This window comes from Ovis canadensis, chromosome 9 (assembly GCF_042477335.2).
Source record: "Ovis canadensis isolate MfBH-ARS-UI-01 breed Bighorn chromosome 9, ARS-UI_OviCan_v2, whole genome shotgun sequence".
Lineage (NCBI taxonomy): Eukaryota > Metazoa > Chordata > Mammalia > Artiodactyla > Bovidae > Ovis > Ovis canadensis.
This window is the reverse complement of record NC_091253.1, coordinates 99,141,366-99,429,723: the sequence shown is the minus strand read 5'-3', so window position 1 is coordinate 99,429,723 and position 288,358 is coordinate 99,141,366. Positions and strand designations below refer to the sequence as shown.

Here is a 288,358-nt window from a genome sequence, read left to right as displayed (position 1 = left end):
TCATTCGTTTTACAGAAACAAATTAACAACGTGAGGGAGTGAAACACCCTGCAACGTGAGCCTGTCCCCTAACCAGCCACCATTCTGGTGACCTGGGTCACGTGCAGAAAGATGAGGTCAGGAAAGACAGGAGGAGGCCTGATCCCCTGGACAGAAGGAACAAAGGTCTTTAACATCTGAGCAAGGCCTGAGCCTTAATAGCTCTTAAATACGTTCACTCCACAATGCAAAGTGTCAAACTGAGCACCTCTAAAATCTCTTAAGCTTGGAGGACATTCCCTGCCCTGGAAGAAAATTATTTCCAAATTATCCTTTTACAGTAAATGAAAATAAAATTGTTTAGGTTTTTGATTTGGTTGCGGGTAAGTGGCTGTTTTCTGGCAGATTGCATCTGATTCACCAGAAAGTCCAGTAACAATACTGTACATATCTCAATAAACACGAGCAGGTTCACAACCCAAATGAAAGCATGCCTCCCCTTCTGTCCTGGAGAGAAGGACCTAGAAGTGAGCAGAGGAGACCAGAACATTCACCTTAAAATAGAATTACAGTATGTGAAATAATCACACACGGAGAGACAAATATAACATGATTGTACTTAAATGAGGTATCTAAAAAGAAGAGAAGTGAAAAGCAAAGGAGAAAAGGAAAGATATATCATCTTGAATGCAGAGTTCCAAAGAATAGCAAGGAGAGATAAGAAAGCCTTCCTCAGCGATCAGTGCAAAGAAATAGAGGAAAACAACGGATTGGGAAAGACTAGCGCTCTCTTCCAGGATGTCTGGCTCTAGATGAGTGATCACACCATCGTGATTATCTGGGTCGTGAAGATCTTTTCTGTACAATTCTTCTGTGTATTCTTGCCACCTCTTAATATCTTCTGCTTCTGTTAGGTCCATACCATTTCTGTCTTTTATCGAGCACATCTTTGCATGAAATGTTCCCTTGGTATCTCTAATTTTCTTGAAGAGATCTCTAGTCTTTCCCATTCTGTTGTTTTCCTCTATTTCTTTGCATTGATTGCTGAAGAAGGCTTTCTTATCTCTTCTTGCTATTCTTTGGAATTCTGCATTCAGATGCTTATATCTTTCCTTTTCTCCTTTGTTTTTCACCTCTCTTCTTTTCACAGCTATTTGTAAGACCTCCCCAGACAGCCATTTTTCTTTTTTGCATTTCTTTTCCATGGGGATGGTCTTGATCCCTGTCTCCTGTAAATGTCACGAACCTCATTCCATAGTTTATCAGGCACTCTATCTATCAGATCTAGGCCCTTAAATCTATTTCTCACTTCCACTGTATAATCATAAGGGATTTGATTTAAGTCATACCTGAATGGTCTAGCGGTTTTCCCTACTTTCTTCAATTTGAGTCTGAATTTGGTAATAAAGAGTTCATGATCTGAGCCACAGTCAGCTCCTGGTTTTGTTTTTGTTGACTGTATAGAGCTTCTCCATTTTTGGCTGCAAAGAATATAATCAATCTGATTTTGGCATTGACCATCTGGTGATGTCCATGTGTAGAGTCTTCTCTTGTGTTGTTGGAAGAGGGTGTTTGCTATGACCAGTGCATTTTCTTGGCAAAACTCTATTAGTTTTTGCCGACCAAGGTCCGTCTAGTCAAGGCTATGGTTTTTCCAGTAGTCATGTGTGGATGTGAGAGTTGGACTGTGAAGAAGGCTGAGCGCTGAAGAATTGATGCTTTTGAACTGTGGTGTTGGAGAAGACTCTTGAGAGTCCCTTGGACTGCAAGGAGATCCAACCAGTCCATTCTGAAGGAGATCAGTCCTGGGATTTCTTTGGAAGGAATGATGCTGAAGCTGAAACTCCAGTACTTTGGCCACCTCATGTGAAGAGTTGCCTCATTGGAAAAGACTTTGATGCTGGGAGGGATTGGGGGCAGGAGGAGAAGGGGACAACAGAGGATGAGATGGCTGGATGGCATCACTGACTCGATGGACGTGAATCTGAGTGAACTCTGGGAGGCCTGGCATGCTGTGATTCATGGGGTCGCAAAGAGTCGGACACGACTGAGAGACTGAACTGAACTGAGAGCTCTCTTCAGAGAAGGCAACAGCAACCGGCTCCAGTACTCTTGCCTGGAAAATCTCACGGACAGAGGAGCCTGGTAGGCTGCAGTCCATGGGGTTGCAAAGAGTCAGACATGACTGAGCGACTTCACTTTCTATTTTCACTTTCATGCATTGGAGAAGGAAATGGCAACCCACTCCAGTGTTCTTGCCTGGAGAATCCCAGGGATGGAGGAGCCTGGTGGGCTGCTGTCTATGGGGTCTCACAGAGTTGGACATGACTGAAGTGACTTAGCAGCAGCAGAGCTCTCTTCAAGAAAATTAGAGATACCAAGGGAACATTTCATGCAAAGATGGGCTCAGTAAAGCACAGAAATTGTATGGACCTAACAGAAACAGAAGATATTAAGAAGAGGTGGCAAGAATATACAGAAGAACTGTACAAAAAAGATCTTCATGACCCAGATAATCATGAAGGTATGATCACTCCCACTCACCTAGAGCCGGACATGTTGGAATGTGAAGTCAGGTGGGCCTTAGGAAGCATCTCTACAAACAAAGCTAGTGGAGGTGATGGAATTCCATTTGATTTATTTCAAATTCTCAAAGATGATGCTATGAAAGTGCTGCACTCAATATGTTAGCAAATTTGGAAAACTCGGCAGTGGCCACAGGACTGGAAAAGGTCAGTTTTCATTCCAATCCCAAAGAAAGGTAATGCCAAAGAATGCTCAAACTACTGCACAATTGCACTCATCTCACAAGTTAGTAAAGTAATGCTCAAAATTCTTCTAGCTAGGCTTCAGCAATACATGAACTGTGAACTTCCAGATGTTCAAACTGGATTTAGAAAAGGCAGAGGAACCAGAGATCAAATTGCCAACATCTGCTGGATCATGAGAAAAGCAAGAGAGTTCCAGAAAAACATCTATTTCTGCTTTATTGACTATACCAACGCCTTTGACTGTGTGGATCACAATAAACTGTGGAAAATTCTGAAACGGATGGGAATACCAGACCACCTGACCTGCCTCTTGAGAAACCTGTATGCAGCAACAGTGAAAACAGACTGGTTCCAAATAGGAAAAGGAGTACGTCAAGGCTATATATTGTCACCCTGCTTATTTAACTTATATGCATGAGAAACGCTGGGCTGGAAGAAGCACAAGCTGGAATCAAGATTGCCAGGAGAAATATCAATAACCTCAGATATGCAGATGACACCACCCTTATGGCAGAAAGTGAAGAACAACTAAAGAGCCTCTTGATGAAAGTGAAAAAAGAGAGTGGAAAAAGTTGGCCTATGGAGAAGGAAATGGCAACCCACTCCAGTGTTCTTGCCTGGAGAATCCCAGGGACGGGGGAGCCTGGTGGGCTGCCGTCTATGGGGTCGCACAGAGTCGGACACGACTGAAGCGACTCAGCAGCACAGCAGCAGCAGCATGGTATCATAACTAGTAAGATTTTTTTTTTTTTTAATGATAGTGTTCATGGTATTGAATCCTCACCAGATGCTACTACACTAAGAATAATTATGTTTAAAAGTTTTACCCTACTTTTAATATTCAGATTTTATATAAGAAATAACTAAAGAAATTAGTTAATAATAAGTGTTATTTATTATTCAAATAATAAATGCATATCATATTATAAAAAAAAAAAAAAAGTTGGCCTAAAGCTCAACATTCAGAAAACTAAGATCATGGCCTCCGATCCCATCACTTCATGGCAAATAGATGGGGAAACAGTGGAAACAGTGGCTGAATTTATTTTTCTGGGCTCCAAAATCACTGCCGATGGTGACTGCAGCCATGAAATTAAAAGACGCTTACTCCTTGGAAGGAAAGTTATGACCAACCTAGATAGGATAGTAAAAAGCAGAGACATAACCTTGCCAACAAAGGTCCATCTAGTCAAGGCTGTGGTTTTTCCAGTAGTCATGTATGGATGTTAGAGTTGGACTGTGAAGAAGGCTGAGCGCCGAAGTATTGATGCTTTTGAACTGCGGTGTTGGAGAAGACTCTTGAGAGTCCCTTGGACTGCAAGGAGATCCAACCAGTCCATCCTAAAGGAAATCAGTCCTGGGTGTTCATTGGAAGGACTGATGTTGAAGCTGAAACTCCAATACTTTGTCCACCTGATCTGGAGAGCTGACTCATTGGAAAAGACCCTGATGCTGGGAAAGATTGAGGGCAGGAGGAGAAGGGGAGGACAGCAGATGAGATGGCTCTATGGCATCACTGACACAATGGACATGGGTTTGGGTGAACTCCGGGAGTTGGTGATGGACAGGGAGGCCTGGTGTGCTGTGGTTCAAGGTGTTGCAAAGAGTTGGACACAACTGAGCAACTAAACGGAACTGAACTGAAAATAGTCAAATTCATAAAGTCAAAGAGTGGGGTGGTGGTTACCAGGGGCTGAGACCAGGTGGAAATGGGTAATTATTAATCAGAAATCATAAAGTTTCAGCTAAATAATATGAATAATCTCTAGAGATGTACACTGTTATAACTGTAGTCAACAATAATGCACACTGAAAATTTAAGAGGATAAATCTCACGTTATGTTCATATCACAAGAAGATATTATAAATGAGGGTGAAATGTAATTTAACTAATGGGGAGGAAACGGCAGAAAAGAGCAGACACAGGGGGCAGAGCCGGCCAGCATCCTGCCACTCAGTCTCCGCCCCACCTGCTTTCCGGAGGGACAGTGAGTGAACCCCTGTCCTGGATTTCACAGCAGGAAAGCAAGACTAGAAAAAGAAGCATGACCCCCCCCACACCCCCACAAAGAACAGTATGGTAGCTTTGCAGTTGTGTTAACTACACATTTGACTATGCTGAACAACATTTCCCAAATTTCTCAGTTAAAATGAACCATAAGGAAGAATTCTTTCTTTTTTTTTTTTCTTTCTTTCTAATTTTTGCTTGTTTGTTTCGTTGACTGTGCTGGGTCTTAGTTGCGGCATTTGAACTCTTCAGTGGCGACATGTGGGATCTAATTCCCTGACCAGGGATCCAACTCAGGGGCTCCTGCATTGGGAGTGTGAAGTCTTAGCCACTGGACCACCAAGGAAGTCCCCGTAAGGAATATTCTTGAGTAAGATTTAGAAAACAAAAGTGAAGCTGCAAATCATTTTGATGTTTCACACGGACAAGGAAGCCGTCCTTGACCAAACTAAAACAAGACTTCTTTGAGCCCTCATCCTTTGATTTGCTGAGCAGTTTAGCAAGAATACCCACACTGCTGTGATCTAATCCAGTTCCTCTTAGTTTTTCTCCATTCACTGACCCCCTCACTCTGCGTTGGCTATAAATCCCCACAAGTCTTTGCTGTGTTTGGAGTCGAGTTCCATTCTAGACTGAAGTCTCTTTCCCCTACTGCAGTAGCTTGAACAAAATCTGCCTTGCCCTTTGTAACCAGCATGCTAAGCAATTTTTCTTTTATAATATACATTGTGTTATAGATGATGGCCCACCCCTTTGCTGTAATTGTTTTATATCTGTTGGCTTATCTCATTAGCATGAGGCAGTAAGTAAACCTGTAGCTCTTCCAGCTTCACCAAAGTCCTCCTTCAGCTGTTCCAACTTCTGGGTCTGGTGCCTACTTTGTTCCACCAGGAAAGGCTTCAGCTTCAGTGAGATACTCACGCTGTCAAGGTGAGTGGTAATAAAACTGAGATTTCAGTTTATCCTCATGAGCTCCAGCTTGTTCTTGTTCTCCTTCCCTTTTACATCCACTATCCCTTCTGGATGAACTTCAACTTCCAGCTGCAGACTTGAGGACTAGAGACATCATAATCAGTCTTACTAGAGACAACATAATCAGCTCCCACAACTAAATAAAGTCAAATCACTTTAACAAGCAAATCCTCTTCATTTTCAAAGCTAGAAATAGAAGAGATTCAGATACGGATGCAGATAAAGAGCTATAGACGGCCCTATACATAGATGAAATAGATGCGGATGTAGATACGATCTCCTAGAGGTTCCATTGCTCCAACTGATACAAGGAGAAAAAGGATATGCCATTTCATGTATCCCTTGAGTTCAGTAGTATTCAAGTATGTCAGTCACTCGGTGGCAAAGAATCTGCTTGCCAATGCAGGAGACTCGGGTTCAGTCCTTATGTCAAGAAGATCCCCTGGAGAAGGAAATGGCAATCTACTCCAGTATTCTTACCTGGGAAATCTCACGGACAGTGGAGCCTGGTGGGCTGTAGTCCATGGGGTCGCAAGAGAGGCAGACATGACGTAGCAACTAAATAGCCACAGATGTCTGTGACGCTGAAAAATAAGAGTGTAAAACAAGAGACTTGGGCTGGAGTATCAACCCCCATTGCTGGCATTGTCAGGACCATCAGATATTCTCCAAATACAGCAGAAGCTTCCTTTGAAACAGGATCCCTACTCCATGGTGTGTAGTCTTGAAGATTCTGGGTGGGGCTACTCTATTAAAAGGTGAACCTTCCAGTATTAGGCTCACCGGCACAGCTCCTCTGGTGCCCTGAGAATTACCTTCCGCACAGCATGTAGGTAAGCCCAGCCATTGGACAAAAACTCTGGAAAGCGAAATGAGAAACGTCCGTGACCATGCCTTTTCAACATGTGACTCAAGAAACAGCAACGGGAGTCGCAAAAACAGAGAATCAGAGAAGAGGGAGGCAAAGAAGAGACATTCTGAAAGACTAAATTGCATAGTGAGATGCCATCCTGAAAGGTTTACAATGTTTTTCCTATTTATTCTTCTTTTTCTTTAATTGCATTCTAAGATAAGATCTGTCATGACAGATCTAATGGTGTCAGTCTTGCTAAACGTGTATCATTAGCTCAATTGTACAGATATGCAAAAAAGAGGCTCATAGAAGGGAAGCTGCTGCTGCTGCTAAGTTGCTTCAGTCGTGTCCAGTTCTGTGTGACCCCATAGACAGCAGCCCACCAGGCTCCCCCGTCCCTGGGATTCTCCAGGCAAGAACACTGGAGTGGGTTGCCATTTCCTTCTCCGATGCCTGAAAGTGAAAAGTGAAAGCGAAAGTGAAGTCGAGTCAACTCTTCAAGATCCCATGGACTGCATCCCATCAGGCTCCTCCATCCATGGGATTTTCCAGGCAAGAGTACTGGAGTGGGGTTCCATTGCCTTCTCCATGGAGAAGGCAAGGGACTTTTGCAATTCATATGCCTCTGTGTTACTCCAAAATTAATGTTCTTAATACCTAGATTTTATTGTTTGTAGAATTATTTGTAGAAAAAATTTTACAGTTTGTAGAATAAATTCCTGATTTATTAATGTTTAATTAATTTTTATTGAAGTGTAATTGCTTTACAATGTTGTGTTAGTTTCTGATGTACACAAACGTGAATCAGTTACACATATACATATGCACACTTGTTCAGAGTTCCTTCCCACTTAGGTCACCACAGATCGCTGAGTAGAATCCCCTGTGCTGCACAGCTTGTTCTCATTAGTGAGCTATCGTAGACATAGGAGTGCATACATGTCAACCCAATCTCCCAATTTACCCCTCCCCTTTCCCCCCTTGGTAACCATAAGTTTGTTCTCTACATCTGTGGCCCTATTTCCACTTTGCAAATAAGTTCATTTGAACCATTTTTCTAGATTTCACATATAGATGATCTTATATGACATTTATTTTTCTCTTGCTGACTTACCTCACTCTATATGACAATCTCTAGGTCCATCCACATCTCTGCAGATAGCACTAGATTTTTCCTTTTTATGTATTGGTCAGTTCAGTTGCTCAGTCGTGTCCAACTCTTTGCGACCCCATGGACTGCAGCATGCCAGGCTTCCCTGTTTTACCCCTGATTTAAATATAAGTATGCTAGTCAAATTATCAGAATGAAGTCCCCACATGTCTATTCTTCCATAAAAGCAACAAGATACTGAAAAATTTGTCAAAATCAACTTTTTCTGTTCTTCAGAATCTAAGTCAACAACTGTCACAATCTACGGAGAATTTATTTAAGAAAAACTTCTGAGCTTTAATTAATACAGTTGAGTTTGTGGGTTTTAAATTTGGCCTATTCCCATCCTCCTTCCCCTAGCTCCAAACCAGCCTTGAAAACCAACAGCTCTGAAATCTTGCAGCAGTAAAAGTAAGCAGTGTTGCAGCCATCGAAAAGTGGTAAGCTAGGAGCTTCTCAAAGAGCACCATCTCCAGAGCATTCTCCTCATTGGACCTATCTCTTGGCTCCTTGAAAATACTCCATATGCAGGTCTTGAAAAAATCCCTAACAGCAGGATATCCAACACAAACAATCAACTGGAATTTTGTTTAACACAGCAATAGCCTAAGGCAGCAATAGCCTAAGGCAGCCTAGCCAGTTTAGGGGGCAAGGTGGACAGGCGAAATCCAAGCCTAAAATTTAAAAGGAAGATCTGGAGGAAGAGACATCCAGAAGGGCCTCTGAAAAGTGCCGATGTATTTATAAATATCTCGAAGGCCACGTGCACATCCAGGACTCTGCAAATGCCCAGAGAAGGCCTGACGGGGCCCCAGGCTCTCACTTTTGTCTGACATTGAGGCCCTGTGAAAACTAGAAACGAAGCCTAAGTTAGATTAATAATTTGCCTGAGCATAGAAGGAATGCCTTAACTTACACAGAGCTCCTTAGCAAAGACTGGAAGACTTACTGGACACCCAAGTACTTATGGGAATCTCTGATCAGTCATTCAGTTCAGTTCAGTTCAGTTCAGTTCAGTTCAGTTCAGTTCAGGGCCTCAGACATTGAGGCCCTGTGAAAACTAGAAACGAAGCCTAAATTAGATTAATAATTTGCCTGAGCATAGAAGGAATGCCTTAACTTACACAGAGCTCCTTAGCAAAGACTGGAAGACTTACTGGACACCCAAGTACTTATGGGAATCTCTGATCAGTCATTCAGTTCAGTTCAGTAGCTCTGTTGTATCTGACTCTTTGCAACTCCATGGACTGCAGCATGCCAGGCCTCCCTGTCCATCACCAACTCCCAGAGTTTACCCAAATTCATGTCTATCGAGTCGGTGATGCCATCCAACAATCTCATCCTCTGTCGTCCCCTTCTCCTCCTGCCCTCAATCTTTCCCAGCATTAGGGTCTTTTCCAATGACTCAGTTCTTTGCATCAGATGGCCAAAGTATTGGGGTTTCAGCTTCAACATCAGTCCTTGCTATGAACATCCCGGACTGATCTCCTTTAGGATGGACTGGTTGGATCTCCTTGTAGTCCAAGGGACTCTCAAGAGTCTTCTCCAACACCACAGTTCAAAAGCATCAATTCTTCAGTGTTCAGCTTTCTTTATAGTCCAACTCTCACATCCATACATGATTACTGGAAAAATTATAGCTTTGACTAGATGGACCTTTATTGGCAAAGTAATGTCTCTGATTTTAATATGCTGTCTAGGTTGGTCATAACATTTTTTCCAAGAAGCAAGAATCTTTTAATTTCATGGCTGCAGTCACCATCTGCAGTGATTTTGGAGCCCCCCAAAATAAAGTCTCTCACTGTTTCCATTGTTTCCCCATCTATTTCCTATTAAGTGATGGGACCGGATGCCATGATCTTAGTTTTTTGAATGTTGAGTTTTAAGCCAACTTTCTCACTCTCCTCTTTCACTTTCATCAAGAGGCTATTTAGCTCCTCTTCACTTTCTGCCATAAGGGTGGTGTCATCTGCATATCTGAGGTGATTGATATTTCTCCTGGCAATCTTGATTCCACCTTGTGGTACTTCCAGCCTGGCATTTCCCATGATGTACTCTGCATGTAAGTTAAATAAGCAGGGTGACAATATATAGCCTTGACATGCTCCTTTTCCTATTTAGAACCAGTTTGTTTTTCCATGTCCAGTTTTAACTGTTGCTTCCTGACCTGCATATAGGTTTCTCAAGAAGCAGGTCAGGTGGTCTGGTATTCCCCTCTCTTTCAGAATTTTCCACAGTTTATTGTGATCCACACAGTCAAAGGCTTTGGCATACTCCATAAAGCAGAAGTAGATGTTTTTCTGGAACTCTCTTGCTTTTTCCATGATCCAGCAGATGTTGGCAATGTGATCTCTGGTTCCTCTGCCTTTTCTAAAACCAGCTTGAACATCTGGAAGTTCATGGTTCATGTGCTGTTGAAGCCTGGCTAGCATAATTTTGAGCATCACTTTGCCAGCATGTGAGATGAGTCATTAGCTGACTACTAAGCACAACTAGTGAAGAAGTCAGGGGCTGCACACTGGGGATACAAGTTTTTATTTGTTTCTCAGGGCTGCCACAATAAAGTAACAAAACTGAGACGTCTTAAAACAACAGAAATGTATTGTCTCATTGTTCTGGAGGCTAGAAGTTCAAAATCAAGATTTCAGCAGGGCCACATAATCTCTGACCACTCTAGGTGAGAGTCCTTCCCGGTCTCATCCAGTTCAGTTCAGTTCAGTCGCTCAGTCGTGTCCGACTCTTTGCAACCCCATGAATCACAGCACACCAGGCCTCCCTGTCCATCACCAACTCCCGGAGTTCACTCAGACTCACGTCCATTGAGTCAGTGATGCCATCCAGCCATCTCATCCTCGGTCGTCCCCTTCTCCTCCTGCCCCCAATCCCTCCCAGCATCAGAGTCTTTTCCAGTGAGTCAACTCTTCACATGAGGTGGCCAAAGTACTGGAGTTTCAGCTTCAGCATCATTCCTTCCAAAGAACACCCAGGGCTGATCTCCTTCAGAATGGACTTGTTGGATCTCCTTGCAGTCCAGGGGTCTCATCCCAGGGCAAGTGATTTCTGCCCATCCGTAGCACTCCCTGCTTTGTAGATGCAAGACATCGGTTCCATGCTCTTTTCTCCCCGTGTCTTCTTTTCCCTCCTTGTCTTTCTTGTTTCTTTATAAGTAACATAAATTTTTGTTGAAATTGGACATTTTAGATAAAATAAATGTCACGACTCTGAAAATCAGATCCCTCCTCCCCAAAGTTTGTTGTTATTGTTATTGTTTCTGGGGTGTGTGTGTGTGTGTGTGTGTGTGTGATTGCTTAATCACTTTCCTAGTTAATTCTAAAAAATTCATATTATGGGTTGAATTATATAACTCCAAAAGACGTGTTTAAGTCCCAATACCTGATACCTTAGAATGTGTCAATATTTGGAAATAGAGTCTTTACAGAAGTAATTAATTTAAAATGAAGTCGTTATGGTGGGCCCTAATCCAGTATGACTAATGTACTTTCAAACTGATGAAAAACAAATGGGTCCCAAATAGAATAAACTTAACTAAGTTTATACCCTAGCACACTGTAGTCAGACTTAGAAAGACATAGACAAAGGATTCCTGAAACCATCAAAAGAAACATACTCATCATCTATATGAAATTCTCAATAAAGTTAACACTAACTTCTCATTAGAAACTATGGAAGCCAGAGGCAGTGGAACAATACAAAGTGTTGGGAATGGGAGGGGAAGACCGTCAATCAGTAATTCTACATTCAGGAAAACTATTCCTCAAAACTGTGAGAGAAATCAAGATACTACAAGGCAAACAAATGCTGGGGGAACTCACAAGTACCAGTTCTATGGGAATCTTTCAGTCTAAAATGAAAGGACACTAGGAAGTAACTCAAATCCACATGAAGAAATAGATTATTAGTAAGGATAACTATACAGATAAATATAAAACACAATATAATACAAGTTTTGTAATTTTTTTCTTCTATCTGATTTAGAAGACAACTATATATTGCAATTAATATAAATTTTGTTGATGGTCTTATAATGTTTAAAGGTATAGTTTGTAAAACAATAATATCACATAGGAAAAAGGAAGGAATGGAGCAAAGTTTCTCCATTAGAGCAAAATTTCTATATACTATTGAAATTAAGTTAATTTTAGTCTAACTTAGATTGATTTAAGTTAAGATGAGAGTTATAATCGTCAGGGCAAACACTAAGAAAACAACTTTTTAAAAAGAATAAGCAAAAAAGAGAAATTAAATGGTACACTAGAAACTATTTCACACAAGAGAGGGAAGTCATGGAGGAAGAGATGGATAAAAAAGACAAATACAAAACAAATAGCAAGATTTCAAACATAACTACTACCTTAACAGCATTTACAGTAAATGTGAAATTTAAACTCTGTGATGCAAAATGTAGAGACAGGTAGGATGGAATTTTTTAATGATCCAATTAAATATGGTATATACAGTATAGTAAAATTCAAAGATGCAAATAAGTTAAAAGATAGAAAAAGATACATAATATAATAGTATCCAAAAAAGAGCTGCAGAGGTTACACTAATAAAAGACAAACTTTTAAGAAAAAATTGCTACTAGACTGGAGAAACATTTTATGATAATAAGAGAATTGAGTTACAAGAACAAATAATTATAAAACAAATTGCAAACAAATAATTACAAAAACCTAACAACTGAGTCCCAAATATATGAAACTAAAATCAAAAAAATTAGAGGTAAGAACAGAAAATTCAATGATAGTTGTTCTTGAGAATTCCCTGGGGGTCCAGTGGTTAGAAATCCTTGCTGTCACTGCGAAGGGTTGAGATTTGATCACTGCTGAGGGAACTAAGATCCCACAGACTACATCATGTGGCCAAAAAAAAAAAAAAAGAATTAAAAAAGTAAATAGCTGCTCTCAAAAAATTGATAGAAAAACTGGAACAAAAATCCACAAGAATATGTATAACTTAAAAAATATCATCAACCCACTTAATCTAACACCCATCATCAGCAATATTCATAAATATTTTCTACCGCAGATGGAACATTTTACAAGATAGATGATGTGTTAAGTAATGATATAAGGATTAATAAATTTAAATGGACTTAAGTCATACAAATGGAGTTAAGTTAGAAATCAAAAACAGAAGGAAGCTACAGCAATCAAGACTGTGTGGTACTGGCAAAAGACGAGACAAACAGATCAAAGGAACAGAAGTGAGATCCCAGAAATAGACCCAGGCAAATGTAGTCAACTGATCTCTGACAAAGGAGCACAGGCAATTCAAGGAGAAAGCAGAATCTTTTCAACACATGGTACTAAAACACTTAACACCAACTGCAAAAGAAGATAAATAAATCCAGACACAGAGTAGACATTTTTCATAAAAACTAACTCAAAACATTCATAAACCTAGATATAAAACACAAAACTACAAAGCTCTTAAGGACAACATAAGGAAAACTCTAGGTGACCTTGGGCTTAGTGATGGCTTCTTAGGCACAACAACAAAAGCACAATTTGTGGGGGAAAAAATGTGATAAATTGGACATTTCCTAATTTAAAAACTTTGGCTCTGCAAAGACACTGTTAAGACAATGAAAAGACTAACTGCAGACTGAAAGAAAATTTCTGCAAAATATGTATCTGATAAGGTACATGTATCCAAAATATAGAAAGAACTCTTAAAACTTAACGATAAGAAAGCAAACAACCCAACCAAAAAGTGATCAAAAGAATGGATAAGCTACCTTGTTAAATAAGGTATGGCAAATAAGCATATGAAGAGATGCTCCACATTGCATGTCATGAAAGAAAGAAAGTGAAGTCGCTCAGTCGTGTCCAACTCTTTGCGACCCCATGGACTGCAGCCCACCCAGCTCCTCTGTCCATGGGATTCTCCAGGCAAGAATACTGGAGTAGGTTGCCATTTCCTTCTCCAGAGGATCTTCCCGCCCCAGGGATCAAACCCAGGTCTCCCACACTGCAGGCAAATGCTTTAACCTCTGAGCCACCAGGGAAGTCCTGTATGTCATGAGGGGACTGCAAATTAAAGTAAAACTACGCACCATTTAAAATGGCTGAAATCATTGACTATACCAGCACTAACAATACCAAATGTTAGTAAGGATGTGGGCAATAAGAACTCTTATTTATTGCTATTGGAAATGCAGAAGCGGTATAGCAACACTGTAAACAATTTGGCAGTTTGTTAAAACACTGAACATTGGCTTACCATATGATCCAGCAACTGCGCTCCTTGCTATTTACCCAAATGAGTTGAAATTAATGACGTGCACACAAAGTTCTATTCACAACTTAACCAACACTTGGAAGCAGCCATGATGTCTTCAAGGGTGAAAGAATAAACATCTGTGGTAATATTAATAGAGTATTATTATGTTGTACACAATGGAATACTACTCAGCAGTTAAAATAAATGATAAAACATGGAGACATCTTAAAAATGTATATTGTGGAGTGAAAGAAACTGATTCAAAGACACTACAGGCTACTTGATTCCAACTGTTGAACATTTAGCTAAGCTACTCCATGGCAGCGTTGCCTTGACCTCCATTTTGGAAGCAAGAAACTTGCAGGGGCCTTAAACTGATATCAGCTCCACATGCAAGAATATTGCCCAGGTAACAGCCTGCAGAGGCACAAGAAAATCTAAGTTCCCAAAATGACTTCCCCCAAAGCCCTTGTGATAAACTCTCACCCCTCCGCCCAGGGCCTTCCCCTTGTGTGCTCCTTAGATAAGACAGCTGCAGAGCTTATCAAAGCCCCGTTCCTCTTGGTTTGAACTGACCAATCTAGCTTAGCTGGAAACCCTGAAGCCCTCCACCCATGGACCTTAAAAAAAGCCCATGCCCCACATCCTGTCCCTCTCTCTGCCTACACCCTGCCTTGACCTCCCCATGTGCTCCCCCAGTGTATGTGGTGTACTTCCTCCATGATCTACGGCCAATAAACTTCTCTATTTCAATTCCCTTGTGGCCTCTTGTTGAACCAGGGCTCACCATCTGTCATTGCAAGACTCAACAAAAGCTAGTTTAACAAAGGCACAACAGTTGGCATCTGGAAAAGGCAACATTACTGAGACAGTAAAAAGATAAGTGGCTTCCAAGGATTTGGAAGGAGGGAAGGATGGATGAACAGGTGTTGCAGAGGTTAACTTGGGGGCAGTGAACAATTTGTATGGCACCAGAATGGTGGATACATTTGTGAAATCTCATAGGATATACAATATAGAGTGAAGCTTAATGTAATATTGGCTCATCAAGTGTATCTCTGGCAATTGCTGGATCACGTGGTAAGCCAATTTTTAGTGTTATTTAACATATTTAACAAGATATTGATAATAGGGTAAACTGTATAGGGGTAGAGGAGAATGATGGGAGGAGGGGTAGGTGGGAAGTTTCTGTACTTTCTGCTAAATTTTTCTGTAAACCTAAAACTGCTCTAAAAACTTAAGTCCATCAATTCTTTTCAAAAGGTACAGCAAGTTTGCTGGATATAATATCAATCTGCAAAAATCAACTGTATTTTGATATATGAGCAAAATTAAGAATAAAATTTCACTCACAATAGCACCAAAATGAATGAAATACTTAAGAATATATTTAACAAGAAAAGTGCAAAGCATACACTGAAAATCACAGAACTTTGCTGAGGTAAATTTTTAAAAGTGTTAGTCACTCAGCCATGTCCCACTCTTTGCGACCCCATGGACAGCAGCTTGCCAGGCTCCTCTATCCAAGAGGCAAGAATACTGGGGTGGATAGTCATTCCCTTCTCCAGGGGATCTTCCCGACCCAGGAATGGAATCCCGGTCTCCTGCATTGCAGGCAGATTCTTTTGTTTGAGTTACCAGGGAAGCCCCAGACCTAAATAAATAGGCATTCTGTGATTATGGACTGGAAAACTCAATACTGTTAAGATGACAATTCTCTCCCAAATAGATTCAACACATTCCTATCAAAAAACTTCAGAAACTGACAAATTCTAAAATTTATATGAAAATGTAAAACACCTAACAGCCAAAATAATTTTGAAAAGAACAAAAAAGTTAAAGAACTCTTATTTTCTAATTTCAAAACTAACTGTAAAAGCTAAAGCAATCAGACAATCTGGTAATGGTATGTGTGTGTGTGTGTTAGTCTCTCAGTCATGTCTGACTCTGTGATTCCATGGACTGTGGCCTGCCCGGCTCCTCTGTCCATGGAAATCTCCAGGCAAGAATACCGGAATGGGTTGCCATTCTCTTCTGCAGGGGATCTTCCCAATATAGTGCTTGAACCAGAGTCTCCTGTGTTGTGGGCAGATTCTTTACCATCTGAACCAATAGAGAAGCATGGTATTGGCATATAGACATGCAAATATAATTGACCCTTGAACAACACAGATTTGAACTGTGAGGGTCCACATGTAGGCAGATTGTTTTTTTAAAACAGTAAGTACTATAATACAGGACTACATGGTCTGCAGTTGGTTGAATCCACAAATGCAGTTATGATGAAACCTCAGCTATGGAAGGCAGACTAAATTTATGTGGATTTTCACATGTGAAGAGAACCAGTGCCCCTGATCTCTGAGTTGTATAAGGTCAACTGTATGGAGAGTAATGAAACAGAATTGAGAGCCCAGAAAGAAAGCCTTATATTTCAGTCAGCTGATTTGTTTTACAAAATGCCAAAGCAATTCATTGGGAGGAAAGGGTAATCTGTTCAACAAACGGAACTGGGACTGGATCCATTAGCAAAAAAGATCGATTTTGACCTTCATCTTAGAACATACACAAAATTAACTCAAAATGGATTATATACTTGAATGTAGGAGTTAAAACAATAAAACTTTTAGAAGAATAGGTAAAAGAAAAGCTCCAAGACCTTATGTTAGGGAAAGACCAAAAGAATAATCTATTTTTAAAAAATTGGATCTCATCAAAATTTAAAACTTTTGGACTTCAAAAGCCACAATTAACAAAATGAAAAGATAAGCAAAAGACAAGAAGCAAACATTTTCAAAACACATGCCCAATAAAGGACTTATACCCAGAACCTGTGAAGAATGCTGACAACTCAATAATAAGATGATCCATCAAAAATGTTTAAACATGTTAACATACATTTCTGAAAGAAAATGCATGAATGGCTGATGTAAAACGTTACACGGAAAGATGCTCGAAAATACCATCCATTGTTGGTGTTGTCCAGTCACTCAGTCTTTGAGACTCCATGGACTGCAGCACTCGAGGCTTCCCTGTCCTTCACCATCTCCTGGAGTTTATTCAAACTCATATCCATTGAATCAGTGATGCGATCCAACCATCTCATCCTGTCATCCCCTTCCCCATCCACCTTCAATCTTTCCAATCATCAGGGTGTTTTCCAGTGAGTCAACTCTTCGCATCAGGTGGCTAAGTATTGGAGCTTCAGCTTCAGCATAAGTCCTTCCAATGAATATTCAGGACTGATTTCCTTTAGGACGGACTGGTTGGATCTCCTTGCAGTCCAAGGGACTCTCAAGAGTTTTCTCCAACACCACAGCTCAACCTCGTCCATTAAGGAAATGCAAATTAAAATCACAGTGAGATGTCATTTCACACCCACAGGTATGGCTCTAATAAATCAGACCGATATTAACAAGTGGCGGCAAGATGTGGACAAATAAGAACCCTCTGATGTTGGCAGTAACAGTGTAAGGTAGTTCAGGCATTTTGAAAAAGAGAGCTTTCATGTGGAGAAGCCAGAACGCTTCCACATATCACTTTGTCTCAAGCTCCAAAAGGACAGAAGTTTCTTTGTCTGGTACCCTATCTATGTATCTCTTCACCAGGTTGCTGACTCATATGTAATAAACTGGTCATCTCGTAAGTAAATAGACCTTCCTGAGTTCTGCGAGCTGTCTAACAAATTAACCGAATCCAAAGAGAGGGCTGTGGACATGAATTGGAGCAAACTGCAGGAGATAGTGAAGGACAGGGAAGCCTGGCGTGCTGCCGTTCATGAGGTCACAAAAATTTGGACACAGCTGAGCAACCGAACAAGAAAGGACAGGGTTGTATAAACCTCTTGTTTGTAGCCAGTTAGTCACAAATACAGGTAAAACCTGGGTTTGCAACTGGCATCTGAAATGGAGAGCAGTCTCCTGGGACTGAATCTTTACCTTGAAATTTGATTCTGTCTCCAAGTATGTAGGGTCAGAATTGAACTGAATTCACAGACACCAGAACTGCATGTGCGAAGTATGGTTCCTCCCTGATTGAAAACAGTGTCTCCACACCAACTTTGTGGGAAAGTAGGGATGGTAGTGTGACATACTAGGGGAGCAAGAGACACACACATCCACCAGACACCGGTGGAGTGCAAAAGGGGTCTGCGAGCTCATTTGGGCCCCATTTGTGGCATGAACAGTAACTGGGAGAAAGTGTGTTTCCCCTTTGCGGATGGTCCTGCAACTGGGACAAAGAGAGACACAACCAACAGGTCCTTTGTGGGCCATCCTCAAAACAGAAGGGCTAGAATGGGGTCAGGGACCACCAGTGCTATGATGCAGAGTAGATACCCAGATAAGGCCACATTCTGTCCAGGTTGCCATTTGAGGAAGCATCATACTTTGCCGTTGCCAAGAGTCTAATAGTAGAAATTACATAGAAGGCAAGGATCCAGTGCAAGACTTAATAAATCAAGACCTGCATGAGGTCAGGCCCCTCCCGCATTACCCACGGTGGCAGTTGCATAAGCCCCTAAAAAATTAAAAGGGGCTTAAATTTTAAAATTTCAACCCAGGAGAAAGGAAAAGACCGAACAGGGGGCAACACCATGAATGTAATCAAGCTTCAAACTAAAGGACCGAAAAAACCAGAATTTATTCTTACTTAGACGTGACTAAGTTTTCTGCTTTGGGCAAAATAAGAACTTTGAGGCAAAAATCAAAGTGAATTATACTGAAGAGAAAGGAAATGGCACCAGAAAAACTTCTAGAACAAGAACGCTACCCTCCACTGAGCTCCCCAGATTTGAACTTCTAGAGGAGGCGGCTGGAAGGGCCAACCCACGGTTGGCATGAGGATGCGCGCGCAGCCCTGGGACCTGGCATGGCCTCTGCACACGCCAAGGGCTGCAGCCACGGCGGGGGTGAGCTGCCATGGTGAGTGCATCAGTGCCTGCAAGGAGGCCTAACGAGGAGGCCTGGGAACTCATTATTTACTTGTTTTAATAATTTACAGACCAGGAACAAAGGTTTACTTCTACAAACAGTGATTTTTCAACTGAGAGAGCTTTCAGCAGTCTTGCCCCTGAACTTTGGATTCTGGTTAAATTACTGTCTGTTCAGATTTTTTTCAGACTCATATGAACAGACAAATCGTGTTTCAATACATTATTTTACCTCTCTTGAATTTGGTAAAAACTGGAAAAAATGTTCTGTTTTGTTTCTCTCGTTTGTATGCTAAGTTGCCCTTCTTGTCTAAGGAGATGGCTTAAGCTTGCTTTCCGTATGTCTTACTCAACATTAGGCTGTTTTTAATTTTTATCCTGTTCAGTTTAAAACACTTCAGTTCAGTTCAGTCACTCAGTCGTGTCCAACTCTTTGCAACCCCATGAATCCCAGCACGCCAGGCCTCCCAGTCCATCACCAACTCCCGATGAAGATCTTTTTTGTACAGTTCTTCTGTGTATTCTTGCCACCTCTTCTTAATATCTTGTTTCTGTTAGGTCCTCATACTATTTCTGTCCTTTATCGAGCCCATCTTTGCATGAAATGTTCCCTTGGTATCTCTGATTTTCTTGAAGAGATCTTTAGTCTTTCTCATTCTGTTGTTTTCCTGTATTTCTTTGCACTGATTGCTGAAGAAGGCTTTCTTATCTCTCCTTGCTATTCTTTGGAAATCTGCATTCAGATACTTATATCTTTCCTTTTCTCCTTTGCTTTTCGCCTCTCTTCTTTTCACAGCTATTTGTAAGGCCTCCAAAGACAGCCATTTTGCTTTTTTGCATTTCTTTTCCATGGGGATGGTCTTGATCCCTGTCTCCTGTACAATGTCACAAACCTCAGTCCATAGTTCATCAGGCACTCTACCTATCAGATCTAGTCCCTTAAATCTATATCTCACTTCCACTGTATAATCTTAAGGGATTTGACTGACAATATACCAAATTATATTGTTTAATCCTGTCTTAGACACTGACTGAGCTATATTTTGCAAGTTGGTATAATATTAAAACACACAGTGTTTTTATACATGTGAGTAGAAAAATATTGGTAAATAATCAAATATGATTATGGATTTGTGATCTCATATTTCAAAATGATCAAAAATCTCCAACTGTGACAAAATGGCATGTACTTCAGACAAGGATTGTATTTTTATAGAAAAAAAATGAGGGGAAATTATTTGAAACTGAAAATCTCAAAAACATTTCCATTGTTGATTATGTTGTATAACATGTTAACATGCTGGCAAATTCCCCACAAAATGCATAAGGACAAAATGTCTACCACAAAGGTACACAGATACTTAGGAAAATGTCTCTCTATATATATTTTTAGATTTATGTTTACTTGTTTTTGGCTGTGCTGGGTCTTTGTTGCCACAAGCAACATTCTCTAGTTGTGGTGAGCAGGGGCTTCTCTCCATTGCCCAGCACAGTCTTCTCATTGTAGCGGCTTTTCTAGTGGAGCAGGGCTCCAGGTGCCCGGGCTTCAGTAGTGCAGCACATGGCCTCAGTGATTGCCACTCTCCAGCTCTAGAGCGCAGGCTCAGCAGTTGTAGCATGGGAACTTAGCTGCTCTGTGGCATGTGGGATTTTCTTGGACTGGGGATGGAATTTGTGTCCCCTGCTTTGGCAGGCAGATTCTCAATGAAGGTGAAAGAGGAGAGTGAAAAGGCTGTCTTAAAACTCAACATTCAAAAAACAAAGATCATGGCATCTGGGCCCATCACTTTATGGCAAATAGATGGGGAAACATGGAAACAGTGACAGACTTTCTTTTCTTGGGCTCCAAAATCTCTGCAGATGGTGACTGTAGCCATGCAATTAAAAGACGCTTGCTCCTTGGAAGAAAAGCTATGACAAACCTAGACAGCATATTAAAAAGCAGAGACTTCACTTTGCTGACAAAGGTCTGTATAGTCAAAGCTGTGGTTTTTCCAGTAGTTACATGTGGATGTGAGTGTTGGACCATAAAGAAGACTGAGTGCCAAAGAACGGATGCATTCAAACTGTGGTGCTGGAGAAGACTCTTTAAGAGTCCCTTGGACTGCAGGGAGGCCAAACCATTCAATCCAAAAGGAGATCAATCCTGAATATTCATTGGAAGGACTGATGTTGAAGCTGACACTCCAAAACTCTGGCCACCTAATGTGAAGAGCCAACTCATTGGAAAAGACCCTGATGTTGAGAAAGATGAAGGGCAGGAGGAGAAGGGGGTGACAGAGGATGAGATGGTTGGATCGCATCACTGATTCATGAGTTTGAGCAAACTCCAGGAGACAGTGAAAGACAGGGACGCCTAGCATGATGCAGTCCATGGGGTCACAAAAAGTTGAACACAATTGACAGGACAACAACAACAACAACAAAGACTACTAGGAAAGTTCCGGAAAATGTTTGTATTCTTTATGAGAAATGTAAGAAAGATTTATTTCTTAAGAAGAGAAGGAAGATTAAATAGAGAAAAAACATTGCGAGAGGAAGGAAATAATTGGAAACAAAGAGAGAAAGAAAGAAAGAAAAGAGAAAGAAGAGAGATCTAATTTATTCTCTGCTATTAATTACACTGTATATTCAAATCTCAGGAGTTCTTCCAAAGTAAAAATGTTTATATTGATTTATGATAATGCTTTGAGAGGAATGGCCAATATATAAAAACCACTGTTTACAAGACAATATAACTTTCTCAGTTCATGTGAGGTGGTACTTACAATTAGACTTATGAAGAGAAAATGATAAATGTAAAGGAGAAATGCCAAAATAGTAAATGCACTTTTTAATTTTGAAATTGGTCTTGAAATCTTTCATTGTATTGAAAAAAATAGGACAGTGTTCAGTTTGACTTCAATATCATCATCAGTCCTCTAAGTTTTGGCATGACCATCTTTGGTGTAACCATATTTTACTGTATCAGTTAGGACTGCATGCAAATAAGTTACAGGAAATTGAAGTAGCTTTTAAAAATATAGTCATCTTTTTTACTTGCCTCAGAGGAAGGCTGAGGTGGAAACTGGTCCAGTGACTTACCCCCAAATAGTTACTAGATAGATGGCTGCTAGAACTCAGGCTTAGCACCAGCAACCAAGGCGAGAGGAAGACAAACTCACAATGCTGCCTCACAAGTTTCTTTTACTAGAAAATCAAGAAAATTCAGGGAAATTCTCCAGTTCAAGGGGCAGGAAGAACCGTTGGATCAGCCAACCAACAGTGTCAGCAGCAGTTTGCAAAAGCTGTTTTTATTTCTTTGAACTAAGATCCTGATTATAAAATCAAGGTCAAGTGCTCCATAATAAGTTGCAAGGAATTTATTTCAAAAAAGCGGAATATTCTAGGAACTAGGTTAATCTTTAGTTTCCTACTTTGCATTATACCCAAAAATGCCAGTATTGCCCCATGTTACATACCTCTTTCTGTGAGAACTCACTTTGCCCCAGCATCTGTGTCTGCCAGGGAAGGCAGCTGGCCCAAAGGCACGCAGCACACACAAGGTTCAGGGGCTTGTGGTGCTCTCTTAAGACCTGATCAGAAAGATGAGCTAGACCAGTATGAATCCTCAGTTAAGAAATGAAAACTGAAAAACAGAGGCAGGAGCAGTATGGTTGTGAACGTGCAAGTGTTCCATAAGCTTGAAATGGACCCATGGCAAGCAATATTCAGGTACAGGAAAAGTTTTGGCTGCAGAAGTTTATTAAACTGTATGAAGAATGCCCTGAAAGTGTAGTTTAAAGCTTTTTCCTGCATGATTCAAGAAACAGTCAGTTAAAAAATCGGCAAGCCTAATGTATACCTGCAACTGACGCTTGTTGATATATTGCAGAAACCAACACAATATTCTAAAGCAATTATCCTCTAATTAAAAATAAACAGATTTAAATAAAACATAAAAGCACCTGCATGTGAAAAAATACAGCAGGCCTAGTGAGCTGCTCACATTAAAAACAGAGTGCACATTTCAAGAAATATCTAGTCATTTTATAAATAAGGAAAATAAAATGTTATTTATTCCATTCTCTGAATAAATGTTGACTTATAACCATGAAGCAGAAAAGTAAATAGTGTTAAATCTCAGCTAACTCGCCCAGAAAATTAAACCCAGTTCCTTTTAAACATTTTTTATTTATTTTATTTGTGGTCTGCGCACAGGCTTTCCCTAGCTGCAGAGAGCCGGGCGCTACTGTCTAGCTGCGATACACGAGCTTCTCATTGGGCGCGGTTTCTTGTGGAGCACAGGCTCAAGGGCAGGGGGCTCCAGTAGCTGTAGCACACGGGCTCAGCTGCCCCATCACATGTGGAATCTTCCCAGATGAGGCAACTGAACTCATGTCTCCTGGATCGGCAGGCAAACTCTCAACCATGGAACCACCAGCAGAGTCCAGCCCTTAGGTGATTAACAACGGTATCAGACATAGCTTCGCGCTGCTTCTGGGGTGTCCCTGGGAGTCAGCACTATTGCTGAAGACAGCAAGACCCAAATCAAGAACTACCAGACTGACGCTTTGAAGGCACCTTACCCAACAGGAAGCAGGCCTGGAACTGTGAACAGAGCTCCCAGGACCTGCATTGCTGTGAGAAGGCAGTGACAGCTAGCGGGAGTGCGCCCGCCCGGCGAGAAGGGCTCCGTGAGCGCGAGCCCTCCTGCCCCACGGCTTGCCTCTCAGCCCCCCGAGACACTGCGTCCTGGGAAGACCCGCAGTGGCTCCCCCCCTCCTCTGCCCCCGACCCTTCTCCCAGGGCGGCAAAGGAGCACCTGGGCACATGGCGATCCCACCCCGGGATCCTGAATCGCTCCTTACCTAACAATAAATATTCATTGGAAAACTGGAAGGAGCATATTGAAAAGTAACATATATGCACTACTACATGTAATATAAAGGACAGCGACTTAGTGTATAACACAAAGAATTATACTCAATATTTTGTGCTAACCTGTATGGGAAAAATACCCCAGTCACTTTGCTGTACACCTAAAACTAACACAACCTTGTACATCAACTATACTTCAATAAAACTAAATTAAAAAAAAACAATATTAAGAGATTATGACCTAGCATTTCATGTGAATATCAGTTCTACCCGATGGCACTTTAGAAGTCTCTTTACAGAAAAGAACGCTGAAACTTCTATCTTTTTCTGGACCAAAGTAGCAGATTTTTTTAAAGTATAGAATAATGCCAAAATTCCACTCACTGAGTACTTTAAATGTTTATCTTCCAGGATTTTTTTTTTTTAATTTTTTCATGTTTCACAATAGTTCCACATGACTACCATCTAGAAAATATCTCAGCATAGCAATCATTTTTCTTATTCCCTGCTAACTTCACATATAGGTGTTAGAACAGTCCTCAAATGAAAAGTTCACAAAATGGATTTGGAAATGTTGGATGGAACCTATCTTCCAGGTCTAATGAAGTGAGCAAAGCCACCAGACTGTATTAGACAAGTAAATTTTAGATAAGTCAAGTAAAACAAGTTAATCAACACATCAGAGATTCTCCAGTTGTCTATAGAAGGATCCTTGGGCGTCTGTGGCTGTCTTGCTTCTGGTTGAATATGCTGATGAAGTCAGGACGTGGCCACTGAGGCCCATTCCCTGTCTTGGAGGTATCTGATGGAAAGAGTAGTTCCCCTGAACTCAGGGAAACCCAAAGGCCTCTCAGGGCTGTGTGTTAGCACCACATTTGAGATTATTTAGATCTCTGTTATTCATATTTGAAAAAGTCGGCAGTTTGCTTTTGCTTCTGGTGACAGGCAAAGGCAAAATAGCCTTGTGGCTCAGTGTCTGCAGCCAGGAAAGGTCACACGCACAAACTAGGAAACTATTTTTGATAACTCGGATTTGGAAAGACCAGCCTAGTGCTCTGTGAGCTATTTAAAACCTGCTCTGGATTCTCATGCAACACCAGATCCTCTGATTACATGTTTACAAGCCAGTCCTTAAGGATTCATAGAGCTCTCCACCCCATAGCCAGGACACCTAAAGTCATTCGCTTCAAAGTGAAATTCTCCAGATACCAGCAGAATAATCTCCATAAACACCTGTGCATGCAGATGACTGCAATTAGCCCCATTTTAGAAACCAGCCAATAAACTCTTTTTCATCAGGAAATTCCACAGTAAATTTGGATCTAAATCATACACTTTCCCAGCTTAGTTACAGCTCTTAGGATAAACCTGATGTGCTAGAAATAAGGGCTTCCCAGGTGGCTCAGTGGTAAAGAACTCCCCTACCAATGGAGGAGATGCAGGTTCGATCCCTAGGTCAGGAAGTTCCCCTGGAGAAAGAAATGATAGTTCACTCCAGTTTTCTTGCCTGGGAAATCCCATGGACTGAGGAGGCTGTTGAGCTACAGTCCTTGGGATAGCAAAGAGTTGGACTGAACTTAGTGATAACAATGACAAAACCAAAAATAAAGTATTTGGAGTATAAGGTACATTCTGATGAGCATGAGAAGACTGATTAAATTATTCACCCCAGAACCAGACTGGCTACATATGACATTTGGTTGTTAGCTAAGCTTCCTTACCTTAGATTCCTCATTTTTCAAATGGGGCTGATACTAATAAGCACCCCATAGATTTTCTGTGAGAACAGAATAAGCTTAATATTTGTAAAATGGTGAGAACAACTCCCTGGAACATTGTGAGTATATCAGGAGTATTAGCCAACAGTAGTGCAAAGCAAGAGAGCTTATTCACCATAAAGACTTATTTCTCATCACCAAGCAAGGAGACCCAACCAGTCCATCCTAAAGGAAATCAGTCCTGAATATTCATCAGAAGGACTGATGCTGAAGCTGAAACTCCAGTACTCCACCTGATGAGAAGAACTGACTCATTGGAAAAGACCCTGGTGCTGGGAAAGATTGAAGGCAGGAGGAGAAGGGGAGGACAGAGGATGAGATAGCTGGATGGCATCACAAACTCGATGGGCATGAGTTTGAGCAAACTCTGGGAGTTGATGATGGACAGGGAAGCCTGGCATGCTGCAGTCCATGGGGTCACAAAGAGTCAGACATGACTGAGCAACTGAACTGAACTCATCACCGAAAGTAATGCAGTTTTATCTCTGGACAAAGGAAATCGGCACTGTCCTTCTGTGACACTACTGATCTATTTCTTCTATCTTGCTCTGGGATCAAGAATCCCTACCATTTGTGAAACAGTGGGTGTGCAGATTTGAGCAACAAATATTGATTGTGCAAAAGTCTATAAATAACTTATTTCTCTGTAGTTGAAATTAATTTTATTCTCAAATGGTAATTTGTGGTAGAAAAGTCATTCAAGGTAAAACTTAGTGATTTTCAGTTTAAAATTTAGCCTCTCAAGACTGTCCCATCTTTCTCGTCACCTTTATGCCCTTTCCCCAGCAGTAAAGTTCCTGCAACGCTCTAAGTTCCTGAGAGGGTCATCTTGGGCTTGTGGGAGTGGAAAGGTGTGCTGACCTGTCTCAGGTAAGACTGCACTGAGTGAAGCTTGAGCTACCTGATCTTGGGTATCAGTCTCTGCCTCCACCACTTCTCACATGTGGCCTCAGAGACGTAACCTGGAGTCTGGTTGCCTTGACGTGGGCGGTCCACTCTGCAGACCCTAGTATAGGGTTCTGTCACCCTAGTCCTGGGCTCCCCTCTCAGACCTTAATTCTTAACCAAAAATATTTGTTGGGGGAAAGATAGATCACCTCATGCTCTCTTTGCACAAACCTGCTATACCACTGTTTCTCTGGAAGCTACTTTTCTTTTGGTGCTAGACTGTATTAGTCATCCTTTGCTTCATAAAATATTATCCCAACACTTAGTGGTTTAAAACAAAAAACATGTATTATCTCGGTTTCCATTGATCAGAAACTCAGGAGCAACCTGTGGGTGGTGGGTGGTTGTTACCTGGGGTCTCTCCCAAAGGTGTAGTCAAGATGTTGAAACCAAGCAGGACCCTGTGGGTCTCTCAGGTACAAATCCCTTCTGTTTCCTTCATTTCTTGTTTGTAAGAAACAGACTTCAACCTCCTTGGCCTTCCCTGAGTTCCAAAGAGCAGATTCAGTCTTTAACCAGGGATGGGAGGGAAGGAACACAGAAATAAGGTGAAGATACAATAAGCCAACCTTGGACATGGAAGCAACCTAAATGTCCATAGACAGATGAATGGATAAAGAAGATGAGATACATATACACAGTGGAATACTACTCGGCCATAAAAAAGAATGAGGTGTTGTCATTTGAAGCAACATGAATGAACCTAGAGATTATCATACTAAGTGAAGTCAGTCAGAAAGATAAAGATAAATACCATACAATATCACTCATGTGTGAAATTTAAAATGAACCTATCTATGAAACAGAAACAGAATCATGGATGTAGGGTACAGACTGGTGGTTGCCAAGGGGGATGGGGTAGGAGATGGATGGAGTGGGAGGTTGGGGTTAAAAGACGTAAGGTTTTATATATAAACTGGATAAACAAGATCCTATTGTATAGCACAGAAAACTATATTCAATATCCTATGATAAACCATAATGGGAAAGAATATTTTAAAAAAGGATGTATATATGTGTATAACTGAATCACTCTGTTCACAGTTGAAATTAACACAGCATTGTAAATCAGCTATACCCCAACTAGCCTTGGGTCAGGATCCTGATTCCTCCTCAATGAATTTACATAACAGTATCTTCTGCAGAAAGAAGGCCCTTACCCAGACAGAGGATGGCAACTTCAGGCTGAGCCCAAGATGCTGGGAGTACAGCCCTATCCATCTACCATCAACCAGTCAGAAGAAAGTCACATACCCTGCAACTCTCAGTCCAAATTTTGCCTATAAAACCTTTTCCCCCCAAACCATCAACCATCAGGGTGTTCAGGGGTTTTGAGCACAGGCCACCTGTTTTCCTTGCTTGGTGCTGCAATAAGCCTTTCCCTGGTCCAGACTCTAGTGTCTCAGTTTATCTGGCCTCACTGTGCAGCGGGCACACAAACCTTTGTGTGGTAACAATGTCAGCAGGGCTGCAGTCATTGGAAGGCTCAGCTGGGACTGGAGGAGGTCTGCTTCCAAAGTCACTCATGTTGCTGTGGGCAGGAGATCCCAGTTCCTCACCATCTGGGGTCTCGGGAGAGATTCTGAAGACATCCCAGGACATAGCAGCTAGCTTTTCCCAGGGCCAATGATTTTAGAAAGAGAACAAAAAAGAAGCCACGTTGTCTTTGGTGATCTAGCCTAGTGAATCGCATACCATTCTACTGGGCGCGGTGACACGGCGGAGCAGTTCTACGCAAGAATGCCAACACCAGGAGGAGGTCATGGTAGGCCATCCTGGAGGCCGACTCTACATGCATATTCTGTCAAGTTCCTCTTCTCCCAGAATTCTGCATGGGGTACAAGGTGCCAGTCATTCTTTCTGAGCCCCAAACTCACCAGAGACGGTGCAGGCTCGGGAGTTTACTGTCTGGCTTCTAATTCTCTTCCAACACTTTTTAAGTGTGTGACCTGGGAAATTTACTTAATATTAATATTTCTGCACCCAAGTCCTCGTGTATAAAACGGAGCTAATAATACCACCTACAGTGAGGTGTAGTGCTGTGCGTAGCCTCTCAGATGTGTCTGACTCTTTGCAAACCCGTGGACTGTGGCCCGCCAGGCTCCTCTGTCCATGGGGATTCTCCAGGCAAACGTACTGGCAACCACGTCCTCCTCGAGGGGATCTTCCCAACCCAGGGATCGAACCCAGGTCTCTTGCATTGCAGGCAGATTCTTTATTCTCTGAGACACCAGGGAAGTGAGGTGTAGGGAGAATTATAAAAGATAATCCAGGTCAAGCACTTAGAACACTCTGGCATATTGTTATTGTTCAATAAATATTAATATCATCACTGACATTCATAAAGATTTCATCCAGGGAAGGGGAGAATGGGCAGGCAGGGAATAAAGCTCCACACTGTATCTGAGCTCTCCAACTCTTCTTTCTAAATCCACCCTGTATATCTTTCTCATATCAAGGGTTTATTTTTGGATTTTGAGCTTCCATGCTTCCTTACCCTATAACTTAAAACTGCTCTTTTATCTGTATCCCACAGTCTCAGATTCCATAATGCTGTGGTATACTCTTTAAGCCTACAGCTTTGGTTCTTGATACTTATCAAGATTTTGAAATTCTTAGAGCATTTTTCTCTCCTAAGCACCTGGTCTTGGAAGCTTTGCTGCCCTGTTTTAAAAACTCAAAGCCACTAACAAAAACAATAGCAATTGCTCACCAAAGGCCAGGCCCTAATGGAGATGCTTCATACATTAACTCATTCAATCACTGCAACAACTGCTGAGTGTAGATATTATTATTACCCCATTTTACAGATGAAACAGGCACATAGAGGGTTAGTGGGCAAGTCCACAGAAGAGAAATAGCAGAGCTGATCTTTGTCCTTTGAACCAAGGCAACCCCAACGCTGCACACCCCCACTCCCCACGCACCCCCTTCCCCACACTGCGGTCTATGTTCCTGTCCATTGCCTTGCATAACCTTTCAAGAAAGTGCTCTTGCTATTCACTTGTTCTTTTGCATTCTCCTTTTCTTGTAGCACTTTATCTCAGCCTCAAGGACACTTCTTTTAGCTTTTTATTTCATATCATTTCAGACTTACAAAAAAGTTACAAAAATAACACAAAGAATTCCCTATAACCATCATCCAAATTCTGCAAATGTTAATATTTTACCATGTTTGCTTTACCATTCTCTCTCTCTCATCTCTCTGTGTGTGGAGATTATGTGTATATAACCATATAAATTTCCTGAGAGTAAGTTGCAGACATGAACCCTCTTTGCCCTTAACTATTTCAGGCTTTGTTTACTAAAAACAAAGATAATCTTTTACATAGTTTAGTACAATTATCAACAGCAGGAAATTAACAATGTTAATAATACTAGCTGTGGAATGCTGGTAAATATTTAACAGCAAGCCCTCCAGGTTTAAAAAAAAAATGATCCTGGTTTGTCTTACTTGCTGCTGCTGCTGCTAAGTCGCTTCAGTCGTGTCTGACTCTGTGCGACCCCAGAGATGGCAGCCCACCAGGCTCCCCCGTCCCTGGGATTCTCCAGGCAAGAACACTGGAGTGGGTTGCCATTTCCTTCTCCAATGCATGAAAGTGAAAAGTGAAAGTAAAGTCGATCAGTCATGTCCGACTCTTCTCGACCCCATGGAATGCAGCCTACCAGGCTCCTCTGTCCATGGGATTTGCCAGGCAAGAGTATTGGAGTGGGGTGCCATAGCCTTCTCCAGTCTTATTTGCTACTCCCCACCATATAAATACTCTCTGTTGCTGCTAAACTGCTTCAGTCATGTCTGACTCTGTGCTACCCAATAGACAACAGCCCACCAGGCTCCCCCGTCCCTGGGATTCTCCAGGCAAGAACACTGGAGTGGGTTGCCATTTCCTTCTTCAATGCAGGAAAGTGAAAAGTGAAAGTGAAGTCATTCAGTCATGTCCGACTCTCAGCGACCCCATGGACTACAGCCCACCAGGCTCCTCCATCCACGGGCTTGTCCAAGCAAGAGTACTGGAGTGGGGTGCCATTGCCTTCTCCAATTTAACTACTATATAGCTATAAACTTTACAGAGCATTAAAGAAAAAAATATATATATTTACAATAATCAAAATATTTTTCTGCTACTTTATTTACCTATGTTCCATTAGTGTCCTCCCCAGGTTCATCTAAGGATAGGTGTCATCAAGTGCCAGGGAGAGAAAATGAGGCTTAACAACTTTATGTAAAAGACTAACATGTCCTACTTACGAAGGGATGTTTCACATGACTTTATTGGTCCGTGTGGCTCCCAAAGCAATTAACAGAAACTTGATATCTAGAATTAAAGAGATGATAATCCTGTGCTATGATTATTCTCATTTGTAATTGAAATAGCTGCTAATAACGTGAATTTGAAGCTGTAAGACTGAACCTGCAAAAAGGAAAATATCAGCAGCAAACTTTACGTCACAAGAATCAAATTTTGCCGTATAACTATGGTATTCGAGCAGAAAATTGATGCAAATCTTATTTTGAATTGAATATACACACAATAATATTCTCTAAGGCATTTGAGACTTTTTTTGAATACACACAGGGAAACAAAAAAAAAACATAATGATCCCAGTATATCAGTGTCCTCTATCCCCCCCAGGAATAAACCATTAGGAAAAAACTATTGATTGGGCAAATGGCATTACTCTCAACTTCAAATTATTATCAAAGAAAATAGTCAGAGAAAACTGAAAAGAATCTTTTATTTATTTCAATTATTTGCTTTAATTGAGCATAACTTACAAATTCCATAGAGAAAGTACAGGGAAAAAGAATATGAGCAACTCTTTTATTTAATGAAGCAACCACGCAGATCAATTTTAAAGAGATATACATTATGTATTAATAAGACAATGTGAGCCTACAACAGACTAGGTTTGAATTTAGGCACATTTACCTAGTAGTTCACTTTGGAATTAAATGTGTTATAGCATTTTCACTATTTTTGACTGAGCAGACATTTAATTTTTATTTGGAATTCGAAGCATCCTCGCAAAGCTGTTTCTCATAGCTTCCTGCCCAGGCAGCTCTTCGTCAGCTGCATTAGGTGAAGAAGCCTTTGACAGCAACTACAAATCAGTGATCTTCATCAAAATAAAATGAAATACAAAGAATACTAAAAGTAAATAGAACCTATCCCACAGAGAAAATATTATAGGTAGATAACATGGAGATGCGATCATTGGGATCAAAACCAAAATAGATGAACAGTTTAACATGAAAACCCCATAGAGTGGTATCTGCATATTTCTCTAATGATAAAACAGAATCTAGGCTAAGGACCTATGAAGCAAGTTGAGCTGTCTTGGAAGGTGTAAAATAAAACTGAAAGGAAGGAGATGATTTCAGAGGGTGTCATTGGTCAGGATTTTGCTTCGATGGTAGGAGCACGCCTTAGTGATCATACCCCATGAGTGTATCAGGTTGCAGTCACTTGCTGCCTGGCCAGCATGGGTTTATGGGGATTTTCTTTAGGGCAACACAAGTAAACAAATGCCAAACTAGAAAAAGTTCATGTCATAAATCCACAAAACATCATCCAGCTGTGTTTTGGCCAGAGGGTAGTAGGTTATTCGGTGTGATTTAAGAAGCAGGAGGGAATGGGGGGAGTGAAGTGCAGCAAAAGTCACTCTGTTGGGTCCAACTCTTTGCGACCCTATGGGCTTTACAGTCCATGGAATTCTCCAGGCCAGAATCCTGGCGTGGGTAGCCCTTCCCTCCTCCAAGGGATCTTCCCAACCCAGGGCTCCAACCCAGGTCTCCCACACTGCAGGAAGATTCTTTACCAACTGAGCCACAAGGGAAGCCCACAATTCCCTCAGGCTTTTCTGAGCTTTATCCCTTCCCCTCACCCCAAATACCTCCACTGCTAGGGCTAACATTTCAGCCACTAATCCCAAACCACATAATGAAGGATGCACCTTTTTGCTATTGAGTCATTATGCATTCAGGATTTTCTCTTAAAAACTAGTGTGTCAATGTATGGCAAAACCAATACAGTATTGTAAAGTAAAATAAAGTAAAAATAAAAATTAAAAAATAAATAAATAAAAATAAATTTAAAAAAAAGTAAGTACCAAGCACCCCCCCACCAAAAAAAAAAACTAGTGTGAAGGGTAAGCCATTTGCCTAATGCCTTTTAGGATAGTCAAACACTGAGATTAATGGAGAAATAAGAATGTGCAGAAGATAAGTAACTAGGACACACAGACAAATGTTAGTCAATTCTCCCGCACACCTGAGGCTAACACTTTGCCACTTTTAAAATGCACATGTATGTCAGGGTATAATTACAATAATAAAAACTCATCTTAATGAGTGTTTACTATGAGCCAGACACTGTGCTCAGTACTTTGTTGTCATTATTTATTCATTTACTTTTTCAATTATTAAGGGTCAAACACTATTTTTGATACATGGGTTTTAGTGATAAAAAATCAGATAATATTCCTGTTTTCACAGAGTGTACATATTAGTGATAAACAAAATGTCAATAGGTCAAATGGCTATGTTGAAAAATAAAGCAGGGAAAGATGGTTAGAACTGATGCTTTTGAACTGTGGTGTTGGAGAAGACTTTTGAGAATCTCTTGGACGGCAAGGAGATCCAACCAGTCCATCCTAAAGGAAATTAGTCCTGAATATTCATTGAAAGGACTTATGCTGAAGCTGAAACTCCCAATACTTTGGCCACCTGATGCCAAGAGCTGACTCATTAGAAAAGACCCTGATGCTGGGAAAGATTAAACGTGGGAAGAGAAGTGGGTGACAGAGGATGAGACGGTTGGATGGCATCACCAACTCGATGGACTTGAGTTTGTGTAAGCTCTGAGAGTTGGTAGTGGACAGGGAGGCCTGGGGTTGCAAAGAGCTGGACACGACTGAGTGACTGAACTGAACTAGAACTTCTAAAGAAGGGCAAATCATGGTGTAGTGTCCACGGCCAGCAATAAAAACTTTCCCAGTGCTAGCTGTGGGGTGCCTAGCTCTCTTTGCTTGTCCCTACATGGTCCTCACCACGCTCTACTTACAGTTCTCTATTTTCTAACTCTTCCATTGGGCTGTGAACTCCTTGAAGGCAAGAACAATCATTCATTTTTATATTCAGCATATCTAGCACAATCCCAAGACCACAGCTAGTGGCCAATAAATACTTTCCGGATAAATAAATTAGCATCTAAGTTAGAATTTAAGAGAAACCTTTTGAAGAAGGTAATTGAAGCAGTCTTCATTCCAGGTATTCTTTTCTGCCTTCCAACATACTCTCAGTGCATGGTCAAGAGCTCAGACAGCAGAATCAGAAATTCTGAGATTAGACCCTCAGCCTCAAACTCATTGGATGTCTGTCTGTGGCTCTTCACTCCGCTGCTCTAGGTCTCAGTTTCTTTACCTGCAAAACATCGACAATAAAGATTTCTCATTTTTTGCTGATATATTAGATATATATATATATATTCTTGGCAAAAAACCTAATTCTTATCATTGCTTCATACATGTTAGCTGTCATTATTATTATAGATTCTTAACACAAGCCTATAATTATATATAGATTACCTCTCATGAACAGAGGAGCCTGACGGGGCTTTAGTCCATGGGGTTGCAAAGAGCTGAACATGACCAAGCACACAGCCAACCTGTCTTTTCCATGTTTAAGTCAAGAACTTTTTGAACACGGTGTGCTCAGTCATTCAGTAGTGTCTGAATCCAGTGGACTGTAGCCTGCCAGGCTCCTCTGTCCATGGTATATACTTTTTCATAATAAGAATGTTGTTACCTACTCATTCTTTCTATCAAAATTTTCCTTACCTTTTGAGGCCTTGAAGACCAAATAGTTTTTGAAACTCAAACAAAACCAGAAGGTTCCAACGGTAACCGAAAGGTGGTGGATTGACATGTTGGATGAGGAGTTCTCAAAGCTCCACTAAGAAGCTGTCTCTCCTACTTGTCACATGATTAAGAAGAAATGCAGAGTGCGAATTCATGAATGGCTTCCCTGGTGGCTCAGCTGCAAAAAACCTGCCTGCCAGTGCAGGAGACATGGGATTGATCCCTGGCTTGGGAATATCCTCAGGAGGAGGAAATGGCAACCCATTCCAGTATTCTTGCATGGAAAATCCCATGGACAGAGGAGCCTGGTAGGCTACAGTCCAAGGGGTCACAAAAGAGTTGGACATGACTTAGTGATTAAAAAATAGTTCCTGAATGATCCAGTAACAGTTTGTATGCATGACTAGCTACAGAACTGCTCTTCAGAAGCAGCGTTAGGCCCTGGGATACAGAGTGTCCCTGGGTGTATCCACTCTGTACGGTGTTCTAAGGACTTCAGTAGCTCCAGTTTGTCTTTGATGGCACCAACATATTGTCCACTCATAAAATGATAAGAATGATGAAGCTGAAGCATGATGAAATTACAATGACATCACATGGTTCAACAATTTAATAGTTTCACTGAGTTCACTTTTTAAAAGCTTATGAATTATTTTTGTTCTCTTTCTAATGCCAGTATACCAAAAGTCACTTAGATTTTCCTCTTAAGAACAGTTATATCAGATTTACTGTTCATGCCCAATAATGATAGTGATGATGGCTGCTCCTGGACACTCTTACTTCTATACATTGCCCTTCTATACTTTTCTACAAGACCCTTGCCTATAAAGAACCTGAAGCAAAACAAAGCTGCCCTGAAACTGTGTATTCACATTAAGTAACTGAAACAATGGAAACAAAAATTGAAACAAAAGCCAATCAAACCAGTCAAAAAACCACTAAACCAAACAGTGAGATAGCTGTCATCTAATATTGTTTTCTTGAAGAATTGATGCGTTTGAACTGTGGTGCTGGAGAAGACTCTTGAGAGGAGATACAATCAATCCATTTTGAAGGAGATCAGCCCTGGGATTTCTTTGGAAGGAATGATGCTGAAGCTGAAACTCCAGTACTTTGGCCACCTCATGTGAAGAGTTGACTCATTGGAAAAGACTGATGCTGGGAGGGATTGGGGGCAGGAGGAGAAGGGGATGACAGAGGATGAGATGGCTGGATGGCATCACTGACTCGATGGACATGAGTCTGAGTGAACTCTGGGAGTTGGTGATGGACAGGGAGGCCTGAGGTGCTGCAATTCATGGGGTCGCAAAGAGTCAGACACGACTGAGTGACTGAACTGAATATTGTTTTCTTAACAAAAGGAAAAACAAGAGGGAAAAAATCCACAAGATGCTGAAGCAAAATTGGATGATTCCATGTGATAAGCCTCCAACCCCCACCCTGTTCTGAACCACTTCTAATTCACCTTGTTGTTGAAGGAGGGATTCTTCACCCTAAGTAGTTAGATATCTGAACACATGACCCCCAAAACTGGACAGATGAGCATGACAGCAACTTATCAGTCACAGAACTCACACCTTCGGGTCAGAGGACACTGCCCGCCGTGCAGGGCCATGCAAGGATGGCACTCCAGAGCAGAGGGAACCAACGGAGACCGCGGGAGCCAGGCTATGCAGGAATAAGCGGATCACCCCTGGAGGACGTGGTCACTTGTTTGAATAATTTCCAGGCTAGCACGGAGGTAAAATCCAGTAGGTTAAGGACTAAGCACAGCAGGTCCAGCTTAAGAGGTACTAGGCAGGTGAGGAGCCTCTCCTTTAGGGTGGGAGGCATGCGTAGCAAGAGTGGGAGTGGAAGGACATCACGGCAGCGCCAGAAATTGAATATCCTTACCCCTCTCTGCTGCTGCTGCTGCTAAGTCGCGTCAGTCGAGTCCGACTCTGTGTGACCCCACGGACGGCAGCACATCAGGCTCCCTCGTCCCTGGGATTCTCCAGGCAAGAACACTGGAGTGGGTTGCCATTTCCTTCTCCCATGCATGAAAGTGAAAAGTGAAAGGGAAGTCGCTCAGTCGTGTCCGACTCTTTGCGACCCCATGGACCGCAGCCTACCAGGCTCCTCCACCCATGGGATTTTCCAGGCAAGAGGACTGGAGTGGGTTGCCCTTACCCCTTGGCCTCTCTGGTGGCTCAGAAGTTAAAGCGGCTGCCTGCAATGCGGGAGACCTGGGTTTGATCCCTGGGTTGGGAAGTTCCCCTGGAGAAGGAAATGGCAACCTACTCCAGTATTCTTGCCTGGAGAATCCCAAGGACACAGGAGCCTGGTTGAGCCCCAGTTCACAGGGTCGCAAAGAGTCGGACACGACTGAGTGACTTCACTTCACTTCACTTCACTGTTGAGTAAACAGATTCCTCGGAATTCTAACACTCCGATACTTAGCCTTTAAAATAAGAACTAAGTGAGTCATTTATTTTTGTCATAGACATGAGTGATGGGAAAAACTGGTTCCGTGGCAGAAACTAGCCTTGAGTTTGATTCACAGTGAGTCACACTGAATTGGAGAGCTTATCTGAGCCTTGATGGTACTTCACTGTTTACAATTATTTTTTGAGCACCAAAGCACGGTGTGAACCTGCAGCAGAAACATTGTTATGTGTTCATTAAATCCTTCTAATGTTTCTGCTGAGCACACATTTTCTCTGCATCTCCAAACGACTTTTCAATGATGTGTGGCCATGAAACTAAGTTTTGGACAATGGAATGAGGGCAAAAGCTAAAAATGATACTGTCAGACCCATGTGAGAGTATTTGTTTTCTCTTTCCTTTCCACTGATGACCCTGAGAGGCACGCGTTGAAGATGACAACCTCACAAGATGGAGGCTTTTAGCCCCTGAATGACTAGACGACAGTGGTCTTCCCCCACAATATCTCAACCGAACAAAGACTAAAATACATGAACTAAGACAAGATTTTATTGTGCTAAATCTCCAAGGTTTGAGAACCACTTGTTACAACAGATAGTTTAACCCTCATAGATAACCCCTGTACAGAATATTAAGAAAGCTTCAGATATGAGAGCAAAGCCTAGATATTGTTACAAATACTAGATATAACTTATTCTGAGTTATCCCTTTCTCCTATGATGGTTTGTGCTATCGAAAACATCTCTAAGTTGTATCACACAAAAGAAAGTCAACTCCTCCAGGCATGGTGTAAAGAAAACCAATATTAAATATATTAGAACAAAGATAAGTTCTGAACTACACTAACCAAGAGTTGGGCAAAAATAAATGGGTAGACAACCTACTATGTTAATGAAAAAGTTTTGAAAAAGTTTAAAAAAAGAGATGATAAGAAAGAATAGAAGGAGAAGAAATGAGAGATTATAAGAATCCAATTGAGGGGCAAAAGAACATCCTTACGGATAAATGGATTTAAAACATAATGGACAGAGATGAAAGTTGAATTATTAAATAGATGAAAATTTTGAGAAAATCACCAGTAAGCTCAATCACCAGACAAGAATATGGCAAAGGTGTGCCTATTGAAATGATCAATTTCAGACTGGAGCACAGATGGCTACAATTCAATAAAAGCATTCTGAGACCAAAGAATTAAACAAATGGAAGTACAAAAGCCTCCAAAGAATTACTGCCAATTAACAAGGAGAAGGCAATGGCGCCCCACTCCAGTTCTCCTGCCTGGAGAATCCCATGGACGGCGGAGCCTGGAAGGTGCAGTCCACAGGGTCGCTGAGGGTCGGACACGACTGAGCGACTTCCCTTTCACTTTTCACTTTCCTGCATTGGAGAAGGAAATGGCAACCCACTCCAGTGTTCTTGCCTGGAGAATCCCAGGGACGGGGGATGGGCTGCCGTCTCTGGGGTCGCACAGAGTCGGACACGACTGAAGCGACTTAGCAGCAGCAGCAGCAGCAACAACCCTCAAATAATGATTCCAGCAGACTGAAGACACATAATCAACACTCATCCAGCAGTAACTTGGTAAAATCATGATACTTTAAAAGTAAAGAAAAGAAACAGAAGGAAGAAAAAGAGAGGAGGAAGAGAAGGACAGGAAAGGAAAAGTTAGGAAAAGGAGAAATCTTCAGACATCAGGTAGGAAAAAACTCCACTGAAAAGGAGAAAGAATTGAGGCACAGCGTGATGCAAAACAAAACATAGTAGAGAGACACATCCAGAAAACTCTAAAAGAGAGGAAAAAAAAAAAAAAGTCATATGGCCCAAGGAAATTATACTCATCCAAGATGTAAGAAAATCAAACAGACCTTCCAAACTATTTCAAAGAACTTGCAAGAACATAGGACTCATGGGTTCTTATTAAGAGAAAAAAAAAGCAAAGCAAAGCAAAATAAAAACCCCCAAATCCCAAATTATTGAACTCAGAAATGGAAAATACAAGTAAAAGGACTGGAGATGGAATGAAATTCACGTAAATGTGAAATAAGTGCTAAGCTATTGTGTTCAAAAAACAGTGGTGTACAGGCGACCCTTGAACAACGCAGGTTTGAACTGTGAAGATCTGCTTAACTATGGATGTTTCTATCTATCTGTGGAGTTTTCCAGTAAACACATACAGCACTACACGCCTCACAGGTGGTTGGATCTGCAGATGGAGTGGAAATAAGTAATTTTTAAGTATGACTCCAACTTCTCGGTGCACTTTATTATCTCTTAAGCTCAGATAAATCTTTTAGAGCATAATAGCCTATTGAGAGGAATTTCATTCCTCTTAAACATGAAGAAATTTAAATATAATATTTTTCATTTAGAATATGATCTCATTAAAAAATCACTTTCACCAACTTACATACCTATGCTTCCATCTGTGCCTATGTATAGAAAAACATCTGGAGTAAAGTTGTTTCTAAGTAGGGGACTGGCAATGACTTTTTAACTTCTTTAAAAAACTTTTTTTAGGACTTCCCTGGTGGTCCAGGCTCCCAATCCAGGGGCCCCAAGTTCAATCCCTGGTCAGGGAACTAGATCCCACATGCTACAACTAAGACCTGGTGCAGTCAAATGAAGAAACAAATAAATATTTTAAAAAAAATTTACTTAACTTCTTTATATAGATCCTTTGCTACTAAAATAAAATTAATATTACAAGGGAAGAAGAAAAATTGTTTCTTGCACTGTGGATTGTGTATCTTTAGATGTTACATACTGACTTATATTTACTCTTGCAGTAGCAAAGGATTTTGTATAAACACCGTGCCCCTGGCAAAACTAGCTGGTTATAGTCCGTAGATCTTTTGGTTCAGCTCACTACCTAATAGAGCCTGCAGGAGGTTTTTTTTGTTTTGTTTTGTTTTTTACTGTATTTATCTTTTAAAAATAATTTTAAACATTCTATACTGTAAAAAGTACTACAAACTCTTGGAACATTTCAAACAAAAAATGTATTGTGGATAGCAAATTCTATCATTGACAATCCCCTCTTCCCATTTCCATTGCAACACCTTTTAAAAAAAATTTAACTAAATAGTTGATTTGCACTATTGTGTTAGTTTCAGGTGTACAGCTTCAGATTTTTTTTCCATGATAGGTTACTGCAAGGTATTGCATAATGCTCCCTGTGCCATACAGCAAATCTTTATTGTTTATCTATGTTATACATAGTGCTGTGTATCTTTTAATCCCATACTCTTAATTTACCCCTGCCCTTCCTCTTTCCCCTTTGGGAACCATAAGTTCATTTCCTTAGTCAGTGAGTCTGTTTCTGTTTTGGAAATAAGTTGATTTCTACTGTTTTTTGGACTGCACAGATAAGTGGTATCATATAATATTTGTGTTTTTCTGCCTGACTTACTTCACTTAGTGATGTCTAGGTCCATCCATGTTGTTGCAAATGGCAATATTTCACTGATTTTTATGGCTGAGTAATATTCCGTTGCATGCAGATGTGTATATATGTGTGTGTATATATATATATATATATCCACCATGTCTTCTTTATCCACAACTTATTACATTGTTTCAGACATCTTCTAAGCACCTACAAATGTGCACACATGCATAGAAAACATAGATCTAGTCATTATTTTTCACATACATAAGGTAAAACTACAAATATTGTTCACGGCCTTTAAGTCAGTTTCCTGGGAAATAGACTTGAAATGCAGATTTGCAGGCAGAAGGTTAACAGGCGAGTGATCTCAGGAATAACCCCTGTGGCGGACTAAAGGAAGTATTGAACTGCGATGCTGAGAGCGCTGGTACCCAGGTTGCTCTCGGCAACCACAATGATTCTATACAATTCCATCCTAACTTAACCTATCCTACCCCTGCTACCAGAATTTACTTAGGAATTAGATCAATATTCACTTTCTCCAAAGGAGTAATATGGGAACAAACAGGTCCGAGTTCAGAACCTGGGACTGGTATAAAAATCCACAAGAATACTGACTTTCTATCGTTTCAATCTTCTGTTTATTTCACAGCTTTGGGTGAGTTTTTCAGTGCTGACCAAGACAAGCACATTGTCCACATATCAGTCATTGCTGCAGTAATGATGCATAACAAACCAAATCAAATTCAATGACTTGTAAAAACAAGCATTTGTTCTTAGGTTTATTACATTTTATAGCACATATTTTAGTTACCATTAAGTTGTGAGCATTGTATCAAGTCATTAAATTTTCTTTTTAAACATGAACTGTAGTCATGTATGGATGTGAGAGTTGGACTAGAAAGAAAGTTGAGTGCTGAAGAATTGATGCTTTAGAACTGTGGTGTTGGAGAAGTCTCTGGAGAGTCCCTTGGACTGCAAGGAGATCCAAGCAGTCCATCCTAAAGGAAATCAGTCCTGAATATTCACTGGAAGGACTGATGCTGAAGCTGAAACTCCAATACTTTGGCCACCTCATGCGAAGAACTGACTCATTTGAAAAGACTCAGATGCTGGGAAAGATTGAAGTTGGAAGGAAAAGGGACAACAGAGGATGAGATGGTTGGATGGCCTCACCGACTCAATGCACATGAGTTTGAGTAAACTGCTGGAGTTGGTGATGGACAGGGAGGCCTGGTATGCTACAATCCATGGGGTCGCAGAGAGTCGGACACGACTGAGCAACTGAGCTGAACTGAATTTATTCAATAGTATACATTGCTAGACATCGAAGTGCATAAAATTTGGGGCAACTCTGATTTTTTTTCTGCTCATTTCCTTCTAGCTCTGCTCTTTGTTCCAGTCACACTTGCCTTCCAGTTGCTTATCAATATGTCAGACACATTCCTGCCTTAGAGACTTCGTACTGGCTATTTCCTTGGTATGGAGGAATGTTCTTTTCCCTTACCTTCTTGAAGCTTTTTAAAAATCCCAGTAAAACCTGCTGTGATCACCCTGCTTGAAATTGCAACCCTTTGTCCTTTTCCTTAGCCTCATCTTTTTTTTTTTTCAATAATACTTAACATCTAATACCCTAACAACAATACCTTATAATATTCATCATCTAGTTTTAGAAAAGGCAGAGGAACCAGAGATCAAATTGCCAACATCCGCTGGATCATGGAAAAAGTAAGAGAGTGCCAGAAAAACATCTATTTCTGCTTTATTGACTATGCCAAAGCCTCTGACTGTGTGGATCACAATAAACTGTGGAAAATTCTGAAAGAGATGGAAATACCAGACCACCTGACCTGCCTCTTGAGAAATCTATATGCAGGTCAGGAAGCAACAGTTAGAACTGGACATGGAACAAAAGACTGGTTCCAAATAGGAAAAGGAGTACGTCAAGGCTGTATATTGTCACCCTGCTTATTTAACTTCTATGCAGAGTGCATCATGAGAAACGCTGGACTGGAAGAAACGCAAGCTGGAATCAAGATTGCTGGGAGAAATATCAATCACCTCAGATATGCAGATGACACCACCCTTATGGCAGAAAGTGAAGAGGAACTAAAAATCTTCTTGATGAAAGTGAAAGTGGAGAGCAAAAATGTTGGCTTAAAGCTCAACATTCAGAAAACGAAGATCATGGCATCCGGTCCCATCACTTCATGGGAAATAGATGGGGAAACAGTGGAAACAGTGTCAGACTTTATTTTGGGGGGCTCCAAAATCACTGCAGATGGTGATTACAGCCATGAAATTAAAAGACGCTTACTCCTTGGAAGAAAAGTTATGACCAACCTAGATAGCATATTCAAAAGCAGAGATATTACTTTGCTGACTAAGGTCCGTCTAGTCAAGGCTATGGTTTTTCCAGTAGCCATGTATGGATGTGATAGTTGGACTGTGAAGAAGGCTGAGGGCCGAAGAATTGATGCTTCTGAACTGTGGTGTTGGAGAAGACTCTTGAGAGTCCCTTGGACTGCAAGGAGATCCAACCAGTCCATTCTGAAGGAGATCAGCCCTGGGATTTCTTTGGAAGGAATGATGCTAAAGCTGAAACTCCAGTACTTTGGCCACCTCATGCGAAGAGTTGACTCATTGGAAAAGACTCTGATGCTGGGAGGGATTGGGGACAGGAGGAGAAGGGGACGACAGAGGATGAGATGGTTGGATGGCATCACTGACTCGATGGACGTGAGTCTGAGTGAACTCCGGGAGTTGGTGATGGACAGGGAGGCCTGGAGTGCTGCGATTCATGGGGTCGCAAAGAGTCAGACACGTCTGAGTGACTGAACTGAACTGAACTGAATACCTAAATTATTATTTATTTGCTGTATTTACAATTTATAGCCTCTCTCCTTTGCTAAAATGAAGGTCTATGAAAATAAAGATTTTAGTCTAATTTTTTCACTTATAAATCCCCAGTGCCTAGAAAAGTGTCTAGAACTCACTAGATGCTCAGTAAAGATTATTAATCAATAAACCTCTAGAAGTAGAATTAGACTGTATTTCTGAACTTCTAAAGGTTAAATTATACCCAAATTGGCCTAAGAGTAGGCATTTTTAATCAGGTCGCATGTTATTCAGTACACTTTATAGTGTGTCCACATTCAAACAAAAATTTTTTAATTTTATTAAAATTATTACCTATTCATAGTACACTTATACTTCTTGAAAGTTAAAAATTGATCATTAATCATACACAAGGCTGTCAAATTCTGTTACTAGAAAAACTGATCCCATTTCTGTTTAGTTAGCTTGTCTCTAGTTCAGCTAGATCATTACAATCCAACTTCTTCTTCTCTTGGAATAATTGAAGAACAGAGACAAAACTGAAAACCATTATTAAAGTCTCACATAAGCTTTCTAAACTTCTTAAGCATTCACTAAAGAAGCAATAACCATGTACTCAAAAGGAATTTGCTTTCATTATTTATAGTAGATAAATGAGGCTTAGTGTTTTATTTAGGAAATTACTAATTTCCTACTTCTCTAGTCCTTGCTTTTTTCCACATTTCCACACCTTCCTTAGACACATTACTCCTGTTTAATACACATTCTTCCCTTTGAGATTTTTATGGTGCATGTTCTTATTCTTTTCCCATTTTCTGTACTTAACCAAAACTCTAAAATACTGCTGTTCTAATTTTCATTATCTTAAGGGCATATTTTCAAACTGACTTCACAACAAATATCTGTAAGAGTATTAGATATTGTTGGTTTGTTGGCATTTGTTTCTATTAATCTACAGTATGTACTCTTTCAAGAGAAAAAAAGTCACAAGGGTTGTTAAAAATATAAAGAAACTGAAACCCTAGTGCATTACTGGTGGGAATGCAAAATGGTGTAGCTACTGTGGAAAATGGTATGGTGAGTCCTCAAAAAATTAAAACGAATTTCCTTGTGATCCAGAAATTCCACTGGTGGTTATTAGAGTTAAATTAAAAGGATTAAAAACAGATACCCGAGCTAATATCTGTACACCCATGTCAACAGCAGCATAATTCACAATAGCCAAAAGGTGGAATTAATACAGGAGTCCAAAGTAAATGAATAAACAAAATACAGTATACATAAGCAATGAAATATTGTTCAGTCTTAAAAAGGAAGAAAGTTCTGACACAAGCTACTACATGGATGGGCCTGAAGACACCATGCTAAGTGAAATAAATCAGCCACAAAAGGACGAATACCATGATTCTGCTCATGTGAGTTACATAGAGTAGTCAAGTTCACAGAGACACAAAGCAGACAGATGATTGCCAGGGTATGCAGTGAGCATGGGGTGGGAAGTTAATGCTGACGGTTATGGGGCTTCAGCTGGGAAGATAAAATTGTTCAGGACATGGGTGAGGTGATGATTGCTCAACAGTGTGAATATACACCATGTCACAGAACTGTCCACTTAGAAATGGTTAGAATTATAAGCCTTACATTATAAAGCTTTGAACATTGTTTAGTGCCCAAGAACAGATAAATTAAACACTCTTCTCAATTAAGAACTGTGAACCACAAATTCTTCCAAAGATGTTATAGACGGTAGCCCTGTTCATGGGGTGCTTCAATATGCGTGTGCTCAGCTATTCAGGCATGTCCAACTCTTTGGGACCCCATGGACCTGCCAGGCTTTTCTGTCCATGGAATTTTCCAGGCTAGGATACTGAAGAGGATTGCCGTTTCTTCCTCAGGGGGCTCTTCCCGACCCAGGGACTGAATCTGCGCCTCCTACCACTGTCACCTAGGAAGACCCCAGATGGCGTTTAGGAAAAGTCTTATGAAAATGGACTACAACAAAGAAACCAGAGACTTTAGTCACATCTTTACTACACAGTTTCAGTCACAGTATTTGAAATGCATTCAATATCATCAAAGCTCATATTTTATTTAAGGAGAAAAGTTTCCCTACACGAAAAAATAGTTTTTGTTGTTTATGATAGATAATTACATATCTATATGTAGCTATAACTGTACAAATTATATAAATACAACTGTCCTCTACATATAGAACCACAATAATTCAGTAGCACTTAAGCACTTGATGAAGATAAGTTCATTTTTCTCTTAGTTATTTACTATTAAAGATAAACAGAGGACTTCTTAGAGTGTCTGGAAATATAAGCAGAGAAGATACCATAGTCAGGAAAGGAACTGTTGTTAACAACGTGCTTTAGAATCATCTGTGGTTCTTCTATTTCTCTAAATATCAAAGAAAAGAAAAGAAATACTGTTCATTAGTTACGATTTCTGAAAAAGATATGCTCTGCAATTCAAAGGAAATAGACACATATGTTCCAGACACCTATCACAGACTTTTCAAGGTGTTGAAAATTTCATGAAATTGAAACCCAGTTTCAAATATTATTACATCCTGTTCTCTCAGTATGGGCCCCGATTTTTGGTTTAAATTATGGTAAATATAGAAATGAGAACAGGAAACTCTGATCTCTCACTAGAATGTGAGCTAGGGCCATTGAAGCTAACTCTCTAAGCCTCAATTTCCTTAAAGCTAAATAAAGGTGACTGATAATATCCACCTTGCAGTTATAAGAATTAGATATAATGTCCCTGGAAAACAGTAGGAATTTAGTAAATCATTATTAACATAAGTATATTCAATAATAATAGTACAAGAACTTGGTAGCAAGAGGGGCATCTGTTTGGATTATCTGTATCCTCCTGTTACCTTTGTGTAGTACTCACACACAACTAAACTGGTAAGAAGAAATAACTGATGTTAATAAAGGTTAATGAAACACAATTATCATCTGTTCTTAGGACTCAAACCCAAGGCACAATAGAATAAGTGCTTTTTATAAATTTTAATCCAAACTGCTTTTGAGTTATTTTTGTACAGGAAACTGTATCTAGGCATCCCAGTTCCGGGACCCCACGTAGAGGAGACAAGGCCCCTTGGCTGCTGGGGAGGAAGCTGGGACAGATGGAAGATGAGAAGAAGCCTAGACTCCACTTGTGATGAGTGCACGGGTGCTCACTTGCCTGCAGGCAGGGCAGAGAGAGCTCGCACTAGCAGCTGTCCCCTCGCCTTACTCCCCAAGCCAAGCTGCGCAGACATACCAGCTCCACTCAGTCCATGCCACGGCACAGGATATAGGTTAACCTGGTCCCAGAAAGGTATGTGATATGGTCATACACGGATGACCAACAGGCCGGGTCAGTGACCCCTGGGAGGCAGCAGTGACCTCGGTCAACATCTACAGAGGCAGCACCACAGATGTAGCCTGAACTCTTGGCAGCAGTGCAAAAAGTTCAAGAAAAAACTCCTTGCAACCAAAACCCTGCAACCCCCAGTCCCAGCTGAGACACGCCTTGGCCCTGCCCACTCCATGCCACAACTTTGCGCTAGATCTGGAACGCCCACAGTAGGGGAAGGGATGTGATTTTCAGTCTGAAATGTCAACATCTTGGACCTCTGTGAGTGCAAGAGCCTTCCTTTCCTATGTACTTCACTCCTTTGGGGAAAACTCTCTAGGTTAGGAAGAAGAAAGGGCAGACACTTAAAAGTGAGCTCAGCCTGCCTAAGCCAATCTTCAGGGCTTCCACTCCAGCAGCTGGGGAGCAGACCCCACCCAGGGCAGGGGGACCGCAGTGATTGGGCAGGAAGTCCTGGCTCACGCCCTGCACGGGCTCTAGCTCTCCCAACACAAGCCACCCACCCAGCCAAGATAACAGCGGCCAGCACGCCCGCAGGAAAGATGGGGCTGGCATCCACACCGGACCCAGCCCTCCCTCCAAAGGCATGAGGCAAAGCAGTCTACCCAGGGAGTTCCACCAGAATAGATAACAGTTTCATCTAAACTCATAGATACAGAGAAAGTGAAGCGAAATGAAAGGCAGAGGAACTACTTCCAACTGAAAGCAAAAGAAAAACCCTGAGAAAATAAATAATGGAACATGACTAGTCTACCAGACACTCACTTCAAAAAGCTGGTAATAAAAATGCTAACTGAATTAAGAAAGAGTATCCGTGTAAATGCACATCGTTTTAATAAGGAACTAGAAACTATAAAGACCACCCAATCAAAAGAGGATAATTCAATTTCTGAGATAAAAAAAAAGCACTTCAGAAGCAATAAAAAACTGAATAAATGACACAGAGAATGCATGCATAATCTGGAAGGTAGGATAATGGAAATCATCCAATCAGAACAGATAGAAAAACAAATTTAAAAAGTAACATACGAGAACTACAGGATAGTCTATTTGTGCCAATATACACATAATAGAGGTTCCAGAAGGCAAAGAGACAAAAGGGAATCAAAAATGTTTTTGAAGAAATTATGGCTGAAAACTTTCTAAACCTAAAGAAGGAAATAGATATTCAGGTCCTGGAAACACAGAAGGTCCCCAACAAATTAACTCAAGACATATTATAATTAAAGTTGTAAAAGTTAAAAATAGAGAGAGAATTCTAAAGGCAGCAAGAGAAAAACAACGAGTCGTATATAAGGGATCCCCCGTAAGGCTATCAGTTGATTTCTCTGCAGAAATTTTGCAGGCCAGAAGGGAGTAGCATTATATAGCCAAAGTCCTAAAGTGAAAAATGTGCAAACTAGGATACTCTACTCAGCAAGTTACCATTTAGAAATAAAGAAGAGGTAAAGAATTTCTCAGACAGGCAAAACCTAAAAGAATTCAGCAATACCAAACCTACCTTAAATGAAATGTTAAAAGGTTTTCTCTAAGGGCAAAAGAAGCAAGAATCTATAGGAAAGGGACAGTCTCAAAAGGAAGGGCATGTATACTGTATGGATCGAAGATAACTTATATAAGTCAGTATGTAAATTTTTAAAAAACCCAAAATGAACAAGTAACTATACCTACAAAAAAAGGATAAGCATGAGATGTAAAATATGAGATCAAAAACACAAAATGTAGGGAAGGGTGGTAAAAAATGAGCTTTAAGAATACAAACCTAAATGATTACCAGTTTAAATCAAGTCGATATAATTGGGGATCAATATATATGAGTCCCATGGAAATCACAAATCAAAAATGTATAATAGATATACAAAAACCAAAAAGAAAGGAAGTCAAGCCCACTACAAAAAAATCATCAAATCACAATGGGAAAAAACAAAAAAGAAAAATGAACAAAGAAATTAAAAAAAAAAAAAACCTGGGAAACAAGGAATAAAAGGGCAATAAGGACATTGTTTTCTAGTTGCTAAGTCATATCTGACTCTTTTGGAACCCATGTATTGTAGCCTACCAGACTCCTCTGTTGATGGGACTTGCCAGACAAGAATACCAGAGTGGGTTACCATTTCCTTCTCCAGAGGATCTTCCAGACCCAGGGATCGAATCTGTGCCTCCTGCTTGGCAGACAGATTCTTCACTATTGTGCCATCAGGGAAGCCCATACCTATCAGTAATTACTTTAAAAGTCTAACTGCTCTGATCAAAAGACATAGGGTGGATGATTAGATTTAAAAAAAAAGAAAAACAAGAATCTTCAAAATGCTGCCTCCCAGATACTCACTTCAGGGTGGAAGACAGACGCAGATTGAAGGCAAGGTGCGGGGAGGGTATTTCAGGCAAATGAAAATGACAAGAATGTAGGAAAGCAATGTGCATATCAGGCAAAATGCACTTTAAGGCAAAGATCATTTTTTAAAAAAAGAGGGACATTATACAATGATAAAGAAATCACTACAAGAAGAGAATATTACACTCGTTAACATATATGCACCATTCAATACAGGATCACCTAAATACGTAAAGCGAATACCAAAGGAGAGGGAGAAATTACAGGAATACGGTAGCTGGAGAAGGAAATGGCAAGCCATTCTGGTACTTTTACCTGGAGAATGCCATGGACAGAGGCTATAGTCCATGGGATCGCCAAGAGTAGACACAACTGAACAACTAACAAAGACAACAATAATAACAGTAGGAGAATTTAACACCCTGCTGCCATCAATGGACAGACCCTTCAGGCTGAAAATCAATACAGCAACAGAGGTCCTAGATGACACAATAGAACAGTTGGACTTACTCCATACCTACAGGGCACTGCATCCAAAAAAGAATATACTTTTTTTCAAACGTGCATGGAACACTCCAAGGCAGGCCACACAGCACATCACAAAATAAGCCTCAACAAATTTAAGAGTATAAAAATGATATCAAGCATTTTTTACAACCACAAGACCAGCTACAAAAAAGAAAAGTAGGAAAAGAACAAACACGTGGAGACTAAACAACATGCTAACAAAAAGCCTAATAGGTCAGTGATAAAATCAAAGAGGAAATCAGAAACACCTCACGACAAATGAAAATGAAAATACAACCTTCCAAAATCTGCAGCAAAAGTAGTTCAAAAAGTAAAGCGCATAGTAATGCAGGTCTTCCCCAAGAAAACAAGAAATATCTCAAATAAAACACCTAACCAACCCACTGAAAGAATTAGAAAAAGAGCAGACAAAGTCCAAAGTCAGCAGAAGGAAGGAAATAACAAAGATCAGAGAGGAAATAAATAAAATAGAGATTAAAATAATTGAAAAGATCAATGAAACCAAGAGCTAGTTTTTGAAAAGATAAACAAAACTGATAAAACTTTATCCAGGTTTACTATGAAAAAAAAAAAAAGGACTCAAATAAACACAATAAAAAATAAAAGAGGAGAAATAACAACTAACACAACAGAGATACAAAAAAAAATTGTGATACTTCGAACAGTTATACTGCAACAAATTAAACAACTGAGAAAAAACTTTTAAAAATTCTAGAAATTCTAGAAACATACATCCTGATAAAACTGAGTCAAGAAGAAACAGACAATTTGACCAGTCTGAGCATCAGAAGTGAAGTAGATCTGTAATGAAAATATCCCTGCAAACAGAAGTCCAGGACTGGACAGTTTCACTGGGGAATTCTGTCAAACATATAAAGAAGCAGTTATACTTACCCTTCTCAACTTTATTCCAAAAATTGAAGAAGAGATAACACTTCCACATTCATTCTATGAGGCCACTTTACCTTGATACCACCATGAGACAACGGAACTGCAAAAAACGATAGTTACTGGCCAATATCCTTCATGAATATAGACACAAAAATCCCCAACAAAATATTGACAAACCAAATCCAACAATATATAAAAAGGATGATACACCATAATCAAGTTGGACTCAATCTAGGGTCATAAGAATGATTCAACATATGCGAATCAATCAATATGATACACCATATTAACAAAAGGAAAGACAATCACATGATCATATCAGTAGACACAGAAAAAGCACCTGACAAAATGCAACATCCATCATGATAAAAACTCTCACCAAGTAGGTATGGAGGAAACATATCTCAACACAATAAAATGATGAAAAACCCATAGTCAACATAGAACTCAACGATGAAAAGCTGAAAAGCTTTTCACTGTTGAAAATGTGGAAATAGACAAGGATGCACACTCTTATCACTTCTATTTATCACAGTATTGGAAGTCTTAACCACAGCAATCAGAGAAGAAAAAAAAAAAAGATTTAATAAAAATAACGTATCCAAAATAGAAAGGGAAGATGTAAAACTGTTATTATGTGCAGATGCCATGATTCTCTACACCAGCGGTACCTAAACTTTTGGAGCCAGGGACGAGCTTCGTGGAAGACAATTTTTCCACAGACTGGGAGGAAATGGTTTGGAGATGATTCAAGTGCTTTACATTTGTTGTGAACTTTATTTCTCTTATTTCTCTTATTATTATATCAGCTCCACCCCAGATCATCAGGCGTTAGATCCTGGAGGTCAAGGAACCCTGTTCTATATAAAGAGCCCTTAATTCTGTACCCCAAAACTATTAGAACTAATAAGTGAATTCAGTGAGTTTGCAGTATACAAGATTAATGTACAGAAATCTGCTGCACTTCTATACACTAATAACTAAATAACAGAGTTTAAAAATTGCATAAAATTAAAAACCTTAGAAATAAACTTAACCAAGAAGGTGAAATCTGCACTCTGAAAAATATAAAGCACTGATGACAAAATTGAAGATGATTTCAAACAATGAAAACATATCTCATTCTCTTAGATTGAAAAAATTAGCATTATTAAAATGTCCATACCACCCAATGCAATCTACAGATTTAATGAAATCCCTATCAAAACACCAAGGGTTTTTTTTCACAGAACTAGAATAAATAATCTAAAATTTATATGAAAGCACATAGGACTCCAGATTGCCAAAGAAATCTTGAGAAAAAGGAACAACCTGCCAGTCTTCAGACTATACTACAAAGTCACAGGAATCAAAACAGAATGGTATTGACATAAAAACAGATACATAAATCAATAGAACAGAATAACAAGCCCAGAAATAAGCCCACACACGTACATTCAGTTAATCTACAACACAGGAGGCAAAAATATACCATGAATAAGGAGAGTTTCTCCAATAAGTGGTACTGGGGAAATGCACAGTCACATGCAAAAAGTGAAAATGGGACATTCTCTCAACCATATACCACACACACACACACAACTCAAAATGAATTAAAAACTCTCAACCATATACCACACACACACGCAAGCACACACACACACACAACTCAAAATGAATTAAAAACTCTCAACCATATACCACACACACACACACACACACACAACTCAAAATGAATTAAAAACTCAAACATATACCACACACACACACACAACTCAAAATGAATTAAAAACTCTCAACCATATACCACACACACACACACAACTCAAAATGAATTAAAAACTCTCAACCATATACCACACACACACGCAAGCACACACACACACACAACTCAAAATGAATTAAAAACTCTCAACCATATACCACACACACACACACACAACTCAAAATGAATTAAAAACTCAAACATATACCACACACACACACACAACTCAAAATGAATTAAAAACTCTCAACCATATACCACACACACACACACAACTGAAAATGAATTAAAAACTCTCAACCATATACCACACACACACACGCAAGCACACACACACACACAACTCAAAATGAATTAAAAACTCTCAACCATATACCACACACACACACACACACACACACACACAACTCAAAATGAATTAAAAACTCAAACATATACCACACACACACACACAACTCAAAATGAATTAAAAACTCTCAACCATATACCACACACACACACACAACTCAAATGAATTAAAAACCTTAATATAAGACATCATGAAGTTGCTCAGTCGTGTCTGACTCTTTGTGACCCCATGGACTGTATGTAGCCCACCAGGTTCCTCCATCCATGGAATTTTCTAGGCAAGAGTACTGGAGTGGGTTGCCATTTCCTTCTCCAGAGGATGTTCCCAACCCAGGGATTGAACCCAGGTCTCCCGCATTGCGGGCAGAGACTTTACTGTCTGAGCCACCAGGGAATTGCTACAATATAAGACATACTACCACAAAATTCCTAGAAGAGAACATAAGCTAAACATTTTGACATAAATCATAGCATTATTTATGCTATGGATCAGTCCCCTAAGGCAAAAGGAATAAAAGCAAAAATAAATGAATGAGACATAATTGAACATAAGAGCTTTTGCATAGCAAAGAAAATCATCAACAAAATTAAAAGACAACCTATAGAATAGGAAAAAAATTGCAAATGATGTGTTCGATTCCTGGGTCAGGAAAATCCACAGGAGAAGGGATAGGTTCCCCACTCCAGTAATTCTTGGGCTTCCCTAGTGGCTCAGCTGGTAAAGAACCTGCCTGCAGTGTGGGAGACCTGGGTTTGATCCCCGGGTTGGGAAGATCCCCTGGAGAAGGGAAAGGCTACTCACTCCAGTATTCTGGCCTGGAGAATTCCATGGACTGTAGAGTTCATGGGGTCACAAAGAGTTGGACATGACTGAGCGACCTTCACTCACAAGAGGCTAATATCTAAAATATACAAACAGCTGACATAACTCAGTATTTTAAAAATCCAATGAGAGTGTGGCAGGGGCCACCACAGTGTTGTGAAGTGATTGTCCTCCACGTAAAATAAATAAATAAACAATTTAAAAATCCAGTGAAAAACTGGGCAGAAGATCTAAATAGACGTTTTTCCAAAGAAGGCATACAGATAGATAATAGGCACATGAAAAGATGCTCAGCATCGCTAAGTATTAAAGAAACACAGATCAAAGCCTCAGCCAGGTACCACCTCACATCAGACGTCAGAAAGTCTATAGATAACAAATATGAAGCGAATTTGGAGAAAAGGAAACCCCTGAATACCATTGGTGGGAATATAGATTGGTGCAACCATAGACAAAACAGTATGGAGGGTCAGGAAAAAAAAAAAATTTAGAACTACCGAATTATCTAGCAATTCCATTTCCGGCACATATCTGAAAAAAATGAAAATGCTAATTTGAAAAGACACACAAATGCCAATATTCAAACTATTATTTACAATAGTTAAGACACAAGCAAAAGCAGCTCAAGTGCTCAGAAACGGATGATTGGCTTGAGAACATGTAGTGTGTGCAGATAGATAATGGAATATGCGTCACAAAAAAGAATGAAATGCTGTCATTTGCAGCAACATCAGTGGACCTAGAAATCTTATGCTTAGTGAACTAAGTCAGAGTATCAAACACTATACAACAGCACTTATATGTGGAACCTAAAATGTAATACAAATGGATGTTTATTCAAGACAAAAACAGACTCACAGAGAAAGCAAACTTGTGGTTACCAGAGGGGAGAGGAGAGAGTGGGGAGGGACAGATTAGAGGCATGCAAGGTTCATGGACACAGACTACTATAAGTGGTAGTAGTGTTCCAACGACTACTGTATGTAAAGAGGATAAGCAACAAATACTCACTGTAGAGCACACAGAACTATACCCATTATCTTGTAATAAGCTATGATGGAATGCAAGAATCTGCTAAAATACTGAATCACTACGCCGTACACCTGAAACTAACACAATATTTTAAGACAACTCTACTTCCATTATGGAGAAGCAAATGGCAACCCACTCCAACTAATCTTGCCTGGAGAATTCCATGGACAGAGGAGCCTGGCAGGCTACAGTCCATGGGGTCACAAAGAGTCAGGCATGACTGAGTGACTGTCACTCTCTCATACTTCCATTAAAATAATAAGTAAATAAATAAAGTACTTATAGTTTTCCAAAAACATAATGATTTTATTTCCTTTGGATATAAACCCAGAAATGGAACTGCCATGTTACATGGCAGCAATGTTTAAGTTTTTGAGGAACCTCCATAGTGGCTTCACCAAATTATGTTCCCACCACCGAAGTACTGGCTAGAGCTTCCAACACCACGTTAAATAAAAAAGACAAGAACACGTATCCTTGTCTTGTTCCTGATCTTAGCGGAAAAGTTTTGAGCTCTTCGATGTTTAGCATGAGGTTAGCTGTGAGCTTGTCACACAGGGCCTTTAATATGTTTATGTATGTTCTCCTTATACCCAGTTTTCAAGAGTTTTTATCATGAAAGAATAATAAATCTTGTTAAAAGTTTCTTCTGCCTCTACACCCAGTGTGTTGAAAGTTTTTTTATACCTCCATTTCATTCCCTGGGTCTAGAGGTCCCTAGCCAGTCTACCTTTTTCTTTCCACTGTTCAGAGTTTCTTTTTTGCTTTATATATGATGTCCAGGAGTTTTCACTGTATTTACTGGGAAGAATAGGGAGATACATGTCAACTTAACCTTCTCTGGAGCAAAGTCCTCCTGTGCTATAGACTAAATATTTGTTTCTCCCCAAATTCGTTAGTTGAGACCTAATCCCCAAAGTGATGGTGTTTGGAAGTAGGGTCTTCAGGAGGTGGTCAGGCCTGGAGGGTGGAGCCCTCGTGAGTGGGACTGGAACCTCTGTGAAAGAGGACCCACAGCAATGTCTCTACCTTCCACCACGTGAGGTCACAGAGCAGCAAAAATACCAGCCATCTGTGAACCAGGAAGTGGGCTCTCGCCGGACACAGAAATTGCAGGCGCCTTGATCTTGAACTTCTCAGCCTCTGGAACTGTGGGAAATAAATTTCTGTTGTTCACAAACCACCTAGTTTGCAGTATTTTACTATGGCCAACCCAGACAGAAGAGGCCGGAACTGTGGGAAATAAATTTCTGTTGTTCACAAACCACCTAGTTTGCAGTATTTTACTATGGCCAACCCAGACAGAAGAGGCCAAGACTCCTGCTCAGCAGTTTTGCAAATACCGTAACATAGCAAATGGCGACATGTAGATGTTCTCATTCATCAGAGTCTGAAGACTTCTCATACAGTCGATACTGTTGTGAACTGTCATGTTATGAGCTGAAAGCGTCTCTCTAAACATTTTTATGTTGGATTCCTAACCCCCAGTACCTTGGTTGGTGGCTCAAAAGGTAAAGAGTCTGCCTGCAATGAAGGAGATCTGGGTTCAATCCCTGAGTTGGGAAGATCCCCTGGAGAAGGGAATGGCAAACCACTCCAGTACTCTTGCCTGGAAAATCCCATGGACGGAGGAGCCCGGTGGGTTACAGTCCATGGGGTCGCAAAGAGTCAGATCCAGCCAAGCGACTAACACTAACCCCCAGTGCCTCAGAATGTGACTCGGAGATAGCGTCTTTAAAGAGGAAACTAAATTGAGGTCTTTGGGGTGGCCCTAACGGAATACGACTGCTGTCTTTCTAACAACAGGAAATTTGGACACACCACAGGCACAGAAGGAGGATCATGTGAAGACACAGGAGAAGACAGCTGTCTACAAGTCATGGGGAGAGCCTTCAGGGTAAAACAGTCGTGCCAACACCTTCAGACTTCTAGCCTCCAGAGTACTGCAAAAATAAACTTCTGCTGTTTAAGCCACCCAGTCTGTGGTACTTTCTTACCGCCTCCTCGCCAATTGATTCAGTATCAGAGTATTAAAATTATTCAATTACAGAAAATGTTTTCTACATGATAGAAGTTAGTTATCTTTTCTTATGTCTTCCTTTTGATTTAGACTAAGACATCACAATTGTAATAGCCAGAATATGCAAAAAAAAAAGAATTTTTTTTTCCTTAAGAGAGATATCTGGAGTAAATAGTTAAAAGTTGAAAATCTGGAAAGTCTTCTGCTATTGACTGTTTCATAGCTTCCTGATCAAAGACTCCTAAAATCACGAGAGATATACCTGTCTGGAGCAAAGGCAGATGGTGCCAGAAAAGAAAACAGTCTTGAAACTTGAAGCCACGTATATGTGGAAAATAGCCACATGGAATCATATGATGAATCAAGAAAAAGAGAGACTGAAAGTTAGATGTACGTTCAGAAGAATAAATAAAAGGAAGAAAGATGAGAAGGAAAAAGAGAGTGACGGGAAAGTCAAAAAGAAAAGGCGCTCGAGAAGGAAGAAAACAGAGGAAAGGAACAGGCTGGAGAGACTGAGAGAGGAAAAGATTGTGAAATCATTTTTTTTTCCTTTAGTTAATGTTGCTAATACATGCTGATGGAGCTCTTCCAGAGTGGAAGTGTTCATTTGGCTCGATAACAATTGTTTTGGAGAAAATGGCTAACGTGCAAAAAAATAATATCACGAGTGTTTATGAAACAACTCCTTTGGTGTGTTCAGTTTTTGCAGTGGTCAGGCAAAGCGATTGGAGAGGCAAGGGAAGTTCTCTAACATGATGACTTTCCCAAAAATGGCAAGGCATAGAAAGCAGAGAGAGGCTTTTCCTCTCAGTAATTGGTTTCAGTAGTATTACACCTTCCAAGCACTTGTCAATACTGTTACCAATGACTGTTTTAATTCTTGTTACCAGCTAGTAATAATTCATGCCCCCATTCTCCAGAGAATTGCTCTCACCCAAGTGATAGCCCCCGTGCCTGGACAGAAACTAATAAAGGAAACCTTAACTATGATACGATGTCTGCTCTAGAGCTCCCCTCAGTTCAGTTCAGACCAGTCTCTCAGTCATGTCCGACTCTTTGCGACCCCATGAATCGCAGCACGCCAGGCCTCCCTGTCCATCACCAACTTCTGGAGTTCACTCAGACTCGCATCCATCGAGTCAGTGATGCCATCCAGCCATTTCATCCTCGGTCGTCCCCCTTTCCTCCTGCCCCCAATCCCTCCCGGCATCAGAGTCTTTTCCAATGAGTCAACTCTTCGCATGAGGTGGCCAAAGTACTGGAGTTTCAGCTTTAGCATCATTCCTTCCAAAGAAATCCCAGGGCTGATCTCCTTCAGAATGGACTGGTTGGATCTCCTTGCAGTCCAAGGGACTCTCCAGAGTCTTCTCCAACACCACAGTTCAAAAGCATCAGTTCTTCAGTGCTCAGCCTTCTTCACAGTCCAACTCTCACATCCATACATGACCACTGGGAAAACCATAGCCTTGACTAGACGGACCTAGTTGGCAAAGTAATGTCTCTGCTTTTGAATATGCTAGGGGAGAATAAAGCCTGCCTCTAGTTGAGATCACAATTTTGCTTAGCTTTTAATTCCCTGCTGGCTTCCCTGGTGGCTCAGAGGTTAAAGCGTCTGCCTGGGTTTGATCCCTGGGTCAGGAAGATCCCCTGGAGAAGGAAATGGCAACCCACTCCAGTATTCTTGCCTGGAGAATCCCATGGACAGAGTAGCCTGGCGGGTTACAGTCTATGGGGTCGCAAATAAATCGGATACGGACATGACTGAGCAACTTTACTTCACTTCACTTTAATTCCCTGCTGTACCCTGCTTCCTTCCTTCCCCTTTATCTTTAGCTGCTGCTAAGTCGCTTCAATCGTGTCCGACTCTGTGCGACCCCATAGATGGCAGCCCACGAGGCTCCCCCGTCCCTGGGATTCTCCAGGCAAGAACACTGGAGTGGGTTGCCATTTCCTTCTCCAACGCGTTAAAGTGAAAAGTGAAAGTGAAGTCACTCAGTCGTTTCTGACTCTTAGCGACCCCATGGACTGCAGCCCACCAGGCTCCTCTGTCCATGGGATTTTCCAGGCAAGAGTGCTGGAGTGGGGTGCCATTGCCTTCTCCGTATCTTTAGCATGTTCCTGCAGTAAATCCCTTACAATTAAGATCCCCAGTCTCAGGCTCTGTTTATGTTGTAGAATGTGGTGTTACAAAGCAGTCTCTAAGGATGAGATTCCTGAGCTGCAACACTTGCCTGGTGAATGGCGATGAGGACCCATCACAGGTAATACGTGTGGCAGTCCCTCTCACTGAATTGCTGTAGTTGTGTGCTTGTGACGACTTTCATTTCTGGCAAACTGCAAATATGTGGAAGGGCTTACAAAAGCTGGTGCTAAGGTTGGGGCATGTGAGAAGTATTCGAGGAAGCAGACATAAAGATTGGAATGAAATGCTAAATGTTACTGATTCATGGAAGAGAAAAAAGTAAGTCTCAGATTTGTTAACTAACAACTTACAGGAAAATATGATACTCGGAAGACTTTCTTGACTGCCTTTAAATAGAACCTCATGGTCTTATAGTTGAAACACTGAAGATCAGGTACAGGATTTGATTGTGAAGTGGCAGAACCACAGAGGAAGCTGGATTCTTCTTCTGGCAAATCTCAGATGGCAAAGTCAGTGTTCTGATAGGGAAAGGGGAGAACTGAGACATGGGATCAGAACTGAGAGAGAGCCTCTGGGGCCCTTCCTGGGACAGCCCCCGCCCTCAAATCCTCTGCTTAAGTCCTCTGTGAATTAAGAATTAGATAACAACATCTGATGCATATTTCCTGAGCTGTTTTTATAGATGCAAAAGTCCCCTCTCCCCTCACCAAATGGATGATGTTAACTACATAGTCCTCAGCCTGTTGGAGCCTGATAATGTGAACCCCTGTCACACTGCCCTGTTATTTCCCCATCAACCAATCAGATGATCACAGGCCCTGGGACTTCGCCCCCTCCTCACCTGGCCTTTAAAAATGCTTTCCCGAGACCCAGCGAGGAGCTTGGGCTTTTTGAGCACTAGCTGTTCTGGACTCCTTGCTTGCTTCCCTGTAATAATGCTGCACTTTCCCCCACCACGACCAGTGTCAGCAGGCTGGCTTTACGGCACATGGAGGCGTGTATCCCAGTTGGGTTCAGTACCAGCCTGAGGATCACCAAGCAGAGGAACTTCAGAAGCCCGAATGTCTGCATTCCTCTGAGCCCTCTGGGCTTGCAGAATTGATTAACTTTCTCTTACTGACAGACAGATCCAACCTTCACTTCCCTGCTTGAAGGGTCTGTGGAGACTTCATATGAGGCCAAAGCCTGGCAAGATCACATTGCCTTCCTCAGCATCTGCTTCCATCTGCCTGGCTGTGGACACACGATCAGGGTCAGATCCTGCACAAGACTGGAGAAGTGCTTGGGCTGCCAAGGGAGGAGAGAGAGTATATGCTAAAGTTGCTATAAGACCTTGCTGATGCATCCCGGCAAGAACCAAGAAAATGAGTGTTGGATCAAGCCAGATGGAATATGAAATTCTAGATGGGTGTTTTTCGTTACAGGAATATCCCTCCATAAGATGTCACATCTTGGGCAAGGCTGTGGGTGAGGGTTCCAATATGCTACTGGGATAGCCCTGGAACTTCAGAAAAAAGAATGGCCCTCATTAAGCAAAGATGTCAGATCCATCATATCAAGTTAGTGTAAGAAGGAGTCAAAGGCTTGGAGAACTGGATACGTAGGAATGGATCCACAGTGTGAGACTGGAAGACCCTCCATGTGACCATGTGCAGAAACCTCTGATCTTAAATTCAGAATTTGCCCTCCACTTCCCTTGGATCTACCCGTCCTCCTGGTGGTGGGAGGAAGGTGGCACTGGGAGAAGAGGGATGAGTTACATCCCTTACCTGCGTGAGGAGCAGAGGTCTCATCCCAGCGTCTGCCTCTGGTTCTCAAAGGCCTCCGTGGAGGCAGAGCTTCTCTAGCTTAGTCTTTAGGCTTTCAGACTATTGCCTCTACTTTATAGCTAAACACCATTTATCCACAGTTAACTGAAAAAATCTTTTAAATATTCCTCTGTTTTCTATCTATCTATGTGAGATCAAATTTTCTTTATGTAATTGAGCTGGACAGTATATTGCATATGACTGCATGCAAAGTAGATAAGAGAATTCATTGATCAAGCCAAACTAATGGTATTGGCAAAAATATAAATATATATATACAGTTTCTACTATATGTTTAGAAAAATATAACTTCTTTTCATGAGTTTGCTATGTTAACATGTGACAAGTTTATTGTTATTGTTATTTTAAAATAAAGGAATACATGAATGTTTTTAATTGTCTCACTTTTGGTTTATAATACAGTAAACATGTAGCTGCTTTGCAAGTCTGGTGTACAAATTAAATGAGATAATGCAAAGACAGTAGAGGCTTCACAGGTGGCGTTAGTGGTAAAGAACCCACCTGCCAATGGAGGAGACACGAGAGACATGGATTTGATCTCTGGGTCTGGACGATCCCCTGGAGGAGGGCATGCCAACCCACTCCAGTATTCTTGCCTGGAGAATCTCATGGACAGAGGAGCCTGGTGAGCTACAGTCCCTAGGGTTGCAAAGAGTTGGACACGACTGAAACAGCATACACATGGACAGTGCATGGTATGTATATATAGGGAAATAATAACAGACTATCTTCATTATTTTGTCCACATAATAAATCCTTTAAGTGCCACTCAAAAATGACAGACAGCACTATTATTTTTACAGAGACTTCCTGGCACATGGTGGGCATTCAAATGGTATCAATGTCTTTTCTCATCCTTTCTAACCTCTCTTTATACCAGGACTATTCATTCATGAACTCCTTATTGCCAAATTCAGACTTAAATTGAAGAAAGTAGGAAAACCACTAGACCATTCAGGTATGACCTAAATCAAACCCCTTATGATTATACAGTGGAAGTGAGAAATAGATTCAAGGGCCTAGATCTGATAGACAGAGTGCCTGATGAACTAAGGAATGAGGTTCGTGACATTGTACAGGAGACAGGGATCAAGACCATCCCCATGGAAACAAAATGCAAAAAAGCAAAATGGCTGTCTGAGGAGGCCTTATAAATAGCTGTGAAAAGAAGAGAGGTGAAAAGCAAAGGAGAAAGGGAAAGATATTCCCATTTGAATGCAGAGTTCCAAAGAATAGCAAGGAGAGATAAGAAAGCCTTCCTCAGCAATCAATGCAAAGAAACAGAGGAAAACAACAGAATGGGAAAGACTAGAGATCTCTTCAAGAAAATTAGAGATATCAAGGGAATATTTCATGCAAAGATAGGCTCAGTAAAGGACAGAAATGGTCTGGACCTAACAGAAGCAGAAGATATTAAGAAGAGGTGGCAAGAATACACAGAAGAACTGTACAAAAAGATCTTCATGACCAAGATAATCACGATGGTGTGATCACTCACGTAGAGCCAGACATCCTGGAATGTGGGCCTTAGAAAGCATCACTATGAACAAAGCTAGTGGAGGTGATGGAATTCCAGTTGACCTGTTTCAAATCCTGGAAGATGATGCTGTGAAAGTGTTGCACTCAATACGCCACCAAATTTGGAAAACTCAGCAGTGGCCACAGGACTGGAAAAGGTCAGTTTTCATTCCAATCCCAAAGAAAGGCAATGCCAAAGAATGCTCAAACTTCTGCACAATTGCACTCATCTCTGTTGCTGCTGCTGCTAAGTCACTTCAGTCGTGCCCGACTCTGTGTGACCCCATAGACAGAAGCCCATCAGGCTCCGCCATCCCTTGGATTCTCCACTCATCTCACATGCTAGTAAAGTAATGCTCAAAATTCTCCAAGCCAGGCTTCAAAACACGTGAACCATGAACTTCCTGATGTTCAAGCTGGTTTTAGAAAAGGCAGAAGAACCAAAGATCAAATTGCCAACATCTGCTGGATCATCGAAAAAGCAAGAGAGTTCCAGAAAAACATCCATTTCTGCCTATTGACTATGCCAAAGCCTTTGACTGTGTGGATTACAATAAACTGTGGAAAATTCTTCAAGAGATGGGAATACCAGACCACCTGACCTGCCTCTTGAGAAATCTGTATACAGATCAAGAAGCAACTGTTAGAACTGGACATGGGACAACAGACCGGTTTCAAATTGGGAAAGGAGTACATCAAGGCTGTATATTGTCACCCTGCTTATTTAACTTATATGCAGAGTGCATCATGAGAAACGCTGGGCTGGATGAAGCACAAGCTGGAATATCAGGTAGAAATATCACTATGATCAGATATGCAGATGACACCACCCTTATGGCAGAAAGTGAAGAAGAACTAAAGAGCATCTTGCTGAAAGTGAAAGAGGAGGAGAGTGGAAAAGCTGGCTTAAAACTCAACATTCAAAAAACTAATATCATGGCATCTGGTCCTATCACTTCATGGCAAATAGATGGGGAAACAATAGAAACAGTGACAGACTTTATTTTCTTAGGCTCCAAAATCACTGCAGTTGGTGATTGCAGCCATGAAATTAAAAGACTCCTTGTCTTTTAATTAAAATTAAAAGACTCCTTGTCTTTTAATTAAAATGAAAAGAAATTTGCTCCTTGTAAGAAAAGCTATGACAAAACCAGACAGCATATGAAAAAGCAGGGACATTACTTTGCTAAGAAAAGCCCACCTCGTCAAGGCTATGGTTTTTCCAGTGGTCATGTATGGATGTGAGAGTTGGACTGTGAAGAAAGCTGAGTGCTGAAGAATTGATGCTTCCAATCTGTGGTGTTGGATAAGACTCTTGAGAGTCCCTTGGACTGCAAGGAGAGCCAACAAGTCCATCCTAAAGGAGATCAGTCCTGGGTGTTCATTGGAAGGACTGATGATGAAGCTGAAACTCCAACAGTTTGGCCACCTCATGAGAAGAGCTGACTCATTTGAAAAGATCCTGATGCTGGGAAAGATTGAGGGCAGGAGGAGAAGGGGACAACAGCGGATGAGATGGTTGGATGGCATCACCAACTTGATGGACATGGGTTTTGGTAAACTCCGGGAGCTGGTGATGGACAGGGAGGCCTGGCATGCTGCAGTCAGTGGGGCTGCCAAGAGTTGGATGTGACTGAGTGACTGAACTGAACTGAGAGTAAGCATTCCAGCTGGCTGCATTGCAGCCTCAACTAAACTGTACATTCTTAAGAAGTAGCCATGTGAATAAAGGCACTTGATTTTCATTTTAACAAAAAAGTTCTTTTTAAGTATAAATTTTGCTCAGTTTTAAAAATATACCTGTTACCATATGCTAGACACTACATATCTAGGAATATGTAGACACATGATCTCATTCCTAAAAAAAAGGAAAAGTGCATAGAACTTTCACACTGATGGTTTTACAAGGATGAATCTCTTTTTTTATAAATATAAGAAACATTTATTAAACTCATAGCATGCTAAAACATTACTAAGAAATGATCTACAAATATACAAACGGCTCTCAAGGAAACAGGGAGCCCTGTGTTGTTAATGATTTCTCTTTTAAAATTTATTTATTTATTTTAATTGGAGGATAATTACAATATTGTGATGGCTTTTGCCATATATCAATATGAACCAGCCATAGGTATATATGTTTCTTCCATCATAAGGATGTATCTTTATGTAGAATTTGGAGAATCTGTTTCCAGACACTTCAGAGAAGAAAGTATTCCACAGTAATTTTAAATATTAAATGATTTTTCTTTCAAACTCAATGGAACAAAAATGAAAGCACACTCAAGTTAATTATAATAGAAATTTCTATAGAGAAAGACAGATTTTTAAAACTTATCTGTGAAGGCTTGATCATTGGGATCAAAGCCAAGCAGAATTTAAGGGTTTCTTTGGAATAGAAAAAGAACAGTTGTTTTTTAAAAATTCTTTCTATAAAAATTCAGATTTTTTTAAATGTATCTTCCCATAAAGATACAGGAAACAGTAGATGATTTAATGGGAAAGAATGAGCTAAAATTAAGTTGTTAGCTGAGACTCATTTTCAAAGAGCTGTTTTATTTTTTGAAAGATATTAGTCCAAAAATCAACATTTAAGAAGTAGACTAATTAAGCAGCATCCCTCTTTTGGAACAGTGGCTATAAGGCTAAGCATTCTGCAAAACAGAGTGGAATAAATTGTTTATGAGGGTCCCCATGGAGCCAGTATAAGTATCAATAGGTTTCATCAGACAGATCTCAAGGCAGAAAAATGTCAATGATAAAAATCACTGGTAATATTTTCAAATCTATTGCCATTCATTGTTGGAAAAGATTGACATCAAAAGATATAATTTCAGGCCTGTGAAGTAGTGGGAATGAAGAGGGAATTTGGAAACTTGGCCAAAATAATTCTCCTTAAAAGTCTGCCAGGAGAAACATAAATCTCTGCTCTTACACTCTACTTGAATTTAGCACTCTGAGAATCCTCCTGCACTAACCTGTGCATTTTGGAAGAAAGCAAGCAGACAGACACTTCTGACATATAATTTGAGAAGAGCAAGTGCTCTGCTCTAAAGTATCTCCACGGCTAGTGTGAGATGCTGCACCGCATAATTAGACGTGCATTCTTTCTGACTCTTGAAGGGCTTTTGGGTTTGGTTGTCTTATGCAATTGAAAAATATTCTTGGAAAGAGTAAATCTATCAGTTAACACTTATTAACACTCTAGAGAGAATTAGTTACTAAATAAGGGAGTGAGAGATCCGAAGCAACATGAAAGAAGAAAAGCATGAAGCAGGGTACACCTGAAACAGATTCCAGACACTTCTCAGTTATCCCCAAGGCTTTGTAAATGTATGTGCATAATACCATTAGTAACAATGCTCCTGCTAAGTCGCTTCAGTCGTGTCCGACTCTGTGCGGCCCCATTGACGGCAGCCCACCAGGCTCCCCCGTCCCTGGGATTCTCCAGGCAAGAACACTGGAGTGGGTTGCCATTTCCTTCTCCAATGCATGAAAGTGAAAAGTGAAAGTGAAGTTGCTCAGTCATGTCCAACTTAGCGACCCCATGGACCGCAGCCCACCAGGCTCCTCCGTCGACGGGATTTTCCAGGCAAGAGGACTGCAGTGGGGTGCCATCGCCTTCTCCAGTTAGTAACAATAAATAGTGCTAATTGAATACATTCTATGTAGCAGTGTGCCAGCCCCCTCCCATGGATAGCAGATTTGAAATAAACAGTCAAAAAACTCTCAGATGCTCCAAATATGGCTTCGTTCCCTTCTCTAGAATTCAATACAAATTAGTACGTAAGTACCCATGTCCACTAATCGAGGAAAAGTATAAATTTGCCTATCAAAGTAATTCAAGACACTTTTGATTTGAAAAGAAGTAAACTCAGAACTTAATCTCAGTGCAAAATTTCAGCCTCTTCCTTGATCTCCTCTTCTCCTTGGTAAAGATGGGACATAAAGACAGGCCCAAGCCAATGCCTTCCATGATGCTCAGAGGCCTCCACTGTGAGAAGACAGTTTCTCTAGTCTGGTCTTCAGCCTTTCAGGTTATTGTCTCTATTAGAGATGTTAACTTTCCATTTGGAAATTTGAAGATAAGCAGCTTTACTGACTTTAATTCTAGGCTGAAAACTCCAACTCATATTGGCTCTAATGATGAAAGCCCAGGACAAGAAAGTAAACCTCAGGAAATACCAAGAATGAAGAAATTCTCTGTTAATGCTGCACAAGGATGCTTTTATTACACATGCATTATTGTCCTGAAGCTTGTTTGAAGGGTTAGTGAGTGAAAAGTCTAGGATTTTTCTCAGATGCAACCAAGTGCAGAGCCTGACCAGCTGCTCACCCCTATTTACACTGTCATTCAGAGGAACAAGACCACCATCCACAATGAACCCCTCAAATTGTTACAGCATTAACTTCAATGATCTCACAAAGGTCTAGGACCAGAAAATCAAAGAAAGAAGGGGGAAAATATGCTATCATGTGTTACTCTACAGAGAGACTCTAGGGAGAAATACCAATAACCTCAGATATGCAGATGACACCACCCTTATGGCAGAAAGTGAAGAGGAACTAAAAAGCCTCTTGATGAAAGTGAAAGAGGAGAATGAAGAAGCTGGCTGAAGTTCAGCTGAATGCTGAACTCAGCATTCAGAATACTAAGATCATGGCATCTGGTCCCATCACTTCATGGCAAATATATGGGGAAAAAATGGAAACAATGACAGAGTTTATTTTCTTAGGCTCCAAAATCACTGTGGATGATGACTGCAGTCATGAATTAAAAGACATTTACTCCTTGAAAGAAAAGCTATGACCAACCTAGACAACATATTAAAAAGCAGAGACATCACTTTGCTGACAAACGTCTGTATAATCAAAGCTATGGTTTTTCCAGTAGTCATGTACAGATGTGAGAGTTGAACCATAATGAAGGCTGAGAACCGAAGAATTGATGCTTTTCAACTGTGATGTTGGAGAAGACCTTTGAGAGTCCCTTAGACAACAAGGAGATCAAACCAATCAGTCTTAAGGGAAATCAACCCTGAATATCCACTGGAAGGACTGATCCTGAAACTGAAGCTTCAACACTTTGGCCACCTGATGTGAAGAGCTGACTCACTGGAAAAGACCCTGATGCTGAGAAAGATTGAGGGCAGGAGGAGAAGGGGACGACAGAGGATGAGATGGTTGGGTGGCATCACTGACTCAATGGATATGAGTTTGAGCAAGCTCCAGGAGATAGTGAAGGATAGGGGGGCGTGGCATGCTGCAGTCCACGGGGTCTCAAAGAGTCAGACACAACTTAGCAACTGAACAACAAGAAAGGGAGATGCTAAGACATACCTTCCTTTGGAGGCGAGGTGCTCTTCAGGGATTGTATCCACTCGGGGAGACAAACCTCTGCCGCCGCTGCTGCTAAGTCGCTTCAGTAGTGTCCAACTCTGTGCGACCGCATAGACAGCAGCCCACTAGGCTCCTCTGTCCCTGGGATTCTCCAGGCAAGAACACTGGAGTGGGTTGCCATTTCCTTCTCCAATGCATGAAATGTGAAAAGTGAAAGGGAAGTCGCTCAGTCGTGCCCAACTCAGCGACCCCATGGACTGCAGCCTACCAAGCTCCTCTGTCCATGGGATTTTCCAGGCAAGAGTACTGGAGTGGGGTGCCATTGCCTTCTCCGGACAAATCTCTAGGTGTCTCCTATTTCCCTGCACTTCTGAGTGGAGCCACGGATGGCCTTTGTTCTGGATGGTGTTTTCAAGAATGTGTGTAGAGCAAACAGCCTTGGAGGATAGTGGTGTCTCCCATTAGAGAATACAGATTTATTTATTGTCAAAATAAAATCGTGTCTTCCTCCAGAGCAAAAACTGGGGAGGTTTGATTGTAGTGCATTAAAAAAAGATTCCAGTTTCTTAAGCTTGTGGTTTTAAACTTGTGGCATGTGCAGTATCTTCCCCAGGCCACTCCACTTCCCCTGTGACTTTGGGAAAAGAGGAACCTCATGCTGCTTTTGGTGCTGTGATTGATGCAGTCCTTTATGTCTGATCCGGGTATCCTCTGACAGCAGCCATGAAACTAGGAGACTAACCTGTGGGCTTGCAAGTAGGATAACACCTCAGGTGCTTGACAGCTTCTGAAACCCATAAAATCCTGTTCGTGCCTTAATGTAGCACTTTCGACAGTTGACCCCTGAACAACTTGGGGGATTAATCTGTGCATAACTTGTAGTCAGCCCTGTGTGTCAGCAATTCCCCTGCATCTGTAGATGCAACCAGACATGGCCCTTGCAGTACTGAGATTTACTAACGAAAAGTATCCACACGAGAGTGTGTCTGCACAGTTCAAACCCATGCAGTTCAAGTGTATAATGCTGTCCTGTTTTATCCTATTAATGTCTACCATAGGTTATGAACTGTTGGAGAACAGTGAATCAGACAGCTTAGGCTAAGTTGTGCTGTGGTAATGAGCAATCTCAACTATCAGTTTCTTTAAACACTGCTGCTGCTGCTGCTGCTGCTGCTGCTAAGTCACTTCAGTCGTGTCCGACTCTGTGCAACCCCATAGACGGCAGCCCACCAGGCTCCCCCGTCCCTGGGATTCTCCAGGCAAGAACACTGGAGTGAGTTGCCATGTCCTTCTCCAATGCATGAAAGTGAAAGCGAAAGTGAAGTTGTGTCCGGCTCTTAGCAACCCCATGGACCGCAGCCCACCAGGCTCCTCCGTCCATGGGATTCTCCAGGCAAGAGTACTGGAGTGGGGTGCCACTGCCTTCTCCTTTTAAACACTGGAGTACTGATAAACATATAGCAAGTTCTTCAGGAATAAAAGTCTTGATGTGTAGTATTTGCTAATTTTCAGAATGTAAATTGTCCCACCTTCACCAGTGTTAGGCTACTAATGTGGCATCACCTGATGCAGGTTTGAGAGATGAGCACAGTCATTTCCTACAAGCCAGCTCCAGCACACCACTGCTTTACAACAGCAACAGCTTAATTCTTGCTCATGGTACAAACTCTTTGCAGTTCAGCTTCAACTCTGCCTAAGGCCATCTTTGTTTCAGGACACAGGCTGAAGGACTGCCCTTATCTGGGACAGACCAATTTGTAGCAGGGGAAAAGAGCAAGAGTGGAGCCATAGGATGACTCTTGGTGGTTCTGTTCTGAATTGCTGCAAGTCGCTGCTACTCACATTTTCTTAGCTAAAGCAGATCACCTGTCAAGGCAGACCTAGTAAAGAGGGGCAGCAAGCATTTTGACATTAATACAGTCTACAGTAAAGTGAATCATGTCTTATTGCTCCTTGAATCCACATCACCCAAGACAATACTTTGCACAAAGTGCTAGGTTACACAAAATTTAGTTAAAGTCTTAACGGTAACCTTAGGACAGGCTAAAATATTTGTCATAAGACCAGCTAATATTGTGATTTGCACTTTGCTTTCCATTTCCCCAGTTGTCTCCCAGAGGTTTATACAGACATCTCTGTGGAATCCCATGCGTTGCTTAGTTAAGACTATTAATGTCTTAGAATTCCAAGCTCAGAAAAATTTATTGAACCCATACTTTGGGTCAGGCATTGTTTTAGAATTTGAATAGATGGCAATATGAAGAAAATAAAGTTCTTGTTCTTATGGAGCTAAAAATCTATCAGGAGACTTTTCATAAACAAACATGCCATTTTGTAACAAGTTCTATGAAGAAAAATAACAAATAATATTTATGAACCCGTTTTTATGAACACTTATGAACCCAGAGCAAGAGTACAAAGGGAGGTTTACCTATATGGCCTTTGTCTAAATTAGTAGTTAAATCTTTATTTAGCAAAGAATATGAAGTTGCACAGATTTCATGACTTATGAATATGTTGTGAATTAGATGAAAATAATCTTCCTGCTTGCTTTTATTATTTTAATCACTAAATCTTCATTAAATAAAGAATATGCAATGTGTTTTCATGAATTTTACATGGGTTGTTCTCGACTCTCATTGTTTCTGGTTTTTAAAAATTTAAGCACTCTGTTTTTTAGGAGATTTTTTGCTTCATTTTTATTTTCAGATTTTTTTATTTGGGGGGTCTTTGTCTTGTAATTTCAATCTGCTGTCCTACTTTCAACTTGTCCTCATTCTCAACGATCTAAAGAATAATGTATGTGTATATGTAATAAAATTGTATTCAATGAGCTCATAATTTGAATATGTATTTATCCAAAAATATAATAAAATAAATATAAAGATTAAAATCTTGATTCATGTTTTCAGAAGTGTTCTACTGTTTCTAAAATGCTTAGAGTTATCTATTAAAATTAAGCAGGAAAATTCAATTTGTGACTAAAGAACATAAAAAATTTTAATTATATAAATAAAGCAAACATTTGAATTTCATTTTCAAAGTTTTAATTAAATCTTATTACATTTTTGTCAAAGAAGGAAAGCTATTTTTAATTTTATATTTTGGGCCTGATTGCCTATTAGGCATAAAATGTAAAATGTAAAGAATTGATATTGTTTCATATGTTGTGTTGAGATCTACTTACATACAAATTTAGAAGTAAGTATAAATTGTTTAAAAATGTTCCTCAGGGCCCACCTACAATTATTGTTCCTCAGGTCCCAAACAATTTTTCTGAATCAAAACAGAAAAAATACGCAGGGCATACTGGGAAACATTACTTCACTACACAAGAATTTTTGGTATTCATGCTTTCTGAAAGAGTTTGGAAAGTTAATTAGCGGTTGCGGTTTTTTTTTTTTTTTTTCAAATTTTACTGTAATCATGTACTTTAATATCTACGTATCTGCTTAAATTTCTAAAATTTACTTATTTTTTAATTGAAGGATAATTGCTGTACAGAGTGTTATTGTTTTCTGTCTTTTTCCCTTAGGTTCTTCCACTCCTTTCTGACGTGCTCTCATTCCCAGCTGTTGGCAATAGTACCGTCCGCAAATACTCACAGCATTTCGAAGACGAAGGAAAAAGATGTAGAAAGACATTTCCCTGGGGCCTAAACAGTGTTAGTCACAAACGCGTAAGTGTAGGATGGGGCTGTGCCGCGCCAGTGCTGCGAAATGTCTCCTGAGTGATGAAGGTTACCTGCATGTCATCTAATACATCTGCTTTGGTGTGTTTTTCTAATATGTGGGCACCTCTAACGCATGTAACCATGTAGTGCCTTGGAGGCAGTGGTAAAGGGTTTAGGTATTATTTTGGGTATGAAATCTTTGGGGAGTTTTGAGCAAAGAAGTGGCCTGATTTTACATTAATTTAAAAATTATTTTTCTGAATGCAATGTGAAGAATAAATTGTAGGCGATCAAAAATAGAAACAGGGAGACTAGTTTGAAGACTGTTGCAATGGCCAAGTGGAAAATGAGGGCTCAGACAACAGGGATGAATGTAGTCAAGCTGGTCTAATTCTGGCAATATTTTGCAGGCGAAGCCCAAAGGATTTGTTGACTCATACCTCCACACTTCTAAGATTAATTTTCTTCACTTTGAAATGGAGTCTTATTAAAATTGGACTTATATGAAGATTAAATATTATATTCCTTGTGAAAGTATTCTTATGATGTTTGGTATATAATGAGCATATAATAAATATCAGCCCTTAAATTACTTTTAAGGCATTTACCTGATAAACTCACTTTCCCCAAATATCCTCTTCCACACCTCTAAATTTTGCACATTTATATTTCTATAATTGGAAACACATTTGATCCTATTCTGTTCCTGTCCAAATAAAACCTTTTCAGACTCAAAGGAATGAAAAGAAAGTACTGAAAACAGCAGAGAATGGAGTTGTGTTGAGGGGACAAGTGAGCTTCCGCTTCACAAGTCAGTGGCACACACTGACCACCTGCTAAATCTGAAACGGACTAGTGAGAACCAGAGTCTAGTTCCCTGGCACTTCATTAATATTTTTTTTTTAATTTCACCTGTGCACATGAATAGATCCCTAAAAATAAAAACTAATCTTCTTCTCAAGAAAATAGTAATAATCTTTGCCTAACTTCTCCAGGAACCATTTTACCTCCCTAATGAAAAAATATTTCACACTGAACTGCAGAGACCTCAGGGTCTTTGCAGGGGTTATATGAACAGGGGTTATATATGATATACAACAATACACTGAAAATTAGACCTAGATGGCATTATCATTATATGTTTTACAGTTAGTAAATTAGCTGAGCTGTAAATAATTCTCCACATTGAAATTCTGAATATAGACTTACAGTATCATAGAGCTAAAGTTGTCTTTTCAAATAGAGGAAGAATTACAAAGCCCATTGAATTTTAAAACTGGTTTCTCGGTTTTAACAGTCCTATCCCCCTCCTCTGTCCATGGAGTTCTCCAGGCAAGAATACTGGAGTGAGTTGTCATTCCCTTCTCCAGGGGATCTTCCCAGCCCAGGGATAGAACCCGGGTCTCCTCCATTGCAGGTAGATTCTTTACCATCTGAGCCACCAGGGAAGTCCCCCAAAGTTATCTTTTCAAATAGAGGACAAATTATAAAGCCCATTGAATTCTGAAGTTGGTTTCTCAGTTTTAACAGTGCCATCTTAATTACGCAGTGCAAAGTGGATTGGCAAAGTGGAGACGGTTTCTCAAAGCAGTTAAACCGATGCGATATTCAAAATGGCTGCCGCGATAGTCAGGACTGATTCAGCCAGGGCCAAAGAAGAGGGAACATTAAACTCTGTGAATAACGAAAGCAGCGGGCCCTTTTGGCTAGCAGTTCAATTCAGTTTTGTAAGGAAAAGACAGGAATCAGAAAGGCACTACATTCTCACGCAGAAACACCAAAAAGAATGACCCATGTTATTGAAGGAATGACTCTATCAGCCCATAAGACAGACACAACATTTGCAGAGAAGGAAAAAAAAATACATTTGAAAAGAATTACCCAGTGATGCATGCTTTCAACTACTCTTGAATGATAGCAGGAAATTCTCCTCCGATAACAAAAGAATACTCTGCTATGTTCCACTGCTCTTAGCTGCATTCCCTGCCCCTCCCTAAACATATATATTATCTTGGGTCTGACTCCATGAAAGCACTATTACAGTTTCATAAATGTTGTTTATTTTTATCTATTTCTTCCATTAAATCGTAAAGCACTTTTTAAAATAAGGGTCACCAAGAAAGGTCCTGATAGGGAGGGAGTGGTTCCATTCTGAACAGGTTAAGTTTGGGATGCCCATGAGGGGCAGCCTGTTTTACCAAAGGAATACATATCTGTCAATTAACCCCTAATGAAAATTTTATTACTGGATTTTAAAGCTAATTATGTCATTCTGCAACAGTAAATTTCACTCTAACTTGCTGCTTTCAAAGAAAGAGATCCTGTGTCAAGTCATCGTACAGAGTAGACCTTTGCTTAATGACTCCAAAATTGACTTCTGTGAACAGAATGCTATTTTTACTTGATTATACCCTCTAAAAGAAATATGTGTTTCCAGCGGGGCAGTGTTCATGCTGATAAGTGGAGCCCCACCACTTGTCAAGAAATGCTGGGCCAAGTTTGGATTCATTCAAACAGGTTTCTGAGAATGGAAAAGGAAATTGGGAGGCAGGGAAGGCTGACTCAGCGGGAGACTCTTTGTTAAAGCAAACACGTGCTGCGCACATACTGAGCCACGTGGCTGCTTTTCAAAAAGCAAAGTACAGGGAGAAATTTCAGCTGTTTCCTGAAAACATGCTCACTTACACTTCCCTGAAAGAGAGGTTTTTGTTACCTGCGAGAACTGAGGAGCTGTTTATTGGGAAGAAAGGGACAAAACGGGGGGCTGGGTCAGGGAGCCCTGGAGAGTCATCTCAGAAGCAGGCTGGGCAGGAGAAAACACCCGCGGCTGAGGGCTCCTTCCACGGGAACAAGTGGCTACACAGTCTTCCCACCAGAAGTGCACAGTCATATTTCCTCCTCTTACAAAATCTGCTGCATCAGTTGACAGCAGAATTCGGGTGTGGTTGGGCTGGGATGTCAGTGTCCATGGCTCACACCCACTCAAGTTCTCCAAGTATATTTAAAATGCAGACAGCTTAATCCAGGGCCCTTAGGATCACCAGGACTCAGACTGTTGTCCAGGCCCTTGGCTGTTGACCGCATCACCGAGTTCATGGACTTCTGTTTATTTATTCAATAGATATTTAACTAAAACCTACTAACCACTGAGCAGTGTTCAAGGCGCTAAAAAGACAGCAATAGAGGAAAATACAGATTAATGTTTCTATTCTAAAGGAATTTACCTTTTACTGGGGTGGGGGGGAGATAAAAGGTAAGCAGATAAGATTTCCAGATGGTAATAAAGACTACTGCTACTGCTGCTACTGCTAAGTCACTTCAGTCGTGTCCGAGCCTGTGTGATCCCATAGACGGCAGCCCACCTGGCTCCGCCATCCCTGGGATTCTCCAGGCAAGAACACTGGAGTGGGTTGCCTTTTCCTTCTCCAATGCATGAAAGTGAAACGTGAAAGTCAAGTCGCTCAGTTGTGTCTGACTCTTAGTGACCCCATGGGCTGCAGCCCACCAGGCTCTTCCATCCATGGAATTTTCCAGGCAAGAGTACTGGAATGGGGTGCCACTGCCTCCTCCGGATAAAGACTAAGAAGAAACTAAACTAGAGAAAGAGCGTGACCTTGACATTCAGTAGAAGAAAATCCTCTCCAAGGTGCTGGGTTGGCACCATTGGGGCATGACCCATCAGAGCCCCTGTGAGGATCACGGACTGTTCAAAATCCACGACTATGCAGAAGACAGCACAGCCATCCCTCTTGGACAACGGCTCTGAAGGCTCCTGCCTGGTCCTTACTTTGGCTACAAAAGGCTCTTTATGATCTAGAAGCAGGAATGTTGTCAATACTCTGATATGCTCTGAAATTACGGGCCTCTTTCAGCAAATGCTCTTGACTGACCTGCTCCCTCCAAGCATGCTCTGATTTATGACCTCTTTGATTATTTTTCTTGACTGCCTTAATATCAGTGGTATCAGTTTTCATTTAACTTTGAGCCTTGCCTGTTTTTTCCTACCACCTTACCTACACTCTCCTGCTTGCTTTCTGCAACAAGCAAGCTTGCCAATCCTCTCTAGGGCTTAACTCCAGTTGTGACTTGGATGAAACATGCTTCTGACCTGCCCCACAATGATGACATCCTGGCAGGAGCTGGTCTTTGCTTTCCCTGGGCCAATGTCAGGACTTCTGCCAACTGGCTTATACTTACAAATGCTCCAGCGATGCCTTTTAAATCTATACTATCTAGAACATTTTTGCCAACTGAGATCAAGATGTTACAATCTGAACACTCGGTACTAAAGGGTCCTGAATGAGGTATCAAATGTCTAAGATTGCTAGTTGGCAGAGAATAACTCTACCCATCAGTACGGAAAATGTCAACTGCTTGTGTATCCCTGGGCACAAGAATTCGAAGTAAGTAACAGGAGAGTTTGACTTTGTAAGCAGTAGCATTTACTGGAACTGTAATATCAGATCTGTGCCAAAATGGCTCCAGAGCAGGACAAAAGGCTCACGTTAAACTGAAGATCCTTAGGAACAGGAACTAAGAGCCGCATGAGAAAGCCCGACTGCCGTAAGGAGAATGAAATGGAGGTAAAGATGGAGAGATGCAGAGAACAGACATGGTGCTGACTGGGAAAAAAGAAGAAGAGAAAGGAGCTTGTCTGAAATTTTTCAGCGTGTATGAGTCATAGTGGTACTACCTGCAGTTGGATTATGGGGACTCCGACACAGTCTTCAGATAAACACCCTACTCAGCTGGCCCATCGGAAAATCTTTCTTAGCTCTTTAGGTGAATGACTTTGTAAGCAGAATCTAGAGAGCTATTTTAACTCTTTAATATAGCAACCTGATCCCCTGATCCCCTGTCTTATAAGTCTTATTGCTACCTTCCTTCCTCTACCTGAGGTATACTTCTCAGATTGTTGACATTTTTGGTCCTGATGGGGAGAGTTTTTTTCTCTGCCAACCAGCAGGCCTAGAGTTTAGATATCTTGTTCAGGACCCTTTACCACCAAGTGGTCAAAGTATAGCATCTTAACATCAGACTCTCAGAAAGAGACTCTTATTGGCCCTACCGACCTTTAGGTTGCTTTAATCTGAGCTATCTGTCTAGTCAGCTATGCTAAGCCTTTGGGGTTGAGGACCTGAAGATTCTGTGCTTTAAACATGGGTGTGACCAGGGGGAAGATTTCCTTAGACGGAGGGCTGGGTGAGGGAGGCAATGATTAGTAGACAGGACCAGCAAAGCTATAAAACCCAGTCACCACCCATAACTACCAATGAGGCCACACTTTTTTGGCCAACGCCCATGAAGAATCCGGTGCTCCCAACTTGTATGAATGCTTGAATTGTCCAGTGTTGGTATAGAATGTAGTACTAAATTTGTGCCCTTTCCAAAAGCAAACCAGATTGTAGACATGCTAAAGACAGAGATCTTGTAAATTGTGATCTAATAGAATTTCTCTAGCTAAACAAAAACGTGTGAGGTAATGGTGAATAAGACTGTGAATAAAATATAGTTTAGAAGGAGCTAGAAAATGGAGGCAGGCTTCCTCCACTTGCATATGCTGTTCGTCTCCCTAGAACGCCTTTCCTTCCACCATCTTCTTGGCAAAGTCTTATTCATTCTTCGGGACCTAGATTAACTGTCCCTGCTGGTCATCTTTTTCCTATGTGGTCCACTTTTCTCTTTCAGATCAAAGACAGTCTCTTCTTTGATCAACACTGCGACGTGAACCTGGCTTCATCCTTCATTGCAGCGGTTCTCACACTAACTTCCATGTGCTGCTTTACGACACCGTGTCTGAAATGAGACTTTCAAGTCCCTCCAGGGCTGAAATAGTGTCTTATTTGACTATATTCCTGGCGTCTACCTCAGTGTCTGATGCAGAGCTGGCGTTCAAGAAACATGACTGAATGAAAGAGAGCAAAAAAAGTATGTTATTCATTTGGCACAAGCGTAGTCTAAGGAAATTCTAGATAACTGAAGTTTATACCTTCAGTAATCAAAACTTTTAAAATGTTGTATGAAGGCAGAAATCTTTAGCAATTGTCTTACAGATTTTTCTGCCTCATTAAAGAAATGAAATTATAACGAATACTCTGTAAGCTATTCAAATTCCTTTTTTTGGAATCTATCATAATTTTCTCTAACATGGTCTCAAGAAAGCTTAGCTCAGGTTCCACATCCTCCAGGAACCCTATCCCATTAGACATCACTAGATCTTATATTCACAGAACCCCATCTGTATACTGCTTACACTCTGTTATAGAAATTATCTATTCACGTGATCCCACTACATCATATGGTCACTCATGTCCTATGTCTCTGTTAGATAGTGGGCAGCTCTGGACAGGAGACCATATCATTCATCTTTTCATTGCCAGGGCCAATCAGAGCATAATAGGCATAAACAAATGCTGAACTTAAGTGAATAGATGTTATTATTGTAAAGATATTATTATGCCCAATTTTTTTCTATTTTAATAATGTTAAATTTTTTATATTGTTTCTTTTTTCTTTCCCAATTATATCATGTGACTTGATCAGATTAACTGTCTCAAGAAAGCTGCCTCTGTCCCTTTTACCAATTCAATGACTTACAAACTTTTTTGATCACATATCTTGATTAGTAGAAAATATTTGAACCCACATCTCTATCAAACAAGGGAGAAAAAATTTGCATATAAATTTATGCACTTTTTAAAATAAATTGCATACATGTATTATAGTACTGAGATGGCAACCCACTCCAGTACTCTTGCCTGGAAAATCCCACGGACTGAGAAGCCTGGTAGGCTACAGTCCGTGGGGTCAGAAAGAATCGGACACAACTGAGTGACTTCACTTATTATTGTACTGATATTTTGTGCATGTACACTCATAACCAGAAGCAGAAAAAAAATAATTGAAGGGAAAGGTTAGATGGTAATGAAACCAATATTTTAAAACCAATGTGGTATTTTATTGTGTTTATTAACAATATAGAGAATTTTGCTGTTAGTGAAATCATCTTTTTTTCAATCTTGGTATAATATTTAGTGATATAATATTTTGATGGCTTGGGTTCTAAGTTCAGTTGATCAATGCTTAATATTAACAGCTATCACAGACTAAAAAGATACTTCAAAAACATGTTGACACAAATGGATTAAATATATATCATTATCTTTAGTTTTAAAATATGAAATTCATGTTCATGCCCAGACACCAATTATGCCAAAGTTTTGAAATTCAGATAGGCAATTCAGTTCATCTTGATGTCACCTTGATGTAGGTGGTAATGGTTTAGTTGTTAAGTCATGTCCGACTCTTGCGACCCCATGGACTGTAGCCTGCCGGCCTCCTCTGTTCATGGGGATTCTCTAGGCAAGAATACTGGAGTGGGTTGCCTGTTCCTTCTCCAGGGGATCTTCCCAACCTAGGAATCGAACCCAGGTCTCCTGAATTGCAGGCAGATTCTTTACCAACTGAGCTATGAGGGAAGCCCATAGGTATTAGGTTTTTTTTTTTTTTTAAAGGCTAACCAAAAGGATTCAAATTTTTCATTTAGAAGATGATACTGTGGGAGAGTCTATTTGTAAAGTTGTAAGTAAGCAATTTTACAGATGGCACGCCTGTATCACTTTCAGCTATAATACAATATATCAATATAAATATTTCCAAACATCTGTTTTCAAATAGTTTCCACAATACAAAGTTTCCCCCAAATTGTTTACTTTCTCATTCACTGTAAAAATGTGCCCTTTATTTTGATGATATGTAAAGGATAAGTGCACTCTGCAGACAGCCTTTTGTCATCAGTGAAAAGGTCAACACATTTTCAGCACTTATCTTTTTGTAAATGAAACACTTAATTTGTTTTTAAATTCAGCAACTCCTTAAGCACTTTTCAGTGGAATAATCAGTGAACTTCTCTGGCAGCAAATATTAACATTGTTATTCCCTATCTTATTACAAAGTCATATAAATATTTGATGTCATTTTGGAGTTATGTTCTTGTGAAATTAGAAACATCATTGTTGATGCACTCTTGACTTCAGAGTTACTGATGAAAAACCTAGCTAATCAATGATGCAGTTAAGATCTCACGTATGAAAACGTTCACAATTTTTTAATTCCATCAAAGCAGTATACTTCCCATAAAACAATTAAAAAAAAATCAACAAGGATTCTCTTACTGCTGAGAGTTTATCTTCAATATACTCTTCCTTTAGAGGCACAAAATTATGATCAATCATGAGCTTTCTTTTTGAAATGCAATCTAGCAAGTATATTTTCAGACATGGTAGAAATGCTGATAGACTCACTCAGTTCTAACACTGCCTAAATTCTAATGTTTGTTCTATTATCTGTTTCTCAAAGTCTTTAGAAAACTTTCTGTGTATCTTCTAACACTGCTGACAAAGGACTACATATTAGTTTGTCTTATGTGGAAGGAAAACAGTTTTCCAAGGGGTCTTTTATTGGCAAGGGAACTTTTGAACATTTGTCATTAAGGTCAGTGAAATTTCGTTAAATGCCAAATTGAGTAACTCTTGACTTAGAAAATTTCTGAAAAACTTGTAAAAGATTGTCCTTATTTTTTTAATGCCTTGTTAATCACAAACACATTTCAAGGCACAATACATGCAGATAACGATCTTCATTAACAAGAATACCAAAAAACCACATTTCAAATGGTTTCATCATAACTTTGACTCCAGGGGGAGGTGGCTTTTTGTTAGATCTGATTAGATCTTGTTTAACAATTTGCAGAAAAATCTTATTCACAAAGAGCAGTGTCATGGCTAAAATTTTCTTTTGTGTCCAATTGTGCTTACATTTTAAATTTTATTTGCTCTCACTCTGTGGACTTTTTTAAGAGACTTGTCCATTTCATGAAAATTTTAGTGAAAACTTAAGGCATCTCCCGTAACTTGCAATGCCTCACAGTGAAGGATTGGAAGGAGCTTCCCTTTGTTCTGGGGGATGTAATTGCCACTTTCATTTCCATGTGATGCCGTGTCAAATACTAATACTATACATCCATGGGCTACCCACTGATAGTCCATTGTCAATCCTTTTTATTAAATGTTAGTAAGGACTTGTTTCCTTTTTAAAACTATTTCTAAATAAGTAGAAGTTTTAATATTTTCTTCCCAATCTACTGCTATTACTACTGCTGGATTGTCTTGTCGTACTTTGGAGAAACTGTTCTAATGTTTGGTCGGAAGAGGAAATCCTTTAAGAGATTTCTATCCACTGAAGTCTTGAGACTTGCTTGATCTTCAGCACCAGAACATATCACTTATTGTTTGGTGTTATTTTCACGTCAAGTATATTTGTCTTACTGCCTCAGTTAAATTACAAGCAAATTGAAGGCATGGCGTACTTCTTACTCATCTCTTTTTTTCCCTCACATTACCTAGGACAAAACTTAGTCCAAAAACTATAAAAGGCATATCTTTTCTCATGCTGAATTGTTTGTAATTTCTCATATACTATTGTGTTTTTGTCCTGGATTGCAGTTTCTATAAGAGAACCTATTCTGTGGATTCCTCACATCTGCCACATAACTTACAAGAACTTCTAATAAATATTTGTTAATATAAAACCAGATGACCAAACAGATTTGGGCAGTAACCTCATTTTACACAGAAACAAAGTCAATAGACAATTGAGCAGGGCTCTAACGGAATGCTGAAGAGTACAAACCAACTTTAGATAGTACAAATTACCTGTACCATTTCCATGAAGAGTTCATTCAATTAACAGATGTATTATAACAGAAAAAATATGTACATTTTCCCACAAAGAGTACATATGCTTTCAAGCAATAGTATTAAAGTAATAATTTAATGATAAAAGACCAATTCTATGAGAAAATATTCATTTATTCTTTCATTCAGTCAAGTAAGGTTTGCAGTGTGTTTTCCATGTGCTAAATATTAGTTATAAATGTAGCATAATAAAACAGAAAGCAGAGGACACACAGCAAAAACCTGATAAAGTAAATCTGTTGTATAATCATCATGTAATAATCCATATTGAATAGAGACTTAAGGAAGCTGTTACACACTCACAGGAAGCGATTCGCTTCTGTTTGTAAACTCACTGTGCTTGCAAATTCTCTGTTCAGTGTTGGCCTGTTTACCTCTCTGGACTATATGCTCCACTGGGGCCCAGAGCAGGTCTGAACTAATACTACTCTGCTCCTAGTTTGTATCACAATGCTGGCATAGAATGAAGTATTTAATAAGAATATGTTGACTAATAAGATAAACGGATGTATGGGGTGAAAACAACAGCAAGAGTTGCATATATTTAAAAATCCAAAAATAGGGATTAGGTTGTACACCTTAATATTATACAGCGCTCTATGTAGGTAAGTTGCATCTCACAAACTGAAAGAATAAATGTAGAGGGAATGATAAAACTGAAGATGAAGCTGTCTTTATTGAAGATAACGAGAAAAATAAATTATTCAAGCAAATAAGTCTTTATGAATAAGTAATTTTAAATCATTTTAAATTTTAAAGATAACTTTCTGTTGTATTTTGGTAGTGGCTGATGCATTTGAGAATTCAGTGATTTGCTCAATATGGAGTTCCATACCAAGGTCACAGGTGCGAAGCCTTGTAACAAGGCCACAGATTCAGGGCCTGCACCAAGGTTGTCTTCAGAACTGAGCCCCATAACAACCATCACCATGAGTCTCTCTGATCTAAACTTGCCAGCTCTCTCACCCCATATGAGGGTGGGTAAAAATACCCACCCTAAAAAATCTCCTAATGCCACCCTTCCAGCAGGAGTTTTCTTTGTCTTGAGGCTATAAAAGTTGGCTTCTGACCCATGAAAAGCATCGCCTCTGTCAGTCCGCTGTACTCTCCATGTCCACATTATCTCTGTTCTTTGTTCTTAGCAAATTTACTCCTTCCTGCAATACTCTGTGTCTAGAAATTCTTTAGCAACCCACGCTCAGTAAAACACTCAACATCTATTACTGAATTCATACAAAGAGCCGGACCCTGTGCTGCGTGCTGAGATGCAGGAGAGAATAAGATAAACGTAGTCTCTGTCCACGTGGCATTTAAAGAAAACCTGAAGGTACTGAAAGGCTCAAAGATTATTTTCCTAACATGTAATAGAAAACAAAAGTCTTATAACTAAAAATAACTACAACTGACAACATAAGCAAATAGCTAACAGGTCTTTAATTATACTTTGGCAAGTGTAATTCCTGGTCCCATGCGATGTTCTGTGGCCTCCAGCATAATCCATGCTGTGGCACACTCCAGGTCATACCCTTGCGCGTGCATTTGCGTGCTCAGTCACTTCAGTCATGGCCGACTCTTTGAGACCCTATGGACCATAGCCCACCAGGCTCCTCTGTCCATGGGATTCTCCAGGCAAGAATACTGGAGTGGGTTGCCAGGCCCTCCTCCAGGGGATCTTCTTGACCCAAGGATCTAACCTGCATCTCTTGAGTCTCCTGCACTGGGAGGCGGGTTCTTTACCTCCAGCGCTCCCTGAGAAGCCCTCATACCCTTGTACCTTGCCGGAACTCACTTCCACTAAGGCTCATCTTTTACTTGTCTAAATCTACTCACCCTTTATGTTTCTCAACACAGCCCCCCATCCAACATCTGACACCGCTTAGACGATCACATGCTGTGTGTGAACGCCCTGTCACTGTGTTGGCCATACTGAAATGGTGATTTACTTGTCTGTCTCCTTTCCAAACTCTGAAGTTCCTCTAGGACAGAGGCTAATTTTCACTAATCCTGCGTTCTTTTTTTTAAATAATTTATTTCTACTTTGGGCTGCGCCGGGTCTTCATTGCTGCAGAGACTTTTCTCTAGTCGCAGCGCGTGTGCTTCTCATTGCAGTGGCTCCTCTTGTTGCAGAGCAGGGCTCTAGGCTTCAGTAGTTGCAGCCCGTGGGCTCAGTAGTTGCGACTCCCGGCACCTAGAGCACAGGCTCAATAGTTGTGGTGCATGGGCTTAGCGGCTCTGCAGCATGTGGGAGCGCCCTGGACCAGGTATTGAACCCATATCTGCTGCACTGGCAGGCAGATTCCTCACCACTGAGCCACTGAGGAAGCCTTGATTTCATATCCTTAATGCCTACTACTATACAACAGGCGATCAATAAATGTTTGTTAGCTTGGACTGAAACCTCTGTGTTTTCTATTTAGAAACCTACATTTGCCTAATGTAAGAGTGAAGACTTCATGCGACAGCCTGTATTTCCAAATATCTCTAAAGAGTATCTATCAATACAGTCTATGAGATGTCAGGAAAGGTCATAACTAAAGTATTCATAAACTTGGTTACACTCTCTTTTTTCTCATCCACACCTTAGGTCCATATGAGAATCTGAGCCAGAGAAGGCCATTATGTCCACCATCCTGATCACATAAAGCCCACACCTTCTTAACACTGCAGATACCAAAAGACAGGCTAAGTCAGACAAGCCTAGGGTCTAAAATGCTACTCAAGTGCTAGAGGGAAACACTCTCTGGTACCAGAACTCTTCCTGGGGTAGTAAATGAGCTTTCTCAGAGACAGAAGGGAACAAAGAGAGATATCAACATACGAAAGTATCTACCATCTGTGAATATGATCTCTGATTTGGCACCTCAAATACACAAGAAGTTCCCCTCATTGATTAATTGCTATTTGGGTATCTCTGTGTTATCCATTGCCATGATTGTGCTTCATAATAAACCACCCCAAATTCAGGGCCTTCAAGTAACAAGCATTTATTTTGTTCACTACAAGTTGACGGTTTTGAATGAGTTTAGCTGGGCGGTTCTTCTGATCTCAGGTGGATTTCCCCATAGATAGGGGGCCTGGCTGGTAGCTGGCTGGTCTAGGATGGCCCAAGCTGGGAGGTCTGGACTACCTGGCTCTCTTCCACACGTCGCTCATGTCCTTCCTGCAGACTAGCCTAGGCATGTTTGCAAAGCACAGCCAAGGGGAATGGGGAGCAGGCCCGATCATGCAAGAGGGAAATAAAAGAGCATTTGTGCTTTCCAAGTCTCTGCTTGTATCAGGGAGGCTAACATCCTATTGCCCAAAGCAAGTCACATGCCCAAGTCTAGAGTCAAAGTGGGAGGAAACATTCAAGTTATAGGACAGACACAATGGACTTATGGAGGCCATTAGGTGGGGTCATTAACACAACTAATTGATGGACACCTGGATTCCTGAAGCTACCACTTCGCTAAACTTCAAAAACCCATTCAAGAGAAACGGTTGAACATTTCCACATAATGAATTCTGGATACTTCAGAAAGTAGAGTTCTCTAAGAAACATACTGTAGTGTCTAAAAGTTTTGAAGTTTTGTTTGGAATTTGGCACAGTTTCACAAATCTGCAGATTTTTTTTAAAGATATATGTATTCTCTGTCTGAGGTACACTCCTCATATATAAGGGTAAAGAAAGCTATGCAAAAACAGCAATGGTAAACTGAAAGTAATTTTGTCAAATCCAGCAAAGTAAAACTGATAAGACAGGTAATACAGAGCATCCAACAGAGAAAGAATGTAACGGAGAAAAAAATTAACTTACGAACTATGCATGTACAAGTATATACATGCATACCCACAAATACATGAAAAAGTATAGGAGGCAAATATTTGGGATGCATACTAAAATGAACCACCCAAGAGCAAAACAAACATACAAATCTGGAAAATTGAATCTTGCCGTATTTGAAGAAAGTAATTGCATTGGCTGCGTTTTTTTCAGATAGCAAAAAGCCACATGTTGGTAACATCTGTTGATACAAGGGGACATATGCAAAAACAGTCTGTCAATAGTCCCACGGTCAGGTTTTCTGAGAAACTGGAATGGCACTTGGGATGCACAGGTGCTCAGTGTCTCTGCAACTGCAGTAATGCAACGGGGGTCCTGTTCATCTGCGACCGCTCGGGCCCAAGTACCTGCGGCTCTTCACTCCAGCTGTCTTCCACACTCATGGCTAAGCTTACCTTTGCTCCTACAGTGACTGTTTCATTCCTTCTGGAAGCTAGAAACTTTTATTTCACAGCCACTTTCATCTAACTGTTTTTACTGCTACTTCACGGGTTCTGATTACTGCTTCTTTCTGTGAAGTTTCTTTGTTTCCACGCCATTCTATCACTCACCTCTCTCTCTGTGTGTCTGGTACAATCATCTTCCAGGAGACTGTGGCAAAGCCTTAATCCAGACCATGTCTTAAACTACAGTCTAATTCAAATGTGAATGTCTTTGGGTTAAGAACCCGTTACTGCTCTGCTCAGTTGTTGTCAAGTCTTTGTATTATTGGGCAAAAAAAAAAATTAAGAATCCCCTGGTTGGGGGTATAAGTGTTACAAGCACACTGAGGCTTCTCAGAGGGGGGTAGCCTGGTTGTCAAGCTGCTCTTAATTGACACTTTAATATAAAAGCCACTACAAACAAGAAAAGGCTGATACAAGAATGCAAGGACAATTCACTATGAGAAAACCTATTTATACAATCCCAATGTGTGTTTTCTCAACTCAGGAGACACTGACAGGCATCTTGCAATGCATCTCAGTTCTGACATTATCTACCTGGAGATAGATCATCAGATCCCATAGGTTAAGGGCTTGGTCCTTCCAAACTGTCTCACTGACCACTTCAGAGGCCAGTCCCAAGTTTAGTTTGTAACCAGCGCTGTGGGCTATAGATAGAAGTTCCCATGACCTCCTTCGTGAGTTTAAGGAATTTGTTAGAGTGGCTCACAGAATTCAGAGGAATGCTTTCTTACTAGATTGCTGGTTTGTGATAAAAGGATGTAACTCAGGAACAGTAAGCAAGGATGTGTAGGGCAAGAGTTGGGGCAAAGTGCAGTTTCCATGCTCTCTCCAAGCACGCCACTCTCCCCTCAAGTCATATCATTAACATAAACTCAGGAGTAGTAGAAGGGGAGTTCTTATGAATATCAAGGAAATTTTCTCGTCTTATTACACAGGAAATTCCAAGGGTATTAGGAGCCGTGTGCCAGAAACAACTGAAGACCAAATACATATTTCTTACTATAAATCACAATAATATAATAATACATCCTACCCATGGGCAAAGGGGAAAAATTGAAAGATATATTGAAAAAAGAGCTGATTCATTTGAAAAGACCTTGATGCTGGGAAGGATTGAAGGCGGGAGGAGAAGGGGACGACAGAGGTTGAGATGGTTAGATGGCATCACTGACTCAATGGACATGAGTTTGCGTAAACTCCAGGAGTTGGTGATGGACTGGGAGGCCTGCCATGCTGCAGTCCATGGAGTTGCAAAGAGTTGGACACAACTGAGTGACTGAACTGAACTGAACTGATATTGAAGAAAGCAACTGATGTACTCATATAGAGTTGACATTATTTCACATAGCTTTCTAGTAAGGTTCTTAATCTGATGGGTCTAAATAAAGAAAACTGTAACATTTTGCTGGGGAAACACAGATGTAAACATCCTTTAATGAAAACACAGAAGTGACAGTGAGATTAAAGTGGAGTTACAGGTACCCAGGAAGACCTGAGTGGAGCCGTGGTCCCTGAGTACTGTATATACAGTGGGGCTTAGGATGGAGGAGGAAATGGCAACCCACTCCAGTATCCTTGCCTGGGAAATCCCATAGACAGAGGAGCCTGGTGGGCTACAGTCCACAGGGTCGCAAGAGTTGGGACACGACTGAGCTACGAAACAGCAACAAGGATGGAAGAAGACAATGTAATGAATAGACACATCACTATGTGCCCCCTAAAAAAAAAATGTATGAAGAGAGAGTGAAGAGAGAAGGAATCACTGTGCTGCTGGAGAGAGGTGAGACATTCTCGGCTGCATGTTGACCAAAGGTGTTTTGAAAGCAAGGAGTTTCCAAAGACTTTAGGCTGTTGGCACTGCTGCATGCAAATCCCCTCTGTCTCCCTCTGACTGTAAATGAAAAATGTTACACACGAAGAACCACTATTGTGGGTGAGATTTTTTTTTAAGGGTTGGGATGTTGAGAAGGAATCCGAGAAAAAGAGTCTTGAGATTCATGCCTAGAGTGGGGCAGAGAGGACACCAGCCGTGTGGGATGAGATGTGTGAAAGTAAAAGTTAATTTGAAGCTGACTGACACAGCCTGAAGACACCACTGGACACTGTCTCTTGGAGAATTCAGAGACTCTGTAGGAGGGAGGGAAGGAAATTGGACTTCTCACAGGATGCTGTCTGAGTCGTTAAGAGTTGGTTTTCTCTAAATATTCAAAGGTGAACCAGCCTCAACTGATAATTGAGTTAACTAGTACATGTAGTAATTCAGTTCATGATTTTACAAAAAGAAAAAGTGGCATTATGAATGCATGGGGATGGATACATATATAAGAGAGAAACAAAAAGAAGAAGCCACCGATCCATACTGATTCAGCTAGGGAAGGACGGAGTCTTATCTGTGTGCTAAGTCACTTTGGTCGTGTCTGACTCTTTGTGACCCCATAGACTGTAGCCTGCCAGGCTCCTCATCCATGAACTTCTCCAGGCCAGAGTGCTGGAGTGGGTTGCCATGCCCTCCTCCAGGGGATCTTCCCAACCCAGGGATCGAACCCGTGGTTCTCAGGTCTTGTGCATTGGCAGGGGGGTCTTTACCACTGGCACCACCTGGGAAGCCCATCTGAGTTTAACCAGGTATTTGGTCAAGGGCTCATCCATTAAAAATTATACACCTACTCCGTGGCGGCTCTGTCTCAGGCATTGGGAATAAGGCCATGAACAAAGTGGACAAAACGCCTCTTTCCAAAACCTTTCCATCCTGGAGGGTAGAAAGAGACATTTTGAAAGTGAGTGGTAAAGCTCTTGGTGGTTTCGTCGCTAAGTTGTGTCCAACTCTTTGTGACCTCGTGGACTGTAGCCCGCCAGGCCCCTCTGTCCATGGGATTCTCCAGGCAAAAATACTGGAGTGGATTGCCGTTTCCTTCTCCAGTAAAGCTGTTAACAATAGACTATTTTTGGTATACTGAAAACTATACTTTGAAAGTAGGGGATATGAATGAAGAGAATTTACATGGTGAGCAAAATGACATGGAAAAACTACCTCAGGGTAACAATGGAGATGGGCCTTGAAAATTATAGAGTAATTAATTCACAATTTAAAGCAAGGGTCAGCAAACTCATTCTGTAAAGGGACAGATAATAAATATTTTAGGCTGTCATTCAGGCTATACTGCAACTACTCAGCTCTGCTATAGTTCAAAAGAACCCACAGACAGTACAAAAATGAGTGTCCTTGGCTCTCCTGGGAATAAAACTTTATTTATAAAACAAATGGCAGTCTGCAAGCCATCGTTTACCTTATTCCTCCTCTACAGTCAGGGTGGTTGTACTCAAACTTGGCTTCATCTGTTCCTTAATACATGACCTTGTATAAATGACCCCAATCCTCTAACCTTCATATTTCAAAACAGGAAAAGAAAATAATGCACCTAAACTGTCATAGTTTCTGGTTTATAATAGACTCTCAAAAGATCTTAGCTGTTATTACTATGTGGCTATTTTTATTGTGATAATAAAATAGCTACTGATAATAAACTCTGTCTTTGATGAGTATGTGTGTGTGCATATGTGTATATACATGCTTGTATGTGTGTACTTGTATACATGGAAATGTATGCCTGTGTGAGACTGATCTAACATCCACTTTCTAGATTATGAAAAGATTAAAGAGTGTGCAAATGGTATTTCACCAAAAGTGAATATATTGGAGTTTTCATGGCAGAGGGGCTTTGAGTACCAAAATCACTTCACCTTCTGAGATCTGGAGGACCAAACACCAACATAGATAGAGCTTCTGGGGCCCCAGAGCATTATTTCAGACAGAGTAACTCAGGCTTTGGAATCTGGTTGCTGCAAGAGCTACAGTAGAGGAAAACTCAATGGATACTAAGGCAACATTAATCCCCAGTTGACGCGACAACTTTGTAGAGCAAAGAACTTTGAGAGAAGGAAGCAGCATGAAGGAGGAGACTCAGAACCCAGCATAGGGTCACCATGAGACTGCTGTTGAATACTCAGTGACACATGTATGTGGTGAAACGTTTCAAAACTAGACAAAAATGGACCAGGAGGCTGTAATGTGGATGATTCTCAAAGCTCACACAGAACTTGGAGATGTTTGAGTTCTGGCCAGCCAGATTCCAGGAGTCATTTGAATATGCAGAGGATAGTCTATTCTAAATCAGTCCACCAAAAAAAAAAAAGCTTAAAAGCAAGGCTTAACCCAGAATCTAGTCAAGGCAGGTGTTGAAACTGTCCAGAGAGCCCCCAATCCTACCAACAGTGTTTCTAAGGGTTTCTGTCACAAAACTCTTGAAAGCAGAAGGCCCTTGACTACAAATTTTGAAACAAATCAGAGTGCTTATAACTGGAGCAGCTGGTCAAATTGCATAGTCGCTTAGAAATGGATTATTGTTAGAAATAGATCTGCCTTTGGTAAAGACCAGCCTATGATTTTTCTGCTGTTGGATATTACTCTCATGATGGGTGTCTTGGATGGTGTCCTAATGGAACTGCAAGACTGTGCCCAACCCTCCTGAAAGAGGTCACTGCCGCAGATTAAAAAAAAAAAAAAAAGAGAGATTGCCTCAAAGACCTGGTCGTGGCCATGCTTGTAGGCTCCACATCAAAAAAGGGTGGCATGGAGAGGAAAGATGCGTTCAAAGCAAATAGGAAAATCTTCAAATGCCCGGGTGCAGCCTTGAGAAACATGCCAAGAAGTCAGTTATGGTTCTTGTGGTAGGAAGCCCAGCCAATACCAATGGCCTGATTGCTCCAAGCCCATCCCCAGGGAGAACTTGGATTGCTTGACGCTTTTGGATCTTAACTGAGCTGAAATGCTCTGTTAAACTCGGTGTAAAACTTGGTGTGACTTCTTTATTTTTGTGGCTCTGCCATAGGGCATTCGGGATCTTAGTTCTCTAACCAGGGAGCAAACGCATGCCCCCAGCAGTGGAAGTGCCAGGTCCTAACCTCAGACCACCAGGGAAGTCTCCAGTGTGACTTGCAATGGTGTGAAGAACGCCATCATCTGGGAAAACCATTCCTCACCTCAGTATCCAGATGTCAATCATGGCAAAGTGAAAGCATACAGAAAGGAAGATGATATTTACGAAACTCTGAAAGATGACAGTCAGTTCAAGGGAGGATTCCTCAAGGCCATGCAGTAGCATGGCACTGGGGTCATCAAGGCCTGAAACCTATCCAGTGCAGTGTTGTCTGCAAAACCCATCTGTGACCACTTCAGACACCACTTCAGACACACCCGGTTTGGAACCCTGAAGGAGAATTTGTGTCCTTTACGTGTTATCTCTTAAGGCAACTTTTACAGTATTTTGGGTGATCTGCTCTACTTATTACCTGTTATAATCAAGAACAAGACCCGCAAGGTGGTTGAAAGTCTCCCTATTAATGATTCCCCAGATGAGAGAAGATGGATCTTACTGCAAGGGAATGGGCAGAAAGAAAAGGAACTGCATTTGCACTGCTTTCCTCTGCGTGACTAGATAATCATTTTGATGTCACTAAGTGCCCCAAAGCGGAAGACTCTAAAGGTTGTCTTCGACTCTAGTATCAAATAATGATAAGGCTACCTTAAATTGTGAAAACAACACATTTTAAAGATAAGTGTGTTTCTTGGTATAAATGGGTGACAATTTATCATCATGTTGTTAGTGCTGTATCCTAAATAAAATACGTATTCAAAAACAGGGAATCTAGTCAATTATTAAGTAACTTAGCTAACAGAGCAAACTTTCACAGTTTAGCGCTCTTTTAAAGAAAAATACAAAAGGAAGCAAAACCTAGAACTCAGCAGGCTCACACTTAAAATGCCCAGCATGCAACTAACATTTGCTAGACATGCAGAGAAGTATGAACTTGTTTCTCATACCAGATTTATAATCTGACAATAGAAATAAACTGGGAAGTGATATAAATGATGGCATTAGCAAATAAGAATGATAAAAGAGCTATCTTAAACATATTCAAGTATTTACAGGAAAATATGAATATAAAGAAGAGGAAAGAGAAGATTTTTTAAAAACGCCAAATATAATTTTCTAGGATTGAAAGCTATAGCAACTGAAGTAGGAATTTTACTAAATGCTCTTAAAAATATATTAGATACTCTAAATGAAGAAAAAATCAGTGAAATTTGAGCTATATTAAAAAACAATTGAACTATCCAAACTGAAGTGCAGACAGGGAAAAGAAAAACAAACCTCTAGAAACAAACTGAAACATTAACAATGAAAACAGAGTCTCAGTAGCCTATGGGGGGAAAATTAAGTAGTAATTATTTAAAATAGGTTATTCCCAGGTGGCACTAGTGGTAAAGAACCCACCTACCAATGCAGGAGGCCTAAGAGATGTGGGTTCAGTCCCTGGGTCAGGAAGATCCCCTGGAGGAGGGCATGGCAACCCACTCCAATAGGAGCCTGGTTCCTTCAATTCTGTTTCTCTTTCTCAAGAATGTTTTTGCTATTCAGGGTCTTTTGTGTTTCCATAACAAATTTAAGATTTTTCGCTCTAGTTCTGCAAAAAATGCCACTGGTAATTTGATAGGGATTGCACTGAATCTGTAGACTGCCTTAGGTAGTAAAGTCACATTGACAATATTGATTCTTCCAATACACAAGCGTGGTATATCTATCTTTCCATCTGTTTGTGTCTTCTTCAGTTTATTTCATCAGCATCTTAAGTTTTTGGAGTACAGGTGTTTTGTCTCCTTAGGTAGGTTTATTCCTAAATATTTTATTCTTTTTGATGTGATGGTAAATTGAACTGTTTCTTGAATTTCTCTTTCTGATCTTTTGTTGTTAGTGTATAGAAATGCAACAAATTTCTATGCATTAATTTTGTAACTTGCAAATTCATTGATGAGTGTTACCAGACTGACCGCTGAGCTCTGGCAGTTTTCTTATAGCATCTTCCAGGTTTTCTATGCATAGTATCATGTCATCCGCAAACAGTGACAGTTTAACTTCTTTTCCATATTCGATTCCCTTTACTACTTTTTCTCCTCTATTGCCATAGCTAGGACTTCCAAAACTATGCTGAATAACAGTGGTGAGAGTGGACATCCTTGAAATGAAACTAGATTATTCTTTAACGAAATACACAAAAATAAGCTCAAAATGGATTAAAGATCTAACTGTGAGACCGAAAACTATAAAACTCCTAAAGGAAAACATGCACAGAACTCTCTGACATAAATCACAGCAGTACCTTTTTCAGTTTGTCTCCCCAAACAACGGAAATAAAAACAAAAATAAACTAATGGGACCTACTTAAACTCATGCACAGCAAAGGAAACAATAAACAAAATGAAAAGACAACACACAGACTGCGAGAAAATATTTGCAAATGATGTGACTGACAAGGGATTAGGCGCCAAAATTTACAAATAGCTCATGATGCTTAAAATGGGCAGAAGACCTAAACAGAGATTTCTCCAAAGCAGCTAATAAACACGTGAAAAGATGCACAACATCACTCATGATTAAAGAAATGCAAATCAGAACTACAAGGAGGTTATCACCTCACATCAGTCAGAATGGCCATCATCAAAAAATCGACAAACAATAAAGGCTGGAGAGGAAGTGGAGAAAAGGGAATCCTCTTAGACTGTCAGCGGGAATGCAATCTGATACAAGCATTATGGAGAACAGTATGGAGATTAAAAAGCTACCATTAAAAAGCTACCATATGACCCAGCAATCCCACTAGTGGTATGCAGCCCGAGGAAACCAGAGTTGAAACAGACACATGTACCCCAAGGTTCGCTGCAGCACTATTTACAACAGCGAGGACAGGGAAGAAACCCAGATGTCCATCAACAGATGAATGGACAAGGAAGTTGTGGTACTTATACACAATGGAATATTGCTCAGCTATAAAAAGCAATGTATTAGAGTCAGTTCTAATGAGGTAGATGAACCTAAAGCCTATTATACAGAGTGAAGTGAGTCAGAAAGAGAAAGACAAATATCATATACTGCTATGTTTTTAAATGGATAACCAACAAGGCCCTACTGTACAGCACATGGAATTCTGCTCAACGCTAAGGGCAAGATTGGAGGGGAGTTTGAAGGAGAATGGATATATGCATATACAAGGCTGAGTCCCCTCATTGTTCACCTGAAACCATCCCAACACTGTTAACGGGCTACACTCCAGTACGAAGTAAAAAGTTTAAAAAATATATCAGAAAAAGTAAATTTCAGAACAAGTAACACTAACAGATTACGAGAGAAACTGTAATGGTAAAGTATACATAACTATCCTAATGCGTAAACACCTAATAAAAGACCCACACAGTACATGAATCCAGAACTCACAGAATGAAAAGGGCATCCATTGAATAGATTTATAGTGATTTCTTTATTCATCTCAATAACTGATAGAACAAAGTAGACAAAACTTAGAAAAACTACAGACAGTCTGAACAATACTATTATCCACTTGAGTGAGCCATTTATAGAATTATCTTCACTCTCCCCAACAAGAGAACATACACTCTTCAGGTGCACATGAAATTTTCACCAAGAATGCTGGAAAAGATATATAACAAAAGATATATGGGAAATTCCCAAATATTTGGAAAATGTACAACCTATTGGAGATCCAATCAGTCCATCCTAAAGGAGACCAGTCCTGGGTGGTCACTGGAAGGACTGATGCTGAGGCTGAAACTCCAATACTTTGGCCACCTCATGCGAAGAGTTGACTCACTGGAAAAGACCCTGATGCTGGGAGGGATTGGGGGCAGGAGGAGAAGGGGACGACAGAGGATGAGATGGCTGGATGGCATCACTGACTCGATGGACGTGAGTCTGAGTGAACTCCAGGAGTTGGTGATGGACAGGGAGGCCTGGTGTGCTGTGATTCATGTGGTCACCAAGAGTCGGACACGACTGATCAACTGAATTGAAGTGAACTGAACTGATTTCCTAATAACTGATGGGTCAAAGAAGAGATCACAGGAATATCAGAAAATATTTATAATTAAATGAAAATTAGGATAAAATATATTTAAATTTGGGGGGGGGGGTATATTGAAATGAGGGCTCAGAAGAAACCTGTGTTCTAAATGCTTATTGTAGAAAATAAAAAAGTTCTCAAGTGAATGATGTAAACTTTCACATTAATGAGCAAGGAAAAGAAGAGAAAATAAGCCCTAAATAATAGAAATATGGTAATGATACAGGTAAAGAAAATAAAACAAAACAGAAATAAATAAAACAGAAGATGAACAAACAAAATTAATGAAACCAAAGCTTCTTTTTTTGAAGAGCTCAATCAAATGAAATACCTTTAACTAAGCTTACTGAGTGAAAAAAAGAGAAAACATAAAATACTAATATTAGGAATAAATGAGACATCAAATACTGAATAGATGTTAAAGAACAATAGGGGAATATAATAAATAACTTTAGGCCAATAAATATGATAAGAGAAATGGAAAAAGATCTTGATGGACACAAATTTCCAAAACGGGCAAAAAAAAGACATAGAAAATTAAATTTTTTATCTACAAACTTAAATTCACAATTTACATTTTCTCCAAAAGGAGACTCTTGTCCTAGACAGCTTCACTGATGTCCTAGATAGCTTAACAGATATCATGTAAATCAATTATACTTCAATAAAAAAAAATAAACTACAGTTTTTTGGAAAACCTTTCAAACATTTAAGAAATAAACAATAAAAATATCACATAACTTCCTCAGAAAATAGATAAGAAGCTACCATGCTCATTTTATTGGGCCAAGCTTACCCTGAAAATAAACAGAAAAAAAGACATTACAAGAAAATTACAGACCAATATTCCCAATGAACTTGGATTCTTCAATATTTTTAAAATTTAGCTAGTAGAATCCAGCAATATATAAAAAGTATAATACACCAAGAACAAGTTTGGTTTACCTCAGGAATGTAAGTTGGTTTAACATTAATCAATTTAATCCATCATCTCAACAATCTAAAAAGAAAAAAGAAAAAGATAAGATCATCTCAATAGAAGCCCCTTGAAAGCAACTGATAAAAGTCAACAATCATTCATGATAAAAACTGTCAGCAAACTAGGAAAGGAAAGAAACTTCCTCAACCTGGCAAAGGACATACACAAAAAATCTAGAGACAATATCATATTTAATAGTAAAACACTGAGTGATTTCCCTAAAATTAGGAACAAGACAAGGATGCTCTTTCTTATTACTTCTGTTTAGCATTGTACTTGGAGAAGGGGATGGCACCCCACTCCAGCACTCTTGTCTGGAAAATCCCATGGACGGAGGAGCCTGGTGGGCTGCAGTCCATGAAGTGGCGAAGAGTCGGACACGACTGAGCAACTTCACTTTCACTTTTCACTTTCATGCATTAGAGAAGGAAATGGCAACCCACTCCAGTGTTCTTGCCTGGAGAATCCCAGGGACGGGGGAGCCTGATGGGCTGCCGTCTATGGGGTCGCACAGAGTCGGACACAACTGAAGCGACTTAGCAGCAGCAGCAGCAGCAGCAGCATTGCACTGTGTGTTCTAGCCAGTACAATAAAATGAGAAAAGTAAATAAAAGCATGCAGAATGTAAAGAAAAGAGTAAAACTCTCTTTATTTGCAGATATATGATAGTATACAAAAAAAAACTCCCAAGAAATCCAAAAAACACTATTAGAACTAATAAACTTATTAGCAAGGGTTCAGCATACCAGGCCAATATTAAAACATCAAATTATTTAAATAGACTATCAATGAACCATTAGAAAAGGAAATTAAGAATCCATTTATAATAGCATTAAAGGTATAAAATGCTTAAGGATCAGTATCTGCTATACCAGTATTATCAAAAATACAAAATATTGCTGAGAAATTAGAGAAGATCTAAATAAACTGAGATCTATACTGTATTTGTGCATTAAAAGACTAAATACCTTTCTTTAAAGACATTTTTCTTGATTGATTTACATCCAATTTATTTACTGGATGCACGAATCTTCCTTGCTGCTCGTAGGCTTTCTCCAGTTGCAGCAAGGTGGCCTACTCTCCGGTTCTGGACTGAGGACTTCCCCTTGCGGTAGCTTCTCTTGCTGGCAAGCACAGGCCCCAGAGCACATGGGCTTTGGGAACTGCTGTGTCGGTAGTTACGGCTCGGGGGCTCGAGATCACAGGCTCACTAGTTGTGATATGTGGACTTCGTTGCTCCACAGCATGTGGGACCCTCCCAGACAAGTGATCAAACCCATGTGCCCTGTACTTGCAGGCAGATTCCCAGCCACTCAACGACCAGGGACGTCCCCTTGATACTTTTAATGTGTCAATTCTTCCTAAATTGATCTACATATTAATGATCCCAAACTCCTAGAGATATTTTTAAAATAAAAATTAAATAGCTAATTTTAAAATTTATATAGAAATGCAAAGAACCTGAGAGAGTCAAAACCATTTTGAAAAGAATAACAAATTTGGAAAATTTACACTTCCTGGTATCCATACTTTCCAAAATTATTACAGTCAACACAGTGTGATAAAGATAGGCTTACAGTTAAATGGAATGGATTAAAGAGTCCAAAATGATGCTGAGTTTTCCCAAAGTTAAAGGACTGTCTTTTCAACCCATGGGGTTGAAATAATAGCATATCCATTTAGAAAAAAAAATAATATTGATCCTTTCCTTGAGAATACCTTATGCAAAAATTGATTTGAAATATATTACAGTTCCAAATGAAAAGTTAAAACTATAAATTTCAAGAAGAAAACATATAAAAAATTCTTTTCTCTATTGCAGTAGGTAAACTTTATTTTCTCTATAGAAATAGGTAAACTTTTTTAAACATGTCATTCAAAAAGCATGAGTCACAAAACAAAGAGTTAATAAACTGAACTTTAGCAAAATAAAAACTCTGTTCTTTGAAAGACATTGTTAAGAAAATGAGGAGTCAGTTTCACTGCTTCTGTGTAAAAAATTTCTCCAAAGCTTAGTGACTGAAAACAACAATAAACAATTATCACCTCTTACAGTTTTTGTGCATTAGGAATACGTGAATTTCTTGGCTGTCCAGTTGTGGCTTGGAGTGTCACATGCAGTCATCTGAAGGCTGGACAGAGGCTGGAGCATTTGTTTCTAACGTGCCACATCTGACTGGCAAGTTGCTGCTGGCTGTTTATCAACAGGTCTTAGTTCTTCTCTTCCCAAAGACATTCTTTAGAACAAGCAATCCAAGAGGAAAGGGTAAAAGCGGCAAACGACTTTCACGACCTGGTACCAGGAGTCACGTACCACTGCCTTCACAATTCCTCTTGGAAAATCTGACATGGGTCTGCTCTAAAGATGAGGAGACTGTCCAGGAGCGTGGGTACCAGGTGGCCAAGATCACCAGGGTCCATCTTGGAGGCCTGCCTACCACAGCAAGCCACAGTCTCCCAACACATGGATCTGACAAAGGACTGGTGTATGGAACATACAGAGAATGGACAAAAACCATTTGAAAAGGACAAAAGACTGGAACACATGCTTAACAAAAGGAAATAAACAAATGGGCCATAATCACATGAGAAGATACTCAACATCATTGGTTATCAAGAAAATCAAAATTAAAACACAGTGGCTTGCTCTTACACGTCGTTACAATGGCTAAAATCAGAGAGGAATGGTATTTCCAGGTGCTGGAAAGGAAATAGAACAGCTGGAGCTGTTCCCATACATTGCTGGTGGGAATGAAAAATGGTACAACCACTTTGGAGAAGAGTTTGGCAATTTCTTATAATTAAATATATACTTACCATGTGACCTAGCAATTCCACTCTAAGGCATTATTTAGCCAGGGAAAATAAAAACCAATGTCATCACAAACAACTTTAACCCAATGTTCATAGAATCTTTAGTCATTATAGCCAAAAATAAAAAGTCAAGAACCAACAGTTAGAACCGGACATGAAACAACAGATGGGTTCAAAATTGGGAAAGGAGTACAACAAGGCTGTATATTGTCATCCTGCTTATTTAACTTATATGCAGAGTACATCATGTGCAATGCGAGGCTGGATGAACCACAAGTAGGAATCAAGACTGCAGGGAGAAATATCAACAACCTCAGATATGCTGATGATACTATTCTAATGGCAGAAAGTGAAGAGGAACTAAAGAGCCTCTTTGATGAGGGTGAAAGAGGAGAGTGAAAAAGCTGGCTTTAAAAAACTTTGTAAGTTTGAAAAACTTTGAAAAAACTAAGATCATGTCATCCGGTCCCATCACGTTAAGGGGAAAAAGTGGAAGCAGTGACAGATTTTATTTTCTTGGGCTCCAAAATCACTGCAGACAGTGACTGCAGCCATGAAATTAAAAGACGGTTGCTTCTTGGGAGGAAAGCTATGACAAACCTAGACAGCGTATTAAAAAGCAGAGCTATCACTTTGCCAACCAAGGTCCATATTTTCAAAGCTAAGGTTTCTTTCAGTAGTCATGTACACGCGTGAGAGTTGGACCATAAAGAATGCTGAGCGCCAAAGAAGTGATGCTTTTGAACTGTGGTGCTGGAGAAGACTTCTGAGATTCCCTTGGACTGCAAGGAGATCCAACCAGTCAATTCCAAAAGAAATCAACCCGGAATATTCCTTGGATGAACTGATGCTGAGGCTGAAGCTTCAGTACTTTGGCCACCTGATGTGAAAAGTCGATCTATTGGAAAAGACTCTGATGCTGGGAAAGATCAAAGGCGAAAGGAGAAGGGGGCAGCAGAAGATAACATGGTTGGATGGCATCGCCGACTCAATGGACATGAATTGGAGCAAACAGCGGGAGATAGGGAAGGACAGGGAAGCCTGGTGGACTGCAGTCCATGGGGTCGCAGAGTTGGACACGACTTGGTGACTGAACAACAAAGCCAGAAACTGGAAACAAATTAAACGTTTACCAATAAGACAAACATAGCGAGGCACTAGGGCCAGTTTCTAAAAGTTTGGCAAAGCAAGACAATAGAATAATAGTCAGCAATGAGGAAAGAAGTGACTACTGCTGCACAAAACAGGAACGAACCTTTAAAATATGCTGACCTGAAGAAGTCAGACACAAAAATACACACTGCATGATTCCATTTACACCAAATCCTTGCAAAAGAAAAAAATATTCTCTAGTAACAGCAGATGGGTGGTTGCCTAGGACCAGGGGTAAAGCAAGGTAAAGCAGTGCTTAGATGAGCAAAGGATGTTAAACAAGCCCATGTAAAAGAGAAAGAATAAGTGAAAACGAACAGGCTAGTGGAGGTTTTCTCATCTTAGCATACTGCCATTTGGGATCTGCTCATTCTTTGCTTCTGTGGGGTGTGTGTGTGTGTGTGTGTGTGTGTCTATGTGTTGGCCCGTGCACTGAAGGATGTTTAGCATTCTGTGGCCTCTACCCACAAGAGGCCAATGGAAACCGCCCCCAGTTCCCTAGCTGTTATTAATACAGTTAAAAATGGCTCACAACATTTACAAATGTCCCCTGAGATACAAGATAGTCCCCAATTGAGAATCACCAGGTTAGTCGGTTTGTTATATTGCTGTGGAAAAAATTATCCCCCCTAGTTAGTGGCTTAAAACAGTGAACAATTTATTACTTCACAGTGACTGTATGGGTCAGGTATTTGAGTTGAGGGTTTCTGGTTAAAGTCTCTAATTTGCATTCAAGGTGTCTACATCATCTGATGCCTGACTGGGGCTGGTGGACCCACTTACAAGAGGGTTCCATATACATGGACACTGGCAGGAGGTCTCACATCCTTGCTGGTTGCTGGCCAGATATTCATTTCCTTGCCACGTGTGCATCTGATAAAGCTATTGATATGTCTTCACAACATGTAAACTGCCTTCCTCAGAGCAAGTGATCTTAGAGAGAGTAGCGAGGCGCCACGACACCTTTTTAAGACCTGCTCTTGGAAAGTACATACTGTCACTTTTATCGTATTGTATCCATTAGAAATGTCACTAAATACAACCCACATTCATTTGAAAGGGACTTAGTCTCTACTTTTTGAAGGCAGGAGTACTGGATAAATTCATGGGCGTATTTTCAAATCTTCAGAGATGGAGAGAGATTCTTTACCAAAAGAGCTGAGGGAAACTATGAGCTGTTTAGAAAAAGAAAAGGTAGATGACAGTAAATTAAATCTGAAAGGATTGAATTATTTAATGGATAAAACAAAATGATCACGTAGAAAAACTCAAAGGCAGATAAATGACATGATCCTAGGGTGGTAATGGAGTTGTGAAGCAAAAAATAATAGAAGAAAACAAAAATGAGAAAGTAATGATTTTATCTCACATCAATATCTCAGTTCAGTTCAGTTCAAATGCTCAGTCGTGTTGGACTTTTTGAGACCCCATAGACTATAGCACATCAGGTCTCCCTGTCCATCACCTTCTTCCAGAGCTTTCTCAAACTCATGTCTAACGAGTTGGTGATGCCATCCAACCATCTTATCCTCTGTCATCCCCTTCTCCTCCCACCTTCAATCTTTCCCAGCATCAGGGTCTTTTCAAATAAGTCAGCTCTTTGCATCAGGTGTCCAAAGTATTGGAGTTTCAGCTTCAACATCAGTCCTTCCAATGAACACTCAGGACTGATCTCCTTTAGGATGGACCAGTTGGATCTCCTTGCAGTCCAAAGGACTCTCGAGAATCTTCTCCAACACAACAGCTCAAAAGCATCAATTTTTCAGCCCTCAGCTTTTTTATGGTCCAAATCTCACATCCATACATGACTACTGGGAAAATCATAGCTTTGACTAGATGGACCTTTGTTGGCAAAGTAATATCTCTGCTTTCTAATATGCTGTCTAGGTTGGTCATATCTTTTCTTCTAAGGAGCAAACGTCTTTTAATTTTATGGCTGCAGTCACCATCTTCAGTGATATTGGAGCCCCCCCCAAAATAAAGTTTGTCACTGTTTCCATTGTTTCCCCACCTGTTTGCCATGAAATTATGGGACCAGATGCTATGATCTTAGTTTTTTGAATGTTGAGTTTTAAGCCAGTATCCACACTATATAAATGTATCTACATTTATATTATCAATATCTACATTCTATAATTGTACATCACATCTACATTATATATTGTAATTGTACATTACAATATCTACATTATATGTACATCAATATCTACATTATATAAATTGATTTTTGTGAATACTCTAGCAAGAAAATGGACACTGGACCAATAGTAAGATACCATTTTTGCCCTGTGATGAGAATATACCCAGCCAAGACTTATACCAAGATGACTTTGGCACAGTGAAGAAGGATAATCACATACTCTCATATGGTGCTGTGGGAAAACTGAGAATGAAAATTAGAATATCAGTAACTTATTATATGACACATAGTTCTAGTTATTTTATTTGTAGCAACTAATTTTCTTTTTACTACAACATCATGTGGTGGTATTAAACCAACTTTCTGGTTGAGGCACAGACTGAAGATTTTGGCCAAACCTCATAGCTCATAGGAGGCAGGAGTGTCGACTTATTCAATTGACAAGATAGGTACAGTGCCTCAGGCTAACCATACTTTCAGAGGGCCACAGGGCTTCCCTCATAGCTCAGGTGGTAAGGAATCTGCCTGCAATGCAGGAGACCCCCGTTGGATTCCTGGGTGGGGAAAATCCACTGGAAAAGGGATAGGCTACCCACTCCAGTAATCTTGGGCTTCCCTGGTGGCTCACCTGGTAAAGAATGTGCCTGCAATGTGGGAGACCTGGGTTATCCTTGGGTTGGGAAGATTCCCTGGAGAAGGGAAAGGTCATCCACACTAGTATTCTGGCCTAGGGAACTCCATGGATTTTATAGCTCATGGGGTTGCAAAGAGTCAGACATGACTAAGCGACTTTCACTATAATGTTTTACTGTCTTTTAAAATCAGAAAGAAAAAATGAATGCTCAGGCCGAAGAAATGTTTTACTGCATATTACCAGTATGCTATCTTTGTTTCAATTCAGTTATAAATATAATTTTAAATATTATTTTATGGAGGAAGAGGCCCAAGTAAAAGCACCTAGAATCCATGAAAATTGGAATGTGATGCTGGGTGGCAGAGGTGTGTTTTTGATTCCAGGCAATGTGACACCTATGCTGACATCCTTCCTGAAAGGTAACTTGCCAATATGTTTCGAGAGGGCTAAAATTGTTCACATCTTCAATTACTTTTAAGCATATAAATTATGATTGTAAGTTAGGACATGGGCAGTGATTTGTGAAAAGGTACTTGTAATAGTGTTCATTTGAACACCAAAGAAACATTTAATAATGAAAGGCTGGTCCAATGTTGGCTATCAACTTAGGGGCCTTGGTGAGTACTAGGAACTTCTGAATGGAGCTCAACAGAGATGAAAACTGAGGACTCTGGAGAGCTGTAAGGAGAGCAAGAAGTGGAAGGAGGCCTCTGTGTTCAGCAGATGGAGCACAGGCCTTGGCCAGCAACGTGTGGGTTTATGTCTCAGAGTGCACTTGCCAGCATGTTCTTGAGTTTATTTTTAAAGGAGCTGGACAAGCAAAAAGGTGAGGGAAAGGTCAGAGGAAACAGTACTCTTCAAAGTAGAGATGAGTGAGTACAGTCAGGAACTTTGAAGACTTTGTCCTAACAGGAGGGAAAAGCCCATCAGCATGAAAGAAGCCTTGAAGAACCGTGTTAATTTTTGTCTCAAAAGCGCTGATGAGCCAATGAAAGATTTTAAGCAGTGGAGTCATGCGCTCTAAAGTATGTGTTAGAATAATCATTGTGGATACAGCTTGCATGAGATCCAAGTAGGAAGTCAGAGGGTAGGAACTGATGGAGTGGAGATGAAGACAATGTGCGTTTATTTAAAAGATTTTTTGCTGAATCCTACAAATATTCATGAAATGCAATGTTCTTGATACACAATTCTTTCAAAGGCTTAGTTATGATGGAAGAAAACAGAGAACCAGAAAGAAGTTTTAAAGTCAAGGGAAGCTTTCAGACACAAAAGTCTTACCTAATTATCCTGGAGAGTAGTACCAAAAGGGATCATGTTAAAGATATGATATGCCAAGGAGGGCTTCACAGGGGAGCACGCAGTGGAGAGGTTCACTTGGACGGGAGCAGAGACACCCAGCCTGAGACAGAGGGAAAACAGTAAGCTTGGGGGTGGACGTAGGTAATGTATGGAGCTTGGGTGAGGCAACTGGCACAAGTTGTAGAAATCCATGCTGGATGACCTTTATTATCTCTCTGACGTAAAGGATCAGTTCATCTGGGGAGTAACGTGGTCATCACTTTCTTATCTGCAGGGGAGCCTGGGTTCTAAAAGCAAGGCACAGAGCCAAGACTAGCTGACTCATTAACGAGGATAATAGACCCTTCTTATGGAACTGCTGTTTGGATTAATTGCACATACACAAGCTCTTGTTTAGTATTTATCACTGTACTCTTGTGGGGTTCATTTCAGTTCAGTCGCTCAGTCCCGTCCGAGTCTTTGCGACTCCATGGACTACAGGACGCCAGCCCTCCCTGTCCATCACCAATTTCCAGAGCTTGCTCAAACTCATGTGCATCCAGTCGGTGATGCCATCCAACCATCTCATCCTCTGTTGTCCCCTTCTCCTCCCGCTTCAATCTTTCCCAACATCAGGGTTTTTTCCAATGAGTCGGTTCTTCTCATCAGGTGGCCAAAGCGTTGGAGCTTGTGGGGTTAGGGGAGTGAATGTTTAGGTTCGTAGCAAAAGCGGACTAGAAGTCTTCTGGTATGACCATGTGCTAAACGCAATTATTTACTCTTGCAATGGTTCTGGGCCAAACACTCAGCGAGGTCACGGAGTATTAACAGCCTCCTTTTGCGTAAAGCGATCAAGGGAAAAACTCCATGGCCGCCTGAGCCTTGCTGGAAGCCCGGCACCCGTTCGGCCGCGAACCACAAAGTCCAGCCCGCAACACCCAGCTCCGGCTTCCAGAAGCCTCTTCTCAAATCTCGGCGGCGGCCCCGCCCCTTGCACAGGCTCAGGCCCCGCCCCCACCTCCCATTGGGTGGCCTTCCCCCTTCCTCGCCCGCCGCGAAGACCCGGAGGGGCGGAGTTCTCCACAGGCGGCCGCGGTGGGGGCGGGGTGGGGGGGGCGCTCCCTCGCTGCGCATGCTCGCGGGGAGCCGGATTCCGGGTCCGGACTTGAAGCGCGGGGCCCCGGCCGGCGCGGGGCGTAGGTGGGGGGGGGGCGCGCGCGCTCGGGGAGCGGCGCCGGCTGCGCGGGCACGCGGCGCGCTCCCGGGCGGGGAGGCGTGGGGCCGGTTGGGGGCGGTGCGAGGCCGGGGCGGGGTGGGGGCAGGGGCGGGTGTCGGCGAGCGCGGCGAGCGGGTTCCTAGTGGCTGCGGGCGGCCTGGGCTGCCGGGGCCGCCGCCTGGGTCGCTGCCGCCGCCGCCGCCGCCGCCGCCGCCGCGCCTGCTGAGAGATGGCGGTCTTGGGCGCCGAAGGCTGAGGGCGCCCGCCTGTGGAGGAGGCGCCGCCGCCGGGGCCGCCGGGAGCCGACGGCTTCGCGCCGGGTGAGGACGCCGCGGCGCGCGGGGGCGCGGGGGCGCGGGCCGGGACCCCCCCCAGGCGGGGACCCCCTCAGGCGGCGCCCGGGGCCAGCGCGGCCCGCCCCGGGGCGGGAACCCCCCGAGGGCCGTCGGGGCCCGGCCGCAGCGCGCGGCCGGCTGTGCTCTGAGGTGGGGTCGCGGGTCCGGGCCCGAGCTGACGAGACGGGCGCCCGGAGCTTCCGTGACTCGGCAGCCGCGGTCCTCGGGCTTCCTCCGCCCGCTCCCTGCCTTCTCGCCTCCCCTCAGAGCCCTCGTCCGGGGGCTCGCCACCCTGGCTTCCACCTCAGTTCCGCCGTCCCGAGACCAGGGTCCCCGCCTCACAACGCCTTTTTTTTTTTTTTTTCCCTGACATGTTATCGCCACCGGTTCTTCCCCGACTCTGCGGCTTCCCCCCGCCTCCCCCGCCAACACAACCCCCACCTCCACCTTTGTGACCTGCTGGGTCCCAGTGACCTTGCAGTTTTTACTCGTCCTTATCTTATTGTGACTCGGACCATTCTCCTTTTCGTCTCTTTAGACATTTAAAAATTTTTTGTCATCTGCCCATTGCTTTTTGCAGCCTTTAAACCATCCGTCTTGTGCACAACCAGCCTTTTCTTTGCTCCGTAGGTTTCGGAGTTGAGCTTCCTTTCCTTCACCGTGATTCTATGAAACCTTCATCACCAAAGAAGAAAAGTATATGTTACGTTTGCATTTTTGCTCTTCCAGGATAAAAATTTTTTCCAGGGGCTTTCATGTGGCTTTCTTTTCCAGTTTGATTAGTTTTTATCTCTGTGTGTAGCTAGTGTGCAAAAGATGTGAGTTTCTGCATTAAAATGTTACTGGTAATAGTAGTGTAAAGGATACATACAGTCCAAAGTTATCTTCCTTCTCTTTGGATTTTTGTTTTTTGCCTGAAATACCTGGTGTACAGTTGTATGTACATTTCTGCAAGGGTTCATGCTTATGTATAAATCCACTCTACCTGTCTCATTAAGTCTGTATGTATTATGCAAGCGAAATGGACCTTTTAAAGAAGAAGGGCATTCTTTTATTTATGTGACTTGTTTTTAGTCATAAAGTAGATAATTATCTGTGGCTGAATTTATCACTTTTCATAAATAGTTAATATTTTTTAAATTGAAAATTTAGAGTTGGGAGCTCTTCAAATTGAGAAGTGTAAAGTATGTGGGAAAACCATTCTTTCTCAGGTAGCTTATTAACATTTTCAAATGGGTCTTCCCTTATAATGCAAAACTATTTATATGACCTACAGCATAGGGACTTTGAAAGGCAGTAGCAAAAGGTTATGTTTTTGGAAACTAAAATGTTGCATGTAGGTCTCTGCCTTCAAGAGATAATAATCTGCTTATCCTGTGAAGGCTGAAGTTTCTTCTACTTCTTACACGATTATTAAGCATCTACAGCATGACTGCAGTGTATTTGGGGGAATATAAAGATGAGGGTGTTAACAGTTTCTGCCTTCAAGGACTAGTTAGGCAGGTAGGAAGTTCTGTACACAAATGCCTAATTTGTTTTTTAATACATAGTATTAAAAGAGTCTGAATCGTATTGAATTCAGATTCAGAGGGGTTAGAGCTCACATCTTATTTGGCAAGGTAGAACTAGAGGGGTTATTTCATAGAGCTTCGGGTTTTTTAAATCTTCAGTTTAAAGAATGACTATAGACTTTTGATAGGCTGGGAAAGGTAATCCAGGCAGAGAGAAGGGATTAAGAGAGCTCAGAGTTCATACATTTGGGGAAGAGGCAAGTATGTTTGGATGAAATAAAACGTACCAGTACCAATATAAGGGACCTCCCAAGTGGCACTAGTGGAAAAGAACCCACCTGTCAGTGCAGGAAATAAAAGAGATGTGGGTTCAATCCCTGGGTCAGGAGGATCTCCTGGAGGAGGGCATGGCAACCCACTCTAGTATTCTAGTCTGGAGAATCCCATGGAAGCAGGAGCCTTGCTGGCTATAATCTGTAGGGTTGCAGAAAGTCAGACACGACTGAAGCAACTTAATACACATAGATGCATAATGGGTGGTAAAGCTTCAAGTAAAAAATTTAACCAGCTTATGGGCTGCTTTTAAAGCTGGGCGTGTAACCTTGGATTTAGTAGGCGACGGGGTTTTACAGATGATTTTTGAGTTGGGAAGGAAATGATTAAAGCTTTGTTTTCAGAGGATTAATCTGGCAGCAGCTTGTGTGAATTGAAGTAGAACTTGGAGGTACAACAGACGTCATTGCTGTGGTCAAAGGTGTCAGGGTCTCAACTCTACTGGCAGTAATAGGGATGGAGGAAGGAAGTAGAATAGACAGAATTTGATAATGAGAGAGAAAAGAAAATAAAGTAACTGAGGTTCTGATCCAGGCTGGTTGAGAGAATAGTGGTACCTTTTGAGCAACATCCACAGAAGCTTTATCTTCAGCCTACTTTACAGGGGTAGTTCTCAGGTAGTTCTCAACCTTTCAGGGATTAGTAACCCTTGCTGAAACTAAAGAAATCTGCTGGCCTGGAAAATTTTCATATGTACCTGTGCTTTGTGGATAATTTTCGAGGAGTCTGGACCACCTAAATCTCTTTCATGGAACCTACGGGCCCGTGGGTTGGGAGCAGTGCTTAGAGTTACTGGGGACCTTTTAAAACAATAGACCTTCAGATGTTTCCTATTACCAGTAAGAACCTCTGCTGTAGAGACATACGCACATCTAGTGATAGTATCTCCTTAGACTTGTGGTTTTTCGCTTACCGAGAATTTTGACTAACTTACTATTCGATTACAGAACCAAGTAATCCAAGAAGTTACGTGATTTGTCCCAAGTGTTTCAGTTAGCAAATGGGTAAAGTAGAATCAGGAGTTGATGGACTGTGATGGTTTTCTTGTCTGGAAATGTGTACAACCAATTTATCATCAATTGAATGCAATCACTATCTTTAAGTGACCTCACCAATAGGGATCCTGGGAGGTTCCTTCCAGTTCTTAACATTTTGTGATTCTTGGGTTTTAGATTTTTATTAGACTGTCTGTACCTTTCCTGTTTTCTAGGTACAGGGGAGCTAGTGAGACTGATAGGTGAGTTGGGTATATGGAGATCAGATAGGAATACCAAAACAGTCTTGCTCTCGTTTATTTCCTTTGTATCTCAGTTTGGGTTGGAGAGGTGGGGCTGGAGGGGAAGTAAGTGGAATAGAAAACTTTTAAGAACTTTTATCTTCTGTATTCAGGTATTTCTACTTGAGAATAGTTTTTCATTCAGGAACATTTTATTAAGTAAAAATTAAAACTTTACAGAATACTGAAGTGCGGAGACCTAGTCAGTGTTTTTTTTTCTTTGGATTAAGTAGCTAACGCTGCCTGTTATGGTTAAAGCGTAATTTGATTAGTAAACGGTTGACTTTTCTGCCTCTATAGGATTGTCCTCCTGGTAGGGAACCAGAGTAAGTTATTACACAGTATAGCTCTGGAAACTGATTCCATAATTGTTAGAAAGGCTGGGATCTTTTTTACTCTTTCTATAAAAATATGATGTAATAATAACAAGCACTATAAACCAATAAATTAGCCTTAGTGGTGGTCATTGAAATAACTAGCTAGTAATCCATGGAGAAGGGCGTGGCAACCCACTCCAGTATTCTTGCCTGGGGAACCCCATGGACAGAGAAGTCTGGCGGGCTATAGTCTGTGGGGTTGCAAGGAGTGGGACACGACTGCGGCGACTTAGCATGCATGCACACACGTAGCTAGTAATACACAGTGGAGGAAGAATGTCTGATAAAAAGCACATACAGAGGTGGTTTTTTTACCCCTTGCTGGTGCTAAGAAGAATACCATATTTTATATATTACAGTCTTTTACACTTTTTCATCATGGGTTATATGTCATCATTTGATTCTCATGACAACTGAGCAGTAGGTGTGGCAGGAATAATTGCCTTTTAGATGAAGACAGTGAAGCTCAAAGAAGTAAAAAAAAACGTGAAGTTTCCAGGGTATATGGCTAGCAAGCTTGCAAGTGGCTAAAATTAGGACTAGAGCTAAAACCCATCTTTTTGTTCCTGAGTCAGTATTCTTTTCCCGTCAACTATTCATCTGAAATGGAAATTTAACTGAAGATTTTATGTGAGCAGTTTGAATTTACCTGTTTGGAACCTGTGGTAAACTTTTTTACTAAAAAACAACTTTTTTTACTGTGTAGATCTGAGCTTGTCTGTTTCCTCCTTTGTGTTAAAATGGTGCCTTCATTGTAGTTGCTATTGGTACGTAAATTTGAAAATTTTAAGTATTTATCACAAGTAGTTACCCTTCTATCAAGGAAAAAGCAAAAGGTGATTTCTTGTCTGAAAAAGTACATTGGTGAAATGTAGATATTAATTTCCTTTTGAAAATCTGTTGGTTTTAATTCACCTGTTTTTATAAAACTTTTTATAAAAGAAGTTTGTTCTTTTATAAACTTTTTTTAATGAAGCTTTGTCTATGAAGATTTGTATTTTGGGAGCATATAAATCAGGATCTAATTTTCAAAAGTATATCATGATACTTCACAGTTTTTGCCAGTATGTAAGAAGTTTTATCATTTAAAAAGCAATTTACCTTAAGAGCTCTTAGGATACATTTCACATTCATATGTTTAAATGACTTTTGGGGTGTATATTTTGTAAAGCCATTTGTCAGGTAGTTCCTAAGGTTTGTTAGGAATTTACTGTCTAGGTCTGACGAACCTAGACAGCATATTAAAAATGAGAGACATTAATTTGCCAACAAAGGTCTGTCTAGTCAAGGCTTTGGTTTTTGCAGTAGTCGTGTGGATGTGAGAGTTGAACTATCAAAAAAGCTGAGCGCCGAAGAATTGATGGTTTTGAACTGTGGTGTCGGAGAAGACTCTTGAGAGTCCCTTGGACTGCAAGGAGATCCAGCCAGTCCATTCTAAAGGAGATCAGTCCTGGGTGTTCATTGGAAGGACTGATGTCGAAGCTGAAACTCCAGTACTTTGGCCACCTGATGCGAAGAGCGGACTCATTTGAAAAGACCCTGATGCTGGGAAAGATTGAGGGCGGGAGGAGAAGGGGACAACAGGGTGAGATGGTTGGATGGCATCGCTGACTAGATGGACATGGGTTTGGGTAAGCTCTAGGAGTTGGTGATGGACAGGGAGGCCTGACGTGCTGCGGTTCATGGGGTCACAGAGTCGGACACAACTGAGCGACTGAACTGAACTAAGAAAGACCTGCGTCTGCCTTAATTCTCCTAGAGCCTGTCGTTTGCTCACAGCACTCTGCGGTGTCCCCGCTGCCTGGCTGGCCGGGGGCTCAGGGCTGGGCAGGCAGGGCTGCGAGGATGGCCTGGGAGCCTGTGCTCTGGGTTCAGGGGAGCTGAGGGGAGGTCCTGACCGCAGGAAGGGCATGGACTTCGTTTTCTGGGATTGTGTGAATAGTTCGGATTGTGATAATTTACCTTTGTCGTTTTTTCTGGGTTTTAAACAAATGAGGCAGAGGTTACTTCTTACTGTGTAACAAACGTGAAACTAAGTGACTAAACAACCAGGTTTTTGGGGGGAGGTTTTTGGGGTTTTTCTTTTTTGTTCTTTGTTTTTGGTTCGCCGGCTTGCTCTCCCGGGCTGGGCCACTTGAGCAGTTGCACTGGTTTCGCTGGTAGTGGCTTTAACGGCTAGCATTCAGTTAGGTGCTGGTCTTCTCTCTCTCTTCCTCTGTCTCATTTACCACACAGTCTTGTCTCAGGGCTGGTTTTCTCCATGTGGCCTTTCCAGGATTGCTGGCCTCACATAGTGGCTAAGGGCTTCCAGGAGTACAAAAGCAGAAGCCACCAGACCTTCTTAAGGCATAGGCTTGGAACCAGCCTACTCTCATTTCTGCCACATTCTGTTGGTTGAAGCAGGTCACAGGTCCAGCCCAGATTCAAGGGAAAGGGACTAGACAAGTATGTGAATCCCGGGAATCGGGCTTCTGGAAAACTGTTCTGGAGGCTGAGACTTGAGCTGCCTGGTACTTTTAGTTCTTGGAGTCTGGGCCACTCAGATGGAAAGCTGAGTCTCAAGTGCAAATGATAGTGTGTTTGGCTTGTTACACAGATGGGAATAGCTAGTCGTCCTGGGGTAGAAAAGAAGAGAAAGTTTGGGATCTCTGGGGTTTGACCCAGTGTGCCACCATAATGGGCAGGATCGACTGGCTGTATACTTCAGGGTAAGAAAGTTATAGATCCAGAGCTCAGGCCCCTCTGAAGCAGTGATTTACCCGGGTTAACTGTTTACATCAGACAAATCCCAGTCAGCATCCTGTGCATTAAATAGGCAGAGGTCCATTAGCCCTTGTGATTCGATGCCAGACCAGGGGTAGCAGAGCTCCTGTCCTTGACTAGCCTTGAGCAAACTGGTGTCTCACAAATAGTATTCTCTGTTTGCAGTGTTGGGGAAAGTTTAGGATAAGCCACCCTTTCTTGGAGAGAGTGTTATAATGGAGAGAGTGTTTTTTCCTTATAAAGACTGGAATGGAAGTCCTGTCTCCTTAGCAATATATAAAGAATAGTAAGGCAGTGCTTACCCTTCCCGGGAACAGGTAGATTCATTGATTGCTTTCAGTGAGAGTGTTCTCATCTTATCTGTATCTCACTGCCACTGTCTCAGTAGTATCTTTTTTTTTTTTTAATTCGAGTTATATGCTAAGTCATATTATGGCTAACTATGGAATGAAGAAAATAAATGTATGTTGTGTTGTTATTATAGCTTCTGCATAGAATAATGAATCAGTATATTTCATTTGAAGAATTCAGGTGTAGATTTAAAGCAGTTTTTAATTTTGAGTAGATTTCTGCCTCCTGGTACAAATCTCTTTGCAAATTTCTGAGTATAGTAGGATGTTGGCTCTTGTGGGCAGAACTTGGTAATTGAGAAACATTATTTATATAAATAGGAGCAGCTAGGGCACAGAGAAAGGAGTAGATTGAATTACCTTAAGGTGTTTCTTTATGGCCCTCCTCCCTGTCCTAAATTACATGAGTGGTTTAAAAATGTGCTAGCATTAACAGAATTGCTGGTGTGATAGCTTTTTATTTAACTTAGGAAAACAAGTTCTTTGATAGCTGTTTAGTATACCCGTAATTAGGACCACACGGGACGGGTAGAAGCAAACTGACTTGCGTCCTGACTTGAAGTCCAATACTCCTGTCGTACCTTAGCTCCAACTTGCCACGATGAACCACGCTTTGTGTTTAGTTAGTATGGGGAGGAGAATTAGTCAAATGAGCTTGCTCTGTATAAATTAGGGCATACTTACTTTACCTTAGAAGTAAATAAATTAGATCTTTCTGCTCTTAAAGTCAGTTTAAGAATTAAAGGCATGCATTCCTGCACGTGGGTCAGGAGCTGTAGCTTTAGATTCAGGCACACCTGAGCTCTGTCAGTGATGGTTAACAGGAGTGTTACCTCAGTTTCTTCTTCTGTAAAAGGAAAAAAAAATACCTTGTGAGTTTTTGTAAGGATTCATTGAAATGTTATTTATAAAGCAGAAAGAAAATGTGGTCCATTGGACATTAGCAGCCCTTGAACCATTTTTACTGCCCTCAATTCATTATTACTAACAAGTTGAAAATTTTCTGTGAGCCACTCATTTCTCAAGGACAGATGTAGTTTAGTTTGGAATAGGCAGAGCTGCATGTCAAATCTCACCTCTTAGCTTAAAAAATAAGTTGCAAAAAGGTTAAGAGTAAATCTGAGAAAGATACTGACTCAGCATGGCTGCAGTATATCAGCTGGTGATGGTTTGGCTGTACAGTCTGGGAACAAGAAACTTCACACCGTCATTGGACGAAATACAGGGTGGGTCATAAGTTGTTGAGGTGCAGTCCCTGTATCATGGTTGTCTGGTTTACCAACATATTGGTTAAATGTAGGTTCTGTACCTTCAACATCTTGTGGTATGGTCCTAGTGAGCTCAGAAATCTTCATTTTTAGTAAATACCTCAGGTGATTTTGTACAAGTTAGTTTGAGAGCTGTTAGTATAAACTGAATGGATAATTTGGGGTTCTGATTTTCTTTGAGACCATTTTTTAACCTATAGGGTTCAATAAATTGTTGTTGAGTTGCTCGGTCATGTCTGACTCTTCACAGCCCCATGGACTGCAGCACACCAGGCTTCCCTGTCCTTCACCATCTCCCGGAGTCTGCCCAAACTCATGTCCACCGAGTCAGTGATGCCATCCAACCATCTCATCCTCTGTCGTCCCCTTCTCCTCCTGCCTTCTGTCTTTGCCAGCAAATATTGTTTTTTTCCATTGAGTCGGCTCTTTGCATCAGGTGGTCATGGTATTGGAGCTTCATCTTCAGCATCAGCCCTTCCAGTGAATATTCAGGGTTGATTTCCTTTAGGATTGACTGGTTTGATTTCCTTGCAGTCCAAGGGACCCTCAAGAGTCTTCTCCAGCACCACAGTTTGAAAGCATCAGTTCTTAGGTGCTCAGCCTTTTTTATTGTCCAGCTCTCAGATCTGTACATGACTACTGGAAAAACCATAGCTTTGACTGTACGGACCTTTGTTAGCAAAGTAATGTCTCTGTTTTTTAATATGCTGTTTAGGTTTGTCATAGCTTTTCTTCCAAGGGGCAAACATCTTTTAATCTCATGGTTGCAGTCACTGTGCATGGTGATTTTGGAACCCAAGAAATACATATGTATAATGTAAATTCAAGGAGAACTTAGCATCTGAACCTTTCAGATAGTTGTCCGGCTTCCCAAGTAGCTCAGTGGGTGAAGAATCCGCCTGCAATGCAGAAGGTGAGGGTTTAATCCCTGGTCTGGAAAGATCCCCTGGAGGAGGAAATGGAAACCCACGCCAGTATTTCTGCCTGGAAAATCCCATGGAGAGAGGAGCCTGGTGGGCTATAGTCTGTAGGGTTGCAGACAGTCGGACACAACTGAAAGACTGAGAATGAGCAAGAAAATTGTCAAGGACTTGGTCCAAGCAACCTGTAGAAACCTAATAATAATAATTAGAGTGAGAAGCAGGCAAAGCCTAATACATAGTAAGTACAGTGAGAAGCAGGCAAGAGAAGTAACCCTGAAAAGAGGCACCCAGCACGATTCCTTGTTTAAAAAAATTCCCTATATTTCTACAAAATATGTTTTTATGAATGAAAGTATTTCCTTTTTAAAAAATGCCTTAGCTGAAACAGTTAAGTTAGATACTATGATTATTTGTCCAGTAATCTTAACTGCTTTTCCCTTAGTTAAGATAAACTAAGTTACTCAGAAATGGAGATTTTGAATGAAGTGTGTTTAATTTGCAATTTGGTCTTTTGGGTAGAAGGTAGTTTGAATGGGGGCCGTGATGTGTCTTTTGTAGAGAAAAGCCATTGCCTCGAATAAGGATATTGATTTGAGAAGAAAGTCATGAGAGAAAGTTTAAATTTTAAATTTATCAATCCAAAAGAAAAAAAACAAAGCCTTGAAGCTTCTTTTGTCTGACTTGTGCTTAGAGCAGTGGTCCTGACGACTTGCATCTGTGTGACTGACCCTCCTCAGCCCTGTGATCCTCTCCCTCCTTGGAACAGCAGGTCTTTACATTGGGGCTGTTCCCGGAAAAACTTAAGCTACGTATCAACCTTATTTTTATCGTCTTAGTACATTTTGTGGTTAAAAAACACGCTAAACCCATGATTCTTTCTAAATTTGAGTGGGACGGATCAGTGGACATTTGTTTAAGGAGCCTGTTGTTTTTGTCTGTTTCCACTGACTGACCAGTTCTTTGGGAAGCAAAGCGACAATAAACTCATCTCTTTTTGTCCTTTGAGCTGTGAAATGTGTTGATGTTTAGATGTGACTACCCAGAAAGGAAAGTGTACATCATACTCAGGAATTTCAATGTGCTACATTAGAAATTTTTGGTAATTATAATTTGTTTTAAAAACTTTCATTGTGACTTAATTTTCCTGTGAAGTATTAGCTAAACTGTTTAAGAGCTTAGGCCTTCAAGTTAAACACACCTAGACTTGAGTTCTGGCATTTATTTATTGGTTTGGCTTCCCAGATAGCTGAGCTGGTAAAGAGTCGGCCTGCAATGCAGGAGATCCGGATTCAGTACCTGGGTTGGGAATATCTCCTGGAGAAGGGATAGGCTACCCACTCCAGTATTCTTGCCTGGAAAATCCCCATGGACAGAGGAGCCTGGCGAGCTACATAGTCTGTGGTTACAGAGAGTCCGTCATGACTGAGACTGAGCACATGGCACAGTGACCTTGGTGAAGATGGCCTTAGGTTACGCCCTGGTTTCAGTGTGTGTGAACTGGGTATTCACATGTAGAATGGTAATAGTAATGATACCTATTTGTAGACTTATTGCATGACTTAAACCTGACACTTAGTACTGAGTAAATATTCACTAGGATGGATTTATACCTTGTTTTTGGTGCCAAATGTGTTATAGAAATAATTTTCTTTTAAATTTTAGAAATGTGTTATTACTCCATATTCTCTGTTATATAAAACCCCAGTAAAGTCTTAGGGCAGCACTCTATACTTTCCTTGGCGAATGTTTAGTTACGGATAAATGAGGAGAGTAGATAGTCACACATCTGATCAAATTTTGCTGCCAGATGAGTTCAGGTCAGTTTGGTTTTTGTCACCAAATGAGTTACAAAGTTAAGTTTGTAAGAATGGGGATATCTGAAAGTTCATACTTAGCAGCCTGGTTTAAAATTCCTTGTAAAAAGTAAATTAGCACTGTGTTCTGTTACTGGAGTAGCCGTAAAGCATCTTGAAATCATGTAATCGTAGAGAGTTTAGCGGTACTGTGTACCTCTCAAGTGATTCAGTGTGGTTTTGATCTGATCCTTACTACAGATGTGGGCAGTTTGCTTTGTATCACTTTGCAGCATGGTCATGTGATGGACGTGCTCCTCAACCTGCTCTCCTCTGTACTGTTGTGGAAGATTGGAAATGGCAGAAAAATAATGGAGTTTCTCAGAGTAATTGAGAGTATTACTGGAGTGGTGGTGGCGATGGGAAGATGTTTAGGAAGTTACCAGTTATTAGGCATCTTCTCTGTTTCATTTTGGAAACAATTCCAGTTTCTTAGAGTTAATGTTAACACTTTTCCCCTTCACAAAAAGCCATCTTCATTTTACAGGTAAGAAAACCAAGCCTCAGAGAGGGTGGTGAATACAACCGAGTAGGAGAATTGAAGTCTGGATTCTGCTGACATTACCCAGCATGCTCTTCTCACACTAGGAACTGGCTCTTTGGAACTGGAGAGTTAGCAGACCTCCACGGCTGCTTATCTGCTGGGAACTCGGGAGCCTTCATGTGTTTAGAGACAGGCAGGCCGTGTTGTGGGGTGAATGTCACTTTGGGTTGTGCTGTCTAGTGACCAGTGCAGGGCAGAGGAGTGCTGGCCTCAGCAGCCGGCCTGGGTGTGGCCTTGACATTAGGAACCTTTCTGTATGTCCCTCGGCGGGTCTCTGAATCACCTCTCAGCCTCAGCCCTGATTGGTGCCTTGGTGCTTTTTGCTGCTTCAGAGCAAATACTGTGTATTTGAAAAATACCAAGCCTTTAACATTTTTGAATTTGGAGGGAAGTTTTATAGGCACATATTATTAAAATGCTGCAGTTTGAAAGAAATGACAGATTATTGATGGAAATGTTTGTCATTTTGAAATCTGAGATGTTACATGATGTAATTACATGAAATTTGATCTTTGCAGAGTGAGAATGTTATGTTGCCCTGGATGTTTTTTCCCAGAATACATGGAAATAATTTATTAAACACAGTCCCAGCAATCTACCTTCTTCATTGTTAATGTGTTTATGCTTTTTACACATTCCTTGTTTTAAAATACTTTTTGAGCTTTCAGGGAAAGCATTTTTAGTGACCTAGCTTAAAAGCCCCACAAAACCACCCTATTATAAAGTTGCTTAAGTGATAAAATAGTAAAAGAACAGAACATCAGGTTGATATAGCAGACTGTTCATGTTGAATCTTGGGTTTAGCTCAGCATTTCTTTTTTTACTATCCGTTTTGTAACACAAATGTAGTGAAAGAGCATTGGCTTTGACCCCAGGAGATCTGGGTTCAAAATTCTGACTTTCACCAGTTTTGTAACCCTGTACAGTTTACTTAAATTCCTAAAACCACATTTTCCTTACCTGCTAGAAGAAATAGTAAAGACTGTGAAGGACATTAGAGATAGTTTTTGGGTTTTTTTTTTTTTTTTTTTTTGCAACGTAACAGACAAATAATAGGAACCTAATAAATGGTCATTGTGTTTCTTACTATTTTTGGAGTCAGAGACCCGACGATTCAGATTCCAGGTTTAAGATCGGCCGTGTTTCTGTGTCATTTCGGTGCCCCACTCAGGTGCTGCCCAGCTGCCAGTCTCATAGCTGGGCTCTGTCATCTTAGTCTTCTGCCCAGGGGGGTATATTTATGAAGCTTTTTTTTTAAAGTATTATCTTAAATTGATTCTGTAGGTTTAGAACCCAAGTTAAGATGCTGTTATTTGATTTTTCTTTTAATTGACTTTATGCACCACAGGAATGGGAAACCAGCCTTCTACTGATACTCACTAAGGTGTAGGGAAAATGACCAACTGCAAACATTTTTCTGCTTGAAAAGCTTTGGTTAAAAAAAAAAAAAAAGCTTTGGTAATTTGCCATTACAAGCATAATATTGTGTAAGAAATTGTGCAAATTAGAAACTATGTCATTTGCATTTTGGTGTCGTTTACCTTTGTTGATGGAAATACATTTTAGTATCAATTCTTTTAAAATAGTAGTAGGAATTATCTCTCTAAATTAAGAATAATTATGAAAAATACGGTTAGTCAATAAGTAAAAATGTTTTCTTTTTTCATTTTTTGTTTTTAGTATCCTGAAGGAGGGGATGGAGCAGGGAGCTAAGGAAAGATTCTTGTGATAGAAGGAAGGCACAATAATAGTACTGGAGTCCTGTGTTTTTGTTTTTAGGGACCGTAACTGTTGCCTTGAAAATCAAAATAGTTGCTGCTAAATTTGATGAGTATATTTTCTTCCTCATTAATGTTTTCTAGTGGGTAGAGTACAGACATTTTAATATTCTTTCCTTGAAGTGAAGGAAAACTATTAATGTAGTATTTTGGAAAGTTGGTATAAGATACTCGACTATATTTTTAAAAGGTGCGCTTCCCTGGTGGCTCAGAATGTGTAGTATCTACCTGCAATATAGGAGACCCTGGTTCGATCCCTGGCTTGGGAAGATCCCCTGGAGAAAGGAATGGCTACCTATTCCAGTATTCCTACCTGGAGAATTCCCATGGTCATAGGAACCTGGCGGGCTACAGTCCATGGGGTCACAAAGAGTTGGATGGGACTGAGTGACTAACACTTTCTTTTAGAGAGCAATATCACCATCTTGTGGCCTTCTAGAGAATTGTTGCCAATACTGTGAAAACTACAAGCATCAATTAAGTTGTTCTCTGATGTTGGCCAAGGACCCAGTCAAATTTGTGTTCAGTACCTCTTACTATATGTAAGTGGGAGATGGGAGTTAAAAAATAAAATGATTTGTACCGCTTTGAAAAAATCGATATTGGAGGAAAACAACAGTATAAAAATGGAAACGGTTGCAAGTTGAGTTAATGCAAAGATTGTGGATGATTGCTACTCTATTTTCATGAAATAGGCAGTGTTTATAGTCAAGCAGTTCTGAGCTAGAAAAATCTCAATGTGTTCTGTCCTCCATTGCTGAATTAATAAGATTACAAGGCCAGAGAAGTTTTGATGCCCTGTCTCATTCAGTCATTTAGTGAGACTTTATCTTGAGCAGTGTTGGCTAAGCTGGTGACTTTTAGGAGTATTTTCTACATGAATTTTTATATGTAAAAAATGAGTGTTTTCTACATGAATTTTTATCCTTTTTTCCTTCATTTTGGAAGTAGTTTTAAAAGGGAAAAAAAATCAATTTGAGAAGTACTGTACTTCACTTAAGAGAGCACCGAAAAACTAAATAAAGCTATTTGATTTTATGCCTGTAGTTTACTTAGTTGTTTTTTTAAGATTCATTTTGTTGACAGTAAGTATCCAAATATAATTATCTAAATAAGCACTCCTGTGTGCCAAGCTTTGAGGGAGGCATGGTGAATAGGCCAGGAGTTCTCTGCACTCTTGGAATTTACAGTCTAGAATGAAGTGAGAAAAATAAAGCTGTTTTGATTAACACAAAAGTTTGAAATCAAAGATCCTGGGGGAAAATAGCTATAACTTAGGGTAAAGACTAATATTTACCATGTGTCAGGCACTGCAAAGTGCTTTTGGTATTTTTTTCTCAATGTCACCTGTTTATTTTGGAATTTTGCTTTCGTTTTTGCATATGTATACAAATAAGCTTTTGTGGACGCTCTGAAATATCTCTGTGGACAGTAGCAGATTGGTACAAAAGTAATTGTGGTTTCAGACCATAAATTTTAAATTGTTTTACTAGGCTCAGACACATCTTTATGAATCAAAATAGGAACCGTTACAATTAACACATTTTTGCCGTTGAGAAGTAAGTTTGTTTATTGCTGTAGCATAAAAATTCATGCTTCAGGATTTAAGAAACTCTTGGAAAGCATTTTCTGCTTCCTGCTGGTTGTGGAAGCGTTTTACCTGCCAAAAGTTGTTGAGATGCTTGAAGAAGTGGTAGGTTGGTTGGTGAGAGGTCAGGTGAATATGACAGATGAGTCAAAACGTCGTAGCCCAGTCGTTCAACTTTTGAAGTGTTGGTTGTGCAACATTCAGTCAGACCTCCTTGTGGAGAGGAATTGGGCCCTTTCTGTTGACCGACGCCGGCTGCAGGCGTTGCAGTTTACAGAGCGTCTCATTGATTTGCTGAGCATACTTTTCAGAAGGAATGGTTTCGCCAGAATTCAGAAAGCTGTAGTGGATCAGACCGGTAGCAGACCAGTGACCACTGACCTTTCCTTGGTGCAAGTTTTGCTTTAAGGAGTGCTTTGGGGCTGCTTCTTGGTTTAACTACTGAGCTGATCATTGCCTGTTGTTGTATAAAATCACTTCTCATTGCATGTCACAATCTGATGGAGAAATGGTTTATTGTTGTGTAGAATAAGAGAAGATGACCCTTCAAAAATGATGATTTCTTTGATTTTCAGTCAGCTCATGAGGCACCCACTTACTGAGCTTTTTACCTTTCCAGTTTGCTTCAAATGTGGAATGGCCATAGAATGGTCAATGTTGAGTTCTTCGGCAGCTTCTCAGGTGGCTGTAAGAGGGTCAGCTTTCTTCGATGACTGCTCTCATTTGGTTATTGTCCACTTCCGATGACCAGCCACTATGATCTTCATCTTCAAGGTTCCCATGTCCTTTGGAAAACTTCTTGAGCCACCACTGCACTGTGTGTTTGTTAGCAGTTCCTGGGCCAAATGCATTCATGGTGCAAGTTGTCTCTGCTGTTTTCTGACCCATTTTGAACTCGAATAAAAAAATCACTTGAATTTGCTTTTTGTCTAATATCATTTCTGTAGTCTAGATATCAATTAAATGGCAGGTAACAGTTATTAGCAAAAAAATCATAAAGTGAGAAATGAGCATTAAAATGATGTATAACATAACCACATTTACTGAAGAATGTAATCCATTATCAAATGACAAAGTTCAACAATGCAAAACCACAATTACTTTTGCACCAATGTAATACTAGTGGTCTGGCTCGTACGGGTTTGCTAGGCTCTTGTAACTTGGTCTTGGCACCTCACCAGCACTTACAGCATTTCATTGGGAAAATCTGTACTGTGTTCTAAGTAGCTGTCTTTTCCCCAGACTTTTAGAGTCTGCTTTATGTATAATTTGGGGATTAGCTTATGACTTCTGAATTATTCTGAATAGTTAGGGACAGAAAGTATTGAGTTTCATGAGCTCTTCTCTTGTTAATATATTTTTGGATATTTGAGTATTTAATAAGTCGAATGAACATTTTGGGTAACAATTATCCTCTACTTTTGTATTGAACGTTTTTTTATTGCGACTTTATTGTAGGCTGTGGAGATGCCATCAAGTTGGTAAGGTTGTGCATGGACTTGGTGCTCAGAATTTCCGAGCCAAGATGCGAGGGGCCGCAGGTGGTTTATGGTCCCGCCTGTATAGGATTTTAACATTTTAATATAAAAGTGTCAGTTGTATGCTATATAAGTATACTGTTTAACATAGCCACTCTTACCATTTCTACAGGTTAACTATTTTACTCATTGTGAATCTCCATTTAGCACGTGTTTTTGAGTGTGTGGTAGGGGCTGAACAGTGGGCCAGGGGCTGGACTCGTAAAGGCGAGAGCTAATAAACAGATCCCCAGTGTAGGGGGCAGATAAAGGGGGCACAGTTACAGTGCTGTGCTTGCTTGAGCTGGATCTTGTGGGGTGGCTAGGGATTGCGTAGAGGAGCAGTAGGAATGACGTGGGGGAAGCCACTGGTGCCCAGATGTGTCTGTGAGAAGCACGTCGGGCCTGCTGGCAGAGTCCCCTGGCAATTCTGATGTGCAGCTCAGTTGAGGAAAGCTGGTAGTGGATTAGAAATGTGTCATTAGTGAGCTTTGATAAAGAGCTTTTCTTTTTTCTTTCTTTTTTTTTTTGGAGAAAACCAGTTATTTTCTCTAGCTGAATTTTAATGAACAGAGGTGGCAGAGACTGTGTGTATACTTAATGCAGCTGAATAACCGCAAATATTATAGTTTGTTAGTAGCTAGAATAGACCTGTTTCTCGTCTAGACCTAAGCTCCAAGCAGTTCTGCCGTGGCTTTACTTGTAAGCGTGAACTGTGAAGGTGGATTGGAAGGAAAGGAAATCACCCGGGGATGGGCGCTGCTGCCTGCCTTGAGTTCCTTACCTACCACGTCCCTCGTAAAACAGGGATTGTTGTCTGCATTTATTGCCCGTTGTATTCCCCAGTGCCTGAGTGCCTCCTTCACCGAGGGACTTGGCAGTTAATCCCCTCCTTAACTTTCCAGTTTCAGAGATACCTGCATTTTCACCCATTCTTTTCTCTCTCTAGTCTCAGTTGTAAGGACTGTGCTTCTGTCTCTGTGTTAAATCTCAGCCAGTGCTTCTCAGAGATCTTGCCTTAGCAATCATTGTCTTCTCCGTGACGTCAGCATCTTCCTGCCTGAAAGCACATTCAGGTCTCTTCTGTCTGAATGTACAAAGCTGTGCACCCCTCCCTTTAAGACTGCATCTCTTTTGCTTTATTATCAGGCATCTGAAGAGGTTTCTGGATGTTGATTTGCTTCTGAAGCTTGGCCTCTGGGCCTCCCGCTCCAGTAAAATTGCCCTTGCTGAGGGCCTGGTGGCACCCCTGTAGTCTAGTAAACTGTTTTCTCTTTTACGGATCTTACTGGAGTACTTGCTGGGCTGAGCAACTCTTTTTCTCCTTCAAATTCTTAAACTTTTGTTTTTTTTTTCAATTCTGTGCACAGTCCACATCTACTGTTCCGCCTTTCAATATTGCTGTTCCCTAGGTGCTATCTGTACTGCTAATTGAATGCCAGTGGCCTTTCCTGCGTGAAAGACCACCTGTCGCAGCAGGTGGCTTCAGTTGGTTCCTGAGCTCCTGCTTATGGGATGTCATGTAAGCATTTACCTCCAGCATCTATCTTCTGAGCTCTGTCTTAATTGGTCAGTAATAATTTTGGGGGGCTTTCGCTCAGTCAGGCTTTAGCCTGGGTTCTGGGAATGAATAAGAGAATTTCTGCCCTTGGAGGTAGATACAAGGTTGGAGATAGAAGTAAGAGGGTAAAATAACTGAACATAAATGAGAATTACTAGGAAAGATAAAATAGGGCGAGGGGGTAGAGTTGAAGGAGTGGGGCTCTTTCTGTGCCTGGGCTAACGAGATTCTTTTTGGATGGGTTATATTTGAGTGGAGACCTGAGGCTGAGAAGGTAGCTGAGGGACTGTCAGATGGAGCAGGGAAAACAAAAGTGCAAAGAGGAGGAGAGAGGTGCGAGTTGCAGGGGCAGCAGGCCACATGGAACCAGGTTTGAGTTTGGGTTTTTTGGAGTTAGAATGAGAGACCTTTGGAGACTGAAAGAGCTTTTGCGATGATCCTGCTTTGGAAAGCTCGCTCTGACCCTGGATCGGGGATGGATGTGAGGGCACGCAGGCATATGACGTGAGAGGAGGAGTCGAGAGGCGGGGCCAGGAGACCACGTGCTGCAGTCTAGGTGAGAAATCATGAAGCTTGGAGAAGAAGGTGATATTGGAGATGGTGAAAAGTAATCTCTTTTATCCCTGCATCTGATTAGTCCACCAGTTATTACAGATTCTGGACTTACTATCTCTGCTGCTTGCTCTGTTTTTAGTCCCTTTCCAGCCTAGCCCACTGTCAGGCTCCCCTCACAACACTGTTAGAGCAGTTCTTCCAGAGTGGGAGTCCTTCCCTGATGAAAATGCACTGGTGCTCAGTGGCTTTCTCAGTACTCTTTAGGGGCAGCTGCTTTCTCGCTCCCTTAAGGGCTCATCTCTTGAGACTCACTCTCCACAAACTTTCCTGAGCGGAATCAGTGATGTATTCACTGTCCATATTGGTGGTCTTCTCTGAATATGGAAGGGCTTGAGAGCACTCTTTGCTCTTGTATGGACAGCCTGACGAAGGAGTCCTGCACCGCTCATCTCCACTGTTGACCATCTCTCAAGCCTTTCCAGGCGCCTCGTCACTGTCGCACAGAGTCTGACTTAGATGCCCCTCTGCTGCTGCTGTTCAGTCACCAAGGCATGTCTGACTCTTTGTGACCGCGTGGACTGTAGCCCACCACGCTCCTCTGTCCGTGGGATTTCCCAGGTGAGCATACTGGAGTGGGTTGCCGTTGCCTTCTCCAGAGGATCTCCCCAACCCAGGGACTGAACCCACGTCTCCTACGTGGGCAGGCGGATTCTTAACCACTGAGTCGCTGCTCCTGGGGAAGCCCGCCCTTGCTCTGTATTTCTGCTATATTCTCTGCACTGCCCTGTCAGCTTGACGCTGCTAACTGCCTTGTCTGTTTTTACGGCTAAATTATAAACTCACGGAGGGCAAAGAGCATATCAGAGATGAGTTTTGTATTCCTAGTGTCTAACATACTACCTGAAAACATGTATTAGTAGATTTATGTGCTGAATGACTTAATTCAGAAGTGTTAAAAGATGCCTACTTTGATTATTGATTTGATTATTGATACCTACTTTGATTATCAGATACCTGCTACCTGCTTTGTTTACTGATCAGCTCTGTTTCGTCCCATGGCAAACTGGTTGTCTTTTACTGGAAAAGTTAGAGGCCTGAGTCAGGATTTCATTAGGGAGCGCGTGGAGGCCTGGTCCGTGTTTATTGAGTGGATCTCTGTCTGACGGTGCAGAGAGCTGCAGGAGAGAGTGGGTGTGAGGTGGCCATTTGGTCTCGGAAGGAGAGGGAGATGTTTCAGCAGAGGGTGAGGCGGCAGCCAAACTGCACGGGTGCAGAAGTGAGCAGAAGGTGAGAAGGTTGGCTGTGCCTTTAAGAGGTTATTTGATCAAAGCATTTGGTTTTTCTTCTTAGTGTCTTCCTGTTTTTTTAAATAAGCCTCAGGTCAATTTGAGGGCCGAAAAGAAGAGGGTATAAATGGGAGGAGAGAGTATATTTAGGAGGTGAACGATGTGTAGGTACTCAGTCACTTTGGAAAGGAAGGTAGTCTTCATTTTCAGAGACTCAATACTAGGACAGGGTATTGCATAATATATTTTTATAAGAGTCTCCCTCAGAAATTATTTAAAATAAGGTAGATGGAGTGATTGTCTCAGAATGCCAAAGAGTTGAGTTTAAAAGCAACCTCACTCACTTTTATTCAGAAAAATTTATTGATAGAATTGCAATAAGCAAGATTATATTTTTCTATAAATGCTTTTTCATTGTTTTATATTTAATGTTTTCCTGTGTTATGTGCTTAATAATTTAGTATTTATATATCACGTTATAATTCACAAAGTCCTGATATAATAATAGTAATTTCTCCTAAGACATCTGCTGCTGAGAGAGGTTAAGTTACTTGTTGAAGGTTATGTCAGTTTATATATATATTAAGCCTTTGTAAGCCAGACACTTTTCTTAGCCATTTGTCAATATTAACTCATTTAATCCTCTTAATAAATCTATGAGGTAGGTACCATTATTTTATAGATATAAAAACTGAGGCAGTGTAGGGTAAGGGAGCTTGCCAGTAGTGGAACCAGGATTTGAACCTAGACAATCTGGCTGCAGAATTTACTCTCTCAACTATTGTTATGCTGCCTCTTAGTAAATGTGGGTGCAGAAGTTCAGATTCAGACTTGCCTCTGGTAAGTGATAGTTTATTTTCAATTGTTACTCTCTTCCTCCTACTCCCACCCACATCAGCCAGACTAAAGGACTTCTGTTAGTGAAAGTTTACTTGTTGACAGGATCTGAGTTGGGTTTCTTCTAACTTTTAACGTTACTAGATGTTGAGAGTTTTATATTGTTTGCTATAAAATGTAGTTTTGTTTTGTTTTTTACTAACCTCTGACTTGGCATCTGGTCCCATCACTTCATGGGAAATAGATGTGGAAACGGTGTCAGACTTTATTTTTTTGGGCTCCAGAATCACTGCAGATGGTGATTGCAGCCATGAAATTAAAAGACGCTTACTCCTTGGAAGGAAAGTTATGGCCAAGCTAGATATTAAAAAAGCAGAGATATTACCTTGCCAACAAAGGTCCGTCTAGTCATGGCTGTGGTTTTTCCTGTGGTCATGTATGGATGTGAGAGTTGGACTGTGAAGAAGGCTGAGCACCAAAGAATTCATGCTTTTGAACTGTGGTGCTGGAGAAGACTCTTGAGAGTCCCTTGGACTGCAAGGAGATCCAACCAGTCCATTCTAAAGGAGATCAGCCCTGGGTGTTCACTGGAAGGACTGAGGCTGAGGCTGAAACTCCAGTACTTTGGCTACCTCACCAAAGAGCTGACTCATTGGAAAAGACCCTGATGCTGGGAGGGATTGGGGGCAGGAGGAGAAGGGGACGACAGAGGATGAGATGGCTGGATGGCATCACCGACTCGATGCACATAAGTTCGGGTGAACTCCGAGAGTTGATGATGGACACAGGGAGGCCTGGTGTGCTGCGATTCATGGGGTCGCAGAGTCGGACACAACTGAGCAACTGAACTGAATAGAACTGACTTGGGAAAGGGCAGAACTCAGTATTTCTGTCAGCTCCAAATGGAAATATCTTTGATATTTGATCTCTCAACTGGCCTTTACTTTTTGTGTGTTATAGTTACTGCTAGCTTAGCCTCTAGTGTAAAGTAAAAGCATTAGTAGCTCAGTCTTGTCTGACTCTTTGCAGCCCGGTGGATTGTAGCCCTCCATGGCTCCTCCATCCATGGGATTCTCCAGGCAAGAATCCTGGAGTGCGTAGCCTTTCTCTTCTCCAGGGTATCTTCCCCACCCCGGGATCAAACCTAAGTCTCCTGCATTGCAGGTGCATTCTTTACTTCCTGGTCTGAACCACCAGGAAGTACAAAGTCTGTTGTTGATTATTAATTGCTTTTTTGGGGAAGGAATTTGCATTCTGTACTGACAGGAAGATCTTGTAAATTTTGCTGACTTGAAGTTTAGTGAGTAAAGTTGTAGGAAATAAACTAGGAAATAAATTGCAGGGAATTAATGGGCAGTAGGTATAAGGGTGTGTGTCGTGATAATTTGAGGAGGCGTAAGGTTAAATTCAGCGAGGCTTTTGACTGTTACAGCAAGGGAAATGCAGTAACAATACAAGTATTTGAAGATTTGAGAAAGAAAAGAAATTTTTATTAATTAGGTAACTGACTGAGTAGGTTGGTTACACAGAGTGAGCTGAGAGCATGAACATAGTGTGAAAAGCTGAAACTGGGTGGAGATAAATAATAAGAGCTGGATATTAGTACAGACTTAAGAAATTTGACATTTTGAAGATAAATACATTTTCATCATTAAAAAAAAAACACCTCCTGTGTTCTTCCCATAAACTGGCATGTATTGGGCGCTAAAATAAACTTTGACATTTACTGCAAGTACAGAAGGGTGGAAGGCAGATGCGGAAAGGTGGAAGAGAGGAAGTTGTGATTATTAGATCCTATGATGAAATAGGCACTGTCAGATGAAAGACAAAGCACCCAGACTACAGTCGGAGGATAAAAAGTTCTGTGGATGCCGGTCTTCGTTAGTCCACTGTCTGGCAGATACTGCAAGTCTCTTCCAGGCACCGTAGTTGCACGGGTCAAAGGCGTTATTCCTTTTCCCTCAGTGGCACTTGCAGATGATCAGGAGGGTGAAATTCCTCTGCTTTGCTTTTAAAGGATTAATCAGTGAAGTTTATACAGAGAGGTTAGTGTGGACAAGTAAATTTTTAAGAAATCATCTAGGTTCTATCCCAAATAATTAAAAGTACACATTGAGACCTCAGCACCAAGTTTATTTGAAGGTAGAGGAAAAGGCACAGTGGTTGAGGGCTCCTGGGAAGAAAGCCCTGTAGAAAATAGAGAAGAAATGCGGACACAGACATAGAGAACAGACTTACGACAACGGAGGGTGACGGAGGAAGGGGGCGGGGGGACGTATGGAGAGAGTAACATGGACACACACATTGCCACATGTGAAATAGATAGCCAGTGGGAATTTGCTCTATGACTCCGGGAGCATGGGGCTCGGTCACATGAGAGCGGTGGGATGGCGAGGGAGGTTCCGGAGGGAGGGGACACACGTGTACCATGTTGATATTTGGCAGAAACCAAGGCTGTAAAGCAATTATCCTTCAATTAAAAATAAGTAAATTTTTAAAAATTAAAATTCAACTCAATAAAAAGAGAATAATGTTAATGTTGCAGTGTTAACATTTGAAATGGTTGTACTTAGCCTGTTTCCTTGAGATGGGAATGTGAATGTGTAACTGGGAAGTGCTGTGCAGCCGTAGGTAGGGGTGCTCTCGGCCGGCGGGGAGCTGGGGGTCCGAGGGGCTCGAGTTCCGTGGACAGGCGCTGAAGAGGCAGTGCAGTGCTGGACGCAGCTCCCGGAGCCCGGCACGGGGTTGCCCCTGCCGTCGGTGAGATGGAAGGGGGCCAGACCCAGGGTTGGCGCAGATGCCGAGGCTGGAGCGAGGGTGGCGACCTCAAGTGCGGAGGAGCCTAGGACTGTGTTCAGAGTCTGCCCAAGAAGGCGGAAGTAGTCTCGGAATCGTAGGAGACCTTTCGGAGAGTGCGATGAAAGGGAACGATTCTGAAGTTGAAAGTCACTGGGTACTGAGAAGGGTCTTCCTTCTTCCTCTCCCTTTCTGCCCACGTGCGTTCACCTGGGCTTTGAAACCGAGGCCTGGCGATATGTAGTCCAGATAAAATGGATCTTTCCTTTCTGAATATTTCGGTCCTACGGAAACTGTAAAACCTGACGGAAGTGTGCTTTATTATATCAGGATTCTACTAGTGAAATATTCTTGAGATACATCCAAAAGCTATCTCTGCAGTTAGAGCATTGCATTGTTTCTTAAGGTTACCCTTTAGGGTCCCCATGTACCCAGGACTGAGACGTGCCCAAGAAGCAGGACTCAGCCTGGATGGTCTGTCTATCTTTGCCACATTCATGGAGTTTTAAATTGTGTGTTTTAAATTTTAATTCATTGTTAAAATTCATTGAGTTTTAAATTTTGTTGCCTAAATGGCTTTTTAACCTTTCAAGTTCCACGTCCGTTGGACTAACTTTCTTTATCAACTGGTATATACCATCCTGTCTTGTTGCTGGGATGTTACCTGTGTATTATCATCCTCAAACTAGAGTACCAGTGTGGAAACAGGGACCACTTTTGTGTCCTTGCCATACCCACTTTAATAGACTAGGCAGTCACTAAGTATATTTATTAATTGATCCAGGCAGATGGATACATGATATTTCTCTGGCTTTTCTAATCCGTAATGCTGTACATAGTATGCAAAATGAATCAGATCTGTTGGATTTTTTTTTTTTTTAATTTTGCTTCTGACTCAAGAATGATGTCTTAAAGTAAGCAGGCAATTAAGATATATTTTCTGAGTGAGGTGTTGATAGGTCTGTAACCTTGGAGGACTGGAAATGTCGTTTATTATCTACATTCAGGACTCTCGCTGTTCTTTGCAGTTGAATAGTAATGAGCTCTTACACAACTCTGATATTTTTAAAGGATTGAACTGCACATAATCAGCTTACATATAATTGGCCATATATGTTATGACGTAAATTAATTTGGACGAGTAACCAATTCACTCAAAAGTTTGTTAAAACTCTGACTTTGTTTTTTTCTTTTGCCACGACTGGTCACACAGCTGTTTCAGTGGCAGAATTGGAAATGAAATTCAAATAGTCTGACTGCAGAATTGGCCCTTGAAAACTCTACGTCATGTTGTCTTCCACAGTTTGTTTCTCTTCTGTTCTCTATCCTGGTTATGGCTCCATTGTCCACCCAGATAGCAAAGTGGGACATTTTAGTTGTGTGGAATCCTCCTTCCTTCTAAGACTCAGCTATCTGTAATCATCTGTCAGAGATCTTACATGTATGCTGAGCTTTCTCCTTCTCATAGCCAGTGCTCTGGTTCAGATAAACTTGTTACTTTAAATCTGGACCCATTTCTACTGAAGTATTCTTCTAAAATGCAGTTCTTGTTATGGAAACCTATCAGTCTTACCTTCAGGATGAGCTTTAAACTTTAAACTACTGTGCTTTACTTTGGATACCATATGAACTATCCCATAGGGTTCTTTATAGTTTAGATTACTGTTTGCCTGTGGGCCTCCTCCCTTTGCGTCAGTCTTACCAACAGTCCTCTGAATGCTCCGTGTTTTCTGTGACTCATTACTGAAGAATTGCACTCTAACACACGGTTTATTCCAAGGTTTCTTTCTCTGTGAACCTCTTCCTGACTGAGTCGCCCAGTTTCTCTCGTGTGCCCCAGATGTAGTGGTTGCCGTTTTGCATCTGTTTTAGTAACTGTCACGCTGAAAGCTGTTTTTCTGTTTATAGGTTGTCTCCTCACTAGACTATGAGCTCCGTGGAAGAAGGAATCGTGTCTTACTCATCTTTATATCTCCAGTATCTAGAACAGTTCCTGGTACAAAGTAAGTGATTAACTAAGACTATATTTAGCAGTTAAGCTCCAGACCTGTTGAGAGTTAAGTATACCTATGTAGACTGAGAATGCATTGTCATAAAAACTATGGTTGTGGACTTTTAACACTTCTGAGCCATAGTACCTCCCTACTAACATAATGTTACGGTAATGCTCATATTAAAGAATGTAACTGAAACCATACTCACAGAAAACTAGTTAATCTAATCACACTAGGACGACAGCCTTGCCTAACTCAGTGAAACCAAGCCAAGCCTGCAGGGCAACCCAAGACGGGCGGGTCATGGTGGAGAGGTCTGACAGAATGTGGTCTACTGGAGAAGGGAATGGCAAGCCACTTCAGTATTCTTGCCTTGAGAACCCCATGAATAGTATGAAAAGGCAAAATGATAGGATACCAAAAGAGGAACTCCTCAGGTCATTCAGTTCAGTTCAGTTCAGTCACTCAGTCCTGTCCGACATTTTGCGACCCCATGAATCGCAGCATGCCAGGCCTCCCTGTCCATCACCATCTGCCGGAGTTCACCCAGACTCATGTCCATCGAATCCATGATGCCATCCAGCCATCCCATCCTTGGTCATCCCCTTCGCCTCCTGCCCCCAATCCCTCCCAGCATCAGAGTCTTTTCCAGTGAGTCAACTCTTAGCATGAGGTGGCCAACGTACTGGAGCTTCAGCTTTAGTGTCATTCCTTCCAAAGAAATCCCAGGGTTGATCTCCTTCAGAATGGACTGGCTGGATCTCCTTTCAGTCCAAGGGACTCTCAAGAGTCTTCTCCAACACCACAGTTCAAACGCATCAATTCTTCGGCGCTCAATATGCCACCAAATTTGGAAAACTCAGCAGTGGCCACAGGACTGGAAAAGGTCAGTTTTCATTCCAATCCCAAAGAAAGGCAATGCAAAAGAATGCTCAAACTATCGCACAATTGCACTCATCTCACATGCTAGTAAAGTAATGCTCAAAATTCTCCAAGCCAGGCTTCAGCAATACGTGAACTGTGAACTCCCTGATGTTCAAGCTGGTTTTAGAAAAGGCAGAGGAACCAGAGATCAAATGGCCAACATCTGCTGGATCATGCAAAAAGCAAGAGAGTTCCAGAAAAACATCTATTTCTGCTTTATTGACTATGCCAAAGCCTTTGACTGTGTGGATCACAAGAAACTGTGGAAAATTCTTCAAGAGATGGGAATACCAGACCACCTGACCTGCCTCTTGAGAAATCTGTATGCAGGTCAGGAAGCAACAGTTAGAACTGGACATGGAACAACAGACTGGTTTCAAATCGGAAAAGGAGTACGTCAAGGCTGTATATTGTCAGCCTGCTTATTTAACTTCTATGCAGAGTACATCATGAGAAACGCTGGACTGGAAGAAACACAAGCTGGAATCAAGATTACCGGGAGAAATATCAATAACCTCAGATATGCAGATGACACCACCCTTATGGCAGAAAGTGAAGAGGAACTAAAAAGCATCTTGATGAAAGTGAAAGAGGAGAGTGAAAAATTTGGCTTAAAGCTCAACATTCAGAAAACGAAGATCATGGCATCTGGTCCCATCACTTCATGGGAAATAGATGGGGAAACAGTGGAAACAGTGTCAGATTTTATTTTTTGGGCTCCAAAATCACCGCAGATGGTGACTGCAGCCATGAAATTAAAAGACGCTTACTCCTTGGAAGAAAAGTGATGACCAACCTAGATAGCATATTCAAAAGCAGAGACATTACTTTGCCAACTAAGGTCCGTCTAGTCAAGGCTATGGTTTTTCCAGTGGTCATGTATGGATGTGAGAGTTGGACTATGAAGAAAGCTGAGCACAGAAGAATTCATGCTTTTGAACTGTGGTGTTGGAGAAGATTCTTGAGAGTCCCTTGGACTGCAAGGAGATCCAACCAGTCGATTCTGAAGGAGATCAGGCCTGGGATTTCTTTGGAAGGAATGATGCTAAAGCTGAAACTCCAGTACTTTGGCCACCTCATGCGAAGAGTTGACTCATTGGAAAAGACTCTGATGCTGGGAGGGATTGGGGGCAGGAGGAGAAGGGGATGACAGAGGATGAGATGGCTGGATGGCATCATGGACTCGATGGACATGAGTCTGAGTGAACTCCGGGAGATGGTGATGGACAGGGAGGCCTGGAGTGCTGTGATTCATGGGGTCACAGAGTTGGACACGACTGAGCGACTGAACTGAAAGACTCTATATAGATACAGAAGCAACCTAAGTGTCCATCAGCAGGTAAGTAGATTAAGATGATATGATGGGTGTGTGTGCGTGTATGTGTACAATGGGGTATACATTTTAAGCGGCCATAAAAAGAAATGAAATTTTGCCATTTGTATCAGCAGGTGAACTTGGAGGGTATTATGCTCAGTGAAATAAGTCAGACAAAGACATACTGTATGATATCACTTATATGTGGAATCTAAAAAAATAACCAACTAGTGAATGTAACAGAAAAGAAAGACTCAGAGATACAGAGAATGAATTAGTGGTTACTGGTGTTGACAGGGAAGGAGGAGGGGCAATATAGAGATAGGAGATTTAGAGGTATCAACTATTATGTATAAAATAAGCTACACGGATATATCTGTACACATGGGAATACAGCCACTATTTTAAAATGATTATAAATAGAGCATAATCTTTAAAAATTATGAAACTATACTGTACATCTATAACTTACATAATATTGCACATCAGCTATACTTCAGTAAAAAATTCATTATCACATTAAAAAATTATGTATGTAGCAGTACTTTACGTGTATTTTAAGTGCGTGCCTGCTAAGTCACTTCAGTTGTGTTTGACTCTTTGCAACTTTATGGACTGTAGCCCGCGAAGCTCCTCTGTCCATGGGCTTCCCCAGCAAGAATACTGGAGGGTTGTCATTCCCTCTTCCAGGGGATCTTCCCGACCCAGGGATCAAAACTTGTGTCTTAGGTCTCCTGCATTCCCAGGCACATACCAGGCATTTACCACTAGCACCCCCTGGGACGCCCTTAAGTGCCATGCAACTTTGTTATTAAATGAAATATGAAAGCTAATTGTTGAAGTAGATGATTTTGTTTGCTGTGTATCTTGCCTGTTAAGGCAAAGTAGTACTATTTTTGAACCATTTTTATCACTTGAAGTTTAAATTTTCAGTTACTGGTGACTAGAGGCATGCACTCTAGAGTCCAAGGACTGGTCTGTATAGAACAAAGGGAGGAATAGCTCGGGGGCGGAAATCTGGGTACAGAAAAAGTTTTAAGCAGTTAGCGCGAACAGTCTTTTGCCTAGTTGGCAGTTTCACAGTCTGCACAGCGTTTTAAACTTTACAATTCTTTTAAAATAACTCTTCCTCAGTCTTTATCCTCAGCAGTGACCTTTTGGTCTAATTCACTAATAAAGTCCCTCAATTTTCTTTTAATCTACCTCCAGATTAATTCATATCTTCACTTATCCTTCGATCCCTCATTTACTGTTCAGGGGAAGAAGTACCTCCTTTTTCTTGGAAGACTAATTACACACCCTCTGTGGGAACGCTGTGGCTTTTCCTGGTTTGCCATATCAGGCTGCAGGCGTACTCCTTACCTCATCTGATGAATTAATGATCGACACTTTTCTGTGTCTATTTGCTTCTCATCATGTATTTTTTACACTTTTTAAAATTCTGTAATTTGAACATGCCAGTTCTGGATTGTGTTAATATACGGAAGTTAATAATAAAAGCAAACCTTTGGGAACCACAGTTACTCTGCTCAGAACTGGGTCAGTACCAACACAGTTAAAGAGCTGCCTGTGAGTACCTCTGTTACCTACATTCCTGCCCTTCCCCAACCCCTGAAGTAACTGCCATTTTCAATTTTTTTTAAATTATCTTTTAAAAAAAATAGTATTACCACAGATATGTTTCTTTATTTTGAATTTAATATTATGTTTAGAGTCTTTTTAAAGCTTGCACAAATGATTTTTTTAAGAAAAGTCTAGTTTATAAACAGATCTTTATATTTCAATGAAAATATCCAAGCATCATAAAAGAATGATAGAAAAGGCTCAGTGCATATTCAAATTTATAACAAAATAGCCATGGAGACTTATTTTTGTATGATGTGGATATTGCTGTACCATATATAAAAGAAAGCTCCTTACTCAGAGTGCAGAAGTATAGCCAGATGTATCTCCACACAGTGGTTTCTTGAATTTGTGAAGAATGTTTCAGTTAGATTGATAGCTTAGATTCATAGCATCCTCCTTGAAGAGTGGTGACTGTCGTTTGCTTGCCCTTTGCACCTCAGCAGTTCCTCAGTGGGCCTCAGTCAGTTGTTCATACTGATCACGTAAGCTCTTGAGACGCAGGATCCACAGTGTTCCCATGTTTCTGGATTTTTTTCCGTTGTGTAATTGTAGCATTTTCAGAATACATAGCAAAAGATGAGGCTATGGTAACTGCGAAAAGAATCCATTTCTTCTTTGTCATTAAGAATTGGAAGTCTTCCTTGATGCTCAGTGTAGAACATTAAGTCTTGGAGGTGGGACTCAGTGAAAGAAAGATGTTACTGCTTTGAACTCCTGTTTGTCTGTTTTCATTTACTATTACGTTTTCTAAGATCCATTCATGTTGTTGCCTACAGCTATAGTTCATTCATTCTCACTACTGTATAATGTTCCATTGTGTATTAGCCTAATTCTTTTAACCATTTTTCTGCCAGTGAACATTTGAGCATATTGGTGATGGCTTTTATTATGAAGAATGCTTAAATTTGGAACAAGTATCAGTGCAAAATTTTTGTAGTATGTACCTAGAATTGTTCATTCAATTCAGTTCAGTCGCTCAGTCGTATCCAACTCTTTGCGACCCCATGAATCACAGCACTCCAGGCCTCCCTGTCCATCACCATCTCCCGGAGTTCATTCAAACTCATGTCCATCGAGTCCGTGATGCCATCCAGCCATCTCACCCTCTGTCGTCCCCTCTTCCTCCTGCCCCCAATCCCTCCCAGCGTCAGGGTCTTTTCCAATGAGTCAACTCTTCGCATGAGGTGGCCAAAGTACTGGAGTTTCAGCTTTAGCATCATTCCTTCCAAAGAAATCCCAGGCCTGATCTCCTTCCGAATCGACTGGTTGGATCTTGCAGTCCAAGGGACTCTCAAGAGTCTTCTCCAACACCACAGTTCAAAAGCATGAATTCTTCTGTGCTCAGCTTTCTTCATAGTCCAACTCTCACATCCATACATGACCACAGGAAAAACCATAGCCTTGACTAGACGGACCTTTGTTGGCAAAGTAATGTCTCTGCTTTTGAATATGCTATCTAGGTTGGTCATCACTTTTCTTCCAAGGAGTAAGCATCTTTTAATTTCATGGCTGCAGTCACCATCTGCAGTGATTTTAGAGGCCCCCCAAATAAAGTCTGACACTGTTTCCACTGTTTCCCCATCTATTTCCCATGAAGTGATGGGACCAGATGCCATGATCTTCGTTTTCTGAATGTTGAGCTTTATGCCAACTTTTTCGCTCTCCTCTTTCACTTTCATCAAGAGGCTTTTTAGTTCCTCTTCACTTTCTGCCATAAGGGTGGTGTCATCTGCATATCTGAGGTTATTGATATTTCTCCTGGCAATCTTGATTCCAGCTTGTGTTTCTTCCAGCCCAGCGTTTCTCATGATGTACTCTGCATAGAAGTTAAATAAGCAGGCTGACCATATACAGCCTTGACGTACTCCTTTTCCTATTTGGAACCAGTCTTTTGTTCCATGTCCAGTTCTAACTGTTGCTTCCTGACCTGCATACAGATTTCTCAAGAGGCAGGTCAGGTGGTCTGGTATTCCCATCTCTCGAAGAAGTTTCCACAGTTTCTTGTGATCCACACAGTCAAAGGCTTTGGCATAGTCAATAAAGCGGAAATAGATATTTTTCTGGAACTCTCTTGCTTTTTCCATGATCCAGTGGATGTTGGCAATTTGATCTCTGGTTCCTCTGCCCTTTCTGAAACCAGCTTGAACATCTGGAAGTTCACGGTTCATGTATTGCTGAAGCCTGGCTTGGAGAATTGTGAGCATTACTTTGCTAGCATGTGAGATGAGTGCAATTGTGTGGTAGTTTGAGCATTCTTTGGCATTGCCTTTCTTTGCGATTGGAATGAAAACTGACCTTTTCCAGTCCTGTGGCCACTGCTGAGTTTTCCAAATTTGCTGGCATATTGAGTGCAGCACTTTCACAGCATCCTCTTTCAGGATTTGAAATAGCTCAACTGGAATTCCATCACCTCCACTAGCTTTGTTTGTAGTGATGCTTTCTAAGGCCCACTTGACTTCACATTCCTGGATGTCTGGCTCTAGGTCATACCATCATGATTATCTTTAAGGACATGCAAATGATTGGCTTTATAAAATAATGCCAAGTTGTTTTCCAACAAGTTTACCAAATTTAATACCTACCAGCAGTTTAAGGTTTGCCAGTTTAAACAACTAGTAGCAGTGTGTAAAGAGTCACCACTGCCCCACCTTTTTTTCTTTCCATTATTTAGGTCAAAATTCCTAGTCTTTACCATTCTTGTGAGTTTGAAAATAGCATCTCTTGTGGTCTTAACTAGTATTTCTCTGATGAATAATTGAGATTCTGTATTTCTTAGAAATACATCTTGGCCAGACAAGTTTCCATGTCTATAAAATTTCTATTCAGTTTGTTTTCTTTTCCCCACATTTGCTTACTGTTTTATTTTTTTTTAACTTTTTTGTCAAGGTTCTTACATAGTTTAATTACTAACGTTTATTCAGTTTTACATTTTGTAAATATCTCCCAGTTTGTGGCTTGTCTTTTAGCAGTTTGTTTTTAATGATGTTTTATGCTAAATAGAAGTTCTCAGTTTCTACACAGTGAAAATATTCATTCTTTTCTTCTTTGGTTAGTATGCTTTAGAAACCTTTCTTTTTGGGAGAACTCAAAACAATAGTGTAATTTCTTTTAAAACTTTGTCTTTCATATTAATATCACTAGTCTGTCTTCAGTTGATTTTGTATACAGTGTGAGGTAGGAATCCAGTCTAATTCTTCCAATATAGATAATATCTGGACCATTTAGTTCTCCCTCCTTTCTCACAGTTCTGCATTGCTACATCTGTTGTATTAGTATGTCCTTAGATATGTAGGTCTTTTGGGAAACTTTATTTTTTACTTTTTATTTTGTGTTGAAGGGTACCAAATTAACAATGTTGGGATAGTTTCAGGTGGAGGCAGTGGGACTCAGCCACACATATACATGTGTCCATTCTCTTGAGGGGCTCTTTATGTTGTTTCACTTTATTTGTTGTTGTTTTTATTCAGTCACTAAGTTGTGTCCGACTCTCTGCAACCCCATGGACTGCAGCACACCAAGCTTCCCTGTCCTGCACTAACTCCCGGGGTTTGCTCAGACTCATGTCCGTTGAATTAGTGCTGCTGTCCCGCTGTTTCATGCCGTGACATGCCCTTCCTCTTGCCCTCAGTCTTCCTCAGCATCAGAGGCTTTGCCAGTGAGTCAGTTCTTCGCATCAGGTGGCCAAAGTATTGGAGCTTCAGCTTGCATGAGTCCTTCCAGTGAATATACAGGACTGATTTCCTTTAGGATGGACTGGCTTGATCGCCTCACAGTGCAGGGGACTCTCAGGAGTCTTTTCCAGCACTGGAGTTGGAAAGCATCCACTCTTTAGCGTTCAGCCTTCTTTATGGTCCTGCTGTCACATCTGTGCATGGCTACTGGAAAACGACAGCGTTGACTCTGTGGACCTTTGTCAGCAAAGTGATGTCTTTGCTTTTAATATGCTATCTAGGTTTGTCATAGCTTTCCTTTTCTCCAGACAAGAATCTCAGAGTGGGTAGCCATTCCCTTCTCCAGGGGATCTTCTCAACCCAGGGATCCAACCCAGGTCTCCTGCATTGCAAGCGGATTCTTTACTTCCTGAGCCACAAGGGAAGACCCTCCAAGGAGCAAGCGTTTGTTAATTTCAAGGCTGCGGTCACCATCAACAATGATCTGGGAACCCAAGAAAATGAAATCTGTCACTGCTTCCACTTTTACCCTCTTCTATTTGCCATGAAGTGATGGGACAGGATGCTATGATCTTAGTTTTTTGAATGTTCAGTTTTAAGTCAGCGTTTTCACTCTCCTCTTTCACTTTCATCAAGGGGCCTTTAGTTCCTCTTCACTTTCTGCTGTTAGAGTGGTATCATCTTCATATCTGAGGTTGTTGATATTTCTGTCAGCAATCCTGATTCCAGTTTGTGCTTCATCCAGCCCAGCATTTCACATGATGTCCTCTGCATAGAAGTTAAATAAGCAGAGTGACAGTATATAGCCTTGACGTACCCCTTTCCCAATTTTGAACCAATCAGTTGTTTCATGTAAGGTCCTAAATGTTGCTTCCTGACCTGCATACAGGTTTCTCAGGAGACAGGATGGTCTAGTATTCCCATCTCTTGAAGAATTTTTCACAGTTTGTTGTGATTCATATAGTCAGTGAAACAGAAATAATATTTTTTGGAATTCCCTTACTTTCTCTATTATCCTACAAATTTTGTTAATTTGATCTCTGGTTCCTCTGCCCTTTCTAAACCCAACTTGTACTTCTAGAGTTCTCAGTTCACATATTACTGAAGCCTAGTTTGAAGGATTTTGAGCATAACCTTACTAGCATGTGGAAAGAGTGCAGTTGTATAGTTTGAACATTCTTTAGTATTGCCCCTCTTTGCAATTGGAATGAAACTGACCTTTTCCAGTCCTGTGGCTACTGCTGAGTTTTCCAGATTTGCTGGCATATTGAGTGCAGCAGTTTCACAGTATATTCTTTTAGAATTTGCAATAGCTCAGCTGGAATTCCATCACCTCCACTAGCTTTGTTCGTAGTGATGCTTCCTAAGGCCCACTTGACTTCGCACTTCAGGATGCTGGCTCTCGGTGAGTGACCACACCATCATGGCTATTCAGGACATTATGATCTTTTTTGTATAATTTTTGTGCGTACTCTTGCCACCTCTTCTTAATCTCTTCTGGTTTTATTAGGTCCTTACCGTTTCTTTTATTGAACCCATCTTTGCATGAAATGTTCCCTTGATATCGCCAATTTTCTTGAAGAGATCTCTAGACTTTCCCATTCTGTTGTTTTCCTCTACTTTGCATTGTTCATTGAAGAAGGTCTTATCTTCCCTTGTTATTCTCTGAAACTTTGCATTCAGTTGGGTACATCTTTGCGTTTCTCCTTTGCTTTTCACTTTTCTTTTCTCAGCTATTTGTAAAGCCTCTTCAGACAACCATTTTGCCTTCTTGCATTTCTTTTTCTTTGGGATGGTTGTGGTCACTGCCTCCTGTGCAGTGTCACAAACCTCCATCCATAGTTCTTCAGGCACTCCGGCTACCTGATCTAATCCCTTGAATCTATTCATCACCTCTACTGTATACTCATAAAGGATTTTATTTAGGGCATACCTGAATGGCCCTAGTGGCTTTCCCTACTTTCTTCAATTTAAGTCTGAATTTTGTAATAAGGAATTTATGATCTGAGCCACTGTTAGCCCAGGTTTTGTTTTTGCTGACTATATGAAATGTTTCCATCTTCAGCTGCAGAGTAGAAGATCAGGCTGATTTCAGTGTTGACCATTTGGTGGTGTCCATGTGTAGAGTTGTCTTTTGTGTTGTTGAAAGAGGGTGTTGGCTACGACCAGTGTGTTCTGTTGGCAAAACTCTAAACTTGCCCATTACTCGAGGTATGTCTTGACATCCCACTTTTGCATTCCAATCCCCTATGGTGAAAAGGACATCTTTTTTGGTGTTAGTTCTAGAAGGTCTTGTAGTTCTTCATAGAACCGGTCAACTTCAGCTTCTTGGGCATTAGAGGTTGGGGCAGAGACTTGGATGGCTGTGATGGTGAATGGTTTGCCCCCTGCTCTTCCCCTGTAGCACATTGGACACCTTCCAGCGTGTTGGGCTCATCTTCCACTTGTCACATCTTTATGCCTTTTCATAGTGTTCATGCGTTCCCGTGGCAGGAATGCTGGAGTGGGTTGCTGTTCCCTCCTCCGGTGGCCCTCGTTTTGTCAGAAATCTCCATTATGACCCGTCCGTCTCGAGTGGCCCCGCAGTGTGTGGTTCATAGCTTCATTGAATCACACAAGCTCCTTCACCACAGCCAGGCTGTGATCCATCAGGGCGCCACTGTATTCACCCTTCACCAAGTCTTGCCAGACATTTATTTGTTGTAGTATTTTCTAAGAACTGTGACTTTGTTGATATTCTCTGTTACTTTTTTTTTTACTTCATTAGTTTCTGCTTTTTTATTACCTTTTGCTTTCTTAGGGTTTACTGATTACTGTCTTTCTAATTTAACAGATTGTCCTGTTAACTCATTTACTTTCAGCCTTTCTTCTTTTCCTAGGACAAGTCATTAAGGCTATAGATTTGCCTCAAACTGTAACATTTACTGTATTCCAAAAATGTTTGTAGTTCAGTTACATTCATTTTTAAGTGTGTTTTTGGAAGCCTGATGTGCTGCAGTCCATGGGGTCACAAAGAGTCAGACACTACTTTGCAGCTAAACAACGAAACATTTTTCTTTTTTGAAATTGTATTTAGTTATTTATGTTTGGTTGAGCTGGGTCTTCATTGCTACTCGAGAGCTCTGTCTAATTGCAGTGAGCAGGGGTTTTGCTCTTGTTGAGATGTGGGTGCTTCTCACTGAACTGGCTTCACTTGTTACAGAGCATGTGCCCTGGGGCAGGAGGCTTCAGTACTTCTGGCTCCAGGTTTCTACAGCGCAGGCTCAGAACTTGTGCCCTGCAGGCTCAGTTGCTCCTGGCGTGTGGAGTCTTTCCAGACTGGGGACCTCACCTGTGTCCTCTGCATTGGCAGGTGGACTCACAAACCCCTCTTCCCGGGGAGTCCAGTTTTTAGTATTTTTTGAAAAATTTCCATTACCGTTTCTGACGACTTATGCAATATTTAGAAGTGTTATTATTTTCTATTTGTATTTTAAAAATGACTCCTTCATTATTGATTTTTAACTTAACCGCATTTTTATCAGCACCCAGGAAGAAAATCATACGTATTCTCTGAAATTTAATGACAGTTACCTCCCAACGTATGTACTGTTTTTCTATATGTCCCATGTATCCTTGAGAAGAATGTTTGTTTTCTAACAGTTAGGTTCTGTTCATTAAATTCTTGTTCATTATTTTGTTTTTAGGTATTTTTTGATTCACTTGATCTATAGAAAATTAGTGCGTGTTGAATCACCCAAATCAGTGGTCAGTTTCTTCCTGTAGTTCTACAGTCTTTACAGGCTTTTCTCCTCCTGGGAGATTGTGATTTTTTTTTTCTTTTTTGCCTGGTCTGGATGGAGATTTGATTTGCTTAGAAATGTTTCAGGCTAGAGAGAAGCTAGGAGAAAGCATGGGGTGTAGAATTCTCTTTTTAATTTGCACTGTCAACTGGGAGAGCAGTGCACTCACGGTACTGAACTTAGAAGCTGCGTTCTTCAGGTTCCTTTGGGTTCTCAGATGCAGGTTAGAGCTCTTGATCCTTTTTGTCCTGTCTCCTCTCGGACTTCTTCCATTCGTCCTCACTACTTCACCTCTTGGCTCATGCTGGTGCTCCCACTCTCGACCTTTCGGGGTGCTCACCACATCTGCCCTATTTTCATCTTTCCAGGCTGATCCTTGCTGAGATGGTTGAACTGGAGTGGCATCTCCCCATCACTTGTAGGGCACTGCTGCTCTGTGTTTGAACTGAGATCAACAGAGGATTAGCACTTCACTTTACCTAAGCATTCTCTCGATGGAGGGGCCAGCATTTCCTCTGATAGCTCATCAGGTCTGGGAGGCTTAGAAGTCGGAGAGTGACAGTCTTTTGCTTTTACTGAGTATTTCATCTTTTTTCCAGAGAGGTCTCACTCTCTCCTTCACACACCCTGATCTGACTTCTGGTGGATGCGGCAAGGTCCCAGTCCAAGGTGACTTACTTCCTGTTCGCAACCATCACTGTTCTTGAAATTATTTACTTTGCCAGTTTTGGTGTCCCTTCGAGGCTGTCACTCTAGTTGGAGATCAAACCAGTCCATCCTAAAGGAAATCCGTCCTGAGTGTTCATTGGAAGGACTGATGCTGAAGCTAAAACTCCAGTACTTTAGCCACCTGATGCGAAGAGCTGACTCATTGGAAAAGACCCCGATGCTGGGAAAGATTGAGGGCGGGAGGAGACGGGGACGGCAGAGGATGAGATGGCTGGATGGCATCACCGAATTGATGGACATGGGTTTGTGTAAGCTCCGGGAGAGGGTGAAGGACAGAGAAGCCTGGCGCGCTGCAGTCCATGGGGTCACAGAGAGTCGGACACAGCTGAGCGACTGGACAGCAAGCCGATGCTGCCCTTTCTCCCATTCCTTCTGCAGCTGCTCTTCTCCTTGTTCTCTCACAGCTGGGCATCCGGCTGAGCTTTGCTGCCTCAAAGATAGAAGCTGCCTGAAAGCTAGATAAGGAGGTGCCAGCAGAGGAGACATCTTCGTTAGGAGTACCCTGAGGCTTTAAATGCAGTTTGGGTCTCTGGAAGGGTCCTCTGTCGTCATACCTATAATATCTTGAGAGCAGTTGTCTTTGGTGCTCTGCGACTGAACGTCCTATCTATGGAGCTTCACAGTCATTGTCCCTCTAGTACCTGCTGCAGCTTGCCTTTTTCCACTGTTTATCCTGAAGTCATGGCCTCTGTTACAGCCTCTGCTGCCTTAGTCATGACGGCAGTCGTGGCCTCCATAGTGATCATGATGTTTGCCTTCAAAGCTCTCTTCACCTCTTCTAGGTGAATAGGCGAATCCAGGCTGTCTGTGCAGGACAGCTTCTCCGGTCCGTATCTGTTTTGTGAAAATTGTGATTTCTTTTTCAGTGAAAAGAACCACCATCCTTGTCCCTGTCCTGTCCTTGATTAGCAGGGCTCCCTGGAATTCTGCTGTCTAGAGATTCTTTACTGAGGCTCTAGGCTGAACAGGAACTCCAGGTTCTCAAACTGAGCATAATGAAAACCTTTCCACCTCCCTGCATTACTGGGTTCTCACGGTAAATGCTCGGTGCTGATAACTCTAAAGAACTCCTGAATGGAGATTTCTGCTTCTTACAAGTTGGGCTCCCTAGAAAGACAACATAGGGTGGCAGATGGGGAAGTGGCCCTGTTCCCAGCAGCCTGTGGAGCAGTGGGCAGGATGGAAGTCAAGTCTCAGGTGCTGTGACGTGCTATCATCGTAACGGTGTCAAATGGTTGAAACAGCCTCAGTCGTCTGTTTTGGGGTCGTAGATGGTGCTTCTGCCATGCTATACCATTCCTCAACCCAGAAGTCTGTCAGGGACTTGCCATTCTTTTTGACTGAGATCACTTTGTTGGGCTGGAAGAAGGAACCAAAGCTAGGCTTTTTTTTTTTTTTTTTTTTAAGCATGCAAATTTGGAGTTCTCTGTCTGCTTACTTAGATTGACTCTTGTATCATTTTCTTTGTCTTCCCTGATAACGCTCTTTTTCTGCTATTATGACTAAGCCCAGCTTCCCTTTTGTTCGTATTTACGTCCTTTCCCATAGTTTTGCTTCCATGCTTGTCAGCATCTTTATTTTGTAGGCGTCTCTCATCTTACTCTCATATTTGCTGTTACTGTGATTATTTCTATATTTGCACTCTCTTACTTTATGCTTTCTGATAATGCTGGTTGTTTATGCTTTTTTTTTCCCTTTCCTTTTCTAACCGTTTTTTTGGGAATTGAATTTTTTTTTTAATTGTATTCTCTTCTACTCTACTGGTTTGGAAATTACACTCCTTATTTCTGTTCTTCTTTGGTTACCCTTGAAATCCTGCTGGGAATGCTATGTAGTCCAAAGTTAAGCCAGAGCACAGGCCCTCTGCCGGACAATGCAGAGAGTTGACCTCGTCAGCCCCTGTCTTCTTGCTCCCTGCCCAGCCCCTCCACTTGGTGCCTCTGTCCTTGGTTCTGTATTTTAATGGTTTATTCTGGTTTTATTTACATACCATAATAAGATGTCACTGTTGTTATTTTATTGGCAGTGTTTATCTAGATTTACTTGTATGCTGACCAGTTTCTTTACTCATCTTTCCCTTCCTGCATCTCAGAGCATCCTCCTGTGTAATTTTATTCTGTTTTGGAAACGTGTCTTTCAGATTTTGTCGAAGTAAAGGCCTGCTGTTGGTAAACTCTGGCACAGGCTTGATACCTTCTGTGTTCCAAAGAGAGTTTTGGTGCTTGAATCCATTTTCTCAGTTTCCGCAGATAGACGCTTGCTCCGCCTTCTGTGTTTCTGTCGCTGCTTGCTGAGAATCCTGCTGTCACCTGACTCTCTTCTGAGTGTCGTCACTCTTCTCTCTGGCTGCTTTTAGCTTGCCCTGTGTTTTGGTGCTGTGCAGCATGACTGCTGTGTGTCCCTGGGTGTCCAAACGTGAATGTCTTCATGCCCTGTGTTTCGGTGCTATGCAGCGCGACTGCTGTGTGTCCCTGTGTGTTCAAACGTGAGTGTCTTCATGTTTACCCCAACTATTTCATGCAGTGTGTCTTAGAGTTGTGAACAAGTGTATTTCACGGTTCTAGAAAACTAAGTCATTTTCTCTGCTAGTACGATCTCCTCTTTCTTCATTTTCTGAAATTATGAGCAGAAATATATGTCAGGTCACATTTTATCTTTTCATGTCTTTTAGTTTCTATTTGATTTTTCAAGCTATTTATCTCAGCATTACTTCTAAATGAATTTTTAAAGTTTATATTCAAGTTTGGTGATTCTCTCTTAAGTGCTATCTAATCTGAATAAACTATAGGCTCTAATTAATACTAATATATTGATATGGGACAAATATAGCATCCTAATAAAAGAAATCAATAGTAGATGACACTGGGTATAGGATATATGAGAATGCTATTTTCTTTACAACTTTTCTGTAAATCTGAAACTATTCTAAAATGAAGAGTTTAAGCAAATTCGAAATGGTTCTTTTTCAGATATGCAATGCCATTTTCGTGGTCTGTTTGACCAATATGCCTTTTATTGCTAAAACTAACTTTTAAAAATTTATGTTTAATAATTTTTATTATTTTTTATGTTTGGTCAGTTCAGTTCAGTCACTCAGTCGTGTCCGACTCTTTGCGACCCCATGAGTTGCAGCACGCCAGGCCTCCCTGTCCATCACCAACTCCTGGAATTCACTCAGATTCATGCCCATTGAGTCAGTGATGCCATCCAGCCCTCTCATCCTCGGTCATCCCCTTTTCCTCCTGTCCCCAATCTCTCCCAGCATCAGAGTCTTTTCCAATGAGTCACCTCTTCGCATGAAGTGGCCAAAGTACTGGAGTTTCAGCTTTAGCATCATTTCTTCCAAAGAAATCCCAGGGCTGATCTCCTTCAGAATGGACTGATTGGATCTCCTTGCAGTCCAAGGGACTCTCAAGAGTCTTCTCCACCACCACACTTCAAAAGCATCAATTCTTCGGCGCTCAGCCTTCTTCACAGTCCAACTCTCACATCCATACATGACTACTGGAAAAACCATAGCCTTGACTAGATGGACCTTAGTCAGCAAAGTAATGTCTCTGCTTTTGAATATGCTATCTAGGTTGGTCATCACTTTTCTTCCAAGGAGTAAGCGTCTTTTAATTTCATGGCTGCAATCACCATTTGCAGTGATTTTAGAGCCCCCCAAAATAAAGTCTGACACTGTTTCCACTGTTTCCCTATCTATTTCCCATGAAGTGATGGGACCGGATGCCATGATCTTCGTTTTCTGAATGTTGAGCTTTAAGCCAACTTTTTCACTCTCCTCTTTCACTTTCATCAAGAGGCTTTTTAGTTCCTCTTCACTTTCTGCCATAAGGGTGGTGTCATCTGCATATCTGAGGTTATTGATATTTCTCCCAGCAGTCTTGATTCCAGCTTGTGTTTCTTCCAGTCCAGTGTTTCTCATGATGTACTTTGCATATAAGTTAAATTATGCTTAATAATCATAATAATAAAGTCCATGAGGGTAAGAAACACATTTATATTACTTTTTCAATCTTGCCCTTAATGTTCATCTTTATCTTAGTAGGTTAAAGGTGAATAGAAGTTTAGTCTTAAAATAGTTGCCATTCAGGTTAAAGCTGAAGTAGCTCAGCTTTGTGTTTTATTTAAAAAGTAAAAATAGGGTGGGGCAGTGAAATAGAACTTGAAAAAATTATCTATAAAAAGAAACATGCAAGATTTACTGGGGACAAGGGTTAATTGTATTGAAAATTATAATCTCTAGTCTAATATATGAATAAATTAACTTTTTTGTAGATTTAAGCTGAATTTTGGGACATGGCCACTGCTTCGCCAAGGTCTGATACTAGTAATAACCACAGTGGAAGGTTGCAGTTACAGGTAACTGGTAAGTTGTTTTCACAGTAATTTAAACTAATAGTTCTCTGATGATACTTTCTTTTTAATACCTAATATAGCAGACTTATTTCATAAGTATCTTTTCTTTTAGATTTATGCCATGGTGTATTTGTTGCAATAGGCCTCAAAGATAGAAACTCTGTAAAAATATTTATTCCGTGAGTATTTACTGAACCTGTACTGGATGCAGAGGAGCTCTATTCTTTTTGGTGGTGGAAGAATTTGGGTATTAGAATAAGCCCCATTGAAATGAACTGGTGTTTAAAAGATTATTAGAATGGAGAAAGATGCTAAAAGCTCTTTTCCATGCGTTTAAGCCATTCATTCAATCATGGGCAAATAGTTGTTAAGTGGAATTCCATATATGAAAACACAAGACCCTAGTACTCCAGGGACTTACTGTAAAATGTCAAGCAGGTCTGTTTTGCATGGACAGTCACCATGCAGAGTGACTGTTAACTTGTTCTGCATGGACAGTCACCATGCAGAGTGACTGTTAACTGGATGCAGTGAGAACTTAGAGGAAAGTGTCGCAGCTCTGCTTGGACCTGGAGAGGGCCTGTAGGTCTGTGAAGGCAGGGTGAGAGAAGGAGTCACAGAGGGTGACACTTCAGCTCTTGTAGGAAGGATTAGAGTTCACTGCAGATTGGCAGCCAAAAGTATGGGAGGGAGAAGGAACAGCATATGTAAAAGCATGGAAGAGCCTTGGTTCAGATCATTTATTCTAGCTAACTGGAGTAATGATTCAAAGAATAGTCCTTAAACCAGAAATTTTACTTGTATAAATTTATCTTTTAGGTATTTATATTGTTCATATGTGCATATAAATAATGTCCACATATAATGTATGTAGATAGTTTATATATAAATATCTGCAAGATAAATTAGTAGGAGTAACAGAAAAATAATCTTTAATACCAAAAGATTGGCAGAATTCTAGATAAACAATGAATTACATGTTTCATTGAATGAATGAGATGAATATGTGTACCAGTAAGAGCCAAGTTCTAAGATAATATTTTTAAGTGAAAGAGCAAAGTGTGAAATATGAAATAGTGCATATAGCCATATGGATATGAAAAAGGAGGGATGTTTGTATGTGGCTCTGTGCTTAGAACATTAGAAATAATATTTGCCTTAGGAGGGGCAGGTTGAGTTTCGGATAAGAAGGAGACATACCGTAATTCCCATGGTACTCATAACTATCAGGTCAGCTGTTAATAGGAGTTCTCAGTGAACAGAGCTAGAAGATGTTTATTGTCTTAGAAAGCAAAAAGCAAATCCCGAGTTCATGTTGATAAGGCTGATTCTAAAGAATAGCTGTAGTCTGTAAATAACTATTTTCCACTAAAAGAAGAAAAAAGTTATTTTTACTTCTTTTTACTTTATATTTCTGTTTTCTCTTAACTTCAGAATTTTAATTCTAAATAATATCAGCACAGGTATATCTGTTTTATCCTAACACACACACACAGAAGTCTTAGCAGTGTTAAAGTTACTGAAAATAACAGGCCCTCTCATTGCAGTTTTAAGATTTCTCTGTAAGCGTCCCTCCTTCGTATGTATAGTCAGAATTTTTTTTACATTTGGTTATGCCACCAACTGGGTTAGTCAGATTCATTGCTTTCAGTTATTTATTTTTTATTTAATTTTATTTTATCACCATATAAGGCATTTATACAGTTCTAGAGTCAAAATTGGAGAAGGCAATGGCACCCCACTCCAGTACTCTTTCCTGGAAAACCCCATGGACAGAGGAGCCTGGCATGCTGCAGTCCATGGGGTCGTTAAGAGTCTGACACGACTGAGTGACTTCACTTTCACTTTTCACTTTCATGCATTGGAGAAGGAAATGGCAACCCACTCCAGTGTTTTTGCCTGGAGAATCCCAGGGACAAGGGAGCCTGGTGGGCTGCCATCTATGGGGTTGCACAGAGTCAGACATGACTGAAGTGACTTAGCAGTAGCAGAGTCAAAATTGTTAATTCAGAATGATATTTGGAGAAGTCTGGGTACTCTGTCCATTCCTTCCCCTTCTTTCCCTTCCATCTTTGGAAACATTTTTATGAGTGTTGTTTTATCCATCTATTGCTTCTTTTTGAAAATATAAGCAGGTATACACATTATATGCATGCATATCTCTCCTCTCAATCTTCCTACTTCTTAGCATCTAGCTCCTGCACCTTGCTTTTCTTCATTTAACAGTTATATCGTAGGGTATTGTCCATAGCAGAGTATTCCATACACCTTTTTATCGCTGCCCAGTACTCTGTTGACTGGATGTACCAAAGTTAATTCAGCTAGTGCCCTATTGATGGACACTGAGTTCCATTTTTTGCTATTGCAAATAGTGCTACAGTAAAGGGCTTCATGTGTCATTAGGATAGAATTCTAGAATGAGATTGCTTGATCAAATTGTAAGCATGTGTGATATTATCAATCACAGTTGACCCCTGAACCACAGAGATTATGGTGCCGAGTCCTGTGCATTTGAAAAATCTATGCATAACTTTACAATCAGCCCTCAATATCCATGGTTCCATATCCATGGATACAGCCAGCTCCTGATGGTATAGTACTGTAGTATCTCTTTATCTTAAAAAAATCTGTGTAGAAGTGTATCCACACAATTCAAACCACTGTTGTTCAGAGGTCAACTGTTGTGAAGTTCCTTTCCATAGGATCTGTACTATTTCTGTGTTCCCACCAGGTGTCTGTGAGAGTGCCTGTTTTCCTATAGCCTCATCAAGATACACTATCAGGCATGATGACACTTAGGTAAGAAGTAATATCTGAAGTGTCATTTTATATATCATTTCTTTCATGAGTGAGGTTGAGGCATATTTCAGGGATATCTGTATTTAGTTTTCTGTGAACTGTGAACTTACATATTTTCAAGCACTTCCCTGATGATTCTGATGTGTATTCCATCTAAGTGTAATTCCTGATACGTATGCTTTTGCTCTGCTAAGCTTAGAGCTGTATCCTTGGTTTTCACTGTTAACTCGTGCAGCACCTGTGGCCACCATATCTGAGATGTAACTTTCTTCCTGGTCTTTATCTACTGTATGAGTACTTAACTGAAGTAACAAAGACCTGGTCTAGCTGATTTGGGCCAAAAGGGACCTTAGAGAAAAGCTATCAGGTAGCTAATAAATAGAATCACTCAAAAGCCTAGAGAACCAATTGGAAAATAGATATGGACCAAAGGAGTGTAAGTAGCCAAAATAGTGCCTCCACAGTATTTATCATTTTGAGTATCAGTTAATACAGCTAAAGCCTTTGACTGTGTGGATTATAACAAACTGTGGAAAATTCTGAAAGAGTTGGGAATACCAGACTGCCTCATCTACCTTCTGAGAAATCTGTATGCTGGTCAAGAAGCAACAGTTAGAACCAGACATGGAACAACAGACTGTTTGCAAATCAGGAAAGGAGTACGTCAAGGCTGTATATTGTCACCATGCTTATTTAACTTATTTGCAGAGTACATCATGTGAAATGCTGGGCTGGATGAAGTCCAAGCTGGAATCAAGATTGCCAGGAGAAATATCAGTAACCTCAGATGTTCAGATGACACCACCCTTATGGCAGAAAGCAAGAAGAACTAAAGAGCCTCTTGATGAAAGTGGAAGAGGAGAGTGAAAAAGCTGCCTTAAAGCTCAGGATTCAAAAAACTAAAATCATGGCATCTGGTTTCATCACTTCATCTCAAATAGACAGGGAGACCATAGAAACAGAGACTTTATTTTCTTGGGCTCCAAAATCACCGGAGATGGTGACTGCAGCCATGAAATTAAAAGACACTTGCACCTTGGAAGAGAAACTATGACAAACCTAGACAGCGTATTAAAAAGCAGAGACATAACTTTGCTGACAAAAGTCCATTTAGTCAAAGCTGTGGTTTTTCCAGTAGTCATGTATGGATGTGAGAATTGGACCATAAAGAGAGCTGAGCACCGAAGAACTGATGCTTTTGAACTGTGGTGTTGGAGAAGACTCTTGAGAGTCCCTTGGACTACAAGATGAAACCAGTCAATCCTAAAGGAAATCAGTCCTGAATATTCATTGGAAGGACTCATGCTGAAGCTCCAATCCTTTGACCACCTGATGTGAAGAACTGACTCATTAGAAAAGACCATAATGTTGGGAAAGATTGAAGGTGGGAGAGAAGGGGATGACAGAGGAGAGATGGTTGGATGACATCACCAACTCAGTGGACATGAGTTTGAGTAAGCTCTGGGAGTTGGTGATGGACAGGGAAGCCTGGCATGCTGCAGTCCCTGGGGTTGCAAAGAGTTGGACAAGACTGAGCTGCTGAACTGAACTGAACTAAGCAACTGAACACACACACACAAGTTGTTTATCCATGCATCTACTACATCTTGGTTACTTAGACATTTTGACAGTTGTATAAATAAAGCTGTGATAAATATCCACTTGAAGGCTTTGTGTGGACATAAGTTTTCAGCTCTTTTCAGTAAATACCAAAGAGTGCAATTACTGGATCACATGGTAAGCCTATGTTTAGATTGTAAGAAATCGTAAAACTGTCTTCCAAAGTGGTTGAACCATTTTGCATCTCCACCAGCCATGAATGAGAGTTTCTGTGGCTCCATATTCCCCCAGCATTTGTTGTGGTTAGTGTCCCAAATTTTGGCCAGTCTATTAGGTGTGTGAGCTTCACTGGTGGCTCAGTGGTAAAGAACCCACCTGTCAATGCAGGAGACGTGGGTTTGATCCCTGGGTTGGGAAGATCCCCTGGAACAGGAAATGGCAACCTGCTCCAATGTGTCTTGCCTGAGAAATGCTATGGACAGGAGGAGCCTGATGGGCTGCAGTTAGTGGGGTGACAAAAGAGTGGGACACGACTTAGCAGTTGAACAACAGTAGGTGTGTAGTGATATCTCACTGTTCTTTTAATTTATGCTTCCCTGATGACATGTGTTGTGGAGCTTTTCATATGCTTACTTGTTATCCATGTATCTTTGGTGAGGTGTCTGTTAAGGTCCTTGTTCCATTGGGTTGTTTGTTTTCTTATTGTTGACTCTGAAGAGTTTGTTGTGTATTTTAGACAATAGTTCTTCATCAGATATGTCTTTTGCAGGTATTTTCTCCCTGTCTGTGGCTTGCTGTGGAAAACTCAGCAGTGGCCACAGGACTGGAAAAGGTCAGTTTTTATTCCAATCCCAAAGAAAGGCAATGCCAAAGAATGCTCAAACTACCACACAATTGCACTCATCTCACATGCTAGTAAAGTAATGCTCAAGATTCTCCAAGCCAGGCTTCAGCAATACGTGAACCATGAACTTCGTGATGTTCAAGCTGGTTTTAGAAAGGGCAGAAGAACCAGAGATCAAATTGTCAACATCCGCTGGATCATGCAAAAAGCAAGAGAGTTCCAGAAAAACATCTATTTCTGCTTTACTGACTATGCCAAAGCCTTTGACTGTGTGGATCACAAGAAACTGTGGAAAATTTTGGAAGAGATGGGAATACCAGGCCACCTGACCTGCCTCTTGAGAAATCTGTATGCAGGTCAGGAAGCAACAGTTAGAACTAGACATGGAACAACAGACTGGTTCCAAATAGGAAAAGGAGTACGTCAAGGCTGTATATTGTCAGCCTGCTTATTTAACTTCTATGCAGAGTTAATGAGAAATGCTGGGCTGGAAGAAGCACAAGCTGGAATCAAGACTGCCAGGAGAAATATCAATAACCTCAGATATGCAGATGACACCACCCTTATGGCAGAAAGTGAAGAGGAACTAAAAAGCCTCTTGATGAAAGTGAAAGAAGGGAGTGAAAAAGTTGGCTTAAAGCTCAACATTCAGAAAACGAAGATCGTGGCATCTGGTCCCATCACTTCATGGGAAATAGATGGGGAAACAGTGGAAACAGTGTCAGACTTTATTTTTTGAGCTCCAAAATCACTGCAGATGTTGATTGTAGCCATGAAATTAAAAGATGCTTACTCCTTGGAAGAAAAGTGATGACCAACCTAGATAGCATATTCAAAAGCAGAGACATTACTTTGCCAACTAAGGTCCATCTAGTCAAGGCTATGGTTTTTCTAGTAGTCATGTATGGATGTGAGAGTTGGACTGTGAAGAAGGCTGAACGCCGAAGAATTGATGCTTTTGAAGTGTGGTGTTGGAGAAGACTCTTGAGAGTCCCTTGGACTGTAAGGAGTTCCAAGTAGTCCATTCTGAAGGAGATCAGCCCTGGGATTTCTTTGGAAGGAATGATGCTAAAGCTGAAGCTCCAGTACTTTGGCCACCTCATGCGAAGAGTTGACTCATTGGAAAAGACTCTGATGCTGGGAGGGATTGGGGGCAGGAGGAGAAGGGGATGACAGAGGATGAGATGGCTGGATGGCATCACGTGAGTCTGAGTGAACTCCAGGAGTTGGTGATGGACAGGGAGGCCTGGCGTGCTGCGATTCATGGGGTCGCAAAGAGTTGGACATGACTGAGTGACTGAACTGAACTATGACTTGCCTTTTCATTCTCTTGACTTTGTCATTCACAGTACAGTTTTGAATTTTAATTAAGTGCTAGTTGTACGTTATGTCTTTAAAGGACCATACCTTTGGTGTCATAACTAAAAAGACATCTGTTACCATACCTAAGGTCACCTAAAGTTTTTCCTGTGTTACCTTCTATGAGTTTTATAGTTTTATGTTTTGCCTTTAAGTCTGTGACACATTTTCAGTTAATTTCTATAAAGGATATAAGATCTCTGTTTACATTTATTTATTTGCATGTGGATGTCCAGTTGTTTGTGCACCATTTGTTGAAAAGATGTCTTATGCTGTTAACACCATCCAGTACTGCCTTTCCCTTCTTCCAGTACACAGATAAGTCCAGCGTATACTGAGGATTCATTTGGAGTGAATAACTTTGGTTGGGGGATGTTTAGGGGGAGATCTATTCCTTCTGTATCACGTTAGGGATACAGAGTTTAGAGCAGTTTGGAACAGAGAAGGATGAAAATGAGTTTTGCCATCACCCTAATAATAACACTTCAGACGTAACATTAAACACTTCCTGGTATGTAAGTATAGTGCTGCCTTTGAATCTCTGTCTGCTCTTCAGTTGTGAACTGAGGACTGCTGTATTTCAAATAGTCTACTTCTGCTGCGGCTTTTTTCGCATCTTGTTTCTGTGACTACTTGTTTACACTGCTGTTCCCTCACCGTAGAGTGTAAGCTTGCATCAGCATGTTTATGTTCACAGTTTAACATGTGATACACGTGTGACATGCAGATGGCTTTCCCTTCTTATCTCAGACTCACAGTGTTCATAGGTGATTGACTGCAGAAATGATCTTGATAAGTTCTTATTACTACTTGGTAGTCAGTACTTTGCTCTGAAATTATGTATTCCCCATTTGAATTAGTAGTTTTAAAAGTTATTTAAAAATCAGATGGTTAGCCTAAATTAAACAAGTCTTCCTCCAAGTCAGATAAATTCACTTTCAAATTCACTTTCTGTAAAGAGGTATGATTAACTTCTGTAGTGACATTTTGAGTTCAGAATTTTTCTTTGAAAAGGCAGATAACCTCCTTTTTTTGAAACCAACTTCCTAGGAAAAGCATTTTTTTAAAAATTGGCAGTGTTTGTGTAATTTCAGATGGGTAAGTTATGAATACTACCTCACAGAGAGGTTAATAGATACATTGAATCTGAAGACACTTACCTTTCTCTTAATGCTGGAGGCAGCTTAGAATCAGCAAAGATGTGGAGAAATCAGAACTCTTATACACTGCAGCTGGGTATTTAAAATGGTACAGCCACTGTGGAAAATAGTGTAGCCAGTATTCAACAGAATGACTGTGTGTGTGTGCGTGCTAAGTCGCTTCAGTCATGTCTGACTCTGTGCAGGCCTATGGATTGTAGCCCGCCAGGCTCCTCTGTCCATGGGATTCTCCAGCAAGAATACTGGAGTGGGTTGCCCTTCTCCAGGGGATCTTCCCTCAGGGATCAAACATGTGTCTTTTAGTCTGCTGCATTGCCAGGCAGGTTCTTCATCACTAAAGCCACCTGAGAAGCCCCAGCCATTCCACTCCTAGGTAAGAGAAATGAAAACAGGCGTCTACACAAAGCCTTCTAGGTGAATGTTTATAGCCAAAAAGTGAAAACAACCCAAATGTCTATCAGCTGCTGAATGGATAAATAAAAAGTGGTATGCCTATACAGTGAGACATTATGTGTAAATAAAATCAATGAAAATACTCGTGTATGCTACAACCTGAATGAAGTTAGAAAGAATGCTAAGTGAAAGAAGCCAGTCACAAAAGACCATGTTTTGTGAATCTAAATCCACTATTTGAAATGTTTAGAACAGGCAAATCTATAGAGACAGAGAGTAGATGAGTCGTTGCCTAGGGCTGGTGGGGAGGAGGAGGTGGGATGGAATAGAAGGGTGACTGCTTAATGGTATGAGGTTTCTTTTTGGGGTAATAAATATATTTTAAATTGCTTGTGATGATGGTTGCACAACTCCTGTGACTATGATGAAAACTATTGTGCAGTTTAAATGGATGAATTATATGCTATGTGAATATATTTCAGTAAAACTACTTAAAACCAAATGTTCTCGGGCGTTGACAGTAGCCCTTTTGTATTGTTTCTTTATCTTGCCAGCAAAAAGAGTCTGAGTTGCTCAAGAAGCACGATTCCATTCGTATTGATTTATACAATTTTGTGTGCTAAGTCGCTTCAATCCTGTCTGACTCCTTGTGACCCCATGGGCTGTAGCCTGCCAGGCTGCTCTGTCCGTGGAATTCTCCAGGCAGGAATACTGAAGTGGGTTGCCATGCCCTTCTCCAGGGGATCTTCCCAACCCAGGGATCGAACTCAAGTCTCCTGCATTGGCATGCAGATTCTTTACCACTAGCGCCACTTTGGAAGTCCCTAGAGTCGGACACAACTGAAGCGACTTAGCACACCCACACTTTGTGGCTAAATATATTCACTAGTGGTTATCGTGTTTCTTGTTAGTTTCTAGTGCCAAACTGAAAAGAAAAAAGAACTGGTTTGGAACAGCAATATATACAGAAGTAGCTGCAGATGGAGAAAGTAAGAAAACAGCAAAATCCAGTAGTTCTTCTAATCCAAAATGGGACGAACAGCTAACTGTGTAAGTATCTGGTGTAAAGAATGCAAAATTTTCAAAAGAGTGTCGTTTGGGGAATGTTTTTTTGGTGATTTGCTGTTGTTATTTTGGTAAGATAACTTCAGAGCAAGGAATTCTATATTTTAGTGTGACTAAATTTTAAATGTGAAAAAAGTTTTGGTTAATTTTATTTTCTTCTGAAATGAAGCATAATAATCCTTGCCTGTGCTTTACAGACTTTTTCCATATAATCATATTTTCTCTTATTGTCTTGTAAAAATAAATAGAGCAGAAAACCACTTGGCATTTCTAAAATACAGTGTTACAAATTTGTGTATAGTAAAAGTATTATAACTAATGCATTTAGCTATCTTAAATCTTTAGATATTTGTTCAAGTAGAAGTAATGTTATTGTGAAGTCTTAATAAGACTTTTGATGTATTGTTGGTGTTTTGGTTTGTCAATTAACAGAAATTGTTTAGTTATTGAATTCCTAATGTACTTGAAAATAAATGTTTTTATTTATAATTCAGCTAGTTTACTGTTTCATGTAGTATTTTTCCTTAAATAAGCTGAATTTGTGACTTTTTCAAAGTTATTGAAGTAAATGTATTCTCCTGTATTTTTGTTACAATTTTACCCTTACAGAAATGTGACCCCACAGACTACATTGGAATTTCGAGTTTGGAGTCATCATACTATAAAAGCAGATGCTTTATTAGGAAGAGCAACAGTAGATTTGAAACAAGCTCTGTTAATACACAATAGAAAATGTAAGTTTTTTGTTCTAATCTTTGTATTTTTTTAACTTTATTTTAGACATTCTTAAAATATCCTGAAGTCTAAAAGCCAAAAAAAAGTTTTATATTTATAAAAGGAGAGATTCATTTATTGCCTGTGACTTTTTAAAAATTTATAACATTATATGAAATATGAAATATGTACACTGGCATTTCTCTATCCAAGAAATTTATACAAAATAACCCAGTCATCAGTGAATATACCCTTTTATCAGTGATCATCAGTGATTTATTTTATATTCAAAGACTTGAAAACAATAATCATTATCTGAGCCTACTCTTTGTTTCTTAGCTAATAACAGTTTTGTTTGTACAAAATAGATTCTGAGTCTTTAATTTTCTTTTTTCATTATCTAGTTCATGTTTTGAAAATATGGAGTCTATAGAAAGTCACAGAGGAATATAAAAATTACCTGTAATTTTTACTATCCAGAGATAACTATAGACACATTTTGTTTCTTCTTTGTATCTATTTATTAGTTTATCCTCTTCTTTTTTCATTTAAGAATATAATATGAACATTATGTTTCTATTACATAAAATTTTTCTAGCATAAGAATTCTTAAAAGTAGTTTAAGTATTGTAAACTTTCTATCATGGTATACAAAAATTTGGGTGTATATACTTGTTACTTCTAATTCTGAGAAATTGCTTTTATGAAATTCTCAAAATATTGTGTGATCCAAAGAGTATTAAAAACTGGATGATTTAACTGATTTCTTATTATTTGATGTTTAGGCAGTTTCTGATAGTTCACTCAAATACAACTGTAAATCTTTATGTTCGTCATCTTATTTCCTTAGAAATTTTCTTATTCCTAACAAATGTGCTAAAATGCTTATTTTTAAAATGTCAATTTTTTAAAAAAATCTGTTTTTAACAAAAAATTCATATTAACTAAAAAATCTGTTTTTTATATAGTTTTTGGACATAAGGAGTTATGAGTCAAGAAAATGTAAAAGCCACACTAATTTTTATGTATGAGTGCTTGCTAAGTCACTTCAGTCATGTCTGACTCTTTGTGACCCCCATGGACTGTAGCCCACCAGGCTCCTCTGTCCATGGGATTCTCCAGGCAAGAATACTGGAGTGGGTTGCCATGCCTTCCTCCAAGGGATCTTCCTGACCCAGGGATTGAACCCCCGTCTCCTGCATTGGCAGGCGGATTCTTTACCACCAGCACCACCTGGGAAGTCCCAATGTTTATGTATAGTAATTTAAAAAAAAAGCATTGGAAGTTTAATTCTCTGTTATGTTATGGCTTTTGGTCATTCACTTCATCTTTGTGACAGAAATAAGTAGTAGGTCTTGTATGCAAACGTACGTTGCTTGGTCTGATGGTGGCTGGATTTGTACTTTTCCCCCAGCTCCGTGGCATTATTGGTATAAATATGTAACGCCTCTCAGTTTAACTATGTTATTTCAGAATTGACTATTTGGTTTCACTTATTTATATGCTGTTTCTACTCTGCATTAAGCTTTTACATGGGACCTCTTTTCTAGTACAGTGATTTTTTCTCATAATCTCACAGCCTAGAGATAATGAGTGCTAATATTTTGGTGAATTTTGTCTATATGTGTACATGTATAATAATTGGGATGATATTCAGCTTCATATTCTGCATAACTCTCAATGTTATAGCGTGTGTATTTCTCTGTGTAATTCAGTGGTATTCTTTGAAAGCTAATTTTAGTAGTTTCATAATATTTTACCACAAACCATGATTTTTAAACCATGTTCCTACTGTTGCCATTTAGATTGTTTCCAAATCTGTTACATTAGGCCGTGCTGAACCTTCCTATAAAGATCATAATTATGCTCTGTACAAAGATTACAATGTTTATCTGCCAAAGTGATATTGTGGGAAGGTTGTAATGTCTGTATACTTGGAAAGGAAACTCTTATAAACTGTATATACTTAAAATTATCTCTTATGACTTAATTAGGCAGAATGTTCTCAGAGGAAAATCAAAATTTTATAAACATTCTTATATGTCTTGAAGTCAGAGGTCTAAGAAATTATAGTAGGAACATCCTGTATATCCTAGGCAGTCAGTGTTTTTTTTTTTTTTTTTTTAATTTATTTTGAAAATTGAAAGGTATATTAGTTTTCCAGGACTGCCATACCAAAACACCACAGACTGGGTAGCCTAAACAAAAGAAATGTACTCTCTCACAGTTCTGGAGGATAGAAGCCTGAGATCAAGAGGTTGACAGGGTCGTTTATTTCAGAAGACTCTTTTCTTGGCTTGTGGCTAGCCATCGTTACCTTACATCTGTACGTGATTTTCCTTATGTATGTGCATCAGTTCGGTTCAGTTCAGTTGCTCAGTTGTGTCCAACTCTTTGTGACCCCATGGACTGCAGCACGCTAGGTATATCTGTGTCCAGTTTCCTTTTCTTGAAAGGACAGCAGTCGCATTGTATTAGGACTATCCAGATGATCTCATTTTAACTTAATTACCTTTTTAGAGATCTGCCATATAAAAAAGTCACCTTCTGAGGTACCAGAGGTCACGGCTTAAACGTATGAATGGGTGGGGGTTGGAGGAGGGGGACACAACTTAGCTTATAACAAAAAGGGAAGTAAACTAGTAAATTAACTTCAAAAATTAAAAATGTTATCGAATCATAGTGCCTTAAATGCAAGAGAAACCTGTAACCATTAATCCCAGTCAATCATTTTGTTGATTAAATAAATTAACCTAAGTTAATTGCTTGGGGCTTCCATGGTGGCTCAGACAGTAAAGAATCTGCCTGCAATGTGAGAGACATGGGTTCACTTCCTGGGTTGGGAAGATCCCCTGGAGAAGGGAAAGGCTACCCACTTCAGCTTTCCTGCCTGGAGAATTCCATGGACAGATGAACTTCACGGGCTATGTCTATGGGGTCACAAAGAGTCAGACATGACTGAGCAACTAAGCACAAGTGAATTGGTCAAGAACAGAAATAATCACAGATTTTCTTATTCTTAGCTGCTTAATTTTAAATAGAAGTAATAGAAATACTCATAGTTGATAAAATCCTTGGTTGCCTTTGGTTCAGCCTCTTGGTTTAGCACTTGAACATTGTCCCTCTTCAGATTTATGAGGCTAATTTCTTCCTATACTCAGGGCCTTGACATTTTCTTCTCATAAGTTCATGTTTTTATATATCTGCTCTCCTGATATATTTGGGATAGAGCCAAGGATTAATTCATTTGAATAGTTGTTTTTTTTAATCTGTTTTTGAAGATATTTACTTCTTCAACCTTCATGGTGTAATATGAACTGATAGTCAACCATGCTGCTGTTTAGTTGCCAAGTCGTGTCCAGCCCTCTGTGACCCCGTGGACTGTAGCCCCCCCAGGCTCCTCTGTGCATGGGATTTCCTTGGCAGGAATCCTGGAGTGGGTTGCCATTTCCTTTTGCAGGGGATCCTCCCGACCAAGGGATCAAACCCACATCTCCTGTGTTGGCAGGTAGATTCTCCAGGCCAGAATATTGGAGTGGGTAGCTGTTCTCTTCGCCAGTGGATCTTTCTAACCCAGGGGTTGAACCTAGGTCTCCCACATTACAGGTGGATTCTTTACCAGTGAGCCACCAGGGAAGCCCAAGAACACTGGAGTGGGTAGCCTATCCCTTTTCCAGTGGATCTTCCTGGCCCAGGAATTAAACCAGGGTCCCCTGCTTTGCAGGCAGATTCTTTACCAACTGAGCTATCAGGGAAGCCCCTGATATAAATCTTCAATTTATATAGAGGTAATTGGGCATTTCAAAGGGAGAATAGGGGAGTAGAAAGAGGGGTGAGTGGAAACTAAGTGCAGTCAGGGAAGTGAGAAATTACAAAGAATTGATCAGTGTAAATGTAATTAGGCCAGCTTTCTCAACTGCATAGAATTTTATTCTCCCACAAAGCCTGAGACCCCATCCTTCCTGATGATTACATTTTGGAGGAATAGCTTTCTGACCCTTGAGAAAGACTTCTGAATAGTGGACACACACACATCTTACAGGGACAATGGAAGGCTCCACCATTGTAAGCCCTTTCTAGTCAAACCTCTTGAAAAGGGTGTCCTGTCACAGGTGTTGCCTGAAACAGACAGTGGATTCTTTCAAGGCAGGCTAGAATCTAGAGTCTTCTTGAATTGTTAAAACTGTGTTACTGTTTGTTGAAGTGTTTTCATTTGGGGAAGAGTGGGGTGGATAAAATCTTTTGTGCTTGTATTTTTATAGCCAAGGTCGAGGCTTAGTCGAGAAGACAGCTCAGAGGAGCCTTACTTGAATTTGGGCAAGGAGAAAATCCTTGTCATGATATTCATGGGTGAACAGTGTAAGAGTAGTGTAGCTAATTCCAAGGTTGGACTGAATACAGAATTTCATTTTATATTTCAGTTTTGAAACTGTCAGAGCCACTTGAAACACTCCAGAGAGGAGTCAGATAGCTGCCTTTTAAACACTGGAATTACACTGTTTTTTGTTTTTCATTGTGTTATTAGCTTTTATCAACAAAAGTATTTTGAAATCCATTAAGATCACTTCAAATTGAATATGTCCAAAATGATTTACAGTGAACATTATCTCTTTACATTGAATGACAGAGAAACAAAGCAGAAGAATGTGTCATTTATTGTAGAAGACAGAGCATAATCAAATTTATTAAAATATTTTGTTTTTAGCCTAATTTACTTGGTTAATGCTAGTTATTTTAGTTAACTAGCATTTAGTTAACTAAATCTTAAGTTTTCCTTTTAAAATTCACTTAATATCAGAACAACCTAAGATATTTTAAGCCAGGATTTGAACAAACAATATTTTTATTGCTGGTGATACATGTGTTTCTAGTCTTAAGAAAGATTTTTTGGATTGAAATTACCTGGTGGAAGGGAAAATAGTATTAAGCCTCTTAGCTATGCATGGCTGTCTAGTTGCTTTCCTTAAAACTTAAAAGAATTTGTACATAAAATGTAGCATATGAGAGTGCCCATTTGGAAATATTTGCTATACTAATAGATAAAAAAGATGAATATCTTTCTTACCAGAACATTTCTTTAACTTTTAATTAAGTCAGATGTTTATTGATCAATCATATTTCATAATTTGTGATTGTCATTTTCTTACTTTTTTTTTTTTTTGCTGGTTTGTTCCTTTTATTCCTCACCAATTTGTGAAAGCTCTTTTTTTCTTCCAGCTAATCATTTACCTCCTTATTTTTTGTTCCCAGTTTTTATTTATAGAAGTTTAATATTACTTCAGTCATTAAAGTTTATTCATTTTCTATTATTACTAAGCTCAAGAAATCCCTTCCAGTACTTACATTTAATAATTATCCATTTTCTTCCACATTGTAGCTTTATTTTTACTTTAATTTTTTTTTCATAAATTCTGAAATTTATTTTGTTATGTAATAGGAGATGGGAACCTAGCACACTAGCTCATAGTATGATGTGATGGTTATTCTTGAGAGTGTTCCTTACAAGCTTTTGTAACCTAATGTACTTGTTCTTTGCTAAAATCCTGTTATCTTGTTTATGTGTATCCTGTTATCCTATTTATCCACCTCCCAGAGTGGCCCTTATATATCCCTGTCTTCTATTTCACGCATTTCTGTAGTCCCCTCCCACACTGAAACTTAGATGGTCTGTGTGAAAAATAGAATATGCAGAAGTAATGGTCTGTGACCTCCAAGACTTGATGAGTGAAGAGATTTCAGCTTTTGCCCTGGTCTCTTAGATGACTCACCCCAGGAAACAAGTCACCATTGTGAAGACTGTCGACAAGTCCGTGGAGGGGGCCAGGTGGAGAGGAAACTGAGGTGGCTTCATCAATGCCAGCTTGTCAGCTCTGTATATGAGTCACCTTTTAGGCAGAGTTTCCCACCCCTCCCAAACTCCTGGCCCACAGAAACTATGAACAAGATTAAGTGGCTGTTGTTATTTTAAGTGACTGAATTTTACGATAATTTGTTCCTTTGCAGCAGATAGTACTGTATGCAAGCACTTTTAAAAAACAGCTTTAGAATGTAACTGTGAGCTCCCATCTAATTCTATAAAATGCCGTAAAGACTGGGATTTTTGAAGATTTCTTGTTTTCTGTGGTAGAGAAAGAGTATATGTTTTTGACAAGCCCGTGGTGAAAGACTGTTCTTTTGCCCAATCAAAACTAAGGAAGAGGACTTACTGGCGCTTCAGCGTATGGGAATCCACCTGCCATCGCAGGAGACACGGGTTCCATCCGTGGTCTGGGAAGATCCCACGTGCTGTGGAGCAGCTGAGCCCCTGCACCAGCCCTCGTGCCACAGCTCCTGAAGCCTGTGCACCCTGGAGTCCACATGCCTCAACCACCGAGCCTGCGTGCTGCAGCTGCTAAAGCCTGAGGGCCTGGAGCCGGTGCTCCATCAAAGGGGAAGTCCACGCACCGCAAGGAAGGGTGGTCCCTGCTCGCCACGACCAGAAAGCCCGAGTGCAGCACTGAGGACCAGAGCAGCTAATCGGTGAATGAGACTAAGAGTGTCTAGGAGGCAGGAGGAAAACCAGCTACTGCCTTGCAGGTTTCCTGAGGACAGCCCTATCTCAGTAGTTGATTTTAAACTTTATTAAGCACCTGCCTTTTGTCAAATATTGAGGACACACCACTGAATTAGATCTCTGCTCTCTTGGAGACTTCACTTCAGTTGGGGAGGTGGACTCCCACTCCCAATTCTGGTGGTAAATCTATTGAAGGAAATAAGTGAAGTGATGGTAGGAAAGAGGCCTACTTTAGGCTAATCCAGGTTTATCCTGCTTTCTCAGAGTGCAGTATCTGACACACACCATGCATTCACATACTGAATGAACAAATATGTCAGAGTTGGTTTGTTTATACAATAATGGAATATTATCCTCATATTCCACCCCCCCCACACACATAGAATTATTTATGTGAGAGTTCTCAACTTAATGACTCGTAAATGTTATATCCCAGTCTTCCATGTTTAGAATTGTGAAAGGCTCGATGTTATAAAGAACCTCCCACTACAGAACAATTAGGTCCTGAATAGGGCAGCTTTCTATGGCCTTGATGAGTTTTGCAAAGAGGCAAGGGTGGTCTGCAAGGCCCTTCTTTGAAAAAAAAAAAAAAAGGCAAAGAAAACTTACGAGCTAGAGTTATATTAGTGTATGATGCTGAGCAGTTTTGACTCACAGCCTAATGGGGAGCTGAGCTTAGACTCCTGTAGTGGAGTATCTTCACACCACTGACACAGTAAGAAACAGACTCTGCCTGTACTAAAGCCCACAGGTAACCCTTACATTAAGATCAGAAAATGAACTCACCATCAAAGATTACAAATTACAAAAAGTCACCCATAAGCAGAGGTTGGCAAACATTTTCTCTAAAGGACCAGATGGTAAATATTTAGTCTTTGCAGGTTATATAATCTCTGTTGCACCTATTTAGCTCTTCGTTGTAGTCAGAAAGCAGCCATCGAAAATATGTATATGAATGAACATGGCTGTGTTAAGATAAAACCTCATTTACAAAAGCAGGTAATGGCCAGATTTGGCCTGTGGTGTATAGTTTCCTGAGCCCTGGATTCAGTTCAGTTCAGTTCAGTTCAGTCACTCAGTCATGTCCCACTCTTTGCGACCCCATGAATCGCAGCATGCCAGGCCTCCCTGTCCATCACCATCTCCCGGAGTTCACTCAGACTCACGTCCATCGAGTCCGTGATGCCATCCAGCCATCCCATCCTCAGTCGTCCCCTTCTCCTCCTGCCCCCAATCCCTCCCAGCATCAGAGTCTTTTCCAATGAGTCAACTCTTCGCATGAGGTGGCCAAAGTACTGGAGTTTCAGCTTTAGCATCATTCCTTCCAAAGAAATCCCAGGGCTGATCTCCTTCAGAATGGACTGGTTGAATCTCCTTGCAGTCCAGGGGACCCTCAAGAGACTTCTCCAACACCTCAGTTCAAAAGCATCAATTCTTCGGTGCTCAGCCTTCTTCACAGTCCAACTCTCACATCCATACATGACCACTGGAAAAACCATAGCCTTGACTAGATGGACCTTAGTCGGCAAAGTAATGTCTCTGCTTTTGAATATACTATCTAAGTTGGTCATCACTTTTCTTCCAAGGAGTAAGCATCTTTTAATTTCATGGCTGCAGTCACCATCTGCAGTGATTTTGGAGCCCCCAAAAATAAAGTCTGACACTGTTTCCACTGTTTCCCCATCTATTTCCCATGAAGTGATGGGACCAGATGCCATGATCTTCATTTTCTGAATGTTGAGCTTTAAGCCAACTTTTTCACTCTCCTCTTTTACTTTCATCAAGAGGCCTTTTAGTTCCTCTTCACCTTCTGCCATAAGGGTGGTGTCATCTGCATATCTGAGGTGATTGATATTTCTCCTGGCAATCTTAATTCCAGCTTATGTTTCTTCCAGTTGAGTGTTTCTCATGATATACTCTGCATAGAAGTTAAATAAGCAGGCTGACAATATACAGCCTTGATGTACTCCTTTTCCTATTTGGAACCAGTCTGTTCCATGTCCAATTCTAACTGTTGCTTCCTGACCTGCATACAGATTTCTCAAGAGGCAGGTCAGGTGGTCTGGTATTCCCATCTCTTTCAGAATTTTCCACAGTTTTTTGTGATCCACACAGTCAAAGACTTTGGCATAGTCAATAAAGCAGAAATAGATGTTTTTCTGGAACTCTCTTGCTTTTTGCATGATCCAGCGGATGTTGGCCATTTGATCTCTGGTTCCTCTGCCTTTTCTAAAACCAGCTTGAACATCAGGGAGTTCCTGGTTCATGTATTGCTGAAGCCTGGCTTGGAGAATTTTGAGCATTACTTTGCTAGCATGTGAGATGAGTGCAATTGTATGGTAGTTTGAGCATTCTTTTGCATTGCCTTTCTTTGGAGCCCTGGATTAGAGGGTGGAGTAGAGGAGATATTTTAAGAGATAATGGCTGTAGGGTTTTTGAACACTGATGAAAAATAAATCCATGATTCATGATATTAAGAGCAAGATGATAAAGAGGAAGTCATGCTTTCATCAAAGTGGAATACCTGACACCAATGGACAGGGAGGCCTGGCGTGCTGCGATTCATAGGGGTCCCAGAGTTGGACACGACTGAGCAACCGAACTGAACTGAAAGACCAAACCCATCTGTGGAGCAAAATAGGTCATTTGTGAAGATTTATAAATCAGACTTAACATAATTAAGAGTAATAGGATAAGGCAGTAGAAAAATATCTTAAAGGAGTTGAGAGATATTATCGATACTAAGTGGGCATACCCAGGAAATCTTTCAAGGATGAGAACCCAAACATTTACATTAAAAAAAGAAAAAGATGAGAGAAGGAGAACAAGATAGTGGAGGAGCAGGTGGACGTGGAGCACATCTGTCTCCACGGATACATCAGGAATATACCTTCCAACGCAAGTGCATGCAGAACACCGGCTGAGAGCCAACAGGAGGACCTGAGCAGTGGAAAAGAATATATAGACCCACGCAAAACTCGTTAGGATGAAGGAACTAGGGGGAAAAAACAGGAGTGTTAGTAGGACTGGACCGGCCCTCAGTGGGTTGGGGAACTGAAGCAGGGGTCTGATCCCCACATGGGGGCAATTGTCTGAGTCAGAGGAGAAACATTTAAGGCTCAGAGTGACACAGCTGATCTGTGGCAGCCTAAATGGAATGAGAATCAGACAGTCCTTGCCATAGCCATACATACCCTGGACAGGGACGAGGGTCCCCTAGATGGCACAGTGGCTGGGAGCTGGAGTTTAGGGATTGTGGAGCAATCCCAGAGTGAGGGCTGCTGTTGACTGTGGAGAGACAGATCGAGGGGATGTGAGGAAGGAGATCGTGGTGGGAAATGCCTGTGGAGGAAAGCTGGGCAGCCACGGAAGCAAGGCGATACTGCTGAGTCATGCATAGGGGGTGGAGCCATCACCATAGGCTCTCTTTCCCCACAGCCAGCATCAGCAGCTGAACAATAGAGAGGCTCTCCCATCAAACGCCTGAGGCGCTGAACTACAGAGTAGGACCCCACCCAGAGTGCTCCTTTAGTGCCTGACTTACTGAACAGAGAAGGACCCTAGGCAAGGGACCCTCTAAGTGCCAGAATGGGCAGAGCTATGGAGAAAGAGGACCCAGAAAGGCCTGATCGCCAGCTACAAGAGGTTCGAAAAAAGGCTCTGGTAGAGCCATAACTCGGAGAAGGCAATGGCACCACGCTCCAGTATTCTTGCCTGGAAAATCCCATGGTCGGAGGAGCCTGGTGTGCTGCAGTCCATGGGGTCACGAGGAGTCAGACATGACTGAGCGACTTCACTTTCACTTTTCAGTTTCATGTATTGGAGAAGGAACTGGCAACCCACTCCAGTGTTCTTGCCTGGAGAATCCCAGGGATGGGGGAGCCTGGTGGGCTGCCGTCTATGGGGTCGCACAGAGTCAGACACGACTGAAGCGACTTAGCAGCAGCATGGCCATAACTCCTGCGATGGAGACAGTCCGAGTCCCTGCACACTTGGCACCACCAGGGTCCCCGCAACCGCAGCAGCTGCGCCACCTTCACGCTCAGCCCTCACTGGGGCAGAGCTACCACAGGCAAAAAAGTCTTGGATCTGTGCACGCGGAGTCGCTGTGGTTGTTTTCAACTCTTTGTGATCCTGTGGACTGTAGCCTGCCAGGCTTCTCTGTCAGAGGGGGTTCTCCAGGCAAGAACACTGGAGTGTATTGGCCAATACTGGTTGCCATATCTTTCTAGAACGCTGAATTTCCTGCTGCCCTAGCTGCCAACTCCCCCGAGTACCTGATGCTGCGAGAACCCCTGTGACCCAAGCAGCTGCACCACCTCCACACCTGGCCCTCACTGGTGCAGACCCAAGTCCTCCAGGGCAGCCTCAGGAGCAAACCCCAGTGGACGACCCACATAAAAAAATAAAAGGTGGAAATAAAACTACAGTTGAAACCCAGGGGTAGTGTAGGTAAGGAAGATGGCCCCAAACCTTCCCACCAACCGTACAAGCTGCGGATTAAATCCACATGATCAACTAGGCACACTCTGTGTCTGTGGAATATATAAAAGGAAATTGAGAGCCCCCATGAAAGAAAACGCACTAGTTCTGATAGCTGTGGACATTGGAGGCAAGAACACACGGGAGTAGGACCAGATTAGAATCTGGGCTACCCCCACAGCAGGTCCAGAGACCAGCACAGCGTTGGAGGGCATCCCAGGCAGGTGAGGTGGACTGTGACTCCCAGCGAGAGAAAGGGGTGACAGCAGTGACTCAAGAAAAACATTTATTATTATTATGTTTTGACTTGTTCTGTACATTCTTTTTTTTTTTTTCTTTTCTTTTCCTTTTATCCCCCCTCTGTTTTCCTTTTATCCCCCCTCGACTTTACTGGCAATATGAAATCCAGTTAAGCTTTTGAACTTTTTTTTTTCCCTCAGTCACATTTTTTATTGGTGTTACAAACCTCTGCTTCTATGTTGGGCTTTTGCAGTTCTGTGGAGTTTTCCTTTTTTGAAAAAAATCTTCCTTTCTCTTTTTTTAATTTTAATTTTTTAAACCTGTTATAATTTTTTCTACATTTATTCCTTTGTTTGCTTTCCCTACTGTTCTTTTCCACTTGCAGTTAATCTTTAGCATATATATATCTTTATCTACCTGTATCTAACTTTGCATTTCTATTCTTTCTTTTCTTTCTCCCCTTTCCTCTCAACATGTTTGTTTTGTTTTCATTGCGTTATTCCCCAATAGGCACCTTGCTTTAGTTTTGTTTTCCAGCTTGTGCTTTAGTTAATTTTGTTCTGGTAGATATAATTTTTGGTTTCCTTTGTTCACTGGGTCAATCTATTGTACTTTAATTTTGTTGGACTGTTTTTTGCTTATGGGAGTATATATATGTGTGTGTGTATATTCAGCCACATTTTTTATTGCTATAAACCTCTGGCTCTATGTTGGGCTTTCTTGAATTTCTGTGGAGTTTTCCTTTTTTCTTCCATTTTTTTTATAATGTTAATTTAAAAAAAATTTTAAATCTGTTATATTTTTCTACACTTACTCCTTTGTTTGCCTTTCCTATTGTTCTTTTCCCCTTGCAGTTAATCTTTAATATATATAAATCTTTATCTAGCTCTTCAACTTTGCATACCTATTCTTTCTTTCTTTTCTTTCCTCTCAACATATTTGTTAGTTTTGTTTTCATTGCTTTATTCCCCACTTGACACCTTGCATTAGTTTTGTTTTCCAGTTTGTGCTTTAGTTAGTTTTGTTCTTACCTGATAAATATATTTGTGATTTCCTTTGTTTGCTAGGTCAGTCTGCTGTACTTTATTTTTGCTGGACTGTTTTGACTTTGCTCGTGGGTGTATATGTATATTCCATTATTTTAATTATTATTTGCCTGATTTTGTAATGGCTGTTTGTCTGGTGTTCACTTTTGGTTTCTCATTTTTTGATGTTTGTTTGAATCTCATTTAATGTCATAACAGACCACTTGTGGAATCTTCATTCCTGACCAGAGATCAGGCCTGAGCCTTTGGAGTAGGAGCACTGACTCCTAGACCCTAGACTACAAGAGAACTAACCCTCAGTTCAGTTCAGTTCAGTTCAGTTGCTCAGTCGTGTCTGACTCTTTGCGACCCCATGAATCGTAGCACGTCAGGCCTCCCTGTCCATCACCAACTCCCGGAGTTCACGAAAACTCATGTCCATCAAATTGGTGATGCCATCCAGCCATCTCATCCTCTGTTGTCCCCTTCTCCTCCTGCCCCCAATCCCTCCGAGCATCAGAGTCTTTTCCAGTGACTTGCTCTTCGCATCAGGTGGCCAAAGTATTGGAGTTTCAGCTTTAGCATCATTCCTTCCAAAGAAATCCCAGGGCTGATCTCCTTCAGAATCAACTGGTTGGATCTCCTTGCAGTCCAAGGGACTCTCAAGAATCTTCTCCAGCACCACAGTTCAAGAGCATCAGTTCTTCGGTGCTCAGCTTTCTTCACAGTCCAACTCTCACATTCATGCATGACCACTGGAAAAATCATAGCCTTGACTAGGTGGACCTTTGTTGGCAAAGTAACGTCTCTGCTATTGAATATGCTATCTAGGTTGGTCATAACTTTTCTTCCAAGGTGTAAGCATCTTTTAATTTCATGGCTTCAACCACCATCTGCAGTGATTTTGGAGCCCAGAAAAATAAAGTCTGACACTGTTTCCACTGTTTCCCCATCTATTTCCCATGAAGTGATGGGTCCAGATGCCATGATCTTAGTTTTCTGAATGTTGAGCTTTAGGCCAACTTTTTCACTCTCCTCTTTCACTTTCATCAAGAGGCTTTTTAGTTCTTCTTCACTTTCTGCCATAAGGATGGTGTCATCTGCATATCTGAGGTGATTGATATTTCTCCTGGCAATCTTGATTCCAGCTTGTGCTGCTTCCAGCCCAGCATGTCTCATGATGTACTCTGCATAGAAGTTAAATAAGTAGGCTGACAATATATAGCCTTGAGGTACTCCTTTTCCTATTTGGAACCAGTCTGTTGTTCCATGTCCAGTTCTAACTGTTGCTTCCTGACCTGCATATAGGTTTCTCAAGAGGCAGGTCAGGTGCTCTGATATTCCCATCTCTTTCAGAATTTTCCACAGTTTATTGTGATCCACACAGTCAAAGGCTTTGGCATAGTCAATAAAGCAGAAATAGATGTTTTTCTGGAACTCTCTTGCTTTTTCCATGATCCAGCAGATGTTGGCAATTTGATCTCTGGTTCCTCTGCCTTTCTGGTTCCTCTGCCTTTTCTAAAACCAGCTTGAACATCTGGAAGTTCATGGTTCACGTATTGCTTAAGCCTGGCTTGGAGAATCTTGAGCATTACTTTACTAGTGTGTGAGATGAGTGCAATTGTGTGGTAGTTTGAGCATTCTTTGGTGTTGCCTTTCTTTGGGACTGGAATGAAAACTGACCTTTTCCAGTCCTGTGGCCACTGCTGAGTTTTCCACATTTGCTGGCATATTGAGTGCAGCATTTTCACAACATCATCTTCCAGGATTTGAAATAGCTCAACTGGAATTCCATCACCTCCACTAGCTTTGTTCATAGTGATGCTTTCTAAGCCCCACTTGACTTCACATTCCAAGATGTCTGGCTCTAGGTGAGTGATGACACCATCCTGATTTCTTGATTATGAAGATCTTTTTTGTACAGTTCTTCTGTGTATTTTTGCCACCTCTTCTTAATATCCTCTGCTTCTGTTAGGTCCATACCTTTTCTGCCCTTTATCGAGCCCATCTTTGCATGAAATGTTCCCTTGGTATCTCTAATTTTCTTGAAGAGATTTCTATAGTCTTTCCTATTCTGTTGTTTTCCTCTATATCTACTACTGTCGGCAGGAATCCCTTAGAAGAAAAGGAGTAGCCATCATGGTCAACAGAAGAGTCCGAAATACAGTACTTGGATGCAATCTCAAAAACGACAGAATGATCTCTGTTCGTTTCCAAGGCAAACCATTCAATATCACAGTTATCCACGCCTATGCACCAACCAGTAATGCTGAAGAAGCTGAAGTTGAACGATTCTATGAAGACCTCCAAGACCGTTTAGAACTAACACCCAAAAAAGGTGTCCTTTTAATTATAGGGGACTGGAATGCAAAAGGAGGAAGCCAAGAACTAACCCTCAGTTCAGTTCAGTTCAGTCCCTCAGTTGTGTCCGACTCTTTGCAAGCCCATGAATCATAGCACGTCAGGTCTCCCTGTCCATCACCAACTCCCGAAGTTCACTCAGACTGACGTCCATCGAGTCAGTGATGCCATCCAGCCATCTCATCCTCTGTCGTCCCTTTCTCCTCCTGCCCCCATCCCTCCCAGCATCAGAGTCTTTTCCAATGAGTCAACTCTTCGCATGAGGTGGCCAAAGTACTGGAGCTTCAGCTTTAGCATCATTCCTTCCAAAGTAATCCCTAGGGAGTATCAAATAAGGGAGTATCAAATAGAACTCACACAAACAGAACCACTTGAATACAAAACCGAGTGTCTCCCAAGCCCCAGTAGCACCCTGTGCAGTACGCCTCATCTAGACAACAAACAAAACTAAAATTCAAACCCAATCATCAGCAGACAGGATTACCACCTCACCCAGCCTTGCCCATCAGAGGGAAAACAAACAAAAACTCAGCACAAATCTCACCCTATAGGAAGCTTACACAGATCACTGGACTAAACTTAGGAGGGCAGAAACCAAAAGGAAGAAAGAATTCAACCTTCTTCAAGGAAAGAATTCAGCTTTCCTTGAAGCCTGGGAAAAAGAACCCTCAAACACAGTAAGTTAAAAAAACAATAATGAAAAGGCAGAGAAATACTATGCAAATAAAGGGACAAACTAGAAACACAGAAGTCCAAATAAATGAAGAGGAAATAGACAAACTACCTGAAAAAGAATTCAGAATAACAATAATAAAGATCATCAAAAACCTTGAAAACAAAATGGAGAAAATGCAAGAATCAATTAACAAAGACCTAGAAGAATTAAAGAATAAACATACAGAGAGGAACAGCACAATTACTGAAATTAAAAATGCTCTGAGAGAGTAAAGTAGCTCAGTTGTGTCCGACTCTTTGTGACCCCGTGGACTGTAGCCCACCAGGCTCCTCTGTCCATGGAATTCTCCAGGCAAGAATACTGGAGTGGGTTGCCATTTGCTTCTCCAGGAGATCTTCCCAACCCAGGGATCAAACCCGGGTCTCCTGTGTTGCAGGCAGACGCTTTATCCTCTGAGCCACCAGGAATCAATAGCAGAATATCTGAAGCAGAAGAATGAATCAGTCAGCTGGAAGATAAAATGGTGGAAATAACTTTTGAAGAGCAGAATAAAGTGAAAAGAATGAAAAGAACTGAGGATAGTCTGGGACAGAGACCTCTGGGACAGTATGAAACACACCAATATTCGAATAATAGGGGTCCCAGAAGAAGAAGAGAAAAAGAAAGGATAAGAGAAAAATTTTTGAAGAGATTACAGTTGAAAAGTTTCCCAGCGTGGAAAAGGAAATATAGTCAATCAAGTTCAAGAGGTGCAGAGTGCCATACAGGATAAACCCAAGGGGAAACATGCCAAGACACATACTAATCAAACTGACAAAGACTGAACACAAAGAATATTAAAAGCAGCAAGGGAGAAGCAACAAGTAACATACAAGGGAAAACACATACACTTAACAGCTGATCTTTCAGCAGAAACTTTGCAGGCCAGAAGGGAATGTCAGGATATATTTAAAGTACTGAAAGGGAAAAGTCTACAACCAAGATTACTGTAGCCGGCAAGGATCTCATTCAAAATTCATGGAGAAATAAAAACAAAACAGAACGCATGTAAGAATAAAAGATTTTAAAATTTAAAAAAATAAATAAATAAAATTAAAAAAATAATTACTATTAAAAATAAAAAAAATAATAAAAGAGAAAAAAAACAAAAACTTTTCAGACAAGCAAAATTTAAGAGAATTCAATACCACCAACCGAGCTTTACAACAAATGTTAAGGGGCTTATATAGTCAAGAAATACAAGAGAAGAAAAAAGATCTACAAAATCAACCCCAAACAATTAAGAAAATGGCAATAGGAACATATATATCAATAATTACTTTAAATGTAAATGGATTAAATGCTCCAACCAAAAGACTGGCTGAATGGATACAAAATCAAGACCTGTATATATGCTGTCTACAATAAACCCTCGTCAGACCTAAAGACATGTATAGACTGAAAGTGAGAGGATGGAAAAATATATTCCATGCAAATTGGAAGCAAAAGAAAGGTGGAGTAGCAATCCTCATATCAGACAAAATAGACCTTGGAATGAAGATTATAAGAGATAAGGAAGGACTGCATAATGATCAAAGGATCAATCCAAGAGGAAGACATAACAGTTGTAAACATCTATGCACCCAACATGGGAGCACCTCAATACATAAGAAAAACACTAACAGACATAAAAGGAGAAATTGACACTAACACAATAATAGTAGGAGATTTTAACACCCCACTCACACCAATGGACAGATCATCAAAACAAAAAATTAATAAGGAAACACTGGTCTTAAATGATACATTAGATGAGATGGATCTCATTGATATCTTCAGGACATCCCATCCAAATGCAGAAGAATACACCTTATTCTCAAGTGCACATCAAACATTCTCCCAGATGGACCACATCTTGGGTCACAAATCAGACCTCAGTAAGTTTAAGAAATTTGAAATTGTTTCAAGCATCTTCTCCAACAACAGTGCTATGAGACTGCTGCTGCTGCTAAGTCACTTCAGTCGTGTCCGACTCTGTGTGACCCCATAGACGGCAGCCCACCAGGCTCCCCTGTCCCTGGGATTCTCCAGGCAAGAACACTGGAGTGGGTTGCCATTTCCTTCTCCAATGCAGGAAAGTGAAAAGTGAAAGGGAAGTCACTCAGTAGTGTCTGACTCTTCGCGACCCCATGGACCACAGCCTACCAGGCTCCTCTGTCCGTGGGATTTTCCAGGGAAGAGTATTGGAGTGGGGTGCCATCGCCTTCTCCGTTGAGACTAGATATCAGTTACAAGAAAAAACTGTAAGAAACACAAACACATGGAGATTAAACAACACGTTTCTAAATAACCAACAGATTACTGAAGAAATCAAAAGGGAAATAAATAAATTTCCAGAAACAAAACAATGAGAACATGACAACTCAAAACCTATGGGATGCAGCAAAAGCAGTTCTAAGAGGGAAGTTTATAGCAATACAATCCTACCTCAAGAAACAAGGAAAACATCGCATAGACAGCCTAACTTAACACCTAAAATAACTGGAAAAAGAACAAAAAACCCCAGAATTAGTAGGTGGAAATAAATCATAAAGATCCGAGCAGAAATAAATGGAAAAGTAATGAAAGAAGCAGTAGTAAAGATTAATAAAACTTAAAGCTGTTTCCTTGAGAAGATAAACAAAAGTCACAAACCTTTAGCCAGACTCATCAAGAAAAAAAGAGAAGAGAATCAAATCAACAAAATTAGAAATGAAAAAGGAGAGGTTACACTAGACAATGCAGAAATAAAAAGCATTTTAAGAGACTATTATGAACAGCTCTATGGCAATAAAAGAGATAACCTGGAAGAAATGGACAGAGTCTTAGGAAAGTTCAGTCTTCCAGGAAGAAATAGAAATTATCAACAACCCAATTGCAAGCACTGTAATTGAAGCTGTGATCAAAAATATCCCCAGAAAGCAAAAGCCCAGGACCAGATGGCTTCACAGGAGAATTCTATCAAAGATTTAAAGAAGAGCTAATTCCTATCCTTCTAAAAGTCTTTCAGAAAATTGCAGAGGAAGGAACACTTCCAAACTTATTTTATGAGGCCACCATCACCCTGATACCAAAACCAAAGACAAAGACAGCACAAAAAAAGGAAACTGTAGGCAGTATTAGTGACGAACATAGATGCAAAAGTCATCAACAAAATTGTAGCAAACAGAATTCAGCAATGCATGAAATAGCTCATTACACAATAATCAAGTTGGGTTTATTCCAGGGATGCAAGGATTCTTCAATATACACAAATCAATCAGTGTGATACACCATATTAACAAATTGAAAGATAAAAACCATATGATAATCTCAATAGATGCAGAAAAAGCCTGTGACAAAATTCAGCATCCATTTATGATGAAAACTTTTTTGAAAAATGGGCATAGAAGGAATCTACCTCAACACAGTAAAGGCCATGTATGATAAGCCTATAGCAAGCATTATTCTCAGTGGTGAAGAACTGAAAGCATTTCCCCCCTAAGATCAGGGACAAGACAAGGGTGTCCACTTCTGTCATCATTATTCAACATAGTTCTGGAAGTCCTACCTGCAGCTGTCCGAGAAGACACAGAAACAAAGGGAATCCAGATCAGAAAAGAAGAAATAAAGCTCTCACTGTTTGCAGGTGACATGATGCTCTACATAGAAAACCCTGAAGATAGTATTAGAAAATTACTAGAGCTAATCAGCGACTTTAGGAAAGTTGCAGAATAGAAAAACCAATGCACAGAAATCACTTGCATTTCTGAAAAATCAGAAAGAGAAATTAAGGAATCAGTCCCATTCACCATTGCAACAAAAAGAATTAAATATCTAGGAATAAACTTAACCTAAGGAGACAAAAGAACTGTACACAAAAAGTTATAAGACACTAATGAACAAAGTCAAAGATGACAAACAAATAGGGAGATTTTCCATGTTCCTGGGTAGGAAGAATCAATATGAAAATACTGTACTACCAAATGCAATCTACAGATTCGATATGATCTCTATCAAATTACCAATGGCATTTTCCCAAGAACTAGAACAAAAAATTTCACAATTCATACGGAAATACAGTAAGACCCTGAATAGCCAAAGCAGTCTTGAGAAAGAAGAATGGAGCTGGAGGAATCAACCTTCCTCACTTCAGATTCTACTACAAAGCTACAGTCATCAAGACAGTATGGTACTGGCACAAAACAGAAATATAGACCAATGGAACAAGATAGAAAGCCCAGAAATAAACCCATGCACCTATGGCTACCTTATTTTTGACAAAGGAGGAAAGAATATACAGTGGGGCAAAGATAGCCTTTTCAATAAATGGTGCTGGGGAAACTGGACAGCTACATGTAAAGAAATGAAATTAGAGTACTTCCTAACACCATGCACAAAGATAAACTGAGAATGGATTAAAGACCTAAATGTAAGACCAGAAACTATAAAATTCTTGGAGGAAAACATAGGCAGAATACTCAGTGATGTAAATCAAAGCAAGATCCTTTATGATCCACTTCCTAGAGTAACAGAAATAAAAACAAAAGTAAACAAGTGGGACCTGATTAAACGTAAAAGCTTTTGCACAGCAAAGAAAACTATAAGCAAGGTGAAAAGACAACCCTCAGAATGGGAGAAAATAATGGCCAATGAAACAACTGACAGGATTAATTTCCAAAATATACAAGCAGCTCATACAACTCAATACCAGAAAAAAATGAACCCAAACAAAAAGTGCGAAAAAGACCTAAACAGACATTTCTCCAAAGAAGACATGTAGATGGCTAACAAACATGAAAAGATGCTCAACATCGCTCATTACTAGAGAAATGCAAATCAAAACTACAGTGAGTTATCACCTCACACCGATCAGAATGACCATCATCAAAAAGTCTACAAACAATAAATTCTGGAGAGGGTGTGGAGAAAAGGGAACACTCTTGCACTGTTGGTGGGAATGTAAATTGATACAGCCACTATGAAGAACAGCATGGCGCTTTCTTGAAAACTAGGAATAAAATCACCAAATGACCCAGTGATCCCACTCCTAGGCATATACCCTGAGGAAACCAAAATTGAAAGAGACACATGTATCCCATTGTTCATTGCAGCGCAATTTACACTAGCTAGAACATGGAAGCAATCTAGATGTCCATCGACAGATGAATGAATAAAGAAGTTGTGGTACACATAAACAATGACGTATTACTCAGCCATAAACAGGAATGCATTTGAATCAGTTCTAATGAGGTGGATGAACCTAGAATCTATTATACAGAGTGAAGTAAGTCAGGAAAAGAAAGATAAATATCGTATTCTAATGCCTGTATACAGAATCTAGAAAAATGATACTGAAGAATTTATTTACAGGGCAACAGTGGAGAAACAGACATAGAGAATAGATTTATGGACATGGAAGAGGGGAGGAGAGGGTGAGATGTATGGAAAGAGTAACATGGAAACTTACATTACCATATGTAAAATAGATAGCCAACAGGAATTTGCTGTATGACTCAGGGAACTCAGGGGCTTTGGATCAACCAAGAGGGTGGGATGGGGAGGGACATGGGAGGGAGGTTCAAAAGGGAGGGGATATATGTATACCTATGGCTGATTCATGTTGAGGTTTGACAGAAAGCAAAATTCTATAAAGCAATTATCCTTCAATAAAAAATAAAGTTTTAAAAAAAAAGTATTTTCCATCAAGAGACTCACTTTAAAGGGATTTCAAAAGGCTTTTTAACAAAAATGTTACTGAAGTATAGTCGATTTATAGTGCTGTGTTAGTTTTAGGTGTACAGCAAAGTGAATACATATACACATATCTACTCTTTTCTAGATTCTTTTCACACATGGGCCATTATGGAGTGAAAGGCCATTAAGAATCTCCTTAGCTAAATATTTTAGGAGTGAGAGCTAAGCCCCCAAATTGCAGATGAATGAAATAGGATGGTGGTCAATAACTTTCTTCAGATAGAGTTTGCTAGAATCTAGATACAACTAAAATTCATGCTTTTGTAGGCTTGGGTTTTTTCTTTGGTACTTTAAAATTTCCTCTAGTTTTTCTATTTTATTAATGTTGATTTTGTGATTTGAAATGGAATTGTGGTTTATGGGGGTAAAAATGGTTGGGGTAGGTCTTCTACAAGGCTTTGTTTATTACATGGTCCTTAACTTTTTTGCAAAGAATTCCTGTGTAATGATTAGAGGTTCCAGATTTTTGTTTGTCTTATCTTGGGTAATTAAAGTATTTGTGCTAGATATTTGGTAAATGGGAAAAAAATCTTCTTAAATATAGGAGGAACCAAAGTCAAGGATATAATCTAGTAAAAAATATGTTTGGATTTTAAAAATGAAGGTCAGATTGAAGTAACTGGACTTGTTTTGCATAATAAAGGAGTCGCTAATACTTTTGATATATATTCTGTGAGATAGAAGTTAAAGCAAAATAACTTTGCATTTAGTAAGAATTAGATATCCCGATAATAAAGAATCAATATTTGGCCTTATATGAAAAAGAAATAGTAAACTATTGCCGTTTATTAAGCATGTACTGTGTGTCAGATGTGGAATTTTCTCCGTGACTTTGCATTTGAACCATATGACAGTTCCTAGTTTGATCATCACAAAATGATCTCCATTTTGTGATGAGGAAACTGAGGCTTTAAGTAATTTGACTACTTAAAGTACAGCTAGAAGTCCCTGAACTGAATTAAGGAATCCTCTTGTGTCTCCTGCAGAAATTTTGCCTTAGCCACAAGTCTTAGCTTGTACTGTGGGCCATAGAGCAAGTTTGGGACATTATTGTGCTTGTTATCTAGATAGGTTTGTATTTTCTCTGAACGTTATACTGTGTAAAGGGACAATTAGAGATGATTCCAAAAGTATGTGGTGAAAGGAAAGGAGTTACTCATCTAGGTGTGAAAGGAAGTGATCTTGGTGTGGTATAGAAGGGCCTACAGATAAAAACACAAATAATTCCTTTCACACGTAGCCATCAAGCACTAAATGAGTCATTTTTTATATATAGTTTTGATTTCTGAAACATGTTTTTGTACATAACAAAAGCTTTTAAATTAGTTTTTCTTTTCCCCCCTCCCTTAGTGGAAAAAGTGAAAGAACAATTAAAACTTTCCTTGGAAACCAAGAATGGTGTCGTGCAAACTGGTGAATTAACAGTTGTGCTTGATGGACTGGTGATTGAGCAAGAAAATATAACAAACGGCAGCTCATCTCCAGCCAGTAAGCTAACTTTGGATTTTTAAAATTTGAAGGGAAAAAAAATCAAGAAGTATGTAAAAAACCTAGTGTCTTTCTCTTTTGTCATTCAGTAGAAGTACAGCAAAATGGTGATGCCTTACATGAAGACAGAGAGCCTTCAGCAAGGACAACCACCAGGTAGCATGTTTTATTTTGGTGTTTGTGGCAAAGTAACACCACATTTCCCGTATATGAAGTTTCTAACCTTTGTTTAGAGTTTGCCATAGACTTTAAAAGCTTATATCTAAACGTATTATTTGGTTGAATTCTTACCAAAGTGATTTTTAAAAAAAAACAGCTGTAATGAGATATATTATTGGAACAAAGTGTATATCTTAGTAGTTTTTTAGGTTAGCAGATTTGGGTAACCGTCACCAGTGTCTCATTTCAGAACATTCTCTTCACCCTCAAAAAAACACTGTACCCCGGGGCATTCTCTCTCCGCGCCTTTTTTCCCAGCTCCTGCCAGCCACTCACCTTCTGTCTCAGTGGGTTTGCCTCTTCTGGCCATTTCTGTAAACAGTGTTGTACAATGTATGACCTTCTGTCACTGACTTTTACTTAGCATATGATTCATCCATGCTGTAGGAAGTGTCAGAACTTCATTCTTTTTCTTAAAATTGGAAATGGCTCTTAAAAATCTGTATTTAGGCATATTTTATCAGTAAATAGAGTCAAGTGATGTGGAAAAGTGGTTATCTCACTGCTGTCTGAGTTGGCAGCTTCCCGTAACTGCTAGAAGATAGATATTGCACCGATTGTGGTCTCTCCTTAGAGGTCATCCTGCCATCTCAGCAACTCCCATAGATTCACATTTGATGACAATTAATAGAGACTTTCTGTTTGAAATAATTTGAATTAGAATAAAAGCATGTAATAGATCAATTATAATGGAATGAACATGTTGAAAGTACATTGCTGTGAAATACATTTGAAAAATCATGTTGTTATATGACAAAGTGTGACTTTCATTAATCTACAGTTACTAATATTGCTACTAAATTGCTATTAAATGATCTTCACAGAGCCCTTGAACAGATCAGCATGTCTTCTGAATATATATTTGGCTTAAATAAATGTATTTATTTAGATCCACATGATTATTCACATTGAGAAAATTCAAAACTGAAAAGTGAAAAGTCATTCAGTCATGTGCAACTCTTTGTGGCCCCATGGAATTCTCTAGGCCACAGTACTGGAGTGGGTAGCCTTTTCCTTGCTCCAGGGGATCTTCCCAACCCAAGGATGGAACTCAGGTCTCCCACATTGCAGGTGGATTCTTTACCAGCTGAGCCACAAGGGAAGCCCAAGAATACTGGAGTGGGTAGCCTATGCCTTCTCAAGCGGGCCTTCCCGACCCGGGAATCAAACTGAAAGGATACAGCAATTAGGTAGATTTAAATGCTCTAGTGAGTATGTGTGTGCATATATATACATATATATATATGTATCAAAAATTATGACTTTTGCAATGAAATTTTAGATGGTTAAAGGAGCCTGAATCACTACCAACCTAAAGACTAATGTTATTTATTATGTAACAATACATTTTGAATCAAAGATTAGTTCTACAGCACCAGGAAAACTTAAGTTGCATTCTTTTACTCTGTCTCCCAGGTCACTGATCCTTGCTGAGTGGCTTAGGGAAGGGTGTACAGATCAGATTAACTTGAGAGAAATTTCAAAGCTTTGTGTGCCTGCTAAGTTGGTTGAGTCGTGTCTGACTCTGTGTGACCCTATGGACTGTAGCCTGCCAGCCTCCTTTGTCCATGGGGATTCTCTAGGCAAGAATACTGGAGTGGGTCACCATGCCCTCTTCCCGACCCAGGGGTCAAACCCACGTCTCTTAGGTCTCTTGCATGGGCAGGCGATTCTTTACCACCTGTGCCACCTGGGCAGCCCTTCCAAAGCTTTACCTGCCCAAAATTCCTGAACACATCTCATTCTAAATATGTAGGTGACAAGGGAAAGTGTTGTTAGTTCGTCCAGGTACTTGCTGAGTGCGTGTTTGGTGCCAGGCACTAGTCCAAGCACTAAGAATACTAGTCCTGTTCCTGTGGAATCTTCATTCTGGCAGGATAGAGGTAGATAGTAGACACGTGAGGAAAGAAATTAGCTAATTGGACATAGTGATAAGAACTATGAAGTCATCGAAACACAGGACAGGGTGACAGGAATGTAAAGGAACCCTTTATGAAGAGAAATCTCGCGGAATCATCTCTGTGGAAGTGCCATTCAAACTACAATTAAAAGGCCAAAAATGCGCCATCCATGCAGAGATTTGAGGGAAGAGCATTCCAGGCAGAGGAAATAGCAAGTAAAACAAGGACACTGATTCTTTCTAGTTGATTTTTGTTCTGCGTGCGTGCTTGTGTGTGCTCAGTCCTGTCTGACTCTTTGCGACCCTGTGAACTGTAGCTCACCATTCCCCTGCCCCTGGGATTTTTCAGACACGGGTACTGGAGTGGGTTGCCGTTTCTTCCTCCAGGGAATCTTGCCAACCCAGGGATCAAAACCATGTCTGTTACATCTCCTGCACTGCAGGCAGATTCTTTACCACTGAGCCATTGGAGAAGCCCTTTTGCTCTGTAGATTCTTCTAACTCTAGAATATGTTTAACCTTTCTTTGATAATCTTGTAAGTCATTATAATTTTACTCCCTGTATCTAAAGTTTGTAATAAACATTTGAAGACTCTTCGGCATGATTTTCATACAAAATTGATATACTAATTTAATATATCTGTTGCAAGGTAGGCAAGGAATAGCTTGGAGAGAAATAGATCAGAGAGATAGATGAGGTGGGGCAGGACTGAGATGTGCTCTGATTTATTTATATTTTTAAATTAAGAAAAAAAATTAAGGCTGCTCTGTGGAGAAGACGTGTAGGTTTACCAGTGTATTTGGGAAAGTTCTCCTGATTACTTACATGATACTGCCTAACTCCCTGCCTATAAGATTTAAAATGCTTGATTTTGTAATTGTAGACATATTTATTTATTTGCAGTAATGAATACACTGTAAATTCTTCTAACTCTGGAATATAATATTCAGCTTTCTGTGATCATCACATACTCATTATTTTAGTGCTGGTAATAGCTTGTGATCAGTATCGTAAGACGTTTTTGGTCTTTTCAGTGCTCAACAGTTTGGAATTGATTTTTATAAGTTTCATGACCTTTTTGAAAATATTTCCAGACATTTAAAAAATAAATCTAATATTCTTAGACTTAAATATTTAAAATACGCAATTTGATCATTGCTTTGAGGTACTTTTGACAGTATGATTATATATCTCAATATACGTTTACTGTGTGGTTACACTCAGAACTGAAAGTAATTTAAACTTTTAAGTATGTAATAAAATGTAAAATGTAAAAAAATGTTTTAAAAAAGTAATCAAGATATCTCTTGTTCATTACTCTTTATACCTATCATTTTGCTTCAGTGTTAAGAGCTTCGTAAATGTTCTTACAAAATTTCTGATGAAAAGTTATGTGATTGTTTTTAATTCATTGAAGTAAGATATCTTTTTTGTTTGTTTTTTTGAAGGTTGGCTGCTGAAGATACTAACGGGATAGATAATCATGTACCTACAAACACTGTAGTACAAAACTCGTGCTGTTCATCTGTAATTAACGGGGACAGCACACCATCTCCATCTCAGGTTGCTGCCAGACCCAAAAACACACCAGCTCCAAAACCACTCACATCTGAGCCTGCCAATGACACTGGTAAGCATGGGTACTTACGACATATTATTCAAATGAAAACTAAATTTTACCTATCTGTACATACACTTTTCTTATTGTACAATCTTTCTTAATCTTCAGTTTTGTAAAAGGAATTTGAAGATTATACCACCTGAATTTTTTTTTCATAATTTGAATTTTCCTAGATTATTTAGGAAGATATTCCAAAACTACATTATAATCGCACATTTCAGTAAGCAAGTACAAGTACTTGCGTGATAGTCAATCTTAGGGTTTATGCTATAAAAAAATTACTATTTATAATGTAGAATGTATTTCTAAAAGCACTTTAGGGAATTCATTGATTTGTTAATGATGAATGATTCCTTTAATCATTTTGGTTAAATGGTTCTCTTTTGCCAGACAGATACTTACTTCTTGGCATGTAACTTAGTAAAAAAATGTTTTGTGAGGTGATACAGCGCTCTGAAAGTTTTGTATTTTCTAAGGGGAAGTGTTCTACTATTATAGAAGGACTGTCTATGGAAGAATTTTTTCTGTAATCCTGTTTTTCAGTGGATTCAGCTGTAATAGTCATACATCATTTTTTGTTTGATCTTTATAAATTAACTTTTTCAGATGAATTCCTTGAAACGCAAACATCTTAAGACTTCTTAAGATTACTAGTGTATGTCCTGAGGCTAGAGTTGGCATCCTGTCTTTTGATCCCAGAACCTGTATTCTTTCCCTCATCTATTTTTCGGATTATTCAAAAGTATAAACATGTAAAGAAGTAATTATATGAAAATAGATGGGGATGGGTTTATAGAGAATACTGTTGTGTATTTATACTGAAGGTTGGGGAAATATTTACTGTGCATGTTGTGAGTTTTTGTAAATGTGGGAACTGACACTGTGGTTTTCTGAAAATGTAATTTATTAATGCTCCTCTGTTTTTTTTATAAAAAAGATAGGCTTAAACATCCTAAGTCCTCATAATAAGTTGACACTTTCATTGTTAATTTAAGGTGTCTGGAAAATGAGAGAAAATAAACACAGATGACCAGGCTGAAATGAGTGAACAGGATCATTTATTTGTTTTCTGATTCTGGTATGCTTTCTAGTAAGAACATTTGTCTCAGATTTATTAGCAAAGGGATAAAGGAACAAATTAGGAACAGACCAGTTAAAACGATTCCCATTGAGAATTCCCTTGTGGTCCAGTGGTTAGGATTTGGCACGTTCACTCCTGGGGCCAGGCTGAGGTTTAATTGTTTGGGGGACTAAGATCCCACAAGCCTCAAGGTGCAGCCAAAAAGCCCGTCCCAAAACAAAAAATATGAACACCAGCTTTTATGCCTGATGTTCCATCTTTTATGGATCGGTATGAAAAAGCATCATAATATCAGCATCCTTGCTAATTCCAAGAGAGTAAATACAGTAGTAAGTTTCATAGAACTCTGCTTATATTATGGATCCTCAGTTAAATTTATAGTTTTAAAAAATAGTCTGGGAAAATAAGTGTGGGAAGGACCACCCATGTATATGGTTTACCACCAAATAATCACCCATAGAAAAATGGTTTATATTAGTACTAGAGTTCTTAATAATAAAACACAAATCCAGTGCATTTGACCTGTAGATTTGTAGATTATCAGATATACCTATATTTACCCATACCAAAAATGACACACAAACTGGGTATCCACCCATAAAGAAATTTAGATTGTAAACATTGTAACTTCTTGAGAATGCGCTGAAGAGGTTGTAAAAATAAAAATACCCTTATGTGACCAGACTTGATTTGTTATATGGGATTATCACTAGATTCATTAGAGCAGTAGATCCAATTCTGTTATTTCTGTAAGTAATTAGACATCAGGACCAATTACTGAGTCTATTCCTTTTTCATGAGAACTATAAGAATTTTGAATGCTCATTTTAGAAAGGCTTTTACAGTCATTCTATTTCATTCTTGTTATCACCTTCCAGTTAGAAGTGTATGGAATTTGGAGATTTAGCTCTTCTTCCTAAAATATTTAGCTGTTAGAATAGATTGGCCAAAGTATCTATTGACCACTAGATAGCTGCATGTTTGGGCTTGTGGGCTTATTCAGATGTTGTTGCAAAAGAGAGAACTTGCTGAGTTCCCCCTCATTGTAGAATCTCCAGTTTATATTCTGCTTCTAATTTTGTACTTTATAGACTGCTTCTGTTGGGAACAGATTTGCCTTCACATTCTTCTCTTACCCTTGCCTGAAATTTCAAGACGAAAGTAAAACACACACAAGGGACTAGAATTGAAGGTGCCATTGTAAATAATTCCCATGACATTCTCTGTAATTGCAAGGAAGCCTAAGACGATCAGAATAACAGCTAATATCTGTTCTACACATGTTCCAAACGCCATATACCCACTGATCAATACAGCTCTCAGGATAACTCTCTGAAAACAGGCACTGGTGTTTTTCTCCTGAAGGAACTGAGGCCCAGAGATCCCAGCTGGTAGAGGAGCTGTCCCTGATACCCACCTCTGTGGTCCTCTCCTCCCTGCTCTCCTGTTCATTTAGATGTGTGTGATATCTATAGTGTCTTAATGTTGGGCTGTTCATCTTTGGTTATACCTTTGATAAACTTCAAATAATATTCCCCCAGTCAACTTAGTGATTGTGTTTGCATGTTCTCTGACACATGACAAAACAATCCAACTGCCCTCATTCCATTGGCTGGTTTAGAAAGGCTTCTGGAACCTACTCTGTTGGTAGAAACCACTTTAGCAGTGTCTTCTGTATAATCTGGCATCCCTCAGTAGGAAGATGAATTCAGGTATATTTTTCAAGGGGTAGTCTTCTTTAAGGTGTTGGTGTAAAAATAGGATTCTTTTTTCTGTAATCAAGAACTTTAAAAGTCAGTTTTCATTGTTAGAGTGGTGATGGAGTGGAGTGTGCATATTTTGTGTGTAACATATTACATGTTTTTAATCCATTACCTGTGATTCCAAAATCCTAAAATCCTTAAAACCAAAAGTTTTTTGGTAAACTCACTTGATGGCAGAATGACTAGGACTAACTTGAAGGTATTTATAATTTTTTCTGCTTAGTATGAATATCCTTCTGTTTCACTCCAGAAATGATACTGTGTTTAACTACAGTGTCTAGCCCCCAATCTGACTTGATATTAGTGTAACAGATAATATATGTGCCATACTACCTTTTACATTCCAAAGTTATGAATTCTGAAACACACTTGGCCCTAAGAGTTTCAGATGAGGGGTTATGGGCCTGGAACTGCAGATAAATGATTTCTTTCACCAAAGACGGTATTGTACATGAGGGCTTTGGAGGGGAGGGCATTTTCCCTCACCCCTACCTGTTCTTTTGAGTCTTATGAAGATCCATTTGCTAAGTTTAGTTGGTAAATACTGATACTTATTTTAAGCTAAAGTGGGAGGCAGTCATGATTGAAAAGATTAGATTTGGTTTCTAACAGGACTGCGTTCCAATCCTAGCTCTGTCGTTGAACACTTTAACCGTGGGTTTTCATTCAGTTGTTCAGTCATGTCGGACTCTTTGCAACCCCATGGACTGCAGCATGCCAGGCTTCCCTGTCCTTCACTATCTCCTGAAGCTTGCTCAAAATCACGTCCATTGAATCGGTGATGCCATCCAACCGTCTCATCCTCTGTCGTCCCCTTCTCCTCCTGCCTTCAGTCGTTCCTAGCATCAGGTCTTTTCCGAGTTGGCTCTTTACATCAGGTGGCCAGAGTATTGGAGCTTCAGAATCATCATCAGTCCTTCCAGTGAATATTCAGGACTGATTTCCTTTAAGATTGACTGGTTTGATCTCCTTGCTGTCTAAGAGATTCTCAGTTGGAAGCATCAAATTCTTTGGCACTCAGCCATCTTTATGGTCCAACTCTCAACATCCATACATAACTACTACTAAATGGACCTTTGTCAGCAAAGTAATGTCTTTGCTTTTTAGTACACTGTCTAGGGTTGTCATAGCTTTTTTCCCAAGGAGTAAGTATCTTTTAATTTCATGGCTGTAGTCATTGTCTGCAGTGTTTTTGGAGCCCAAGAAGAGAAAGTCCATCACTGTTTTTATTTTTTTCCCCACCTATTTGCAATAAAGTGATGGGACCCAATGCCACAATCTTAGTTTTTTGAATGTTGAGTTTTAAACCAGCTTTTCCACTCTCCTCTTTCACCTTCTTGAAGAGTCTCTTTAGTTCCTCTTCTCTTTCTGCCAGGAGGGTGGGATCATCTGCATGTCTGAAGTTGTTGATACTTCTTCCAACAATCTTGATTCCAGCTTATGACTCACCCAACCAGGCATTTCACATGATGTACTCAGCGTATAAGCATGTGACCTTGGACAAATTTAGCATTCTAAAAATTTAGGGTCTCCACTTATAAAATGAAACAAATACTTAGTAATACCTTACAGGATTGTTTCAAAGGTTAAATGAGATAAATTTAAAACATCTACCATGTTTCTAGGACAGTAGTAGTTAAGAAAAATAAGATTTTCTTCTCTACTTTCCCCCCTTGCCCTTAGCTTCTAGAAGAAATGACTTTTTCTAATGTATAATTATTGCTTTACTAATAAAATAGAGCTCAGTATGGTAAGGCAGAACTAACCTATTTCACAAATTTATTAGACTTTTGCTCTTAGTTGTTTATTTTGAAATACAGATTCACAAAAAGTTACCAGGAAATGTACAGGGAGGTCCCGTGTTCCCTTCATTGACCTCCCTGAATGTTAATGTCTTGTATAACTATAGTACTGTATGAAAATGAGGGAACTGCCATTGACACAGCCCCCATTTCACTCGTTATACCTGCGCAGAGAGAGAGAGAGGATGTGTGTGTGCGTGTGGGCGCATGCAGTTTGTCATTCGGCTTCATGTAACTAGCACTGCAGTCAAGACACAAAACTGCATCGTCACCAAAGGCTCCCTAGTGCTCCACCTCCTTTAAAGCCATAGCCACTTTCAGGTGTGAATTGTAAAGAAATTTAGTGTATATATAGTGTGTGTCTGTGTGTGTGTGTGTGTATATATATATATATATATATATATATATATATATATATAAAATCAGTTTTTGATGTCATACTTTTTAAAAGGGGCAGAAATGATACTGGGTACTTCAGTATTTCCTCCTTTTCCTGCTTTAATTAGAGGACAGATGCATGGTGCTATGAGATGTACATACCATAAAGTCCATGGGAGATTAATTTTCAGAAATAAAACCTGAAATGAGGGAGATCTGTCTCCTAAATCAAAAGTCATGGTTGCGTGGAGTCAGGCTTGCGACACACTCACTGAGAAGCCAAGTCAGGGGCTGTGACCGTACGCCTGTCGAGAAGGAAATGCTTTCATGAGCTTCTGCTGTCGCTGCTGTCACATGGGATTTTAATCATTTGCCCCCATACAATTTTTCTGTTCTTTTCTGAGGAAGGAAGCTATGATCCCTCCCTGCCTGCCTGCCTCCTTGTTTCTTATCGTCTTTATTGTTAAGTTTATCCGTTCAGTCATCCTTGTATCATTTGTTAAGAGGTATTTATTTTGCAGCTACAATAGACTGAACACTACCTGGTTGCTGGTTACATATGCATTAATCAGAGTTTCTCAGCTTTGGCACTCTTGACATTTTGGGCTAGGTAATTCTCAGTTGTGGGAGGCTGTCCCTGTGCATTTTAGGATCTTAGCAGCCTTCCTGGCCTGAACCCACTAGACGCCAGTAACACCCACACATTCCCCTAGTTGTAACCACCAGACATGTCTTCAGGCATTGCTAAGTGTCTTCAGTGGATGTCCTGTTGAGAACCATTGATATATATGAATAGCCATCCCTCTAATCAAATGCATGCTCCCAGTACCCCACTGAGAACTTGCCCTGCTATTAACATCTTGCATTACTGTGGCATATTTGTTATTAATATAATTAATGAAGCAGTATAAGTGCACTATGATTAATGAAAGCCCACAGTTTATGTTCAGGTTCACTCTTGGTATTGCCTGGGTTCAGTGAGATTTGAGAAATGCATATTGCCATGTGCTGACCATCACAGTATCATTCAGAATTATTTCACTCTGAACAGTCGCTGTGCTCCACTCTTTCATCTCCCTTTCCACACTCCTAGCAGCCACGGATCCTTTACTGTCTCTCTGGTTTGGCCTTTTTCACAGTGTCATATGTAGCTATTTCAGACTGGCTTCTTTTACTTAGAAATATGAATTTAAGCTGAGCGCCAAAGAATTGATGCTTTTGAACTGTGGTGTTGGAGAAGACTCTTGAGAGTCCCTTGGACTGCACGGAGATCCAACCAGTCCATCCTAAAGGAGATCAGTCCTGTGTGTTCATTGGAAGGACTGATGCTGAAGCTGAAATTCCAATACTTTGGCCACCTGATGCAAAGAGCTGACTCATTAGAAAAGACTCTGATGTTGGGAAAGATTGAAGGCAGGAGGAGAAGGGGACGACAGAGGATGGGATGGTTGGATGGCATCACTGACTCAATGGACATGAGTTTGAGTAAACTCCAGGAGTTGGTGATGGACAGGGAAGCCTGGCGTGCTGTGGTCCATGGGATTGCAAAGAGTCGGACATGACTGAGCGACTGAACTGACCTGATGAGTTTACGGCTTTTCTATGTATTTTCGTGACATGGCATCTCATTCATGTTTGTTGCTGAATAATATTCCATTGCATGGATGTACCATAGTTTGTCTATCTGTTCACATATGCTTTGTCCACAACCAAGCGTTGTGGTGGTTTATAGTTTTTCACAATTATGAATAAAGCGGATGTAAATATTCACGTGCAGGTTTTGATGTGGACCTAAGTTTTCAACTGAGCTTAGTTGGAGACTGTGGCTTCGGGATCTTACGATAAGAGTATTATTACTTTTGTAAGAAACAGCCAGTGGCAAACTGGCACCCAAAATGGTTGTGTCTTTTGCGTTTCCACTACCAGTGAATGAGAATTTTTACATTTTGAGGATAGTTTACTTTTTAAATTTTGAAGCAACACTGAATCTTCTCATTTAGAGAGAATTCTGTCTCCAGTCTATGCTTTAAAATACCTTTAAGAAACATTTTTTCTTTTTCTTCAGATAGGTCTTGAGTGTAATCTTGATGTTGAACTTGAATCTATCTGATCATGGTGCTGAAATGTTTTGGTCAAATTAATAATTGGTTCTAATTTTATTTTCAATTGATTCTCGTGATATAAATAAATACTCATCTCTCTCAATGAGTTTTACCATTTTATATTTGGTGTTTTTCACTTCTCTCTTGTCTTAATGCATTTTCATACATAACCCATGGTATTGAAATGGAGTGGTAATTGTGATCTTCCTTGTTTTGTTCTGATTTTAAAATTTGTTCCTGATCTTGATAGGAAGTTCTTCTAATGTTTTACCGTTAATATATCATGCTTACTCTTGGTTTCTGGAAGATAATTAGATTATTTTTGAATTTTCCTAGATTCCTCTTATCAACAGTTTTATCAATATTTTTTGAATCTTTTTTGATTTGTATTGAAAATAAACATGTAGCTTTTAACTCTTAACCTGTTAATTATGGTTTCCTAACAATTTCCCAATATTGACCCATTGTTTAATTTATTCAGTTTCAGTTTTAGGGTTATATTACTCTTGGAGAATAAATTAAGAAACTCCTTTTTCTTTTTTGCCACCAATGTACTGTAACATTTCAGAGAACACGGGGGTAATCTGTTCCTTGAAGGCTGAAAAACTGAGTGTATTGACTTTTGGAGGGACACTGTTCGATCTTTTATCCCCTTTTACATTTCTACTCTGATTGATCAATTTTTCTTTCTCTTGAGTTAGTTAATATATTTTAGACTTACTGATATAAACGTGTACATGGTATTCTAAATGCTACTCAGATTATATTTTTCATTATAAAATTTGCTAAGGCACTATTTCATGGTTTTTCCAACCTTACTTCTAAGAATTCATCTGAAGCATTTGCTAAAAATACAGATCCCAGAGATTCCCTAAGAGATTCAGTAATTCTAGAATGGAAAGTGAGAGCTATACTTTCTACAATATCCAACAGATTCTAATCAGGTTAGGAAATTCTGATCTATTATATTTTTCTTATAATTCGTTTCCTTCTCCCATTTTCCCCTGGGTCTGGAATTGAAAGCTAAGCTCACTTATTGCTATTCTTTCTTACACCCTTGGATACCTCTTTGCCATGTCAAATATTTCATACAAGTATTTCCATGCCATTAATTTCCTTACAGTTTGTGATTTCATAACTATTATTTTTCTTTAACTTAATAATTATTTAAGGTTTTATAAAAAAATCTTCTAAGCTAAACTGATTGCAGGTGTGGGAGAACTATCAGTTTTATGGACATGTAAGCATCAATTTTCTTACTAGTAAAATGGGTAGTATCTTCCTCATAGCATTGTTCTGTGGGAATTAAATAAGATAATCCTTAACAAATGTTTTACAGAATCTGCCACACTTTCAGTAAACATTTCAGTAAGTTATATATATATTTTTTGTTTCTAGTTTTCTTGAATTATAATCAGAGTTTCACCTCCTGATTGTAAAGTTGGAATTTTTCTTTAGTCCTTTACGTGTCATTTTTTTTCCTTAAAATTCCTAGATTGTTTGGATGGAATATGTATGTAATGAAAACTCAGAACTACTTCTCTAATGCTGTAATTTAGGACAGGTATATTGACTGTGTCATTCAATCCTTCATGTACTTAATTAATGTTTCTACTAAAGTTCTTTTTTTCTGCCTAGTTTTGAGAGAGATATGTTTACTGCTTCTTCTGTGATTTGTCCTTGAACTGAACATTTATTGTTTTCATATGCCAGGTGCATTGTAACTGTTGAGAATACAAAAGTGGAACAAGTCGGACAAAGTGTTGCATTTTGAACTAATGGAAAAAGAAATAAAAACAAACTGTTTCAGAACATGAGAAGCAAAACAGTCTAGTAGGCAGCGTGGGCTGAGGGTGGGGCAGGTGCAGAATTAAATAAGGTGCCTGAGCGCTGCCTTTCTGAAGGAGTGGTTGAGCCTGCACACTGCGTGATAAGAAGCAGGAGCTGTTCTGAGGCCAGCGCAGCGGCCAGCGCACGTCCTTGAGGGGAGGGAGTTCACTCTGCTCACGGGGCAGAAGGGAGACCACCGTGAGAAGTCAGGTGGAGCTGTGGGGCCGACTATGTGGAGTGTTTCTCATGAGCCATGGTAAAGAACTTGGAATTTACTCTGGGTGCAATAGGTGTGTTTAATTAGGGAGTGAAACGATCTTTTGTATGCTTCTAAGAGATTACTTTGGCTGCTGTTTGGAGAATGGGTTGGAGTTGGACCAGAGAGGAAGTGGGCAGACCAGTTAGGATGCTGTTGCAGCGAGCGAGGAACAGTGAGGGGGGCAGTGGTGCAGATGGAGAGGAGCTGAATTGTTGTCAGAGAGAAGGGTTTGCCTTGAACAGCTAAGAGCTGCTGTTTAATAATTAATTTTCCTCTTCTGTTTTTAACACTTTGTTAGCATGTGTTTTAGTATCATAAGGGTTTATGATTCTTTCTTATTGGGCCGGATTATCTTGTCTGAAATAGTCCGCTTTTTCCATTTAGCGTTATTTTGCTTTCCAAAGACTGTTGCTAATCTTTTCTTTTTTTGGAAATCAGTTTCTACATTGATCAGGATTGAAAGTTAAATGAAAAAGTTCACTTTTGGACATCATATATTCCATGAATTCTGAATATCATCTAAGAGACCAGAATTTACTCTCTGTGCACATTCTCCTTTCTTCAGGTTTCCTAAGTGTTGAGTTCAGGTAGCACTGTACATTTTTATTTCTTATATTTTGTTACTGATATTTTTCTTCCAAAGTTGCTCTCCCCTGTAGTTGGTACAGAACTTGATTGGTTCTGTTTTGCTCCTACAGTTTGATTCCTTTTAATAGTACTCATTTCTCTTCTTCCCACTGTTTACATCTCTTTCTTTAAAAATCTGCCTGACCATTTCATCACTCTTAATTATGTCTCCTTCCTCTGTTTCAATTAGAACTTTGCTGTGCAATTTTCTAATAGGTTTTCTTCAATAATCTATTCCCTTCCCACTTTTAATTTGACTTCCTCTTACAGTGACATGTAGTTGAAATGGATCGATTACATTTAAAATGAAAATTTTTAAAATTATGTCAGTGGATCTCAATGCTGGGTTATTTCTCCAGCAAGTATAAAATGAGTTCCTGGATCTTTTTGCAGTCCCCTGCAATACTGTCTTAAGAGTTAATGCCACTTTATATTTGACAAGAATTCTTTTGATATTAGCTGTATTTGCATAGGAAAAGGAAGATTGAATGGGGTCATTTTGAAGTTTTTATATAACCCATGTAGATATTCAGAATTTATTGTTTGGGGGAAAAACTTTTGTTCATGTTGATTTCTCTTTCCTTAAGTTTGGGTTATTGTTACATATATATTCTTAAGTTTTTATTATTTAACATTCATCTCAAAAATATGAGCCACAAAAAGTATTATCTGTCTTATTTCCATCAGTACCTAATACACTGCTTGGTGTGAATTAGGTTCTGAATAAATACAGTTGATGAGTTAATTGGGCGCTTGGTCGTTTCTTGACAGTTCATCTTACTGATTTTCCCTTCTCAGTTAATGGAGACTCACCCTCATCTGCACCGACTGAAAACGCTCCCAGCACGGGTACTGCAATAGGATCTGGAGAACCCGCCTTGTCTTCAAATTGCACTAGTACTCCTGTTGAAGACCCTCCAGTTCAAGAAACACTGACCTCCTCGGAAAACAATGAATGTATTGTCTCTAACAGTGCAGCCTTTGGATCTGAAGCTCGAAGTGCATTAGATCCTTCCACCTCCAATTCTGCAAGTAGCTCTGCTTTTGAAGCAGCCAAATTAAGACAGCCTGACGGATGTATGGAACCTGTCCGGCAGCAGTCTGGAGGTGCCAACACAGAAACGCTGCCATCAGGGTATGTCATTTATTTTTTTAAAAGGTGTGTGACTTAGATAGCAACTTTTTAATAATAACCTGAGTGTTGAATATATATATGAAATTTTTCCTTTCAGTTATTTGAAATCTAAGTTAGAATCTAATTCATACAGTGTATTTGCTACAAACCGAGTATTTTTTTAAAACTAAGAACAATTGCTAGTTATAGTTAAAGCATGTGCTACATGACAGGAAGAGGAAAAAACCTTATATTAATTTGCACAACTGTCGATTTGATTCTTGGCTTACTTTTAGAAAAGAGTGACCCTGACACACTCTGTAATAGTCTCAGTTCTCTAGCTTTTTTTACTGTTGCCTCCCTAGGCTAAGCTTGAAGCAAGTAGCCATCCTTTGTTTTTCTCAGTTTATACTCAGTACTATGAGGGATCCAGTAAGCCTGCTGAGAAGCACTGTAACAAACTCAGGTTTTCATTGAAAGTGAAAGTCACTCAGTTGTGTCCGATTCTCTGCCACCTCATGGACTATACAGTCCATGAAATTCTTCAGGCAAGAATATTGGAGTGGGTAGCCTTTCCCTTTTCCAGGGGATCTTCCCAACCCAGGGATCGAACGCAGGTCTCCGACATTGCAGGCAGATTCTTTACCAGCTGAGCCACCAGGGAAGCCCAAGAATACTGGAGTGGGTAGCCTATCCCTTCTCCAGCAGATTTTCCCGACCCAGGAATTGAACCGGGGTCTCCTGCATTGCAGTTAGACTCTTTACCAGCTGAGCTACCAGGGAATAATTCTTCATCTTTTAATTTTCCATGGTAATAATTCAGCTTCCTATGATTTTCTTTAAAGAATATTCTGTGTATTCCATTTGGTCATCTCTCCCATATTCACTTAATATGTTTCTAGCTCCTCCTTGAGTGCTGCTGCTGATCTGACAGGAGGCAGATTGCAGGGGGTAACGTGAGCTGTGGGGAGCAGCCGTGAATACAGATGAAGATCCGTTCTCTCCACCACCACTCGCTGCCACCCCCGTCTGCTGCACGCCCCAGTTCCTGACAGGCCAGGGACTGAGACCAGTCCATGGCCCTAGAGTTGGGGACCCCTGGTGGATGCAGTGTCCTGTATCCAGGACAGTGTATACAGTCCTACCTCCTACAGAGGTTAGAACTGTCTCCTCTCGCAGCTGTGAAAACGGCACCTCTCGCGGTCTCTGCCTCGGTGCCCTCATTCTCCCGCCACAGCTGCTGTGTCGGTACCCTTTCTGACTTTCTGAGCTGTGTTTTTCTTAGTGCCCTTTACTGGATTATAGGACTTTGCCTGTTGCCTCCTTGTGGTTTCAGGCTTTAGTCTGCTCCTGAATGGGTGTTTCTCTTGAGTCTTACACTCTCCCATCGTTTTAACTGTTAAATTTACAGGTCCAAGCCAGACCTTTCTCTGAGCTTATTTTTATCCACTTACTGGAAATCTCCACTGTTTCCTGCAAGCATTTTTGGCCATGAAGTATCTTTCCTTCCTCTCAAAAATCTCTCATTGTTCCTTTGTCTTCTCTTTGACTACTTATCATTAGTCATTTATCAAAGTCTCACGTGTCTGCCCTTATGACATTGATATGTAAGAAGCTTTCCATACTGTCAGGAACCTCTGATCTGATGGGAGATAAAGATAAGTAAATAGTCATTGACTGTACAATTTAATTAAAGCTAAGCTAGAGGTCCAAGTTTAGGGTGCTGTGGAGGGGAACATGTGTAGAGGGGGTTAATAGGATACCCTGTGATACTGAGATCAAAGAATACTTTCTGGAAGAGATGACCCTTCAGCGGTTTCTAAAAGAGGAGTAGGCGTTAGCAAAGCAGCAAAGAAGGCACGTGTGGTGAAAGGTTTCCTTTTCAGGGCAGCTAACTGCATGTTCAGATCTCTGACACCCACAAATTAAGAAGCTGACCTCAGGAAGTGGTATTTTGTTACAGCTTGAGTTGAGCATTCGAGGAAGCAAGCTGTGTAATACAGAAGAATAAACAGCCCTCTGAAGAGTTTTGTGTACCTGCTGAAGCTTTGGAGTCCCGCCCCTCCCCCACCCCGGCCCCCGGAAACCATGGATAAACATACAGGAATTTAAAGCAGGGGAGTGGCATAGTCATATTTGCGTTTTAAGATTATTCTAGAAGTGGTATAGGCAGATGAGGAGTTAAGGAGACAAAGCAGAACAAAACAGGCCAGGCTTTTATAAATGAGAAAAGTGGGCACATTCCTGTTTAAAATGATAAGTACATAAACTTAGTTCTGTGGGGCCAGGTAAATGCTTCCGTGTGCTTGTAGCCACTGTATGTGAACTTTGCCTGAAGAGAATTTTGTAGGAATCTACATGAGTGAGGAATCTAGATGAGTGATTTTCAAATCACAAGTTGCAGCCTGTTAATAGATTGTGACCAGCACTTGAAGGCAGAATAAAGTAAATCAGTATTGACCAGATTGGAAACCTGGAGTGTGTTAAGTAAGCATTGTTTCCTGACAGTTTGTTTTTCCAGTGTGTTTTTGTGTGTATAAAATCTGTAGGTGAATAGCAGCCTAGGACAAACAGATACATTTATGTAAGATGTATTCTTATTCTCTGAGCTGTTGCCTAAAAGATTAGAAGCAACTAACCCGAGTGAGAAATTAAAATAGACTGCCCCAAGGTGGATGCTAGTCTTCTGGGCTGATGTTACGATGGGTTGTGGGAATTAGCTATGGGAGGTGGAATGCAAGAGTGGGGTCAGGGTTGGTTCTTCTTGCTTCGGCAGTCTGTAACCATATTAGCAATTTTCAAATCTACGTCATCTCCCCTCTTTCCTCAGAAATATTTCTTAGTTCCTGTATTTTATCTCTTTGGTGACTTATTTCATTGGTGCCCAGAATTACAAGTGTTCTCAATGTAGCCTGTTCTAGCCTGGAGGGTTATGCCAAGTGTGGTCTGACATAAAGCCCTTTGCATTTGCTGTCACTTCTGAGTGGAATGTTATTCCTCAGATATGTGCATGTCTCTGCCCAAATGTTACCTTATTCCAGAGGCCTTTCCTGATTCCCTCTGGCTAAATCAGGCACCCCCTGTCCTTATCCCCAGCCCTTGCCTTATTTTTTTCCAACCTTCTGTTAAGAAAATTTAGAAACATGCAGGAAAATACAAAGAATTTTACAGTGAACACGTGTGTATCTGTCTATCACCAGGTTCTGTAGCTGACATGTTACGCTCTTCGCTTTATCGCATTTCTCTGCACCTCTCCATTTGCCTAATGTTTAAGTCTAATTCAGTAAGTTGTAGTTGTACATTTTGCCCCTCAAAACTTCAGCTTGCATGTCATTCACTAGAGCTCAGTATTTGTTTACAGATTTTTAGGTAAAGTTTACATAGAAATGTGTAAGTCTTAAGTATGTCATTGATGAGTTTTGACAGGTGGAAATAACCCAAACCTTTATCAAGATTAGAGCGTTATCATCACTTTAGAAAGTTCTGTCAAGCCCCTTTCAGTCAACCCCCGCTCCTGCTTTTAGGGAGGCAGCACTGTACCTCCCTGCAAGTGTTCTTCGACAATAGATTATAGATTAATCATGTTAAGTTGGTGGAACTTAACATAAATGGAATCAGTATAAACTCTTTTGAGTAGGGTCCTTATCAGCATAATGTCGCTTGTATTATTTTTCAACACTCGAATCACTATGTGGCACATGTTTATGTGCATCAGTGTTCTCTCCTCTACACCGAAAAGGGGGCTTTATGTGGCCCGTTTCTGTACCTCTTGTGCCGAAGACGACACTTGCCGTGTAGCAGGCACCAGTAAACGTACGTGAACTAGTGCTTGATGCAGTGATTTTGAGTGGGTGAGCAACTGGGCGAAGGCCCTGGCTTGCAGATGCTTAGGAGGAAGTTGTTAACAAGGTCAGAACCTACTGAAAATTCAAGTAAGATAAGAACTGAAGGGCACCTTTGAATTTAGCAACAAAGAGATTATTCATTGTTGACCTTTGACAGAATGATTTCTGGGAAGGAGAGCTGTGTTCCGACTGCTGTGTGATGGAGTGAGTGGAAGGGTGGAAATGTGATAGAAAACTCCTCAGAAGACTGAGAACTAGTGGAAGCAGTTCTCCCTGTGAACACACAGGGAGAGAGGGATGTCTGGTAGAAGCAAGCAAGGAAAGACCCAATACTGAGGAGGAGTTTTTTGGTGTAAAAAATGAGAGTGACCTGAAGGGTGGGCAGGAGAGAGGTTAGCAGGCCGAGCAGCAGCGGAGAGGGGCAGCTGTTGACCGTGGTTTGTGAGAGCCCAGTCATCATCCAGTCAGTAACTACATTCTGTCATTTTTACTGTAGTACATTTAACAAAATTCTCCCACATTTATTATTTCTTTCTTTTTTTAAAATAAGGTCTTTTTCAGCAGTAAGTTTTAGAAATGTATGTATATGAAATAGGGAAGCCATATCTGACTACTAGGGACAGGAGAGTGTTATGGTTGAAGGTGACATGTACCAGTTATAAATTAGCACTTATCCCTTTGAAATTGAAGAATTCTGTTGGGAAGTCCCATCACTCCGCTTGGTAACTTGGACCTGTTTGAAAGGTTCTCAGGAATTTCCACTGCAGGGATGCTCTAGTGTTTGACCAGTTCCGGTCCATCACTGCTGTAGGACATACGGGCTCAGCTCTAGCTGGCTGTCTCTGAGTCCCCAGCCAGGCCTGAGGCAAGCCCCTTACCCTTGTACCGCCTTCCTCCCCCCCCCCCAGCACCTTCTCTCCTCCCTGCTTCCTGACATTAGCTCTGGTCACCCCACACGCATGGGGGCTTGTTCTTGGCAATGGTCCTGCCCCAGAAGGTGAACTCTCACTCTGGGAGTGACATTGTAGCAAGTTACCTCCCATGGATCAGCTGCTGGGGGAGAAGGAGAAGCACCCTGAGACCCTGGTCACTGGGGCGGGTGGTGGAATTGACCAGGCTCCTCCCCTGCAGGCCAGGAGCTCTTTGTTGCAAGAATGTTGTCAGCAGAGCGCAGCTGGGAACATGGCACATCCACAGCCGGGGTGACCTACCTCAGGAAGACGCGGTGGGGCATGACAGGAGTTTTTGCTCTTACTGTGTTAGTACCTACATAATAGTCCTGACTTTGCCTTTTGGCCCACAAAGTCTAAAATATTTATATCGAGTAATTCACAGAAAAAGGCTACCTTCACTTGATCTAATGAATGGAATGTAGAAAATTACAAAGATGATATCCAGAAGGGGGTCTTCGTATGATGTGTGTAGCAAGCAATTTAGTTTGAGTAAGATAAATTCTCTTTGGAGGAAAGCCCTGAAATCTGGAAGCGATATGGAAAAATTAAGAACTAGTGGCTAGAATTAGAGTTGGAACCTAAGTGCTTACTGAATATTGAATATTAAATTAGAATATTTCCAGCTAACTTGGGATCACATTAGAAATGGCTTCATAGCCCATTTTATGGATGGTGCGCTTGATTATGTACATTACACTCCTCTTACATTACATTCCTTGCAATACAGGAGACCAGGGTTTGACCCTTGCGTCGGGAAGATCCCCTGGAGAAGGAAATGGCAACCAGTCCAGTACACTTTCCCAGGGATAGAGAAGCCTGGCAGGCAATAGTCCCTGGGGTCGGAAAAATTTGGCCATGACTGAGCAACTTTCAGTTTCACTTTTCTCTAATTAAAAAGAAGTCAGATTAAATTGCATTCTCATGTTTGAGAAAGGAAAATATTTCCCATTTGTTCTACTTTCAGCTGAGAACAAGAATGTTAAACTCAGAAATAGGAAGTTTCTGTTTTTAACGTTTGAAGGTTCTCTTCTGTGCCATTCCAAGGAGAGGGTGGAGAGGAGAGACTGAGGGTAGGGAGAGGAAGAGGAGGAGTGTGTCTGGGACGGAGCAGATGAAGACAAGCGAGGATGTCCTTAAACTCAGAGGTGCACCGAAGACAGAAGAGGGGTGGCTGTGCACAGGAGGGAGACCTGTATGCAGATGGAAGAAGGGGCATCCATGGAGCTGTCTCACTACACACTTTAATGCAGTTGCTGCTGAAATCTTTTAGATGTGTGTTTTCTTCAGTTGCCAAAAACGGATATTACTTCATTGGCATTTTGTCCTTTGGGCATGGTATTAGGGTGGCAGTTCCTCAGCTCTTGATAAAATTTCTGTTTTGTGATGATTTGGAATTCCGTGAATTAGTCACTTTAAAAAACTTTGGGTGTTATTCTGTCTTCCTCTGCTAAATGTACTTACTGAGTTTCCAGTGCGTGCTGTGTGGTAAGTCACTTCAGTCATGTCCAATTCTGTGCGAACTAATGGACTGTAAGCCGCCAGGCTCCCCTATCCATGGGATTCTCCAGGCAAGGATACTGGAGTGGGTTGCCGTGCCCTTCTCCAGGGGATCTTCCCCACCCAGGAATTGAACCCGCATCTCTTATGTCTCCTGCGTTGGCAGGTGGGTTCCTTAGCACTAGCGCCCACTGGGAAGCTGGGAAGTTTCCAGCACTGCTAATGAAAAGGGAATAATTGAGCATTTACAAAGCCCAAAAGAAACAACTTCATTTTGTGTGTATACATGACTCTTTAAAACATACCTATAATTTTTTGGCTTATAAAAAGGAATCATAAAAAAAAAGGAACCGTTCTTCAGATAGTCTTTAGCTTGTTCTTTTATTTCTGTATTTTTATTAAAGGTGGGAACAGAGAAGAGATCCCCACGGTAGAACCTACTATGTGGATCATAACACCCGGACGACCACGTGGGAGAGGCCGCAGCCTCTGCCTCCAGGGTAAGGTAGCGTCTTCTCCGGCTTCAGCTGTGTTTCATACGTGGAATTTTAAAAGCTCAGTTAATGCGATATAAAATGGTTCTTTGCTACTGCATGTTACTTTTCCTTGATTTGCTTTTGTGAATAGTAAACATTCAGTAGATGAGATTTGTTACCCTGTGTCTCATTTACAGTCAGTCTGAAGGGCTTCCTCAAAAGATTAGGAGATGTCGAACGCTGGCATGAGTTTACTGAGGGGAGTTGCAGACTTCTGACCCAGTGTCAGTTCTTGCTATTTTTTGAGAAATGAGAGTCATGTTTAGGGCAGTTTGTGTGTATGTTTCTTCATAGACAGGGATCTAAACTATGCTGTTGCGTGATATTTATGTAAGAGATCCTAGTGTAGTTCAAAATTATTACCTAAAAGATCATTACAAGTAAAATTATATTAATTATGGCTGAAGTTAATAGAGCATTTTAAATGAAGAGGCATTCCTATTACATACTAAATGAAGCTTGTGCTGTTAGGCTGTTATTTACTAACAGTCCTTCCAGATGCAACTCAGAGCTCGCCAATATAAACATATTCAAAGTCCAGAAAATTAAAGGCAACAAGTGTGTTATCTTGTGAAACTGGTTGCTGAAAGTATATTGAAAGCCTATGAATTAATAATACAGATTGACTGGAGGTGAATGAAACCCTGGTGGGTGTGGGTTCAGGAGGACAGGGCGTCTTCTGGCTGGTGGAGAAGGGTATTCCGTTCTGAGAGAGGATTGAAACACAGGCATGACGGGATGAGACGTCTGACACATTTGGGGCCCACCAGGAGTTGATTTGGCCCCTCGGATGGGTCCCTTGAAAGAAGGGGAAGTGAGGGTGAGGGTGGAGAAGGGCGGTGAGGCTGAGACGGTGACTGGGCTCATCATTTAGCCATGCCAGCAAACGGTGATAGGTGGAATGGCGTGGCTACATCTGCACTTTAGTTCAGCATCAGTGTAGCTGCAAAAGGTGGATTAAAAAGCTGTAAAAGTTGAGTTAAAACCCTTTACATGGGCAGGGGTGATAGAGGCAGATTGCTTGGTATACAGTTAGCACTCAGTAAATGTTTATCAAAGAAAGAGGGAGAGTAGTCACATTGATACTGTTCAATCTATGACCTCTTTTTTAGACAGTCCTTAGAAATCATGTATGGGAAGAATGGGAAGGTAATTGAGATAAATAGATAGCAAGTTACATGTCTGTAAGTTTTCTGAAGAATATCAATATTTACTTTCTTTTAAACTCATCATCTCTTGGACTTGATTTTTAAATTATTTAGGTAACATATTACTTAACTACTTTCCAGTTTCTTATCTAAAGAGATGATTGTTTATTTTCATTTTCACTGCTGCTCCGTTTATCTTTGGTAGTTGGGAAAGAAGAGTTGATGATCGAGGCAGAGTGTATTACGTGGACCATAACACCAGGACAACCACCTGGCAGCGGCCCACCATGGAGTCAGTCCGGAACTTTGAGCAGTGGCAGTCCCAGCGGAGCCAGCTGCAGGGAGCTATGCAGCAGTTCAACCAGCGATACCTCTACTCGGTAATTAGGAAGTTATAGGCCTTAATGCATCTTTTTCTTCCAGACGTCTTGCCTTTCCTCCCTTGGTGACTTTTCTTAAATGCTATAGATTGTAAGATCTTTTTTAGTTGATCTTTAATAAATAATTCACATTTCTGATATGCATAAGCACTTTTAAGTTTTTTTTTAATCCTAGTTTACATAGCTATACACTCATACTTTTGTCCTTGTTAAGAGGTAGTCTCAAAAATGCAATTTCTTAATCATATAATTTGTCTTGGCCAGTTCCCAGTCTTCTACTTTTGGTTATAATCATTTTGTTTGCTTTAAACAAAGCTGATTGCCTCCTGACTTTACTTAAGGCCAGTCTTGCCATATCCCAGCTATCCTGTTTCCATCCCAGCTTTGTAGAGATGCTTTCATCTGTTTTGGCCCACTAAATATGTATTCCTGGGATTAGAGATAGTTTTGTCCAAAAAAATTTAATGCTGTCTGAAAATTTGATCAATTGGTGATTTACTGCCATAAGCAAGCATCCATGGGAGTGTGGGGGATGGGAGGACTTCTGTTTAAATAGATTTGATCTCAAGAAGTAGAATGTATAAATCTCAAGTACTGGGCATCTCTAGGTAGTGTTTTGGGGCAGCTTGAAACCCCAAAATGTGGAAAGAAATTAGGAAAGATACACAAAGAAAACAGCTGTTCAGAATCCTGCCTTCGGCAGGCTCATTCGGCTCTGCGTTTTTGGGAGGTTAAGTAGCAAGGTTTGTTGCTCTCATTTGCAGGTTGGTCCACTCTCCGGGTTGTCTGACCATCAGAGAGTGGGCCGGCCAACCTGCTCAGCATCTCGTGTGGTCAGTTCTTGGTTCCTGAGTAGCGTGTGCAGAAGTCTGTGGGGATGTCCCACCGTTTAGCTGTATGTACTAAACAAATTACGTGTGTGCGTTTGTTTTGGCTGGACTTTGCTGTATCTATGGAAAACTTTGGGGAAACGGCAGAATTAGGGAATGGTGTGCATCAGAAGTGTGTTCTTCTGCACAAACAGAACATCCTGAGGTTAAGATTTAGTTGTCTAAATGATACTGAGTACAATTCATAGTATCTGTTATGAAGTTATAAAATATTTATCAAGATGTATATATTGTGTCATTAAGAAATGATTTTTCAGGTAATAAGTTTTTATTTGTCTTTTTTTAAAAACTGATGGTAAAAATGTTTATTTTCTTTTGAATATATTTCTGAGTTGTCATAATATGTGAGCATTAATATGTTTTTATGTATGTTTGAATATATAAAATATATTAATACAAAGGTAAAAGTTTATTTTTACAAAGATAATACTGGAGTTTAATATTATTATGTTAGTAGACATTTGTTTTAAAGAGAACTGTGGTAATTATTCTGTTTTTCAGCAAATAATGTTACCTCATTTAAACACTACAATTTTCTATATGTTATTCTCTCATGTCATTTCATTCTTATGGACTGTCACAGAAAGGCTAAGAGATTAAAGTGCTAATGTTGATACATCATTTCTAAATCATTGTAGAAAAACTAATAATTTATCACTTACTTAACTCCTCTCAACCCAAGACATTTTTAGAATTCTGTGCCTTGAAATTACTATATTCACATTTCTTTATCATATTTTTTAGAAAATGACTCTTAAATGTGATTCAGCCAAGTGCTTAGTTAATGCTTTTATATTAAAAACCTGTCCTTTTAACTTCTCCTCCTAATCCTTTTCTCCAATCAGGCTTCAATGTTAGCAGCAGAAAATGACCCATACGGGCCTTTGCCACCAGGCTGGGGTAAGCCAATGTGTTGTTGATAAAAATATTGAAGTGTATATATAGCAAATAGTTATTAAACACCATGCTCACTCTATTTTTTAGAAAAAAGAGTGGATTCAACGGACAGAGTTTACTTCGTGAATCATAACACAAAAACAACCCAGTGGGAGGACCCCAGAACTCAAGGGTATGTGTATCCTACAGCCTTACTTACGTGAGCTTACGTGTCGGGAGATGGAATCAAGTGAACCTCAGCTCAGACGTTTTTAGCACCTCGAAAATGTTCACCTTGTGTGACTGTGACTTTATCTTTTAGTTTGCAGAATGAAGAACCCCTGCCAGAAGGTTGGGAAATTAGGTATACCCGGGAAGGTGTGAGGTACTTTGTTGATCATAATACAAGAACAACAACATTCAAAGATCCTCGCAATGGAAAGTCATCTGTGTAAGTGAAGTTCTGAGATGCTGTTTAATGAGAACATAAAGTTTGACTTCTAATTTAGCCTCAAGCAGATTTTACATTATGTATCAAGAAAATCTACACAAGTAATAATCTAATATATTTGTTTTGCTCTACTGTATATAATTTAGAGTGGATTTGTGGCATATAATTCCTTAAGAAGAACAATAGTAAATATTTATCTAGTGATGACTGTGTGCCAGGGATTCTTCTAAGCACTTTATATAAATTAGCATTTATCTTCCAACAGCTCCTTGAGGTTGATACCCTTACTTTCCAAGTGTGGAAACTGAGGCCTAGGGAGCAAAACAGACTTATGCAGAGTCACGCAGCAAGTGATAAAACTGGTTTCAGACCAAGGCAGTCTGTCCACGGAGTGTGTGCTCTTAACAGTCACATCCTGCCTCTGCAGCATCAGGGACTGAGACGGTCAACACGGTTTTCCTGGTAAAAATAGCTTAATTAAGTATTTGAAAGGCTCTCCTTCATCCATTTTCTTAGATGTGATGTCTTTACATTACTAAGAAAACAGAAGCAGCCATGAAAGTCTTTCACGAATTCCTACCGTTACATCTCTCTACCAGTCAGCATCTGTCTTCCCTCTTCATCCTGAAGTTAAATTGCCATTGTTCCTGTCAAAGGCCAATCCCTCTGCTGGTGCTCCAGATCGTCCCCTCTCTTCCGATTAGCTACTCCAGCAGTGATGTTCATACCATCCGTCTTTCTGTGCTGTATCATTCCCATCGGGTGGTACTTCTCTAAAATTAGAAATGGGCAAGTGGAAAGCCATGACTCATCACCTTGTAAGTCCATTTGATGGAGAATTCATTTGTATTGCTTCCCTCTACAAGAAAACTACCTGAACGACTTGCCTGTGTAATTTGCTGTTTCTAGTTCCTCTCTCAAACCACCAACAAGAAAATTTCACTGACCCTAACTGACCTTGCTAAGGGGACCAGTGTCCTCTAATTGGTTAGTCCCTGTTTACAGCTCTGTCTAATTTGACACAGTCAGGAGTATTTGAAGGAAGTTTCCCTCTCCTGAGAAGTAGTGCAGGGACTCTGCTTCCTGATTGCCTTCTGCCTGTCTGGTCTTCTTCCTCTTCCTTTTTTTTGGGTGATGGGGGACCCTCCTTTCCTGTCAGCCTGTTAACACTGATGTACCCAAAGTGCCTCCTCAGATCTCTTTTCTCTGCTGTCTATACTCATTCTCTTGGTGAATCTTACCCAGCTCACAAATGTTTTTTCTGTAGTGTTTCACTAGTAATTTTTCTGCTACTTACTTGATAGCTATTCTTAACTTCTTCCGGATAACTACCATCAGTCAGACTTATTCTGCCTGGGATATTTCCCATCTCAATTGAAGGGACCTCCACTCTTAGGTGTGTTTGAGCCAGAAATCTTGGAATTGTCCTTGACTACTCTCTCACGTCACATACAGTCCATCAAGAGTTCCAGTTACCTCAGCTTCAGAATGTATTCAGGACCAGCTGTGTCTCACCATATCCACTGCCGTCACTTTGGTCCAAGCTACCGTGGTCTCTCACCCGGAGTGCTTCTCTGAGTATCACTCTGCTTTCTGCCTACGCTTCATGTAACACGGTCCTCCATACAAGTCTTTTTACTTTTTTATTTTTCTTTTAAGTAAGAAGTTACTCCACAAAACCCTTCCGTGGTTTCCATCTTAATCTGAATAAAAAAGCAGAGCACTTGACTGTGGCCTCTAAGCCCTTGGAGCATCTGACCCCTGTTACCTTGTCAGCCTCACGTCTGACATTTCTCCTCATTCGTTCTGCCTCAGCTTCCCTAGCGACTTAGCTGTATCTCAGACATTTGAGGCTTCCTCATCTGGGCTCTGATTTCCTCTGGTTGGCATGCGCCTTCCCCCAACAGTACCTGTATGACTTACGCCCTCCATGTTTTCTGCTCAGACACTGTTTTGTTTATGAATCCTACTCTGTTTATTCTGTTCACAGTTGAAAAACTCTTCTCCGCACTTCACTCCTTGTCCTTTTTTCATCCTTTTTCCCTTTTTTAGGGGCGGGAATGGTGAAACACTCATGCTCTTCTAACACTGAATGTATGGCTTACTTATTCATGGTTTCTCATCTGTTCTCTTCACTAGTACATAGACTACACAAAAAGAGGTATTGTTTTTCCAGTTTGTTTTATTAGCCAGTAATACTCTCACTATCTAGAATAGTGCCAGGGTACATACTGTGCATTTTGTAAGTATTTGTTGAATGAATTCGGTTGAACCTGACAACAGAAGAGAACATTTTCCATCCATTCCAAAATGTTCCCTAGGAATGTAAAAGTTCTTTATGCCCGTCTCATAGGCTGTCACTCAGTGGGCAGAAGACCCAGGTGCTCTCAGTGTGAATAGAACTTCCCCTAAATGCTGCCCACCTTGCTTTTTCCCTCACTGACCTGCTGGGCTGGGTGACCTGGACATCGCTTTCTAGGAGCTCAGTTTTGCTTTGCTTACTCTCTCCAGCAGTATTTGTTTTGATTTCAGATTAACTTTAACATGTGATAGAATATCCTTTCCTGTCTCTTCTACCTAGAGCCTCTTGTCCTCCCCCTCCTTGGATTTAAGGGTTAGCAAGAAGTTTTTTTTTTAATAGTCATAGATTTTCACATTTAACTAACTTTTCAATATAACATACCATTTAATATTTGCACTCTAATACATGGTTAAAATCTAAAATGGGATAGAAAGTATAACCCTGGAAAAAGCGTAGAAAAAGCAATATATACCATCCACAACAAGGCCTGGTGCCAATCCTGGTGTTATGACACAATTCAGCTTTATATTTTTTTTATATTATAGGTATTATGCCTATTGCCCCCTTCCCCGTCTACATTCCTACAAATTCTAGTGTCAGTTTATATTTTCTAATAAAAATGTAAATCTCATTATGTTAGTGAGAAGTAAGCCTTTGAAACATATATTTTTTTCACCTGTAACACTCTATTAGAAGTGCTGGGTTATTTGAAAATCTGTTTTTAAAAATTTATTATTTTTTTTATTTATTTTTTTAAATATCTTTTTAATTTTTAACAAATTTCATTTTATATTGGAGTCTATTTAATTTACAATATTGTGTTAGTTTCAGGTGTACAGCAGGGTGATTTAGTTATACATACCTACTCCAGCATTCTTGCCTGGGAAATACCGTGGACAGAGAAGCCTGGCGGGCTACAGTCCACGGGGTTGCAGAGTCGGACACGACCAAGCACACGTGATGCACCAGGTCAGCTCAGTTGCTCAGTCGTGTCCGACTCCCTGCAACCCCCTGAGTCGCAGCATGCCAGGCCTCCCTGTCCATCACCAACTCCCGGAGTTCACTCAAACTCAAGTCCATCGAGTCGGTGATGCCATCCCACCATCTCATCTTCTGTTGTCCTCTTCTCCTCTTCAATCTTTCCCAGCTTCAGGTCTTTTCCAGTGAGTCAGTTCTTCACATCAGGTGGCCAAAGGATTGGAGTTTCAGTTTCAATATCCGTCCTTCCAATGAATATTCAGGACTGATCTCCTTCAATATGGACTGGTTGGATCTCCTTGCAGTCCAAGGGACTCTCAAGAGTCTTCTCCAACACCACAGTTCAAAAGCATCAATTCTTTGGTGCTCAGCTTTCTTTACAGTCCAACTCTCACATCCATACATGACTACTAGAAAAACCATAGCCTTGACTAGACGGACCTTTATTGGCAAAGTAATGTGCTTTTCAATATGCTATCTAGATTGGTCATAACTTTTCTTCCAAGGAGTAAGCATCATTTAATTTCATGGCTGTAATCATCATCTGCAGTTATTTTCGAGCCCCCCCAGAAAAAGTCTGCCACTGTTTCCCCATCTATTTGCCATGAAGTGATGGGACCAGATGCCATGATCTTAGTTTTCTGAATGTTGAGCTTCAAGCCAACTTTTTCACTCTCCTCTTTCACTTTCATCAAGAGGCTCTTTAGTTCTTCTTCGCTTTCTGCCATAAGGGTGGTGTCGTCTGCATATCTGAGGTTATTGGCATTTCTCCTGCCAATCTTGATTCCAGCTTCTGCTTTGTCCAGCCCAGTGTTTCTCATGATATACTCTGCATATAAGTTAAATAAGCAGGGTGGCAGTAAACAGCCTTGATGTACCCCTTTCCCTGTTTGGAACGTCTGTTGTTCCGTGTCGAGTTCTAACTGTTGCTTCCTCACATGCATGCATACACATATCTATTCTTTTTCCCATTCCTTTCCCATATAGGCTATTACAGAGTATTGAGTAGAGTTCCCTGTGCTATATATATAGTAGGTCTTTGTTGCCTATTTTAGTTTATTATTTTTTAATTTTAATTTAAAATTTTTCTTTCATTTTTTGCCAGGCAAAAGTATCTTTGTGTGGATTTATATTCCACACCCCTCCCCCACAAAGAAAGATAGCTTTAATGTGCTAAAGGGATTCTTTTAATCTCTAGCCAAATTTTAGATGCTTGCATAAGTTCTCTAAAACTTTTCAAAGAGAGGTTAAACTATCGATAATTAGGCTTATTTGGTGTGTTGGATTACATGGGAAGCACTGTCAAATGTAATGATGAAACTTCTTAGATTCTACAGCCAAGTGTCAGTTAATGGAAGTGTTCCAGAAACTATATGACATTCCTCATATTGGGTATATCCTGAAATAGTGTTGCATCATAATTTTGGTTATTATCTTAAGATGTTATGTGTTGCATAAATAGCCAGATTTCTTTGTCAGTTGCATTGCAGTTGGGTCTTTAATCATGCTGTTTCAATTCTCTGACACATCTATTACTCTGATGCTTTTACAAATATGAAGATCTTCCAGAAGATTCATAGAGAGGACTTTTTTACAAATACAGGTTTCTGATAACTTTAGATCATATCAGTTAACTGAGTAAGAAATTACAGAATTCTAATGGAAAACCTGATGGCTTCATAAACTGCTAACAAGCGATCAAGACCAACAGGAATAATTACATGGGACTGAAAGAACAATACAATTTATGTTTTATGGTGTTTTTTTGTCTGAAATACTACTGGCTTTTAATATTTGTTTTCCAGATATGAGGAAATTTTCCCCATTATGCTAATTATAACTATGTGTAATATATGTATATATTTAAATTCTATCACATATTTTTACTGTTTTGTACATTTTTTATTTATTTGGAAAGTTACTCACATATTGAATATTGTTCCTGCTTCACTCTGTTTTGTGGGAACTTCCGCCTCTTAAAAATACTTTTTACTATTACCTTTTAGTTTGTTATGCTAATGACAAAATCTGTTTTTTGTTTTTCTATAAATGCTTTCATTTTTTTCCCAAAGATGTTTTTGCTTATATACAGTTATTTGTTTGTTAGTATATGTTTCTAGCACATTAACTAGCTTCTTTGTTTGTGTGTTGTATCCTTTAAGTACATTAACTAACTGCTTTACAAAAGACCCACCCATACACATCATCCCCGTCTTTGTGTGTGTATATTGTGTGTCCTCCTTGCTCAAGTCTCTGTTGGCCCCTAAATATTACCGTTACTTCTCTCCCAGCAGGTGTTACAGAGTAACTTTTCTGTCATTTGTAGGACAGTGGTACACTCCAGTTTCATACTCAGTGCTGAACTTTTTTATTATTTGTTTATCAATATATGGTTTGTCTTTGTTTTTCTTTAGAACTAAAGGTGGCCCACAGATTGCCTATGAACGCAGCTTCAGGTGGAAACTCGCTCACTTCCGTTATTTGTGCCAGGTACTGCGGTGGTAAATAAACCTTCTGTTCATAATCATTTAGTTTTCTTGTTTCAGGGCACATGTACTATAACTTACATGACATTACAATATTATTTTTGTTTTCAGTCTAATGCTCTACCCAGTCACGTAAAGATCAATGTGTCCCGGCAGACGTTGTTTGAAGATTCCTTCCAACAGGTAAGAAAGATGTACCAGAGTAAAATTGTACAGTCAGCCCTCTGTATCCACAGATATAATACCATCCATGGATCCAACCAACTGTGGATAGAAAATATTCTGCGGTGGGGTGGAGGGAGATTTCCAGCAAGTTTCAAAAGGTGAAATTTGAATTTGCTGCCACTAGCAGATTGTTTTATTGTGACTTGCTTTATTTCTGCTTTGCAGATACTGTGGTTTTTACAGATTAAAGGTTTATGACAGTCTTGTGTTGAGCGAGTCTCACAGCACCATTTTTCCAACAGCATGTGCTCACTTGGTAGTGTTTCTGTCATATTTTCATGATTCTTGAAATACTGCAAACTTCTCATTATTATTAACTTGTTAAGGCAGTCTGTGAACAGTTATGTTTTATATACTGTTCCAAAAAGATTCAACTTGCTCAGATCACGGTTAGCATTTTTTTTTAACAATAGAGTATTTTTTAAATTAAGGTCTGTACATTGTCTTTTTAGACATAATGCTATTGCCCCCTTAACAGACTATAGTACAATGTAAACATGACTTTTATATGTACTGGGAAACCAGAAAATTAGTGTAACTTGATTTATTGTGATATTCTCTTTATTGCGGTACTCTAGAACCATACCTGTAATATCTCCGAGGTATGCTTGTGTGTATGTGGTATTTATATTGTATTAAGTATTATAAGTAATTCAGAGATGATTTGAAATTATATGGGGTGATGCACATAAGTTGATCACCCCCATATTTCGGTATCTGTGGAGCTGTCCTTAGAACCAGCACACCTTGGATACTGAGGGAAATCGTACAACTTGAGTCATTATATTGGTTATATCTAAAGGGAATTAAGGTTTAGAAATTTTCAGCCATTTAGAACACAACTGTGACAATGACTACCACTTACTGAGTGTTCCTTATAATAATAAAATCCATCATGTATTGAGTGATTGTCATATGCTTAGCACTGGCACCTTCCATTTATCATTTCATTTAATTCATCACAAAATCCCTTTGAGGTAGCTCCTGTCATTATCTCCCATTTTGCAGGCACAGGTACCCAGGCTGAGAAAGAAAACCATTCTACCATGAATTAGATTACTAAAATAAAGCATAAAGAGCTCTGGAACAAGTTGACATATTTTGACACCTATTTACTTTTTTACTAAAGTGAAAGTGAAGTTGCTCAGTCGTGCCCGACTCTTTGCAACCCCATGGATAGTAGCCTGCACCAAGCTCCTCCGTCCATGGAATTTTCAAGGGCAAGAGTACTAGAGTGGATTGCCATTTCCTTCTCCAGGGAATCTTCCCAACCCAGGGGTTGAACCCAGGTCTCTCACATTCTAGACAGACCCTTTACCATCTGAGCCACCAGGGAAGTCCTTTTTTACTAAGACTTTACCTTTTTACTATGACTTTATTAACTCAAAACAAAAAAGTCGTGATATAAGACTAAATTAAGATTAGATTGGTATAGGCACTGTATTCCATTTAAATATTTCTCTCATACCGTAGCGTTAATTCTTACGTCCTCCTGGTTTCTGTTAAACGCCATGAACTCGGGCCTTGTCCAAGCACTCATTTAAGTGGCAGCTCTCTGCGCACCTCCCTCACAGTCCCATTGCAGCCAGTCAGGGTACTTCATTCCTGCTTGTAACACTTCTCACCACCTGCCGAGAAGGAACTGGCAGCCCACTACAGTAGTCTTGCCTGGAGAACCCCATGGAGCCTGGCGTACTGCAGTCCACGGAGTCACAGAGTTGGACACAACTGAGCAACTACATCACCACCATCTAACACAGTAAACCTCTCTTACCAGAACGAAACTCCAGGAGAGCCCAGCTATTTGTTTACTGCTGCTTTGCGCAGTACCTAGAAACAGTGCTTTGCACATAGCAGGTATTAATAAACATTTGGTGGCATGAACAAATGCATGTAGTACCTTTGCTGAATTATCTGTAGAATAAAGATTAAAAAACCAAAATATTGTCAGTTCTTTTTTTCTGACGAGGTTGAGAATTTTTCTTCTCAGTCCTCTCCTAAAGTATTACAGTGATGAATTAAAATTCTCTGTGTGTTCAGGTACACAGGGACTTTTATGTATAGAAGCCAAAATGGAATAACAATTCTTAAGTCAGTGATGTTCAAATCCTAGCTTCAGTTTAGTCACTTCTTGCAGTTTGGACAAGTTACTTAATATAGCTGTTATCAGCAAAACTTTTTCTGTTTGATTTAATAAATTGTTATCTTGTTCCAAGCTCTGTGTAAACTTTGATTTAAGACATACACATCTGAATTCATGGTAGATTTTACTTGGCTTTGTCCTCTGGCTTGGGGAGAATCGTGCCCTGTGAGCCTATGACTGGCTGTAAAGTAGAGGCCAGCTAGTGAGCTGTCGCCTCACCCAGGCCAGTCTTGGCTTTCGGATATAATTCCCTTTTATCTGGAAGTAAAGCTTACTTACTAGTAACCTTAATGTGAGCCTTTAAGGCTTATAAAATATCTAGTATAGATACAGTTTTAAGATAAACCTTTTTATGCTAAAATTCATCATCTTATAAATAATTCTTCACAATAGCTGAGTTCCTTTCCTACTGAGAAATGGAATGTGTGGTGTAAGCAATAAATTCTACTTCTCATTAAGTGTTGCTCATCAAAAAAATTTGCAAGTCACCTTTTATAAGATTTCAGTAAAATTTGGAGAGTGACAGAGAAGGTAATATTTTCTAACTTGAAAAACATTCTGTTTTAAGCTGTTCCTCTCTTGCTACTAACCCAAAGTAGAACTACCGTTTAATACCAGAAGAAGGGAAAGAGATTTATGAAAGTTAATCAGAGAAAGCTTAGTAGAGTAAGATGCATCTTTGCTAGTTTGTGGAATAAACCAGTTGATCTCTTTGAATTAAAAGCATTGTTGTATAAGATAACAAAATGTGTAACTTTGAAAACAGATGAAATTTAATCAAAACTGTTTTGGAGGAAACTTGTATTACATATGAATGTTTAAGCATCCATGTTTTTGTTTTTAATTAGATTATGGCATTAAAACCCTATGACTTGAGGAGGCGATTATATGTAATATTTAGAGGAGAAGAAGGACTTGATTATGGTGGCCTAGCAAGGTAAAAGAAAAGACATATTTGCTTTGAAATAAGTGTATCTCCACTGTAGATATATTCTTGAAAAGATAACATTTTTTTCAATAGCAATCTAGAATTATTTTTAAAAACAAAAATTGAAATATTCACATAAATCTAGGAGTAACCATTATTATTATTATGTTGCTTATCCTGTATATTTTCTCTGCATATTCAGTTGACCCTTGAAAACATGGGGGTTAGGGGTGCTGAATCCTGTGTTGTCAAAAATCTGTGTACTGCTACTTCTGTTTCAAAAACAAAAGAGTATGGGATTAATCAATACAAGCTACTATACATAAAATAGATAAGCTACAAAGATTTACTGTATAGCATGGAATTATATTCAGTATCATTTACAAACCTATAATGGAATATAATCTGAAAATTTTAACTGAAACGCTTTACTGCTAAGTCAGTTCAGTCGTGTCCGACTCTGTGTGACCCCAGAGATGGCAGCCCATCAGGCTCCCCCGTCCCTGGGATTCTCTAGGCAAGAACACTGGAGTGGGTTGCCATTTCTTTCTCCAGTGCATGAAAGTGAAAGTGAAGTCGCTCAGTCGTGTCCGACTGTTCGCGACTCCATGGACTGCAGCCTACCAGGCTCCCCCGTCCATGGGATTTTCCAGGCAAGAGTACTGGAGTGGGGTGCCATTGCCTTCTCCAGAAACTCTTTACTATATGCCTTAAAACTAACACAATATTGTAAACCAACTTTATTTCCATTAAAAACAACACAAAACAAAGGAATTGATGATTGACTTACCAAAGAACAGGAAGCTAAAGCAGTTTGGATGAAATCTGGATTCAAATCCCTAGTTCTTTCAGTTCCACACATTGTGATCTCTAATTGACTTTTGCTGCACTTAATTGATTTTAGGATATTTGTAAAATGAAAATACAGGCACTCTATTTATTGAAACAGATCCACGTATAAGGGGACTTGCAGAGTTCAAAAGCATGTTGTTCAGGGGTCAGTTGCATATAAATTTGAATATACGTATTTGCTGACTTTTTTAAAACAGAATTGATCGTACAATTTGCAAAATATAGCAGCTTGATTTTGTTATTTTGTCTATCATGGATATCTTTCCATATCAGATATAGACCTTATACTCATGGTTGCATACTCTTCCCTTGTTTGGACATAGTATAGTTGATGAATCAGCATGAATAAGGTTGTTTCTTGTTTTTTGCTATTATAACAATTTATGTTGGTTTGATGTTTGTGTTTTTAATCCGGTCTGAGTCCTTTTGACTAAATAGTTTTCCACATTTACTAAATATTTCTTTAACAGACACTTATGAAGCAGTAAGAACAGGAGATCCTTTTTATTTAATTTTTTTTCCTTCATTGCTTTGCCCAGAGCTAATTTGACTGCAGTTTATTTTTTAGTCAAAGCATTCTCATTAAATATTTACAAAGAATTAAATTTGCTTTTCTTAGAAACAACTCTCTTTTTGAACTGGTACTTCATGGGTGTTCAGAGTTACATAATCACAGTTTTAGTACAGCTGACTTAAACAGGTAGAAAACTAGAGCTGGTGGACTAGCAGAGCTGGTTGTGTGAGTGTATTTTCTCACCTAAAACAGTAAGTTTTTTTGGAAGAGAAAATTGCCTTTCACCATGGATATGAATATCACATCTATTGTGATTGTCTCAATTTCAAAAATGTTCAGACATTAAAAAGGCACATCTTAGAAATGAAATATGGTATTATTTTTACAGTGTCTGACTTTATAATATTCATATTCTTAACCATTTTGTACCTCAACTGTTTGGGTTTTGTTTTATATTTTTATGGTTTTAATGCATATAATGTACATAATTAGTTACTGCACACTGTGTTTTTCTTATTCCCAAATTATTTATTTTAATTCATGTATTGGTTTTGGTTTAATCAGTTCACAAGGGTGATATATCCCTCTAGTTTTACATGTTTGAGAATATGTTTTCTGCTGCTTTTGTTTTTAAACAAGAACTTTACTAGATACGAATTTCTCACACAACACTTGTTTCTCCAGTACTCGGTAGACATTGCTTCACTGTCTTCTAATTGAATGTAAACACTATCAAATAGGAGGCCAGCCCCTTGTAGGAAGCTTTTTTCCTCTGGGTACCCACACAGGTCTTTTCTTTGAAGTTCATTAATTTCATTGTTGATTGTTTTATATCTTTTTGGGGGCACTTATTAAGATCTTCCTTAATTTAAGGGAAATTTTCTTCTATTAGGTCTTTGAATATTTTTTCTGTTCCATTTGTTCCGTTTTTCTTCAGGAACCTCAGTCATGGGTATGTGGACTCCCCTCTCAGCCTTACCTGTCTGTCATCTCTCCTCAGGGCACTTCCATCTGTGCTTTTTCATTGTTCTGATTCTTCTCACGCCTGTGCTCACGTCTCTGTTGGCAGTACTGCCCCATGTGTTGCTGCTTCTAATGTGACTTTTCATCGTTGATGGTTTTACTGTTTTCCTCTCTAGACTCTGCTAACTCATTCGTTGTCTATTAATTTTTTCACCCTCTTGGAACTCTTTAGTTTATTTGAGAGATGTGGAAGAATATGTTAACAGGAACTCTTCTGCCTCTCGCTGCTTAGGGTTCTCCTTCTCCTCTCTTGCTGTTGGGGCATATGGGTTAGGTGCCACGCTGCAGGCACTCTTGTAACCTCTTGGAACTCTTCAGTTTATTTGAGAGATGTGGAAGAATATGTTATCAGGAACTCTTCTGCCTCCCGCTGCTCAGGGCTCTCCTTCTCCTCTCTCGCTGTTGGGGCATGGGTTAGGTGCCACGCTGCAGGCACTCTTGTAACCTCTTGGAACTCTTTAGTTTATTTGAGAGATATGGAAGAATATGTTCACAGGAACTCTTCTGCCTCTCGCTGCTCAGGGCTCTCCTTCTCCTCTCTTGCTGTTGGGGCATGGGTTAGGTGCCACGCTGCAGGCACTCTTGTAACCTCTTGGAACTCTTTAGTTTATTTGAGAGATGTGGAAGAATATGTTCACAGGAACTCCTCTGCCTCCCGCTGCTCAGGGCTCCCCTTCTCCTCTCTTGCTGTTGGAGCATGGGTTAGGTGCCACGCTGTAGGCACTCTTGTAACCTCTTGGAACTCTTTAGTTTATTTGAGAGATGTGGAAGAATATGTTCACAGGAACTCTTCTGCCTCCCGCTGCTTAGGGCTCTCCTTCTCCTCTCTCGCTGTTGGGGCATGGGTTAGGTGCCACGCTGTAGGCACTCTTGCTTCCAGTGGGCCCAGTTCTCCCGGCTGATTGCTGAGAGTCATCTGCAACATCCGGGAGTTTTATTTCTAGTGTTTGTGTCTAAACACATTCTCACTGCTCCTGCTGCTGCTAAGTCACTTCAGTCGTGTCCAACTCTGTGTGACCCCATAGGCGGCAGCCCACTAGATCTGTTCAGTTTCTCTTCCTGGGGACATGTGTTACTTCAGCCTTACCACAGTGGGAAGTCAACATGGTTCAGCTACTATTTTGGAACTGAATTTCCTTTTATAAATTGATTTTAACATTTCTCAGTTGATTTAGACTCCCTTCTCTACCCTTCATTAAGTTTCCAAGATTATATTTTAAAGTTTCAGAAAAGCATTTCTGAACGGGCTGCCAGGCCAGACCTAGCTTGTATAGTGATGGCCCCCATTGTGATTTTAAATTTTTTTATATTATTTGACAACATTAAAGAAATCACTAGATTACTCCTATGAATCAAGATTTCTGGCCTCTCTTTAAAAACAGTTGCCACATCTTCTCACATGGCATCAATTGCTGAATCAGAGTAGCTGCTTTCCCTGTCGGGCATCATACACTCTTTTTCACTTCCTGCCCACCATAGCCAAGTTGTCTAAGGACTGTGATTATATGCCTAGAAGTAATTCTTCCTAGACCAGTGGTAACTGTTATCCGGGATACAATGAGGAATGGGGGTTTGTGACTGAGTAGAAGACTGTGAGCCCATGCAGAGAAGGAAGCCCCTTGTACTCACTCACTAATATCTGTAGGTATTTGAGTTTGGAACCCTGTATTAGAAGAAATTGCTATGGAAGACAGGCTTTGCATAGTGTTTATTTTATAATATAAATTATTAATCTTTTACCTAGTCAGGTTTTCTGTATTGGACTTTTTAAAATGAGACAAACTACATGGTAATAAGTTAGATAATGCCTACCCCATTTAAAGATTGCATCTTTTAAAATTTTAGTTCCATTTTTAATCCATTGCCTGAAAAAAACAGTTAAAACTGTTCATAGCGGCCATGCTGTGTTACCTCAGTATCACCAGCAAATACTCACTGAAGCCTATTCAGGGCTTCCCTGGTGGCTCAGTGCTAGAGAATCCACCTGCCAGTGCAGGGGACATGGCTTCGATCCCTGGTCTGGGAAGATCCCGCATACTGCAAGACAGCTAGCCCATGTGCCACAGCTACTGAGCCTGTGCTCTAGAGCCCAGAGCGCAGCTCCTGATGCCCGCCTGCCCTAGAATCCTGCTCTGTGATGAGAGAAGCTCCTCCAGTGAGAAACCTGAGCACCACAACCAAGAGTAGCCCAGTCACCACAGCTGGAGACGGCCTGCACGTAGCAACGAAGACCTAGCGCAGCCATAAATAAATAAAATAAGTCTTCCTTATAAATCTAGTGTGTATAGGTTGTCAGGTGCCTATAAGAGTTAAAGGTACAAAACATAGAGACATGGCTTTTGTTTTTGAGTTCCTTACAGTCTGGTGGATATAGTGGTCTTGTGGGCCAGTCAAATGCAGAAAAATGAATAATATTGTGGGATTGTTCAGTGACGGAGACACTGAAATACACTGAAAAATGCCTCCAAAAATTGCTGAAGTAGATATCAGCTGAACTTGAAAGTGGGATCCCCATAGGCTGAGTTGAAGTTCAGGATTCGTACATAAAAATATGGCATAGGAAGAAGCACACGATATGTGAGAAATACCTAGTTTATAGTTTGGCAGTACAGGAACTGGCAGGTAATTTAGAATGGGCGGCTTTGGAATCGGGCAGTAGAGTTGTTAAAGACTGTTGAGTAGAGATGGGATGTTATGTATGAATTTATTTAAGGTCTGTTTTTAAATTTATATATGGTTGCTAAAATAATATTGACTTATCTTCTTTTAGAGAATGGTTTTTCTTGCTTTCACATGAAGTTTTGAACCCCATGTATTGCTTATTTGAGTATGCTGGCAAGAACAACTACTGTCTACAGATAAATCCAGCATCAACTATTAATCCAGACCATCTTTCATACTTTTGTTTCATTGGTCGCTTTATTGCTATGGTGAGTCTTGGCTTTCCATTACCTACTTAATCATTTATTTGAATTTTGCTTATTCCAGAAGTATTTTAGAGAAGATTTTTTTTTGTAACTGATACATAGCATCCTTGGTTATATGTATTCACAATTTGGTTACCAAGGATGTTTGCCTAGAGAGTATCAAAATAAGTTCCTGTGTGAAGATTGTGAATATAGGATTATTGATACAGCCAGTTGGTCTTTAGAAGTCCTTTCATTTAATCCTAATTGTAGTATGACCACTTTTCAATAAGAGGAAAATCTTGAGTTGTATATATAATCATTGAACTTGATTGATATTTTTGGAATTTTCGTAGCTTTGCAGAAGGTCTTGTAGGACCATAAACTTCTTGAGAAGTGTTTGTGTTTATATTTTTATTTGCACTTTATTATATATCCATTTATTCAGCAAATATTCATTGCCTGCTGTGGCATCATAGTATGAACAGGATGAAACCATGATAAGAACAGTCCTTGTTCTTAGGGATATAAATATTGTTAGAGGGAGACAAATAATGAATATATACTGAGGGAAAGGAAGTGTTGCTCTGTTATTTAATATGAGTAAAGGAGGCCTGTCTGATGGGTAACACTTGAACAGAAATAAGAAAGCAAGGGATTGAATCATGCAAATATTTTGGAGAACAACATTCGAGGCACAGGGAACAACCCGAAAAAAACGATCTTGGGTGGAAGTACGTTTTTGAATGAAAATGTCATAGCTGGCCCATAGAGGGAACGTGGTAGGAGATGAGACGTAGGCAGTTTGTGGGATCATTCGGAAATTCAGCTGAGGGCTTTGAGCAGGGAGTGGTATGATCTAAGGAACGTGATATGACCATGGATTTGATTAAGCTCAGTCTGCTGCCTTGTAGAAGAGACTGTAATTGAGGGCAAAGGAAAGCAAGAGGAGAAGCAGGAAGACCACTCGTAACAGCTCAGCTGAGAGATGGTACTTGAGTCCTCAGGCTCGGACTCAAGAGCTATAGCCGTGGAGGCGGTGAGGCGTGCTGTGGGTTCTGGATGTATCATACTTAGAGGCAATCAGGTCTTCTGCCTGTTTAGGGGCAAGATGTGTGATTCAGGTCTTCTGCCCGTTCAGGTGCAAGGTGTGCGAGTCAGGTGTTGCACCAGACTGTAAGATCTGTGTATCCGGTTGCAGCTGCCATTTCCCAGGATGACAGGGTTGTGACATAGAGGAAATTTGGGGGGGGAGGGACTCCAGAATTGGGATTTGGTTTAAGATTCTTGCCAACTTTCAAGTGGGGATCTAGAATAGATAGTTGGATACACAAGTCTGGCAATGAGAGGATATCTCAGTAAGACAATGTAACCATTTAAAGAATCAGTGTGGACAGAGAAGTTGTTTAAGGACGCTTATAAGTTGGGGAGATAAGAAGGAACTGGCAAAAGAGCCTAGGCTGAGGAGGAGATAGGAGAATAAATACAAATGGTTTCCAGAAGACTAAGGAGGAAGGAAGTGTGTGTCAAGAAATAAGTGATCAGCTGTGTCGAATGCTGCTGGCTGATCAAGATGAGGTTCAATAAGTAACTTTGATTTGGCCAGGTGAATGATATTCATGTGCAGTGGAGAGGAAAGGTGGATGGGAGGAGCCTCAAGGGAGACTGGAAGGAGAAATAAATACAACTAATCTCTTAAATAGGAAAAGGAGCACGTCAAGGCTGTATACTGTCACCCTGCTTATTTAACTTATATGCAGAGTACATCATGAGAAACGCTGGGCTGGAGAAAGCACAAGCTGGAATCAAGATTTCCAGGAGAAATATCAATAACCTCAGATATCCAGATGACACTACCCTCAGGGCAGAAAGTGAAGAAGAACTAAAGACCCTCTTGATGAAAGTGAAAGAGGAGAGTGAAAAAGTTGGCTTAAAGCTCAACATACAGAAAACCACGGTCATGGCATCTCGTCCCATCACTTCATGGGAAATAGATGGGGAAACAGTGGCTGACTGTTTTTCTGGGCTCCAGAATCACTGCAGATGGTGATTGCAGCCATGAAATTAAAAGACGCTTACTCCTTGGAAGGAAAGTTATGACCAACCTAGACAGCATATTGAAAAGCAGAGACATTACTTTGCCAACAGAGGTCCGTCTAGTCAAGGCTGTGGTTTTTCCAGTGGTCATGTATGGAAGTGAGAGTTGGACTATAAAGAAAGCTGAGTGCTGAAGAATTGATGCTTTTAAACTGTGGTGCTGGAGAAGACTCTTGAGAGTCCCTTGGACTGCAAGATCCAACCAGTCCATCCTAAAGGAGATCAGTCCTGGGTGTTCATTGGAAGAACTGATGTTGAAGCTGAAACTCCAATACTTTGGCCACCTGATGTAAAGAACTGACTCATTTGAAAAGACCCTGATGCTGGGAAAGATTGAGGGAAGGAGGAGAAGGAGATGACAGAGGATGAGATGGTTGGATGGCATCACCGACTCGATGGACATGAGTTTGGGTAAACTCCGAGAGTTGGTGATGGACAGGGAGGCCTGGTGTGCTGTGGTTCATGGGGTTGCAAAGAGTCAGATACTACTGAGCAACTGAACTGATGAATCTCTTAAAGGAGCCTCTCTGGTGGCTCAACTGGTAAAGAAGCCACCTTCAGGGTGGGAGCTCTGGGTTGGGAAGATCCCCTGAAGGAGGGCATGGCAACCTACTCCAGTATTCTTGCCTGGAGAATCCTATGGACAGAGGAGCCTGGAGGGCCACAGTCCTTGAGGTTGCAAAGAGTCGTACACTACTGAGCAACTAAGCACACACACACAAAATCTCTTAAAGAAACTTTCAATAAAGGATTAAAAAGATATCTGGGCAGTACCATGAAGTATATATGGAACCAAGAATGAGAGGAGAATAAAACATTTATACGCTGCCGATGATCAGTAAGAGAAGAAGGAATTTGATGAGGTCAGAGAGATGGGGATTTGGGAGCAGTGACCTTGAATAGGAGAGCAAGGGGGAGATGTGTCCAGTGCACAGAGAAGTCATAGCTTCTCCGCAGTAGGAGTACATAGATTCAGATGCTGTTAGGTTTGTGCAAATGTAATTACGGTTTCAGACAGTAAATTTTAATTCATTATAACTAGACTTAAACACGTCTTTATTAATCAGAATAGAAACCATTACAATCAACACATTTTTGCCAATGAGAAAAAAGTTTGTTTATTCCTGTAGCATAAAAATCCGTGCTTCAGAATTCCACGAACTCTTGGAAAGCATCTTCTGCCTCCTGCTGGTTGTGGAAGCGTTCTCCCTGCAAAAAGCTGTCAAGATGCTTGAAGAAATGGTGGTCGGTTGGTGAGAGGTCAGGTGAATATAGTGGATGAGGCAAAACTCCGCGGCCCAATTCGTTCAACTTTTGAAGCATTGGTTGTGCAATTTGCAGTCAGATGTCATCAGACGTTGTCATGCAGAAGAATTGGGCCCTTTTCTGTTGACCAATGTTGGCTGCAGGCATTGCAGTTTTCAGCGCATCTCATCGATTCGTTCAGCAAACGTCTCAGCTGTAATGGTTTTGCAGGGATTCAGAAAGCCATAGTACATCCGACTGGCAGCAGACCACCAAACAGTGACCAGTACCTCTTTTTGATGCAAGTTTGGCTGTAGGAAGCGCTTTGGAGCTTCTTCCTCGGTCCATCCACTGAGCTGGTCATCACCAGTTGTCATAAAATCCACTTTTCTTCACACATCACCATCTGGTTGAGAAATGGTTCACTGTTGTTGCACAGAATAAGAGAAGGAAGACACTTCAAACTGAAGATGTTTTAAATTTTCAGCCAGCTTATGAGACACCCACTTATCGAGCTTCTTCACCTTCCTCATTTGCTTCAAATGCCCAACGACTATAGAATGACGAGCTTGGGGTTCTTCGGCAGCTTCTTGTGTAGTAGGAGGATTGTCTTTGATGATCTTCTCAGCTGGTCATTGTCAACTTCTGATGGCCAGCCACTGCGTTTCTCAACTCCGAGGCTGTTGTCTCCTTTTTAAAACTTTTTGAACAACCACTGCGCTGTGCATTTGTTAGCAGTTCCAGGCCAAAGTGCGTTGGTGTTGTGAGGTGTCTGTGCTGCTTTACGACCCATTTTGAACTTGAATTAAAAAAAAAAAAATCACTCAATTTGCTTTTTGTCTAGCATCATTTCTATAGTCTAAAATAAGTATACAATAAACAGCAAGTAATAGTCATTAGCAAAAAAGAAAACTATAAAGTGAGAAATGTGCATTAAAAGGATGTATAATACAACTACATTTATTTAGAATGTATTCCAACATCAAGTGGCAAATTTCAACATTGCAAAAACTGCAGTTCGTTTTGCACCAGCCTAATACTAGTGAGCAGATGTGGGGGAAGCAAAGAAGTTCTCTCGTGGTGGCTGTTTCCTCGGCGAGATGGAGACCACGTTCATTAGTGTAGAGTGAGGAGACGAGGTTTGAAGGTACATGGGAGAGTTGGCCAAGTGGTTAAGGTGATTGTGCTCTGAAGGTCCAAGGGAGTAACTTTAGTGACAGACGATGGAATCTAAACCGAGTAAGGGGAGGACTTCCCTGGTGGCCGAGGAACTAAGACTCCTGAGCTTTCCACTGCAGAGGGTGTGGGCGCCATCCCTGGTTGGGGGAACTAAGATCCCACATACCACGTGGTGTGGCCAAAATTTTCAAGAAAAACTGAGTAAGGGGAGAAATAACTTCATAAGCGGGCTGAGTGACAGTAACAAGCTAACAAGTTCCCTGGATTTTTTCAGATCCCAGTGGGGTCAAAACTTGCTGGTGTTTACTGCTGAAGGTGGTGAGCTGGCATGTCAGGAGCTCTTTGGAATTCAGTTTATGAAGGAATTGCAGTCAGTGCTAATAACAGTGTCAAGGGTATGGTGTTGAGAACATTCAACTAAGTTAAAGACTAAGATCACAGAAAGGATTAAAACGTGTGAGGGTAGTAAAAGAACCATCAGTGCAGATCATGAAATCTTAAAAATGATGACGGTCTTTTTGAAAAAGCGTGGGACTGAATGAGTAAAGGGGGGAAACCAGAAGATCTAAGGATGACTGCAGTGAGGAAGTAGTGGGTGGTGAGCCATGAACGTAGAGGGCTGGCATGGTCTTGCACGCTGGGGCAGGTAAGGGAGGTGAAATTAGTGATGAGAAGCAACACACACCCACTCCCAGACTTGGTGACACGGGGATAGGAGAGAGACAGCCAGCTCCCTGAGAGGATTTGAAAGGAAACAGGATCCTCAGAAAAATGCCAGATTTTTGTTAGAACAAGATGCGAAAGGATCTTCAAAGGATGAGTTGAGAATGGGGGGGGATTTTGCTAATGATGGACCATGAGCTTGAAGAGGACGAAACATAGTAGGATGGTTTTGAAAGTTAGGTGAGATGTGAGACGCGGAATCCGGTTTCACAGTAGACAGGCGGATGGTGGTGAGAGTGAGAGAACTGCAGGTCTGGGGCTCTCCGCATTGGCCAATGTGGAGGCGAGACAGGGCCAGTCCTGAAGCTCTCTCAGCAACTGGGAGGAGAATGGGGCTGGGGAGGGGTCTTCCCAGGTGCACAGGGACCGCCAAAACGCCTTGTTTTCTGTGTCTAGTGGGGTTAATGTAGTTCATGAAACATATTTAAAAGTAGGAGTTTGATAAGGCTCCATTATCATCCTCTTTAAAGTTATTGACAGGGCATCATATAGCTAAGTGTTTGACCTCAGTTAAAGAGATACTGTTTTCACTCTAAATTTGTTTTTCATACTTAGCATCTTATAGAATATTTTATTTTTTAGTTTTCATGATTCCAATCTTTTAGTTTTCATGATTTATACTGATTAATTATTACGTACTTTTTTGCCTGCAAAGCTTTATGATACCTCTGTTATCATTGTGCCCTGAATAGGAAAATTGCTACTTTGTAAATTTTTTAAATTTTTTGTTTTCTCTTGGCAGGCACTCTTTCATGGGAAGTTTATTGATACTGGTTTCTCGTTACCCTTCTACAAGCGTATGCTAAGTAAAAAACTGACTATTAAGGATTTGGAATCGATTGATACTGAATTTTATAATTCCCTTATCTGGATAAGGTTTGAAGATTTATCTTTCAATATGGTATTTTCTTGAAACCAGTTTTACATATTTTGTTAATTAGTGGTTATATCTCTCTATCACCCAGAGACAACAACATTGAAGAATGTGGCTTAGAAATGTACTTTTCTGTTGACATGGAGATTTTGGGAAAGGTTACATCACATGACCTGAAGTTGGGAGGTTCCAATATCCTAGTGACAGAGGAGAACAAAGATGAATATATTGGGTAAGGTGATTGTCCCTACTTTCTACAGCTGCCAGAGCGTCTTAGAACTGTCTCTCTATACCCTTGTCTTTATGCCTTGTTTGCTCCTCGGGGAATGTTCCACATTCATTCCCTCTTTCAGTGATCCTTTTCAATTATTTTTTCTCTACTCAATATTCCTCTTAATTTATAAACATGTTGCAAAAGCACTCAAAAATTCAAATATAATTTTTTAAAAAACCCACTTCCCTTGCCTCTGACATACATTTATTTAAGTTCTTCCCAACAGTACTAACATTCATGAAAAAAAGTGTATATGATGACCTCCATTTTCCCGCTGCCACTTGCTGTATTGCATGGTACCTTGTCTGGATCAACAGTCAGAGAACATTGGTGCCGAAAAAGGGCTTTCCAAAGCCCATGCACTTCTTCATTTCTAGATGAGGAGATGGAGGCCCTCTGTAGACAGTAGCAAAACCAAGTCTGGAGCCGCACCTGACTAGCACTGTAATACTCATTCTTACTCCATTTTACTTTCCCTTTTTAACTTACTCTTTTAATAGTGCTCACCGCAACTTCCAGTTTGAAACTGTGCTCACTTGAATTCTACACTCCGTACAGCTTCCTGATTTTCTTCACTTTCTCTTTTAATGATGGTTAAGAAGTACTCTGTGTTTTAAACCCTTTTACCTTACATAGAAAGTACCATCTTTTTAAATACCATCTTTATTTTCAGTTTAATGACTGAGTGGCGTTTTTCTCGAGGAGTACAAGAACAGACCAAAGCTTTCCTTGATGGCTTTAATGAGGTTGTTCCCCTTCAGTGGCTGCAGTACTTTGATGAAAAAGAATTGGAGGTTAGGATCTTTTATTATGCTATTATAGGGAAAGTTAATGGGAGGAGGGTCTGTTGTTATGCTTCTATAATAGAATGTCCGCAAGCTTTAAAAACATATGGCACCATCTTCAATCTGCTCTGATTCATCGAAATGTTTAGGGGGTATAAAACTCCAGCACTGAGTAAGGGTCTTAAGTTCTCCCAAATATGATGCTGTCATAGCACAAAATCATCAATCGTGCCAACTCTTAGGGCTCCTGAAAAGTGCAAACTTATTAATAATTGGGGGAACTCAAGTAGGGGAAATCATACAATATTTGTCGTATTGTGACTGCCTTATTTCAGTTACCATAATGTATTCATGGTTCATCCATATTGTAGCATGTGTAAAAATTTTTTGTTTTTTAATACTGAATATATATAATATACAGGTATACATATATAACATATATGTATATATTTTCAGTATTTACTCTATGTACATAAGTAACATATATATCCTGGAGGAGGAAATGGCAGCCCACTCCGGTATACTCGCCTGGAGAATCCCGTGGACAGAGGAGCCTGGTGGGCTGCTGACCATGGGATGGCAGAGTCAGACACGACTGAGTGGCTGAACAGCAGCAACAGGCATGTGGTGAACAGTGAGAAAAGGCAAAAACACGCCACACTGGAAAGTGAGCTCCCCAGGTCGGGAGGTGCCCAATGTACTACTGGAGAAGAGTGGAGAAATAGCTCCAGAAGGAAGAAAGAGGCTGAGCCACAGCAGAAGCAACGTCTAGCTCTGGATGTGTCTGGTGGTGAAAGTAAAGTCTGATGCTATAAAGAACATCAGTGCATAGGAACCTGGAATGTTAGGTCCACGAATCAAGGTAAATCGGAAGTGGTCAAACAGGAGATGGCAAGAGTGAACATCGACATTTTAGGAATCAGTGAACTAAAATGGACCATATTGGGCAAATTTAATTCAGATGACCATTATATCTACTACTGTGGGCAAGAATCCCTTAGAAGAAATGGAGTAGCCATCATAGTCAACAAAGGAGTCCAAAATGTAGTACCTGGGTGCAATCTCAAAAACGACACACTGGATCTCAAAAACGACAGACTGGTCTCTGTTCATTTCCAAGGCAAACGATTCAGTATCACAGTAATTCAAGTCTATGCTCCAACCACTAATGCCAAAGAAAAGCTGAAGTTGACAGGTTCTGTGAAGACCTACAATACCTTCTAGGACTGACACCGAAAAAAGATGTCCTTTCCATCACAAGGGACTGGAATGCAAAAGTAGGAAGTCAAGATACACCTGAAATAACAGATAAGTTTGACTTTGGAGTACAAAATGAAGCAGGGCAAAACCTAAGAGAGTTCTGCCAAGAGAACACACTGGTCATAGCAAATACCCTCTTTCCAACAACACAAGAGATGACTCTACACATGGACATCACCAGATGGTCAATACCAAAATCCGATTGATTATATTCTTTACAGCTGAAGATGGGGAAGCTCTATACAGTCAGCAAAAACAAGACTGGGAGCTGACTGTGGCTCAGATCATGAACTCCTTATTGCCAAATTCAGACTTAAATTGAAGAAAGTAGGGAAAACCACTAGACCATTCAGGTATGACCTAAATCAAATCTCTTAGGATTATACAGTGGAAGTGACAAATAGATTCAAGGGATTAGATGTAATAGGCAGAGTGGCTGAAGAACTAGGGGCAGAAGTTCATAACGCTGTACAGGAGGCAGTGATCAAAACCATCCCCAAGAAAAAGAAATGCAAAAAGGCAAAATGGTTGTCTCAGGAGGCCTTACAAATAGCTGAGAAAAAAAGAGAAGTGAAAAGCGAAGGAGAAAATGAAAGATGTACCCATCTGAATGCAGACTTCCAAAGAATAGCAAGGAGAGATAAGAAAGCCTTCCTGAGTGACCAATGCAAAGAAACAGAGAAAAACAATAGAATGGGAAAGACTAGAGATCTCTTCAAAAAAATTAGAGATATCAAGAGAACATTTCATGCAAGGTTGGGCACGATAAAGGACAGAAACAGTATGGACCTAACAGAAGCAGAGATTATTAAGAAGAGGTGACAAGAATACACAGAAGAACTATACAAAAAAGATTTTAATGACCCAAATAAGCACAATGGTGTGATCACTCATCTAGAGCAAGACATCAGGAAGTGCGAAGTCAAGTGGGCCTTAGGAAGCATCACCACCAACAAAACTAGTGGAGGTGATGGGATTCCAGCCGAGCTATTTCAAATCTTAGAAGATGATGCTGTGAAAGTGCTACACTCACTATGCCAACAAATTTGGAAAACTCAGCTGTGGCCACAGGACTGGAAAATGGATTGAGTTTTCATTCCAATCTCAAAGAAGGTCAATGCCAAAGAATGTTCAAACTACTGCATACTCATTTCACATGCTAGTAAAGTAATGCTCAAAATTCTCCAAGCTAGGCTTCAAAAGTACATGAACCATAAACTTCCAGATGTTCAAGCTGGATTTAGAAAAGGCAGAGGAACCAGAGATCAAATTGCCAACACCCAGTTTGATCATTGGAAAATCAAGAGAGTTCCAGAAAAACATCTGCTTCACTGACTAGGGTAAAGACTTGAACTGTGTAGACCACAACTGTGGAAAATTCTTAAAGAGATGGGAATACCAGACCACCTTACTTGCCTCCTGAGAAACCTGTTGCTTCTATGCAGATCAAGAAGCAACAGTTAGAACCGGACATGAAACAATGGATTGGTTCTAGATTGGGAAAGGAGTATATCAAGGGTGTATATTGTCACTGTGTTTATTTAACTTTTATGCAGAGTACATTATTGAAGTGCCAGACTGGATGAAGTGCAAGCTGGGATCAACATTGCCAGGAGAAATATCAATAACCTCAGATATGCAGATGACAACACCCTTAGGGTAGAAAACAGAAAGGAACTAAAGATCCTCTTGATGAAGCTGAAAGAGGAGAGTGAAAAAGGTGGCTTAAAACTCACCGTTCAAAAAACTAAGATCATGGCATCCAGTCCCATCACTTCATGGCAAATAGATTGGGAAACAATGAAAACAGTAACAGACTATTTTCTTGGGCTCCAAAATCACTGCAGATGGTGACTGCAGCTATGAAATTAAAAGACGCTTACTCCTTGGAAGAAAAGTTATGACAACTTAGACAACGTTTTAAAAAGCAGAGTCATTACTTTGCCAACAAAGGTCCGTCTAGTCAAGGCTTATCGTTTCTCCAGTAGTCATGTATGGATGTGAGAGTTGGACTGTAAAGAAAGCTGAGCACCGAAGAATTGATGCTTTTGAACTGTGGTTTTGGAGAAGACTCTTGAAAGTCCCTTGGACTGCAAGGAGATCCAACCAGTCCATCCTAAAGGAGATCAGTCCTGGGTGTTCATTGGAAGGACTGATGCTGAGGCTGAAACTGCAGTACTTTGGCCACCTGATTCGCAGAGCTGACTCGTTGGAAAGATCCTGATGCTGGGAAAGATTGAAGACAGGAGAAGAAGGGGACAACAGAGGATGAGATGGTTGGATGGCATCACCAACTCAATGGACATGAGTTTGAGCAAGTTCCGGGAGATGGTGGAGGACAGGGAAGCCTGGCGTGCTGCAGTCCATTGGGTCACAAAGAGTTGACTGATATATCAAGAAGGTCCCAACTAATATACATAATACATATATGTGTGTATTTTCTTTACCCATTCATCAGTCACTGAATCTGTGTCTTCATTCCACCTTTTGGTGATTGTGAATAATGCTGCTATGTACGTGAGTGTACAGAATACTCTTTGAGACCCTGCTTTCAGTTCTTTTGAGTAAATACTCAGGAGTGGTATTGCTCTATCAGATAGTAATTCTCTATTTAACTTCTTGAAGAACCACTACCGTTTTCCATAGCAGCTGTACCATTTTCCATTCCCACCAAACGTATGTAAGCCTTCCAGCTTCTCCACATCTTTGCCTATACTTGTAATTTTCTGTTTTTGTTTTTTAAGTAACAATTCCAGTAATAATAGTATGAGGTGGTAGCTCGCGGTGGTTTTGATTTATGTTTCCCTGATGATTAGTTATTGTGAATTCTCCAAGTCTCCCCCATGCAGATTAGAAGGTAGGGAGGGCCATTTAGGAAAATGGTTGCATTTCCCCTCTGCCACCTTTTGGGGGCAGTATGTTAACTTCAGCCATCTTGCGTCCTCTGTTAAGAAACTTGGTTTGTCCACGTAATCAAAATGTGCATATGAAAAAATTAGCATTTTAAGTTTTATACAGTAATAGTCCTATGTGGGACTTAGTCTTCTAGAAACTCTGACACAGGAAATACGTGAAAATCAGGACTCAGAGCCTGAATTACAGGCAGACTGTAAACCTTAGTTAATGGCTCTTTCCTAACAGCTTGCTTACACAAATTAGCAGAAGTGCAGTAGAAGAATGGAAGATACTTTTTAGAGTAGTATTAATCATTTTTTAAATCACCAACTCTATTAAGAATCTGAAGAAAATGAAATAATTTTGCACCCTCAAAATGCATACATCTAAAATACTTGGTACCCTTGGTTAAGAACTGCTGTCTTAGGGGCCTCTCCAGTGAGAGAGGGGTGTTACGACAAGAGCCTGACATCAGAACCTAGAGGAAACTAAGACAGCAGATAAAGAAAGATGTTAACAGGTGCACACTTTTATATCACCCTTGGCAGTGCTTGCAGCCTTCTCACAGCACACCGTGTGAAATAGTCTGGCTGCATGATAACTGTCTAACACAGACAAGGAAACTAAAGGCCTAACTGCCTGCTGATTTGCTTTTAGCTCACAGTACAGAGCTATGAGGAAATAGAAATTTGTGTTGTTTTGTCTTGTCTTCTCTTGTTTCTTCTTCTACTCCCATTCATTGTCTCTCTTAACCATGAATAATACCACAATAAAGAATACTTATACCATTATCCAAAAGAATGGTTATCCATAATCATGCCCCTTTTTTACAGGGTAAAATCTGTTTGTAAGAAGATAAAACAGTCATTCTGTATAAAAACTTCATCACACTACGAATAGAAGGCAGCCTTCTCAGTTTGATAAAGGGCATCAACAAAAAAATAAATCCTAACCCCATTCTAGTAGTGATACCTCGGATATTTCTCACTGAGATTGGGAACTCAGTGATGTCCGCTGTCACCACTCGTGTTCTACATTGTGCCAGATTCCAAAGCCAGTGCAGTAAGGCAGGAGTAGAAGCAAAAAGCATAAAGTTTGGAAAGAAGTAAAACTGCCTTTATTCACAGATGATAACATGATTGTCAGCTTAGAAAATCCTAAGGGACCTACCAAAAAACAACTAGAAATGATAATGAATTTTAATAATTCATTGTAGGATGCAAACTCAGTTATTTAAAAAATCAATTGTGTATCTTCTGCATGCTAGCAGCAAACATTTAGAAATTGAAACTTCAAAGTTTAATTTACTAAAGCATTCAAAAAAATGAACAAATTTAGCCAAAGGCATGTAAGAACTCTATCCTAAAAACTGGAAACATTGCTGAGAAAAATTAAAATTTTAATAAGTGGAGACATATTTCATTCATCATGTGTATTGGAAGATTCAGTATTGTAAATATCAGTTTTCTCCAAACAACACAATCCAATCAACATCCTGGTAGAATTTTCTGTAGAAATTGATGGGCTAGTTCTAAAATTACAAGGAAATGCACAGGTTCTAGATTAGCCAAAACAATTTTGAAAAAGAACAAATCTTACACAGTGTTTACTACCTGATGTCAAGGATTTTTATAAGCCATAGTAATTAAGATAGTGTGATATTTGTGTGAGGATAAACAGGTCAGTGGAACACTTTAATTAGAGTCCAGAATAGATCCACATATATATTGTCAATTATTTTCATCAAAAGTACTAATATATTTTGATGAGGAAAGGGGAAAAGTCTTAAACAAATGATTCTGGATTAACTTGATATTCATATAGAAGAAAATTAATTTTGACCCCAAGTCAGCTCATAAAGATTAATTTGAAATAAATTATGAACAAATATAAAAACTAAAAATAGAACATAGTAGAAAAATATGCGTCTAGACGGAAGTGTCTTAGGAAGAACATAAAAGGATGTTGGACTTCATCAGAATTAAAAATGTCCCTTCAAAAGATGCTGTCAAGTAAATGAAAAGGCAACCTACCTGCTGAAAGAAACTCTTGAGACAAAGGTGTTATATCCAGACTATATTAAAAACCTGTCACTTCAATAAAAATACAATTTTTAAGTGGACAAAGACTCGCTTCATTAAAGAAGCTCTGTTGATGGCATATAAACACGGGGAGATGCTCGCTAATCATTGGGGATACAGATTCAAACTAAATGAATTCTCATGGTTAGACATGCCTCAGCCTTATGCCCTAGGGGTTCCACTAGTAGGTGTTTACTCATCTGGAAATGAAATATATATGTTAACAGAAGAACTTTTCCATAAATGTTCATCACAGTTTTATTCATCAAAATAAAAAATCTGAAGTAACCTAAATGTCCATCAACAAGAGTATGGGTAGATAAATTGTTGTATATTTACATAATGAAATACCACTCAGCAATGTGAAAGAACCACTGGTAGCCATCAGCCATCACAGTGTGGATGAATCTCATAAACATTCTACTGGTGACAAAAGAAAAGAGAAAAGAGCGGATGAGTGTAGTCTGTCTGCTGTGTTGAGAAATCTAACCTGTGGTGAGGTCACTGAAGTGGTTAACAGGTATATACTGCTGTCAAAATGCATGTAACTCTGTACTTAAAATATGCACGCTTTATTGTGTGTAAATTATAGGTCATAGTTGATACGAGAAACAAAGTACAGGTTATTATGCCCAAAATAGTTTTCATCCCATATATAATAAACTAGAGTTATTTGAAAATTTTACATATCTAGAAGATTTTATTCTCAAAGCCTGGATAGATGAATAACAGGAGGTTAGTATACTTTTAATTTTAAATAGGTAAGGTGGCATAGATTAAAAAAAAGAACCAGAAATGTATGTTTAAAACTTATTTGTAATATATATGATTTGGGATATATATGTAGTAAAAGTGATTGTTTTTGTATAGCTGATGTTTTTCTTGAAGACTAGTTACTTTTGAATGTTTTTAAGTTCAGTAAACGTGAATAAGATAAGAACCGAAGAATTCTGCATGTTAAATTGCCACACGGTTTAGTTAGACTTGCTTTACTGTGGTCGTTATTTGATGTACACATAGCCATTTGATAGAATGATGCATGTGCATAGCTGGGCATTAGCAGATTTCAGTCCTGTAGTTACTCTCTTCACTGAATCTTTGCTCTGACCTGATACCGTGCTCGTTCCCCAGGTTATGTTGTGTGGCATGCAGGAGGTCGACCTGGCAGATTGGCAGAGAAACACTGTGTATCGCCATTATACCAGAAACAGCAAGCAAATCATTTGGTTTTGGCAGGTATTTGCTTTTATCTTCTTGACGCTAAATACTGAAAGAAGATGTTTTCTGATGAAGTGGTAATTTGCAAACAGTTAATTTTTAAGGTTGAGACTGCTTTTGGACATGGTATTTAGTCTTTGAATTTTAAATTAGAAGTGGATAGTGTAATACTTGTTAAAGGATTTTCCATTTCTTATTTCATAAATGAAAGAACAAATGACCATCTTTAAATAATAGTTTAATGGTAATGGTTTTAGGTATAACATTTTTTTTCCTAGTAGTATGAAAGTATTCTATAAATTCTACTTAATTTTGGAAGTAAAAGAGGAATATGTTTTTAATGAGAAAGTCAATGAAAATACTTAATTCCTCTAAAGGTGATAATATACCAGCAAATTAGAACAATCTAGAGGATAATGTTCAAGAATGACTTTTTTCCCTTTCCTTTCTCTCTCCCCCTCTCCCTCCTTCCCTCTTTGTCCATCAGGGGAACTGAGCAAATAAATTGTAATATATCCGTTCTGTAATTCCACACCTTTTTGTCATTCTTTTTCTTAATGCAAGTTAACAAAAATATTGGAGAATAATGGTTTTCAATACAGTATTAAGGTTAAAAGGAAGTTGTATCTATTACTTGGCTTAAAGGAAAATATCTATTCTATCTAGACGAAGTGTCTGCTAGTGTATGAACACAGCCTCTGAGAAGGTGGCGGGCAGCTGGGCCGAGAGCCGCCCTGAGGCAGAGGTGTGCGCGTGGGCTCCCCGCTGCGCCCTCCTGCTGCCTGAGGTCCACACCACCTGCACACATTATCTATTGCAAAAAGTAAAGGAAAAGTAGGAGTAACTCTGTTTTCAAACCTAAGACATCAGAATTGCATCCATATAGAGTATGTGCAGACTTCCCTGGTGGCTCAGGCGGTAAAGCATCTGTCTACAATGCAGGAGACCTGGGTTCGATCCCTGGGTTGGGAAGATTCCCTGGAGAAGGAAATGGCAATCCACTCCAGTACTGTTGCCTGGAAAATCCCATGGACAGAGGAGCCTGGTGGGCTACAGTCCATGGGGTCACAGAGTCAGACCCGACTGAGGGCTCTTCCACAAGAGTATGTGCAGGTGTCTCTCATCTTCCCTTCTGGCTCTTTACCAGCTTCCGTGTTCCTTTTGTTCCCTGACACTCCCTTTGGGCATTTCTTTCAGTATACCTGAGGAGCTTAAGTGCTGGGTTATGTAAATCCAAATGAATAGTTGTGTTTTCTAAATGGGATTTCCCTGGAGAAGGAAATGGCAGTCCACTCCAGTATTCTTGCCTGGAAAATCCCATGGACAGAGGAGCTTGGCGGGCTATGGCCCATGGGTCGCAAATGTTATGCCCAAGTCGCGAAATCTCCCAATGACCACCAGGGAGCCAATATCCGATGCAAAAGCAAGAGAGTTTTTATTACCAAGCTCGAGCTGGGGCTCCCACCAATACCGACACAGCAGCTATAAGGAGGAACCCTGAGCTCTGGGTTACATTGCTTATATAGGGTATTATTGCGGGAAAAATTCAAAAAACGGGAGTCTCTGGGTCTGATTGGTCACCTTCTGGTGAAGGGTTAGGTGTTGAGTTCTGATTGGTTCTCCTTTCCCGGGCTTGATTCGAATTTCCTGGGCTGGCCAAGGGGTCTGATTGGTTCGCACGTGGTGGGTGAGGTCAGGGGATTTCCAAAGGCTGTTTTCCCAGAACGTTACAAAATGAAGTAGCTTTGATTCTTCACTCCCCCCTTCTCTAGGATCCAGGACAGACCCAATCATGGGTCTGGGGTCAGCTCTATATTGTCTCCTGCTAAGGGGACCGTTGGTAGGGCCACATATTGGGATCTGAGTACCAGGAGCTACACCGCGTTGATGCAGTTTTTAATGAAGGCCACTAGTTAGTTTAGTAAGCATGGCCTGAGGGTGAGTAGCAGTAACAAGATAATCAGGGGCCCCACCAAGGAGGATATGAGAGTTGTGAACCACGGGGATGAGTAGAACCAGGATTCAAACCAATTTTGAGACATTTTTCTCTCTTTGTTTTTGACTCAGCCCTTTTCTTATCTTGGCCAGGGACTCCTTGACTACCCCTGAGTAATTCACATAAAAACAACGTTCTTCCCCTAACGCAGCACATAGGCCCTCTGAGAGACTTCATACTCAAGATACTTTTTGGGAATTGGGGCGGAGGTCTCTTTCTTCTGTAACTTCTTCCTGCTGTGCATGGGCGTAGGCCTGCCTAGCAGAGCAGAAGTCTCTCTCTACCTGATCTAAGTTGGGGTTTTCCACATCTGAAACCAGCTTCTACCCTTGTAGTAACAGCAATTTAGTGGGCCCCTCTCAGAGATGAAATAGACAAGGGCCAAATGGAGACCTAACAGGATGGTCATCTCTGGTCCCCGGAAACAGAAGGCAACATTTGGGGTGAGGGTTGCAGGCTTTGTGACCCCTTCTGATGGGTTGGTGGTGAGGCAACAGAGCTGTGCTCCAGGAATCTTGGGTTCAGTCTGAAGTTACCATCTTCCACCTGAATGGGGGCTCACAGACATTGTTATGCATGTTTCTCTGAGCAGGAACCAGGACTCTGTCTGGAGGCTGCACCAGCCTGTGTTTCTGTTTTTGTATCCCCTCCCTTCCCTGATTAGCGATTGTTTGAAGCCATGTTTTGGAATTCAGCGAAGGCCAAGGAGGCTGAACAAAGTCTATATCCTACAGATAAGAAATGGAGAACACAGAACAGATCTGCACTCCAGAGCCCCACAGAGTCCCGCTCAGTTTTAATTTTAGGGAACTAGGCAACTATGACTGTGATAACTTCCTGTCAAAATGGGGCATAGGACTGCCCCAGCTTGGAGTATAGACCCTGAATTGGAAGTATTTTTGAGTTCCAAGTTTTAGATCTGAGTCTTGTATGATTAAAATCTTAATCTCATTTCTTTTTAGAAGAATAGGTCTGAAACCCAGTCTGGACCAGGCACTTCAGGGAAACTTGTAGCCATGTAGCCAGTTGCCAAGTTTTATAAAAAGTAAGGTTACTAGCTTCCAGCAGACATTGTTTTGAAAATGGTGGCATCCAAGCCTGACACAACTCAGAAAACTCAAGTGTTTAGCAATACAAGGTCTAATCTGAAAGTACACCCATAGTATCACCTAGTTATTTCCCAGGATACCTGAACCATAGCTACTCTATTTTGACTTTTAATTGTAAACTTTTTCTTAATAGCCAAAGCAGATTTTACTGTTAATGACGTCAGTGTTTCTCTAGGTATGAGAAGATGCAAGAATTGGGACTCATAAAATCTTTTCCTGAAAAGATCTAACCATCTGAAGGCCTGTTCTGCCAGTTTTTCCCAGAGCACAGAGTGCCTCATTCCTGATTTTCACCCTGAACTCCTTTTTCAGGGGCGTTGAAAGTCAGCAGTTGCAGCGGCCATGGTGTAATCTTTGTAGATGCAGATGGCGAGTGTCAGTCTTCAGTTGGCAGAGCCCCACTTTGCTCATAAACTTGACCATGATTATGAGGGGGGCAGTTCATGACCATTTTACCCCATGGTGCTGAGAGTGTCCATTCTCAGGTAAACAGGCCACTCAATGTGCTGTTACTGGACTAGGCCATAAAACAGTATCTAAAATTCTCTGGACCACCTGTCTTACTAGCTTTTTGGTCCAGGAGAATATTCCCTCTTGTTGCTTCTTGCCATATCTAGAGTTACACTGTTACCATCATTGATCTCATACGGGACTATATATTATTCTATTAGAGGCCTCACACACAGTGTAAGAAACAGCAATTTTGTAAAACAGGTACAAATAACATAGCCAGCAGTATTAGTAAAGTCACAAGTAAGACTTATGTCAAGAACTTCCATTAGATGTAGCCCAGTATATCTTCAGGTCATCTGACTTAGTCTGCCCTGTAGAATCTTTATCTTTCAGGGAAATTGTATATTGGCACCATCTATAAGGCACATAGCCCAGTTTTCTAGTGTCACTAGACTGATTATCTTTAGTATGATTTAATTTTTTAAGTAAATTTTCTCAGGGCCAACCAGTTAGAGTCTGGTAATAGAGAAATTTACCAAGGTAACCCAGAACTAGACACAGGTTATTGGCCACAAGCCCAACAATTGGATTGATTTTGAAACTAGCCTAGGATTAGGCCTATGATAGAAAAGCATTTGACTTATATGCAAAGGTCTAAGAAGTCAAGAAAACATAAATGATCATACGAGTCAGGTCCAGCATCTCGGGGAAGCTGTCTCCCTCTGATGTCGTCGTCTTTTCATCCTGGTGTAGTGTAGTTTCTCCTGATAAAAAAAGTCCTTCCATCCATGTTGGAGACAGTCCCTTAAATTATGTCTTTTTCCAGTCCTGGTTGCAGGTCATGAGGCATCTGATCTTCATCCAAAGATAGATTACTGAGATAAGCTTCAGAAACAAACTTAGGGTGTTCTTCAAGAATTCAATTAAATTTTACATTAACATCACATAACAGCAAAGAACTATCTAACAGATGAGTCTTACTAGATGCAGACCTCCATTAACAAACTGGTATTTATCATTTTGAAATCTTTTTTTTTTTAAGTTACCCTTATTTTTATTAAATATAACCAAATTAAGGCTAGTTTGTTTGCAAAATAGGTCTGTTCTCACTGATTTTGGTCTGATGATTTCTATAACCATAATTGATTATAGGCTTTTTATTTTGCTGAAACATTTATAGAGTCTCAGATTGAACTTTTAAAATAAAACAGGGCTGGGAAACTCACACCAAAGGCTTATCATGGATTTTGCATAACAAATCTAGGTGAATTTTTCCCTTTTTAAGGTCTCAAAAATTTCTTGAGATTTTTGTATCCATGAGAAAACCTTTCTAACTCATTTGATAAACTTACTGGAAACCTAAGAACTTCTAATTTTTGGAGGAGTCAGATAGAAAATATAATTGTTTTGTTTATAACGTTTAACTTTACCAAAGTATTGTCATAATTAGTTTGAGAGGAAGATTTCCGCTACTCCCTGAAAACATAAGATTCAACTCCATGATTTTTCAGATAGAAACCATGAAAGTTATAAGCATATTCACTGGTTCATTCAGTCCTTTTGCTAACTTTTGTGAAGTCATCAGGTTTTCCATTAAAATACCAGGACATATCAGAATGTTAAAAACTTCATATAATTTTTAGGATATCTGTATTAGTAACTTTATCCTACATTATAATATGAGCAGATTTATTACTCATTTGATAATCTTTTTTTTTTTTAATGTAATTTAACCAACCAAATAAACACAGTTTAATATCTCTCTTTGGGATGCTTCAGGGGCCCTCTGAAGCACCCCAAAGTTAGCTAGAAGCCAAAGGTGCTTCCTAGAATGATTTAGGAAGTTTTGTCAACAAATATCAGAAAGGTTTCGAGCACTCAGTCAGATGGGACTATGGTCACTGTGAAACAATAGCTATTCACTCAGCCAAAGTAACAATATGGGATTTCAGAGGCAAATACAGAACAGATCGTTTAAGAAGCAAATGAACTTATATCTATTGTCAAATGCAGTTTAACATCTGAAGAAAGTGTGTCCTTTTAACAGAGAGAAAAGCCAAATTCAAGTTTTTGCGCCAGCTTATTTTTAGTCATTAACAGTCCCAAAGTTCTTTAGCTTTTTTGTAAGAGGAAACTAATGTTCAGTAATAAGTGTTTCAAAATTTTACTCCATTTGGAAATGAGCTAGCTAGTCAGTGAACTTCCATCACTTAGTTTAGCACAACCCAATTCAAGTTACCCCAATTTGGACAGACTATTTCAGACAGACATTTCTAAAGCATAATTATTCTTAATAGAGTTTATCTAAATGCTCATATCTCATTTACATTTTTTAGAAGTTTTTTTACTTGAGGTAATTTTCTTATTGAGAAACTTGTAACAGATATAATATTTAACTCATATTAAACCTAGGTACAATGAAAATATTTTACTTAACGTTAAGTACTCTAAGACATGTCTATATTAAATAGGTCAACAAACAAACATTAATATCAGGTATTTAACACTGAATATTTCCCAGTTCACATAAACCTGGAATTTATTGTTAAATTTAGAATTACTTGATTTGTAAGCGCTTACCTTTTTTAAGCCAAATAAATAGAGATCATATACAAAAATATTACCAAGACACATTTAGACAGACACAGTGTTAGATCTAGCTTTAAGTTGTTTTTTTTTTTTTCCTCAGTGTCAGGAGTTAGAGATGGTCTAGATAAGTGTTCCTGAGAGCCCTGGTCTCAAGAAACAGGGAAAGAAAATAGAGTTTTAACAAAATGGTGGCAGGTCTATACCACATGGTTGCCAGACAAAGCAAAATTTCCTTTTCCAGGGGATCTTCTCGACCCAGGGATCGAACCCAGGTCTCCCATATTGCAGGCAGACGCTTTAACCTCAGTTCCACCAGAGAAGCCATTAAATACAAAAATACAGTCTCTCAGAAAACCTCCTATAGAGACACAGAACTTCAGATCCAAGTACTAACATCAAAGATTTCAAGGAAGGAAAGGAAGCCAGGTTGAAAAAGAAGGGAGAGGAGGCAGGAGAGGGGGGCAAAAGGGGTGGCCTTACAGACGTCTCCTGCCACCTACAGATACCCAGGCCTTATGGGACTTTTCCCTGGGCCTCCAGAGAAGGGAGGGCTGGAACTCGGCCCTACCAGAAATCAGAACCAGAATTCGAGTTCTCTGCCAAGAGGAGGTGATCAGTCTCCAATCCTCAGCTCAGGCTGAGGGCCCTTCGACCAGATTCCTGCGTCCAGGACCGGGGGACTAGAAAAACAGGGAAGGATAGGAAGGGTTAAGGAGAGGAAAGAGAGAGAGAGAAGGAGTGAGAGATCAATAAAGTCTCTAGTTCCTTACCGGTTGGGGCACTCTGGCCAGTTGTCCGCGTCAGGAGGAGACCAGGGACAAAAGGGTCCCAGTTGCAGCCACTGGGTCTGGTCCATTGGCAGGCAAGCTGGCCCCTGAGTACCCCGAGTGGTCAGGATGTCAGTCTCAGCGAAGAAGAGTCCCCGCCAGATTCGCCATTTGTTGCAGGAAGAGGGACCCCTTCCAGGGCCCGAAACTGGGCTCTTGTCTAACACTTGGAAATGAATTGTCCGAGGAGACACATGTGCTGACAAAGGGAACTTGGTCAGGGTGTCCGATCCACGGTCAGAAGATGATATCTCGGACTCTGTGTAAAGTTCCCAAGTCAGAGGTGCCTTCTGAGGGCCAGCCTACATGGAAGGTCGGCCATTCTGCGCTGCAAAAAATGACTAATGTATTCCTTTTAATTTCTACACGGAGGTCATGAGCGCGCATCTTGACCTCCTTAAAATTATCAGTAACCAAGGATAGAGGTGCGGGGCTAGAATGGTGTTGCCCCATCGGCCCTGAATCAGTCAGATGTTGGTAAATTAACACAGACAATACGAACAGCCACACAAACAGAAAGAGACAGGAGAAATACACCTCCGCGAGTCCGGAGGTAAAACCGAACAACGACGGCCTCCGGCCGTTCAGCGGGAGCAACCCGCTATCGTCTGCAGAGAACAGGGGCACTCCATCCCCCCATGCCGGGGTCGGGGATGTCTCCCAACGACCCCCACCGGTGACTCTCCGGCGCGTCCGCCTGAGTCATATACCGGTCTCAGATACCAGGCCCTACCAGGAGTGAAAAGAAAGAGAAAAAAGCTTACCGGCTGCAGATGACTCTCCGGATCGGTCTTCCCGTGGAGCCGGTGGGAGATCCCAGACGAGCCCCCAAATATATGCCCAAGTCGCGAAATCTCCCAATGACCACCAGGGAGCCGATATCCGATGCAAAAGCAAGAAAGTTTTTATTACCAAGCCCAAGCTGGGGCTCCCACCAATACCGACGCAGCAGCTATAGGGAGGAGCCCTGAGCTCTGGGTTACATTGCTTATATAGGGTATTATTGGGGGGGGGGGAATTCAAAAACCAGGAGTCTCTGGGTCTGATTGGTCACCTTCTGGTAAAGGGTTAGGTGTTGAGTTCTGATTGGTTCTCCTTTCCCGGGCTTGATTCGAATTTCCTGGGCTGGCCAAGGGTTCTGATTGGTTTGCAGGTGGTGGGTGAGGTCAGGGGATTTCCAAAGGCTGTTTTCCCAGAACCTTACAAAATGGAGTAGCTTTGATTCTTCAGCAAAGACTGAGACAAGACTAAGCAACTTCACTCACTCAAATGGGGTTTGTTCTGGGGAAGGTGGTGAGATTTATGCCAGCCCTGTTCACCTCCATTTCTGTCTTGATGAAACATGTTGCCTCAGCGCAATTCTGTGCAGAAACATTATTTTTCGTATTTAGCACAACATTTTGTCTTATTATAAGCTAAAGTTTAGTCTCTTGTTTTTAAGATACATTTCTACTGTCACACTGTCCCCTAAGTTCCTTGCCTTCTGTTGTAAGACACTCAGAGCAGTTCAGATCAGGATTTCACACTACCTGTCTGTGTCTACTTTGAAAAGAAATAGTCCATGAAGAGATATATGTTTAGAAGAATGCATACTTTGGGTTCAAGTATGAAGAACACAGTTGGGAAAGTGGTGTTTAGTGAAAGAAAATAGCAGAAACTGCTGAGAGTGGCAGTTGAGAAGGATTTGTTCACCGTCAGTAGCTTGCAGGGTAGTCAGCTCAGGTCAGGATAACAGAGCTTTAGAGCTCAGTCAGACCTCAGTTCAAATGTTAGTTCCGCCACTTGGTAGCAGGTTGAGAAGGACAAATTCTTTCACCTCTCCAGGCCTCCGTTTTCTTTTTTTCTGATTACTTGTTTATTTTTGACTGTGCTGGGTCTCTGTGGCTGCACACGGGCCCTTCTCCAGTTGCGGCGAGCAGGGGCTCCCCTCTGGCTGTGGTGCACAGGCTTCCAGTCGCGATGCCCTCTCTGTCGCGGGGCACAGGCTCCCAGTCGGTCGCGGGGCACAGGCTGCCAGTCGCGATGCCCTCTCTGTCGCGGAGCACAGGCTCTGGTGCGCAGGGGTTCTGCAGTCGTGGCCTGTGGGCCCAGAGGTGTGGCTCCTGGTCTCTAGAGCACAGGCTCAACAGCTGTGGCCCCCAGGCTTAGCTGCTCCGTGGTGTGTGGGATCTTCCGGATCAGGGATAGAACCCGTGTCTCCTGCGTCAGCAGATGGGCTCTTTGCCACTGAGCCACCAGGGAAGCCTGGCCACTGTCTTCTTACATGTATCATGGGGATGCTAATGATAGTAGCTGTCTCACAATATTGTCGTTAGGGCCAAATACACAAAAAGCATATGGTGCATCCTCTGTTTTCATTTTCCTCCTAAAAATAGGAAATTGGGCTTTGAAATCAGTACAAGAGTTGTAAGTTAATTTAAAATTAGAAATGGAATTTTAGTACAAATAATTTTCACCAGGTCGTAAAGTAAACTTGATTTTGTTACACAGTTTGTGAAGGAGACAGACAATGAAGTGAGAATGCGACTACTGCAGTTTGTCACTGGGACCTGCCGTTTGCCTCTGGGAGGATTCGCTGAGCTCATGGGTAAATGCAGTTTTCTCTGTAAATAATTTTGTGATGATGCGTTTAGACACACAGCAGACTTAAGCCTAAGGATTATTCTTCTGTGCTTTATGTAGGGCATCTACTGAAAGAAAGACAAATTAATGCTTAATATCAAGTACATTTGTAAGATAGGTATGAAAGTCTGCTCTCAGAGGCTTTGTGAAGGGAGTACAATTCTGTAGACACTGATCTTTCCACTTTGTGATTCCTGTTGCTGGATCTCTGCAGCATTAAGAAGCTTCTCTGGGCAGAAGCCACTTACATTGTAGTTAATTCTGTATCATTCATGTTGATTCTGTGACGTGTTCCTGTTTGACAAGTTGTCAAAACTAGTTTTGACAAGTTTTTAAGTCAAAACTTAAAAAGTTTAAAGGACCAAATGAATTTTGTCATATTTTCCTGATTTAGGAAGTAATGGGCCTCAAAAATTTTGCATTGAAAAAGTTGGCAAAGATACCTGGCTACCAAGAAGCCACACATGGTAAGTTCAAAAATCTGAAATAGTACAGTGACTGAGTGTAATTGTTGATTCATTAAAGTAGTCAGAATTTCAGTTTTTACTGATTAATATAGCACTCTATAACTAAACACTTTAGAGTGACTGGTTAATATAAATACTCGAGAAATGTATCAGTTGATTCAAAAAAAATTTGAAGTACCACTAGGTGTAAAATAAGATTGAAGTGCTTCCTGCCTTTTATGGAGTTTGTGCTCCACTGGGGATGGGCACAAAAGACAAACAGGTCATCACCTCTTTACAAATGCTAGGAGTCCTTTAAACCAGGAGACCAGCTGGAGAGGAATCCCCACCAGATCGGGTGGTCAGGGAAGTTTCTTGAAAACAGTGATGTTTAAGTTGAGTTTGATGAATAGCATGCTGTGGGAAGAAATGGGGAGTGTATGCTTTGTATAGTCATTTTTTACGGAAATAAAAAATGACTTGGTATGAATGGAACTTAATGATTCTGAGGAGGAAGATAAAAGAATTTGGAAATGTGGGCAGGGGCTACATTATGTAGAGGTTAATAGACTGTGATGAGCAATTAGATTCTAAATACAATTAGAAGCCATTGAGGAGTCTTACATAGGAAGAGATCTAAGACAAACGACTCTGGTAGCACGGGGAGGGCGGGAACTGGGTGAGTGAGAGGAGGGAGGTCAGAGCTGTTAGTCATCCAGCCAGAAGATGGAGATGGCCCAAAGGAATGTGTGGCTTTCCGGAGGTCAAAGCCAGTTTTCACACTGTCCCCTTTTGCCTTTTTATTGTTCTGACATTTGCACTGTGGTACCAAAGTAACGGTGGGTCAACAGCTGTTGCCTTAGCACAAGTCAAGGCAGTGACACCAAACTGCTGTCTCTGCATTTTTCAACACCACACATTTGAAGTTTAAAAAAGAAAAAAGAAAAGGCCAGGCTTATTGAAAGTTGTTGATTATGAAGTAGTAAAAACTATTAACTTTATTAAATCTTGACACTTGAACTGTGTGTGGTTTTTTTTTAATATTCTGTATGACAAAATAAATGGCAGGTCTGCATAAAACACTGGGTTTTGTCTTGCGAAGAAGCTCTTAGACAGTTGTCGAGTTGAAAGCTGAAGAGCTTGCTTTTTTTGTGAAATGCTCTGTTTACTTGAAAACATAACAGACTGTTTCATTCAGACTTTTTTCTTGAAAATTAAGTAAAAGCTCATCATTTTAAGGAAAACAACTAACAGCATTTGTTGGTGATGATAACATTGAGGTTTCGTACAAAAATCAGAATTTTGGAAAACTTGTATATTCAGCTTCGAAGCTTCCCAAGACTATTTGAAAATTCGTTATAACTGGATGAACCTATATTTCCAAATAACTGATACATGATGTTATAAACTCATGCATGAGAAAAACATCCAAAGTGCAAAATAAACTAATAGATTTCATATAACAGAATACAAAGGGTTCTGTGATGTGATTTCAAAACCCATATTATGCATAACCTTGTCAAACTTAGTATATTATCAAAGAATAATATCCACAATTATCTGGGAAAAAATTACCTCGAGTACATCTCTGTTTTCTAATTGCATATCTGTATGGGAACAGTTTTCATAGAATCTAAAACAATGCAGTTTCATAGTATAAACACATAGGTATTAGAATCCAGATGTCTTCTATTAAACCAGACATTAAAATGATTTGCAAAAATATGAAACAGGGTCACTTTTTTCACTACTTTTTTGAAAACAGTCACTTTTTTCATAAAAATAACTTGCTTTCATTCTCACAGTAAATTATTTATAAAATTTATGGTAAATATCAATAGCTATAATTCACATAAACAAAAAGCTCTTTGGATTCCTCAATATTTTTAGATGTGAGAAAGGATCCTATTCACCAAAAACTGTAAGGAACACCAGGTTAGATTAAATTGGTGAGTCCAATGCAGGAGAGATTGTTGAGGCAGGGGACAGAGAGTTCATAACAAAAGGAGATGGAAAGAATTGGGATTCTGAGTGTGAGTTAAGGAATTCACTTTTGATGAAAATGAGAACATTTCCTTTGTTGTAACAGAAGACGAAAAAAAGTTGAGTTAAACTACAGATAGATTTTAGATTTTGTGAAGGAAAAAAGAGTTGATCACCTGTTGATTTTTTTTTCCTCCAAGTATTTATAAGGTGAAGCCACTGGCTAACAGTGAAGAAGGGAAAGACTTGGAAGGAGAAAGAAAGGGAGAGTTGTCAGGGGCGAGACAAGTGTTTCTAGAGAAACATAGCTGAGAATGCTGGGCAGTGTTGGATTGCCCACTCGGTTCTAGTAGTTCACGTGAAGTCGTCAGATATCCCCTGCAGTAATTTTCAACTGATAAGGTACAAGGAATGAAAAAGTAGAAGGTGGAATTCATTCAGAGTTTGAGTAAATTCAAAAAGGAGAGATAAGATTTTAAAGTATTTGCATGGTAGTGATTATAAGGATGGACCATGACCTCTATAAATTATTAGGTTGGTGCAAAAGTAATTGCAGTTTTAGACCATGAATTTTAAATCATTGTAACTAGGCTCAAACACATCTTTATTAATCAAAATAGGAACCATTACAGTCAATACACTTTTGCCAGTGAGAAACAAGTGTTTGTTCCTATAACGTAAAAATCCATACTTTGGGATTAGACGAACTCTTGAGGAAAGCATTTTCTGCCTCCTGCTGGTTGTGGAAGCATTTTCCCTGCAGAATGTTGTCGAGATGCTTGAAGAAGTGGCAGTCACTTGGCGAGAGGATGAGGCAGAGCTTGGTAGCCCAATTCGTTCAGCTTTTGAAGTGCTGGCTGTGCAGCGTGTGGTCGGGTGTTGTGGAGAATTGGGCTCTTCCAGTTGACCAGTGCTGCGTGCAGATGTTGCAGTTTTCAGTGCTTCTCATCAGTTTGCTGAACATACCTCTCAGATGTAATGGTTTCACCGCGATTCAGAAAGTTGTAATGGATCAGACGGGCAGCAGACCACCAAACAGTGACCGTGACCTTTTTTTTTTGTATTTGACCATGACTCTTTTTTGGTGTAAGTTTGGCTTTGAGAAGTGCTTTGGAGCTTCTTCTCAGTCCAGTCACCGAGCTGGTCGTTGCTGGTTGTCATATAAATCCACCTTTCATCACATGTTGCAATCCAGTCGAGAAATGGTGTGTTGCCTAGAATAAGAGAAGATGGCATTTCAGAACAACAGTTTTTTTTCATTTTCAGTCAGCTCGTAAGGTACCCACTTACAGAGCCTTTTCACCTTTCCACTTCGCTTCAAATGCGGAATGACCATGGAATAGTCAACGCTGAGTTCTTCAGTCACAACTGCAGTGGTAAGAGGATCAGCTTCGATGATCTTCTCAGTTGGTCATTGTAACTTCTGATGGCCAGCCACTACGGTCCTCATCTTCAAGGCTCTCATCTCCTTTGCAAAGTTTCTTGAAACACCACTGCACTGGACGTGCATTAGCAGTTCCTGGGCCAGATGGGCAGTTAATGTAGCGAGTTGTCTCTGCTGCTTTACGCCTCATTTTGAAATCAAATAAGACAATCACACAAATTTGCTTCTCATCTAACATCCTTTCCATAGTCTAAAGTAAATATAAAATAAACAACGTGGCCACAGGACTGGAAACAGTCAGTTTTCATTCCAATCCCAAAGAAAGGCAATGCCAAAGAATGCTCAGACTACCGCACAATTGCACTAATCTCACATGCTAGTAAAGTAATGCTTAAAATTCTCCAAGCCAGTCTTCAGCAATACGTGAACTGTGAACTTCCAGATGTTCAAGCTGGTTTTAGAAAAGGCAGAAGAACCAGAGATCAAATTGCCAACATCCGCTGGATTGTTGAAAAAGCAAGAGAGTTCCAGAAAAACATTTATTTCTGCTTTATTGACTATGCCAAAGCCTTTGACTGTGTGGATCACAGTAAACTATGGAAACTTCTGAAAGAGATGGGCATACCAGACCACCTGACCTGCCTCTTGAGAAGCCTGTATGCAGGTCAGGAAGCAACAGTTAGAACTGGACATGGAACAACAGACTGGTTCCAAATAGGAAAAGGAGTACATCAAGGCTGTATATTATCACCCTGCTTATTTAACTTATATGCAGAGTATATCGTGAGAAACGCTGGACTGGAAGAAACACAAGCTGGAATCAAGATTGCCAGGAGAAATATCAATCACCTCAGATATGCAGATGACACAACCCTTATGGCAGAAAGTGAAGAACTGAAGAGCTTCTTGGTGAAAGTGAAAGAGGAGAGTGAAAAAGCTGGCTTAAAGCTCAACATTCAGAAAACTAAGATCATGGCATCTTATCCCATCACTTCTTGGGAAATAGATGGGGAAACAGTGTCAGACTTTATTTTTTGGGGCTCCAAAATCACTGTAGATGGTGACTGCAGCCATGAAATTAAAAGACGCTTACTACTTGGAAGGAAAGTTATGAACAACCTAGATAGCGTATTCAAAAGCAGAGACATTACTTCGCCAACAAAGGTCCATCTAGTCAAGGCTATGGTTTTTCCAGTGGTCATGTATGGATGTGAGTTGGACCATAAAGAAAGCTGAGCACCAAAGAATTGATGCTTTTGAACTGTGGTATTAGAGAAGATTCTTTAGAGTCCCATGGACTGCAGAGGTCCAACCAGTCCATCCTAAAGGAAATCAGTCCTGGGTGTTCGTTGGAAGGACTGATGTTGAAGCTGGAAACTCCAATACTTCGGCCACCTGACACGAAGAGCTGACTCATTGGAAAAGACCTGATGCTGAGAAAGATTGAGGGCAGGAGGAGAAGGGGACGATAGAGGATGAGATGGCTGGATGGCATCACTGACTCGATGGACATGGGTTTGGGTTGACTCAGGGAGTTGGTGACGGACAGGGAGGCCTGGCATGCTGCAGTTCATGGAGTCACAAGGAGTCGGACACGACTGATCAGCTGAACTGAACTGAATCATTAGCAAAAGAACATAAAGTGAGAAATGTGCGTTGAAGTGGTGTATAACGTAACCACATTTATTGAGAATGTATTCCGGTATCAGATGGCAATTTCAGCAGTGCTGAAACCGCAGTTACCTTTGCACCAACCTAATACTGATAATGATGGGCTGTTGCTTAAGAAGTGAAGATTGGAAGAGTCTGTGGACAAGGTAGGATGGTGAGAAAGTATTGGGTTAATAGGTTGGCATTTTGATTGAAGTAAGTTGGGGAAAACCGATAATCAGTGTTTTAGTGAATAATTCCCTTTGCTGCTGGTGACCAAGTTCAAGGTATGATACTAAAGTAGGGGAACAGATCCCTGAAGAACGGCCAAGACCTGGGAGGCTGTAGTGTTGCCTGTCACCTGAGTGAACGAGAGGACTGTGAAGCAGGGGCCAGAGGTATCAGTGAGCGGAGGAACATGGTCAGGAAGGAGGTGATGGCAAGAGTGCGAAAGCAAGGCTTCGTAGCCAGGTCATTTGCCTCAGACGACGGAAGCGTGTTGGCTGGCTGCAAAGGAAATGGACTGTGTTCAGGCTAGCTGAGTTTCAGTTAAGGCAAGAGAGGAGCTGTTTAGACTGTCTCCAGGGGATCTTCCCGACTCTTTGTCTCAGGGATCAAACCTAGCTCTCCCGCATTTGCAGGCAGATTCTTTACCATCTGAGCCACCAGGAAAGCCCGTTAAGACTATAGAAGCCTGCAAATCATGGAATAGAAGTTCAAAAGAATGGACCGGCACGCTGTGAGATGGAGGGCACAGGTGGAGATACTGTTCAGATCAGGAGAGATAGAGCAGGTCAGGACTGGGGTGAGGATTTAGGTGAAAAGATGATGCAGAGAGACTTGCGTGTCCGGCAGTGACTGAGGGGCGCGCTGCTGTGCCTGCCGTCTGTGGGGAGGCGGTTCTGATGGCCCTCAGGTGGGGTCCCTCTGCTGCGGTCCCCAGGGCTTTGCTTAGAGAGGTGGCTGCTCTCTGGATGCGGGGACAGCAGGCGACGTACGTGTGAAGCGAGCTAACGGGGCACTTCTCTCCCCTCCCCTGTTTACATATAAGAAAATAGAAGTAGCGAACATTACCTATTCCACACCTAGTTTAGTTTAAAAAGCTAAACTAAAACAGTATTCTGATATTCACATAGTAGGTACTCAGCAAAAGATGAGTATTTTTAGTGTTTTTGTCTTTTTGTAAAGCAGCACAGAACAGAATAGCTCATGTCTTAGAGCCATGTATTTGAATGCTTTAAAGATACCCATTTTCTTACATGGCTCAACTCAACATGTACTAAATGTCTCCTGTACGCAAAATGGATCTGTGTCAGGAGAATAAAGGGGACTCTGCCCTTGTGAACTTTAGAATCTAATGGAAGAAACCAGTCAGTGATAATACAGAGAAAATCCTATATAGAAATAAAAAGACCTTATGGAGAGGGAAATTATGAAGTCTGTGTAACATGTTCAAGGAGAATTCTTGGAGGAAGTTTTGTAGCTTTTGGACTGATTCTCAATAGTAATTTCATAGGCAGAAAGGGTATTCCGGAACATCGGAGAGCCGTAAATAAGAGCACAGCCGTAGAACAGACGAGCGTGTGGTCTGCCTGGAGAACACGGATAAGCGGTGGGGCCGCACCAAGCGGCCCAGGCCTCCCCTCCCACTCCCCCTCTACAGGAGTTAGCAGCAGCAAAGGGGCTTTACAGACTTGCCTGTCTTTTTAATAAAGGACCCCTGAAAGTGATGGAAGGCTAGATTAGGTTGTGAAAAAGTGAAAAAAAAAAACAAACCTGTACACAGATCAGTAGGCAGGAGGTTCTGATGGTGCAGATAGCAGAGGCGGAGGAGGCAGATGCGGGTGGATATGGCAGCAACAGAGATGATCGGGGGAAACGGTGGGGCGACCTGGTGAACAGGACGGTCGACACAGGCAGGGGATCGGTTGTCTTAGTGTGGACTCCTGTTGGGAAGTCTCCCCTGGCCTCAGTCCACTGTCAGACTGCAGCTCAGGCATAGGCAGAGGCGGCGGGAGGGGCCGGCGGGAAGAGAACCGTTCCCTTGCTTGGTACTGTGAACAGCTTTTCAGAGAGAGACGTGTCTGAGAAGAACACAGTTTTAATTGGCTGCCTTGTTTCAAAAAGCTCTCTCCTGATGTAGTTTCCTGACGAGGGCAGATGACTGGTAGGAGTAGTAGAAGGGAACTGGACCATCTCTAGAAGCCTTCCACATGAGACAATAACAGAGCGGCTGACTTCTCAGAGCTATCTCACTAGACCCTAATAGAGTGGGGACTGAAATCCGAAACTCCTGAATCCTGACCCAGATACTCAGTGATGTATCTGAAAAAAATGTAATGTTAGCCTACAGCTTTGTAAATTGTAAGACAATACACTGACGATTTAAGCACTTTCCATGTTTTTTGTATTTCATCAGTTAATCCCAGCAGGGAATTCTCTTTGAGTCTGGCAGGACTGCAAGCATATTGTTTTAGAGAAAGTTCTACGTATGACAAGTGAAAGTGAAGGTCGCTCACTTGTGTCCAACTCTTTGCGGCCCCATGGATACAGTCCTTGGAATTCTCCAGGCCAGAATACTGGAGTGGGTGGCCTTTCCCTTCTCCAGGGGATCTTCCCGACCCAGGAATAGAACTGGGGTCTCCTGCATTACAGGCGGATTCTTTACCAACTGAGCTACCAGGGAAGACATTTGAAAAGACAAAAGTATATATTTGGTGATAGACAGTCTCCACCCTAGAATGTAAGTTCAGTGAGAACATGGACCTTAGTTTTTCATCTCTGTATCACTAGCTCCTGGGAGAAATATCTGATATAGAAAAGATTCTCAGTAAGTAACTGATGAGTGAGTGAATTCACAGGTGAATCAGTGAAAGAAATGGACTCTCTTAACCCAGAAGTTAGGGGGACTCTGGAAACAATGTAACATGATACTATAGAGAAGAGGAAGAATATTCCAGCGGTTACTTTCTCTGGGAAACATTAAAATATTTTTATGAATAGGTCTTAAAATTGAGTCAATTGCTATAAGAAAATTTGTATATTTAATATTATGTTCAGTATTAATATAGTAAGCAGTAAATTGTCTGTTAAATACTTCCAACAAAATTTCTACATTCTTCCTGTTCAGTTTTTCAAATGTATTTTTAAAATATATTGTATTAGAAGTATTTTCAGAGCTTATTTTATTGAAAACACATTTTGTTTTTGTTTTTGTTCAGTTTTAATCGCTTGGATCTACCACCATATAAGAATTACGAACAACTGAAGGAAAAACTTCTTTTTGCAATAGAAGAAACAGAGGGATTTGGACAAGAATGAATGTGGCTTCTTGTCTTGGAGGAGCTCTTGCATTTAAATACCCCAGCCAAGAAAAGTTGCACAGATAGTGTATATAAGCTGTTCATTCTGTACAGTGAATTTTCTGAATCTCTCAAAAGTATAAATGTTTTCCGTTCTTCCACAGAAATATGCAAAACAGCTCATCCTTTTCTACTTTATTTATTGTTCCCTTGAAATGACTGACCAGGAAAAAAAAAATCATCCTTAAATTTTGAAGCAAGCGAGAGACTTTATTAAAAATAAGTATATATCTATATAAGCATATATGATCATGGCTCTAGTTTTATAGAGCTTAGGGTGTATTAAACGTGACAGCCACTCATCCGAAAATAGTCTGGATTTGCTTTACCTTGTTTCTGTTATCCAGGGGAAGAAGTTCAAATTGCTCCGTGGTTTTTTCCCTGATGTAACATCTCTTAAGGGTGTTTAGCAGCATGGCTGTTCAGGAAGGTATTAAGGGCTTAGGCCAAAATCTTACTTTGAATATGTTAAAAAAAAGTGCTGCTGGCTTTTCTTAAGATGGGTGCTTGAACCTGTCAGTTTATTTTAAATAAATATAGTAGTTGAAAATTTTCCCTCTTTGCTACATCCCTAATACAGTCAGTCAAGGTCATTAATGAAACCGTAACTTATGAGTAAATCATATACTAGATCTACTACCATTTAGTTTATTCTGGAAATTGGGGAGAATTCACTGAGCAGCATAGAGGTTTGTTTACATGTTACTTTGGGATGCTAGGTATTTGTGGAATTAAAAAGAATCAGGCACTAATGTACTTTAGTTTTAATATCTATGATGTTCTTTCAATACAGAATAAATTGATATAATTTGATACTTAGGAACATATAAATAGGTAATGTGAACTTTTCTGCTTTTGTGTTCGAAATTTTGGTTTTATAAAATCAGATGGATTGAAGACTTACATAAGCATCTAAATATTCAAATAAGTCTAATGATTTCCTATTACAGTTTGAGTATCTTCATTCATTCATATCTTAAATTCATGAAAGTTCTATGTATCTGAATAAGCATTTAAAAAATATTTTGGTCTTCCCCCCTTTTTATATAAATTATTATTTTTGTCCTAGGTAAATACTTTGTTTTTCATTATCAAAGACATTTACTGGTCTACAAAAATGTGTAACAGTCTGATACGAATGATATTAATGCTGCTTTAGCAAGTGGGGCTTCCTTATTAATATAAAAATTTAAATGTCCACTTGTATCATTATTTCAGTATACACTATAAATTTCATTAACTTAAAATTTTTTTAACCATGGGAACTGACATCTTAGAATGTTACCAGTAACATTTCACTAAGTACATACAGATAATACTAGAATACAATTGCTTTGCCAAAACTTTTCCTACATATTTAGATTGTTTTACATTTTTATTCAGAATTCATAGTAAAGATGAAATAAAAGTCAGTGATCCACTTGGTTGAATACTTTTCCCAAATCCTCATTCCTGACTTTCTAGTTATTCTTATGCCTAAAGAATGAAAAACAAGAGAACGAGTGTATAGGACGGCTTAGGCATGAGAGGGTGCCCAGTCTTGGAAAGGGCCACTTGACTTAGCCGAGGGCAGTGCCGCTGAGGAGCTTTGCTGAGACAGCGGTGGCTGTCGCCCAGCGTGTGGGAATGGCCGTGCAGGTCTCACGAAGCTCTCAGGGTGCCCGTGCCTGCCTCCTCACTCCAGGTCCACAGGGGGCTTCAGAGAGGAAACCAGCATCCTGGAGAGCTCGTCAGGCGCTTCTGTCTGTCGTGTTATTCCTAGAAATCCAGGCCTGTAGGCAGGATATCCCGGCTTGTCTTGCACTCTGGCCGTGAGAGGAACCTGAGACCTGTGTCCTCCCCTCCCTTGGCAGTGCCTGTCCTGGGCTGGGCCGAGCAGAGAGAAGTCGAGTGCAAGGCCCCCGGTGCCCAACCACAACCCCGCAGTGAGTGCAGAGGTGGTCCCAGCGCCCTTCACCCCCAGCCCCGCGCGTCAGTGCATGGGTCCACCCATCAGAGCAGCTGCCTGCCTGCCAGGGAGAGAGGCCACCAGTGCGGTTTGTGTGTTCAGTGCTTGCAGGGCAAAAGGGCTAACCAGCACTTCCGCCCTTGGGCCTCAGGTCAGACGCCTAGCTTTTTCACTTTTCAAAACTAGGTAGGTTGGTGCACCAGCAGTGCTGTCAGGCAATACCTTTTCTGTTCATAAAAAGGACCCCTGACTGTTATGTCCAGACTGGGAAGACTCCAGATACTTGACAGGAAACCACAGCTGCAGACTTCCCGGGATGGGAAAACTCTTAAGGGCCTGTCCCTTTGGGATTCCCGAGCTGTGACCCGGGGCGATGGTCGTTGCGGAGCTGCATGGATGCGCTGCTCCGGACACTGCTGGAAGGTCATCCGAATGTCGGGAAGCCTGACACCGACCACCTGGGCCAGCTTGGGTTTTGTCCATCTGAGTGAACTGGTGCCGGATGAAGCCTGTCACCACGGGCTTTTTGAGTCTGAATATTTGGTTGAACCTCCAATGGGCATTACAGAATCAACCAGAAATATTATCTGGCTGAAGTAGGTAACAAAAAAAATTTTTAAAGGCAGGGGGAACCCAAACCAATAACAAAGAGTAATAGTCCAAAAGTGGCACCTTCTGTGCTCACTTCCGCAGCACATACACTGTAGTTGGAACAGCAGTGGCATCTCCTAAATTCCAAATTTTCTCTCCCCAGTCTTTGACCAAGGACAATCAGATGTTAATGGCATTTTTAAATATTTACTGATACTCCTGTAAATACATGTTTAATCCTCAAAATTCCATTAAGTTCTCAGGGTGTTTTGTTTTTTCCTTGATGTAATTATGTTTATTTTAAAAAGTGAGTCTGAGAAAAATCATTTTTACAAAATCTATAACTAGTCCACTCAGGAAAATTTCTGGCAGCAAGAGTAGGATGACAGCCACCTTCCAAGTCAGATGTCTGCTGTCATCCTTAAAGTAACAGGTGCACAAGAAGGGGCAGTTGTGATTCCCCCGTAGCCCATGTCTGTGGTATGCTTAGAAGACAGAATACGGCAAACTTCTGCTGACATGTACATGGGGAAATAGGCATCTCAAACTAGCAGTCTGCTCTGGAACACAAGAGCCGAGTCAAGTGGGCACTGCCCAGGAAGGGGAATAATGGGGCCCCAGGGCTCATTCCCAAAAGCAGCAGTTCTCATCCAGAGTGGAGAAATGCCAGGAAGCAGTGTGAGACCTAGGAGGTCAGACTCCTGGGAAGTCAAAAGAGGCTGAAAACGCACACAATCAGAATCTCAGGAAGATACCACTTCTTGGAGACGGGGGAGCTACTCCTTTGTAAAGGGGGGGAAAGAAACATAGCAGCTCTATAGAAGACCCGGCAACCACACTCCTGGACGTTTATCCCACAGAGATGAAAGGTATGCTGATAAAGGTCATACCTTATGTTCATAGCAGCCAAAGTTGGGAAACCACCCAAATGCCCCAAGGTGGCTAGTCGAAATAAACTGGTACACCCATACAATGAAATAGAGTCAGCAATAAAAAGGAACTGTTGACTAAATTTAGATGGATCTCAAATGAGTTATGCTGAATGAAAAAAGCCAATCTCAGAGGATCACATTCTGTATGTTTCATTTATATAATGTTTTTGAAATGACAAGATTATGGAGAACTACAGAGAATTATTAGCAGTTGTCAGGATTAGGGATGGTGGCAGGGAACGTGTATGACTGTGAGGGACAGCACTAAGGTTTTGTGATGGAACAGTTCTGTGTCTCCACTGTGGCAGTTACAGAAATTTACGTGTGACACAACTGCGCGGATGACACGCGCGCGGGGACTTAGAAGTGGTAACACCTGAACACAGTCTGGGGACTGCAGTCTCCTAGCTTGGATACTGAACTGCAGTGACCTGTCACCATCGAGGCACGCTGAGGGGAGGGTCCGCAGGACCTCTCTGAGTAGGAGTAGTACTTCTTGGCAACTTCTTTTGAATCTACTGCAAAGGAAAAAAATTTTAAATAGCTCTACATAATATCAAAGACAGATCCTCCCCTCCATAAAAGGCTTTATGACTAAAAGAAATCTTATTTTATAAAACTATTTCTGAGGGTGTTACTGAACTAATTACTGAGGGTGTTACTGAACTAATCCAAACTCCTTACCTCCCATCTGATAAAGTGGCATTGCTGGTCATTAAATACATACAAAAAATGTCATACCTCCAAAAAATACATCCAAAGTCACTCTAAAGAGAAAACTGAAAACGAGGGCTAAACAGGAAAAAAAAAAAAAAAAAGTAAAATCCTTAAACACAATATACTAGTCTGAATTATATCTAAATAATAATTGCAGACATTAAAAAAATCCAAATTAGAAATTCAGAACTGGACCAAAACACATGAAGATGTGAAATGCCTACTAACAGGGGAAAACAAAAAACTGAAGAAAAAGAAACATCTCAAAAGTGAAGACAAGCAGTGACTATCAGAGAACGGGATAAATACAAACGTCAAGGAAGATCTCGTACACATAGAAGACGGGATGGCGCTTCTCTAAAGGTGGTCAGTGAGGCCATTCTGGAAGGAGGGACAGTTTGAAAGACAACTGGACTGGCCTTTTTAAAAAGTCAATGCTGTGAGAGAAACAGATGGGTTACTGTTCTAGATTTTAAAAAACTTAAGGTGGAAAACAATGCAATGTATGATCTTTGGATCTTGGTTTCTAGAAGTATAAGACATTTTGGGACATTTAAGGATATTTGAGTACGGCTGGATATTAAAGAATTGTTATTAACTTTCTAGTTGTAATATGAATTTGTGCTTGTTTAGAAGGATGTCTTTATTCTGAGACAATACTGAAATATTTAGGGATGAAATATGTTGTCTATTATTTCAAAAGTTTACAGATACTTGTAAATATATGAATACACATAAGTAAAACACAGCAGAAGATTAGCAACTGTTGAATCAGAGATGGGTATACACAGTCCAGTACTTTTGAGTGTTTGTTTCTGTCTGAAAATACACATGATAACCACAAAGAGTACCTACCCACACTGTATGTTTTCCCTTTGAGAAAACTACCCACACATACACTCAGATGTCTCTAAGTGACATTCAAGACACCACTTCTCACAGAACTTAGGGTCTGCACTGGCGGCACCCCAGGGGTCACTGTCCTGTTTAACACCCTCGTTTCCATTTCTCCTTGAGTTCCACGTTCCTTTCACCCATTAGGGAACAGACTTTGGGCTCGCCTAGTGACAAAATCAATCCACTTTTAAGACTACCTCACGTTTTAAAAAAGAAAACACTCCATTTTCAGCCCTCTCCTGACTGAGCTCTTTCCTTATGCAGGCTGGCTCCAAGACACATCAGTTAACTGCTTTATCCCAAGAACCCCCATCACGCTGAGCTCCTGTCACTGTTGCTTCTCTGCAAGGGCTCAGCTCTTCAGTCCCACTTGAAAATGCACCCCTCCTAAGCCAGCGCTTCCACACCGCAGCGTTCCTTTCTTGATCCCCATCCTGATGTGCTGCAGTCCCCCTTAGCAATCTCACGCCCTGCTGTATCGCTGGGAGCTCGGGGCAGTCATCTCCGCCTCTAAGCCATGGAGACGTCTCTACCACTCTTGTGGGAATCATTTCTTTTGCCTTGTTATTTGTGAAGAAATCTAGAATTTTGTATTTATCTGTTAAATGGTCGCAACGTTAAAAGAACAGCCACAGAACTATAGTTAATGTATTTATTATCTTTAAAATCTGATGAAAAGGCAATGCTCCTTAGATACTTCATTGAAAAATTCTCAGTTCTTGTCACTGAAACCTGTGAGTAACTGGGCAGCTTCTGTCTGTATCTAAAATGGAAGAATGCATATGATAAATAAACAATACAGCACAGAGATCAACTTCTGAAACAAGTTTATAAAGTAGTTTCTAAGAGTTTCAAAAAAGCCAGGCGAGTACACCAAGGATAAAGTTTCTCAGAGAGCTCCGGGATGAGACTTGGCGAGCTCTCACAGCGCACATTCCCCGCCCTCTGGGTTAGAAATCGTTGTCTGGTCTGTTACATACAGACCTGTCAAACAGGAACCACTCTGTATTGTAGTGAGTAATTCATACCTGTTTGTTGATAGTAACAATATTTGCTATGCGTGTGTGTTCAGTCGTGTCCAGCTCTTTGCAACCCCATGGACTGTAGCCCGCCAGGCTCCTCTGTCTGTGGGATTTTCCAGGCAAGAATACTGGAGTGGGTTGCCATTTCCTTCTCCAAAAACATTTGCTATATACATTTGAAATAAGCACTATTGTTTAATCATATGCGTTTAGACAATGACATTTTTAAAGCCGTTCTTGATTCCCCTTTCCTTCACGTGCCTCAGTAGAAACCCGTCTGCCTTGTTCACCGGAGATGCTTTACCTGTTTATCCTCCTCTGTGTGCGCTGGGTAGTCCTTGGCCTTTGTTAGCCAGAAAGCAGCGAGCTTTTTGTTGTGCAGCTTCAAATATGTCTTTCCTAGAAGGAGCAAGTTTTTGCTGTAGAAGTTTGGATCCACTGTATGTAAGAAAAAGAATTTACATTTTATCTCCGATGAAACAGTATTGCTCTTATTTTGAAAGGCTTAAATTTTCTGGTCTAAACGCCGATACAGTAGGGCCCCTCCATTTGAACAAGACCCATTCTGAAAGCGCACACATTCGTACATCTGGTTTGTTCCTAAATCCAACAAAGTTAGCCTAGGTAGCCAACTAACACAATGGGCTATGTAGTACTGTATTGGAATACTTCTCACCCAAATAATACATTAAAGAACTTTACAGTGCAGGACACAGCTGGCATCCAGGGGCTGGCACTAAGCAGGCAGACAGGAAGAGTTACTCTGTGGAGGAGGAGGAGGAGGGGAGACGGCAGAGCTGAAGGGTCGTCAGCACAGGAGACACCAGCCACAGCCCTGCCGCGCTCCCACCTGCTTCTGGACCTTCTGGGCTTGAGTGAAGACCCTGCGCCTACACAGCACTGCCCAGCACACGGAAGCACACAAGCTTGTAGGGGACACGCACGCTGACAGTGTGCACCACACGTGAACTAACAACTGTCTCTTCAGGTTCCCAACTTAAGGGACTTACTGTAATATGCCAGGCTAATGAGGATTCTCTTTTGCTCAACTACTCCTATCAACAAATTTTGAGATAATTGCTATTTTTTGAGTGTCTACTTTGTGCTAGCCATTTATATTACACAGATTTCTTATTTTCACAGCAATTTTATAAAATTGGTACTCCATTTAATAGATGAAACCCTGAGGGGGTCCTGATAGACAGTAAGCCCCCCCTCTTTTGCTCCCTGGATCCTAAGTGCCTAGAGCAGCGCCTCGAACTGTACTCAGTATGCACTTGCTGCCTGAGTAAATGAAGTCATGATGATTGTGTGTGTGTGTGTGTGTGTGTGTGTGTGTGTACACACACATCTGATCAGCCTTTACTGCATGTGGGCTATGTTTGGTGGTGGTGTAGTTGCCAAGTCACGTCTGACTCTGTGACCCCAAGGACTGCAGCCCACCAGGCTTCTCTGTCCACAGATTCTCCAGGCAAGAATACTACAGTGGGCTGCCATTTCCTTCTCCAGGGGATCCTCCTGACCCAGGGATCAGACCCCTGTCTCCTGCATTCCAGGCAGATTCTTTACTGCTGAGCCACCAGGGAAGCCCGTGGGCTATGTCTAAGGACAGATGAAGTCTCTGCTCTTTTGGAATTTATAATGAAAAGCAGTGACAAGCAGGAGCACATCTGAATGTAACAGAATAAAACGACGGCTCTGACTGGAGTACCAATTTTAAAGTTCTATGGGAACCAAAAAAAGCAGCCAAGAGGTTACACCTGGGCTGACTTGGGGGCCGAACAGAATTTTAACATCAAAGTGGAGAATACGTTTGGCTGAAGCAAAAATGTGAACAAAAAGCCTATGAAGGAAAGCAAGGGACCGTCTTACTGCATTAATTCTATAGTTTCCTCCTAACAACCTGGGACCCTTCTATATTTAAAGCATAATTTTTCCCGGATGTGTTTTATGATTAACTACATTTGTTTCTTAACCCAAACTTGTTTTACTTCTTTAATCAGAAGATGTTTGTAAGCTGCCATGCTGATGTGCCTAAAGCTCCCTTGGAGTTACGCACTCCGTCCCTCCGCCCCCGCTTAGGCCGCCCTTCGGCAAGTCTGCCCAGCGTTCTGTGCTGAGCAAGGAGGGCACCACGTGCGCAGAAGACAGTCCCGTCCTCCCTGAATTTCGCTCCAGACAGGGAAACAGTCACACTGTGGACTGACAGGGCCATGAAGGGGAAAATAAAGGGCACTAAAAGCATGGGAGGAGCTTCTAAACCAAACATCAGCCGTAAGCAAAGGCCCCTGAGAGGCGGGGACCGTACAGTGAAGCCTGGAGGATGATGGAATTGCCAAGGGTCATTTGGCTCCACAAAAGTATGACCGTGTTCTTCTCAGCAACCCAAATGTTTAAGTCTCTTAAGGTGCTTTTTTAACTTTATAAGTTTCTTTGAGAAAAATGCATTCCCACATCATACCCGTAGTACGTAAAACTACCATCATGAGAGGATATCAATGGAAGGTCATTAACAGTAAATCAGAATTAACACATAACAGAGTTAACATTCAGACAAAATTCTTTAGAAGAAATGTGGTTCAAAAATGCTTTGCTATTATGAAAACATTTGAACAAGTCCATATGAGTAGGCTCTCAAATTTAGTATAAACTGTTTTAACCTTCTTCTCATTAAACTTTATAGACATATATTGGCGATGTTTTTTTCAGGGGGGGTGGGAGTATCTGGACATTAGGCTTCTGTCTCTGACGTCTCTAGTTTCTGCCGTTAGAAAGGATAAACACAGGCTGATGTTTTCTAGGCTGGCTGTTTGTTCAAAGTAAGAGTAACAGAAAACTCTTCACCACAAAAGGCTATCTGCAACAGAACAAAGACTGAGCTGGTTTAGAGCAGAGAGTCCTCATTTAAATGCCATCTGAAATTTGCTAAGACAGTTGATCTTTAAAAAGTGTTTTTTTGTAACTCTGTAAGGTGACAGGTGTTGACTAGACTTGCTTTTGTGATCGTTTCATGATGTCTGAATAGTTTCATGATGTCTGAATATCAAGTCATGCTGTACACATGAAGCTAATACATGTCAATTCTACTTTGGTGTTAAAAAATAAAAATTCTAAATGAAGATAAATACATGCTTCTGATTAGCTGTGCGATCTTAAATAAAGAGTTACTCTGTCAAAGCCTCCTCCCAAAAAGGAAGGCTGAATTACATCAAATGAAGGACCGTTAGAACTGCAGCTCTGAATTCACTAAGTCTATTTCTCAGGTGATCGTCACTAAATAAGGACTTTTAAAAATTATTTGAGGACTTCCCTCATGGTACAGTGGACGGGAATACAGGGGACATGCGTTCTACCCCGGTCTGGGAAGACCCCACAAGCCGTGAGACCACTCAGCCCGTGCGCCACACGAGACGCCACCACAGCGAGAGGCCCAGGCCCACAGCAGAGCAGCCCCCACGTGCTGTAACCAGAGAGAAGCAACAAAGACCCCGCACCCATCAACAAATAAATAATTGAAAAATTATCTGGCAGTGTCTAGCTCAAAAAGAAGTTTATGAAGTACAGCAGAACAAATAATTTTGTTTAAAAAATTACTATTACATGTCTGACACTCATACAGTCATATGAAATAAAAAGGTTACCTTGCTCTGCCCTGTGAAAGTAGCCCAGGGCCTGTCAAAAACACAAAAGCCCAGATACATTGAAGGATTAAAACACAGTAATGAAAAAGCATTGTTCAAAAGATCTATTCCTACATTAAATATAGGAAGTAAATCAAACCATCCTAAAATAATGATCCCCTTAAGTAACAGCCAATTCACCAACAGTGAGAGTTAACACAGCAAAACTGAACACAACACTATTACCTCATCAGAATACAGATTACAGCATGTGGACCATTTCTAGTAATAACTTGACTGTTACTCAGAAAGGACTGGAACCAGCATCACATGAAGACAGGAAAGATCATTATCATGTGCAACTCAGATCATTCTGACATTTTCCTTCTTCAATCAGAACAGTGGCTTTATGAATAAAACTAGATAAAATCAAAAGCTGTGTTTACAGTGATACACAGGTTGGGCCAATGCATCTGTAAGAGTCCTTTGTAATGGACATCCCTACATAAGAGGTTCATGTCCACCTGAAAGTCACTGCTAAGTCCCACTTAAAACTTTTCATAGCACATTAACTGACACTTGATCTTTTAGATACATAACTAATTAGTCAGAGTAGAGATGATTCTATCTTTTTTGTGAGAATGCATTCTTTTCAATAAAAATAAATATTTCACAACTCTACATCAAATTCTACACTACAGCTTCACAGAAAACACTGTGATACAAGCTCATGGGAAAACGTTTCTTAACCGTCTCCTTCCTTACCCTGAAAATTTTGTGATCAGTAAACCCAAAATACGTGCCCTGAAATGGCCTCGTATCTATCAATACGAACATGCTCTAATTCTCAGACAGACGCCTGTTGTCTTACAGAATGTCTGCCGTCGGGGCCTCCGGGGAAGCCTAGAATGTGTCCCTAAAATATACTGAGAAGCAACTGCGTGTTTCCTGCTCTATTTTATAATTTTCATGTTACAGATTTCAAACAGAAAATGAAGGTAGCTTTTAGCCATGGGGTTCTTTAGCTGCAATATACCAGAATGATCAGCCATTCACCTAATGGGGAAACAAACACTCACCATCACGGATCCTAAGCATTAGGCCTCTGTGATAAGAGCCGCACGGGGCCGTCAGAACGTGCCGGCGGCCCTCACTGCTCAGGGCTCCGGATGAGCGGACACCGCAGCGGCCCAGCGGTTAAGAAACCAGACTAACCAACAAAGGACCTCACACTACCTCCTCATAGGTGGAGCTAGGCGGGGTTGCAAACAGCACTTTAGCAATCCTTCTTTGATACCAAGGCATTTCAGCAAATGTGTAACACCTATAGGGAAAGAAAATGACACATATATTCAAATTGCACCTTCTTTTTTCTCTTAAAGAGCACTAAGCATCGTAACATATCTAAAAGGAATCTTCTACTGTATATTTAAACAGCTCATACTTCTTGCAATATCCAGTAGGTTAATATTTATACTGAGTTATTTACAGACTGACTGATACTGCTCCATCGATCATGGTGTATTTTGTGACTAGGTGTAAACAGAAAGCAATATTTATAATAGTAATGATACTACAGTGTATCGTTCACCACTGAGTACTCACTTTGTACAAAGTGCTGAGCTGAGTGATTCTCTCATCTACTCCTTACAATAATGAGATACAATCATTATCCCTAATTTTTTGCATAAAACTAACTCAGAGGAGTTTTTAAAAAATCAAGAAAAATAACAAAACATGGTATATTAAAAGGTTAATTTAAAAAAGTAACATCAAAACTCTCGACAACTTTCTGAAATAAGGAGGAAAAAAGTGTTCGATCTTTGATGAGCGTCTGAAATCCTTAAGAAACTGTAGTTCATTCATGTTTGGTCACCAGCATCTGAATTATTGCCCCTCAATTACCATTAATTCTCACTCAGTCAGTGTTTTGTTAAACATGTCCTTTATCCAGTACTTACTTCTCTTTTAAAGGGTATTTACTTCTCTTTAAAGAGAGTTTGATACAGGACTTTGCACCGCTCACGCTGCTGCTCCTGCTAAGTTGCTTCAGTCATGTCCAACTCTGTGCAACCCCGTAGATGGCAGCCCACCAGGCTCCCCCATCCCTGGGATTCTCCAGGCAAGAACACTGGAGTGGGTTGCCGTTTCCTTCTCCGACTGCACCCCTCATAGAAGACAATAAATACTCAGCTCTGTAGATCACACGTAAAGAAAATGGTGGTAAACCTAAGACTCTCAAACCAGTAAGCATTTAACACACTGGTGTATGCTCATACCAGCAAAATAAGGATGCACTGTGAACAGAGATTACATAAAAATGGAAAGATACTAAAATTCCTCAGATGAATCACACTGTATTTGACACACTTTGAAGATACAAAGACCCTCTGAGGCCATCCTATTCTTACTATATAGTTAGCTTAATCCAATTCCATTTAGTCTGGTAAATGAGAAGACTCTTTCCCAAAAAAGGGAATGTAAGGTTTAATGAAAAGTTTCAATGCCTTTTTAGTCTTAGTACCTGTTTCTAAATAGTCTGAATCAGTGTTTAACAAAGTTACAATCAAATTTAGTATTTTCTAAATTTTTCTAAATACTAAACACTAAATAACCAGTACAACTGTAGGTTAATCTAATGGATTAAACACTCTTGACCCCCAAATATTTTAAACATTTTACTTTTTTATATACTACAAAATAAGATCATAGTAAGTACCACTGAAATATTAAGAAATTTTCTTACCAAATACCCATAAGGTGAATTGAAGTAGCATCTTTAGGGTTCAGTTCAATTGCTTTCTAACAAGAAATGAGAAAATGAATCATACTTGTTTTCTAAACACCAATAAGTACTTTACCATATTTGCTGACAAAACCTATGATTTTTTTTTTAATTGCAACCCAGAATTTCAATTTTTCTATGATAACACCAATTTTCTTCCTTTTGACTCTTTAAATTTATTTCAGCACACTATTAATTACTTAGGTTACTATTTTATAAGATTCAGAAACTGATGGCAGGATGTAGCAAGAGGAAAGAAAACAAAATCTGTAAATGAATCAAATTTGAAAACAGTAACAATATATCGCTCTCAGTTACATCTTCAAGATTAAAGGAAAATGAAATAATAGTTCTTTGTGGCAAGTCCTATATGACTGTTAAGTAAAATTATCTTTGTTAGAACAACAAAATACATAATTTTAGAAAGTCTCTTCCTATGTGCCAATTTAGTTTAACTTCCCCATCTATATTTAAGAAAAGAATAAATACTGCTTATTCATAGAATTCATTAATAGAATAATTATGTACAATATAAAATATACTGATAGTCTCCCTAATTTCTATTTACTATGTGGAAGTCCTATATGAATTACTGTAAAGCATAAACTACAGAAACAACTTTTAAAAAATTATTCCTCTATTTTTCATTATTTTGTTGAAAACCACTAAGGAAATCTCACAGATTAATGTTAATCCTATTAAACATATTTTTTTTAAAAAGCCCTTTTTAAGACTTCCTAGCTTACACTTTTCTATAAAAACACATTTTCATTTTCAGTTGACAACGTGTGAAATACACATTTTTAAGTACCTGTACTGGTTACCAGAGTAACTCTGAAGTCAGACCAAATAGGGTTCAAATCACAGCTCAGTGACCTCTAACTTTTTGACCCCAGCAAGTTCTCTATTCTTTCCAAGCCTGAGTTTCCTCTTGTACAGAATCAGGAAAGCAGTACACTTAACTTATAAAGTGAAGTTGCTCAGTTGTGTCTGACTCTTTGCAACCCCATGAACTGTAGCCTACCAGGCTCCTCAGTCCCTGGAATTTTCCTGGCAAGAGAAATAGAGTGGGTTGCCATTTCCTTCTCCAGGGGATCTTCCCAACCCAGGGATCGAACCCTGGTGTCCTGCACTGCAGGCAGACGTTTTACCATCTGAGCCACCAGGGAAGCCTTATAAGGTTGTGGTAAAAATTAAATGAGAAAGTTAACAGGAGGTGCTTAACACTAATATTTTCTATCATCAGAGTCATCATTATTTTTACTTTTTTGTAAGTCTCATAATGTTAGTAATGAGAGAAAGAATAGCTAAATAAGGCTAATCACGTATGACTTGGCGGAATCTTGTTACCAATAATATGGGTAGGAATCAGCATTGGCCTAATTTTGACTTTTCTATAAATAAAGTGATGTACTTTACACAGCAGAATATATTTTAAAGTATATACAGCTCATATTCTAAGCAGCATTTCCAAATCAGAGTTCCACCAGAAAATTAAGCCCTACAAAATATTATACAAGTTAATACATTTTCCATTCTGCCAAGAATGGTACAGAGCTAGTCCATTTTGATGCAAAGGAAAGAAGTTAATTCATCATATACAACTGATGCCTTGGAGTAGTACAGTTTAATTTACTTTGGGGATGTATTCAGAGGGGCTATACTTAAGCAAACCTTTTCTTTTATAATCCTTTCTGTCATAAGTTTAAATTTCTTCAAAAACAATACAAAGGTAGTAATTCCTTATGGCTTTAGATATAATAATGGAATGTGAAATAGAATCAGTTTAAATGATCTTTATGTAAATACTAAACACTGTCATTTAAAAAATATAGTTAATATACATACTTAAAAACTTAAAAACATTGCTTATTTTTAAATAATCTATAGTCTTCACAGTTTCTTTGAAGTATATGTTAATTTATTGTATGCAGTATTTCATTATTCACTTGGAAGTTATTTGTCAGGTATTTCTACATCCCAAGGCACAAAATAATCTAAGTGATTTATCTAATGCAACTGAGATTCTATTTCACTGAATCTCTAAGATAACATAAAAGATATGACATCATTATTTTATATACCACTAAGAAAAAAGCACTGCTGATTATGTATAATGCAATCTGATTTCAAAGGTCTTAAAATGTGAAAAATCTATATTACTAAATTAAAATATATACATATGTATATCAATGTATATATGTACGTGTGTGTGTATATATATATACATGTGTATATATATACTGTCGATGCCCAAATAAGAAGCTAGGTCTCCTGACTCCTAGTCCAATGCTCTTTTCTGCTAGTCACTACAATAACTAGGAACTGAATCAGTAACGATAAATATGTTTGGTTTCATCACTTTCTCTTAATTTGTATTTTTGAGATGGTCTATAATATCAAAAGATAAATACACTGGGTTTTTAGCTGCAGTTTTTTTGTTGATTGTTTTTGGACAATAGAATAATCTGTAAGCACAACATGAAATATACAAATTTCTGGAGAATTTCTGGCACCTAAGGAAGAGCTTACTATAATAAGTAAATGAACTTTGGGGGAAATATTAAAACACATAGATCATACTCATATATAGTACTATTACCTTTGCAAGTGGAATGTCCCTTGTATTAGACTGCTGGATGAGACCATACCTCCTGGCGCTCAGGACTTTGTTTAACCCCCTCTCACGTTCTCTGGTCTTGGCCAAATGACTTGTTTAGGTCAACAGGTTATTACTAAGTGTGATGCAAACATGCTTGATAAAAGTCTGCACAGTGGAACTTTTCCCCTGGCACGCTCGCTCTTGGAAGCAGTGACTATGCGACACTGAATGATGAGGAGAAAAGTAGAGAGAAACGCCACCCCTGAGAGGGCATCTCATCCATTCCCGTCCGAGCTGAGGGTCCAGGCGAAGGGAGCCCTTTAAATGACCTCAGCCACAATGAGCAGAATGGAGGCACCACTGTGCACGATTAATCCACAGAATTTTGAGAAATAAACTGTAATTGTTTTAGGCCACTAAGCTTTAGGCAGTTTGCTATACAGCAAGAAATAGGTGAAACAGAAGTCTATTCTGAAAACTAATGACTTTTCAAGTCCATCAGTACCTCAAAATGCTCCTTGATAATGTAGGCATTTGCAATTTTAGCCTTGATTCCTTCATAATCTCCAACATCACTAATACAGATTGCATACCACTAAAAACAGAAGAAACAAAGGTGTAAGAATACTAATATTCAATAATATCCCATTCAATACCAGGTTGCAATTCCTCAGTAGTTATTCTCATTTAACAAAAAGATGAGCACAAAACCTATAGTGAATATACTAGAATATACAAAGAAGAAGTAGACACAGCCCTTAAGGAACTTAAGTTAGGACATGTTTATAGAGAACTATAATGTAAGACAGAGGTTAGTGGATCTCTGAGAAAGTTACCAACACAATGGGGATATAATGATTCATACTTAAGTATGAATATAAATTTAGAAAAATGTGCAATTTAATAATTATCATTTCATTTTATCAACCTATTTTCTGGGAACTGTTTATTTCACAGCCACATTGCTATAGTAATAACAGCCATATTTGTCAATCGTGACTTTGTCCTCATGCCCACAGCTGGACAACAAACCCAAACTGAGACAATCTGAGTTTCTTCTCTAAGAACTGAAACCAAATATCCAAGCTTCATAAACCTAGGTGCTGGGGAAAGTCAGATTCAGGACAAGAAATGCAAATCAAAACTACAGTGAGGTGTATCACCTCACACCAGTCAGAATGGCCATCGTCAAAAAGTCTACAAACAATAAATGCTGGAGAGGGTGTGGGGAAAGGGGAACCCTCTTGCACTGTTGGTGGAAATGTAAATTGATAACAGCCACTATGGGGAACAGTATGGAGCTTTCTTCAAAACTAGGAATAAAATGACTGTATGACCCAGGAATCCCACTACTGGGCATATACCCTGAGGAAACCATAACTGAAAAAGACACATGTATCCCAATGTTCACAGTAGCACTATTTACAACAGCTAGCACATGGAAGCAACCCAGATGTCCATCGACAGATGAATGGATAAATATGTGGTGCAGATATGCAATGGAATATTACTCAACCACAAAAAAGAACAAATCTGAGTCAGTTCTAGTGAGGTGGATGAACCTGAAGCCTGTTATAGAGAGGGCAGTAAGTCCAAAAGAGAAAAGCAAACCCAGCGTATTAGCCCATATACACAGAAGCTAGAAGACTGGCACTGATAAGCCTATGTGCAGGGAAGGAACGGAGGTACGATGTAGAGACTGGACTTAGGGACAGAGTGGGAAGGAGAGAGTGGGATGAACAGAGGGAGCAGCATCAACACACACCCACTACCATGTGTGAAACCACCTGACCGGAATGACATGCATGACATATGCTCAACAGCAGCTGAACAAATACCCCTTCATGTGCAAAAAGAACATTTACAATATGGGCCATATTCTGGGCTGTAAAACAAGTCTCAACAAATTTAAAGGGTCTGTATGTTTTATTCTTAATATAAACAAGAAACGGCAGTGGTGGGGATCAGGGCAGATGGAACCATCCCCTAAAGGGAGCATTTGCAAATGCGTGAAGACAGAATTCAGCTGTCACAATGACTTGGGGGCTCCCCTGGGGACAGTCTAACACGGTAAAGTAAGGTCCTGATCCAAAATATCAATAATGTCCCTTGACCTCCCCACTGTGTCCATTGAAAAGATTATTCTAAACCAGTCAGGAAATCCAGAAGCTCGTGGAGTCACATGTAAAAAGTTACACTAGGTCTCTGCTGTCCAGCTGCTATACTCCTAGCCCCACATGAGACAGAAATAAAATGTGAGGAAAATGAAAATTGTCCCACGTTTTTACAACTAGAACTAGAGATAGAGGTAACTGATGGAACTACTAACGCTTCAGTTTAAAAATAAGCCTTCACATAAGTAATTTATCAAGCACACTAATGAAGCTAGAGTAGATGTTCAAGAACACAACAAAAAATACCACTTGTTTTTGAAAAAAAAGTTTATAAAAATAAATTTCTTCCCTACTTCTTTAAAAGAGAGCTATTTCTTTCCTATGTAAGTTACATATAACAGATAAGTACAGACCAATGTCCATTTCAATACATGCTAACAGCCTCATTACTGTAAGCACCTCACCTTATGGGCCGCAAAACTGGATTCATTTTCCTCTAGTGCCCTTTTCGCATACTCTAGGGCTTCATACACCAAGAACTTTTTCTCCTCTTCCGAGGTTCCACGAAGCTGAGCTACATCACGTGATGCCCGTGCCAAACGCCACAGTAACTCTGCATCTTCACTGACGTGGAATAAATATGAAACAACAACCATTTAGCTCACATTTTCATGGTTAAAGGTCATATCACTAACGAATACATATGGTCTTTCAGGTCAGTGAGGATATTATTGCAAGCAACATAATATCGAAGTCCACGATTCATGATGTTAAATTTATTATTTTCTGTCACACAAATCTATATGTGCTAAAATTTCCTCCAAAATATCCAATATTATATACAAACATTAAGTTACCTGTAATATCTAAAATACTAATTTCCTTAGAAAATATCTTTATATTTGAATTCTCTAAACAATTTCCCTACAAAATTCAATATATAACTTGACATTTGAGTTCAGTGGCACTGTGCTTCAGACAACTCACTAACTGGTTCAGACAGTACTATAAATATATTAATTTATAGACAAGGTTATGTACTATAAAACAAAATGCTATATCCATAGCTCTAAATATAGTACCTGGCATACAAAAATATATATGATAAATACTTGTTAATGAATGATGATTAAATATAATGTAATCTCAAAATAAATCCTATCTTTGAATATTTCACCCATACCATGATGCATGGAATATTTAAAGCAAGGGCTCTGGACTCCTTGAAGAACTGCCGTTTAAATAAAATTATAAAAGATTGAAATGTCTAATAAATAGAACAAATCGTGTGTGCATGCTCAGTTGCTCAGTCATGTCCAACTCTTTGCACTCCCATGAACTATAGTCTGCCAGGGTCCTCTCCATGGAATTTTCCAGGCGAGAACACTGGAGTGGGTTGCCATTTCCTCCTCCAGGGGATCTTCCTGCCCAGGGATCGAACCCACGTCTCTTGTGTCTCCTGTATCAGCAGATGGATGTTTTACCACTGTGCCACCTGGGAAGCCATTTTAATAAAAATTCCTTTTATTAAATGCTTCTCTTTCAACCTAGTAAGTTATATTTTAAAACAAAAATAGTATTCACATAAAATTGAGTGAAACTAAAGGTAGGGACTGCCCTGGTGGTCCAGGGGCTAAGAATCCACCTGCTGATGCAGGCCACATGGATTTGATCAGTGGTTCAAGAAGATCCCACACGCCGTGGAGCAACGAGCACACACACCTGGAGGCCATAGCGACGTGCACACACCCGGAGGCCATGCTCCTCAGCAGGAGGAGGCACCACAGAGAGCAGCCTGTGCACAGCGACCAGAGGCAGCCCATGGGCAGGGACGAAGGCCCGGAGCCAGCCCACGGGCAGGGATGAAGGCCCGGAGCCAGCCCACAGGCAGGGATGAAGGCCCGGAGCCAGCCCTCGGGCAGCGATGAAGGCCCGGAGCCAGCCCACAGGCAGGGATGAAGGCCCAGAGACAGCCCATAGGCAGCAATGAAGGCTCAGCCAGAGACAGTTAAATACATAAATCAAAGTAAAATCTAAAGAGACAATCATTAAAAAGAGAAACAGAGGGTAAGTAGCAATAGCATATCTATAATCCAGTGAATACAGAATACCCTCCTGACAGCCTCCCTGGTGGCCCAGTGGTAAAGAACCGCCTGCAATGCAGCAGAACTGGGTTCCACCTCTGGGTCAGGAAGACTTCCTGGAGGAGGGAATGGCAACCCCCTCCAGTGTTCCTGTCTGGAGAATCCCGTGGACAGAGGAGCCCGGCGGGCCACGGTCCATGGGGTCAGCAACAGTCGGACATGAGTGAGCCACAGAACCACCACCACCTTTAGCTTACGTTGCGATCACTGAAGTGACCATAAAATGCCAAGCCAACCACCTCAAGTTACTGAGGGGACGAAGGAAAAGGAAAGTTGGATCCTACAGATATTTAGGAAGTGAAATTGACGGGTCTTCTGGGGAAAACTGGTTTGGGGAAACCTAAGAAAGTTGGTTGAAAATGGCTCAATATTTTTAGTTCAGTAGATGAGGTGGATCAATGATCTGGAAATGCCATTTAGCCTGATTTGACTTATTTTATTGGGCTGAATCTCCTCATTCCATCTCCATTCTCCCCCACAAAATGAGTACACATTAAGGTGCTCGACTAAGCATGCATGCTAATATTAAAAACAGGAACAGGAGGTATTTTTAGTTTCTGAGACTGTGCTTTACAAGGATACGTAGGTATTATTCAAAGGTGACAAAAAAATCCTAGTTCATTCAGATCTTATAGCAATAAGAAATTAACTCAGAAGAAATGACAAATATACAACATAGATAAAGAAAATAAATGTCTATTCAATGACTACTTTGTATTCAAAGCAAAGTAACAAAGAAAAAAATGTCAACATTACCTAGAATGAGTAAGTAGAACCACCTTTTCTAAATCAATGAAATATATGTAGCACTTTTGAGTCACTTAACATAAGAAAAAAAATACTATTAATTAAACTCTAAGAAATATTACTTTGAAGTAAAATCTTTTAAAAACTATAAAAATTCCAAGCACCAAGAATATTTTAATTATTAAATAACAGAAAATTTCAGTCAACAGCAAACCTTGGCCTATGATACGTAACCCACCTTTCCTTGTACTGGGTTAGCAACTGGTAAAGTTTTTCTGTTTCTCCACTTTCATATAAGTAGTCTGCTTGTTCAAGGACTTCTTCAATTTTGAGGACTATAAAGAAAAAAGAAAAAAAAAGTAAGTCTTCTCAAGCCAGTTGGCAATAATTCTAAGACACAAGAACACTTTTACATAGAAGCAAAAGAAATCAGATATAGAAATCACCTATAAAGATCAGAAATTCTGAACATCAAAATGTGTAGTAGAAATAAGTATGAAGCTATTACACATAATACTTAGTATTTATTTACTTAATGAACATTAATATTCATATTACTTACTTAATATTCATTTATTAAAACCTTCAAAAATAAAAAATTAGAAAACTTACTCTAGTACTAACTAAATATGACACAGTTCAAAAAATGAAAAAAGTAACTCCCTGTGAGGAATTTATGACGCCCTTGCCTTCCACACAGAGCCTTTGTTATTGCTGCTGCTGTGCTGCGCTCAGTCATGTCCGACTCTGAGACCCCAGGGACTGCAGCCCCCCAGGCTCCACTGTCCATGGGATTCTCCAGGCAAGAATACTGGAGTGGGTTGCCATTTCCTACTCCAGGCTCTACTGTGTACATAGATACACACCCCACACACACACACACAAACACACACACACACACACACACATATGAAAGTGAAAAGTGAAACTGTTGCTAAGTTGTGTCCAACTCTGCGACGCCATGGACTGTAGCCCGCCAGCTCCTGTATCCATGGAATTCTCCAGGCAAGAATACTGGAGTGGGTTCCCATTCTCTTCTCCAGGGGCTCTTCCCAACTCAGGGATAGAACCTGGGTCTCCTGCATTGCAGGATTCTTCATCTGAGCCACCAGGGAATATATATATATATATACATATATATATATATATCAGACTGACATTCAAACATAGTAAGTTATTAACAAAATATAACAAATACAAATAACTCTTAAGTGTTCCCGATGTTTAGCTTAGGCTTACCTTTGGCTGCAGCATGAACCAAAACAGCCTGGGAAATGACTTGATAAGTTTCAAAACCCAAATAAGACAGGGCAGAAAATAATAGACTTCTTTTGAAAGTTCCTGAGTTTCCCATCACCTATGGAAAGAATTATGATCAGGGTTGTGAAAAAGAAAATTTGAAGAAACTGCTACCACAAGCAAAGATTACATCAATTTTTTTCCCACCCTCAAAGCAATCAATCCTAAGAGTATTAGAAGTGCAAAATTTACTTTGACAAAAATAATTTCACTTTGACAAAATTTTTACTTTGTCAAATTCTTCTGTAAAACTATTTTACATAGCTACTTTATAGAGAGAGCATATCATGTTAAGGAAAGATTCTTAGCAGCTAACGATGGTAGCTTGATGTAACAATCTCGGTTATCCAGGTAAATGCTAGATCGGAAGATCTACATTCTATTTGAAGAAGCATGGATATTATAATTTCATGAAACAAAATAAGAGACACCAGTATATAATCAGTATCAACCTTAAGAATAGACAAGATGAAGAATATTAAACACGGCAATTATATATAAATACCATACATGGCTTTAAATAAAGCTACCTTCAAAAGTGACCCATAAACTTTTAAAATAAACAATGAATAAAATAAAAAGCATATCCAAACAGATTTAGAAATTCACTGTCATAATTATGGGCAGAATTCTCAAGACCAATGGCAAAGGAATATATGGATATCACTACAGAAATTCTTCTCTTTTCCCATGACACTTTTCCTTTCACATAGCATCTATTTTTTCCTTGTTGTCAATTTATTACCATTTATATAAAAACAAGCTATCCTAGCTTTGTCAGCTGTAACTGTTCCCTTCTTAAAAACAAAACAAAAAGCTTCCTTTTGACTTCACATCTCCCTGCAATCTCATTTTTCAAATTCTCTTTTCAGCAAAACTCTTTTAAAAAGTTGTCTGGAGCTCTGTCTCTATTTCCTCTCTTCCCATTCTCTCTTGAACTCACACAAATCACACTTCTATGCCCACAACTCCACTGACTAGTATTCTAGTTAAGGCAAGCAAGGATGCTATTTCCTAGAAAATTCTCATCGTACTTGATCTATCAGAAGCATTTGACAGCTGTTCACTCCTTCCTTTTAAAATGTTGCTTTATTGAGAAATTGGACTTCCCTGGTGGCTCAGACAGTAAAGCATTGTAGTGGGAGACCCGGGTTCAGTCCCTGAGTCAGGAAGATCTCCTGGAGAAGGAAACGACAACCGACTCCAGTATGCTTGCCCAGAAAATCCCATGGACAGTCCATGGGGTCGCAAAGAGTCAGACATGACTGAGCGACTTCACTTATTGAGAAATAAGTGATATAAAAACTGCGTCTGTGTAACGCATCATACGTGAAGGATACATGTAAACCTGTAAGACCACCCCACAATCAAGATAACGAGCACATCTATCAACCCCAAGTTTCCTCACGTGTTTCTTTCCTAAACTCTCCTCGGCTGCGCTGGGTCTGAGCTGCAGCACGTGGCACCTTCTGCTGCGGTGCCAGTCTCCTCTCGAGTTGTGGCTCACAGGCTCAGCTGCCCTTCAGTATGTGGGATCTCAGTCCCCGACCAGGGATCGAACCCATGTCCTCGGCACCGGAAGGCGGATCCCTAACCCCTGGACCCCCAGGGATGCCCCCTCATGTCTGATTCATCCAGCCCCCTTTTCTTCAGTACTTGCTGTGTTCTCTCACCCTTGAGACACTCTCCGCTTGGCTCTAAGAACACTACTCTCCTGAATTCACTCCTGTTCAACAGGTGCCCCTTCTCTTTTGCTGGTTCCTCATCTCCAAAACCTCACGGGCCCAGGTGTGTCCTGCTTCGCTCCTCTATTCACATCATTTTGGTTTATGGCTTTAAATGCCATCAACATGCCAAAAACATGCAAATTTAATAAAGCCGAGAGGTCTCCTCCTCACTTCAGAATCATACATGCACCTGCCCAAACGTTTACAGCCACATACCGCCTAGCAGGCGCCTCGAGCACCAGCCTCGCTTTCCCCTTCTTGGGAAATGGCGACTCCATGCTTACAGTTTCTCAAGTTGAAAAAACAAACAAAACTTCCTCACAGCCCAAATCTGAACCATGTTTTAGCTTCTCACAAGTATCTGGAGTAAGAATGAGGAATTCAACATACTACAGTTTGCTAAGTGCTTTATTTACTTTCTTAAGCTTGAATATTCAAGACACCAAATACAACTGGATTCCAAACAAACCAACAGCAGAGCAGTAAAACCGAATCTGACACAGTCACATTCTTTCATTGAATGTTCTGAGTTTACTCACAGTTACCAGAGAGAAGCAAGAGGCTCCGGGACCACAGCAGATGGGGTGGGCGTGTGCCTGCTGATGGCGGTACAGGGAGGAGAGGAGAAATACTAACATTTCCAGTAAGCCCTCAGGTTCAACTACTGTTCTGGCAGGTGTATCACGCAGAAGAAAAGACTGCACCGATTAGTACAGCTTGAGGAAACCATATATGTAGGGTGTCTGGCGCCCCTGCTGATACGATGCTCAGTAAACGACATCCTGGCTTTCTTAGAGGGGAGAAAAAACACTGTTGGGCAGCTGGCATTTCTATTCCTTATTCTACCTTAATGACATGACAGCTGACCAGTGGAACTTTGACATCAGTTTGGTTAAGGTGAAAGAGCTCTCTGCTCACTTCCGGGAAAGTAAACAAAAATCATGTTTCTAGAACTCAAATAGTCAACTGAAAGAATCAGAACTTTGTGACACCTCTGAGATGCTAAGAACTTGCGAGACTGTCTGAGCTAGAATTTGCCATTTCACCTCGAACATTAGGCATTACTCAACACAATGTCTTTCATACAATGAATTCTGAAAAATATGTATTGAAAAAAACGTTGAACAAAAGAAGCCAGCTATCTCTTAGACATGTCTTTTCTTCATTGTTGCTTATACTGTTTTCAAGCCAGAAGGAATTAAAAACTCCAGACCCATCACTAGATGGAAACAATGTTTCACCTTCATCTCCTGCTTTTTTCAAACTTAAGGCCAGCTCCTCCTCCTCCTCCTCTTAAACGCTGGACTTAAATTGTACCCTTTGGTCCTGTCCCAGGAAACAGCACCACCATCCACACTACTGGAGGAGACAGAACCGGGAGAATCATCCTTGACTTCTTCCTTTGAACTCCCTCATTAAAGCTGTCTTTCAGGTACACAGAGTTCACATCATTGACATCCTTTTACGGCATCCACTTATTTCCAATTCCAAGGCTACCACTAAAGTCCAAACCACCACAGCATACTCATCCTCCAGAGGGGATCTTTTATTTAGTTTTCAGCATCCATGCTAGCCTACCTACTCTTGACACTGGACAGTTATTTTTTAATTCAAATCTGAGCTTATGAATTCTCTGTTTAAACATCTTTCAGAGTTCCCTATAACCTTTAGAATAAAATAAATACTTAACATGTCTACAAGGTTTTCAGAATTTAGTTGTGGTAAGCAGCTTTGAAAATGGTCCCCACTGGGTCCTAGTTCAAGATGGCAACCTAGGAGGATGCTAAACACACCTCCCACACAGACACACTAGACCTATCGCTACAGTTAGTAAAGAAAGGAAAGGTTTCTTCCTCTGAAAGAAATGCCCAAACTAGCTGAGTGACTCCTTCCTATCAGGCAAAGGAAGAAAAACCCACTTCAAAACAGGTAGGAAAGACTGAGACAAAATTTTCCCACAAACCACAGTTTTGGTGAGGAGGGAGGCAACTCACAACCCTGACCTTCTCTCTGAGGAATGAAGGGCTTGAACCCCACACTGGGCACCCCAACTTAAAAGACCTATACCTGAGAAGTGAGCGCTCAAAGTACCTGGCTTAGAAAGGCAATGGAGCGCGGGTCTAGGACACGCAGAAGACTCAGCGCACTGAGAAACGGCTCCTAAGGGCTCACTCAAGCTCACCTACCCCCGAGTCCAGCACAGAGGCAGGCAGCCCTTCTGTGGTAGAGTCGTATCGGCTTACATTAAAACTTCAGCCTGAGGAGCAGGCATCTAATTTAACACGTGTCTAGGGGCCTAGAGTAACCACTTCAGAGAACTCAGGGGCCGGGCATGTCACCACACTCTCCCTTGGCCAAGCTGCAGGTAACCAGTATCTCCTCCAAGACCCTGTGCATACTGAAAGGGCCTCCCTGGAGGCTCAGACGGAAAGCGCCTGCCTGCAACGTGAGACCCAGGTTCAATCCCTGGGTCAGAAAGATCCCCTGGAGAAGGCAATGGCCATCCACTCCAGTACTCTTGCCTGGAAAATCCCATGGACAGAGGAGCCTGGTAGGCTACAATGCATGGGTTCGCAAAGAGCTGGACACGACTAAGCGACTTCACTTTCACTGGTGGCTCAGACAGTAAAGGATCTGCCTGCAGTGCAGGGGACCCAAGTTCGATCCCTGGGTCAGGACGATCCCCTGGAGAAGGCAATGACAACCCACTGCAGTGTTCCTGCCTGGAGAATCCCCATGCACAGATGAGTCTGGCGGGCTGCAGTCCCTGGGGTCACAGAGAGTCGGGCCGACTGAGCGACTGACACTTTCACTTGGTGCTCCAGTCTACGCAGCTCCCACCAGGGGACGCTCCTGGTTCTCTTGACTCTGATGGCCAATGAGGCTTACGTTCATGAGTTTCACAGACCTGTAACAAACAGAAAAACAGTTCTACAATGGCTAGCCTCCCTAACCCCCAGGGCACAGCACAGTTAAGTCCTCTATATGTGAACCTTCAAGGAGCAAACTTTCAAAGACGTGAACGTGCACTCTCCTCCTAATCACCTAGGTTAGTTCACGTGTCTAGTGTACACTGTCACCTGCATGCATCCTCTGTAAGTGGCTGTGCTTTTGTGCACTTTACTGTCGAGTACTATACAGAGCACAGTAGTACAGTATCTTTATTTCAGGCCCAGGATGCTGGGAAGCAAGTGTAAAAGTGGCAGTCAAGTAGCTGGTACTGCTAAGAAACAGTAACGACAGAAACAAAGGTGAAAATAATTGAGAGGGGAGCAAGCCGAAAAGATAGGAGACATTGCTTATTCTTAAAACATGAATCATTCCACACGATTTTAAAGCAGCAGCAGGATTCTAAAGAACAAGAACAAGATCACAGAACACACGAGGTCTGCTGTTGATGATGTCAACAGTAACACCAAAGAAGCGCAGAGAGTGATGGGGAAGACGGAGAAACTGCTTGGTTTGTGGATGCAGGCTCAGCATCAGCCTTGAGTCCCACTAAGCTTAACACTGATGCAAGAGAAAGCTAAAACCCTTTATGAAGACTTGAAGCAGAAACACAGCGAAGAATCAGAGGACGCATCTCTTAATGCCAGCCATGGCTGGTTTCATCAGTTCAAGGCTAGAGCCAAATTTCACAACGTAAAATTAAGTGGTGAGGCAGTGAGTGCAGATAGAGTAGCTGCCCAGGAATTTCCTGAAATGCTCTGAGAAATTATTGATGAAGGTACGTATTTACTCAAGCAGGTTTTTAACAAGGATGAGACAAGCCTGTACTTGAGAGGATGCTAGACTGAAGTTATATCAGTATGGAGAAAAAATGATGTCAGGCTATACAGCATCAAAGGTAAGGTGAAGTTGCTCAGTCATGTCTGACTCTTTGGCACCCCATGGACTGTAGCCTACCAGGCTCTTCCATCTGTGGGACTTTCCAGGCAAGAGTACTAGAGTGAGTTGCCATTTCCTTCTCCAGAGGATCTTCCCGACCCAGGGATTGAACCCAGGTCTTGCGCATTGTAGGTGGATGCTTTACCGTCTGAGCCACCAGGGAAGTCTATATATAGCAACAAAGGACAGGCTAACTCTGTTGTGCAGCGGCAATGTTTAGGCGACATGAAGCTGAAGCCTTCCTTAGTTTATCATTCAGAGAGCCCAAGAGCCACAGAAAACATAGCCAAGGGCTCTCTTCCTGTTGCGTGGAAGAGTAACCCCAAAACTTGGGTTACACAGGCCATGTTTCAGGACTTGTTTTTCCACCACTCTATCCTGGAGGTAGAGAAATACTGCTTGGAAAAGGATGCCCCATTCCACAAGGTTTTGCCGCTCAACAATGCTCGATGCCACACCCTATTCATGGACGACTTTCATTCCATGTACTGCATCTGCCACGAAATACTTCATTGCTCATCTAACTCATGTTAAGAGTGACTTTCAAGAAATATTATTCATGTCATACTTTATCGAATCAGGAACAATCTTGTAACAATTTTGGAAGGACTGTAACATTTACAAGGCATTAAAAAACATTGACTTTGCTTGGTGTGAGGTTATGGCCATCACCATGAATGAGGCTTGAAACAAGCACACAGTCTGTTCACAATTTTCTCAGTTTGTTCACAATTTTCTTGGATTTGAGAAAGTGGATGAGGAGTCCAAAGAGGTCTTCAGCAACTTAGTGACCCTCAGCAAGAAGCTGGAACTAGATCTGCAAAAAGGACTTCTTAACTGAACTCATGGCTGTGCAACGTGAGGAGCTTACTAATGATGAGCTGATGGAACTGGAGGCCCAAAGAAAGGATGAAGAGAGACAAGTGAAAGAAGTAACTAAAGAACCAAAGAGATTCATGGTGCAGGAAACGGCAAGGGCATTTTCTTTATTTGAGGAGGCACTGTTAGTTTCTGAGGCACCGGACCTGAGTGCAGAATGGTACACAAAGGTTGCAAGAGCCATCAGAATGCAGTCCAGTGCTATTGTGTCATCTATGATAAGAAGAAAAAGACCTACTACTCAGACAGCACTGGATCGTTTTATCAAGAGGGTGGGTAGAACAGAATCCAGCAAGGAACCAGAACAGCAACATCAACATCAGGTGTGAGTCATATTGCAATTTGCCCTCCATCCCCTCTGCTGATGACCCTTCAGCTCTACTTGGGCTGTTCAGTCACTCAGTCGCAAACCCAAGGACCGCAGCACACCAGGCTTTCCTGTCCTCCACCATCTCCCAGAGCATGCTCAAGTTCATGTCCACTGAGTCAGTGATGGCATCCAAACATCTCGTCCTCTGTCGTCCCCTTCTCCTGCCTTCAATCTTTTCTGCATCAGGGTCTTTTCTAATGAGTCAGCTCTTTGCATAGGCAGTCAAAGTATTGGAGCTTCAGCAGCACTCCTTCCAATGAATATTCAGAATTAATTTCCTTTACGATTGACTGGTTTGAACTCCTTGCAGTCCAAGGGACTTTCAAAGTCTTCTCCAACACCACAGTTCAAAAGCATTAATTCTTTGGCGCTCAGCCTTCTTTATGGTCCAACTCTCACATCCATGCATGACTACTGGAAAAACCATAGCTTTGATTTTACAGACCTCTGTCGGCAAAGTAATGTCTCTGCTTTTTCATACGCTGTCTGGGTTTGTCACATCTTTTCTTCCGAGAAGCAAGTGTCTTTTAATTTCACGGCTACAGTCACCATCTGCGGGGATTCTGCAGCCCCGGAAAACAAAGTCTGTCACTGTTTCCACTGTTTTCCCATCTATTTGCCATGAAGTGATCAAACCAGATGCCATGATCTTCATTTTATTAATGTTGAGTCTTAAGCCAGCTTTTTCACTCTCCTCTTTCACCTCCATCAAGAGGCTCTTTAGTTTCTCTTTGCTTTGCCATAATGGTGGTATTCTCTGCATAGCTGAGGTTATTGATATTTTCTCCCAGCAATCTTGATCCCAGCTTGTGCTTCATCCAGCCCAGCATTTCCCATGTTGTACTCTGAATGTGAGTTAAATAAGCAGGGTGACAATATACAGCCTTGATGTACCTCCTTTCCCAATTTGGAACCATTCTGTTGTTCCATGTCAGGTTCTAACTGTTGCTTCTTGACCTGCACACAAGTTTCTCAGGAGGCAGATAAGGTGGTCTGTTATTTCCATCTCTCTGAGAATTTTCCACAGTCTGATGTGATCCACACAGTCAAAGGCTTTAGTGTAGTCAATGAAGCAGAAGTAGATGTCTTTCTGCAACTCTCTTGCTTTTTCTATGATCCAACGAATGTTGGCCATTCAATCTCTCATTCCTCTGCCTTTCCTAAATCTAGCCTGCACATCTGGAAGTTCTTGGTTCACATACTGTTGAAGCCTGGCTTGACGGATTTGAGCATGACCTTGCTAACATGTGAAATGAGTGCATTTATGCAGCAGTTTGAACATTTTTTGGCATTGCCCTTCTTTAGGACTGGAATGAAAACTGACCTTTTCCAGTCCCGTGGCCACTGCTGATTTTTCCAAATTTGCTGGCATATTGAGTGAAGCATTCTAAAAGCATCATCTTTTAGCATTTGAAATAGCTCAGCTGGAAATCCACCACCTTCACTAGCTTTGTTCACAGCGATGCTTCTTAAGGCCCACTTGACTTCACACTCCACGATGTTTGGCTCTAGGAGAGTGATCACACCATTGTGGTTATCTGTGTAATCAAGAGCTTTTTTGTACAGTTCTTCTGTGTGTTCTTGCCACCTCTTCTTAATATTTTCTGTTCCTATTAGCTCTACTATCGTCTACCTTTCTCCTTCCTCCAGTCAGAAACTCTTCTTGCCTGTTCACTCAATGCCAGCCCCCATATGTCCACTTCGGTACTGTACTACTGTACTTTTCAAAGTAAAATACTATAAGATTACAGATGTTTTATTTTTAACGACTTTTTAAATGTATTATTTGTGTGAAAAGTATTCTAAACCTATTACAGGATAATACTATACAGCCAACACAGTACAAGACTGTGCTAGTTAGATACCTAGGCAAACTTTGTTGGACTTAGGAACAAACTGGACTTATGAATGTTCTCTCAGAATGGAGTTCGCTCATATGTAGAGGATTTACTGTACAGAGAAAACAGACCACACTTCCTTTCTGTGACAGAGGCCTATTAGTTTATCTTCAAAGCTAGGCCTAAGGGGAAGGTTGCTAATTAAACATATATATAAGGACCAGCTGTAATCCTCTCCAATCATAAGACCTCAGAAAAAGACCTTAATAAAATGGAAATCAGGGATTTATCTGACAGTGTACAAAATAAGCCACAAAGATGCTCACTGAGCTCAGGGGAAAAACAGATGAACAACTTCAGAATTTCAACAAAGGAAAAGAAAATGTAAGAAAGCAGCAAACAGAAATCAGAGATCTGAAGACTATAATAACTAAACTGAAAAATACAACAGAGGGTTTCAACAGTAGACTGGAAGAATGGAAGAAGGTATTAGCGAACTCAAAGGCAGGGCAATGGAACTCATCTAATCAGAGAAGCACAAAGGGGAAAACAGGAACACAGAAGAGTGAAGATAACTTAAGCGACTTCAGGGACAACATCAAGCACACCAATCTTTGTATTATAGGTATCCCAGAAGGAGAAGAAGAACATAAAACTTATTTGAATAAATAGTGGCTGAAAACTTCTTTTACCTAGAGAAAAAAACAAGTATCCAGATCCAGGAAACCCAGGCAATTTAAAAAAAAAAAAAAAAGATGAATCCAAAGAGACCCACACCAAGACACATGAAAACGGAAGTGACGCAACAAGCAGGAGGCCTAAAAAGCAGCAAGAGAAAAGCAACCTTTTACACACAAGGGAGTCCCCCACCCTGCCCCGCAAGAGTTACCAGCAGGTACTTCAGCAGAAACTACAGGCCAAAGGGAGATAGGCAGACAGATTATACTCAAAATGCTGAAGGGAAAAACTGCCAAATAAGAACACTCTACCTAGAAAGTTGCCCTTTAGAATTGAGGCAGAGATTCAGTTTTCCAGACAAGCAAAACTTAAAGAAGTTTATCATCACTAGAATGGTCTCACAAGAAACCTTAAAGGGACTTAATTTCAAATGAAAAAATGCTGACGAATAACAAGAAAACACATGAAAGTATAAATCTCACATATACGAAAATTCGGAAACTCTAATGTCATAAAGATGGGGAGTTAATTGCTTATAAAGCTAGTATGAAATTTAAAAGACAAAAGTAGTAACAGTAAGTACAATAATTTGTTAACAAACACAAAAGATAAAAAGAAATATATTGTGATACCAAAAACATAAAACGTGGGAGCAGGGAGCACCAAAACTTACAGCTTTAGAAACCATTCAAACCTAAGCTACTATCAACTTAAAATAGGCTGTTAAAGCTCTAAAATGTTTTACGTAAGCTTTATGGTAACCACAAAGCAAAAACCTATAGGAGATACACCAAAGAGAAAGATAAAGGAATATAAGCCTTCTATTTCAAAAAATAAATCACAAAGGAAGACAACAAAAGAAAAAGAAACAAAGGAATTACAAACAACTAAAAAAAATTTAAGAAAATGGCAATAAATAAGAGTTAGTCACTGAGTCACATCTGATTCTTTACAATCCCATAGACTGTAGCAAGCCATGTTATTGGAATTCGGCCCATGGGACTCTCCAGGCAAGCACTCTGGAGTGGGTTACCATTTCCTTCTCCAGGGGATCCTCCCAACACACAGATCAAACCCAGGTCTCGTGCATTGCAGGCAGATTCTTTACTGTCTGAACCATGCACGTATGAATGCTAAGTCACTTCAGTCATGCCCAACTCTGTGTGACCGTATGGACCGCAGCCTGCCAGACTCCTTGGTCAATGAGGATTCTGCAAGCAAGAATACTGGAGTGGGTTGCCATGCCCTCCTCCAGAGGATCTTCCTGACCCAGGGATCAAACCCATATCTCTAACATCTCCTGCATTGGCAGGCAGGTTCTTTACCACTAGAGCCACATGGGAAGCCCGTCTGAGCCACAGCTATCAATAATTAGTTTAAAATTAAATAGACCAAATTCCCCAATCAAAAGACAGAGAGTGGATGAATAGATTGTTAGGAATTTTTTTTAAAAAAAACCTTGTGAATTTTTTATTTTTGGCTTCAGAAGCAGCAGAGCAGACCTCTGACCTGCTTCTGACCTGCCTGGACACTGCTCCGATTCCATGCTTGCCTGCAAGCACAGTAAGTTAGGCAGCACTTTAGATAAGAAAGGGAGTGGGTCTTGGAATTCTTGAATTCAAGGAGGCCTGGCCAACCCTCTGGGCTCTAACAAAATCCTAAGACTCACAAAGTGAAACAAACAGCATTGTAAAAGTTTAAAAAAAAAAAAAAAAGTTGCATTATTCCCTGCAAACTGATGATCACCAATACAACAGAAGTACAAAGTGCCATAAGAGATCACTATGAAAAATTACACACCAACAATTTGAATCTAGAAAAAATAGATCAATTCCTACTAGCAAACAACTTGTCAAGGCTGTATCATAAAAAAAATTTTTTTGAACAGACTATTTAAGACAATTGAGTCAGTAATCAAAAGCCTCTCAACAAAAAACAGCCTAGGACTAGATGGATTCACTGGTGAATTCTATCATTTAAGGAATGAATACCAATCCTTCTCAAATTCTTTCAAAAGTTGAAAAGGAAAAACTGCCAAACTCTTTTTATGAGGCTAGCATTACCATAATACCAAAGACAGACAAGAACATTAAAAAACAAAAAAGTACAAGCCAATATTCCTGATGAACATAGATGCAAGAATCTTCAACAAAATTAGGAAACGAAATTCAACAATACCTTAAAAGAATCATAAGCCAAGATCAAGTTGGATTTATTTTAAGGATACAAGAAAGGTAACATCTGCAAATCAATCTGATACACCACATTAACAAAATGAATGCCAAAAACTGTATGATCATCAATAGATGCAGAAAAAGCATTTGACAAAATACAGTGTCTACTTAAGATAAAATTCTGAATAAAGTGGGCACAGAGGGAATGTACTTCAACATAATAAAAGCCATAAATGACAAGATCATAGTCAACATTACAGTGCATCGTTAAGTCAGAAGTTTTTCCTCTAACATGAGAACCAAGACAAGGATACCCTCTCTTGCCACTTTTATTCAGTATAGTATTGAAAATTTCAGCCAGAACAATTAGGCAAGAAAGAAAAAAAAAAAGAAATAAAACTATCAGTATCTGCAGATGACATAATAGTACACACAGAAAACCCTAAAGACTCCATCAAAAAACCATTAGAAATAACATATACATTCAGTAAAGTTGTAGCATACAAAATCAATATACAAGAATATACTGTTTTTATATACTAATAACAAACTACCAAAAAGAGAAATTAAGAAAACAATCCCATTTATGATTACAGCAAAGAGAATAATACCTAGGAATAATAAATTTAACCAAGCGGGTGAAAGACCTGTACACTGAAAACTATAAGACTGATGAAAGAAACTTGAGAGAGTGTAATGGAAAGACATTCCACGTTCATGGTTTAGAGGAATTAATATCATTAAAAGGCCCATACCACCCAAAGCAATCTGCAGGTTTAATAAAATCCCTATCAAAATTCCAATGGTGTTTTTCACAGAAATAGAGCAAACAATCCTAAAATTTGTATGAATTACAAAAAATCCCAAATAGCCAAAACAATCTAGAGAAAAAAAAAGAGCAAATCGAAGGCATCATGCTTCCTGATTTCAAACTAAATTAGTGATCAAACTAGTATGGTATTCACATAAAAAATAGACACATAGACCAATGAAACAGAATTGAGAGCCTGGAAATAACCCCATGCATACGTTGCCAGTTAATTACTGTCAAGGATATATAATGGGGAAAGGACAGTCTCCATGGTGTTGGGAAAACTGGACAACCACATGCAAAAGAATGAAACTGGACCACTTCCTTACTCTATACACAGAAATGAGCTCAAAATGAATTAAAGACTTCATGTTAAGACCTGAAACCATGAAACTCCTAGAAAGAAACATAAAGATAAGCTCCATGACACTGATTTTGGCTATGACTGAATGTGACACCAAAAACAAAGACAACAAAAGCAAAAAAAAGTAAGTGGGATTTCATCAAACTAAAAAAATTTCTGCACAGCAAAGGAAGCAATGAACAAAATGAAATGGCAACCTAGTGAAAGTGAAAAAAATATGTGCAAATCATATATCTGATGGGGGGTTAGTAACTAAAATATATTAAGAACTGATAAAATGCAACAGTAAAACAAAATAAAAAATCATCCATTTTTTAAAAAATGAGCAGAGGATCTGAAGAGACATTTTTCCAAAGATTTACAGACAGCCAACAGGTACATGAAAAGGTATTCAACATCACTAATCACCGGGGGGGAAGCAGATTAAGACCATAATGAAATCTCACCTCACACCTGTTAGAATGGCCATTATAAAAAAGACATGATATAGCCGTTCTTAATTCATAAAGTGCATGGAAACATTTCAGTAAACAAATCAGGTAATGTTTAACACATAATGCCTGGCTACAGTAATGGTTCAACGAATGTTAGCTGTTATTATCTAAACTATGATCATTTCACTAAAATGGAATCTTTAACTCACCAAAGCTCTAATTTGGAAACTTGAGGCTAATCTCATACTTAATACTCCTCCTGATGAAAGTGAAAGCGGAGAGTGAGAAGAGTGAAAAGTTGGCTTAAAGCTCAACATTCAGAAAACTAAGATCATGGCATCTGGTCCCATCACTTCATGGCAAATAGATGGGGAAACCATGGAAACAGTGGCTGAGTTAATTTTTCTGGGCTCCAAAATCACTGCAGATGGTGACTGCAGCCATGAAATTAAAAGACGCTTACTCCTTGGAAGGAAAGTTATGACCAACCTAGAAAGCATAGTAAAAAGCAGACATTACTTTGTCAACCAAGGTCTGTCTAGTCAAGGCTATGGTTTTTCCAGTGGTCATGTATGGATGTAAGAGTTGGACTATAGAGAAAGCTGAGCGCGGAAGAATTGCTGCTTTTGAACTGTGGTGTTGGAGAAGACACTTGGACTGCAAGGAGATCCAACCATTCCATCCTAAAGGAGATCAGTCCTGGGTGTTCACTGGAAGGACTGATGTTGAAGCTGAAGCTCCAATATTTCAGCCACCTGATGCGAAGAGCTGACTCACTGTTAAAGACCCTGATGCTGGGAAAGATTGAGGGCAGGAGAAGGGGACAATGGAGGATGGGATGGTTGGATGGCATCATCAACTCAATGGCTATGGATTTGGGTGGACTCTGGGAGTTGGTGATGGACAGGGAGGCCTCGCATGCTGTGGTTCATGGGGTCGCAAAGAGAAGGCCATGACAGAGCGACTGAACTGAATACTCCTCCCATTCCTCTGTTCACATCATGAAACATCAACCCATGTGGCTATAAGCTCTTCCAAGGAAAGGGATCTATCCTTACGGTCATTCATCCCTCCCTCACCCCAGAACTCTGAACATACCAGGCAATCAAAAATGTGTATTTAAAATAACGAAGCCTCTAGTTCCAAACGATACATACCCAAAACGCAACCTCACCCTTCCATCCTGTTTCAGAGATTATACAAACCAAGACCAGTCTAACAGAAATGCCAAAACTGGGATGACAATCCATCCCAACATCCTTCCTTAACATTATGCAGATGAAGCGAGAAACTCGAAAATAATTTTTTAAAACCTACATAGCAAAAAAGTCTGAGTCGCAGGAATTTTCAGAATCACACCGCAAGCTTTCCCAGGTCCGACAGACTGACAGCCTCAGGAGCCGTCACCGTATCGGGCCATCACTGAAAGGGAAAAGCATCTCACGGCGGGCAAGGTCTTTCTCCCCACTGTCCCCCCGGTATTCACACAGGAGACAGGCAGGAGCAGGTTCTCCCGGGCCCTCGCTCCTCCTCCGACCCCGGTTTTCAGCGAGGAAAGCACGCTTGCCCAAATGGGAGGACCTACATCCCTCGCGGTCACAGGAATGCTCCAGGCGCACGGCCCTGAGATCCATCCTCAGCTCCCCACACACCCTAAGGCGACGCGGAGCCCCCAGGCCTCAAGAAGGAAGGCGCCGCCGGAGAACGGTCGCTGGGGGAGGAAAGCGGGAGAGCTGGGGCGGCGAAGGTACCTCAGAGGCGCCGAGTCGCCAAGGAACGCGCTGCCCCCGGCTGCCGGCAGCACCTGCCGGAAGTCGAAGTCCCCGGGCCGCGCTACATCCCACAGGGAGAAGGCGCCACGGGCGCGCGGCTAGCGCCATGTTGTTTAACTCGCAGGGCTGACCTTTAACCTCTTCCGCCGCAAGGAGCGGGGCGGAGCTAAAGGCGTTTCGCCTCTCCAGAGGGAGTCGCCCTGCCCACTTCCGGTTTCACGCCTGCTTCCGGTTCCGCGCGGCATCTGCCGGCGCACTGCGTCCGCGGGCGGGAAATGCCCAATTGGACGGGACGTAGTAGTTTCTCGCCCGTGCGCGCGCTGGGGTGCGGCCCGGAAGATAGTGCCTTTCTGGCTGCAGACTTCTACCCATCCTAGGAATCTGTCTTGGCTTTGGCACAAGGGCAGATCAGCATTCCATAGTTTATGTATGCAAATAAAAAACGATTTTTAAAAAAACATCTCTGCTGCCTCCAGAGGTGGGAAGAATGCTGGTACTGGAGGGTCCGTTAAGAAAATAAGTGCTTAGGAGGATTAAACTGTTCTATGTAAAGGAAAGAATGGAGGAGGAGGATGTCAGAGAGAAGCCAGAGACAAAGAATGACCAGCCTAGGGACTTCCCTGGTGGTCCGGTGGCTAAGACTCCATACTTCCAACTTAGGGGGCCTGGGTTCCATCCCTGATCAGGGAACTGATCCCACATGTTGCAACTAAGAGTCCACAATCTGCACCTAACAAGGGGCTTAGCCGAATAAACAATGCCCAGCCCACACTGATCCAGTAAGAAGGACTAGAGAGAGGAAGCCTTTGGGCAGAAGGTTAATGGCTGTTGTATGCTTTGGATTGTATGGTATGAAACCCCTGGCTTCCCTCAAAATATTCAGTACTGTGGGCCTTGCTTCTCACTGGACCACATTTCTTTTGGAGGGAAAGAAGAGGTTTTGAACCTACTTCAGAGTTGATGTGAGAGAAAATACAGGCTGAAAACCTAGTATATGGATCATATATATAGCGACTGAACTGAACTGATGAAAAAATTTTATGGGCAATAAGGAAAGATAGTTACAGGTTGTGTTTTGTTTTTTTTTTTTTTTAAATAAGGTTACACTTATATAGGACTCTTAATACTACGTAGTGAATTAACACACACTTTCATTTCATTAGTCTTCCCTGGTGGCTC

The 288,358-nt window shown here is 40.5% G+C and overlaps 2 protein-coding genes and 1 pseudogene across 15 annotated transcripts; 2 read left to right on the top strand and 1 right to left on the bottom strand.

The window, feature by feature from the left end:
- The first annotated feature begins 88,960 nt into the window (after positions 1-88,960).
- On the top strand, positions 88,961-90,119 carry LOC138445880 (malate dehydrogenase, cytoplasmic-like; annotated as a pseudogene).
- Positions 90,120-103,868: 13,749 nt separating this feature from the next.
- On the top strand, positions 103,869-251,582 carry WWP1 (WW domain containing E3 ubiquitin protein ligase 1). 9 transcript variants are annotated; one of them, XM_069600676.1, is made up of 26 exons: positions 103,922-104,137; positions 129,177-129,271; positions 145,591-145,681; positions 148,403-148,470; positions 154,698-154,836; positions 155,461-155,585; positions 178,007-178,144; positions 178,234-178,300; positions 181,713-181,894; positions 192,526-192,862; positions 199,541-199,636; positions 201,026-201,200; positions 202,936-202,990; positions 203,075-203,159; positions 203,289-203,417; positions 209,112-209,187; positions 209,295-209,366; positions 212,400-212,488; positions 217,639-217,798; positions 223,761-223,894; positions 223,984-224,124; positions 224,840-224,960; positions 232,319-232,423; positions 241,870-241,966; positions 242,396-242,468; positions 250,686-251,582. In XM_069600676.1, the coding sequence occupies exons 10-26, from the start codon at positions 192,807-192,809 to the stop codon at positions 250,783-250,785; spliced, it is 1,764 nt and encodes a 587-aa protein (XP_069456777.1). In that variant the 5' UTR covers positions 103,922-104,137; positions 129,177-129,271; positions 145,591-145,681; positions 148,403-148,470; positions 154,698-154,836; positions 155,461-155,585; positions 178,007-178,144; positions 178,234-178,300; positions 181,713-181,894; positions 192,526-192,806; the 3' UTR covers positions 250,786-251,582. The 9 variants fall into 9 exon arrangements, 6 of the variants coding, with proteins under 6 accessions (XP_069456773.1, XP_069456772.1, XP_069456775.1 ...); XM_069600672.1 differs by lacking the exon at positions 148,403-148,470 and having other exon boundaries at positions 103,869-104,137; positions 178,237-178,300; XM_069600671.1 differs by lacking the exon at positions 148,403-148,470 and having other exon boundaries at positions 103,869-104,137.
- A 4,967-nt stretch (positions 251,583-256,549) lies between these two features.
- On the bottom strand, positions 256,550-287,415 carry RMDN1 (regulator of microtubule dynamics 1). Of its 6 annotated transcripts, none has more exons than XM_069600682.1 (11): positions 287,159-287,336; positions 276,777-276,879; positions 272,185-272,302; positions 271,184-271,280; positions 268,519-268,678; positions 266,446-266,535; positions 263,300-263,355; positions 261,790-261,877; positions 260,575-260,605; positions 257,238-257,371; positions 256,550-256,674 (listed from the first exon to the last, which is right to left on the bottom strand). In XM_069600682.1, the coding sequence occupies exons 3-11, from the start codon at positions 272,297-272,299 to the stop codon at positions 256,624-256,626; spliced, it is 822 nt and encodes a 273-aa protein (XP_069456783.1). In that variant the 5' UTR covers positions 272,300-272,302; positions 276,777-276,879; positions 287,159-287,336; the 3' UTR covers positions 256,550-256,623. The 6 variants fall into 6 exon arrangements, with proteins under 6 accessions (XP_069456783.1, XP_069456782.1, XP_069456781.1 ...); XM_069600681.1 differs by having other exon boundaries at positions 276,681-276,879; positions 287,159-287,329; XM_069600680.1 differs by having other exon boundaries at positions 276,695-276,879; positions 287,159-287,329.
- Between the last annotated feature and the right edge of the window lie 943 nt (positions 287,416-288,358).

Bases quoted from the DNA above. Each gene is read 5' to 3' on its own strand.
- WWP1 (XM_069600671.1), top strand. From the start codon at position 145,612: ATGGCCACTGCTTCGCCAAGGTCTGATACTAGTAATAACCACAGTGGA. The intron at 217,799-223,760 runs GTGAGTCTTGGC...TTCTCTTGGCAG, and splicing joins TTGGTCGCTTTATTGCTATG to GCACTCTTTCATGGGAAGTT. The intron at 223,895-223,983 runs GTTTGAAGATTT...TCTATCACCCAG, and splicing joins AATTCCCTTATCTGGATAAG to AGACAACAACATTGAAGAAT.
- RMDN1 (XM_069600678.1), bottom strand. From the start codon at position 287,287: ATGGCGCTAGCCGCGCGCCCGTGGCGCCTTCTCCCTGTGGGATGTAGC. The intron at 263,356-266,445 runs GTACTGATGGAC...ATTTCTTGTTAG, and splicing joins TTATCAAGGAGCATTTTGAG to AAAGCAATTGAACTGAACCC. The intron at 257,372-260,574 runs GTAACCTTTTTA...TCTTACATACAG, and splicing joins CTTTCACAGGGCAGAGCAAG to TGGATCCAAACTTCTACAGC.